We start from the raw sequence: 288,358 nt of genomic DNA on the forward strand, positions 1-288,358 counted from the left end.
CTATTGGAGGTCTTGCTTGATGGGGTCTCCTATACGATTAGATGCTAACCTGAGCAAACCACTCCAAGTGTGGTTTAACCAGAGGCCAGTGAGGGACTGCCACCTCCCTCACCCTGAAACTCCACTTCTTTCAATCCCGTGACTAATTTTTGAATGGTATTTCTCTCTTGACCCACTGATGACCCTACAACTGAGTATAACCTAATGTCCTATGCCTTTTCCACAAGAATAATAATTCAGCCACACATGGAACATGACTGTCTCGTCTAGTCAGAATATAACCATCTTATATTTGGACATAAGAGCAGGGCTTTACAGCTATCCTCATTGGCAATTTCCCCTACTGTGGATGTGGCTCACTGTTCCATTCTGTAAAATGGTCTTAATTTTGTCACTGCACACATTACTCTATCCAACCCCAACAGCAGATGTGGCCACGAGTGAGGAAAGACATACCTCTTCTCTAACCAGGAGAGCAGAGCACTGCAAAGGAACGCCCATCATCTTATGCGGATTCCAGGTCACAGAGTTGGCCCTAAAGGAAACAAATCAGGTGAAGAGGGTGGCACCCATGACAGGCTCAGACGACTCCTTGTGAGGGCTCAGGGTGCTTGGCACTGTTTCTCAGACTCCAGCATGACATTAACTTACAAAACAAGAGGGGGACCCTTCAAAATCTACAACCTTTCCTTTGTCTACAAAGAGAGCAGGGAAAGGCTGGTATCTCTCTTCAGCTCCATAGTGGTCTGAGAGCTCTGAGTGACTGGGGCCAGCCTGCCCAGGGTCCCTCCTTTGGCCACCACAGAACAGGGCGCCAGGGGGTCCCTCATGTGCCTTCAGTGTCCCCGCCTCTGACCCAACAGTAGTGGCCTGGGGCTCAGAGCAATGGCTCATTCCGCTGCTGCATTCTGTTATTTTCCCAGTCTAGTTCCTCCTTCTTTCCACTCAGTTGATGACTAAGTGTTTCAAATGTGTTCTTTCACAATAGCTAGCTCATACCCTGCTTCCATCTCTTCTCTCATCCAGAGATATCCTTTTGGACTGCAGGGAAGATACCCTGTGGCCCCCATGGCAGCTTTCAGCCTATTTGTTCCAACACCCTTGGTAAGCAGGATATTCTCTCACCAGTCACAGTGATGCTCAGCTCAGGGGGTTATGCTGTTTGAAACTCCTAAACCACAGTCCTGGTTCAGAGTCCTTTAATAATAAAAATTGCTATTATTATTATTTTAATCTGGATATACTGTCTTAGCTGATGTTTGGTTTCCATTTCCTCCTCCACCGGGTACCATAGTTATTTTCTAGTTCCTTTTACAGCTCTCTCCTCTTCCTTTTGCCTCCAGCCAAGTTCCAATCTGTGGGGTGTGGCTCACGGTGTCCCCACACTAGATCTCAGGCTATGCGCCTAGTCTGGAGTCCTGTCAGTTTCCTGAACCACTTTTCATCACACCAAAGTCTGTTTAGTTCTCAGAAAATTCTAGTCTCATGATCTTGAGTCTCCTGGTGCTATTTCCTCTTCCTGGAAAGTCACTTCTTATGGCTTCAGTTGGTTACATCCTGATATTTAATCTTTTAAAGCCAATCAAGTATCAGCTCTGCCGAGTTCTGCAACTCCCTTCAACTTCTCTCCTCACTCTCCATGCTGCTCAACCCTCTTCCTCCTCCAGTTCCCAGAGAGCAGCAGCTCACTTCCCATGAGCCTCTGCGCCTGTCTGTGAGAGACCAAGGCATCCTCGAGGAGGAGACTCGGGAACGCGACCTTGGCACCAACAGACTCACAGGAGGAAGGAGAGCAGGACAATACGCAGCGGCTCCTCCACAGTGTTGAGCAGTACTGGCCCTCCTCCAGCTGAGCGACAGACGGGGCTCACCCCACTCCCAGCACTCAAGGTGCGAGGACCTTGGGAAGAAATGAGATGCCAGGAAAGATCCCATTCCTCTAGTTGATGGATGGCGGTCAGCAGCTGGCCTGTCAGGGAACACTTACTGGCCTAGGGATCTTATCTGAATCGATGAATAGTCTGGCTCACTGTCTGGTCTTTCTTTAGCTTTGACACTGGCTGTCAGATATACTGGAAGTGAGGAAAGAAGCCAAGGTGGCTCATGGCCAGATGGGATGGCTATACCCCTGGACAGAGGACTGAAAGACTCATGAATAATAAAGAAATGCCCATCGAAAAGCTCCTTCTAGGAAAACAGCTGTTTGCTCTTTAGAATGAAACTGGAGTCAAGAAACCTGGGCTCTGAGCAGTAGGTAAATTTTGGTTAAGAGTGGGGGGAGCTCAGGAGCCAGACAGTCTGAGTTTGCATCCAGGTTCTATCACTTGCTAGCTGTGTGACCTTGAGCAGGTTACTTAACCTCTCTGTGCCTAGATTCCCTTGTCTATACAAGGAGAATAATAGGAAATTGTTTGGGACCTACTTGTGGTCCAGTGGTTAAGAATTCACCTTGCAATGCAGAGGATGTCGGTTCAATCTCTGGTCAGGGAAGTAAGATTCCACATACCACAGAGCAACTAAGTCTACGCACTGCAACTACAGAGCCTGCGTGCAACAACTAGAGAGCCTGTTCATTGCAACAAAAGACCCTGTGTGCCACATGCAAATAAGACTCAACGCAGTCAAATAACTAAATGTTAAAAAATAATAAATCATTTGGGTAAAGTGCTTATAACCGCATCCAACACAATAAACAGTAAATAAGCCTGGCTCTTGCTACTAAGTTCAACTCTATCATTTAGAGCTTTGTGACCCTGGGCACACGTACACAGCCATTCAGTACGTTCTATACTATTCTATAGCTGGATGCCCAATACTGACAAAATGCAGCTTTATCAGTAATGATACCAAATGGAGAAGAAAATAGCTGTTTTCCACGTTTCTGACTGAGGGTGTTTACTTCTACACAGCAGCCCATTTGTTTTTTTAGACTAGAAGCTGTCAAGCCCCCCACCGACTGGTCCCTGAATTCTCCCAGAGGGGCTGCCTCATAAAAATGCAAAAAAGATGCAGACAGTGATTCAATGACATGGCGTTAGTTCATGTAAGAAATGTTGGCAATTTGTGAAAAGCAGCCTCAGGTTCATTTCAAAATGTTTTGCCTTGAGATGTTATTCTTCTGTGACTTTCAGTAAGTTTATAGAGAGCTGAGCCCCCTAGGGCTGTTGGGAGACATTTCCCAGTGCCTGCCTGTGCATGCCAAGCTCAGAAGATCCCAAACAAACTGGTTAACTAGCCCCCTCCTCATCCTTCCAGATCTCTGCTCTCTCCTTTATTCTGGACCTCAATTCCTCACACCCCTTTCCCCCCATTTTCCTCCCAAGCATTCAGCTCTCAAACCTTAGTGGTGTTGTTTCATTCTCTTTCTTTCCTCTCCTATCACTCTTTGCAGTTGTTTTTTTTTTTTTTTTTAAGTTCTGTATAAAGCACTTTATTCTGTAGTACTTTGGTGCTTGATTTGCATGTGTGTGTATGTGGACGATATATGAGAATCACTCGGAAATTTTCCAGCATTCACATACTAACTACATTTTTTATTTCCTATGTGGCAGGCAATGCTCTAATTGATTCACATGGATTAATTTTTCTAATCCATGTAGCCCTGTGATGTACACACTGTCATTGTACCAGTTTTATAGATGGAGCGACATCTTGCCCAAGAGCACATAGCTAGCCAGTGGAATTCAAGCCACTGGTTGTCCACAGAGTCCTTGCTCTAACGGTGACCTAAGGCTACAGGTATCCACTGAAAACCATGGAGAGTCTGAATGTTTCCTTTTGGGGTGTGACTGGCATGCTGCTGCTAAGTCGCTTCAGTTGTGTCCAACTCTGTGCAACGCCGTAGCCGGCAGCCCACCAGGCTCCTCTGTCCTTGGGATTCTCCAGGCAAGAACACTGGAGTGGGTTGCTATTGCCTTCTCCAACCTGTTACCTAGATGCCAGTAAAAAATGGAAACGTCCTTGTGGTGTTTTAGTCACCAAGCCTTGTCCGAATCTTGTGCATACGCATATTGAAAAACTTCCCCAGGCCGCTATGAGATTCTCCCAACACAATGGTGCTAGATTTCTGATGTAACATTTGAGAAAAGTGTTTTATATACGACAAGCTCATATTAGCTCGTGAAAGACATCTCCCCAAAAATGTCCCTCACTGTCTTCAACACGATGTGCAAAACTGTAAAATCTGTCAAGAAGGACACACTCTGGAATTTCTAAAGGATTATTAACAGAAAATACAGCAAGGCAAAAAGAGCACTATATATAAATCGTATGTCAGCATTTTGTAACATCTGGCATTCTTAGTGTAACTGGAGTGTGACTTTTCCATTGGATCGGCCAAAAGGTTTGTTCAGGTTTTCCATAAGATGTTATAGAAAAACTCAAATGAACTTTCTGGCCAACCCAATACATACACACACACACAAAATATTTCAGAAGGAAGTGAAGGAAGCAGAAGCACCGGCTCATTAATAAATTACACCTGAAGAGCTGGTCTCTGATGATACATTCTGCTCCAGGAAGCAGCTCTCCTGGGTTCATCTCCTCCTTCCCCTCCACATCTCTGTGTCCTACCCTGAGCATCTCTCCCCTCCACTCCTCCGGCACCTGGTCTTCTGTGAAGCCCCAGTAGCTCCTCCTCAGTCCTGGCCTCCATCTCCTCTTGAACCCAGAGTGGCCTTTCCAAAGCACGGGAAATGCCACTCCTCTCTTCAGTTCAGTCAGTTCAATTCAGTTCAGTCGCTCAGTCGTATCCAACTCTTTGCGACCCCATGGACTGCAGCATGCCAGGCCTCCCTCTCCATCACCAACTCCTGGAGTTTACTCAAACTCATGTCCACTGAGTCGGTGATGCCATCCAACCATCTCATCCTCTGCCATCCCCCTCTCCTCCTGCCTTCAGTCTTTCCCAGCATCAGGGTCTTTTCAAATGAGTCAGTTCTTTGCATCAGGTGGCCAAAGGTGGCCTCTCGTCAGACCCCCACTATGGCTGCTAGAGGAGGACCTTTCTCCAGTGTTTTTCCCCAACCCGAGAAACACAAGGGTCTCTATGCACAATAAGGGCTTGAATGGCAGCGATGCTCAGCTCAGGGATTTACCTTCATCTGGATTTGGCTCTGCGGGCAGACCCTCCGCTGAGACTCACTGGGCAGGACTTCCGGATCCTCCACTAGCTTCCTGGTCTCTGACATAAATCCATCTTGGTCTCCAACCAAGTTTGTCTCAACTTTCCCCAAGGACCCTCTCAAACCTCTCTGACCCTGCTCTTTACCTTAACGCCCTTCTTCTGCTTCTGCCTGATGAAGCTCCATGCCCCCTCACCCCAGGGGGAAGGCTTCCTTTCCTTTAATAACCCTGTTTAGAAGAAACAGTCTCTCTCTTGAGCCTTTAATTCCTCTGCCTTGACCTGTAATCCATGGTAGACTACAGTCTCCCTACTAGATTCTAAAACCCTTGAAGACAGGCTTCCTAGCATATTTGACTTTGCGTCCACACTGTGCTTCATGCAGTGGTTTGCCTAAGACATAGGGCCCATGACCAATGAACTGAGGTTCTGGACCTCTGGCCCTTAGGCGTGGGAGTAGGACAAAGAGTCGGTAATCTGGCAGGATCTGTGCTGGAACCTTCAGCTGGGCCAGAAAGTCCTGAGAGTGGCCCATGACAATGGGTTCTTCCAGGTACATAGCAGCCTGCTGGCAGGAGGGATTAAAGAAAGGTCCGTTGACAATGCCCAGGAGTGCCAGGTCTCCTGGCACCCTCTTAGCTATCTCAGCTTGACAGTGTTATCAGAGAAGAAAGGGGCTTTCTGAGAAAGGTAGGCCCCTAGGCACTTGTGACATTTTATAATGTGGACAGCACTCTGGGATCCCTGTGACCAGGGGGTCACCTTTGGATCTGGGGGACAGGAATTCATGGATTTCCTCCATTTTAGAGTGAGTTCTCGTGCTTGGAAAGTGGGCAAGGCAACACACTCCAGTATTCTTGCCTGGAGAATCCCATGGACAGAGGAGCCCGATGGGCTACAATCCATAGGTTGCAAAAAGTGAGACATGACTGAAGCAACTCTGCACACATGCATGCAAGTGAGGCAAATTTCTTTCCTAAAAGTGTGTCCACACAGATTTCCCTTGGCCCTAAAATCTTCACCAAAGAAAGTGAGCCTTTTGTTGATAAGTCACCCAGATGGATTCTCTCAGGTCAATAGATTGCTGGGGAGGGTCCACTCAAAGCAGAACAATGGTCCCTCATTTTTTTTTTTTTTTTGGCAGCGCCGTGTGGTACACAGAATCTTAGCTCCCCAGGGATTCAACCTGTGCCCCCTTCCATGGAAGCATGGAGTCTTAACCACTGGACCATCAGGAAAGTCCTGACAGTCCCTCATTTTTAAAAAGGACTTCTTTGGCTGTTTCCACTTAGTAGATTTACTTCCAACACAGCTTCAAGAATTCCGGCCACTAGAGAGGACTCTGTGTTCCATAACAAATGTTCTAAGCTTTGCTCTCAAAGAAGAGTCTTCAGTACAAAAGTGCGTGAGTGTTTATTTTTCCAAAGCCCGGAGTATGTGATTTAGCAAGCTTTCAGGTAGTCATTGGTGGAGGGCACCCCTGGCTGGCTGTCAGCACTTGGAGCCACAGCTGGCGTCAAAGGTATAGAAACAGCCTTTCACATTCTGTGCTGGTCAATTTAAGGGGACTCAATGATGAGAAGGTTCTGTATACAGGCCAATTCTTCTGATAGCATACCATCTGAATTTTTGTTCCGATCTTCTGAACAAGCACCTTCTGGATGGTTTTCTTTTCTTCATTCTCTTTTCCTGTTTAGTTCACTCCTTCTTTAGCTTCTAGTTCCAGGCAGATCTTCACGACAAGAAGGAATTCCAATCAACTAACCAGAAGCAGAGACCTAAAGCTGGCTCCCCCTGGGAAGAAGCCAGGCCTGTCCTCATCCACTCACACCTGAATGGGCACCTGTAGTCAGAGTGTGGGCAGCAGATTAGGGGACACAGTCTGCTGACCTGGGCCTTGGCTGGTCTGTCTCGAGTCTTCTCCAGCCCTCCTTCTGCTAATGAGGCAGGGTGCCCCAGACTCTTCAGTAATCCCATGCCCTCCTTCCCCACCCATGCGCTCTCTGCATGTGGGTAGGCCTGCATATCACACAGCACACCCTGTCCACTCATTCTGGCCCGGCTGCCCTGTGTGACCGGTGCTCTCAGATGTTTTCAAGCTCCGTCAGTCTCCTCATCTTGGTACAGAAATTATGCAGAGATGTCCAGAGGTAGAGCCAGGGGGAAACTTTCCCTTGACAACACCTGACTACTTGGCTGGGCACAGTGGGCATTTGGCAGTCCTGGATGAATCCAGGCTTTCTCATTTGCCTGGCATGTCAGGCTCCCTCCTATCCTTGACCTGCCATGTTGTGATGGGAGAACTGGGAACTCTGAGCTCCCTCTGCATAGGAGCAGGAACCAAAGCCTGAGGCCAATTCTGCATTCTGTGATTCTTTTTCCTTTGGCCCTGAGTAGGCTTTATGCTAATCAAATATCACTTCCTTTGTGCTTTGCAGCTTTTTCTCAATGGTCTCCTGCTTAGTCTCCTAAGTAAAGGTGATTGCAGCATCTATCAGAACTCACCGGAAAGAACCATTATGGAGATGAAGCCATCAGGTGATGTTATCACAAGCAGGTTTCACTTTAAGTCAATGGGCCACATTAAACCACAAACCCCTCTTTCAACAATGATAAATTACAAGGTGTTTCTTTGCTTCACAGAATTATTTATTGGTTTCTTTAAAGCAGTGGTTATTATCCTCTCGTGAAACATGAGAGCTACCTATCTCCCTAGAAAACAGTGGCTTGCCTGAAGCTTTTAACAATTTTGATAGTTGTTGGTTCAGAGATCCCAGGAAGGTCGTTCCTGAGTACTCTGGTCAACCATGGAGGCCAGTTAGGAATCTCTATGAATCTCTATGTTTGAGAGACATACAACTTGGGTCACTTGGATAGGATTTGATGTCTCTGCTGTCTACACAAAATACTCATGCATTTATGACCACACGAAGCAAAGCACACAAGCACTGACAGAATGGGCTCACCTGTACACCAACACTTCTTGGACATTGGGTGTAATTTGCTTTTCACATATAGCTTTCACACTTTACGTTGTTAAGGAGAAAAATGTATGTACCTCTCCACGCCGCTTAGTTTCCACTTGTGTTTCCGAGACATCAGTAATCCCCCACCCCAAGCTGCCTGGAAAGAGAAGGGCATACAAAGAAGAAGTAGTGTTTTCTCATTGCCTGGATTTCTAGTTTGGTATCTTTCAAAAGAGTAAGCACTATTGGAGTGAAAGTTACAGCCTCAACCCCAGATAACTTGGGGACTGGCACTAGACTTCCAAGGGTTAAGTTGGGGGGCTATTCTAAGGTCTCAGGCTCCATCCCACATTTATATGCGTGTAAGAAGCCAAACACTTCCTCAGTCTACACGAAAAGGAGAAAGATCCTTCCCAATCCATCATCACTGTGCTTAGTCCTAGGAAGCTCATCATTTCAGAACTAGAAGTACTAATATCTCCACAATTTAGACTAAAAATGAATTAAAACCCTTTAAACAACTTTCACATTGCAAGGAAAACTCTTTCTGACAACTCTGAGTGCATATTATTAATATAAAACCAAAATGACCTAAACCAGTCTACTCAACAACATAAGCCTCTTGCACTGGAATGGAAAGCAACTTATGCTTCCTTCGTTGATAAAGCCTCACAATGGAGGCTGAGCCAAGCATGGTGCTTAGTGATGATATGGCATTGATTCCTGATCTCATCATGGGTCATTAGCAGTTTTCAGAGAGTTGCTGATCATTGAGCCACACTTTGAGTCATGCTGGTCTAAACTTAAATTCCATTAGTTTGTCCTTCTAAAAGTTGACATCTGGTTTCATTTGAAAATGTCTTGATGAGTGCTCTCCATTATTTCTTAGTGTGACTAACTGTGGAGTCAAACGTCTCATATATGGCCTATCTTACTAGCTGACAATACATTGGAAATTTGGTGACTCGTATTTCCTAGCAAGTTAAGTCTACTTTCCTCCTCAGTTATACTAGTTTCTAACTTGAGTTGAATTTTTTATCCACTGGATCTCCTAGATAAATGAAACTCCTGTTTACTCTTTCGATCATTCTCATAAGGAAGGAAGCTTTGCATGTATGTGACTGTGTATTTTCATGTGTGAGACTGTGTGTATGTGTCTTTGCATGTGTGTGACTGTGTGTATGTGTCTTTGCATGTGTGTGACTGTGTGTATGTTAGTGTGTGTGTGTGTGTGTTTGCATGTGTGTGACTGTGTGTGTTCCTCTGTGGACATTATGACCCAGTGAACCAAGAACTAAGTGCTCAGCTCAGGTCCTGGTCCCAGAAATAAGAATACTATCCTGTTGGGGGAGTTAAGGCATAGTCAGCCTCAGATAGCTTCAAGCGCACGTCGTGTACTGTGTGAGTTATGTACTACATTGTCTCTGCCATCTTTAAAAGCTTATCTATCATCATTCTGGGAATAAACTCCTAAAGTAAAAAAAAAGAAAATACAATACATTTCATTCCATGAGCTCCAGGGGCAAAATGTGCAAGAACATTTCAGTGGTGCTCCCTCTCTGATACTCACATCCACGTGCATCCAGATCTTATACTTTTTGCAAATGTCAGCAACCGCTAACAGGGGGTCAAAGGCTCCATACACAGTGGTCCCAGCCGTGGCGCTCACAAGGAAAGGGACAAACCCCTGTGCAAATGAGAAAGCCCCAAAGAATGTAAACCAGCAGTCCAAGGATTCTTTTAAAAAGCTGTGCACATTCTCCTCCTATCTTCCACATCTGTCTTTTTTGGAACCAGCAGAAGGGTTTTGACGATACCTTGGAGCCTAGTAGGAACGACGTTCGCCCTCCAGATCTGAGTTCTTCAGGCCATTCTGTTGGCTCTGCCAGTTGCCTTATGAGATCAGACACTCCGGTTCTCAGAAGAGGCTGCACTGGACCCAGGGGTGTGTACACTTGGTGGTGCCCACAAATCTTTGGTATATTCCAAGGAGAGTTTCTGTTCTTCCCCCCCCCCAACCCCCCCCCACCCACTTACTCTCCTAGTCTTCCTTTTCATAGCAGGGTCTCTGAACACAATAGAGTGAGCAGACAAAAGGATGAAGGGGAGGAACTCCTACCAGCCCATTATTCTTCGTTGGAAAATCCCTAGATAACTTATTTGGAGTCTCAGAGAATTCACCTGGGAGTAAACAATAAGCCATGATTTTATCCGTCTAAGTTGACTTAGTCTGTCTGGCCATGGCTAAATGAAAACTGACAGAAATAATAGACTGCTGACAAAAAATGGCTAAAGAATGTCACTCAGTCACGTCCGGCCCTTTGCGACCCTGTGGCCTGTAGCCCGCCAGGCCTCTCAGTCCATGGAGTTCTCCAGGCAACTGGAGTGGCAGCCATTCCCTTCTCCAGGGGATCTTCCCGACCCAGGGACGGAACTCGGGTTTCCTGCATTGCAGGCAGACTCTTTAATGTCTGAGCCACCAGGGAAGCCCAAATGAAAACTGATAGAAATAATGGGCTGTTGCTGAAAGATGGCTGAAGAATGCCTCTAATAGGGTGAACAGAGTTACTCCATAAAGACATGACAGGCCCTGATGTTACAGAGTCAGTCTTTAGGGGGCAGCAAAGGTTTATGTGGTTACAAGCGGTTCTAGGACCGAATAAGGGGAAAGGATCCTGCTGCCACTTTGCAGGGGAGGAAAAGGCCTAAGAAAATGAATAATGATTTCTGAGATCCTAATAATAAAATTCATGCGTCAGCCTGTTGAACTGGGAACTGTAGAAGAGATCTACTAACAGCTCCAACCTGCAAATCATGAAGGGATGTAAATGACTTTCTAGAGCTTTGTAGGAATTTTCAGCAGGTCTTCAGAACGTGTCACTTCTTAAAAAATGTACTAAATGGCTTCCTGAAAAATAAGGTGTTTGGAGGGTCAATCATTTCAGTATGTGTCTTGGCAGGAAAACCGTCCCTTTCAAGTAACCACACACAGTAACTCCCATATGCTAAATTAGCTTCTAGGGATTTTCCATTTGTGAAAGCAGTCTTTCCAGTGAATCTGTTTAATGCCAGTCCTCACACAGGAAGGCAAGTCCATTGGAAACTGTTACTACCATTGTGTTACTAGAACTGTTAGTATAACTATGTTACTATAATTGTTAGTACCACTGTATATAGTATTTATTCAGTAACTTAGACTTTTTCAAAGTAAAGCCCATCACTCAGAGAAATAAGTAATGACTGAATGAAAAATTCCACATACTCTTTACAAATACAACAAAAACACTTTCTCTAGTAGATGGAAACAGAAATACACACCCTCAGCTTGTTATGAGATGCATAAAACTCCCTTCAAAAACTTACTTTTTGTTTGGCTTCAAGGATCCTTCTTTCAAGGTCAGATGGGATCATTTTCCCCCTGAAAGGAGAAGCAAATATATGTTTGCTTTGAATAATTTACTTTGTTGCCTTTACAAAGAGTTGCAAGGGCATAAAAGTTCAACCTTAAATGATTGGTTATAAGGACCAGTTGGAATCATTCCTTGGTTGTTTCCAGAAAGAAAGGCATTTCCTCCCTGAGTGACGCTGGACTGTCATTTCTGATGTGCTTAGGAGATGCCTGATTCCGCTGTCCACGTGTCTCTCCACTCTGCACAGAGCCTGTTTTATAGGCAATCTCCTTAGAGCAAACCTGTTCTGGAGTGAGACATTTGGCACTGAAAGCAGATTTAGAAAAAAGATTTGTCTTCCAAATCTTCCAACAAACAGACCTGCAATTGCATACAGAGATGAAATGCCAAGAAGAGAAAATCCACTCTGAAACATCTGAATGAAAATATTACGTCCAAAGCCACCCAGTTACATTCCGAGAGCTAAAATCACAAAGCAGGCCAAGAACTCATGGGCTCAAATGTCAGCCAGGCATCGGAGAAACATCCTTTCATCTCCATCCTTTCATCCTTTCCTTCCTAAAGTAGAAACACATAGTGCTTTAGTTATTATAAAACCCCACTATTGGACTTCTCTGGTGGCCCAGTGGTTAAGAATCCACCTGCCAATGCAGGAACATGAATTCGATCCCTGGTCCTGGCAGATCCTAATGCCTGGGGGCAACTAAGCCCGTGGGCCACAACTACTGAAGCCCGCAAGCCTAGAGCGATGCTCTGCAACAAGAGAAGCCACTGCAATGAGAAGCCCGTGCACTGCAACTAGAGAGTAGCTGCTGCTCTGGCTGCAACTAGAGAAAGCCCTTGTGCAATGACGGAGACCCAGCGCAGCCAAAATAAATAAATTAGTACTTTTTAAAAAAAAACTACTATTATAATAACCAAAGAAGTTGATTTCTACAAGAAGTTAGAGGTGGCTAGATGTGTGATCTTAGTCAAGTCACTTAATTTCTCTGTGCCTGTTATGACCATATCTTAGCGATAATATTACTTATGGAGTTATGAGGGTTATATGAGTTAATAGATGAAAAATTATTTTTAAAAGTGTTTGGCATTTAGGAAGTATTCCAGAAAAGAGAACTTTGATTGTTGAGGTTTTTATAATGCATTGTGACATTCCTACCTCAAGACTCTAGAGGGAAAAACCAAGCAAAGGACAGAGTAGCTAACTGTACGTTACTGGAGGCGTGAATGATTTTTTGAACCAAAAGAACTCTTCTGAGGTTTCTACACCGTTAAACTTCTCACACTGGGGTCATTGATCTAGGTTTGTAAAATGCAGCTTTGAAAAATAAGTGATGGGAAGGAGGATGTCACCATAAGCAGCTGGGAATGCTACTGGCATTGAGGGGACAGTGAGTGAGGTTTGGAATGTGCCATTAGATTCATAGTCTTTTGTGAGGATCCTTGTAATTTTAGGTAAATATAGATTTAGATACAGAGCAAGCCATTAGGCTACTTTATTACAGCTTCTAGCATTGTCTTGCCTAAGCCTTCCTGACTGAAATGTGTTATCTTATTTTAAACTACTTTTCTCACTTTTCTCCATTTTATAAAAGTAATTTGGGCATAGTGGGCATTGTATCTTCCACAGTTTTCATTTCAAGCTGACAGAAGGTATTACATAATTGTTGGCACAGAAAGCAGAGGTTAGTCCCTCTGATTTAAAAAGCATGGAGAACCACTGAGTTTTGTGAAGCTATTTTCCAAAGAAAGGCAGTTAACACATCATTGACCGGAGACCTATGAATGCCATAGGTGTTCGTTTCTGCAAAAATCCCCTGGTCAATAAAGCATTAAAATGCAATTAAGTACCTGGCAATGGCAATGGACACATCACCAGTGATTAATCAGCTGGACTGGAGTGAAACAAAGAGCATTAAATGTATATTTGGTGCTGAGGGTGTGATTCTAATCTGAGCAGCCCACCTCTGGGGACTTTCTGTGGGATGGGCCTCTGAAGGAGGGACAGAAGGAATGGAGGGGCAGCCTTGTGGCAGGGGTGGGTGGGGGTGGGGGTGGAAAGTTCTGGAAGGCCCTTCACACCCTACATGTCTCCCTACACTTCACAGCTTGGCCTGGGAGCATCCCTGAAATTTTATTTGCAAAAGTAGAAACAGAGACACAGACATAGAGATCAAACATATGGATATCAAAGGGGAAGTGCAGGGGATGAATTGGGAGGTTTGGATCGACATATATAGACTATTGATATCACATATAAAACAGATAACTAGTGGGAACCTACTGCGCAGCACAGGGAACTCTACTCAGTGCTCTGTGGTGACCTAAATGGGAAGGAAATCCCCCAAAGACAGGATATATGTATATGTATAGCTGATTCACTTGGCTGTATAGTAGAAACTAACACAATATTATAAAGCAATTATACGCCAATAAAGAAAAGAAAAAGAAAGTTGTGATTTTTCGGCCTCTCTTAGATCTGGCTATGCCAAAACACCTTGAGCCACCATGATAAAAACAAAAGATTCAGAGGAAATTCAGATCTTATATTTACCTTTGAAACTAAGTTTTAAGTACTTTAAAATTGCAAAGGTGCTTTTGTTGATAAACATAAAATTGAGAGATTTTCAGAAATTGCAGGTCTCAAATGTTATCTAGTCTACCATGACTAACCTCCTCTGCCTTGGAGAGTTCTGGGGAGACTGACTTGACAATTGCTATTTGCTCACTAATCACATCTAGATATTTTGTTAACCCTTGGCAGTAAGACCATACAGAGAAATCACAGATAGGGGACATCAGAATTGGGAGGGGCCCAAGACCTCTTTCTCGTTTTCTCAATGATTGTCTCATCTCTCAAATGAGGAAACAGGATAAGACAGTTGCCTGCGTGACAGCCTAGGATCAGGTAAAGCCTGGCTGAAATGAGAAAGTAAATGCCAAGCTTCCAGAACAAACTCAAAGGGCCAAACATATAGGAAACCTCTGGGCAAATGTTGTTGTCTTTGAAGAAGATAAGATAAATCCTTTGTGATGACATTTAGCTTTCAAGAATCAGAGCTGTCATTCACACCAGCTGGGAAAGCAGTAATGAACGTATGAATGCAGGCGTGATAAGTCGCTTCAGTCATGTCCGACTCTTTGCTCCATGGGATTTTCCAGGCAAGAATACTGGAGTGGGTTGCCATGCCCTCCTCCAGGGGATCTTCCTGACCCAGGGAAAGAACACACGTCTCTTATGTCTCCTGCATTGGCAGGTGGATCTTTTACCACTAGCAGCACCTGAGAAGCCCAATGAACACACACTCTGTCCCATTTCCACATGAAGGCAGGGAGAAGGGACAGCCTTGTCAAGTCATCAAGTCCAAGTGTTTGCTTCTCACAGAGTGGAAAGCTCTGGGTTTGCCCTTAACAGATAGGCTCCAGACTTCTCCAGGCATCCAGCCTTCAAGCCTGTATTTGCTTTGCCCACTTAGGAAGCCTGGCACACTGCAGGTGGCAGGTGGACATTTGTCGGAGGTATGTGACTAGAAGGCAAACGTTTCACCCCAGGATAATATTAATATACTCACTTTATCTTGGTGACTGATCAGAAAGCTAGTATGGGAGACTCTGTAGACAAAACTTTTCACCTTTTCAGTGATCTTAGAATTGGATAACTTTGTAAAATTTCGCATGCATAAAAATCATGATGTATATCTTCAAAATGCATGTTCCTTGCCCTGATCTTAGGGATTTTGATTCAGAAGGTCAGTGATAGGGCCCTGGAATTAATTCATTCTACAAATATTTGCTGAAGACTCACTATGTGCCAAATGCTATTAGGGGTGCTGGGGCACCAGGGTAAACAGGCCAGTTTCTACTCTTCAGGGCTTACATCCTAGCAGAGGAGACAAACAATAACAAGTAAACAAACATGCAAAGCAATCTGCATTTCTAACAAGGAGATTTCTGCACAGGCAGACCTAGGTCCACATGTTGAGAAATGTTGCTTTAGAAATGGAAGTTTTATCCTGGCAGGTATTTCCATAATTGTGTAACATACTAGCCAGGCACTTTTCACAGGACCCAGGGTTTTGAGCCATCACAGACATAGGGCAGCTAGCAGAAGGAAGTCCGGCCATGACTTTGTGCATCCCCATCTGCCCACGTGCTGTGAGGAGGAGGAGAGCCTCCAAATTCCCCAACAGGCTCCTCCAAGGATTAGAAGCTCTCTGGCAGCCCTAGCTTTTCCAGACAAGCATCTTTTCATGCAGGGAAGCTTTAGACGGCAGCTATTGCATCCTGCATGTCTGGTTTAGAAGTATTTCCATAGCAAAATGTATATCTTTTACCTTTAGGTATGCAGCAGCCTGTAAGCACCCAGTGAAAGTGGCTGATGCTCCGTCGTGCTATTCTCTATTAGGTGCCAGTGTTTAAGAAAAAAACTGCCATTAAAAGGGAGGAGTGTTGAACCAGACTGCTGCTTTGGATGAGGCAGTTTTACATAGAGATTCTTGATTTTGATAGTCTTTTAAAAATGTATGTGATGGAGACTTCCCTAGCCATGTATTGGCTAAGACTCCGCTCTTCCACTGCAGGGCACACAGGTTTGCTCCCTGGTTGGGTAACTAAGATTCCACATGCCATGCAGAGTGGCCAAAAAAAAAAAATTTCTAAATTTAAAAAGCAAAACGTGTCAGAATGGGTTAAAAAAACCTAAGCATGAAAAATAAGTAAAACATACACACTGAGGAAACCAGAATTGAAAGAGACACATGTACCCCAATGTTCATTGCAGCATTGTTTATAATAGCCAGGACATGGAAACAACCTAGATGTCCATCAGCAGATGAATGGATAAGAAAGCTGTGGTACATATACACAATGGAGTATTACTCAGCCGTTAAAAAGAATACATTTGACTCAGTTCTGATGAGATGGATGAAACTGGAGCCGATTATACAGAGTGAAGTAAGCCAGAAAGAAAAACACCAATACAGTATACTAACACATATATATGGAATTTAGAAAGATGGCAATGATGACCCTGTATGCAGGACAGCAAAAAAGACACAGATGTGTATAACGGACTTTTGGACTCAGTGGGAGAGGGAGAGGGTGAGATGACTTGGGAGAATGGTATTGAAACATGTATAATATCATGTAAGAATCGAATTGCCAGTCTATGTCCGATGCAGGATATGGCACGCTTGGGGCTGGTACGTGGGGATGACCCAGAGAGATGTTGTGGGGAGGAGGGGTGGGAGGGGGGTTCAGGTTTGGGAACGCATGTACACCCGTGGTGGATTCATGTCAATGTATGGCAAAACCAATACAGAATTGTAAAGTAAAATAAAAAATAAATAAATTAAAAAAAAAATTCATATGATGCTCTCATCATGTATACAGAAGTCAAAACCTTATGTTGTACATATGACATTTTTATAACTATGATAAACCAATGCTATCTCAATAAATTAAAAAATTTTTTAATCCATATGATGCTATTGGGTCAGAAAACTTGATGAAGTTGCCTGAGCAAAATCCCACACTGCCAGCTAGAGCCACCAGCAGGAAGAATCTTCTCTTTGTGGAAAGAAACAAATGACACAGATTACACTGTGCTATACAGATTCACGGTTATCTTCCCATGGCTGTAAAGGGGCAAACCGTCTTACCCAAAGGAGCACATTACTGGGGAGCGTGGTGCTCTGGGCGGGTCACAAATGGGATGGGATGCTTGAGTCTTTGATGACTCTGCTCATTGACACTGGTGAACTATAATAATTCTACCAGCCTAAGAGCTGAGAGCTTGGCTCTTTCACAGAGATTTGTGTGCAAAGAAAGCATGTGTGATCCTTCCCATTAGAAATTGCCTAATGTTACAACCATTGTTAATAGCAACGGCCCCCAGCAGTGACGAGGAACTACCAGTTTTAGAAGCAGTCACTGCACTGTGCCTTACTCCTGATCTCTGCCCCTCAGGTCAACTCTGCAAGAGACTTATGACTGTGTTACAAGGGGGCTGGAAGGTTGACGGCTCTTCTGGTCCAAGGCCAACACGGTATCATGTATATTGGTCAGACATATTTCCTGTGAGGTTTAATAGCAATTTACTAATAATTTAGGTAAGTTAAATGGAACCCTGAAGGGAAGAGCAAGAAATGGAGAAATCAAAGAAAGTGGAAGAGAATGCTGGAGAGAATTAACTTCTAAAAGTACCTGAAAGTCCATACTGATAACACATAATAGAGACAGAAAGATAGACAGAGATAGAGCAAGAGAGATGGAAAAAGAGAGAAAAAAGGAAATTCTTCCTTCCTTTAGCATCATCAATGGATGCTAAACTAGTGAATGCATGTTTTGGGAGGGACATAGTATTTATATATAGTCTCAAGGCATCCCCTACCAATATTATTAACTGCAAAGTAGAGAACAGTCATTTTACAGTGGAGAGACCTTCCTGGAATTCCTGCCCAAAATGCATTGCCTGAATCTAAGGAAATGTCAAATAAACCCAATTAAGAAATATTCTGCAAAATAAATGATCTACACTCATCAAAATATCAATGTCATGATAAACAATGGAAGGATGAGGACAAGTTCCAGGTTAAAGGTGACTAAAAAGGTGAAAACTAAGTGTCACCTGTGAACCTGGACAGGGGAAAAAAAAATAGCTCTAAGGGGACAACAGAGGATGAGATGGTTGGATGGCATCTCGGACTCAATGGACATGAGTTTGCACAAACTCCGGGAGATGGTGAAGGACGGCAATGACTGGCATGCTGCAGTCCAAGGGGTGGCAAAGAGTTGGACATAACTGAGTGACTGAACTGAACTGAAAGGATAAAATTGGGACAATTGATGAAATCTGAATAGAGTGGATAGATTAAAGATTAGTCTGTGTCAACGTCAAGTTTCCTGATTTTGGTAACCGGACTATGATTGGGTAAATTAATATCTTTGTTATAAAAAAAAATACACATTGAACTAGACTTCCCTGGTGGTCTGGTTGTTAAAACTCTGCTTCCACAGAAGGAGTCATGGGTTTGATCCCTGGTCAGGGAAGTAAGATCCCACATGCTGCATGCCGTGGCCAACAAACAAACAAAAATACACACTGACAAATTAATGAGTAAAGGGGAATGATGTCTGCAAGAAATTCTCAAGTGATTCAGAAAAAATTATATCTATAATATACATATATTAATGTATGTAATATTGTAACGATTTCCTGGTGTCTTAGTGGTAAAGAATCTGCCTGCCAATGCAGGAGACATGGGTCTTATCCCTAGGTCGGGAAGATCCCCTGGAAAAGGAAATGGTAACCCACTCCATATTCTTGCCTGGGAAATCCCACTGGAGCAAGGAGCCTGGCAGGAGACAGTCCATGGGGTCGCAAAGCATAGGATATGCTTTAACGACTAAACAACAATACTGTAATATTCATTATGTTCAACATGTAATATTAATATTAAATTTCATCCACAGAAAGAAAGAGAATGGTAAAGCAAGCATATCAGAATGCTAATGACTGGTGACTTTGGGTGTAGAGTATGTGAGAGTTCTTGCTACTATCGTTGCAATTTTTTTTTGGTTGAAATTATTCACAAAACTACAAAGTTAAAAAAAAGGCTGGATGAGTAAATGTCTAAAAACCTTTCTAATGCTGAGGGTAGCTGAACTGAAATCAGCTAGCAGCTGGCCCCCTCCCATCCTCGCCAGCCCTCCTCCCTAAACCTCTTCCCTGCCCTTCCTTCACCACTCCCGCTCTCTCCTCCCTGTCTCCTTCCTGTTTTATAATGTAAGATGATTTCAGATTGCTTGTGAGCTCATCAGAGGCAGTTCCTACATAATTTCAGCCAAAAGAATAAGGAACTCACAAAGGAAATTAAACCTTGGCTATTTTTTCCATCTTTTTCCATATCGTTCACACTCCATCTCTAGCAGACTCTTCCCTGCGCAGTTAAATATGTCTTAAGCCCCCTTGGGCTTCCCGGGTAGCTCAAACAGTAAAGAATCTGCCCGCAATGTGGGAGATCTGGGTTCAATCCCTGGGTCGGGAAGATCCCCTGGAGAAGGGAATGGCAAACCACTCCAGTATTTTTGCCTAGAGAATCCCATGGACAGAGGAGCCTGGCGGGCTACAGTCCATGGGGTCGCAAAGAGTCAGACACAACTGAGCGACTTCATTTTCTTTCACACTTTCTTTTCTTTAAGCCCCCTTCCTCAAAACAACCCAACCCAAACCACGCTGGACTCCGTCCAGCTTCCACCCTGCTTCCTCCCCTTCATGGCTCAATCTCTGGAAACATCTGGCTTTTTTTCTCCATTTCCTCCTCTCCGCTCACCCTTGAACCCACTGCAAACTGCCTTCCAGCCTCAACCCTCTACTGAAACTGCTCCTGCCAAACTCCTCAGCCACCTTCTTATAAGGAAAGCTCAGAGGCAGCTGTTGACCCTCATTTCAGCTACTGATGGCATTTGATGCTGCACCCACTCCACAGGCTTCCCTGGTGGCTCAAACGGTAGTCTGCCTGCAATACAGGAGACCTAGGTTCAATCCTTGGGTCGGGAAGATCCCCTGGAGAAGGAAATGGCAACCCACTCCAGTATTCTTGCCTGGAGAACTTCATAGACAGCAGAACCTAGTGGGCTACAGTCCATGGGGTCACAACGAGTCGGACACAACTGAGCAACCTTTCAGCTTTCAACCACTTCTAGAATCACTCTCACAGCCCTGGGTCCTGATTCTCCTCCAACAACTCTGCCTGGCCCTCCTCAGTCTGCACGGCAGCTGCTCTCGCTCTGCCTGTCCCTGACACGTGGGTTCCCCTGACTCTTGCCCAGGCCCACTCTGCACAGCTCCCATCACACATCTTCTGACCTCCAGGCTGATGCTTCCATTGGCTACCCTGACACCCTCACTTGGACATCTCATAAGCTCTACAAACTCAGCATCTCCACTTCGGGGGAGGGGGGGATGGTTCCTGGCTTAGAGAATAGCACCGCATGGGCTTAGCCGGGAAGCCTGGTGTTCCCTCTCCTCTCACCTGTCAACTTGCACACACCCTCCCCCCGGGTCAGTCAGTAATTCCTGTCAATTCCAGCACTGCATCTCCACTGCTCCTCCCCAGGTCAGCCCACCCTCCTTCTGCCAACAGGCCCTCTCCCTACTTGGGTCATATACATCCAGGGAACTAGGATGATGCCTTATGCTTTTCTAGAACCTAGTGACATGGTAAGTGATCATAAATATCTCTCTAATAAATTCATATGAATAAATAAATGGTGAACTGAGTGGCTTCCTTTTAATTTACTGGAATTTCTTATTCAATCCTTTTAAGACTAAATTTATTTTCTTACATTTTAACCTCACCTTTATCCAGAGTACCTACGAAGTTTGGGTACCAGATTAAGACAGGGAGTTTCCCTAAGAGAGCTCTTTGGCTCAGGCTCTGAGCTGATGAGTTGCTGGAAGCATTATTTACCTTCTGCTCCCTAAACTGTCCCCCTCCTGTAATCACTCCATCAAGTTCACACAATCTGTGGTGCCTGGAGGAATGACACCTCCATAAATCAGTTCTCAACCCGTTGGCTGCTGCTTAAGTGCCCAGATGATAAATGTCCTTCTGCACCTTCTCGGTGCAGAAAATTCTGGTTGATTCAGCAAAGGTGTGGATTCAGTCAAAGGCTGTGAATGCCTCTGTGTCATTGAGGAACCACGTCCCAGGACTCCAAGCAAGAGGGAAAAAGAAACAGCGAAGACCAGCAGCTGGCAAGGAGGCAGGTTTGTGCCCTACAGGTCATCACCTGTTTTCAGACTTTTAAGGCGTATGTATACAAACTGCAAACTGGTAATCAACAAGGGTTGCAGATTCATGCTCACCTTTCATCACATTTAATCAGAATCACACTGTCTGTTCCAATGCCCAAGGCTGCAGCTCCCTTCTTGAGAGAAAAATGGCTCTGTAAAAGAAACCACATTTGTAATTAGTTGCAAATAAAGTCAAGATCCTTTTCCTTGGCTGTTTTTCTTTTTTCCTTTTATTTTTGACATGTCCCTCCAAAGCCTGAATTGCTGAGAAAAGATGGAATCCTTCATTTAACCTTTTGTTTTTCAATTGTGGTCAAAGGCACATAATATGAAATTTATCATCTTAACTATTTTAAGTCTCTAGGCCAATGGCATTAAATATATTCACACTGTTGAGCAACCATCACCACCATCTATCTCCTGAGCTCTTTATCATCTTGCAAAGACTGACACTCTGTATCCATTAAACAGCAGCTCCCCATTTTTGAAGACTCCTAGCAAAAAGACTATCAGGTATCACCACAGTGATAATGTATTCTTCATTCAAGAATTTGTGGAAGCATCCCTGGTGGCTGGCTCAGATGGTAAAGAATCCACCTGCAGGGGACCCGAGTTCATCCCTGGGTCAGGAAGATCACCTGGAGAAGGGCATGGCAACCCACTCCAGTATTCTTGCCTGAGAAATCCCATGGACAGAGGAGCCTGGCAGGATACAATCCATAGCGTCACAAAGAGCTGGATACAACTGAGCGACTTTAACACTTCTACTTTTCACTTTTTCCGGTTAAACAAACTGAATTAAATCTCCCTAGTACAGGATTTGTCAGACCCTTTAATAGGAAAACACATGCAGCAGATATCCAAGGTAGATCTGTTTTGCTATGTTTCTTGCATTTATTTGTCAATGGAACCCCCTTAGCGAGAAGCACTTGACTTGACCTGAACATGCACAGCACAGGAGATCAGAGGCTCCTTCATGCTGGATGGTTCACCCTTCTCGCCAGCAGCGGTTCCCAAACTGCGGGATACATCACAGTCTCCTGAAGGGCTTGCTCCTACCATTCTATCTTGATGAATTTGACTACTCTAATACCTCATGTCAGCGGAACCATAGGGTAATGTTTTTGTGTGTGTGATTGGCTTATTTAGCATAACAGCCTCAAGATTCATCCATGTTGTAGCATGTGTCGGAATTTCCTTCCTTTTTAATGTCAAATCACTTTCATTTTGGACTTCCAAGGTGGCACAGTGGTAAAGAATCTGCCTACAATGCAAGAAGAGCAAGAGATGCAGGTTTGATCCCTGAGTTGGAAAGATGTCCTATGGCAGGAAATGACAACCCACTCCAATACTCTTGCATGTAAAGTCCCACGGACAGAGGAACCTGATGGGCTACAGTCCATGGGGCCACAAAGAGTCAGACACGACTGAGCAACTGAGTGCATGTTGCATATTCATCTTATGTACACACAACACTTTAGTTTTTCATTCATCTGTCAATAAACACCTGGGTTGCTTCCACCCTTTGGCCTTGTGAATAAGGCTGCTATGAACATGGGTGGACAATTATCTCCTTGAGTTTTGCTTTTAACTCTTTCGGGTATATACCCAGAAGTGGAAATGCTGGATCATAAGGTAATTCTGCTTCTGAGGAACTGCCATATTGTTTCCTTAGCAGCTGCATTTTCCTTTCTCACTGGCAGTGCACAACAGTTCCAGAGTCTCCACACCCTTGGCAATGGTTGTTGTTTTCTGTTTTCTGGTAACAGTCATTCTGATAGGTGTGAGGTGATACTTCATTATGGTTTTGCTTTTTATATACCTAATCATTAGTGATGTCAAAGATCATTTCATGGACTTACTGGCCATTGGTACATTTCTTTGGAGAAATGTCTATACAAGTTCTTTGCCCATTTTTGAAGGGGGTTGTTTGGATTTTGTTGCTGTTGAATTCACTTGGGCTTTTGCATGAAGATAACAAGATCCCTGAAATTATTTTTTAAAAAAACAAAAGCAACCTGCTAGGTGTCTTAGTGGTAAAGAATCCACCTGCCAAGCCAGAGACACGGGTTGAATCCCGAGGTTAGGAAGATCCTCTAGGAATGAAATGGCAACCCATTCTAGTATTCTTGCCTGAAAAATCCCATGGACAGAGGAGCCTGGAGGGCTATAGTCCATAGAGTTGCAAAAGAACTGGACACGACTCATTGAGTAAACAACACACAGTAATCCATGCCAATCTCACACACAAGGCATCAGAACACAGCCACAGCCTCCAGCAGCTGTGTATTGTATGGCTCCCAGACTTACACTTTGCTACTCAGATTACCTTCACTTGTTTTCAAGTCCAGTGAATGTGCCCTCAAGGAAGAGAAGTTGGCATGAAACCCAGAACTCTTTCATTCCAATCTCATTGGAGGGTCTATTTGTGGTGGAGATGACCATCCAGCCCAGGGTGTGATCAGGATGGAGGCATCAGTCACTGGCTTGGGCAAACAGTGCAAGTGGAAAGGCCACCCTGATGAGCAGAATCTTTGTGATTTTGATTATGGATTCTGGCCAAGAATCTGAATCATTTCAATGGCTGTAATCACTGTGCATTTTGAAGAGCAGAGAGGATCCAACCTTGCCCAGCTGTACTGCATCTGCGAGCAGCCTCCTACTATTAAATACAGGTCATTAAGCTGTCCAAAAGAAGAGCTGCTTCCTCAATTTACATCCACAAAGGGTGGCTGCCTTGAATTTTAAATGATGGCTCCAGAATGTGTTCTCCTCCAAAGTATGCTTTGGACTTCTCTGAATTCTCAAATGTGCAGCCTAGGAACTGGTAACACGCATACATCTAGGGGGTGTGGCTAATAAGCAAGAAGAAATCACATTTATAACAGCAGCAAATACTATAAACCAATAAATGAGGTGTTGAATAGAGGAGTTTTAAAAAGCCCAGTGCCGTTAAGTGTAGTGATGGGAAGGAGTCCTTAGATAATTTTACAACCTCAGGAAGACAACGTGGACAAGATACCTGAGAACTAAGAAAGTTTAGTTGTATTTGGAAAGAAGCATGGCTTCCCCACCAAAAAAAAAAAAAGTTCTCTCTTACGTAGTTACTGGATCCCTGGGTGACCCCCAAAAGGAGACACCCAGGAAAAACGGCACTAAGTCTGTTCCTACCAGGGAGGCACAGAATGGAGGTGCCAGCTGCCCTGCTGAGCAAGCACACACACCCCAAATTAGGCCCCTCAGTGAATGAGCTTGTAAGCACTATTAAAACCCAACACAAACAGAGACTTGAAAATTCCCTGAGCAGACAAAACCAGGGTAGTCAGACAAGCAAAGCTCAATTTATCTGATTTTGCAAGACAAGTGAGGCTCACTTTTGCAAGGATGCCTCTGAAAATCATGAGACTTAAATCATTCTCCCCATTTATAGGTGCTTCCCTAGTAGCTCAGCTGGTAAAGAATCTGCCTACAATGCGGGAGACCCCAGTTCGATTCCTGGGTCAGGAAGATCCGCTGGAGAAGGGAACGGCTACCCACTCCACTATTCTTTGGGCTTCCCTGGTGGCTCAGACAGTGAAGAATCCACAGGCAATGTGAGACTCCTGGGTTGGGAAGATCCCCTGGAGAAGAGAAAGGCTGCCCACTCCAGTATTCTGGCCTGGAGAATTCCATGGATGGAGAAAGGAATGGCTACCCACTCTACTATTCTGGCCTAGAGAATTCAATAGATGGAGGAGCCTGGCAGGCTACAGTCCATGAGGTCGCAAGGAGTTGGATATGAGTGAGTGACTTTCACTTTTCACTTTCCTCCATTTATCGGTGGGAACCATGAACCAATTCCCTTTCACTTCAGAAAATTTTAATATTGTAACCAAGCACTGTGAGGAATCAACCGTTAGTGCCTCCACGTTATATAAGCTGCTCTGTAACAACAGTCTCTGAGCCTTGTTGCTCATGGTTTGCAGGGTGTCTTATTAATGTGTGTACAGTAAACTTTTGGGCTTCCCAAGTGACTCACTGGTAAAGAATTGCTTGCCAATGCAGAAAAGGTGGGTTCTATCCCTGGGTTGGGAAGATCCCCTGGAGAAGGAAAGGGCAATCCACTCCAGCATTCTTGCCTGGGAAATCCCATGGACTAGGAAGCCTGGTGGACTACAATCCATGGGGTCACAAAGAATCCAACATGACTTAGTAGTAGCACCATAAACATCTACTATCAGTAATTCACTGGTTTCTGGGTTTTTCTTCCTCTCCTGAACTTTGACAGCACTAAACAGCTAAATGGCACACTGAGGATAAATAAGAGATCTGATGCACTGGTCAGTGAGAGGAAGTAGCCTTGTCTGGTCTTTAATGAGGAACAATGGGGATTCTCAAGTGAGGGGCAATTACTGAGGATAACTGATCACTGTACCGAATGCCAGACATTTAAAGGAAAAACACACACCCAAATAGGAGCTTCAAGAGGGGGAACAAAGGCATGAAAAAGAAAGTTAGGAACCAAACACTAAGTCCACTTACATTTTCAGGAGAGGGAACAGGGAAATAGCTAAATGCTATCTACAAATAGGGGACTTTCCTGGTGACTCAGGGGTAAAGAATCCACCTGCCAATGCAGGAGACACACATCTTCTGGGTTGGGAAGATGCCAGGAGAAGGAAAAATGGCAACCTACTCCAGGATTCTTGCCTGGGAAATCCCATGGATAGAGGCGCCTGGCGGGCCACAGCCCATGGGGTTGCAAAAGAGATATGACTTCGCACTAAACAACAACAACATCCACAAATAGCCAGTGACCTGGGAGAGAAGGAACTTGAGAGGGAAAAAAAGAGACTGCCTAGTGAGGAAGAAACAGTAAGGACAGCTTAAATGACAGGATGCCCTGAGCTTGTGAGAATACCAGGAGAAACATCTTTACTCCTTGGCACCATGTTGAACAGAACCCCTTGTTGATAAACCCGAGCAGAGCACAGCATCCTAAAGGCTGAGGAGCTTGGGAAGCAGGTATCTAGAGAGAGCTTTACCTCTCAGCTGGAAGGTCTACCAGTCATCCTTGGATTTGATCCTTTCTTCCCAATATAGCCTTTCGATTTGTGAGAAGAGTGAATGGGGTCTGTGTGTGTATGTGTGGGCACACAGAACAGAGGTAGATGGATTATGCATCCTTACACATCACAGATGCCCAGCAAGGAAATCTTGGAGCCCAGCCTAGCCTATGACTCAGCTGGAATCTGCTCCTTTAGCCCTTCGTCTTGCCCTGAAGTCCCTTCCCCACGGCCAGTTAGTGAACCAGCAACCCTTCCCTGTCCTCCTGCTACTCCACACCCCTTCCTGACCCTCCTCATTTGCCTCCTATACCGTCTCAGACAAGCTGGTCACTCTTGCTCCTGCTTCTGCTCATCAAATGGACTAAAAGAGCATCCTACTTTGGAAAGCATCTGATGGACAAAGGGGCTTGTACTGTGGGAGCCCAGAGTACAAGCTCATTGGTTTCTGATTATCACGATTTGGTGGAGGGGAGGGGATCTCCCTCCATGTTCTTAGAGACTCCGTGTGAGTCAGAGGTGACGTGATCTACACACGAGGCATTTCTGTGCAGCTTCCACCTTATTATTTGCACTAAAAGCTATTAAGTTACCCCACTGTGAGTCTGTGCCCTAAGTATGTTTTAAAAGAAATGAATGGTGTGTACCCAATGGTGGTGTGTGGTGACAAACGTGAACACCAGCACCAAGCATGTATCCAGCCACATGAAAGCAATTATTTCCCTGATTTTAGGATCCTGAGAAGAGCGGAATGAAAATGTGTAATGAAAAGAGGTCATCTGCCATGGAAAGAACCTAAGTGTCCATCAACAGATGAATGGATAAAGATGTGGTACATATGTATATAACAGAACATTAGCCATAAAAAAGAATGAAATAATGCCATTTGCAGCAACATGGATCAAACTAGAGATTATCATACTAAGTGAAGTAAGTCAGATGGAGAAAGACAAATACCATATGATATCCCTTATATGTGGAATCGAAAATATGACAAGTGAAGTTATCTATGAAACAGAAACAGATTCACAGACATAGAGAAAAGCTGGGGAGGGATGGATTGGGAGCTGGGAACTGGTAGATGCAAATGATAATATATAGGAATGGATAAACAACAGGTCATACTGTATAGCACAGGGAACTATTCAATATCCTGTGATAAACCGTAATGGAAAAGGAAATGAAAAATAATGTCTATATGTGTATAACTGAATTGCTTTTCTGTACAGCAGAAATTAACACAACAACTATATAATTGCAAATCAACTATACTTCAATAAAAAAAATTAAAGAAAGAAAAAAGAAAGCTGTTCCTTGAGATAAAACGGCCTGGCTCTAGTTAGGCAAGTTCCTCTCTCATTGAGTCATCATTTGTTGGGCTGCAAGGATGAATTCTTACCTTGAGAGTTGGTGTGAGAAGCATAGCTATTGAATGGGAAGGGCCCACAGGTCACCCAGCATTGATAGATGCTCACAAAATTGTGGTCCTTCCAATTCTCCAGCCTATCACCTAATGTAATACCACCCTCAGATACCCTGAGTAACTTGAGCAGAATTTCGAAACCTTCAAACAAAACTAATGTCAATTCACTTTATGTTATAAAATAAGTATATGCCAAATTGGAGCATGTGAAAAAAAAAAAAAACCTCTCCAAATCATACAAGCAACAACAGAGAATCCAAACTATCTTAAAGCTGTGATTACTTGAGTATTGCTTGGTGTTTTGGGGGAAATTGAAAGTGTTAGTCACTCAGTCATGTCTGACTCTTTTTGACCCCATGGACTGTAGCCCTCCAGGATCCTCTGTCTTGGAATTCTCCAGACAAGAATACTAGAGTGAGTTGCCATTCCCTTCTCCAGGGTGTCTTCCCAACCCTGGGACTGAACCAAGGTGTCCCACATTGAAGGCAGAGTCTTTACCATCTAAGCCACCAGGGAAAGGTGGGGGAGGTACCATTATCCATCTTAAGAAAATAACTGACCCCCAGATATGCCCTCACCTTGCCCTCCAGAGGTGCTCAGCTCTCTACCTATGGGGACACCAGTGGGTAGCTGGTTACAAGAGCAGTGTTGGTTGACATTGGTGGAGTGTTTACTAAAGGCCAGGCACTGTATTAGCCCATCTCGTCTTCCCAACAACTACATGAACTGGGTGTTGTAATCTTCATTTTACAGATGAGGAAGAAATGAGCTAAGTAATCTCCTGGGAGGGGCAGAGTAGGCCCTGTCATCATTTCTAGTCTACCCCAAAGCTTATGAGCTTTATCCACTAACCTGAAGAAAAATAGGTCTATCCAGTGACTCCTGACCTGGCACTTGGAGCAAGGGAGAGTCACCCATCAGATGAGGAATGTGACTCAGCAGCACCAGGAGGGATGACCATCCTCTTCTCCTCTCTGACAGCGCAATGCTGGCTCCTTGAGAGCCGACACTGGGTCTGTTCTGTTCACTGGCTGTCTCCCCAGTGCCTGGCATCCAGTGGCATGGAGTGAGTAGAGGAAGGAATAATGGAAACATCTCAGTGCCCAATGGCTGGATTTCTGCTTTTCTGCCTCATTCCTCATCTCCTATTGCAGTGAAAATGCCCCCATGAGAGGCAACACTTGGATTTTACAGTCATTTACATGATGGACAGGGAAGCCTGGCATGCTGCAGTCCATGGGGTCACAAAGAGTCGGACATTTGAGCGACTCAACTGAATTGACGTGACTTTCAGGTTCTTTCTGAAGAGGAGGTTTTGATGGGATTGGGTAGAGGAGAAGATGGCACAGGGGTGACAAGGACCCTATGAGGAGAAGGAAAGAGGAACACAGAGGTGGAGCAGGGGATGCCGAGAGTGAGCTGAATTTGGTTCACTCATTCACTTACTGAAAGGTCAGTCAGTGTTTCTGTCTAATGAGGAGCATAACACGAGAGCTTTCTCCAAGCTGCCCAGGTCACCATTCATTTTTGGGTTTTGCTTTTATATTTCCCCAATTCTTTATTTTCTAGAACTTATCATTACTTTTATTAGAGGATTTACATCATTATAAGATTAAAAGAATAAGTTGTTAAGGAACATACGAATAGTTCGTTGTCACAAGAAGTTGTTATAGCCTTATTATTCACATACATTGAATAATTTAGAATTACATTCTTTCTAAAATTTAAATTGAATTTTACAAAGCCAAACAATTACTTCAATACGCCATTCATTTTTTAACACAAAAGACATCTATTGTCATTGAAACCCTCTCAAAAAGTATTGCTACCTGAAAATCATCTTTCTAAAGCAATTATGAGAATCATCATCCCCATGGAAGTGGGCTGAGGTCATGAGGGGTCTCAGCAGAACACCGGTGATGATTCCAGGAGATGCAGACCCGCCCTGGACCTGGCATGTGACAAGTGGAGTGAGTTAGTTATGGTGATTTATCTGAAAGATCTCAGTGTCTGCTGTGATTATAAGAAACATTTTTCCTAGATGTGATTATGCTGCTTCATTGAAGCTATTTCTGGAAGAGCTTGTGTCACATGAGGAAATAAGAGGAATTTGGAATTAAGCTCATGGTTGGGGCTTTCAAAAGATTTAGAGAGAGAGAGATGAATTACCAAGCTGCGATCTTAGCTTCCCTCTAAACCTGCTTTCAAGAAAGGACCTAAAATTTATCAGGTTAATTTTTTCTGGGCTCTTCTGTCACTGAGTTTGATGAGATTCCAGCAAAGGATGAATACTGAACCAGATAATCTTTAAGATCATTTCCAATTTTGTGATTCTATATTTCAGAGAAAAATAATCTTGGAACTCCTAACTCATAACTTAACACTATCTCGTTTCAACTCAGTGATTTATCATCATACTATTTGTTTGCTTTAATCTTAGGTGAATTTCAAGAACAGTTTGTTTTGAACAAACAAAACCAGCTTGCCCTCCTCATCAGCTAGGGAAAGTTCTAGTCTGTTTTTTGTGGTCAGAGAAGTGATGGGTAGCTTTGCAGATGTGGCAGAGAGAGAGTGGAGTGTCTTCTAGAAAACAACAGATGACTCTCTGCCTTCTGAACATGTGAAGTTTCTCTCTGGATGCTGCAGGATGGCAGTTTCTCAACACCATTTTCATCTCTATGGCACTAACCATGTCCAGTTATCAACTCCCTGCTCAGAATAGAAGAAAGGACAGTAACCAGCTCAGTTCAATAGATCAGGAAATTATATTAATGTCAGAATAACCAACATGAAGAAAATAGGATTTGAGGAAAGCTGCTTCCAGTGAATGTAGAACAGCCAGCTAGTGTGGCTCTCTGGTCAGCCAGCCTAGGAGCAGAAAGCACAGTGCTAGAATTGTTAGAAAACTGAGGCACTAGAGCAGATGCTGCCATTGCCTGGGTGTGAAAGCTTGGGGAAAATGTCTTCCATCTCTGGGGCCTGACTTTTTCATACATAAAACAAGCTGGTGGTGGTTTTTTTCAAGTTACCTAATATTTATGTAGAGCTTCCTACATCCCATTGGGAATCCCTGGTAGCTCAGACAGTAAAGAGTCTGCCCGCAATGCGGGAGACCTGGGTTCAATCCCTGGGTCGGAAAGATCCCCTGGAGAAGGAAATGGCAACCCACTCCAGTACTCTTGCCTAGAAAATTCCATGGATGGAGGAGCCTGGTAGGCTACAGTCCATGGGGTCACAAAGAGTTGGACACAACTGAGCGACTTCACTTCCTACCTCCCAGGCACTGATGGAAGTGTTCTTTAAGACTCTCATACCATTCTCCCAAAGTCTTGCGACTTGGGAATTCTCTAGGAGCATCACAAGAGATAATAATGGAGGCAGTTCATGCCTCAGCCACTGGCCACTCCTTCCCCCACCTGACCCACACAGCACCCCACCCCACGCCTCCTTCAGTCTCCTTGCAGATCAAGGGATTCAGGAAAGAAACCTCCATGGAGAGATGGAAACTAGCTTGTGGAAAGGGTGTGCTGAGACCTGATTTGGTAATTTTCTTTCTTCAGCCTGTGAAGGTCTATTTCTGGAGCTGGTGGAGACAGTGATTGCAAAATCCATTAAGATTAAGGAAAGATCCAGCATGGCCTGAAGTTGGAAGAAGCGGTACAAAAGGATGAATGGGATGGAATGGCCCTGAGGTCTGGAGCCCAGAGGCAGCTAGGCATGGGGGTTATGCTACCCCTTAACTTGAAGCTTCAAGGGCAGGACTCATTTTTAAGGGCTCATATGTCCAGAATGTCAAAGTGTTATTCTCTCAGTTGGGTCTGACTCTTGCCAGGCTCCTCTCTCCATGGAATTCTCCAGGCAAGAATACTGGAGTGGGTAGCCATTCCCTTCTCCAGGGGATCTTCCCAACTGAGGGATCGAACCCAGGCCTCCTGCCTTGCAGGCAGACTCTTTACTGTCTGAGCATGAGTTTGAGCAAACTCTGGGAGACAGTGAAGGACAGGAAGCATGGCTTGCTGCAGTTATGGGGTCACAAAGAGTCAGACACAACTTAGCAACTGAACAACAACAAATGTCCAGTACGGTTTGGATCAAGTGCTCCAGGAGACACTGGAGTTCTTTAAATCAAGCTCTAAAACTCCCTTCCAGCCCAACCTATGGGTATCATGAAAGATATTTTAGTCTGGGGAGGGATGGAGAAGAAACAGTTTAGCATTGCCTCATGTTAAAAAAAAAAGCTCTTGGTGGAAATCTGACTTGGGAAGGTATAAAATGTTAAAGAAGTCAATGAGCTGTAGTTTATGAAACTCTGTTGTTGTATTTTTTAATCTAGTTTCTATACTGGTGGTTTGGGCAGGGCCCTCACTGCTCTGGGAGTCAGGAAATTTATTTAATCCTGGCTCTATCTCTCTAGCTAACTACACCTTCTTCATTATAAAACAAAAAACAAAAAAATGCTGAGAACAAGCCCTGTTCTGCCTGGCCCACAAGGTTGCTCTTGAATTAAATGAACATGTGTCTATTGGAAGTTAGAAATGGTCAATAACAATCAGATATAAGGTCTTGCACATTAGAAGAATAGCTTATCTGTCAAAATAATTATTGAGTTAGAGACAATTGGTAATTTAGTTTCCTAATTTTCAAATCTTGCTCCATAATTATAGGCACAGATAGAAATACCAGAAGGAGGTGAAGAATTGAATGGCTGTTGTAGAATCATTTCTTTCTAAATCACCTTTCTTTCCTTGGAAAATGGAGAAGAGAGAGATCCCAAGTTGGCAATGTCAAGGTAAGGTATATTAAATTATCCTCAGATCACATGACTGAACTTTCTGAGCAACGTTAAATGAACTTACATCTAACCTGAGCCCAAGAAAGTCATGCAGAAACCAGAGAGCACAATGAACATGTTGATGGGTCAACCTCATTTCAGATGTGGAAACAGCAAGGAAACCCAAAGAGGAAGATGCCAGTATAAGATCACCTGGGTGTTTCGAGCCTGAGAATACAGTAACATGTAACTACTGAGGGATCCAAATCCACTGTAGGGAAATAGTCACTGGAAGACAAATTGCATTCTGGTTTTCTACCCTTGGAGAAGCTGAGAAATGAGAGCTATGTCATGGTGGGGAATCAGGCTTTGTGGGCTGAGTACTGTGCACAGTCATCTCCACAAAGATGACCATACCCTAATCCCTTAAATCTGTGGCAATGGGAACTTTGAAGACGAGATTAAATGAAGGATCTTGAGATGAAAGATTATCCTGTGTTATCAAAGTATAATCACAAGAGAAAGAGGAAAACAAGAGAGTCAGAGCTAGAGAAGGAAGTGGAGTGATGGCAGCAGAGGCTGGGGTTGGGGGCAGGGGATCTGAAGATACTCTGTTGTCACTTTTGAAGACAGAAGAACCGGCCATGACAGGCAGGCAGGCAGGCAGCCTCTGGAAATTGTAAAGGCAAGGAAATGAATTCTCTCCTACAGTCTTCAGAAGGAACACAGCCCTACCTGACCCACTACAGATTTCTGGCCTCCAGAACTGTAAGATACTGAATTCATGTGGTTTTAAGCCACAAAATTTGTGGTAATTTGTTCCAGCAGCAATAGGAAAAGAAAACATCAGGTGATTTCAGGCTGTCCTCTTCTCTGCTGAATTTGATGCCAATAAATTGAGGAAGGGCATTCAACGTGCTAAAACATGACTGAAAGCAAGATGCTAAGGATAATGTATTAAAATCAATCATTAATTTCCTTTAATTCCATTTTTAGTGGAGTGGTTGTGAATTGTATTCACTCGCTTCCAAGGAACCAAGAGGGTAGAATATCTGATCAGAATTTTCTAACAGACATCCTGTATCAACAGGATACTTGGCAGTTTTGAATTCTGTACTGCACAGCATTGATGATCCATATGAGTTCACGGTTATTTTGCCCTCTCTCCTCTTCCTGTTTCCCCAACACATAACCTTATTACAAAGTAGGGAGTATAGGACTGGTGGTTGAAAGCAAACTGCTTTCACTTTGAGCACCTTCCTGAATTGCAAAGACAAAGGAGCTCCCCGCACTGCACCACCCACCTGATCTCTCCCCTTCGTCCTCTCCCAAGAAGCATCTTCTGGAAAGAGAAAACGTGGGGTAAAGTATTTCCAAATACCACTCCTTCAACCCAGGTTTTATGGAATATAACCTTAAACTTGGAAAGGACGTCGAACACCTACATGCTCAGACGTGAAGGCAATGAGCCTGGGGACAGCAGCCATCCCTTTCTCCTTGACTTCCGGGAACATCTTAAAGCGCGCAATCAGCATGGCGTACATGTTGGATATAGCGCCACCTAGAGGGCAGAGCAACAACAGTTACCTTTTCTAGTCATTGTTAACATTATGTCACAAGCAAGCAACATTAATTCCACTGACGCCATCTATGGGGTCGCACAGAGTCGGACACGACTGAAGCGACTTAGCAGCAGCGGCAGCAGCAGCAGCAGAGTCCTCTTTCGGAGAAGGCAATGGCAAGCCACTCCAGTACTCTTGCCTAGAAAATCTCATGGACAGAGGAGCTTGGTAGGCTGCAGTCCATAGGGTCACTACTAGTCGGACACGACTGAGCGACTTCACTTTCACTTTTCACTTTCACGCATTGGAGAAAGAAATGGCAACCCACTCCAGTGTTCTTGCCTGGAGAATCCCAGGGACGGCGGAGCCTGGTGGGCTGCCATCTATGGGGTCGCACAGAGTCGGACACGGCTGAAGCTACTTAGCAGCAGCAGCAGCAGAGTCCTCTTTGGACACGGGAGAAAATCGTCTTACTGGCTGTGCTTTGAATTGAATCCTCAGACTCAAAGGCATTAGCTAAGAGGGCCCAAAGGAGGATTCGGCCCAAACCTAGGATGGATTCCAGCGCTCCACATCCACGTCCGTCTCTGGGGACTTGGGGGTGGCAGGACGGGGCTCGAACTGCAGTGGACTCTGCTCTTACTAGGAGCCGTTTGAAAAGGCTTTTAATAACTTAAAAAGTTGACTTCCTTCTCGGCTTAAGAGTAGGTCATTCAGCATTAGATCTGTGAAAATCCTATGTATGGCCTCATGGAGAAGACATTTCATTTCAGCTCATGCAGTGCCTTCTATCTGAGCTGAAAAAGATCAATTGCTATTAATATCATGGACTGTTAACAATCCTTATAGAATGATAAACATCCAAGCCCATCTCATCATACTTATCTGTTAATTCCCCTCAGATGGCTCTTCCCTCTTAATGACATCATTGCAATATAATTTTAATGGCTACAATTTCATAATTAGGAAGACACACAAGGGGAATGTTAAATCCATGTTGAACTACTTTTCATGTGCCATCCTAAGACTGTCAAGGATTTCATACCATAGAATTAGTGTCTTATAAATAGAGTCTCATTTGACAAGCAAAGAAAAGTGAGCTTCTCCCCAGGATTGTTGGATAGTTTAGGATTTTTGTTAACCAGATAGAAGACAGAAAGTTGTGAAAGCAAATGAATATGCTGATGTGGGAGCTGTGAGAACACGGTGAGGAGTGAAACACAATGACCCTCCTCCCCAACCCAAAGGGGGAAGCCAGGGCTCTGGCATCATGTGAGTTCTCTCAGTTCCTTTCCCTTCTGGTGGCTGTGGAGGATTCTCTGTACCAAGCTGGATGGCCCAGGTACAGTGATGATCTCTGCCTAGAGAGCCCTGGGGTCTGACACAAGCAGGCAACCTGGCACAGAGCAGGCATCACCCAGAGCCTGGCTCTATCATCAGTCAGAACGAGGGCAATTCCTACTGCTTCTGGACCCTAGAGACATGGGATAAATAGAATCCAGGTCAGGCCGGCTCTGAGCTGACACCTTGTCTAAAAGGCTGGCTGGGCAGGATGCTACCGGGCATGGGACCAGCTTTCGGGCTGGACAGTTCCATGTGATGGGGCTTTCCTGGGCATCCCTACCCTCTACCCACCAGATGTCATGAGCACACATGCTCCCCACTCCCAAAGAAATTGTGACCACCAAAAATATCTCTGGACATTGCCAAACGTCCCCTGGGGACAAAATCACTCCCCACTAAGAATTGCTGCCCTCATTATTTTCAGAGAGGCTGGGAAGAAAGGAAGGAGGAAGATAAAGGAAAGAAAAAGGGAGAAAAAGGACACAAAGAGAGTGGGCCTCCCAGGACAATGATCCAGGGAGCAGCCTCCCGCTCCTCACCTCACAGCTCAGTCATTCTCCATTTAAAGGTCTGGCAGCCCAGGAGGGATAAAGAGGCTCCTGGGTCTCTGGACAGAGCAGACTACACTGTGTAACACAGGCAAGAGGACAGATGCAGAAGCCCTATGTGCTCTTATTTCCCAGAAATTTTCCACCAAAGATGCAACAACAAGCCCCAAACATTCTGAGAATCCTGTTAGACAGGAACAGGTTTGTGACTACGCCTTCTCCCCCTCGGCCCTTCAGGACGTGCTGAGCAGTGGCATTCTCCAGTTCCCTCTGACTCCCAGGTGAAGGTGACATCCCATAAACAGATTTCTTCTGAAAGTCTCTGAGAAATGGAGTATTTCCTGCCACGTCTATAAACAAGGATATCACAATCATCAGTGACTGTAGTAGCCCTCCAGTGTGAGCCGGTGAGCCTCAAGGGCACTCAGGAAGGAGAAGAATACCTGTGATCTGTGATCTGCCCCAAGGAAGGTCAGGATGTGAAAATCCAGGATACTGGCTCCAGATGACTGATGCATATGAAAGGAATGATTTCAGTGAGTTCAAACTCTTATATCTTCCCATTCATAGAAAAGCACTAAATTCCTTAGTTTGGAATAGCTGGCTTCCTTTAATTAACAATCATCTTTGGACATTCAGACTACCAGCCCTTCATTGCAAAACTTCTCTATACCCTGGCTCCTCCCTTCGACTCCTCAAAGGAGGGTTACTTGGAGATGCTGCCTCCTAGGCTTAAGTCCTAAAAATTTCCACCAAAGAAAACGTGACTCTCAACCATTAGGCTGCACCTATTTTTTTTTTTCGGTCCTTCTCAAAGAACTTTCCATAGCATGACCCCACTGGATGTTATAGATGGAGGTGTAGAAAAACTTGGCTGAGCTGAGTATTCAAGCCATGGACCTAACTCTCCATGTCTAGTCCCAGGCAATGGGACTGTCAGATCTCAGGCACATAGATGTACGATTTCCCCTATGTTCACCCCTTAAATCATAGGCCCTTTCTCCCAGGAATAAGGCTGGATGCTACCCAGAAAGTCATCTATTAGCAACTGAGGATGCTCTGATCCATTTCCTCTCTGTAATGCATTGTAGAAAGCAGAGCAGAAACAGGTTGCTAATGACATTTTCTTCAGTTCCCTCCTGATTTTCCAGTGTCTTCCTTACCCTGTAGCCTGGCATTTTTGGCTTCTGTCTTGGGAACTCAGAGCTCATGGATCTTCAGGATTCAAGGAAGGAGCCTCAGGATCGAGCTTAAGTCTTCTCTACCTGATCATTCCCCATCATTGATGGGGGTGGCAGCCCTTGGTCCATACCTGGCTTAGCAGAATTGCCAAAGAGGAGTCTTTCTCTGGGTGTATATTTTCTGGGACAGGCGTGTTCCAAGACCAGCCAGGTAGGTTAGGCCGGGTCCAACTCCACTTAGTCAACTTTTCCAGGTCCATGGGAGCAGCTGTTCTCTTCCCATTACTGGGAACCATGAACGCGGAGCCCAAGGAGCTCCTGGCTCCCTGGGGACAGCTCAGTCACACAGCCACTCGTACAAAAGAGGTGGAATAAAGGTGGGAACAACATTCATCTCTGAACTTCACCTAGTTACTCATAAAAAACACCGTAAAACGTCAGTTCCAGTTAATGCTAACAAACTTCCCTCAGTCAGGGATGGTTTTCCAAGGGCACTAAATACTAAGTTCCCTACAAATTGAAACTAGCCTAACATTTTCATCACAGCTGGTGTACAATGGTTTTTTTTTTTAAAGGCAAATTTTCCCTTTCATTTAACTAACACATTTTCCTTCAGCCCCTGAAAACATATACTATCTCTTTACAAAAAGAAAATGAAATAGCTGATCTGAGCTTGTAGATAAAGTTGCTGAATTTAAGACTTGGCCTTGAGGCCACTGTTATTCATCATCATGTCTTTTCTGTCTTTTCATTTCCTTTTCTCTCTCCTTTGTGATCCCCCTGCCTTTGCAGATTTGCTAAAGAGGAATCACGACTTGGCCTTTGCTCTGCCTGACACGATGTGTCAGATGTGGCTCCGGCCTCCCCAGCAGGGCCAGTCTCCAGGTACCAAGCTCCAGGGCCAGTGACGCCCATTCTGATGACCCCCCCTCTCCTGCTGCTGAGGAGGTGACGGTCTGTATGCCAGGTTTCTTTTCCACAGGTCAGTGGCTCTCTCTCTTCCCATTGCCTTTCTAGCTTTTAGTTCTCTGCATCAAACCAAGGTCACACACACAGACCTGGAAACCCAAAGCAGGACTTTCTGTCCCAGGCTGACTTTCGTGGCTGGAAGAAGTATACATAATGGAGCTTAGAATGCAATGGCTGGTGATAAAAAGGCAGAGTGGGAAGGACTAAAGGACATCATAAAAAAAAAAAAAAGAATGGGAAACCTCTGAAAGAAATCATCACCCTTTTCTTTTAATGCTAAGAAACTGTCTTCCAGGCACTTTCTGTCCTACTTGAAAATTGTATGAATCAGCTTCCCTGCTTGTTCCTTGAAAGGGATGGTGTACAGAGGCTCTGTTAAGTACATTGTACCTGTTATTTTCCTTCAATCAGAGAATGTTTTATTCAGTGAGGGTACCCTTCTCCTTTCATGGATGCTTGGGAAAGTACAATACCTTATTCCTTAATTCGCTTATTAGGAATCTTTATTCCTTTGTTCCACACAATCCATGCATCCTGTATGTAGGATCACAGTAGAAGTACTGGGTTAATATCATTGTTGATTATCCTCTTTCTAAACACACAAAAAAATAATATTCAAGCGTGGGGTAGTTGACTTGGATGCATGGTCAGTGGTCACATGTACTTAATCCCAATCTTCAGGATCTAATCCCTGATGATCTGATGTGGAGCTGACATAATAATAATAGAAATAAAGTGCACAATAAATGTAATGTGATTGAATCATCCCCAAACCATCCCCCATGAAGGGTGCATAGAAAAATTGTCCTCCACAAAACTGGTCCCTGGTGCCAAAAAGGCTGAGGACCTCTGGTTTATTTAACCTAAGCAGAAACACAGGCTAGATATTTAATAATTCCTATGTTCATAATAAAGTGAAAGCTGAGGACCGAAGAATTGATGTTTTTGACCTGTGGTGTTGGAGAAGACTCTTGAGAGTCCCTTGGACTGCAAGGAGATCAAAGCAGTCCATCATAAAAGAAATCAATCCTGAATATTCATTGGAAGGACTGATGCTGAAGCTGAAGCTCCAATACTTTGGCAACCTGATGCGAAGAACCGACTTATTAGAAAAGACCCTAATGCTGGGAAACATTGAAGGCAGGAGGAGAAGGGGACGACAGAGGATGAGATGGTTGGATGACATCACCAACTCAATGGTCATGAGTTTGAGCAAGCTCTGGGAGTTAGTGATGGACAGGGAAGCCTGGATTGCTGCAGTCCACGGGGTTGCAAAGAGTCGAACACGACTGAGTGACTGAACTGAACTTATCTTCATAATAAGGCATGACAAACCAGAAGAAAAATATGAAGAAAGATTAAAATATCATATACCAGGAGAAAATATCCCATCGCCAGAGCCCCCAGGCCAGCCAATGATTTCTCTCATTTTCTTTAGCGTGACATATTCCAAAAGCACAAATACTGGAGCAATTTCATAGGTGAACCTGAAACATAGTAATGGCCACATTTTATGTCTGTCACTCAAAGGAATGATTCATCATTACAATATCTACCGAACAATTTCCTTGTTCAAACCCTGCTTTCACAAATGGTACAATTATAGCGTTAAGCAGACAAAAAAAAGGTTTGCTCTGTTTCCTACATTCGTAAGTCAAGAGCTTCAGTGATTGGCTTCATGCACAAGGGTCATTTATCATAGTGAATAAATATATTGCAGGCTAACATTATAACACTATCTAAAAGACAACATCTAGTACCATTTCTCTCTCATATTACATGGAATAATACATCCAGCATGCCCCCAAAGTGTCTTTTTGTGTTTAAAACATGATGCATAACTTTGATTGTGTGAAAAAGAGATCAGGACTATTTTCTTTTAAGCAAGAGTGAATACCCATACTCTTCTGAAGTTTGTCTCACTATTTTAGGGGCTAGTTTTTAAAAAAGAGATTTTTTTTTTACATAAGAGGTAGAATAAATATTATGAAATGTCATTAATAATTATTCTGGATTACACAAGAACATATTTAGCTACTTACATGTTAGTGTTTGCTGTTGATGTCAGCCAGTCTGCTGCTAATCCAACCATATCCAGTCCGGTAGAAAGTTGATTGAAATACCTTGGATGTCCTGTATTAGATGGAATACCAGAATCAGGGTGAGTCCAGTGAAAATGAATGCCTCTGAAATCCATGATTTCTCTAGATGAAGAATCTTGAAAGAGCCTTCAGTAATACGAAATCCATACTCAGAAACCCATCTCACACACACACACACACACACACACACAGTCAGCAAAGGAGCATTTCCTTTAACAAGACAGACCGTTTGGTGTTGTGATATTTCTTAAAACACATGCTAAAAATCTTTCTTTAACCATACACTATAAAAAGATAATAAATGTGGTTTGCAGTGTGGACACTGGTTTATTTTCTAGCATTCTTTCAATATATTTGTAGATTCAAATGCCGGGGCAATCCCAAGCTACTCAAAAATAGGCCACTTCTTGTTTACACTTGTGCTGCTAAAAAACCCTTTTCCATTAAATTGTGCTGGGAATCAGTCATATACCATGACATCTGCCAGGCATGCCAACATCCATATAATATCAGTGACAAATGGCTGATGATCAGAGAAGACAAGGCAAAAATGAGAAAATAGGACACTCTGTTGAGTGATTTACCCTGGATTCAAAAGGCAATCACTGTCTAAAGCTGGTATGAACAAATGTAATTCTTCTCTATTCTTTTCTGTCCAAATATTTGATTCTACACAACAGAGCTCCTTCATAGTTGCAATTAAAAATAAAGCTAAATACAGCCAACGTCCCTGTTTTATCCACAAGATACATGAAGGTATATTCAATAGGATTGATCAGTCCCTCAGTCAGGCTTATCTAATTAACTTCTAGATTTCTCTAAAACTCTCTAAAAAGGTTGACACCCCAACACTCCTGAGGCTATTATTTAAAATGTGATTGTAAAGATCTCATTAGACTTTCATTTCCCAGTCCTGCTCCACATCAGCCTATCTATAAATCTATGATGTTGTTTTGCAGCCAAAATCCTGCAAGATTAACAATTCTGGAAACAGCTTCTTATTAAAACACGTCCGCCACTTACTGGACACCTGTCTGAAGCCTGGGGATGTGACAGACTCTCAGGCCAGCCTGGACAAAACAAGATAAAGGTAGGCGATGGGGAGAGCAGAGACAAAAGTCAACACAAAGCTTATCTCCAGGACCAGGGACTGCTCTCTTATCAGCCTCCAGCATGTGGCTACTAGATGAGTAGATGCTGAGAAGAGCTGGGAAAGAGCACATTTTAAAGAGACTGGGCAGCTCTCACTTATTCTCAGCATGGCATTGTTTTACATCCCTATGGCCTTGCAGGGTGCCCTTTGAGCTTTTTGCTCTTTCCCAGGCTCTCTGACGCTGCTCCCATCAGTCTATGGGTCCACAGAAAGGGAAAAAGCCTTCCTGGCTGTGGCTGTCGCTGCTGTCTGCAGCAGCCCTCCACCCCTCTCTGCCTCACTGACTCCCCATTTCATTAGCACTCACAGCTGAAATCATAGCCCTCGTCTCCCTCTCGGTGCCCCTCCATTCCTCTTTCCCTAAGCCATTTCCTTGAAATGAGAAAATTAATAAGGATCAGCAAATCTAGCCATTAATCGACTCTCTCAACTCCTATGCATGTTATGAATGAATCTGGTATCTCTCATCTCACACCAAGTCTGTGGACCCTTTGGCAGGAAAATCTCTGCATAAAGCTGAGTGGGATCCCAAGACCTATGTCGTGCCCCAGGTTATCAGAAGGTCAATTCACCCTGGTGACTCCCTCTGGGAAACTATGGTAAGAAGTGCGATGCTGCAATTGCTTGGCTTCCTTCTTGTGTCAAATTTTGACCTTGGTCTATTTCACCAAAATCTCTCCAGCCTCAAAATTTGCATTCACTGATAATGATGTGGAAATATGCAGGGAGATAGTTTTGACAGATCAGAACAAAATGTCCCCTTGGTTGCTGGCTTCCCGTGAATAAGCTGCTGGCAAATTCAGGTAGGGTTCCCTGAGACCTGTCTGCCTGCTGTCCGAGTCACCCTGGCATCCAGCTGCTGCTGCTGCTGCCCCAACCTGGCCCTGTGCTGCGAATCAGCGCCCTGCCAAGGAGTCGGATGGCCATGAGCTGCCGCCTCGGAGAGCGAGTTTGAAACCAGGCGCTGTTTGTGCCACTGGACCGCTCCCCACAGATCAGCAAATGAACCAAGAAGGGTGCACAGACTGCGAATTGCCAGCCCCAGGCAGCTCTGACCCTGGTGTCCACAGTCCATTGGGAAGGGGCCCCAAGTTGGTGCAGACTGTTCTCTCTAGACCAGCAACACACACTCAAGGACGGCTCATTTCCTCACACTTCAAGCCCTTTGTCTCATGATTGGGTTCATGAATCCCTTCACTCCTCAGCCACCAACACTAACGCCAAAACTGATGACCCCAGCAAAGCCTAATTATTTCGGAATTTTATCATTCTCCACACTTTTCCATGTTCTATTCCAATATTTCTTACAGAGGTAATTTTAACAACGTATAAAGATTTCCCCACCTCCCCTCTCTTCTCTCTAAGCCTGGAGTCCAAGTGGAAATTAGGTTATGGGCTCTCAGTAGTAACATGCTTTTATAAAGGAATCTCACAAGGAACATTAACACATCTAATGGTAGTGGTGACAGAAACTATTTCAAAGTACTACTTGTCAAATACAAGTTATACATAAAACCTATAAACTTGCCAGTCAAAAAGGAAGGTGGCAGCTGTTAATTATTTGAAATGTTATTGGGGATGGGAAGAAGGACCAGAAGACTATATATGTTATAAATAATGTTGTACTGAATTAATATTGATATGCCTTGGTCAGAAATTCAACTTAATCATATTTTTTCTGACCTTTAAAAAAACAGAGCTACACTGACCAACAGTTTCACAAGCATTATGGCAAAATCTAAGTATTGAATTGGCCCATCTTTTCCCAACACTAAATGGAACATTGACAGAACTATTGCTTTCATTGACCTGCAATTGTCATTATCTTTACTCTTTAAATTGCATTTCAGACTCCATCAGCTTTTAAGGATGAAGATATGAAAACACTTTTATAGATTCTTTTTGGCTTGGTAGCAATAAAAATAATAGGTAGCAAATTACTGTTAGTATATTTAAATGTTAGGTTGGGGAGTAGGTCAAACAAAAATGAACTAAAAACATTGCTCAGGCTTGCACCTACAAATATACAAAAAAACTGGAAGGAAAAAAAGAATCTTTAATGCCTAGTATATACCTCATGTGGATTCTCTGTAAATATAATTGAGAATGAAATCTAAGATGCCTTAAAAAAAGCATCCTCCATAGACTGAGTTTGATAGAAATCTCCAAGTTAAATTCTTTCTCCTATGTACTTAATTCTAAGTCTATAGTTTCACAAAAGTGGAAAATAATAGTATAGGAAATCAATTTCCCAAAGCTTCTATGCATATCTATCCTGTCAATGAAAAGAACTCACAAAAACAAAAATATAGCAAAACAAAGGGCTAAAAGTCACACAACAAACATTCTTAAAATTTGTTTTTGATTAGAATCGTACTGATAATTCATGTAATTCTAAATTTGCTGTGAAAAGGATCATGTTTCTAGAGTAATTAATGTTTTGTGATACTTTACATATTTATTTGTTAGCAAATCTTTCTAAGGCTACAAATCAATTTAGATCCACAAGGTCTTCCTTCCCTTCCAAATTCATTCATGCTTATTTTTATTGCTTTAATGAAGTGTATGGCCACCATGTATCAGGATGATTAGAGGCAAAGCAGAAAAGGCAGGGGTAATTGTGACCTGAGAAGATGAATAGCTGACTTTGTGTAGCTAGAAAGAAAGCTTAGAATGCATTCACATATATGTTACACCTGGGGCTAAAAATGCATAGAGTATGGAGAATACTATTTTAAAAAAACACACAAAATACACTAAAAGTATTGTCCCTAAGGATATCTGATTCCCCTCTATCCTTTTTTCCCTTTATCTTCTATACAGAGTGGTTAGGAAGCACATGCATCCTTGTATAACATGGCTGAATTGTTAAGCTAGTTTGCATTGTGTTTTCTTTTGTGTACATTTCTTAAAAAATAGAAAAAAGCCAGAGTTCAGATCTGAAGTCTTAGTCTTCTGAAACAATGCCAAAATATTACCCTTCTGCTTCAATCATACACAGATGGTTTGTTCAATTTCTATTCATTTCTATGCCAATGAAATACCAGCACTGACCTGGTATTTGGGCTTTTGTTTGGATCATGCCTTCTATGCTTTCATTTCTAGATTCTCTTTTTTTCTTTCTCTATAGTAGAGTCACTTCTACTGGCCTCTACTGACAAATGGTTGCTTCTACATCAGTGGATAATTTCTGTGGCCAAATAGTGCAATGTAAAATCTGATGATTTATACTTAGGGAACATTTCCGACTTCAAAACCATGAACAATAACAGTAAAGGGTAGTTTTGACATTAATCATTCTAATCATGACTTTTTTAATGATGAAAATAATGTTATAATTTTGAAATTATCAATAACTCCATAAAAGAAAACAATTTCCTAGAAAAAATAAAAATCATAAAAGAAAAAAGAGATTTATTATTTCTGATCAGACAATACCTGTTTTAATTGCATATTTTAGAGTAGTTTGGCAATGCATCAAAATTTCCTCCAAATTTTGTGGTTGGTCTGCCAATTCCCAATTATATTCTTGAAGAAGCTCATTAGGGTAATGAAAATCAATCACTTTGGTTGATCTATCAAAACTCTTCACCACATACTGAAGCAAAATGTCCATAACCTCTTGCAGAAACGCCAAAGTGGGCCTTTCTCCGTCACACGCTGGCAGCAGATCTAAGAACAGAATCAAAATGCCACGTTTTAATTTTACAATGAAAATATCCAGGAAAGGTCTTCATTTGACATTGTCTCTCTGAACTGAGATTTTATGTTAAAAAAATCTTCTGGAAAAGCAGATCTTTAAAGGGGAGGTATTTTTCAAAAATGAAGGAATGAAAAAACTACGATTTATTTCCTTATCCCAAATATTCTTGCATTTCAGTTCATAACTAATTTGCTTCCTTTTCTATCTTTTTTTTTTTTTTTAAGAAAATATACTTCCATTCATCTGTTTCGTCCGGGTTCTCGCTAAATGGTATTTCTCAATAAGTCATCTTAAAAGATCACTTCAAGTCAGGAATGTTTGAGGAATGCCTTTGGGTAAATCGGGCAAAATGGCTCATAAGATTTTGGTTATCATTTGGCTTATTATTATCCTATGGCATCACAGGATCTCTGGCTTATTAACTAAGGCCTGCTGTTTCCTAAGTCAGCGTGTCTCTCTGTGTGTGTGGCGTGTGTGTGTGCGCGCGCGCGCGCTCGCACACTGGGTGTGCAAGTATGAGAGTAAAACTGCGCGCAGGTTTCATGTGAATCTTTTTCTTGAAACCACAGCTACAAATTACTCTTGCGATCTGAAGACCTAGAAAGTCTAAGCTATTTTGAACAAGAAACCACATCGCACCCGAGGCCTCGGCCGCACGGAGAATAGGACCTGGAGCTAGAGTGCGCCGGGGCGCCTCGGCCACCCGGAGACCCGAGGGCGGCGCTGGGCGCAGAGCGCCGCAGTCCGGGAGCCCGCTTGGAACCCCGGAGCCCAGCGCCACGCAGAGGCCCGGGTCTGGGTCCGACCGAGAGGGCAGGCCCAGCGTTTCTCGAGGTCTCCTGGAGAGTCTCCTAAGGTCTGCTTCTGCCCTGCACCTCGACGTCCCAGCTCAGGCTCCCGGCGCCGAGTCCCTCCTGGCCACGGTGGACGCGGCAGGGCGAGGGGCAGAAGCTCCCGGGACCTCGCGAGGCGCCCTTACCTGTTGCGTGTAGAAATGCATAGTTGACCTCCGCTTTGGGGCAGCTGCAGGGCTTCTGGTTGCAGGCGCAGGCGGCCTTGCGGGAGGTGGCCCGCGGGGGCTGGCTCCCGCCGCTCTCCGCCGGCTTCTCGGCGTCTCCATAAAGCAGGGCTGGGCAAGGACAAGGAGCGCGGACCTCGGTCAGCCGCCCGCCGGCCCGGCTCCCAGGCCCCGACCCCCATCCCCGGTCCCCAAATCAAGAATATCCGACCCCTCACGGGATCGGATGTGAGAGGGTGGCTTTGACCTCCTCGGGCTTCGCGGTGCCTGGCCATGTCCGCCTCCCTCCCTCGGGCACCCGAGCAGGCACTCACCGCACAGTTTGTTTCCGATGCCGCCCGTGAACTTCTGGGCCACCTGACACCAGGCCCTGGCTGCAAGGAAAGACAGGTGGGAGGACAGCGAGGCAGAAAGAAAACGGCAGACACACGTGTGAAATTTCGTTGTTTGTGAACGACGTCAATAAACCCGGGCTCCGGGAAAAGCTGCCGGTCTGGCCCCCGCACAGCGAGCAGGTGCCAGAGGTGGCGGGAGCCTGGCGGCCCGGCTCGACCCTTGGCTGTTTCCTCAGAAGCAGCCCACACTGTGGCCCTTTGCACTTGCCTTTCTGGTACCACTAGGTTAGGACAAAGTCTCCTTCCTACCTCGCTTGGGCGAGTTTTCCTCGACCCCCGAGGCCGTCCATTTCCTCGCAGGCTTTCCTTTCAGATCAACAATTCTATCCCCTCTCCAATTTTCCTTTTCCCCACCACCTCTCTCTCTCCAGACACTAAGACGGTGGCAGAATCCCAGGCCCAGGAATTCGGTGTCGAGGAGACGCGGCCGTGTTTAGAGGCTCTCCCAGATTTCAGCGGAAAGAACCAGACGGTCCCTGGGCATCTTCCCAGGGGATAAGAGCCTGTGGGGTTTAGTCTGTTGGGTCATCAAGGACCCACCCCGAGGGCAGGGCTAAGCGTCCAAAGTTTCCTGTTGCAGGTGGGAAAACCTTCAATCTTCCCCAGCCCCTCAAATCCCAGTCCGCCCGCAAAGCTCTCCGCCTGCAGGTCCCGTTTCTCCTACCTGTGCCGGGGTTCTCGGGATCCCCCGAGCCATCTTCAGAGCCGAAGGACCAAAAGCCGGAGCCGGGAGATGCCATCGGCGCTGCGATCCTGAAGCAAGACGCCTCCGAGTGCAAACTGCCGGCGAGCTGCCTGCCCTCCGCTCCGCCCTGCGCGCGCGCGTGCGTGCGTGTGTGTGTGTTTGTGTGTGAGAGTGTGTGTGGCGGTAGGAGGAACACCGCGCGGGGTCTGGAGCGGCCGCACGACAGAGGGTTGGTGTCACACGGGGGCAGGAAACGTGCGTGTCCGTGTGCGCGCGTGTGTGTTGGGATTAGAGCTTAGAGAAGTGGCAGAGCTCCGAAAGCTTCGGGGAGTGAATAGAGGAGAGGGTTGAAGGGTCCTCACCGCCGGGAGATGGGAAAGCGCTCGAGCGATTTTGAAGGAGAGGGAGCCCAGCCGGGATGCACGAGGGGGCGGAGGAGGGAAAAACGGGAGGGAGGGAGCTGAATCGTCCGAGGGCGAGGCAGACAGTGCGCCCGTGCAGGAGTCAGCGTGAGCGGGTGGGAGGTGAGCAGGCGATCCCTGGGGAGCGTGCGGCGAGAGGATCCTGGCGACCCCGGGGGCGCTGTCCAGAGTGCTAACGCGGCGGACTGCGCGCCGGCACCAGCGCGGGGAGAACACAGAGACCTTGGCGAGGCGGGAAAGGTGGCGGAGACAGCCTTTTATTTGCGACGATTGGTGTATTGTTTGAGGTCTGGTTCCGACTGCGGAGAAGGAGGCGCTAAGTCCGCGCCACCTTCCTGCGAGAGAGTGCTGAGGTCGCTGTGACCCCCCCGGAGTCCCGGCGGCTGGGGGAATCTGGAGCGGTTCGCGAGCCTGGGAAGGGGACTGTGCGGGAAGGGCACCTAGGCACTGATGGGCTCAGTCCTGCTCCTTAGTAGAGCCTAACTCCTGCCCACTGAGCCGCGTAGTCTCCCCGCGGTGGGGGCTGGGAACCATTCCTGCGCTTCAGAGCGCTTGGTCGCCGAGCCCACTGCTCAAGTTCTGACTGACGGCTTGGGAGAAAGACTGCTGATTGAGGCAATTAAAATTCATGCTGAAATCTATCACCAAGAACCTCAGGCTGGGCAGAGAAATAATATGAATGGAAACTTCTTGGAAGGAGGCAAGGAGGAAAGAACAACTAGAGCCAGCAGGACTGACGGCTGATGGTTGATGGGGATGCGGTCCAGTCCTTCGGTGACCTTGATCGGCGAAGGCGTGGAAGGACCGCTGCTTACACGTCAGGGGAATCGTTGTATGCGTGAGAAGCCTGCACAGAGTTTCCAATAAACAAGCAATCTGAGCCTTCCAAAAGCTGAAAGAAAGTATGGCCTCCCTGGGCCCTGGTTTTATCGAGCCTCAAATCAATGACCACCTCTTCCCCTAAGGGAATCGTCGCGATGGCGAGGGGTGGGGCGGGGCCAGACGGGAGAGTCACTATTTCTGGTACTTGGTGGGAAGGGGTTTCTCTTGTCCAGGGAAAGAATCTGCCTGAATACAGGAGACACAGGAGTCGCGGCTTCGATCCCTGGGTCCGAGAGATCCCCTGGAGGAGGGCAGGGCAACCCACTCCAGTATTCTTGCCTGGAGAATCCCATGGACAGAGGAGCCTGGTGGGCTACAGTCCATGGGGTTACAAAGAGTCAGACACGACTGAAGCAATTTAGCACGCGTGCACGAGATCATAATCTTTCCGCTCTTACATTTTCTTTCTCAACAGCTATTAAACAAAGGTTGCTGGGGGGTGCCTTGAGAACGTAAGGCCCGCTGAGTTCATGCTGCGTTCCCTTGGCCGTAGAAATCAGTGTCAAGTCCTGCAGCTCCCAGGAGTGGGGAGAGAGGGTGAGGATGACCCAGCTGTGTCCAGCCTCCCAAGGCCACACTCCCCTGCGTGCTGCTCCCCTGGGGCAGGTGTTTTTCATTTCCACTGTGTGCACAGGCCATTCTTTCTCTGATCTCTGAACCGAGTCACCAAAACTGCTGCTAAAGCAGAGACCAGTGGATCCTCAGTCTATCATCCCTTGACCCTGGCTTAGGAAGGATGTCACAGGACCCGCAGTGGCCTAGGGCAAGCCCAAATCCTGTGCCCCACGGCACGTGGTGGCTGGTCAACTCTCTCCACAAAGCTTTGTTTTCTTCCCACGAGCCTGGAGGAGCCACAGGATCGGCACTATGGCCTCCTGGGAGTGGGTGCGGGGAAGGGTGCTGGCCCCTTGGCCTTTGGCTCAGCTCAGAGCCTGCTGTGCTGAGAAGCCTGCGCCAGGTTGAGGTCACCAGCTTCACAGGAACACAGGCCTGCATTCCACACTCTTTCCCGAGCTCCCAGTTCCAATACTCCAGTGGATCCACTACACGAGTGGATCCAACTCCAGGGGTGTAAACACTTCACGGGTTGGCCGTTGGCACCACTGGCAGGTGGCTCTGCAGCTCCTGCTCCTCAGTGAAGAGAGAAGCTGGAGAAGAGACCCATTCTTCGCTTAAATCCACTCCAGATCCTGCACATGTTTCACTTCAAATCAGCAGGCTGGAGTTGCAGAATTTTTCTACTATGGATGAGTGGTTGAAAACAAAAATATTCTTTAGAATAGACGTTTAAAACACATGCACACAAAGCCTCGAAGAAGGAAACAGATTAAAATACAAGAAAAGTAGAAATCACAACACCGAATTTAATAGATTTTTTAAAAAAGCAATGACTTAAACTTCTTCTCTTTAAATAAACTGCATTAAATCAGAAACTCCAGAGTTTTGAATCTAATGGTGATATTTACATTTTTTATCTAACACACCCACTTCAGATGCACACAGTATCTGATTTGTCTTTCCTTAATGCCTGCCCTCACAAGACAGGCAATTTGCTTTATAAAGACTTTCATTTCAAAAAAGAGCCCGCTCCCCTCTCCTTTGGGCTTGGGTTGGAGATAACAAAAGAGCTCTGGGAGGTAATAATTACAGTCATTAGTTCACAAAGGAGGCAGCCACTGGATGGGGAGGGGAGGTGGGCCAGTGCTGGGGAAGAGCTTTCGAAGGTCCTTCCTCGAATAAGGGAAGAGACTCACGCTCCTAGGGCCGCTGGCCAGGGTCAGTTTCCTTGGTTGACCTATTTCTTATCAGTGGTTTACCCAGAGATTGCCTTGCAGGCCTGCCAAAGAAGAATGTCTGGTATGAATTTTCCCTGGAGTCCTCCCTTAAGTGTCGGAGGACAAAGAAGAGATGGAAAGAGAGAAGGGAAAGGAAAGAAAATGAAGAATTCGAAAGAAAAAAGGAAAACAACATCGCAACCTTTCATCGCGTTTTTGCTGCTCTCTGTTCTAGTCCCACTTCAAAAGGGGGGTGGTGTGGACTCTAGGGAGGGGCCCGATTGCTTCTCTCTCCAGCAATGGGCCAGGCTGCCAGGGCTCTGGTCTGTGGGGCCACTCTGGACACTTTGATTGAAGAGGACGGGCAAAGAAGCAGAGCTGCTTTTGTCCCTCTAAGGCCTCCTGGTGGTGCGTGGACAGGTGAGTAGCAGCGGAGGGGGCCAACACCTTGGGTTAGAGATGCCCTTCATTCTCCTCCCTGATAGTGCCCCTGCAGGGCTGGTCTCCAGGGTGCCTGGACCAGGCCTAGCCTATACCCCGCCCACAGCCCCGCAGTCAGTCCACACCATAAAGGTGGCTCCTCCTTCCAGGTCCCACCCCCCACAGAGACCCAGGCAGGAACTCAGGTTAAGGAGCAGGGCCTGAGTGCACTTGGCCTTGGAGCTCAGCCCTGCCTCAGTGGGAGGCTTCCCCTGTAGAGGGTGCCCTTTGTAAAAGGCAGAGGTTGTTGGCATCATCGCTGGGGACCTTTCAGTGCCAACTGCTTGGGTTGGAGAGAATCTTACCACCCACCGGAGAGCACCGCAATGCATGCTGTTAGCCAGCTGCATGTGTGCTCTCACTCCCTCCTTGAATACTTTCCCCAAGATCCCCAGCCCAGGGCTGTGAGTGCAGGAGCTGGGGACTCTGGCAGAAGAGATAGAACCCTTCCAGCCAACTCTGTCATCCAGGAAACCACTGCACGTTCTTCCCTCTCCTGTTCCAGGCTGCGCAGACTCGGAGGGCATCACAGCCACAGAAGAGCTTAACCTGAGATTTTAAATAAAATGCAGTCAACTGAGGAAGGCAAAAGGGTTGCCTACCCACCACCATCCCTTCCATCTTAAATACACCAAAACTCAGACTAGGAGAACCTTCAAAATTGGACCGCTCAGCTCGGTGGTGGGACCAGAATTTTTATTGTTGTTCATTCACTCAATAGTGTTTGACTCTTTGCGACCCCCATGGACTGCAGCACCCCAGGTTTCTCTGTCCTTCACCATCTGCCAGAGTTTGCTCAAACTCATGTCCATTGAGTCGGTGACGCCATCCACCCGTCTCCTCCTCTGTAAGGAAGCCACCTTGGTTGGGAAGACTCTGTGTGTGTGTGTGTGTGTGTGTGTGTGTGTGCGTGTGTGTGTGAGTGTGATAAGTTGGGGCTCTGTGCGTGTGGGCGCTGTGTGTTGCAGGATTTGGAGTCTTGTCTAGAGTCCACATTTGTATCTAAAGTACCGGGGCTTTTTAAGTTAGACAGTATGTTCCTTTGGGATGGGGGTAGGGAGCGAAGTTATTCGTTGATGAAAGACAGAAGGCACCTCCCCCCCCTCCCTGGGCCCTGCCACCCGCACAGCTGGGCAGCAGGAAAGTGGGCCCTAAGGGGAATCCGGTGGACCACGTCCTTTCCAAGGCATTTCCTTTATTTGATAGCTTTAAAGACCAAAGCAAGGGAAAGCGAGAGTTTGGGATGAAGTTCATCTTCAAAGTCGGCCCCGCCCCCAACCCCCGGGGCTTTGTTCGCTTCTCACGGACTCAACCCCTCAGCGAGGACCCTGTGGGCCTGGCAAAGCCGTTTCCAAGAAAGACGAAATCTTTGAAATCACTCAGAAGGAGAGAGAAGGGGTCAGCGAGTGCTCAGGCGCAGTCGAGTCCACAAGAGGTGTCGCAGAAGTGAACAAAGAGACCCACTGGGGGCCGGGGCCAGGGACGCCCAGCCTGGCTGGCTGGTGGGAGAGGAGGACGCCGCAGCGCGGAGACGCCGCGTCTGAAGGGCTCCCAGTTGTCTGCCCTCCGAGCAACAGCGGCTGGCCCGGGCACTCGAGGGGCCAGCACAGCGGGCAACCCCTACGGTCAGAGCCGCAGCCCCCGTGCCTGATGGCGCAGCGCCCGAGGGTCCCCCGCTTTGGCCCCGACAAGCCCCGCCGTCTCGGGCACATCCCGACGGCGCTTGCCGCGGAGCAGCGGGGCTACACCTGCTGAACGAGGCGCCGGCGCTGGGAGGTTTTGCGCAGGAGCCTCCTGTAGTCGTAGGGGTTGGCGGCGGGCCCATTCTCCTCCTCCAGGCCGTCCTCCGCCGCCCAGCACCTGCGAGCGAGACCGGGGGCCGAGCGTCAGCGGCGCCAGCGCGCGCCGCGGCTTCCCCGCCCACCCCGAGTCAGGCGGGTCCTTCTCCCACAACTCCCACCTTCAGTGGGCGTTTAAGAACCGCACGTTCAAAACAGCAGAGCAGTGACCTAACGGATTTGCTCAGCAGGTCTGCAAAACTCTTGAGCGAGGAGCAGACGGGTTGGTGGAACCTGGTGAAGCCTAGTTGTTTGAATGACAGCTAAGTAAAACATCAGAAAGGTGAGCTTGGTTTGGCTTGAAATAATTCACAACCAATAAATACTTCAGTAACTTCTCCTTAAACAGGAAACTCAAGGTGCCTCTACAGACAATCACTTTGCAAACGCTCAGTTGTTTGTTTTAAAGGAAGTGTGTTAGTCACTCAGGCGTGTCCGACTCTTTGTGACCCATGGACTGTAGCACCACCCTACCCCCCGTCACCCCGAGGCTCCTCTGTCCATGGAATTCTCCAGGCAAGAATATTGGAGTGGGTTGCCATTCCCTTCTCGGTGGGATCTTCCCAACCCAGGGATCGAACCGGGGTTTTCTGCATTGCAGGCAGATTCTTTACCGGCTGAGCCACCTAAATGCTTCCCCCAAATCGGACCAATCACTCTGTTAGCTTTTCCAATGTTTCAACATCTTCAATGAGGCTGTTGGGCCACCTTCCTGAAGCCACTGCTGGGAAATCCTGCCAACAACTACCTTTAGGTTCTGCAGCTTGCCTGGGGGAAGCAGGGAGCTCCCTAAAATGCAGCATTATTCATCAATCCATTTATTCATGGAGCACCTACTAAGTATCAGCTACCGGTGTAGGTGATGGGTGTACACAAGTCCCTACTCTACCAGGATTTACAGTCTAGAAGGGGAGAGGACCATGGACAGCTCCAGCACTCTAGGCGGTGAGAGTTGGAGGCTGGGAAAGTGAAACTGAAGTCGCTCAGTCGTGTTCCACTCTTTGGGACCCCATGGACTGTAGCCCACCAGGCTCCTCCGTCCATGGGATTCTCCCAGGCAAGAATACTGAGTGGGTTGCCATTTCCTTCTCCAGGGCATCTTCGCGACCCAGAGATCGAACCCAGGTCTCCTGCATTGCAGGCAAACGCTTTAACCTCTGCGCCACCAGGGAAGCCCTGGAGGATGGGAAGCCTTCTACAAAGAAGAGTCAGGTGGGTGGGGGTACATGTGTGTGAGTGTAAGCAATTTCATAGAGGGTGATCAGGAAAGGACTCTCTGATAAGGTGACATCTGATGGGAGACCTGAAGAAGGGAAGGAAGGAGCCAGGCAGATCTCGCAGGGAAGGGCAGTCATTCCAGGATGACAGGAGGTCCCCATTAGGGTCCTAGGATGACAGTGTGTATATTGTATTCATGGCACAGCAAGGAGGCTATTACGGCTGGAGTGGAGCAAGCAAGGGGGAGAACAGCAAGGGATGAGAGCAGGAGGAAGGAGGGGACAGTGTGACAGACAACGTGGAGCTTTGAGACCATGGCAGGGACCTGAACAAGAGAGACACTGGAGGTTTCTGAGTAGCAGAGTGATTCAGTGGAAGTAAACAGGCCTGTGAAAAGACCGGGCAATAGTTTAAGCAAGCCTGAGTAGCTGAGAACTGGTCAGATTCTGGTCATTTTGGTAGGTCGATCTGGAACAGTCTACTGAATGGATGTGGGGTGTAAAAGAAAGGAATTAAGAATGTCTCCAAGGTTTTTACCTAAAGCAACAATAAAAATGAGGTTGCCATTTAATGAGATGCGGAAGGCTGCTGAAGGAGTATATTTGGGGGCAGGGGGAGTTAAAAGATTTTGGTTTCAATTGCGGTAAGTTTTGGATAGTAGATATTCAAGAGGAGATACTGAATAGGCAGTTGGATATATATGCCCTAATCTCAGGGTATTCTGTTGGAGAGTTTTAGGTAAGCAGATGATATTTAAGATCTTGAGAGTATACGTTGATAATACAAAGGATGAGACTCTCCAGTGTTGAGAGGTCAGGCAAATGAAAAGAAATCAGTCAAGGGGAATGAGAAGGAGCAGCCAGTGAGGGAGTGGGCAAACCAAGAGAAGTACTTACGGTCCTGGAGGACAGTGAAGAAAATGTTTGAAGAAAGAATATATTTGTTTATAAAATAATAATATAAGATATATAAAATATTCCAACAGATAGTTTGGCCTGAAGCTTCTCTAACTGTCCCCAAAGACCCTTTAGAGCTGTTTTTCTGTTTTGTTTTTTATTTTAAAGCCAAGATCCTATCAAGGTTGATCTACTGCACTTGCTGGTTTATCCCTTTAATCTTCCTTAGTTTAGAAATAGGGCACCTCGGAGTTGCCTGTCAGCATGGTTAAATCAAAATACTTTCTAGAGCCCAGCTCCTCAGATATGGACATAAGGGTCTTCTATCTATGATCCTTGTGCACCCTGCATTCATTGCATCTCTCCTTCTTCTAGCACCCAGTATGGGTGCCTAAAGTCATCAACTCTAAACGCACAAAGGCCAGTGCTCAAATTTTACTTCCATTACTTAGTATCTAGGTGACTATATGCAGTATGAAACTTTGCAGGCTTAGCCTCCACATCTGTAAAAAAGGATGGTGAGAGTAACTCCCCCACCCACACCCCCGCCTGCCCCCGCTCCTGGGAAGAGCAAGTGAGATTAGAGTAAAGACAAGATAAGAGCACAACCAGCACTCCACTGATGCAGGCTTCCAGCTGCTAGTCTAGTGAACGCTGACTTCACATCCTTAGATGCCACTGGAAGGTCAGGATAGAACAGGTTCACAGCAGATGTGCGTCTGCTGCTGGGGGAGGGGAGAACACACTGGAGAGGATTCAGACTGGCTTGTCAAAATTGGAAGCAACTAAGTCAGTGAGAAGCCAAGTGAGCCAGGATTGAAAGCTCTTGGATTTTAGTTCACACACACTATGTGGGACTTTGGGCACATCTTTAATCTCTTGGGCACTTGGTGTGCTCCCGTATAGAGCTCTGTTGTTGGACCAGAGTGTCTCTAAGCTCCAACCTGTTAACAGTTCTCAGCTCTGAGGTGGAAGAATACATCTTCTTTTGGAGACAAGGGGCAGAAATCATTGTTCAGGTTGGTTCTGGACAAGCAAATAAAGAGAATGACGGCCACCATTTATGGAACAACTCCCCGGCACCATGTCTGGCATTAATCACATCCGAATTCATCATTTCATTTCATCTCTCCAACAACAGGGAGAAGCTATTAGTAAATCCTTTTGCAGATGTGGAAACAGAAGCTTAGAGAGGCCCAGTAACATGAGCAAGGTTACTCAGTAACTAAGTAGCAGAATCAGGAACCAAATCTAAGACTCTAAAGCCTCTTCTCTTCACCACCCGTCACACTGTCAAAGAGGTGGGTGAGGCATCTGAGTGCCCTGGGCCACAGGATGTTCACTTAGAATGTTGGAAAACCAGCTTTATATTGCCTGGTGTTGCTCCCGTTTTTCATATACCACATGTCCACCTTATTATGTGCCCTCAACTTCAAAACTTTACCAAGAATTTTTTGGGGAAAGAAAAAAAGATTCCCCAAATTCTAAGTGAGCTATAAATGGTTTAAGTTAAATATCAAAGCTGGTGGCAAAGTGAAAATCATATCCAAAACACACATTTCTGTATGAAATTTTCTCCCCAATTTTTTTTTTGGTCTGATATCATCAATTCTGAGAAATTACATAGCATCATCAAGAAACCAATAAGTAAATAAAATTACATTGTTTAGAGCCTAAACACAGGTTGTGACTACTATTTAAGACAGGTATTGCTTACAGTTAGTATGACCATCGGAGAAGGCAATGGCACCCCACTCCAGTACTCTTGCCTGGAAAATCCCATGGACGGAGGAGCCTGGTAGGCTGCAGTCCATGGGGTTGCTAAGAGTCGGAAACGAGTGAGCAACTTCACTTTCACTTTTCACTTTCATGCATTGCAGAGGGAAATGGCAACCCACTCCAGCGTTCTTGCCTGGAGAATCCCAGGGACGGTGGAGCCTGATGGGCTGCCGTCTATGGGGTCGCACAGAGTCGGACACGACTGAAGCAACTTAGCAGCAGCAATATGACCATATCATTATCATCGAAACTGAGGTATTTTAAAAGGAGATTCTATTGATGATTACACCAAGAAAACAAGTAAACACTGAGATTGTGCTAGAAAAACTGGGATATCTGATTACCTCCATAATCCTTGATTTTACTTTTAAACAATGTGTCAATCACAAGATGCAATATTCAGTAAGAACACTTTGTCATTAAGCCAGCAAGCTTAATCACTTCAGTCATATTCAACTCTTTGTGACCGCATGGACTGTAGCCTGATTAGTCCATACATAAATGAAAGTGCTCTAGAAATGGAATGGTGGTATAACATTCAAAATGCTGTACTTTTAACATATATTTATTACCTTTCATCAGCTTTGAAACATCGGTTCTGGAGTTCTTGCTGTTGTCTTCGTTCTCTTAAACTAGGGTTGTGGTCCTTTGGTCCAGGATGACTGGGCAAAAACTCCTTATAATAGAAATCCTCCAGATCTAATAATTTCCCCTGACTGCAAATGACCAAACACACCATAGAGTCAGGCTGTCTACTCACTGAAACTTATAAGAGACTCAGTTTCTTCATTTAAAGTATTAATATCTACAGTAATTGAGTCACACATGCATGCTAATAGGAATGAGAGAAGTCTTGCGATGTGCAAAAAATAGTACATACCATAAGTTAAAAAGAAAAACCACTCACCTCTTACCTTTAAGAGAGTATCTAGCTGCTGGAAATGCCTTTCCAACTTCTACCACATCCAACTTGGCACAAAACTAGCAGCTACTAGATAGTTGGTGATTATAAATACTCATTTGGCCACAGCTCACAACTGACCCTTGGGCCACTATGAGGAAAGTTGACCTTTATGTCCCAGCACAACCATTTCCCAAATTTATCCATCAGCCTATAGATGCACGCAGGGCGTCATGATCTTACCTGACTTCCTTCATAGGCAACCCCTGTCCTTCCCTATCTCCTGGTCTCTGGGGGATTAATTTCTGCACTAGATTTTAATTCCTGCATATGACACACATGCAGGGGTGGGTCCCCAACCATTTTCATTCGAGGATCTACTCAAGCTATGCTTCTGGTTCCTGGGTGCTCTGTAATCTGATGGAACTTCATCCGAGGTCAAGAGGTAAAGGTCTGGAAAACTACCAGGTGTTACAGTCCTTTGGGGAAAAGCTCTTTCAAGTTCAGATAACCAATTTGCAAACACATTTTCAGAATGCCACCAATTCATAAATATGGAACTCTGTGTCCACTCATGCTTCTCAGAAGAACTCTCAATTGTTTTGAGCACTGTTTGGACATTAGTTGATTGAAATAGTGGGATGATATTAAAAGCATGGACTGAAATGTTACAGGGAAAGGGAAATAGTTTGAATTGAAGTAGGCCACATACGCAGGTGTCAGAAACCTCATCTTCCTGACAAATCCATAACCATTATATTAATGAAATGTAAGATTTAGCTCATGTTGAAGAACAAAAAAGTACAAGGGAGTTTGGGGAAAGAAAGCTCATGAACATGAGCATGTTCAAATAGCTCAATCAAAACCACAGTCATGGGACAAGAAAGGACAATTCTGTATTGGATGGTACAATTTATCCAACACTATCTGTGTCCGCAGCATATATACCATGCACTGCGTTTCTGCTTGTGCTCAGTCCCTAAGTCGTGTCTGAGTCTTTGGGACCCCGTGGACTGTAGTCCGCCAGGCTCCTCTGTCCATGGGATTTCCCAGGCAAGAATACTGGAGTGGGTTGCCATTCCCTTCTCCAGGGGGGTCTTTCCAAACCCAGGGATCAGATCTGTGCCTCTTGCATTGGCAGATGGATTCTTTACCACTGAGCCACCTACTGCTCTGGGTTTAGCTCAATATATATTTCCAATAGGCAAGATCTTATAGATTACATGTAAACTCCATATTTAAAAATTTATTGACAGCACAACACTTTCCAAATCTATGCATATAAAGTAGGTGGCCTTTAAACATAATTTCAACATATAGATTTATATTTTGGTTTGATGAGTTATTAAAATTTAAAAATAATAATTACCTATCTTTCCTTGGTCTTCGTTTTTCTTCTTGGATTGATTTCTAAAGGGAATGGAATAATGAAAAATAATCAATATAATATGATGATCTTAATATAATTAATGGATATATTACTATAGTATTAACATATAAAATTATATTTCACTGGGTTCTAGCTCAATATATTTGAACTTTTATATTTACATGTTGAAAAGAGTATATATGTCTTTTAGGCTAAGGAAACAAACACTGCAAACATGCTGAAGATATTGTAATTGTGGAAACCCTAATGCAAGCATGAAGTTGATTGACACCTTGAAAATGCAAGATAATAAAAATGGCAATTATTAATAATAATGGTTTGTCAATATGAAGGGTTTTCCCAAGTTGTCTTTATAGATACACCAAATCACTTTTTTTCTCATCGTTTATCATTTTAATACCTTAAAACGTTAGATGAGTCAAAAAGTTCATAGTTTGCTTTCTTCTTATTGGTTGGTATTGTAGCCAGTGGATGAGGTAGAAGTGAATGCTTACCTGCATAAAGTCTGGGAGTGGATCATTCTGGAAATAACAATGTAAGGAGCAGGACACCAAAGACATTCCTGTCCTTAACATTTCCTGTTAACTTCACATTCCTGACCCAGAGCCCTAGGCTAGGAGGTGCTTACAAACGCTATACCAGCAGAGGTACAGTGGCCCCCAGCACTTCAGCTAATGATCCCCTGGGACCAGGGTGGTGTTTGATGTGGTTGTTCCTGCTTTAATCTGAGAGGTCCTGCCTCCTTGATCCATTATCTGAAAAAATCTCTCTCTTGTTCTCAATAGCAATTTTCTATAATCTGAAGAGATGCTGAATGATGCTGAGTAACAGAGATCCTCTTTCTATAGCCAAGAATCAAATACTGCTCTGCTCTGGCAAGGACATTTTCTTCTGGATCAGTATTTCTGTCTGGGAGATGCTATGTACAAGTTGGTTCTCAGTTACTGAATTCTTAAAGGAAGAAATATTGTCTGCACTGTTTTTTCGCTCTCATCTGTGCTAGAGTACTCTTATGAAATGTAATTCTGTGGCATATTTTTCCCAAAATTATTTAAAATGGCTTATAATAGAAGCAATTATGTAGTCAAAGAGATAAAAATAGGAGCTGTAAATAAGGAACAAAGAGAGAGAAATATGAACTTTAAGACAGAGCTTTACATTTAATTGTGTCTTAGTTTCCTAGGCTCTAGGGCTAAAGTCAGGGATGTATGTGATGGCATTCTTCATCATCAAGAAGGATACTGTACCACCTAGAAGAGGGGTTTAATATGCATTTTATTACTGGGGGCCTTTATATTAGGGGCACTTACATACTCATCTCAGAGATAGTGCAGGTTTGGTTCCAGGCCACGGCAATAAAGCGAGTATCATAATAAAGCATGTCACACAATTTTTTGTTTGTTTGTTTCCTGGTGCATAAAAGTTACATTTACATGGGACTTCCCTGGCAGTACAGTGGTTAAGACTCTGCACGTTCAGTGCAAGAGGTGTGAGTCAGATCCCTGGTTGGGGAACTGAGATCCCACTGCTGTGTGGTATGGCCGGTTTACGCTATGTCCATGGGTGCTAAGTCGCTTCAGTCGTGCCCAACTCTGCGACGCTATGAACTGTAGTCTTCCAGGCTCCTCTGTCCATGGGGATTCTCCAGGCGAGATACTGGAGTGGGTTGCCATCTCCCATTCCAAGGGATCTTCTCGACCCAGGGACCAAATCCACATCTCTCTTGCACTGGCAGGAGGGTTCTTTACCACTAGCACCACCAGGGAAGCCCAGTTTATACTGCACTATAGTCTATTATAAAGTGCACAATAGCATTATGCCTAAAAAATGGCATTCCTTAATTTAAAAATTTAAACCTATTTTATTGCTAAAAATGCCATTAAAATGCTGGTAGAAGGTCTGAAATATTTCAAAAATTACCAAAATGGGACACAGAGACAGGAAGTGAGCAAATTGTGTTGGGGAAATGGTGCCAATAGACTTTCTGAATGGTTTCCACAAAACTTCAACTTGTAAAAAACAAAAAACAGTACCCGTGAAGCACAATAAAATGAGCCATGTTTGAATTGCTAAGACCAATTATGTCTTGAATTAGGCTTTTAAAATTATATTTTAATTTTTATTTATTATTTATATTTTGGCCACACTGCATGACCCGCAGTATCTTAATTCCCTGACCACAGATTGAACCCATGCTCCCTGCATTAGAAGTACGGCATGTTAACTGCTGGACCACGGGGAAGTCCTCAATTAAAGTTTTGATATGACACATTGCAAATAAAGAACCAAATGTCCTGTGGCAGGTTCTTGCCAAACCAGAGTAAAGAAGAAAGACAAGGAAACAGAGATGACTAAGAATGAGATATGGTGAGGATGTATTCTGAGGAAGCTTTTGAAAGAACAGAGGTCTGAGTTCAGCAGACTCTGAAGAAACCCTTCCTTGGTTGCTGCATTTTACACCTTCTCCTTCCCGTGTGACATAAAGAAATTTGCTTTATGGTAAAACTTGAAAATTCACCTCCATTACAACATGATGGACACACTCTTACTTTCCTTTTGGAAATACATGAATGCATTATGTATTCAGAGGTCTTCACAAGGATTAAGACAGTAGCCAAAATGCAGACATTAAAAAAAGGGACCTGGGAGTGATCAAACCACCCAATGCTATGGTTCGGGGAAGACTCCAGAAAAATAATGGGACCAGAAGGGGCTTGTGATGGGACTGTGTCCATCACTCATTTTTTGAGGAAGCTGTTGGCCCTGAGTCATTTTGCTGATGGCCACACAATTTCTGGAAGTTAGAGCAGACACCACACCCCGTGACAACAGAGCGAAGTATTCAGCTAACATTCTCTCCTCAAAGCCAAGATTCTCAGCCTCAGCTTACTCTTATTTTGGACAGGACAACAGCAACATTTCCCAGATGTAGGAGGTTAAGAGAATCCCATCACAGAAGAGAGCTGGTATTGGTATGAAGGCAGCTGGAATGACCACAGTCAGTGGCAATGTCCAAGGATAAACAAAAGCTGTATCAATAGGCGAGACGCCTGTCAGCACAGCTGCTCATGTCAGGCAAGCACGAGGGGTGTCATGTCCACAGTCTGGCAGCGCCGAGAATCTTCTCTAAATATGTCCTGTGTTTTTTAGCAAACAGGCTCATGATGAGCAACAATGGGGCTATAAGAAGGAGCAAAGTCTCTGTCTTCCTGGAGCTGTTAGTCCACAGGGGAGAGTCAGACAGGAAACACACAGATACATATTTATACCTGCTATGAAGAAATATGAAGCTGGGCCAGGCAAATACAGAGGCAGGTGCTGCTTCAGATACGACTGTCAGGCAGCTTCTTTGATAAGCACAGATGTGAATAAAGTACAAACATTTTTGCTGACTACAGTGGCCTGGGTCATGGAGAGAAGGCTTAAAATATGCAGCATATTTTAGAATGATGTTCATGAAAACCATTTAAAAGTACAGAATGTGTTTTAATGTTTAAAGGGGATGGGGCTCCATCACAGCTTAAATTTCACTTAATGTGTAACCTCCCCAAATCCAGGTAAGGGCCAGGTAAATATGAGCCCATGGTGTGTTTTTACTTATAATAATACACTAGTTTTCTATGTTTTATGTTTCATTGCAGCCACAGATTTCAAGAGTCAGGGCTATAAAACAGATTCCAGTCACTGATAATTTAAGATGTATGAAAACACTTTATATTATTTAAAAAATAACAGTATGATGACAAAGTAATCTTCTTGGGAGTTGGGACTCACTTGTGAGTCAGCTATATATATTTAATATATATATACTGATTTACAGCATTGTAAATCAACTAAATTTCAATTAAAAGTTGTATTTTGAAAATAAATGAAAAAATAAAGTAAAATTGTGGTGATGGTTGCACAACTCTGTTTTTACACTGAAAAACATTTAATTGTATACTTTAGATGGATAAATTATATGACATGTGACTTACATCTCAATAAAACTCTGTGCCTGCATATGCATGTGTGTGTCTGGTATATCAGTCTCTCTGTGTGTGTATATGTGTATCCATAGTATGCAGGTGTGCATATGCACACACACACATACATATACATGTATGGGTGCCTTTGTCCATCACATAGAATATGTAAAATGAACACTAGGCATTTTGATATTTGAGTTTGGAGAGAGGGGGAGGTCTGAGCCAGAGACCAGGATCCAGGAATTGGTAGAAACTGAGGTCCTGGCAGCTGATGAGAATGTCTGAAGATAATAGGATGAGAAGAGAATCTAAGATTGAATCCCAGGCAACACCAAGGGGAACAGGACCCTTCCAAAGACGCTGGAGAGAAACCACCAGAGAGAAGGAAGAGGACTAGGAGAGGGCTGATCTGGAAGTTACGCTTCATCTGACACCGGGGAGGTAGGAGGCAATTCCAATTCACAGGAAACCTTCGCTGGGTTCTCTGGGACATGGAGAGTTGTTGCTCTCTCAACCATGCAGGGGGAAGGGGAAGGGAATAAGTATTCCAAATAGAAGGACCAGCAGGAGGAAAAGACTCGGGGCATGGGAGGCTGAGCAATGGCAGAGATGCCAGGAGGTAACTCTGGTCAGCGGGGCTGGGAGGAAGAGTTGTCCCTGGCCCAACAAGGAAGGCATCTGGATTTCATGCAGGAGTGGCCAAGATATTAAAGGCGCTATGCAAGGCGAGACAGACTACAGAGGCTGAGATTAGAAGCAGTTAGGTGGGGTCTGAACTATCCAGGTGAGGAATGAGATAGTCTGGAATAAAGTAGTTGCCAAGATAGCCAGAGGAGGAAGATGAATCAGAGCCAGCCTTTGTGGGGAGAAGACACACTTTCGAGTGACTGATCTGATGTTGGGTTTGAGACAGCAGGCAAGACTCAGGCTGCCCCCCAGTTTCCTGGCGTAGGTAACCAGGTGGATGGTGGATTAATGGAAGAACAGGAACCTGAGAGGAAGCACAGGACGGTGGGGGTGATGCCAAGAGCTCCCAGGCTGCTCACTATGACTCAACAGATGTGGAATCAGAAGACCTGAGTTCAGTGAATGGCCCTCAAGGCTCAGAAGAGCCTCATCCATGTCTCAGAATCCTGATCCGGGAGATGGGGATGCCACCCTTCAGGCTCTTTCTAGAATTCGATCTCACAATGCTCGTAAATACACATCACTCTGAACCCAGAATTTAAAAGGTCCTCGATAAGTAGCTCCTTCTCCCCGTCCCTTCCTTGGAGACTCACCCTTTCACACTAAGGCCCCTCTCTGGAGAGCTCCTGCTGTGATACTCTTCTCTATCTGAACTGATATTCTGCATATCAGTTCAGATTCAAGGATTAGCAGAGAAAACTCCTAGGAGGCCACAGGCCTGTGGGGGAGGGGTGGACCCTGAGGACGAGAGGCTAGAGGACAGGCAAGTGTCCATCTCGCCAGCCAGGGAGAGGCCAGGAAGGAGAAGCCAACGAGTGTCTCCCTCAAAAAGCCCTCCCTCTTGACAGGACTGTGTGGTCAGTTTCCTTACTGGCCACTAGAGGAGACACTACAGCTCCCATTTGATAATAAGATCGAGCCAGTGGTGGCTCAGAAGGTCAAGAATCTGCCTGTAATGCAGGAGACGCAGGTTCAATCCCTGGGTGGGGAAGACGCTCTGGAGAAGGGAATGGCTGCCCGCTTCAGTTTTCTTGCCTGGAGAATTCCAAGGACAAAGGAGCCTGGCGGGCTGCAGTCCATGAGCTCGCAAAGAGATGGACATGAACGACTAAGCACCTAACACACACACTTACATGAAGCAGAGAATAGTATGTGGAGTCTTCAGAGTTATTTAGTGTTTTGGGTTTTCGGGGCCGCCTTGGGGGTCTCAATAGTTTTGGCTCCTCTCCTTTTGAGATACCTACAAGAAAGGTGATCATAAATAAGGACTCCATTATCAAAGGTATTATTAAGCAATGTTTTCCTTTAAGGTTAAAGAACAAATTATATATATACAACTGGGGCTAAAACTGATAGAAGAAATTCCTTTGTTGCTCCCACCAACCCTTATCATAAGCCTCACTACATGCTTCCTTCCAATTGTCTGATGGTCTAGGACTTTGAGAAGTAAGGGGAAGAGGAAGAAAAGAATTGCACAGTTTGGTAACATGGAATAGCAGCTCAGAGGATGAGTGGGGCGGGCAAGGAGAAAAACTGCCATAAAATCTTAGAAAAGGAGGATAACGCTCACAGAATCCCCTGTTGCTGGCCTTATACAGCGACCCACCTATCTATCCATTCATCTACTCATCCACCCATCCATCCATCCACACACTGCATGATCCTCAGTCTAAAGCATCACCTCATATTATGGCCCAAATCAAGGGACTGCTAGTCTGCAGGAGGGCCTCTTTTCTAAAAGGCTAATCTAGTCTTTCAACAATATTTAGAATCTCAAACTATTAGGATGTTCAGACTGGACTTTAAAAATGCTGTCAAAGAAAGAATTAAGTTTGTCCTCCTTCCCTTACTCTTTCACAGAGCCAAGTTCTCAAATCTGTAGCAACATCATCAGAGCGTCTGATGGTCTTCACACTTGGCAGTCAGTGCTCCTTACAAATGGCTTTTTATGCACAGAACTAATAAGTCTCTTGGGGCTTCCCTGGTGGCTCAGATGGTAAAGAATCTGCCTGTAATGTGGAAGGCCTGGGTTTGATCCCTGGGTTGGGAAGATCCCCTACAGAAGAGAATGGCTACCCACCCCAGTAGATTCTTGCCTGGAGAATCCCATAGACAGAGGAGCCTGGCAGGCTACAGTCCATGGGGTCGCAAAGAGTCGGACAGGACTGAGTGACTAACAATAGGCCTCTTACAAAGAATTTCTGTCTATTTTTCATGATTCTTAATCTCCATCCCTGAGCGCATCTGTGCAGGAAGGTCTGCATGAAAAATATTTTAAAGTTGGGCAAGGAGTGGGGTGCTGGTGCTTAGTGGGGAATGGCCTATATTCAACAGATATCTGAGCACACATTTTCCAGTGGGACTTTAAGGGTATCACTAGATCATGACTGCATATAATAATGGGGCAACAATAATTCCTAATCCTCAGAGGTAGAAATACACAGAGAAACGGAATTGTTCCAAATCTTTCTAATCAAATCAAGCCAAATCTAATCAAATCAAAGAATATCTCATACTTATATGTGTAAGCAGCCATGACTGCCAGCATAAAACAACTCTAACCAGGATGGAGACTCACAGATGGCTAACTTCCTAGTCCCAGCCACAGCCCACTGTGTGAATAAACTTATCACAAGAGCATTCACATCCTAATGTTATCCACCTCATTCATTTTTAAATGTATGGGAAATTGCTGGATGACAAAGATCAGCTAGTTGGGAGTATGTCATCATGGTGTAAGGTGTGGAACAACGTGGACCAGAGAAAAGCAGGACAATCATTCATTACTGTCATTTTTGGAATAAAACAAAAGAAAATGAGATCTTGATACATGAGATCACATTTATAGACACCAGAGAGAAAATTTGAAAAGTAATGAATTCAAAAGAATCCTGGAATGTATGGGATGGTCACATTTACATAAAATTATAAACATACATGAGGGAATGTGCATATTACAGATATAATCTCAAAAGGTGTTGAATTTTCAGAATTTCTGATTAATTCTTATATCTTGCAGAATTAACTTTTTTCTTCACCAAGATAATGTGAAGCTTGGGCTGAATAATCTTAAGAGGTGTCTTCCCTTCAGCTACGACCATATAATGTGGGCAGCCAGTAGGTGAAAATTATTGAGGAATGTACTCAATAGAGTATGATCATTCAGATTAAACCTCCCCAGAATATTTAGTGTTTTTTTGCCCTTGAGGTTATCAGCATACAAATATTTCAGAAAGGCACAAGTTTATTTTGCCTTCTAAATTTTTGTTCCTTTGGAGGCATACAAACATTGCCTGCCAACATCATCCTAAGTCCTTAATTATAAAAGTGACATAAACATTTATAATCACAAATTACCAGCAACACATCAATGTTGGCAGTAGAACAATTAGGTTTGTGACCATTTTGGGTGACGTGCATGATACATATTAGCTCTTAAAGGTTGTTGCTATATTAAATAGCCAGAAGGTAAAACACTTATTTATATTGTAGTTCCGCTAATAATTTCATTAAGTGTTTGAGTCTGTCAGGAATGCACATTTGAAAAATAATGAAAGGACAAATCTCAACATTTTGCATTCAGAAGGCAGAAGACAGACTTAAAACTCATTGCCAATATTTGCTCTAGAAAATTAAATTTCAGCATTATTCTCATTTCATGATAATTATACTATTTTACTTAAGTAAACATGCAGAATATAATTTGCCGAAGTATCACATGTCTAAATCAGATATTAGCAGCATAGAAATGCATTGGTGTTACTGTTTCTTCCTTAAGAAATCTGTTTTTCAGTTTTGGTGAATTTCTATTCACAAATGGACAGTCTGTGAACTTGAAGCAATATAAGGACCCAGAGGAAATCTTAGAAGGGAAGAATGCTCATGGCTGTGTATTAAAGGCAGGATTCACCATAGTTTGGGTTGCAACCTGCCTTCGAGAAGCGGCTCTCTCTGCCTTTCACCTTGTCTGCCCTTCAGCCAGGCTAGGTGCGCTTGGAGAGAACTGGGTGCCGATTCCGAGCTTGTGTAGATGATTCAGTCCCTCTGTGCTCCTCACTGCCTTGCACTGCCTCATGCTCTGAGTTCCCAGAGATATTTTCACTTCTCTTGCTCGTTCTAGATCTGACCACTTGTTTTCCTCCCTTCCTTCTTTGGAGTTTTCCTGAGGTGATGCGTTACCAGGGCAGGTGCCTCTGCTCAAAGTATCCAGAGCACTTCAGGCGTGCCTTAGCGTTCAGTGGACCTGTCTCCAGGCTCCCTGTGACCTCCTCAGAAGGCAGCTGCCAGCCCCAGCCCCATTTGAACCTGCTCAACAATTACTTTGGCTCTTCCTTTCCTTTTTCCTCCCCCCCCCTCTTTGATGTGGACCCTTTAAAAAGTCTTCTGAATTTATTACAATATTGCTCCTGCTTTGTTTTGGTTTTTTGGCCACAAGGCATATGAGATCTTAACCCCCCGACCAGGGATCGAATTTGCCACCCTCTGCACAGGGAGGCAAAGCCTTAACCACTGGACTGCCAGAGAAGTCCCCCTTTGGCTCTTTTTTCCACCAGCTGACCACCGATGCCCTAGAGCCAAGTCAGATCTGTCCTCCTACAGCTCATGGGCTTTGAGCTCTCTGTCCCCTCAGATTTGAGAACCCTGCATCAGGACCTTGAAAAGTGAGCATTTAGCTTTTCAGTTACAGTCTTAGGTTTGGGGAAGAGGTGCTCCCAGCCTGCCCCTCACATTCTCTTCTAAACTAAGGTCACAGAAGAAACAGAGAATGAAGCAGCTTTGCTTGTGTGGTGAGACCCACGGACGTCTCCTCTGGACCACCGTCTGTCTCTTGGAAGTGCTCACTACCTATCTGTTATTTACTCCCATCTCCTCTGTTGGGCAGAGGTCATGGATTAGAATCCCCAGAGGCTAGTTAGTTTTATTCTGGTCCATGAAGTTAGCTTGTCCCTCACTCCCAGCCATCCTGCATACATACAGGAGCACACCCCACCAGAAACACAGGGGGAACACACAATAATGCTGATGGTGGCTGAAGGGTGCCGCCTGTGCTGAGTCTCACGCCGAGCCGTGAGCACGCATTCTGCGTATGACGGGACTAAGAAGATAGTCACACAACAAAAATACATGCTTACTTGGCTGAAGAATAAGGAAAACTCAGGGGTGGCATTTAAAAGACCCCCAATAACCTCTTGCTTTTTTTTTCAAGATCATATTGGTCTTAATCTACCAGAAAAAAATATTTGAGTATATAGCCTGAGGTGAAAACATACATTAATTTTTTTCATAAGAGCCAAATTTTAGAAAATTATTTATTGACTGTTAGTCATTTTCTCCAATTGGCCTTTTAAAAAACACAGAATTCAGTTCAGTTCAGTCGCTCAGTCATGTCCGACTCTTTCCGACCCCATGAACTGCCAGCACGCCAGGCCTCCCTGTTCATCACCAACTACCGGAGTCCACCCAAACCCATGTCCATTGAGTTGGTGATGCCATCCAACCATCTCATCCTCTGTTGTCCCCTTCTCCTCTGGCCCTCACTCTTTCCCAGCATCAGGGTCTTTTCAAATGAGCCAGCTCTTCCCATGAGGTGGCCAAAGTACTGGAGTTTCAGCTTCAACATCAGTCCTTCCAATGAACACCCAGGACTGATCTCTTTTAGGATGGACTGGTTGGATCTCCTTGCAGTCCAAGGGACTCTCAAGAGTCTTCTCCAACACCACAGTTCAAAAGCATCAATTCTTCCGTGCTCAGCTCTCTTTATAGTCCAACTCTCATATCCATACGTAACCACTGGAAAAACCATAGCCTTGACTAGACAGACCTTTGCTGACAAAGTAATGTCTCTGCTTTTTAATATGCTGCCTGCTGCTGCTGCTGCTGCTGCTAAGTCGCTTCAGTCATGGCTGACTCTGTGCGACCCCATAGACGGCACCCCACCAGGCTCCCGCGTCCCTGGGATTCTCCAGGCAAGAACACTGGAGTGGGTTGCCATTTCCTTCTCCAATGCACGAAAGTGAAAAGTGAAAGTGAAGTCACTCATGTCCCACACTCTGCGACCCCATGGACTGCAGCCCACCAGGTTCCTCTGTCCATGGGATTTTCTAGGCAAGAGTACTGGAGTGGGTTGCCATTGCCTTCTCCAAATATACTGCCTAGGTTGGTCATAACTTTCCTCCCAAAGAGTAAGCGTCTTTTAATTTCATGGCTGCAATCACCATCTGCAGTGATTTTGGAGCCCAGAAAAATAAAGTCAGCCACTGTTTCCACTGTTTCACCATCTATTTCCCATGAAGGGATGGGACCAGATGCCATGATCTTCGTTTTCTGAATGTTGAGCTTTAAGCCAACTTTTTCACTCTCCTCTTTCACTTTCATCAAGAGGCTCTTTAGTTCTTCTTCACTTTCTGCCATAAGGGTGGTGTCATCTGCATATCTGAGGTTATTGATATTTCTCCCAGCAATCTTGATTCCAGCTTGTGCTTCCTCCAGCCCAGCGTTTCTCATGGTATACTCTGCATATTAGTTAAATAAGCAGGGTGACAATATACAGTCTTGACGTACTCCTTTTCCTATTTGGAACCAGTCTGTTGTTCCATGTCCAGTTCTAACTGTTGCTTCCTGACCTGCATATAGGTTTCTCAAGAGGCAGGTCAGGTGGTCTGGTATTCCCATCTCTTGAAGAATTTTCCACAGTTTATTGTGATCTACACAGTCAAAGGCAAAACACAGAATAGAAGAATACTATCTGGTTTTAAACAAGCAACATTTAGCCTTTCTGGTTTTCCCCACCTCCCCGCCCTGCTCATACTCTGTAACAATAGGATAGGTGGTTCCTCTCAAGGTAAGGTGAAACACATCAATATTTTTAAAAACCCATTATTCCTTCTGAGGGCATGTCTGGTCACAGGCATGACCTTAGGAGATGGCAAGCAAGCTTTTGGTGACACAAGACAGTCTGGCAGCAAAGATGACCCATTGGAGATGGCATTCTAGTGTTCTCCCACCTGGAGGGGAAGCCCTGGGCAGGCTTCAGGAATGTTACTCAGATTCTTCATTTTATCCAGAATGGACTCTGAAGGTCCAAGGTAGGGAGGGATGAAGGGCATCCACCCTACTGCAGAGCAAACACTTGGTCCCCCTTCCACCTTGGTCTCCTGGCTTCAGGCAGGGGTCCTCAAACATTTGGGCAGCATGGACCAGTTTCATGGAAGATGATTTTTCCATGGATGGTGGAGAGAGATGAATGGTTTCAGGATGATTCAAGTGCATTACACTTATTGTGCACTTTATTTCTAGTATTATTATTATTACATCAACTCCACCTCAGATCATCAGGCATTAGATTCTGGAAGCTGGGGACCCCTGCTCTAGAGCTCTGTATTGGATGCTCTTGTTAGTGAACCACTTGACACGGGGGAAGATTAACTGACTTATTTACAGGATTCTCATTCCAATTCTGCAGTCTTGTATCCCGTAGCTAGATTAGCTAGCAGTTTGCCAAGGTTCTTTGAAAAATGATTTTTAAGGGCTGTTTATATTCCATATATGAATGTGTCATTACTTATTAATCATTTTCTTATTGCCTAATTTTATTTTTGGCCATGTACATAATTCTTCTCTTTCAGCTCTGATTAGCTCCTTAGGCTACGTTCTTATAAGTGGGTTTACTGGGAGAATGATAGAAACTATTTCAAAGCTTTTCTTTACATATTGCTAAATCGCTTTCTGAAATGTTGAGTCTCTAGACTCACCATTAATGTTTGAGAATAATTAAACTAGCCCATTCTCATCACTGTCATATATTTTTTCATCTCTGCCATCGTGATGAGTAAAAAACAGTAACTTTTTTAAATTTATATTTTTAATTTCTAGAATGATTCTGTATATGCTTGCTTTCCATTTGCATATGTTCTTCTATAAATAAATCAATGTCTTGTGCCCATTTTTCCATTGAGTTAGTGTTTTTCTTAACAATTTATGAGGTCATTCTACATTACATATGGCAACCGTTTTTCCATTTGTTCTAAATATTTTATCCAGATATTCTGTAGCTCTTTAACTTGAAACAATGCTTTCTAATCCCTAGAAGGTTTTAACATTTACACAGTCTAAATTGACCACTATTTTTCTCTGTAATTCCTTTTATTAATTCTTCTCAGGCTTTGTTGGCTCCTAAGCAGTGACTGTGAAATAGTTGGTTCATATTATTTGGTTTCTCTTAATTTATTTCTCACATTTAAATCATTAATATGTCTGTTAATATTGGGGTATTCTGTATAAGGTAAGACTTTTTTTTTTTTTAAGGTAAGACTTTTATTTATCCTCCTCAAATCAGAAAAATTTAAGCATTATCAGAAAATGTAATTTGGTTCAATTCTGGTATTTGGGGGTTTATGTACTAGCCCAGTATGTCTAGTTATAAGAAAAATTTTTAAATATACTAGATGTTTAAGAAGGTATTTTCTCTATGTGGTATGAAATTATAAATAAACTTTGTGAATTTACTTTGTTGACTATATTATTTTATCAAATATGCTATGTAATTTCCCTTTGAATTGATCTCGTGTCGCTAAGTAATATGGTGTCAAAATATGTTAAAGAAAAACTGTTTTCAGTGTTGCAGACATGCTTAGTCTTTTTTTTTTCATGCATTTTTAAATATGAAATTTAACAAGAAGTTAGAGAGAAATATACTGTTCATTGCTTGCTGATTCCATGGAAGCTCCATGTCTTCTGTAGTTTAGAACAGATAAAAATTATAGAATGAGAAGACATAATTTGGGTGCAAAAAATTTAGCTGTTTCCATTTAAAGCTTCTAAGTCAACTGTTTTGCCAGAATTAAATCCATTAACTCACCAAAAATCAATAACTCAGTGTAAACCTACGTTAGGCAAACTGATCTTTTATGTTAGCATTTAATATAATTAAAATGATAAACATAAATGATACTCACTGAATTGTAAAGTTGTAAATAAAATCATTTGTTTTTGGATACTGAAGGTTGTTGTTATGAAAGATTTGGGGCGAATTAGTATTATTTCCTTTTTTAAAGATTTTTTTATGTAGACCATTTTTAAAGCCCTTTTTGAATTTGTTTCAATATTGCTTCTGTTTTACGTTTTGGTGTTTCAGCTGCAAGGCATGTGGGATCTTAGCTTTGCAACCAGGGATCGAACTGACACCCGCTGGATTGGAAGGCGAAGTCTTAATCACTGATTAAGATAATACTAGGACTGAAGTCCTAGTATTATTTCTAATGAAGGCAGAATAGTAGCAAATAAGTTTAGGAAGACAAGTGCTCACTGGAGTATGTTGGGTGTGAAGCAATATAACTTCTGATCTCTTTACTTTCTACTCTTAATTTAAAATATGCCCATAAAATATATGAACCAACATTATTTGAGCTACTTGGCCTTCACATGAATGTAAATATATTTACAGATACATGTAAAGATATATTCTTGGATAGTTTGCAAAATGCATTTCTAGTGGCCAGCATTTAAAATGCTAGGCATACCTAAAAAAATACAAAATCTGCACCATAACACCTGAAAATATTAGGACTACTACATGAATCTAGATGCCATAAAAACTTAGAAATAAACAGAAGCAACACAAAATTATTTTCATTCTATCTGCTCTGTGTAGGCATGGCAAGAGCTGATGCAGAGCTGAATTTAAGGATGGTATTGTGCAAATGAAGCATGGGGATTACAGTAGTGCCCTTATTTGTTAACCTTGCAGCCCATTAAAAAATTATAGCCTGTTGGACAGTCATAGCCTTTTTGTGAAAAGAGAGAAAGAAAATATGCTTTTGTGTTACCAGGGTATATTTTTCCTACAATTAATCTTTTTCTTCTCTTCACAATGGTCAACACAAATTGCCAGGTTCACCATAATTAAGAAGAAAAACATCTCCCCCCGAAAAAAGAGCAACTCTGCACATTATTCAAAGAAATAGTGCGATGTCATTGTACACTTCTGAATACAACAGCATAGACTCTGTGATCAAATGGCCATTCTCCAGTCATATAAATCCTGTACCATATTTCTCTCAAGGAAAAGGCAGGTGCAGTTAGGTCCTATCAAATTCAATGTATAACAATTTTATCAAAACAAAGACATAAAACAAGCAGTTGGTTGACTATTTTATTTTTAAGCTTCATACTTAGTTTATACCTAGTTCCTCAGTTTTCATTTGGACATTATTTACTGGTTTAGTGGAACGGGGGAAGAGTGTGAGTTAGGTTGATAAGAAGAAATTTTAATAGTGTATCTAGGTCTGTGAATCTGAACCTTCTAGATTCATACCTTCTACTTAATGTACAGATTTCAACAGAAGAAATAGATATATTTCACTTGTTTGTTCCCTCATCCAAATCGTACTTTGCTCTCTGCCTCCCATCCTCAACTTCATCCCTTTCTATTTCCTCCTGATGTCCTAAGCCAAATTCTAGTTAAAGTGTATATAAAGGAAGGAAAAAGAAAAAAACAAAAAGAATGAAATCAGAAAAGGTAGGAGATATATGGAATATTCTGGAAAAGTGTGTATCAACATAAAAAAAAAATGAACTGAAATGAAGGTTCCTGCGAAGATAGAACACAGTCACTTCAAATCTTCCACAGAAAAAAGGTAGGCAACTAACAAACAAATCAAGTATCTGGCTTTGCCTGTCCCTTCTGGAAGTTCCAACTCTACCCACTTTTACCTGAGATGCACTGATGAGAAGAAACTCGTCTAGTAATTGGCTTATGAGGATAGACTCCAAAATAAAGAGGCTTCAGTTGCTCTGACAAGATCATTTCATTCAGTTTTTTCTGCAGAATGAAATATTCTTCAGATAGCTTTGAGACCTAAAAAAGAAGGTCAGGTGTCCAGTTAAATCAAGGAAAGGACTCAGCCGTCTCCACAGACACCCTGGGGATCTGATCGATCTCTGATCGGCTCCCTGTGGGGTTCTCATGTCCTTCTCCGGGACTCACCCTGACCCTGCAGCAGGCCAGAGTGCTCACTCGACGAAACCTCCTGTTCTGTACACCATCTCACATTTTCCAATCCAAACTGCCAAACACATCACCCTCTAGAAGCGTTCTCTGCTGGTAACTCCTTCCTGGATTCCCTGAGCTCTGTCTTCCCTCCTTAACCATTCTGCTGCCCTGGCCTTTTTTTTTCCCTGAAGAACCCATCTGCTGACTTAGACTGTATTAACTCCCTCCTTTCCTGTCCAGGCTCCTTCACTTGGCTTTATTTTTTAATTTTTAAAAAAACTTTTTATTTTGTGTTGGGGTATAGCTGATTCACATTGTTGTGACCGTTTCAGGTGGACAGCGAAGGGACTCAGCCATACATGTACATGTATCCATTTTCGCCCAAACTCCCCTCCCATCCAGGCTGCTCCCTGTGCTGCACAGTATGTCCTTGTTGGTTATCCATTTTAAATATACCAGAGTGTACACGTCCATCCCAAACTCCCTAACTATCCCTTCCCCCCATCCTTCCCCCAGCAATCATAAGTTCGTTCTCTAAGTCTGTGAGTCTTGAGTTCAGTTGCATCATCTACTTTTCGATTCCACATATAAGGGATGTCATATGATAGGGCTACTTTTTCCTCGTTCCATCTGGGCCCCTCTCTTTACCCTGTCTGATAACACAACCTGCTAGGTTGACGTGTGGCTCCTCCTTTTCTGTCTCTACCACTGCTCCCGTGAGCACTGTCCAGCCCCCTGGTATTATTAGGCAGCTGTAGGTAGATGCCCAGCTACTATACATCTCCAGAATGTCTCAGTCCCAGAGCAGGTCAGGGTCCTAAGAGTGAGCATGTTAATCACAGGAAAGGAAAGGCTGCATGTATATTAAACTCATTATTTCCATGTGCTTAAACTGAAAAGGACAGGAAGAGGATGAATTTATCAATGACTGGTCTATGAATAGCTAGAGACTGGAGATGTTCAGGGCACATCCATAGCAGTCTGGGGGCGTCCACAGGCAGTTACTGTGTTTCTTGTGGGCTCAGCCACCATCAGACAATAAGTAGAGATTAGGGACTCAGGAGTAATAGGTGATAACCAATTATGACATTTCTAACCCATTATGCTATTTCTCCTATGATTTCATACACTATTGACTCCCCTGGTAGTACTCATTTACAATATGCATTTTAGAGGTGATCGAGTGACACTCCTTCACTTTACACAGGAGAATATAAGGGTGCTGACACCTAAAGGGATCTTCTCAAGGTCAAATACCTAGAAAGAGAGAGAGCCTGAAAGGGGCAGGGACAAGGCCATCCCTGTGATCTTTCTGTAGCACTAATTTATCAGAGTTCCATGTACTGTGAGTCCCCTACATACAAACCTTCAAGTTGTGAACTTTCAAAGATGCAAACGTGCTTTCACATGTCCAGTCACATAAGGTCACACGTCTGGCATACATTGTCACGTGTATGCATCCTCTACAAGTAGCTATGCTTTTGTGTACTTTACCATACAGCATTGTGTAGACTCCACTACTGCAGTACCTTTATTTATTGCCGGTTCACTCGATGCCAGCCCCTGTAGGCCAGCTGCTGTATGGTACTACCCTACTTTTCAAGGTACTGTACTGTAAGATTAAAAATGGTTTTATTTTTTGTTTGTTTGATATATTATTTGTGTGAAAAGTATTGTAAACCTGTGACATTAGAATATATATAGCTGATTGCATTAGTTGGGTACTTAGGCTAACTCTGTTGAACTTAGGAACAAACTGGACTTTTGAACACACACTTGGAATGGAACTCCTTTGTATCTGGGGGACTTACTGTACCCTCATAAGTTCTATTGCCCCTTTTACAAATGGCTGAAACACACCTACCAACAGCATGAGATATTCTTCAAGAGGGAATTTTCCTTTGTGATTTTTCTTTATGGTTCCTCATTGTTGTTATGATAGAACACGCAGATGTTCATCTTCACTGCACATGTGTTCAGTAATGGTACTCACCTGATTCTGGTGCATAAGTATATCTTCTTAAAATATGGGGTAGAGAAAGCATAGACTTTAGAAGATTTTGAAAACTTTTTTTTAACCCTATAACGGGAAATCTCAGAAACATGGAAATTTGCACTGTCAAATGCCAGCATTTTAGTAGGCTGTATCACTCAATGACTAGTCTCTTTACTATACTAGATTTCTACCATATTTTATTCTGTTTTTATCATAGAAAATTGTTTTAAAATATACGGCTATTTGAATAGCACAGCCTCTGAAATATTTTATTGAAAGGTTTGCCGTCTCATCAAAACAGATGAAACAGTTACCAATTGTTTGTTTAACTCGGTTATTGTGGAGTTCCTAGAGATCTGTACTAGTAAACACATCTGTTCGTTTACGTACCTGTTTTGAAAAAATTGCCAAATCACACGCTTCTTTCTCTGAAACTGCTTTTGCGTCTTTATAACTCTTCATCCCAATAGTACAGGAGTCCTCAAGTTTTGTGGGGTAGGAATACAAATTGTGAGCATTTCTTGCTACTTCTGCCGGTGTTGCAACGACCTTTTGATTTCTAAAAGAAGACATCCTGTCCTTCCGTAACTGCTGCCTCCTCTTGTAGCCCCGGTATTTGCTCTGAATGAACACCGCGGCTCTGTCTTCTTCCTGGGCTTGCACTGCTGGTTTCACCTGCCTCTCCTGGACTGCCCCGTGGCTCAGATGGCTCCTCTGACGGCTGCATACAGGTGCATTCTGGGTGATCACAGATGTCTTCTTTTCTTTGTCCTTGCTATTTTCATTTTGACAAACCGACTTCTGGCTGAGACAAGGATCTAATGTCTTTTTGCAAGAAGGCTTGTTAGGACCTGGAGTCTCCTTGTCTGCTGACCAAAGTCCTGGGTAACTTGGCCTTTCTGATAGGGCCTTCTGTTCTAGACATGCTGCTTTCAAGTCTTCGAAATTCCTTTCCTCTGTGTACTTCTGATAAAAATTCTGGACCACTGTGTCCTCCTTTCCTGTTTTCCTTATCTCACTATTTTCTTCCAAGTCTTGCATATACTTGTTACTGGTGTTTGCTTCTGCCCAAGCATCCTGCACCAGATATAGTTTTTGCTTAGCCTCTTCCTCATACACGTTGTTCATTTTTTTCTGAGTCCGATATCCTCTGTTGTTACTTTCCATAGCATTCGTGGCTTCCCCCTCAGCTTTGAAAGTACAAGTCTTCACCACAGATGTATTCCCTTTATTATTAATATTTGGGGCTGGAATGACGGTTTCATTAGCAGACACTGAATTCTCTGTCTGTTTCTTCACAAAAGATTCCCTGTGTAAAATATATTGCATCAGAATATATGATACTAAACTAGAGTTTATTACCTTGTTCAGTAATAGCACATGTTATGTTGGGAGAAAAGCAAAAGAGGCAAAAAAACCTCAAAATTAAAAACTTATCATGTCACAATAATCAAGTGTTTCCCCAAACTGTCCTCTCTAGGGACAACCGTGATGGCTACTCAGATAATAAGAAAACCAGCATCAACTTAAGAGTGAGAAATAACCTAGCATAATTTCACTTGCTGAGGTATCAAAATTCTAGGAATTTAATCACTTCAAGGAGAAAAACCAATATCGCATATTAATACATACACATGAAACCTAGAAACATGGTATGCTGCTGCTACTGCTGCTAAGTCGCTTCAGTCGTGTCCAACTCTGTGCGACCCCTTGGACTGCAGCCTACCAGGCTCCTCCGTCCATGGGATTTTCCAGGCAAGAGTACTGGAGTGGGTTGCCATTGCCTTCTCCAGAAACATGGTATAGACGAACTTATTTGCAGGCAGGAACAGAGATGCAGATGTAGAGAATGGACAGGACATGGGGTGAAAGGGGATGGAATGAAGAGAATGGAACTGATGTATTTGGACTGCCATGTGTAAAATAAATAGCTAATGGGAACTTGCTGTAGAGCACAGGGAGCTCAGTTCAGGGCTCTATGATGACCTAGATGAGTAGAATGAAGGAGGGGATATGAAGAAGGTCCAAGAAGGAGGAGATATATGTATACATACAGCTGATTCACTTCATTGTAGAGCAGAAACTAATACAACATTGTAAAGCAACTATATCCCAATTAAAAATAGAGAGGTATGTCCTTTTTCAAAGTACCTACAGTGAGAAGTGTGTAAACTATATAGTGTAGAAACTATATCTAGATTTGAGACCAGTATTGGGGATGTTCATTAGGCTGGAATGCTGTACTTTGATAACCTCTACATCTATAGATCACAGAAAATATCTTACAAAATTAAAGGAAAAGCAGTGTTCCTGCTACAGTTCATGATTTTGTAATATGCTGGCCAAAATTTCACAGCTGTGCCTTTATTAATATCCTTTCCAAAGGATCCTTGGAATGATTTTCCCTTATCTTGAAAATAAGATCCTTTTTAAGAAGGAAAGTGTGGTCATTGGAGTGAAATGCCAACAAACTCTCAAATAGAATAAAGGACCCAGAAGTGGTCACGGGTGTCCACTGACATTTGATGCCTCACTGTTAGGAACCCGGTTAGGTATGAGAAAGACTGTGGGCTTTATTTCATGACTTTCCAGTGTGAAAAATCTATAATGTCAAGACAGTATAAGAATGAATATTATTTTACCTTTTATTTGCAAAGTTTTTCTTGTAGTCACATTCCTGGTCTTGAGCCTGAATGGTTTTTACTGCTGTGTTTTTTGTGTTAGCAATTTCCTTCCTTTGTTTCCTGGCTAGATGGCCTCTTGCCGCTGAAACATACGAAGCCCAGAGTAATGTTAATTATAATACATAATAAATATTACTTCAATGGGTAGAAACAAATGAGTTTTGACCATCAATGTCAAAGAGGAAAATGAAATTAAAGACTACAAATAGAATAGGTTCGTAAAAAATATGGGACTCATTAACAAGACTGTTCCAGATGACAAGCTTTAGCAAGAAAATAATTAAAGTACCTTTCATGTTAAGGGGAGTATTAATATGAAACTAAAATGATAGAGATGACCTAAGTTGATGAAAAAGACAAACTGGACTCACTTATTTATTTAAAATCTGCTGATGTTTATGTTCCTTTCATTTTTGCCATGTTCAAACTATTCATGGGAGAAAACCCCTATTATCTAAGTACATGGCTTGGAACTTTGGGCCAATTATCTTTAGAGCCAGATATATTTCAAAATTCAGATTTAAAGTTTGAAAAAAAATTTTAGAAAAGTAATTCAGGACAAATTAACATATATTCGGTAACATTCCCCATGGTGATTCAGCATTCCATAATCAAACACATGATTATTTTGCCAGAAAAACACATAATTGTTACTAACTGGGATGAATAAAGGACTGTGAATATTAGGTCATGTTTCACTTTCAAGTGAGTTATGAAAAATCTCTTTTCTCAGTGTTTTATGAAGTTTGGAATTGAGGATAAAGAATTAAATCTCAGTTACAGGGTTTTCATTTTTGATGACCCAGTGAGTCATCAAAAGGGCTTAAAAGCTGATGGGCTTTTACAGATTGACAGAAGTGGACCTCGAATCTCTTGAATGTTAGTCAGCTGCTCTGCCCACCATGGTAGTGTTCTTCAGAATGTAGGTTGCAAATAAATGGTGGATCATAAAATCGATTTACTGGGCCAAATCTAGCATCTAGAAATGAAATGGAATAAATCAGAATAGAAAACTATCAGAGTGCATTGTGCATAGTATGTATATTGGGTTACAGAGTAAAATACACTTCTTACTATGGATATTTAATCGAAAGTCTTTAAAAGATACTGAATCAAGCCATGCTGGATTCTAAATTTTGCTTCTTATAGAAAAACAGAAAATGAAATCCAAACTCTATTAATATGTTTAATAAAAACTTGTGAAATATGATTATAAATATTCTTTCCCTATGGCTAATAGAAAGAAATGGATGCCCTTTAACAAAATGAGATTTCATTAATTTGTCAAAAAGTATGGCAAGTGTAACCTTTGGAATAAAATAGGGAAAATGGTATTGTCCAATGGGTTATAATAATATGATTCTTGAAATGCACAATTAATTCAGTATCTTGCACAATAGGTCAATTGTGTTTCATTGTGACAGCAAATTTTAAAATTAGTCTGTTTAAAACAAAACATTTGTTCAGATATTAAAAGTGTCAATCTCCAAAACAACCATTCAGATTTAATACAGAGAAAATATCAATTGAAATTAAACACAAAACCCACATAAGACTGGAGGTTTGTAAGTAAGATTTGATTTCATGCCTACATCTAAACATAGCGTTATATTTTGTTACACAGTGAGGTGCTCTGAGTGGTTACCTGATTGTATTATTATAGCGCTCTCTTTCCTTTTCTCCTGTAATTTTTGGTATCTTCTTGAACCCAAGAATCCTCTGACACAGGCTTGAATCAAAATCAGCTTGTCGATGGCTTCCCTTCGCATTAAATTTAACTGTTCCACATGATAATACTTAAGGAACACCTTAAAAGAAGTAAAATAAAATGCAAATAAAACTTTGGCATGCAGGTATGAAACAGTCATGTGGTGCTCAGAAGACCAAATTATGTTCAAAATATTTTTTTGACTTTGGAAATCACTATCTTTTGCTTCTTTGGCCTGGATGTTGCTATCACCTTATAGATTTTTATGTTTGAAGACAGTCCCTCTTTGAGGTCACAAAGAGTCTGACACGACTGAACGACTAACACTTTCACTTTCACAGTTTAACAATCATACTGTTTCTTTGCAATAGGTATCCAGCTTTTGTTGGATGGCCCAGTATGAGTGGAAAATATCAAACTCTTTCATCAAAGTTTTAGCAATAGATACTCTGGACAAAGCTAATTTTTATGCTATTTTGAAAGGAAACAATTAAACTCCCCAAACTTAAAAATTCTTACAAACCTATTTGTAAGAGAGAGGACAGTTATAGCTATAGGAGTTCATTCACCAGTTGCTTACTGAGACCTATGCTATATACTTTTCTGCAAGGATACCAGGGGCACTTTCTGCAAGGATACCAGAGGCATTGCCCTCAGGGGCTCACAGAGTTGTCAGTGGAGAGACTAAGGCAGAGGGAGGGTCCCATGGAGAATGAACAACTTTCTCCCTGGGCCCAGTGGCCACTGTAAAGACCGGAGGGCTGATTTTCAATGATTCTAAAATCAAAATGAATGGAAGCAACAGGGGAGCCTGAAGACTTAGAGTTGTTCTCAGCTAAGAGTTTTTAGCCTCCCCCAGGAAACAGGACGGTATATTTTTTCTTTTAATGGTTGAGTGTATTAATGAAAATCACCTCAAAGAGAGTTGATTGAATCCACTAAGAAAGTCACTTAAATTCAAATTTAAGAGCTGAGTCATGAGACCTGGTGACCCTGACTATAGAACTCTCCCAGTACTTTGAAGCTTGGCACCAAGGGCCAACAGTTTAACATTACAGGTCTTGACTGAATTTAGTTTTAATTTCTACAAGACTCTAGACGTTAATATATTTAATCCATTCTACTGTTGACAATTCATTTAAAATTCAATCTATCTAAAAAGGTCATTTTGGTTTTTTTTGCACAACATTAGAAATGTTCTTATATTGTATCCATCCTAATGAGTTGGAAAAGGTGAAGTGGAAAAATACAAATGGCTTTAAAATGCTACTTAAATATCATGAAAAACTGGAACTGCAAAGGCCTTTTTACAAGTTAAAACTCCATTTGAAGTTAGGCATGTGTTTCACACCATAAATCATGAGATTTCAGCCAGAAAAAAATCATCTTTGTGAGAATCTGAAAGAACATGGTGTAAGAAAAATACAGATTAAAAAATATCTTTCTAATGCTCAGAAATTACCCTCACTGAATACTAAGGTAAATATAGACTACTGAATATGGAATATGGGCTTCCTTGATAGCTCAGTTGGTAAAGAATCCACCTGCAATGTGGGAGACCCTGGTTCAGTTCCAGTGGGAAGATCCGCGAGAGAAGGGATAGGCTACCCACTCCAGTATTCCTGGGCGTCCCTTGTGGCTCAGTTGGTAAAGAATCTGCCCGTAATGCGGGAGACCTGGGTTCGATCCCTGGGTTGGGAAGATCCCCTGGAGACGGGAAAGGCTACCCACTCCAGTATGCTGGCCTGGAGAATTCCTTGGACTGCTTAGTCCATGGGGTCACAAAGAGTCAGACATGACTGAGCAACTTTCACATCACTGAATATGGAGAACACTCAGTATAAGATAAAACACTTAAAAATTCCCTAAATTTTTACAGGACTAACTTGTCTTTTTTTAAATTAATTTTTATGGGAGTATAGTTGATTTACAATGTTGTATTAGTTCTTGCTGTACAGCAAAGTGAATCAGTTACAAGAAAGACAAATATCATATGATATTGCTTATATGTGGAATTTAAAAAATATAGTACAAATGAACTTATTCACAAAACAGAAATAGAGTCACAGATGTAGAAAACTAATAGTTATTAAGGAGGAAATGAGTGGGGGGATAAATTAGGAGACTGGGATTGACAAATAGATACTACTATATGTAAAATAGATAACTAACAGGCCTAAATTTTCTCATCTGAACATTATGAAAATCCTAACTTTTCATCTGAACATTATGAAAATCCTGTCCCACACCTCCTGCAGCTAATACAAATTTCTTGGAAAATGTGGAATTTCAGTCTACATCTATGGTGTGGCTGATAGCAGTTACTCTTGAGTGGTCAATCTGAGTACATCTGCCTTAGCTTGGCTCTTTCTCCATCCTGCCCCAGGACCGGCACCATGTTTTATCTCTTTATCTCCATCTTGTTTGTAATGCTCTGAGGATATCTGAGAAGCAAATGCATCCTTTTCCCAAGAACCCATCTGTCTTACTTCCATATTCAAAATGGATTATGATTTTGTACTTCATTCTTTAAGGGATTAAATAAGCTAAGATCTCATAGGCTCTCAAACTTGATCTATAAACATTCCAGTATTCAAATCCTATAGTGAGTCTAGTAATAACATTTCACTCCAGATAAATTTCAAGTTTACAACAGAAACAGATTTGAGAATTAGGAAAAAAAGAAAAACAGAATCCTACTGAATTCATTATGATTTTCAACAGATTTCTGACTATATTTGGTGGTAATAAAACAGAGAAAATAAAAAATTTTCTAGACTCGTACGTTCCACCCTTTCGGGCATAAATCTTCAAGATATATTTTTCTTGAATTTATTAAAAGAAATCTGTATGAGAGCAAAATATTTAATTCTGCTGAAGAAAGAAACCTTTATGAATTTATCAATTTTCTTTCCCTATTACAAGCTAAAGATTCTATAACATGAAAAGCCATGATATTTTCTTTCATTGCAATATGTAATTTTCCATACATCCACTATAAGTATTACTTTTTTTTCCTTGAAAATTACATGAAAACATTACTTTGGTTTTCCCAAGAGCCCAGTTATCAAGACCAGCTTTTTCCAAAATGGCGGCACATGTGTCAGGGCTCAACGGAGGCTCTTCACACCACTTGTAGCAGAGAACCTGGTACCTTTGAAAGGGAGAAAGGGCTGGTTAGTATTTCATAAAAGTTCAGAGTCTCAGGAGCCTAGTAGGTCCCTCAGGCTTCTTAGAACAATTCTTCAGTAAACTGAATTCCAGACTGACTACTTGTGTAATTTGTGTTTTTCACTTCAGTGATTCCTTTTCAACACATCATCTTTCAGTGATAAAGCCTTTGCCGGCTTTTTTCCATCCTAATCTTAAGTGTTCTTTCCTTGTGTCCCCAACATTCCCATCCCACCCCGGCCTCCCATTTTTCCTTCTCCCTCTCGGTCTCTTCAGCAGGCCTCATATTGAGACTTGCTGCTTAAATGTTAGCTTTTTCTGAGTTCTGTTTCTTTCTAAGCTCCGTCCATGTGTGTCTCATCTACATGCACAGCTCTGGCTGCTCCCTATATGTGGTGGTTCCTATACATATATCCTCAGCCCTGTTTTCATAAACAGGAAACACATTCCTCCTGGCTGCCTGCTAGACACCCCCACCTGCTTATCCCACAGACACTTTAGACTCAGCAAAATGCATCACATTTTCTTTCTTCTGCTAGTGCCTATCTCCGCGAATGATGTCAACCCTTCTTAAAAGTGAAAGTTGCTCAGTCGTGTCTGACTCTCTGCGACCCCATGGACCATACAGTCCATGGAATTCTCCAGGCCAGAATACTGGAGTGGCTAGCCTTTCCCTTCTCCAGGGGATCCTCCCAACCCAGGGATTGAACCCAGGTCTCCTGCATTGCAGGCAGATTCTTTACCCTTCTTGAAAAGGCTCTAAAACTAGGAATCTGCGCGTCATCCTAGACGCGAGTCATTCTCTCCTATTCTTCACTCACTGTACCCAACCAGCTTGTGCTTTGTTGTGCTTCTTGATTTAAAGCCAACACACTGACTCTACTTTGTTTTTATGAGTTCAGTTCAAGGTTTATATGGTGGCATTTGAGACCACAGCACAGGAGGTATTAAGTAATTTGGGGAGTTTGGGACTGAAGCAAAAATAATAATGAAGATAGTCATAGCTGAAATGTATTGTTCACATTTGGTTCTATCCGTAGCCTTCCTACATATTGCATCATTCAGTGCTCATAACCACCTATATAGTAGATGTTAACTAACATCATCACCCTTATCCACAGATGGGAAGACTGAAGCCCAAATGTTACTCAAGTGATGCTGAACAAGGTCACACGTTTAGTATAAGTGGCAGAATTGGGATTCAAATCTGGATTTTCTCACTTTAAAGCATGTGCTCTTCTCCCTTCGCTAAATTCTATTTGTGTTAGAGCTCTGACAGCCAAACAATTGTGCATCGGTGACTGGTGGAAAAATAGATCCAACTTCAGTAGCTTTTTAGTATAACATAAGGGCTCATGAGAAATAACTACAGTAAAAACCCAGTGTCTTGTGCAAAGTAGGTTAATATTGTGTGCCTTCCTTTAGGATTATCTTTTTGTTACACAATAGAAGAGTTTATCCATAACAGAACAGACAAAGGGTCTGATAATTTTACATCTTACAAGGCGGGTTAATCAAAGGATAAGGCTGGACAGGGAGGGTTATTTAGTCCTATTTACACCTCCACAGGGCCTTTGCAAACTGTCCTGCCTTCCTAAGAGTCTATGCCAATTCAGATGACAGTTTTCAAACTTGTGACAGAGAAAAGGCTTATTAGCCTTTATTTCTGGAGCTTTCTAGATTCAGAACAACTATTCACATGTTCTCCAGAAATTTAGTTTTTTCCCTTATTCACTTATCATGTAGTAGTTTGCTATTCTATAATAGCATGGGGTTGGAAACATATTTAAAAACTTATTCTCACTTCTGACCTTCCAAATAAGTAATGCTCAATCACTCAGTCATGTCCAACTCTTTGCAACTCCATGAACTGTAGCCCACCAGGTTACTCTGTCCATAGGATTCTCCAGGCAAGAATACTGGAGTGGGTTGCCATTTCCATCTCCAAAATAAGTAATACAATACATCAACTACAAAATCATCAAGAAAATAGGTTCAGCTCTTCTACAGTCCATGTTGTAAAACCATGGATAGTTTTGAAATCTATTGGTTTAGTCTAGCATTCAGGGCTCTCTCTTCATAACATTAACCTGATCAGTTTTCCCACTGCTGAACCAGTCTCACCCATGTCCCTCTGGTTTTTGGAGCACCAACCTGTACACAGAGATGGCCCCTTCCTGTCTTCTCCACAAACCATGCCCCTCACCAGATCTCAGTGCAGCGCTTTTTCTTGATATTCTCTCTTATCAGCCTTCATGGAGATCATCCTTCACTTTCCTAAACTCTTACACTACAAACCATCTCTTTGGATCTTGGTATTTATTACCCTGCACTCTTTACTAACTTTCCATGTCTATGGCTCTGAGAATCCTAACTGGATTGTTCATTCTTGAGGACCAAGTAAGTGTTACAATTCACTGTCTTCCAGACTAGATGTGAAAGTGAAAGTGTCAGTCGCTTAGTCGTGTTTGACTCTTTGTGACCCCATGGACCTGTAGGGAGTGGGGATAGCCATTCCCTTCTCCAGGGGATCTTCCCAAATAGGGATCAAACCTGGGTCTCCTGCATTGCAGGCAGATTCTTTACTGTCTGGGCCACGAGACTGGATACAGGTAGAGAAATAAAAAAAGGGGATTCCTTGGCAGTCCAGTGGTTAGGACTCAGTGCCTACACTGCTGGGGGCATGGGTTCAATCTCTAGTCGGGGAACTAAGATCCTCCATGGCACATAGCTAAAAAGTAAATAAATACGCTGTCTCATTTAACATCACAGATAACCTTGTGAAACAGGTACCATACAAAAAGAAAAAAATGGACTTAAAATTATTTTTAAAATATTAATCTAAATTAGGTTAATTCCAGTATATTCCAAGTACATAATTGCATTTTTAGCTGTTGAACTTCATCTTAAAAAATCTATAAGCCACATTTAAGGTCTATTGAGTCTTAAAAAAAGTACAGATAATCACAACTTCCTTTTGATTTCTAATATACTAAAGGTTGGTTATGTGCTTACAATACAATAAAGAAAAAAAAATTCACTGTCTTCCATAGTATTTAGCATAATGCCTTGTGTATAAAAATAGTCACTGAAGTTTAAGGGTACTTCTCTTAAGATTATATCAATGTTATTTATATTGATAGTTGAGCAAGTTAAAGATGAACTCTTTAGAAAAATGAAAAGTGTGATGATAAGGTCAAATTTTAATTTGCAATTTGAAACTCAAGAACATGTGGGTTACCTGCTTTCATGTACAGAATGGAGAATTTCCCTATGTTACCTGGGTCTCCCAGCTGACAACAGACAGTTCCAGCCCCTGTTAAAAGTTACCTTCTCTTTGGATACACAATCACTTTCGTGCCTTCTTTCTAGAACATCTGAGTCATTCTCTTTCTGTTTCCTATCATTCTTCTCAAGAATTTTTATACAAAATGTCCAAGGAAACTTAAAAAGAAGTTCACACACCGTTTTATAAAGTTGGCAAAAAGTATCCGATGTGAATATCCCAGCCTTCGGATTCTTGCTGTTTCCAGAATGCCCGTGTAGCGAAGCTGGAGCACAACCTTTTCTTTGTCATATTTTCTTGCCTGACGTTCATTGTTTGGCTTGATGCAGCGGATGAAGTGAGGCTGGCCAACCACCATTTTAGATAACAAATCCATCAGAGAATACTGTAATTTGCAACAAAAATAAAATTCCCAGCATAGCATATAAACACTTAGCAGCCTGCACATCTTTCTTTTAATTATAAGAATAAAATCTGAAAATTGAGTGTTATACAGTAATATATAATTTTTATTAATGCATATAATTAACATATGCATTAATAAAAATTGTATTTATAGTATATATTTTAAAACATACTATATTTATGATATTTACTATTAAAAATGTAGAAGCAATAGCTAGGAATGTACGTATTAAAAGGTTTCCTGTAAATTCTTAAGGCAACTTTAATTAATAGATAATATTGTTTTCTATTACCACAACTTTTATTAATAGGCTTAATTAACATGAAAATGTTACATATTAATTTCAAGGCTGGTGCTTGGGACTGGAAAGGCCCTGAATATTATTTTTGATATAGTGTGTTTGGAAGTAATTATATCCTCTCAGGGAAACTTGACAAGTTACAATATTTAGGCACACAATTTGGTTTCCTCCTTATACTATTAATTTCCTTGTCTAGCTCTTTTTGTTTTTCTAAGAAAGTACAAAGTCCTTGTCAGTTATCAAGGACTGAGAAGTTAATGCACTTTAACATATAAGACACAGTTACGAGTGTGTGTGCTAAGTCACTTCAGCCATGTCTGACTCTTTGAGATCCCATGGACTGTAACCCACCAGGCTCCTCTGTCCAAAGGATTCTCCAGGCAAGAATACTGGAGTTGGTTGCCATGCCCTTCCTCAGGGAAGACACAGTTATAAAACCAAGCAAATCCACTAGGTACTCAGGTACTCTAATCTGCTCTGGTTTGATGATTTTCTTATTTTAGAAATATTTTAATCAGACAGATATGAAAACTGTCTTCTGCAGCAATACTTTATTAAAACAGCAGCCAATTGCTGGATAGCCAGCAACACAGTAGGATAATCATGGTTCAGCTAAAAGTGGAATCTCAGAAAACGAGTGAGAAATGGAATATTTCCTGCCGTACCAGTAAACAAAGGATGTCACCGTCAGTAGCAATTGCAGCCACCACTGATGGTGAGCTAGTGAGCCCTGAGGAACTCAGGAAGGAAACAACACCTGCCATCTAAAAGCCATCAGACTGCAGCCACTCCCTAGAGTAAGTCAGGAGAAAATTCAAGATGTGAATATACAGAATATTGGCCCCAGATAGGTGAAGTGCATATCAAAGGAATAATTTCAGTGCACCCAGACTCTTGCATCTTCCTATACACAGAAAAGCACTAAATTCCTCAACTTCAGATATCCAGTGTTCTTTATTTAACAATAATCTTTTGATGCTCAGACTACCTGCCCTTTGTTGGAAAACTTCTATATACCCTGGCTTTCTCCTCGTCTCTTCAGAGCTGTTCTCTCAGGCTTGAAGTCCTAAAAATTCCCATTGAATAAAGCATAACTCTCAACTTTTAGGTTGTGAATATTTTTAAAGTCAACTCCAGTATGTCAAAGACCAGGATCACAACTGTTGAATATACGGACAGAGACAGCTGTTGCTAGCTGAATCTCCTTTACTGATGGACATTTCAAGCCTGGGTGATGAAGCCAGTGCAAACTAAATCCTAGAACTGGGCAACTGACAAAGCACTGGATTTGCATGGCTTCCTCATGGGCACTGAGACCCAATTGTGAGCTTCTTCAAACAGCTGGGCTCTGACACTATGGGGGCCTTTTCATTACATTTCCTTGTAATGAAAGAAGTGACTCACTCTCTAAAGTGAGTCATGATCACTTTAGTCCCACATCCTTCAGGCACTAGAGATACAAGTTTGATGGACGTGTCTGCTGGCATTCTGAGCAAGAGCTCCCTGACACTTTGGCATCGGAGTTTCTTAGGGACCAAGGCAGAGTGTACATTATGCTCATTCTCTGCAGAATGAAAAATGACCGAAAAGATGTTACATACTGTGTGGAACAGATACATATGTTACACACTTAAAATATATTACATACTATATGGAATATATCCATTTTCACTGCAGCCTGAGGTACAAAACAACTTTATGAATGAATGGTTTAACATACACACAGTGTTTGATGTCAACAACAGTGATATAGTAATAGTCTTGCATAACTCACTTAAAGCAAAAGAAATAATCTGGCTGTAAATACTCTCATTCAGCTGTGCTGGAGCCTGCTCTAAGGTGGATGTACCTGAAGCAAATGGCACATTCAGCATATAAATGCATGAGGTGATACTCAAAGGTGATTAAGCACACACAGTCTGCTACAAGCTTAGGACCTGAAAAAATATTTAAGAAAGCTACCCAGTTATTTTTAAAAGTACTTCATGACTCTGCTGAGAACTGGATTTATTCACTGAACACAGAGTAAATTTAACCCAATTTCCTCCTCTCCCTCCATGTTACATGGAATCAATAATTTCTAAGTTTTAGGTGGTATCTCATTCATTTTCATTGCCTGGTTAATTACCATTTCATCAGAAGATATAAACAAGACCAGGAACCAGTAATGAAGACAAGGTAGGTTCTCCAGCACACAGAGAGAACAAAGGGCTTCTTTTCTTTGCTATCTCCTATCTTGTCCCAGGAAGAAAAGTCACCCTGATTCCACGTTGAGGTCACAGTGAATCACTTCCTTGGCACGTTACTGTGTTTCCCTGGTAGCCCTGCTCTTTGCCCCATGTCTACACTGGTTCTATTTTTCTCCTGAGGTTTTCAGCTCGTCCAGGCAAAGGGAGGTATTGATGGAGATGAATGCTTGACACTGTCCCATCTGTCTGTCCACCCTAAGATCATCCAGGGCTTGAAGAAAGATTGATGGATATCATATCATTGAATGATAAACCTTTTTAGGCTTTATTCTAGTGAAAACATGCTTGGTTCTATGGAAAAATTGTAACCAAGCTATGGATCTCCCTTAAGACTGATCTAGTATACAATAATTTTATCAATAACGTACCAAAGTAAACCAATCCATAGGTTTTTGACAATACCTAATATATCCTATATCTAACAGATGGTAAATGAAATACAACAAAAATTCTTTGCTAATAGCATTCTGATATTTGTTACTTACTTTTAACCGGCAACTCTCATTTAGAATAAATAACATGCTTAAGCACAACACATCATAATGTCACATCTTACTCTAAAATAGGATGCAACTGTTTGTGTTTTCATGTTGGTCGTCTCTCTGGCATGACGAGTGGCTTCTCCAGTTTCACCCTAAGACCAAGAAAGACAGTGGTGCTTCAGCATCTGTTGTACTTTACGATCTACAGGGAGCACGTGGAACCTTCCTTAGTCTACCCTTTCACATACATAAAATGACAAAACGCTGAATTTTTACTTTAAAGTAATTGTTTTGTCATTCTCACTGGGACTTTAATCAGTTTTCCATGGGATGTGAGTATCTCTGACTTTCAATTCAGTTCAGTTGCTCAGTCATGTCCAATTCTTTGTGACCCCATGAACTGCAGCACGCCCGGCCTCCCTGTCCATCACCAACTCCCAGAATTCACAACTCACGTCCATTGAGTTGGTGATGCCATCCAGCCATCTCATCCTCTGTCGTCCCCTTCTCCTCCTGCCCCCAATCCCTCCCAGCATCAGAGTCTTTTCCAATGAGTCAACTCTTCGCATGAGGTGGCCAAAGTATTGGAGTTTCAGCTTTAGTATCATTCTTTCCAAAGAACACCCAGGACTGATCTCCTTTAGAATGGACTGGTTGGATCTCCTTGCAGTCCAAGAGACCCTCAAGAGTCTTCTCCAACACCACAGTTCAAAAGCATAAATTCTTCGGAGCTCAGCTTTCTTCACTGTCCAACTCTCACATCCATACATGACCACTAGGAAAACCATAGCCTTGACTAGATGGACCTTTGTGGGCAAAGTAATGTCTCTGCTTTTGAATATGCTATCTAGGTTGGTCATAACTTTCCTTCCAAGGAGTAAGCATCTTTTAATTTCATGGCTGCAATCACCATCTGCAGTGATTTTAGAGCCCCCCAAAATAAAGTCTGACACTGTTTCTACTGTTTCCCTATCTATTTCCCATGAAGTGATGGGACCAGATGCCATGATCTTCGTTTTCTGAATGTTGAGCTTTAAGCCAACTTTTTTACTCTCTTCTTTCACTTTCATCAAGAGGCTTTTTAGTTCCTCTTCACTTTCTGCCATAAGGGTGGTGTCATCTGCATATCTGAGGTTATTGATATTTCTCCCAGCAATTTTGATTCTAACTTGTGCTTCTTCCAGCCCAGCGTTTCTCTGACTTCAGCTAATACATATTTAGTTGGTCTTGGAGTAACATTTAAACTAATTATAAAAGAGGAGTTTGGACTATATCAGAAATGCATGATTATTTAAGTGACAAGCAGTAATATGAACATAACAATATCTGTTGAAGTAGAAAAGAAAGATCAAAAAGAGAAAATGAAGGGAAAGGCTGTTTAGCCTTCTCATACAAATACTGCCATTGTATGAGGAGGTTAGGTTCTTAGACTTACTGCCATGAAAAACATTTTCTTACCTTTGTCAGGTTGATTGATTTTTCTGAAGTCCTCATTTGATAGTTCATTATGTTTTTTGTTTGAGAATGTGGCAGATTACCTATGGGAATGTAGAGAAAATTCATACACCTTTTAGAATCTTTAATGGCTACAAGGTTTCCTCCACCTGAAAGTTAAAATAAGAATTGCTGATCCCACAATATGAATATTTGGTTAACTAGTCATTGAGACACTTAGAAATAAAATAATATTACTCGAAAATCTATAACTAGTGTTAAATTCAGAAAAAAGTAAAACTTCCAGCTTAAAAAACAGAAAAAGTAGAGGTAAGTGTTAGATTTCCTTTTACCTGCTACAAGATATGGGGTGATTAGGACAAAGGGAGCAATCTGCTTCTTTGTGTGTGTGTTTTAAATAGCAGCTGAGATTTTCTTTTTTTTAAGATTTTTTATTTGATGTGGAAAGTCTTTATTGAATTTGTTACAATATTGCTTCTATTTTATGTTTTGGTTTCTTTGCCACGAGGGACCTGGGATCTTAGCTCCCCGATCAGGGACCAACCTGCAGCCCCTGCTTTGGAAAGCGAAGTCTTAACCACTGGACTGCTAGAGAAATTCCCTGAACTTTTCCTTAATGCAAACATCAGCTTTACAATGGGCCTTAAAAATCATATGGATCATTAATTCACATGAAGTAATTATATGCAAATCAAACACGGTTGAGATCGAAGGACATTTTCAACCTAACATTCAGAAATATGTGCCTGGTGCTGGTCTGTATAACTGTATACAATCGAGATTATAAAAACTCGTGGTGTAGTGAAAATATTATGTCCTTTGAAGCCAGGAAGACCTGGGTTTACATACCAGCTGTAGTTCTTAAATTGTGGATTATTTACTTGGTCTCCGAGCCACACTGTGAGTCCATAAAATGGGGATGATAAAGCCCACCTCACAGGATTTTGACAGCATGACAGTAGGTCTGGCGTGAGGTGGGTGCCTGGAAATGTTAGCCATTTTTCACTCCTTGAGCACCCTTCCCACCTCCCCCACCAAGCACAGTACACCAACCAACCTACGATCCATGAGTTTATCATCCTAGGAGAAGTGTCTGAAATGTCTCCAGAATTCAGTGTCACTTCAGGAAGACAGTTTTCTTCTGTCCTTTTAGGCGATACGTAGAGGCTATGTGTTTTGGCAAATCTTTCACTTTTTTTTTTGTCTTTTGTGCCACTGCTCTGGTCTCATTCCCCTCCCCTCATCACTTCAGGAAAAGCTCTGGGGTGAGAGCATGGCTTTTCTGCTGGGCTGAAACTGCCTCTGCACAGGTGCCTCTTGAAATGAGACTCTTCTGGACACACGTGAGTGGACAGAGATGGTCACCAAGCATTGTCAGAGGGGCAGCTTCAGGAATTATGCTTAGTGGGTTTTTTGTTTTGTTTTTGTTTATGATTACCAGGGAAAGTTTTGGAAAAGAAAATTTACTTGGGGAAAAAATGACCACTGACTTAGAGATTTCTTGGAAGCATGATGAATATACAAAGTGAGAAGAGCACATTAATTAGGATAGACTCATTGCTTTTAAAAATCTATAATGAGGGGGGTTCAGGATGTACACATGTACACCCATGGCTGATTCATGTCAATGTATCACAAAACCACTACAATATTGTAAAGTAATTAGCCTCCAATTAAAATAAACAAATTAATTTTTTAAAGCCCTATATTCAAAAAGAAGAAATTTTCTTAAATCAATGACTTAAGTTTTCACATTAGAAATTAGAAGACAAAATAAACCCCAAAGGAAAAAGAAGAAAACAATAAGACAAAAGCAAAAAAAAAAAAAAAAGAAATCAATAAGATAAAATGAAAAATTCAATAGGTAAAATCAATGAAACTATAAGTTGGTTCTTTAAGAATATCAATAAAATTAGTAAATCTCTAGAAAATCTATCAAAAATAAAATGAGAGAGGACACAAGTTATTTATATCAGGAATGAGTGAACAGATATAACCTCATGATCTACAAATATCAAAAGGACAATAAACGATTATTATCAACTTTATGTCAATAAATTTGACAGCACAGGTTAAACAGAAAATTTTCTTAAAAGATAAAACTACTCTAAAGCTAATTCAAAATTAAAATAACTTGAATAGCTTTGTATTTATCAAAGAGTTGAATCTGTAGTTAAAAGCCTTGTCACGCACATACACACAAAAACCCTTTGGGTTCAGATGACATCCCTGGTGGATTTTACAAAGTCATTTAGAAACAAATAATATTCACCCTGGGGGCCTCCCTCATAGCTCAGTTGGTAAAGAATCTGCCTGCAATGCAGGAGACCCGGTTCGATTCCTGGATTGGGAAGATGCCCTGCAGACGGGAAAGGCTCCCCACTGCAGTATGCTGGCCTGGAGAAGTCCTATACAGTCCCATTCCTATACAGTCCATGGGGTCACAGTCAGACACAACTGAGCGACTCACTAATATTCACCCTATTTTTCCTGAAAATTGAAGAGGAAGCATTATTTCTCAATTCATTCTATGAGACCAGCATTACTCTGATTCCAAAATCAGGAAAAAAAAATTATACGAAAACTACAGTCCAATATTCTTCATGAACATAGATGAAATTCTTAACAAAAGGTTCGCAAATTGAATCTGGCAATACATAGTCAAATGCATCATGACCATGTCAAGATTTTCCCAGGAACTAAAGTTAGTATAATGTTCAAAACCCAATACATGCAACTCACCATTTTTATAGATTTTAAAACAAAACAAAGTAAAAACAAATAATCATCTCAGTAGATGCAGAAAATGCATTTGACAAAATTCAAACATGCATGCTTGATAAAGACTTAGCAAACTAGAAACAGAAAGCAACTTCCTCCTGATTAAGGACATTTATGAAAAACCTATAGCTAACATATCATAGTTAATGGGGAAAATCTGACGGCTTCCTCCAAGATCAGGAATAAGCCAAGAATGTTCACTTTCACCATTTGTATTCAACATTGCATCTGTGATTCTGGGCAGTGCAACCAGGCGATATGAAGAAACATCACATAAAAAGAATGAAAAAGAAAGGGCAAACACTTTAGTCCCAGATGACACCACCATCTATGTAGAAAACCTATGGAATTTACAAAAGAAGCTACTCTAACATGAGTTTAGTAACATTGCAGGGCAAAATATCAATACACAAAAATCAACTGGATTTCCATATACTAGCAACATACAAAATTTGAACTAAAAAGCACCATTTATTAGAGCATAGAATATGATATAATAGTAGATAATTTGACAGAAAACACGCAAGACTTGTACACTGACAACTACAAAATGTTGCTGACAGAAATAAAGGAAGACTTGAAAAATAAGCATATTGTGCTCCTTGATTGGAGGACTCAATATTATGAAGATAGCAGACATCCCCAAACTAATCTATAGCTTCAGGGCAACCCAATCAAAGTTTCACCAGCATTTTGGGTAGAAATTGACAAATTTCATTTTAAATTTACATGGAAAGGCAAAGGAATTATAATCACACCTGAACAACTCTGGAAAAGAAGAACAAAGCTGGGTGACTTATATTAACTGATTTCAAAATTTTTAATAAAGCTACAGCGATCAAGAAGTGTATTATTGGCATAAAGACAGACAAATATCAGTGATACACAATACAGCCCAGAAATAAACAATCTCTCTTCCCTTCTCTATCTCTCCAAGGATGCCCAAGCAATGCATTAGGGAAAAGAATAATCTTTTTAACAAATGATGCTGAAACAATTGGATAGGGGCATGAAGGACTGGAATGAAGGTCAATAAATACTCAAGAGGAAACAGCATTTGGGGATAATGAACTTGTTCACTATTACCTGTGGTGATTGTTTTATAGGAGTCTATGTATGTCAAGGCCTCAACAAATTTTACTGTCTAAATATGTGCTGCTTATTCCATGTCAGTTATGCCTCAACTATAAACTATAGTTGAATTATATCTCAACTATAACTCAAACCATAAAAAATGAAGTGTAGAGAATAATGTTAAACTCCAATAAAGAAAAACAAACCAAATTACACTTTTTGTACTTAAAAGCAAATGCAAAGATTATGTAGTTGGTTGGAACAAAGGCATGTGACTTTTTAATCAATAAGGCAGAACTCACTAAACTTGTGGAATCTTGAAGCATCATCCCACGCTGCCCACTCCTGACACAGCAGATAATTCTAAACTCTCTGAGGGTGACTGTACTCTTCTAATGAGAAGCTCGAACACTATCAAACTTTCTGGTGAGTGCTTCAAACACTTTACTGGAAACCTAGCTTGTTTACAAAACTAAAAACCAGCTCACACATACAAAAACATGGAGGGAAATTGCCTCAGCTTACCTGTTCTTGTCAGAGGATGGTTGACTAGTTGTCGAATTACACTGTTTTCTGATGACCTCAAAAGGAGCACAATATCAGTGGGAAGAGTGTCTCTATTTTTAGCTAAGAACCCACTTGCATTATAGATGACCTGTTGATAAAGTACATTACCAACACTGTCACAATCAACGTCATCACCCTGTCCTCACTACCATCATCATTATCATTATCAATAGATACATGTGAAAGTGTAGAAGTGTTAGTCACTCAAGTTGTGTCCGACTCTTTGTGACTGCATGGACTGTAGCCTGCCAGGCTCCTCTGTCCATGGGATTCTCCAGGCAAGAATACTGGAGTGGGTTGCCATTCCCTTCTCCAGGGGATCTTCCCAACCCAGGGATTGAACTCGGGTCTCCTGCATTGCAGGTGGACTCTCTACCATCTGAGCCCCCACATTAATAGATACATATAGACAGCTTACTCAGTGCTGAGTGACAGTTACACAAAGATTTATAATGGTAATCCATTACAACTTGGCTAGAAATGTGAACCTCTTCAGGTTTACACTACCTCTTTTCAGAGACAAATTTGTGCCTCACTGATTTTATTTGGGTGGAAACGATCAAAAAGGGTTGATTCTTCCCATTTATTATAGCGGAAATGTTGTGTATTTCCCACCTCTATTTGGAGGGTTGGGGCCAGAAAGGTATTCTCATTTCTATGATAATTGATTCACCTGCAGTGAAAAGACCTTTATAGAATTTGCTCCACAGCAGCGGGGTCTACATATACTGTGGGTGTTTTGTGTTTCTGGCACTTCTAAATAATTTTAAGATTTTTAAAGATCAATGTAACCCCAAGACTTCAGTAGGGTGGTTCAATGTTGTTGCTTTTATGGGGTGAATTTCATCCCTCCAAAACTACTATGTTGCAAATCTAACCCCCAATATGACTATTTGGATACAAGGTCTTTAGAAGGTTATGAGGGTTAAAAGAGGTTTAAAGGTGATGCTCTAAGCCCACAGGACTGGTGTTCTTATAAGAGGAAGATACACAGGAAATCTCTTTCTCTTCCTTACGTGTACACAGAGGAAAGGCTATATGAAAACATAGAGAGAAGGCAGCCACCTGCAAACCAGGAAGAGAGGCCTCACTGCTGGCCCCTTGATCTGGGACTTCTAGTTTCCAGAACTGTGAGGAAATACAAATTTCCATTGTTTAGGACACCCAGCCAGAGGTATTTTTGTTATGGCAGCCCAGAAGACTAATATAGTTAAAAATAACTGGATAAAATGATCATAGGAAATTCTTAATGATTATTTTAAATGAGACTTATTGATAAAATCATGTGCTGAAAATCATGAGAAAGGCTGTAACTAAAATATTTAAGGTAGATTTTGCTTTCAATGACAAAAGTCCGGAATGTTGACTAGAATAGACTAGAATTCTTAGGGTTCTAGCCGTTATTCTGTTTATGTATTTCCATGAATTCCCCTTCTTGATTTGAATATCTTCTTAGTCCTCCAATATTTATAATGTCATTGTGAGTGAAAGATCTGTTATTCTCTACAGAAGGAACAGAAGCTGTCTTCTGGGTGCAGGACAACATATCTGAGCTTTGCTCTGGTATAGGAAAGTGTTTCCATCAGTGCATAAACATTGCTTCCTCTAACTGCATGCCAGTCCATAAGCTAATCCTATCTAATTAATCAGCTCAGTTATCTGGACATACCTCCTGCCTGGTACCTTCTCTTGTTGGGAAGGAGGAAAGACAAAGGCTGCAGTGGACAGAGAAGCATCTCAAGTCTGAAGAAGGCAGTTTATACAAAAGGTTCCCCATTATCATTAACAGAAGGGAAAACTGCCAGCCAATTGCAGCCCAAGCCAGATCTCAAGTTCAGAAAGATGGACTCTTTATCTCATTATAACTATCTGTAAATATTTGGGGCCATAATTTTCATAGCTTTATTATTCAACAAAAGACTAAAGAGAACCTCAGTTATCGTGCTTCAGAGTTCTTACCTTTCCTGCATAATGGTGAATTCCAAAACTAAGCTCCATTCTTTTAGGTCTCCAGAAGTACTGTGATTTCAGATTACCTTCAAATTTTTCTGTAGAAAAAAATTTAACTCCAAGATTAAGCATGTTGGAATGTCTCAAAAAATACTGATTGACAGAATCTTCTCTTTCACCACAAAATGGAAAATGTGCAGTGAAAAAACAGAAAATTTTATATAACTACTGCATGTAAATTTGTAATATAATTATAAATGGTAAGGTAAAACGCGAGATCATGAATTTCACCATTCCATTACAATTGCAGTAATGGAATGGTACTACTGCAGAGCAGCAGTACTCAAACCTTGCCAAGCATCAGAATCACCCGGAGGGTTTGTTAAACTGCTGGTCCCACCTCCAGAGCTTCTGACTCAATAGGTCTTGGAGTGGGATCCAAGAATTAACATTTCTAGCAAGTTCCCAAGGGGGATGCTGATGTCCCTGGTCTAGAGACCACATTCTAAGAACAGAGGAAAGAAAAAACCAAGTACTTGAGATTGTCCAGAGAGCTTTGTGAAACACAACTGGATGTGAAACCATGAGCCTAGACATTTGGTATTTTGTCTCTCTTTTCTCTAAGAGGAGCTATAGGTTATTATTGATTACATAGGAAACACAATAGGATCATAAAGGAAGTTCTACAATAATTTTACCAACACAAGATCTCTGTTATTTCATGTCATGGAAGGTACATTTTAACATCAAAATCAAGTGATTAGTATGAAATGATTTCCCCACAACTTTGGAGTTATTTTCCTTTCCATCTATCTCTTTTCCATTCTGAGAGCTGTCCTTTTGCCCTGCCCTTCCATTTCTAATTTTGGGCTGGATGATCTCTAAGGTCATTTCTAACATAAAATCCTATGGTGAGGGCTCTACCATAATATAAGGTGAAGTTTAATATGGAAATTTGTTTAATTTATCAATGAATATTCCACCCTATTATAAACATTCACTGGTCCAGGTATTAGATCAAAAGCCTCTTCTTTAAAGTTAGATGTCCAGTCTTTGTCACAGCAATATTCTATTAAGTAACTTTAAAAATTAAAAAAAAATTCATAATTACATGACTGCATTACATGAAAACTATGTAGACGTACTGAATTTAAAACTCACCTACAAGAGTTTGGTCGGTGGCCTTGGGAAATCTACTTTCTTCATCAAGGAGGGACAGTAAACCCATTGGCTTCTGCAGAAACATGTCTAGGAGAGGCCGGTTATCTTCATATTCAATAACTCTAGCATCAATATCTTCATTTAGGTATTCATTCTATAATGGGACATGACAGGCACAGAAATACTTAAAGTTTTGTAAACAATATGTAAACTGGCAGAAATTACCTAAAATTCTGCTCTTCACATAAAAAATTTCTCCCTATGACCTTGCCCTTAAACTGAGGGTATCATTTTATTTCTCTCTCTCCAGATGTACTAGTTCATTAAAGTCAGCACTGTTGATATTCAGGCTGGCAATAAAAAGTTTCTATTCCCTGTATTAGAATTCCCTCTATTAGAATCTCAAGCTTTCCAGATATGGGGGACTATGTCGTTAGTGAGCTGTAATAAAATCATGTTACATAATTTCTTTTGTTAATGATTTCTTTGATGTGAACTGTTTCTTAAAGTCTTTACTGAATTTGCTACAATATTGCTTGCTTTTTATGTTTTGGTTTTTTGGCTGTGAGGCAAATGGGATCTTGGCTCCCTGATCAGGAATGGAACTGGCACCTCCTGCATTGGAAGGCAAAGTCCCAAACGCTGGACCACCAAGGGAAGTCCTCAAGAATTGACAGAATATTAATTAGGTATATCTTAGGGTCACATTTCCCCCAATTTCAGCCTTTTATCTAACTTCAGAAATGCTGAATCTCTCAAGAACATCACTTTTCAATCATGATGACATTTACATTATTTGGGATGAACAACTGTGGGTCCCAGGAGCCACTGATGGATGAAGAACCAAGAACATGCAGGTTGCCATCTGGGCTCTGCCACTTAACTAGCCACCTGTCTTTTGGAATTTTCTTCCTCTTAGATGTCCATTTTCTCACCTACTAAATGGAAGTAACAATCTCCATCTAACAAAGTAAAATACCTGGTATACTAGTAACCATTTGTGGCTGAGTATACTGTAATGTCAAATGCATAAAATAAAAACAATAAACAATAATTACTGGAAGATGGTAGCACCAGCACAACATAGATGCCGATGATCTATTTTACGAAAGGGACGGGAAAAATCATGCTGCAGCTCTGCTTCTGACTTTTGCCTTCACTCTGCGACCTCCCTCACCCCCAGTGCAGCAGTCTGTAAGAGAGGACATAGATGACCTCTGACCTCCAACCCTTAGAGACACTTACATGGAACGTACACACCAGGTCTCAGGTTCTAAAGCAGCTATTGCTGGGGAAGTATAACAGGTAATCACTGTCTGGGGCAGAACGTTCTCCTCCATTCACAAACTCAAGTCACATGCTATTTTCATTACTATTTTAATATATTCTTCAATATATATATTTATTCAATATATTCAATAATATATTCAATAATATATTGAATATATTACTCAATAATATATTCTTGAATATATTTTCATTGAACACTTTATAATAAAGCACTGTGATGGATGATAAAGAGATGTTTAAAATGAAGTCCCTGTCCTCAGTGGATTTAAGATAAACTGAGTGATTAGTAATAAATACCTAAAATTCAAGGTAACACAGGTTAGATAAGTGCTATGTACAGAGTGAAAAAGTTGGCTTAAAGCTCAGCATTCAGAAAACAGATCATGGCATCTGGTCCCATCACTTCATGGGAAACAGATAGGGAAACAGTGTCAGACTTTATTTTGGGGGGGCTCCAAAATCACTGCAGATGGTGACTGCAGCCATAAAATTAAAAGACGCTTACTCCTTGAAAGGAAAGTTATGACCAACCTAGATAGCATATTCAAAAGCAGAGACATTACTTTGCCCACAAAGGTCCATCTAGTCAAGGCTATGGTTTTTCTAGTGGTCATGTATGGATGTGAGAGTTGGATGGTGAAGAAAGCTGAGCGCCGAAGAATTGATGCTTTTGAACTGTGGTGTTGGAGAAGACTCTTGAGAGTCCCTTGGACTGCAAGGAGATCCAACCAGTCCATCCTAAAGGAGATCAGTCCTCGGTGTTCATTGGAAGGACTGATGCTAAAGCTGAAACTCCAGTACTTTGGCTACCTCATGCAAAGAATCGATTCATTGGAAAAGACCCTGACGCTGGGAGGGATTGGGGGCAGGAGGAGAAGGGGACGACAGAGGATGAGATGGTTGGATGGCATCACTGACTCGATGGACGTGAGTTTGAGTGAACTCCAGGAGTTGGTGATGGACAGGGAGGCCTGGCGTGCTGCGACTCATGGGGTCGCAAATAGTCGGACACGACTGAGCGACTGAACTGAACTGATGTACAGTGTACTACAAGGGGTTCTGAAAAAGAGAATTTATCTGGGATCTTGGTGGAAGAGTTTAGTCCATGGCAGGTGAGGCATTTAATATGCAAATCTTTTAACCACTGCTTTTAGAGCCTTGTAAAATTCAAATCACAGTTCAAGTGTCACCAGGAAAAAAATAAACATGTATTTTTAAATACAACAAAATCTTAATACATAAGAGTAAGGCAAAACCCACTGCTCTGAAAGGTAGATCACCTGAAAGACATCCAGTTTACCCAGTATGAAAAAATGGAAAGTTACAAAAAATGGGAACTGTGAAATGAAGTTTCACAGCTGTTTCATTGGAAGGTAAACTTGAGAGATGTACACAGACCTAGAATTACTTGGCTGTCAGACACATTATGCTGACAGCAGATTATAGCTTAAATGGCAACTGCAAAGTTCAAAGAGGCTTTGTATGTTTTTTGTGGAAAGTGTGCAAGGTTAAGGTCTAAACCAATGCATTTTTCACTTCTATTTGCCTGTGTCTAAATCCACTGACTGCTTTGGTGGCAGGTTACACAGAGCAGAGATGAGGAACCTGGAAAACAATGGACTTAGACTTTTAAGACACTGGTTAGTATCTCTAGGCAAACTGATGGAGAAAAAAAATGCTGTTAGGATTTACAAAGCACTCTTAGTAAAATGGTTATGCCTGAAACAACATATTATGTATTCTTATAGCTGTTATGATCTCAAAACATTGTTTTTAAGTATATGTGGAAATATGTAGCCGATATAACTACTCAGAAGGTCCTCTGTTATGCCCTGTACATTAAAAATACCTTCAAAGAGGATGAGTAGAGTTTTTTTTTAATGTTTATTTATTTATTTGGCTGTGCTGGGTCTTTTCTTTTTTTGCATTTTTATTTATTTATTTTTTACTTTATAATATTGTATTGGTTTTGCCATATGTCAACATGAATCCGCCACGGGTATACACGTGTTCCCCATCCTGAACCCCCCTCCCACCTCCCTTCCCGTACCACCCCTCTGGGTCATCCCAGTTGTGCTGGGTCTTAATTGTGGCATGTGGGATCTAGTTCCCCAAATAGGTATTGAACCCAGGTCCCCTGCACAGAGAGGACAGAGTCTTAGCTACTGGACCACCAGGGAAGTCCCCAGTGGAGTTATTATCTGCAGTAAAGCTGAGCTGTTCAGCATATAAAATCCCTGCTCTGTTCGGGTGCCCCAAATTCTTTTTGAAAAAGGGATCATTTTAAATATATATCAAGGAGAAAGGAAGTGAGAAGTTGTGTTTGTTAGAAAACTTCCTGCCTGAGATAAAATGTCCTTGTTTTGCAATGCATTTTGAGTGTGAGGTGTGGACAGAGTAGAAAGAAAGGCTACGGAAGATGCATCCACAGCTACGGCCTACACCACAAGCTTACATATTTTGGGTCAAAATGTCACCCCAGGAGAGATTCAAGATTACGACACTGTCCTCAGACTCACACAGCAGCGTAGAAGGGTGGCTACCATGAACAGATAGAGCCATGCATATTTAGGGGTAGGTGGGACCAGGGCAGGTAGAAATAAAGATGAAAAAGGTAGAGTTCCTGTCCTCTGCATGAGTGCTAGGTCGCTTCAGTCGTGTCCGACTCTTCGCGACCCTCTGGACTGTAGCGTGCCAGGCTTCTCTGCCCATGGGATTCTCCAGGCAAGAACAGAGACGTGGAGTGGGGAGCCGTGTTCTCCTCCAGGGGATCTTCCTGACCCAAGGATTGAACCCACGCCCCCTGCGGCTCCTGCTCTGCAGATGCCCTACCCCTGAGCCACCCAGGCCCTGAGAGCACAGGAAGGACGCTCTCTGCCTTTCCATTTCAACCTTTAAGCTACATCCTCGGGCTCCCTGGTTTTTCTCTATTCTCTTTTCCAGTTGTTGCATCTGCGAGGTCTATAGCCTTCCCGTTCGGGAGTCTCTACGCTGTCCCGCTGCCACAGTCTCTGTCACTGCGGCTGCCACCTGCCCCAGTGCTAGCATTCTCTTCACTTTCCTTCCTTCCTGATTTAGGTTGGTTCTCCTTGGCCTTTCTCTTTCTCTCTCTCTTTTTCCTCCCTTCCTTCCTCTCTCCCTCCTTCCTTCTTCCTTTCTTTCAATGAGATGGAGCCTGTTTTCTTCTGTATGAGAGAATACTTTGTTCGGCCCCTGGTTCTTTTCAACTTTATTTCTTAATGAGAAGATGCTCGGATGGGTATCAGACACCTGGATTCCGTCCTGGCTTTGTTTAATCAGCCTGTAACATTGGGCAAGTCGCAGGGAGTCATTTGTATCTATAAACTGTATAAATGATCTACTTAGGTTTCTTCTGGTTTTAACATTTCAAAATGTTGACACTGCCTGAATGTGTTGTAAAACTTAATAGATAAATGAATGTGTTGTTGACAGAACATTTGCAGGGGGAAAAAGGCCACACATATACATTTACTCCCTGACATCTGTCTTTTAGTAAAAGAATTCTTACTCACCAACTGCTCATATGAGTGTACATATTCATGAAAATGTTGCCCATGTGGAAAGAAATCATTGAGAAGTTATTCATTCTAAGAGAGAATGAAAACCTTTATAGGTTGAAAATCTGTGATTTTGCGTGTTATCAGTACTCGAGGTGAATTATACATTTATTACAGTGAAAAAAGAAATTTTGCCACTTTTTATGCTGAACTAATTTCAAACTAACAGAAAAGTGGCAAGAATGGTACAGAGAACTTCTATGTATCCTTTCCTAGCCTTTTACGGCATTTGCTTTATCATTTGCTCTCTTTCTATATATACATATTATTGATAGTAATAATATTTTACTGAAATAACTTTTTAAAAAACTAAAAATGAAGAAAGCAAAGTGGCAAATATGCATGCTGTAAAAACCTAAATAAAATTTATGATTGGAAATATATTTCTTTCAGTATTTTCTATTCAAAGCTGTATCAATGGTCCTGTTCATCTTTACATTAATGTTTATAGCAAGCCAAAGGGAATATTGATCATCAATTTGAGATGACATAGGTCTTTAATTCAGAATTTGACAAGTAACCTAATGAGGCAGTATTTTGGATAATTCCTAATAAAATATATATATTACATTTTACATATATTTCCCTGGTAGGTCGGACAGTAAAGAATCTGCCTGCAATGCAGGAGACCAGGGTTTGATCCCTGGGTCAAAAGATCTCCTAGAAAAGGGAATGGCATATGGCTCCAGTATTCCTGCCTGGAAAATTCCATGGACAGAAGAGCCAGGCTACAGTGTTGGGGGTTGCAAAGAGTCAGACACGGCTGAGAGACTAACACACACACAATGAATTTTGTAGAAAGGAGATTTAAATGATGTTCCATAAAATGGCTCCTTTTTTTTCCTGAAAAAAGAGCTGTACAATATATTTTGAAATGGTAAGTTTCATCTAGTCACTTTTTGTACATGGTACCTATCCTTGAAAAGTGTTTAAAAGCCATAAAGGGTTTAACAAACTTATACTCCATTGACAGGCACTGGTTTAAGATAAGGAGGCACTGCACTGGAATCCAGACACGTAATTTTCCGTGCACCAGGATCTCCTTCACCTTAAACTAGTTCTCCTTTACTGTCCTGTTTCAGTCTTCACCAAAAAATGCTTTCCGGTTTGTCAATACTGTCCTCTACCCTCACATGTAGAAAACCATAGCAGCTGTATACAGATCTATGCTCCTAACTGTATATCTCATTCAACATTATTTTTATTCATTATTAAAATATTTTAAAAGTATTATCAAATTATAAAAATAAGTACCACACAACCCACATCCCATGCAGGGCGCTGACCCACTTCCTTGATGGAAGAGGAACAGTGTGAGTCGTGGGTGGTGAGTGAGGGGTGGGAAGGACCAGGAGTCCAGAAGGCGGCCTGTGAGAGCCAGAGGGAAAAGGCATTTTGCTCACAGCCAGGAGAGGCTTCAGGGATGCGCCACATGCACCCACTCATTTAGGCACCAGCTTCCATACTTAGCGCTTCCCTAGTGGCTCAGACGGTAAGGAATCTTCCTGCAATGCAGGAGACTTGGGTTCGACCCCTCAGTCGGGAAGAGCCCCTGGAGAAGGGAAAGGCAACCCACCCCAGTATTCGTGCTCAGAGAATTCCATGGACAGAGGAGCCTGGTAGGCTACAGTCCACGGGGTAGCAAAGAGTTGGACAAGACTGAGTGACGTGTGTGTGTGTGTGTGTGTGCGCGCACGTACATGTGTGCATGTGTGTTCCATACTCAGTAGGTGAGAAGTTTAAGGAACATCTGGTGTGATCTCAAACAGTAGCAGAAAATTTGGCCAACCATTCATAAAGGAAGATTTGTTGTATACCAAGGGTTTCTTCAATGTACAGTCTGTCAATGCTGATAAGGCAAATGCCTATAAAATGGCCTTTACCCCTTGGAGAGCACACAGAACACAATGCCACTACCGCTGCACACACATGGTGCAACAGGGGGGAAAAGCTGGATATAAAATAAAAATTCACACTTTGCAAGCAAAACAATTTGAAATGTATAAGGGGTTTATTTTTTATCAGATGATTGATTCTTTTACTTTATGATGCTAAAAAAGTGGAAAGTGTAGATACTATATAATTGAATGAATTTTTGTTCTTTGCAATTGCCACAAATTATGTGTTGGAGCCCATGTCCGAATCCTCAAAAGCTTTAAACTTTAGAATATGAACAGCTGGAGATAAAATTCATACACATCACATTCTGAGATAAGTCACTTATTACATTTATCGCTTCCATTATGTGCTGTAAATAGCTCCCTGCTTATAAAATGACTTCTGACTTTTAATTTTAAACCCACGGGTACATATATGAATCATCTATGCATATTATATATATAATCCTATCCTTTAGAGAAACAACTATTAATAGCTCACTTTAAAAACCAACTCTAGTTTGGTTAATAGAAAAATATGCTAATGGATCAGAAAGCTTATCCCCATCAATAGGCGTATGAGGAAGTAGAGTGAATCTTCAGGATTCCAGAACAATGCTTTGGGGCATCACACAAGAATTCTGAGTCTAAGGAACAATGGCATTTATTCCAATCCAAACTCATGCCCATGGGGGACTAATCTCATGGTTGATATTCATTCTCTTTAATTTGAATTGTAAACTTCTAGGAAACACATCATTTCTTCTTGTCTGTACCACAATGATTGCACCACAGTGCACAAATAAACGGACAAAATCCATCACTACACACCAGTCTGACTCTGACTTGAAGAGAACTTCAAGCTTTCTATCACTCTTTGCCTACTGTTGAGCTCCCTTCCACATGGAAGAAAATCAGAAAATAAGCAAAAACAAACCCCAAAGAAGCAAAACCTTGGCTACAAATTACCATGGAGACTCACTGTGAGGGCTATTACGAAAAGCTGCCTCCCTTAGTAGAAATGCTCTCTTTATCTGTGGTAGCTAATACACAGCTACATAAGCATTTCTCAGTTAATTTTGCCTTCACAGGGAAGTGACAGAATGAAAAGAAAAAAAAAAAAACAATCAGGTGCACCCACATGTTAAAATCAATAGAATCCGTGACTACTCCTGTGTCCACCAGATCACAGATTCACTAACCTGGTCACTCAGCTGCCAATGTTTGGTCCATAAGATCATGAAGTAGGGATTCTCTGGTCCTTACCCCATGAAGGCACTTGAAAGGATTGGGAATGGCCTTAACTCCTCAAAATGCTTTGCATAATCCTGGATTTTAGTCGCATTTTTAATTGAGTTGATTTTGTCTTGAAAAACTCTCAAGGATATTTTTTAAAAAGTCATATAAGAGGAGTTTCATTTGTAGCAAGCCCAAACACAAAAGAATTAAAAGCATTAGGATGATAAATGAAATTCAAGGCTATCAAAGTGAACCACAAACTAACATTCTATTAAAAGTGAAAAGCAAATGATTGTTGAAAGATGTACATTGGGTTAAAGGCTAGTTCCAGTAACACTAGGTTCTAAGCTTAATCCCTCAAAATGAAGACTAACAGAAGCCTACCAACACACATTATTAATTAATTAAGCAGACAGGAAATGCATGAAGATGTACCAGATCCCATGAAGCAGGTAACCCAAATAGATTCCTATCAAAAAGTCCAAATCACCCCCTGCCGCCACAGGTTTACTTGTTTCAATTTCTGGTTAGCATAGATGCTGTGAACACTGTGAATCATTAAAGCAAGATGATATTGATTTAATAAATATTCATTGAGCATTTGCTCTATGTCAGGCTCTGAAGATATAAAAAGAATTAATACATAATTGCTCATGGAGCTTTCAGCCTAGTGAAAGAGAGCAACCATGAAAACCAAATATTGTGTTGTCAAATGTCACATGTTTTTTACTGGAGCATAAAGGAGGAAGGAATAAGAAAAGTCTCAATGGGGACTTCCCTGGAGGTTCAGTGGCTAAGACTCCACACTCCCAGTGCAGAGGGCCTGGATTCCACGCCCTGGTCAGGGAACTAGATCCCATGTGTTGCCACTGAGTGTCTGCATATCACAACTAAAGTCTTGAATGCCACAACTAAAATAGAAGATCCTGCTGCAACTAAGACTTGGCTTGGTCAAATAAATATTTAAAAAAGAATATAAGCCTCACTGTTTTTTTTTTTTGAGTAAGCTGGTGGTCAGAGATGCCATTCTATAAGAAAGAATATAAGTGGGAGGAAAAGATGAATTCAATTCTGGATCAAGTTCTGGAAGTTGTCCTTACAGGAGGAGGATCAGAGAGGCATGGGGTTACAGATGGGGAGTGCAGCATCTCTAGCACATAGGGAGTAGCTGAAGTATTAGAAATAGATTCTTGCCTAATGAATATGAGAAGATATCAAGGATAGAACTCTTTGGGAGCTAGCATTTAGGGCAGTAATTCTCAATCTTGACTGTACTCAGTTGGACTAGACTGGAACCTGAATGGCACCCCACTCCAGTACTCTTGCCTGGAAAATCCCACGGACAGAGGAGCCTGGTAGGCTGCAGTCCATGGGGTCACTAAGAGTCGGACAAGACTGAGCAACTTCACTTTCACTTTTCACTTTCATTCATTGGAGAAGGAAATGGCAACCCACTCCAGTGTTCTTGCCTGGAGAATCCTAGGGACAGCGGAGCCTGGTGGGCTGCCATCTATGGGGTCGCACAGAGTCGGACACGACTGAAATGACTTAGCAGCAGCAGTAGCAGTCTCATCCCGAGACAGCTGAATTAAATAGACTGGGACAGGATCTGGGCACTGGAATTTTACCCAAGTGATTCTAATGTGCAGCCAGGGTTAAGAACCACTGATGTATGGGTTGGTGCAGGAAGAGTAAAAAAAGGAAATCATCAAAGAGGAAGAGAAACAGAAAGCGTGTTAGGGATGCCCAATGCGGGGTTTTCCAGAAATAGGAATCCATCAACAAGGTTGAAGATACAGAAAGACCAATGTGGAGACTAAAATGTTCCTGATTTTAGTGACTGATGAGATTAAGAAGGGCCATTCCTACACAGTAGTCAGATGCTATGGACTCAAAGTACCCAGATGGGGAAGAAATCAATATATTACAGTGAATGTTGAATATGCTTTCATGGACCTTGATTGTGAAGGGAAGAGAGAGGTCCATGGCTACAGACATAAGCAGGCTGAAGAAGGGTTTTGTTTCTTAAGACTTGAAAAGATTTCATTGTATAACTAAGCTAAAGGATGGCATTAATGGAGAGGCATGGAGAAGCAGTGAAAGGGAGAGGGTGAGAGAAACAAGAATCTGGGGTGGATGCGAGCTGTGTAAATACAGATAAAATCTTAAATTCTTGCCCTTTTTATTAAGAAAAAAACTTTTATTTTGTATTGGGGTAGAGCCGATTAACAATGTTAGGACAGTTTCAGGTAAACAGTGGAGAAATTCAGCCCCAAGAAATGTCACAATCTAAACATTTTTTGTGCAACCACTGTTTTCAAAATGCAATTTCAAAGTAAATTTGCAATAAAGCTAAGTATTTTGAATTTAAAAAAATCCATGTACCTCTAGTTTATTTCAAATTTAAACAAAAACTTCAATTTTAAGTTGAACACACAACCATATAACAGTAAACACACAACAATATAATATTACTTAAAGGAAAAATGATATGCTAAATGATACAAAATATGACTATATCTTTTAGGCTTGATTAACTAAATAATTTTAATAGTACATTTTTGCCAAATGCAGTTCAAGTAACACTTTGATTTTTGAAGCTGAATCATAAATTACTTATTGTACTCTGACAAAATTACCATCTCATGGCGTTTACATCAAATCCATTATCTTGTGTTCTGTTGCTTAGCAACCGGAATTTTGAAGTTTAATGCATTTTACGTGGGTATTTAAATTCCAAACAGAATTTCAGCTTTGCAGTCTACAGAAAGAAATCCCTAGACACATCTGCTTGCTTAAGTTTCCAAATTTCCTTTGTTTGCAAGGGCTCAGATATGTTAAGTTTCGGAGAAGAGTCCAGCGATTTTTGGTGGAGCACATTCAACATCAGTTATCAAGACATACTAAATGCATACCAGCTTTTCAGCTTGTTTTTATTTTTACTAGGAGCATGGAGCAAAGGAAATCTTTTTGTAGTCTTTACTAGATGTTTCAGGCATTAAATCTATGATTTAGATCCCACTTCATAGTACAGTTCTCCACAGAATACACACTGCATGTGTGTATACTATATGTAACTTCCCTGGTGGCTCAAGCATCTGCCTACAATGTGGGAGACCTGGGTTCGATCCCTGGGTCGAGAGAGAAGATTCTCTGGAGAAGTAAATGGCAACCCACTCCAGTATTCTTGCCTGGAAAATCCCGTGGACGGAGGAGCCTGGTGGGCTAGAGGTCATGGGGTCGCAAAGAGTCGGACTTGACTGAGTGACTAAACTATATATAACAAAGCATCTCAACTCACCTGTTCCCAGGCGAATACGTGTTGGTTGAAATAAAACTGAATTTGTTCATTTGCAATGTTAATGCACAGCTGCTCAAAGGAATTTTTTTTGAAATTTTCAAAGCCAAATATATCCAGAATGCCAATGCTTAGTTCATCACCGTCGCCACTGGAAAATTAAAGAGGTATTATTTTGAGCTTTTATTTACTTTCTTAGGAGGAAATTGAAAGCAGGGTATCTCTGAGTCACTTTTGTGATTTAGCTAAGAAACTATATATTATTAGAACACAGAGTGAAATTTTTCTTAATTGAAAGTTTCCCTTCATAGAACATAAAGTAGGTAGCATTCATTTTAAGATGTAGACAGTACAATATTTTCCCTGTACTTCAGAAACTATTTCCATACTATCTTGAATACTTAAACAAAATAACCTTTTTGCCTTATAGGTTTATAAACAAAAAAATCACAGCCCTGAGTGAGTCATGAATCACGGGGAAAACCTACCAAGCACTCAGAATACAGCATGACTATGTTCAATAAAAGCCATACCAGAAAAGCAAAAACTCTGTGAAAGAGCATTTTGTCTCTCATTTTAGGACAATTAAAATGTCCTGCTAAAAATATTTTACTTAAAGAACGGTTATTTGTTTTTGAATTATTCACTTGTCATTTTTAATACAGAACACACAGTAACCTGGAGAAAGTTATAAATATATAGTAATTTATTTTATAATGTAATACTTTAAAATACAATTAAATACTATTTTACAATTCAATATTCCAGATGCGGTCTTTCCCCCGCTCCTTCACAAAGGTTATCTCGCGTTCATTGATTTTGAGGGACAGATAGTCAAGAATGTTATTCCTCCATGTTCTTAAGCCCCTTGAACAGTTTGAATGATATGGAGTGGTGTGTATTGTAATGGAAAAATAACAGTGAATTGCAGGCCTGAAATATGTATAAAATGGTCTTTTATGCATAGTAAGCAGGTGCGAATGAGATGACCTTAAGGTAGAAATCCATCTTGTTCTTCACATACCAATTTCTAAAGATTGTATGATTTACAGAATAAAGCTGTGGATGTAAATGTGAAGATATATCTCTGCATAATCCCTGGTGTATAGACAGGCCATAGACTTACCTTGTATTTTACATCAGTTACGGTCACATAATACTACTGCTTGTACCTTGCCACTTACCAGTTTATCTAGAGCATTTCTGAACCAAATTTCACTGGAGGTCATATGTACCCTTGCTGTGTTAAAGTATGAATAGAAACTTTTCCAGGACTTTCCTGGTAGTCTACTGGTTAAGACTCTGCACTTCCAGTGCAGGGGGGCTCAGGTTTGATCTCTGGTTGGGCAACAAAGATCCCACATGCCACGCAGTGCAGCCAAAAAATAAATAAATAAGATAAGATAATAAATAAAAAGAAAAGAAAGCTTTCTTTTGCCTTGAAGATTTAATTCAACCCCTCAACACAAAGAACTGCTGAACAGACACTCTCTGCAAGTATAAAATGGTATATATGCTTCACAGTACACCTTCTAATTAAAAGAACATGTGAAATGATAGTAAGAAGTCACACTAAAAAAATCACTTTCTATTATGTTTATTCACATTGCTACAGCTTTTTGTTCCAGCAGTTCTGAGAGTTTTACAGCCACATGGTGCAGTGAAGTGGTATCATTAGGAAACAAAGCAGATCTACTAGAAATATAACTTTAATAATTAAATGATACTAGTTAGAAACATCTTCAAAGGAACTCATAGAAAAATCAGTAAATTAGAAAGGAGATTTACATCACTTGACATTTGGGGAGCATGTTCAATGAAGATTTTTACCTGGGTGATGCCTCGTGCTTCAGTAAGCTATTAATGCGGTTGACCATCCAACTAAATAAGCGTCCATATAAAGTTTTAGCCATTGCGTCTCTGACGTCAGTAGCCTTCTCTACAGTGTTGGGTCGTATGATGGTTTCTCCTCTAGTGACCACACAGTGGGAGGTGAGAGCTTCTTGCAGCTCATCTACTTGAATGCAAAGCAAAGAAGCAGCTGAAAATAAATAAATAAATAAACAGAGGTGTTGTTAGAAGACTTTATGACAATGAAGTCAGTCCACAGAGAATGAAAATGTCTTAATTCACTTTCTTTAAAGGACATGAAATAAGCATGTGAGTGTTTTATAATATACAAAGAAGCTCCTATTCCATGAGAATTCTATGTCTCTTCTTGATTATTTTTCTCCACTTATCTTGACTGGTTGGTTGCAGGGTTGTATAACATAGCACGACCCAAACCAAACTGACTGACAGAGCAACCAACTGCACAAGCAGTGGTTGTTTAGGTTATGTCAAACATAATTTCACTAAGTTATGTTAAACAATTTAAAAACATAATGAAAACTTCTGTATCATTTGATTGTGATTATACAGACACATTTTGAAAATACAGAAATTAATTGTAAGGTTACCTAGACTTAAGGGATATATGCAAACAAATAACGTTTACAATATAGAAACAAAGGAGAATAAAATATCTTAACATTCATACACTTTTATCATACTACTTATCAGTTATATATGTGAATGACTAAAGTTTGTTAAAATGTGCTGCCTGAATATTTAATACTTAATGATAATTAAATATCAGAGAATTTTTAAATGAATAATACTTAAACTCAGTGAACAAAACTCATTTTTAATATAATAAACACACTTAACCAAACTATTACATGATAGATAGGCTAATTTCTCCAATCAGTTGTTCTCCTTTTAAAATATTTTGAATATTTTAAATTTACTTTTAGCACTTGGGAAAAGATATTTCTTGACTATGTGACTAAAATTGTTGAGCCTTATTTAAACAAAATATTTTTTCACATTGTATAAGTAATACTGACTCAATGCAGAAATCCCTACCTTCAAAGAAAACATGCTGTGTTTCTTTCCTTTGGGGCATGTTTATTGCCACTATTCTGCACATACATCTTATTTTAATACCTTAAGCATTTCCAATTTTGTTGAATACTATTTGTTAGCATCATTTTATTTTGCTGCATAATATTCTGACATATATCTTAATGTATTAATTTTTAAATTGTTGGATGCTTAGGTTGCTTCCATATGGTCACAATTGGAAAGAATGTGAGGATAAATATTTGGGGCATGAATCTGTATTCCTGTCTTGTATTATTTTCTTAGCATAAATTGCCTAAATTTAGCAGTTGGTTCAGAGTATATATATGTATCAACATATATATAGTGTTGAGATACATTATTGCTCTTCAAAAACTCTAAACCAACTATACTCCCATCAGTTAAATAAAAGATAAATAATTTCAATACAAGATCACAGACTCCAGGGATTATTATTTTAAAAAATAATATTTTCTTCTTTCAATTTGTGTTTGGTTCCTAGAAAAGCTGAATACTTTCTTCTTTTCATATTTTTATTAGTGACTTGTTCTTATTTTGTAAACTGCCTCTTTTTTCATTGATATATTCATCTCTTCCTAACCAATTTATAATTTAAAGAGAATAATGCTTTGATATATACATTGAAAGTACTTTTCCTCATTTTTCATCTGCATTGCAATTTATTTTCCTGCTTTTAGGGTAAAACTTTTAATTTTTATGTAGTCAAATATCTACTTAAAACTTATATGTGATCTTTTCACATAAAGTCCTTCAAGTCTTTTCTCATCTCAGGATTATATAAATGCATTTTGTCCTGTACACTTATATATTTACTTATTTGCATTTATATTGATAAACATTTGGAATTCCCTTTGTATGTGGTGTATGAGAAGGATTCAAACCCCTTGTCCTTCAAATGGTCAGCCAGTTGCCTGTCCCTAAAACACTGATTCCCTCGTGATTTGTAATGCCTTTTCTGGTAATTCTACTTAGCTCTGTTTCTGATTAATGTCTCCTATTTTGACTGGTACGTCTATTTCTATTCCCCCATTATTCATTCATTTGACATGTTTATCTACTGAGCATCTACTGCATGCCAGGCATTTTACTTGGGGATACACTGCTAAGTAGAACACCCTGGAAGGCAAAGTTCTCATCTTGATGGTCTTCATCCAGAGGAAATGAGAAGCTAATCAAGGAGTACAAGTGGGAAGACAGAGGCAGGGTGTGGAAAAGGAGAGGGGCAAGGAGCGAGAGGGATACATGTAGTAAGTGATTCCTGAATGAATTGTGAAGAACAGCCTGGAAAAGTACAAGAATTATGGTGGAATGAACCACTGGGTGGTCATTCAGTTCAGGTGAGAGGTGATATGTCTTGGATGAGAATAATGATGATGGAGATAAAAAGAAGAGGCCATATTTGGGAAAGAGTTACAGGAGAGAAAGGACAAAACTGGTACCTGATTGAAACCGTGCACCTGTAAAACCATCTAGAGCCACAGCCTTCATTTGCAGATAATTCCTTGTATATTTAACTATAAATCATTTTCATGTAAATTAGTAAAATTTCTGTTTCCCATGAGTGGTTGTTTCAGAAAGTGGTTTAATTAATTTTAACTATATTAATATTAACCTTTTGTGACCCATATGACTATCTCCTGCTATACAAAAATAGGTTGTCAATCATCAAAATCATTGTTCAGTTTGGTGGTAATTCATGTACTTATATCTACATCATAGCTTTATTGCAGCTCATTCTGTTGGTGCTGATAAGTCATCTAAATATGATCAGACAGTGAGGTTTGAATTTTATCATGGTATTTTCTGGCTACTCCTTCCACTTCTGATAACCTAATATTGTATGAGCCAATTAAGTTTTCTTTATATAGGAAAAGACAGGTTACATGCCAACCTCAGACACATCTGCTGTGTTACTCAGCTGGTTCCAGACACTCAGTAGGATGAAGATGATAGAGATCTGTGGATAGGTTCAGACCAGGATGGTTTGGCATCTGGCTCTCTGAAATCACCTTAAAACATCTCATTCTGTTCATAAGTAAGTATAAATCAGAAAAATATATATACAGTAATTCCCCTACATATGAACCTTCAAGTTGCAAGCTTTCAAAGATGGGAGCGTGCATCTGATTCCAGCAAGGAACCAGAACCTGTGCCATCAACGTCAGGCACGAGTGAAATTGCAGCTTGCCCCCTGTCTCCTATTGCTGATGATCCTTCATCTCCACCGCCTCCCACCTCATCTCCCTCCTCCAGTCAGTAACTCTACTCGCCTGTTCATTTAATGCCAACCCATGTATGCCTCCTGTACCGTACTGCTGTATTTTTCCAGATACCATACTGTAAGATTTAAAATGTTTTACTTTTGCTTGCTTTAATGTACTATATGGTGATTGCAGCCATGAAATTAAAAGACGCTTACTCTTTGGAAGGAAAGTTATGACCAACCTAGATAGCCTATTCAAAAGCAGAGACATTACTTTGTCAACAAAGGTCCATCTAGTCAAGGCTATGGTTTTTCCAGTGGTCATGTATGGATGTGAGAGTTGGACTGTGAAGAAAGCTTAGTGCTGAAGAATTGATGCTTTTGAACTGTGGTGTTGGAGAAGACTCTTGAGAGTCCCTTGGACTGCAAGGAGATCCAACCAGTCCATTCTGAAGGAGATCAGTCCTGGGATTTCTTTGGAAGGAATGATGCTAAAGCTGAAACTCCAGTACTTTGGCCACCTCATGCGAAGAGTTGACTCATTAGAAAAGACCCTGATGCTGGGAGGGATTAGGGGCAGGAGGAGAAGGGGACGACAGAGGATGAGATGGCTGGATGGCATCACCAACTCGATGCACATGAGTTTGGGTGAACTCCAGGAACTGGTGATGGACAGGGAGGCCTGGCATGCTGCAATTCATGGGCTCGCAGAGTCAGACACGACTGAGTGACTGAACTGAACTGAACTGATGTACTATTTGTGTAAAAAGTTTTACAAATCTATTACAGTACAGAACTCTATAGCTAACTGTGTTGATTAGGTGCCTAAACTAACTCTGACGGACTTATGAATAGAATGCACTTACAAACGCATTCTTGGAACGGAACTTGTTCATATGTAGGGGACTTACTGTAAATTAAATTTTAATAACATATTTCCCAGGTTACAAATGAAACTTTAACAGATCTAGAATTGTGGGGCATATGCCAATATTAAAAATAAAAATAGGGTATATTCTAAAAACAAAGTTTGCCACAGGACAGTATCAGTGAGAAACTTTAAATTACTGAAATAATTCATTAAACTCAGTCAATATAAGTTGATTTGAAGCAAATACCATGATGTACTTTACTTTCATAGAAAATGACTCCAAAATGAACCAACCCAAGATGAATACGTATAAAACTCCATTCAGTACAAAAATAAATATTCAGATCTTTATTACTTATAAATGACAGAGATGCCAAATTTACACAATAACAACTTCAACTCTTTTTCAGATCAGTTTGCTAAATCTTAATTATGTTTTCTGTACTTTTACACTGAAATGTAAATAGCTCCTAAAATAGTCACGAAAGCCTAGTCTTTAGAAATGTTTCCTATAGTAATTAGCTAATTTGTAGACACGAAGATCTGTTTTAAACAGTGGACTCTGGAAACTTCACTTGATGCAAATTGAATCTGACTATTCTTTTTCAGGGCTCCATAAACGTACAACTGCCCCGCTGTGACACTCTCACCATGTCATCAGATGTTTTTTAGGAGTTCAGTTTTGAATGGAAGATAATAAAACTCACAGTTCTCCAGAGCTGCATGATTCGAAATGTGGCTCTTGTCAATCTGGTGTTCAGTTGCCACAGAAGAAAATTCAATGTTTCCAACGTTCAAGATTGCAGCCAGTATACTGTATATACTTCCAAGTTGCTGAAATACAGCATGGAAAGGTTAGCAGCTCTCTCACCTTGAGAACAGCAAAGCAGTGACTGTGGCTGCAGACAGACCAGGGAAGAATCCAGGCTCCCGCATAACAAGGTCATCCCACGGACGATGATGCCGAACTAAGAGAAGCCGACTGGCTTCCCTGGTCCTCTCATTCTACTCAAATCATCAATGCTGGCTGAACTGCGACGTTCAAGAACTGTAACTTTTTACAATGTTGAATGAAGACAACTAGGTACCAAATTATTGTTTTCAAATTATTATGAAATGCCTAACTAAAAGGGACTTTTATGCCCCACCCATCCTGACTAAAATCAATTTTAAAAAATTAAATGTTCCATAGAAATTCACCACTTTATGTGATGCTTTAAAATATTTTAAAATTTACTTCACAAATATTATTTGGTCATAGTGGAAGCCACAACTGATAATCCAAAGAAAATGTACTATATTGTGATTTTAGACTGTCATAAAAAAATATAAGGAAACTTAAAGCAGGGGGAAAAAAGACATTCTCATCTTCGACAAAAAGACATATGACTCTGTACAAAGGGAGACAAATAAAATTCCTGTCATGACATGATAAAAATTGCCTCTAAATGAGTTGACTCATAAAACTACTAATCATTTATTTTAAAGCTATGGCAAGAAAATGGCTTAGGGAATCATGTGTTTTTAAAACTTTTAGAGTTTTCTAATTTGTGCTATTTTTAGAGAATATTTTATTTTGACTTGCCTGTCAATTTGCATGTGCTGAATCACAAATGTACAAGTAAACTAAATCCCAGGGATATTTAAAGGGACACATACACCATGGGTGCTGTCAACACCAATCAGAGAAAGACAAGGACAGAGAGAGAAAGAAACAGGGAGAGAGAGAGAGAAACATTCTCTCTATTGGAGAGTCACCAAAACTGTGAAAGGCAGCAAGCTGTGCTTACAGGATATGAAAATCAAGCCATTTAATTTTATCTTGCAAGTTGCCATTTTTCAAGATGAAGTTGAAGCAACTATGGACAAAGGACACATCCAAAGAAGCCAGTGAGATGACATAAAAAAATCAGGAGTGGGATAAAAAGGAAGTGAACACCCACTCAATTTAATTCCACTCTGTCCCATCCAGGACAGTCTGTCTTGTTAACTCTTGGAGGCTCTGCTTCTAGGTGGGAGACCAGTACCTTCTAGGAGGGTCACCTTGAACTGGACTAAAAATCTTCAAAAATATTTAGCAGTAGTTGTGCTTCAGCTCCAGAAACAGATGTTATATTTTCTTTCCTCCTAAGCTGTGTGTTTGGATTTTCAATAAACACTGACTATGTTTAAGCTGAAACCTGCAGTTTTACATAAATGAATTATATTTGTCACTAGACTCTGACTGCTAGACTCGTTTCCTTGTAATGTGACTAAATGTTGCTCTGCCAGGCAACGGAAAGCAGTTGAGGCAAATATAACTAAAACATTGCCTCTAATGACTCGGACTTGGAAGCAAACCAACCAACAAACCAATTAAAACTGAAACCCTGCCTCTAAGATAGCAACCTCTGGGGGAAGGAACTGGTACAAAGATAAGTTCCTCTGATGATGAGAGCTACAAAGAAGCCCAGTTCTGGGTTGGCGGCAGGAGCTGCTTGCTGGGTGGACAACATACTTCCAGTCTGGAGGATGCGCTGAGATGCAGTTGACCTCTTCTGTTTCCCCCTAACCAGGCAACCAACAGAGCCAGACCACAGTCCCAAGGGGCATCGACCACTTGCTACATTCATATTACGACCAACGATTGGAGACAAGAGTGGACACTGCTGTTTTTCTTTATTCACTGCATCCTCTTCTGTTTTAAGAGCCAGGATACCACCTAGTGCTTAAATTGATTCGTCTCCATACTTACAAGCTGTGGGTGATGGCACAGTTCTGGGGAGGTTAGGGAGAGGGAAGGGGCATCCCAGGTGGAGCTAGTGGTAAAGAACCTGACTGCCAATTCAGGAAACACAAGAGATGCAGGTTTGATCCCTGAGTGAGGAATCAGATCTCTTGGGGGAAGAAATGGCAACCCACTTCAGTATTCTTGCCTGAAGAATCCCATGGATAGAGGAGCCTGGCAGGCTGCAGTCCACGGGGTCACAAAGAACTGGACTAAGCCTGGAACAGGGTGGGCATGTGGAGTCACCTGGAATGTCTCTCAGGGCTTGTCTGAAATCTCTGGGTGGCAGCCATATATCACTAGGAAAATGGCTGAAACTCATGCCTTCCCAGTCAGGGACTTTCTCTCCCAGACCTGAACTACCTATAAACACACTAGTTTCACTAGTAATAAAAATGTCTATTTTATTAGGAAATGTGTTTATCAGGATCATCTCTAACTCCAAATGTTCAGGTCAGATTAGTATTGTTCCCAAAAGGTAGTCAGGTAAGGCTGGCAGCACAGTTTTTAGTGTTACATGATGTCCACGACCCAGACCTCACGGCTACAAAAGGGCACAAACCACACCATGCTTCACATGAGATATCCACAGTGAGTTCTATCATCTCAGTACTCTCTCAATGGTTCAACTCCATTCTGTCCTCCTCATTTTTGTCCCAAATCTCCAGCAAAGGCTGTAATCGATCCAGCAAACTGTCCTGTCCTTATATATCAATCTAATCACTATGTTAACCTTGGCTGCTCCTTCTGCTTATTCTCCTCCTCCACCTTCCTCCTTCTTTTACTTTCTTTTGTAAGGGTACAGTAGAAGAATGAGATTTATGCACTGGTCCTTTAAGAACCATGCATCTGTTGCACCCGTAGAAAGTTATTCATTTTAACACATTACAGCTAAGAGCAAAGTCAGCAAGCTTCCCTAAAAACCCTCAGAAACCTTAAAAATGAATTCTTTTTTCCATTTCATAGCCTAAAAGCTATTGAATGCATCAACAGAAAGTCTCCAATCATCTCCTTTCTGCCTATAGACCACAGAACCACTGTTTCCTGATTTGTGCTGCAGTTTATAGAGTGGACAGTCAAAGTTCCAGGCAAAGTCCATGAATCTTTGGAAAGAATGAATTATCCAAAATAAATATGGCTGAGCTGGAGCCTCTACTTCCAAACCAAAAAGTTATCAACTTCAGCCCAAGGTTTCCTGTAAGTAAAGTATTTACCTAAGGATGCATTCAACTCTAGCTTCTCAATGAGTCTACAGTATGTTTTCCTCTTGTCCATTTAGCTCTTAATCTTCTGGCAAAAACTGAAAACTCTTTGGGAAAGTCATGGTAATGATTCTTCTCTGATCCCCAGAGGAGCCATTTCTCCTTGGTTGATCCTGAAAACAGCCTTCCAGGTCCCCTATGCCTCCTACAGCTCTCACCCACTCCTTCCCACAGCAGGCTCATTCACCTAGAGACATAGAAGCAAAGTATTTCAGAACTCAAGGGTACTCTAAATTCTGCGGCTGTAAAAGCAGCCTGGCAGGGAGTCCTCCCCACCCCCCACATCACATCTGAATTCCTCTTGGTTATGGAGAAAGGCCACACCAGAAAAATTAACTCTAAAAGTTGAAACATTTCCTGATGGAGAAGGATTATCTTGGTTTACCTAAACCTCTTCTGAAGAGAAGGCCCTAATTTCAAATTAGGAAAAGAAAAGCCATTCATGTGTCCTTCTCCAACCTCACCAAGTTGGCAGAGAGCACACTCTATTCCCTAAGGTCAAGGTTCTTAAAAATACTTCTCCTCAGGCCTACAGCTAGGATACCCAAGGTGGAGTCAAAGACTTTCCAAAAGAAGTCAAGACTGGGGAACTATCCGTCATCAGAGCTGCCAACAGGAGAGGCTCTGCATTTGAAAAAACACATTTAGCAGCAAACTTTGCCCTATGCAAAGAACAGGTACAGCAGGGTTTTTTTCATTTGTTTGTTTAGATTTTTTTGATGTGGGCCATTTTAAAAATCTTTATTTAATTTGTTACAATATTGTTTCTGTTTTATCTTTTGGTTTTTTGGCCTCAAGGCATGTAAGAGCTCCGATTCCCAATGAGGGATGGAACCCACACCCTTTGCATTGGAAGGTGAGGTCTTAACTACTGGGTGGCCAGGGAAGTCCCCAGGTACAGCTCTGAAATAATTATTTGGGGGTGAGCAAATGTATCAAATGGATGAAAGGCTACTGTTGACAGCCTTCTATTTTAGAAGGGAGTCAGCAGTTCTTGACAAACATGCTACAAAATTAGATTCAATAATATCACTGCACATAATTTGAATGATTCTCATCACGTTTCACTTCCATCAGCATCTCTACATTTTATATCCTGCTGATAAAACTTTCCAAATTTTTGGAAAAGAATTAGGTATTATTTTTAGCTCAGGCTCTTAGTAGAGATTTGATAACCCAAGAAATTTCAGTAAACTTCCTAAGCAGATACATGAACAGTTTCAAGTTGTAGGAGTGTCATTTATGAAAATGAAATTAAAATCCAACAAACTGCACACTACTTTCTTGTAAGAGTTCATCTAAAAGCCTGATTCGCATTCATAGTGAAGTATTCTTATCACAGAACTGAATCAACACAGCAAACAGTAAGCTGCTAAGAGAAGAGTCTGAAAGCTACTCTAAAAGCCTTCAGGGAGTCCTTATTAAATAAGATACTTTGTTATAAAAATTTTAAAAATACAACCTAGGCCACAGTAAGAAATCTTTATTACTCAAGGATAAATTCATAGCCTTAAATTCTTTCATTATTAAATAAGGAACGTGAATAGAGAAACTAAGCATTCTCGTTAAAAAAAGAAAACAAGAAACCAAATTCATACATTAATAAAAAACATTTTAAAATAAAATCAATAATACAAATAATGTGCTTCAAAAGGTGCCATCAAGAAAATAAAAGACAACAAAAGAGAAAATTTTTGCAAATCATGTAAGACACTTGTAACTACAATATAAATAATTCTTACAACTCTATGATAAAAAGAACTTAATTAAAAAATCAGCAAAGAATGTGAACAGATGCCTCTTTAAAAAGATATATAAATGACAAATGACCAACAAGTGCATGAAATAGAACCTCAGCATCATAAGCCTTTAAGGAAATGTAAATCAAGCCCACAATGGCATACCATATCACACCCACGAGAGTGGCTAGGACCAGATAATAGTAAGTGCTGGGGAAGATGGAGAAAAGTCCAAATCTACGTACTGAACTGAAAAATAGCACAGCTGCTTACATTCTGGTAAGTTCCTCAAAAGGTTAAAAATAGTGTTGCTCTGTAACCCGGCTCTTCCATTCCTTGGTATACACCAAAGAGAAGCAAAAGTTCACGTCACATAAAAACTTGGACATGGATGATCACAGCAGCATGATTCATCATAGCCGAAAAATGGCACTGACCCAAATGCCCATCACGTCACGAATGGATAAATAACAAGAGGCGTATAATCACAATGCAACAGCACACCTCAGTGAAAGGCAGTGAGATACTGACACACGCTACAACATGGATGGGCCTTGCGGACATCACGTCAACGACAGAAACTGATCACAAAGGGTGACATAACGCATCATTCGAGTCGTGTGAAATGTGCAGAATAAGCAGATCGAGGGCGACAGAGGCAGAGGTGGGGTGGGAACAAGGAGGAACTGCCAGTCACGAGCAGGTTTCCTTGCGGGTAAAAATTTAGAACATGAAAATATTCTCAAAGTGATTATGGAGAAGGATGCACACCTCTGTGGCTGTATTGAGTCATTAAAATGTACAGTTTTAAATGGCTGACTTGTAAGGCATGTGAATAACATCTTTGTAAAGCTGTAAGACGGAGAAGGCAATGGCAACCCACTCCAGTACTCTTGCCTGGAAAATCCCATGGACGAAGGAGCCTGGTAGGCTGCAGTCCATGGGGTCGCTTAGAGTCGAGCATGACTGAGCGACTTTACTTTCACTTTTCACTTTCATGCATTGGAGAAGGAAATGGCAACCCACTCCAGTGTTCTTGCCTGGAGAATCCCAGGGACGGGAGAGCCTGGTGGGCTGCTGCCTATGGGGTCGCACAGAGTCGGACACAACTGAAGTGACTTAGCAGCAAAGCTGTAAGAAGAAAACACTGCACTAAAAATAGTGTGATATGATCACATTTATGTATTTACATAAAATTTTATATATATGTGGGAGAGGTAAATGTATATAAAATAAAAGATTAAGAACAAAACTAAGTTCAATTATATCTCAAGGCCACAGTTTCCTCAAGTATGAGATAAAAATGATAATCGTTATTTCATAAGGTCATTTCAGGAATTTAAAAAATTATCCATATAACGCACTGAGCACAATGTCTGGCATGTGGACCACTCTATAAATGCTAACTCTTATCATGAATGATGACAAAAAGACGCTTAAAGGTTTAAATGTCTTCCATACTCACCTCCATTGTAAAACCGATGACTTTGAAACACTGCTCAATTAATTCATATTGGGATTTATAGAAACTATTATTCATCATGTCTTGTATTGTTCTGATGTGGTCATTCTGCAGGTATCTGGGGGTGGGGGGCAGAATCCCAAAGGATAGGTGAGAATCTAAAATTTAGTGAAAGGTAGAAGTATTATTTATAAAAGTTCAAGCTGCTGGGTTACCTGGGAGGCTTGTCTTCTGGCAATTTATAATGGGCTAATTTCTTCTTTTCAGCTAAACCAGTATAGATGTAATAAAAAATATGGAAGTTTTTTTCTCCACTGAAAAGATAAGACATTTTCAGGATGGTGGTTCGTAAGAACACTTATTAATTGCTAAAGTTCTTGGTGATATAATTATCAGAACAACTGTGAGTGCCACGGAGGGTTTCCTGGAATACTGGATTTTGGCTTTCTGTGGTTGTGACTGTCTTCAGTATTTTCAACTACAACTGTCATTGAATTACAGACTCTGCTAAGCGCTTTGTATGAATCATTCAGTACATATTTGTGGGCCCACCAGGCATTTTCTAGGCATTGGGGATACAGCAGAAGCAAACAGTCAAAATGCCCTGACTTCTTAAAGTTTACATGCCAGTGGGAACAAAGCGGTGGTGAGTGCTACATGATCTTAGTCACCTGCCTTAACCCCCTCATTTCACATACAAAGAAACTGATGCTTAGAGGGGACACTAACCTCCCCTCAGGTCACAGAGTGGATGGCCAAACTGGATTTCACCAGGGCTGTTTGATTCCAAAGCCCATGTCACTAACCACCTCTCTACCCTGTCTTTCTGGGGCTCAGTTTTCTCTCTTGCAAGAGAAATCTGTTCCTTATGAATCTCAATTTCCTCAACTCGGCGGTTCTCTCTATAATCAGCATTTCCAAGGCTTTATAATAGCACAATTAAGAAATGTTACAATGAGGTATTGAAGACCTACTGCTCAGAAAAAAAAATTTCTTCCAAACTATGAGAGTTCATGGACAAGGCACCTGGTCACCCAAAAGCTCTGATGAAGATGTACAATGAGATTAATGGTGTTTTCGTATCTGCTAACACAGCATCCACTCTGCAGCCCATGGATCAAGAAGGAATGTTGACTTTCAAGTCTTATTATTTAAGAAATATATCTTGTAAGGCTATGCCTGCCATAGATAGTGATTCCTTTGATGGATCTGGGTAAAGTCAATTGAAAACCTTCTGGAAAAAACTCACCATTCTAGATTTCATTAGGAACATTCATGACTCATGGGAAGAAGCCAAATATAAAAATTAACAGGAATTTGGAAGAAGTTGATTCTGACCCTCATGGATGATTGAGGGGTTCCAGACTTCAGTGGAGGAAGTAACTGCAGATGTGGTGGAAATAGCAAGAGAACGAGAATGAGAAGTGGAGCCTGGAGATGTGATGGAATTGTTACAGTCTCATGATAAAACTGGAATGGCTAGAGAGTTGCTTCTTATGGATGAGCAAATAAAGTGGTTTCTTAAGATGGAATCTACTGGTGAAGATGTTGTGAAAACTGTTGAAATGACAACAAAAGATTTAGAATATGACATAAAGGGAGTTGATAAAGCAGCAACAGGGTTGAGAGGACTGACTCCAGTGTTGAAAGAAATTCCACTGTGGGCAAAATGCTATCAAATGGCATCGCAGGCCACAGAGGAATCGTTCATGAAAGGAATAGTCAATCAAAGAGGCAAACCTCATTGGTAATAAGCTGCCACAGATACCTCGATCTTCAGCAGCCACCAACTTGATCCATCAGCAGCTATCAATATGGAGGCAAGATCCTCCACCTGACAAAAAATTGGAAATCAGCCCTGAATATTCACTGGAAGGACTGATGCTGAAGCTCCAATACTTTGGCCAGCTGATGTGAAGAACTGATTCACTGGAAAGCAACCAACAAATGTCGAGAAAGATTGAAGGCAGGGGGAGAAGGGTCAACAGAGGATGAGATGATTGGATGGCATCACCGACTCAATGGACATGAGTTTGAGCAAGCTTCAGGAGTTGGTGATGAACAGGGAAGTCTGGCATGCCGCAGTCCATGGGGGTGGCAAAGAATCAGATAGGACTGAATGACTGAACTGAAGGTTCAGGTGATGGCTAGCATGTTTTGGCAATAAAACATTTTAAATTAAGATATGTGTATTTTTTAGACATAATGCTACTGCACACATAATAAACTACAGCATATTGGAAACATAACTTTCGTATGCGCCAAGAGGCTGAAAAAGTCATGTGACTTGCTTTTCTGTGATATTCACCTTATTGCAGTGGGCTGGAACCAAAGCCACAAATATGTCCAAAGTATGCCTGTATTCAGTTGAATTTGAGATGAAAGCAGGTTGTTGGAAATGAAAAATATGAACTTGGGACACGGCAAGACACACATCTTCTGCTGTCAATCACATAGAGCTATCTGTTGAGGCCATGATGTCAGAAGAAATTGCTAAGCCTGAGAATATTCAGAGGAAAAAAACACTCCAAGAACAAACTTTTGATAGGTACACAGTTTGGGAATGGATGGATGAATCTAAGTCAGAGAGGAAAAACTCAGAGATGAGTTCAGTCATGAAAGCAAAGGCAGGTGAGCATTTCAAGAAAAGGGGCGTCCACAGGCTCAGATGCTGACATGAGGGTGGCCGGACCCTTTAGAGCTGACTGTGTTCATACCTTCTACGCCTCCAGCCATCATTTGTGGCAGTCACCAGTAACGCTTTGATGAGCCAGAGTGTTGTACACGAGCAAGCTTGGAACAAAACTGAAAGCTCACTTCTGGTCTCTTCTTACCACAAAATAACAAAACTCCTCTAGGACAGGCACAGCATATAATTCAGTTTGCTTTGTTCTAATGAAATCACATTGATTGCTCTATGTGTCATACCTTTAACACTCAAATGATGTGGTGCACAATTAGCAGAGTGACTCATAAGTGTAGACACACACAATTGGTAGTGTTCTTGTTAATTATCAGTTTACATTTACTGAGGACTGTAATTTGATAAGACCTGGAGATGATATAGGAAATATACTGACCTTCAGTAGATAAACCATTAGAGAATTAAAGGAACAGGAAAAAAAGATTACCCATCTCATGGGTATCTCCAAAGATTACCCAATCTCATGTCCTGCCTTAACTACATCAAGAAGGGAGAGCTCATATGATTAGTGATACCCAGGTCAGAACGGCCTGGGGGCAAACCTCAGGCTCAGCAAATCACCAGATAAGGCAGTTTGAACAATGGAGGTTTGAATTTTGTGGGTCCATTTACATGGATTATATGAATTATGGAAATTATATGCAAATTTTTCCAATATAAAAAAAATGTGTGTAGATCATCTTGTGCGAGATGAAGTGGAGAACTTCTCTTTTACCCAGGCGTACAGGGGGTGGTGACAGTTAACATAAAACTAACCCTGTGTTACTTTTCTTACTATTTTATCACTCTGCTCTCACAGAATTACATGACCATGCAGCACGCCTCTCTCTCATAATTGGAGAAACTGCATATCAGCCTATTGTCACCAAGTGGTGTTTGTTTTTTTTTTAATGTACCAATGTTTCCAATACTGTATGACGAATATGACTGTAATACTATCTGCCCTAATATTTATAAGATTCTTAAAAAGAATAAGATTCATTCATTAATATATCAGCTAGGCTACTGTGAAGCAATTAGTAAATATGAATTTATTTTTCACATTATCTTTTCCTTTTTGATGTCCAGTGTTAGGCTAACATTGAAAGTATCATCTAAGACAATACTGACATAGGTATTGAGAGATGATTCATCTTGTAAAGAGACAACATGAACTTCACGGCATCAGTAGATACAGTACAGTACTTTCAATATATTTTCTCTTCCTTCTAGTTTTCTTAATAACATTTTCTTTCCTCTAGCTTACCTTATTGTAAGACTCAGTACATATAGTTAGACCCTTAGAACTGGTTCTTTCCTTTCAGTTCCTGAATGACAGGGTGTATCATCTCTTAAAGGACTTACTAAGAATTCTTCTATTACATCTCTGATACTTTCACTTTTAAACATCATAAAAAAGCTTCTCTAGTATTTAAAAATGAAATTCAAATTAAGTAAAAGAAAAAAATAGATGTAAAAAACCTGGAAAGTGGAAAAATTATAAGGCAAATGTTCTTGAATTATAACTGAGAGGTATTTCGACCTGGAATACTTTTCCCAATAAACAATGTAAAACTAAAGTCATTTAGGCCGGCTGAAAATAAGCTTACTTTCTTCATAGTATGTCTAAAATATGATCCTAATTGTGCTGTTTTCTAGACTATATGGTGCCATAGTCCAATAAACATGAATGACATTATTTTTATGAGAGCAAATTTGAAAGTTTTTATATTAAATACTTATATTGTGTGCTGCTTAGTCACTCAGTCATGTCAGACTTTCTGCGACCCCATGGACTGTAGCCCTCCAGGTTCCTCTGTTCACGGGATTCTCCAGGCAAGAATACTGGAGTAGGTTGCCATTCCCTTCTCCAGACCCAGGAATCTACCTGCGTCTCCTGTTTTGCAGGTAGATTCTTTATTGTCTGAGCCACCAGGGAAGCCCAAATACTTATATTAAAGGCATTTATATTACATTCCATTGTACCTAAATTTCTGGGAATTTAACATACAAAACATAACTACAACACTGTAGATAATTCAGTATAGAACCAACAGGCACTACCATGTGTAATATAAATAGCTAGTGGGAAGCTGCTATATAGCACAGGGAGCTGAGTTCAGTGCTCTCTGATGACCTAGACGGGTGGGATGGGGGGTGGAAAGGAGACTCAGGACGGAGGGGATATATGTATACATAAAGCTGATTCACTTCATTGTGAATCAGAACCAGTTTCTGTTGTATTACCAGAAACTAATACAATGTCGTAAAGGACTTATATTCCAATTAAAAATAAATTAATTTAAAAAGTAAAAGCAGATAAAATCCATGAGATCTTATCAAAAAAAGAAAAGAAAAATAGAAGACTCTAAATTGCCACAACTTTTTAAAAATACCAGGGTACAAATTCAAAGCTGTTATTATAGTTTTTTCATTAGAATAACAAACAAAGATGGTTTGGGATCATGAAGACAGAAGAGAAATTTTGTCATTCAGCTACAAACTGCCTAAAGGAACTTGCTCAACCTGAACATACCAGAACATCATGTTGGTGGCTTAATCAGAAGACAAGAAAAGAACACAACAATAAAACCCCTTCCTGAATCCCTTTTTTCTGCCGGGGGAGAGGTCCCTTGTGTATAAACACTGGGGAGAATATAATCAATACAAAGATCTATTTATATATACCAGCATTTAAAACAAAAAAAAAAGTTATTTCTAATTAAATTTCACATTTGTTTTGTGTAGAGGAGTATATTCTCTTCTACTTAAGAAATCACTCTAATTTATCCTGTTAGTACTTCTATCATGAGCTTAGGCTTTCTCTCTGTTTTAATAAATTTAGGTTATTTACTAACTCTTTTAGAGCTTCTCTGGTGGCTCAGTGGTAAAGAATCTGCCTTCCAATGCAAGAGATGTGGGTTTGATCCCCAGATTGGAAGATCCCCTGGGAAAGGAAATGGAAATCCACTCCAGTATTCTTGCCTGGAATGCCATGGACAGAGGAACCTGGAGGGCTACCACCCATGGGGTCACAAAGAGTCAGAAACAATTTAATGACTAAAACAACAACTAACTCCTCTACTGGATATAACCTATAAGAGAGTAAGAGTGCTGAGGGATCTCTGTTTCCAATAGTAAATGATGAACAAACTTTTGTTGAACTTTTGTTGCATGAGGAAGACACTTTATTATTAAAACAAAAGCTCATCTTGGCTTATGTTTCCCAGATAATAGGAAATAGGTGACGTGTACTTACCTAGCTTGATGGATAACTCGGGATTTCTCCAGCAGGTATTCAGAGATCTGTGCTCCCACGACAGCTCCAGAAGGGGTAAATTTCATTTCTAAGTATTTTCCAAATCGGCTGGAATTGTCATTTATAATAGTGCAGGCATTGCCAAATGCTTCCACCAAATTGTTCACTTGTAAAATCTTCTCTTGCAGGGTTTTGTTATCAGCCTACAGAAAATGTCAAGACGTAAAAAAAAGGAAAATTTTATTTTTGTATGAAATGAAAAGTCTCTTTGGTAAGCAGTTTATGTAGATGTAAACATACAAGAACATATTCTTGGTTTGTTGCCAGATGTTACAACGCCATTTTAAAAATTTAAGGTAAAATTACATACAGTGAGATTCACCCTTTATAGAGTATAGTTCTGAAAGTTTCTACAGACATATGCAATCATATGAATCCCACTACGATTCACATACAGAACAATCCAATAACCTCCAAACTTGTCTCATTACTCTGCAGTCAATCCTTCGCTCCACCCTCAACCCTCAACAATCACTGACATGTTTCTGTGCCTACAGTTTTAAATTTGCAAGAATGACACAGAAAGTGAACCATATAGTATGTAATGTTCTTAATCTGGTTTCTCTGACTTAGCCTAGGGAATTTGAGATTTATCCAAACCTCACCCAGTGAGCTTTATTGCTTTGTATCAGGGTTCATTCCTTTTTGTTGCTTAGTAATATTCCACTGAATGGATATATACCATTGTTTCTTTATTCATTTCCTAGTTCCCTTGTTTCCTCTTCTTGGAGATTAATAAAGCTGCCATAAATTATCTATAGTTTTTGGTATGAACATGGGTTTTTATTTCACTAGGATAAATACCTAGCAGTAGAATTGTTGAGTTGTACAACGAGTATGGTTAGACTTTCTAAGAAGCTTCTGTGCTGTTTTCTGAAGTGGCTGTACCATTTTGCATTCTCATCAGCAATGTAAGAGACTTTCATTCAGTTCCTCTACATCCTTATCAGCACTTAGCATCCTTATCAGACTTTAAAAAAATATTTTAGCCATTTTGATGGAATTTCATGGTGGTTTTAATTTGCATTTCCCTAATGACTACTAAAGTAATGCTCAAAATTCTCCAAGCCAGGCTTCAGCGATATGTGAACCGTGAACTTCCAGATGTTCAAGCTGGTTTTAGAAAAGGCAAAGGAACCAGAGATCAAATTGCCAACATCTGCTGGATCATGGAAAAAGCAAGAGAGTTCCAGAAAAACATCTATTTCTGCTTTCTTGACTATGCCAAAGCCTTTGACTGTGTGGATCACAATAAACTGTAGAAAATTCTGAAAGAGATGGGAATGCCAGACCACCTAACCTGCCTCTTGAGAAACCTGTATGCAGGTCAGGAAGCAACAGTTAGAACTAGACATGGAACAACAGACTGGTTCCAAATAGGAAAAGGAGTACATCAAGGCTGTATATTGTCACCCTGCTTATTTAACTTCTCTGCAGAGTACATCATGAGAAACGCTGGGATGGAAGAAGCACAAGCTGGAATCAATATTGCCAGGAGAAATATCAATAACCTCAGATATGCAGATGACACCACCCTTATGGCAGAAAGTGATGAGATGGCTGGATGGCATCACCGACTCGATGGACATAAGTTTGTGTGAACTCCGCGAGTTGGTGATGGACAGGGAGGCCTGACGTGCTGCGATTCATGGGGTTGCAAAGAGTCTGACATGACTGAGTGACTGAACTAAGCTGAACTGAATGACTACTGGGTTGAACATCCTATTTTCATTTGCTTTTGGCTATTTACATATATCTTTGGTAAAATGGCTAGTCATTTTTTTGTTCCTTTTTTGTTATTTGATCTCTTACTTTGGAATTTCTATTTTTTTATTATTTTTTAAAATATAAATTTATTTATTTTAATTGGAGGCTAATTACTTTACAATATTGTATTGGTTTTGCCATACATCAACATCAATCTGCCACAGGTATACACGTGTTCCCCATCCTAAACCCCCTCCCTCCTCCCTCCCCATACCATCCCTCTGGGTCGTCTCAGTGCACCAGCCCTAAGCATCCCATATCATGCATCGAACCTGGACTGGCAATTCGTTTCATGTATGATATTATACATGTTTCAATGCCATTCTCCCAAATCATCCCACCCTCTCCCTCTCCCACAGAGTCCAAAAGACTGTTCTATACATCTGTGTTTCTTTTGCTGTCTCGCATACAGGGTTATCATTACCATCTTTCTAAATTCCATATATATGCGTTAGTATACTGTATTGGTGTTTTTCTTTCTGGCTTACTTCACTCTGTATAACAGGCTCCAGTTTCATCCACCTCATTATAACTGATTTAAATGTATTCTTTTTGATGGCTGAGTAATACTCCATTGTGTATATGTACCACAGCTTTCTTATCCATTCATCTGCTGATGGACATCTAGGTTGCTTCCATGTCCTGGCTATTATAAACAGTGCTGCGATGAACACTGGGGTACATGTGTCTCTTTCAATTCTGGTTTCCTCAGTGTGTATGCCCAGTAGTGGGATTGCTGGGTCATAAGGCAGTTCTATTTCCAGTTTTTTTAAGGAATCTCCACACTGTTCTCCATAGTGGCTGTACTAGTTTGCATTCCCACCAACAGTGTAAGAGGTTTCCCTTTTCTCCACACCCTCTCCAGCATTTATTGCTTGTAGACTTTTGGACAGCAGCCATTCTGACTGGCGTGAAATGGTACCTCATTGTGGTTTTGATATGCATTTCTCTGATAATGAGTGATGTTGAGCATCTTTTCGTGTGTTTGTTAGCCATCTGTATGTCTTCTTTGGAGAAATGTCTATTTAGTTCTTTGGCTCATTTTTTGATTGGGTCATTCATTTTTCTGGAATTGAGCTGCAGGCGTTGCTTGTCTATTTTTGAGATTAGTTGTTTGTCAGTTGCTTCATTTGCTATTATTTTCTCCCATTCTGAAGGCTGTCTTTTCACCTTGCTTATAGTGTCCTTTGTTGTGCAGAAGCTTTTAAGTTTAATTAGGTCCCATTTGTTCATTTTTGCTTTTATTTCCAATATTCTGGGAGGTGGGTCATAGAGGATCCTGCTGTGATGTATGTCGGAGAGTGTTTTGCCTATGTTCTCCTCTAGGAGTTTTATAGTTTCTGGTCTTACATTTAGATCTTTATATATTCTGAATACAAGTCTTTTATTAGATATGTGACTTGCAGATAGTTTCTCTGAGTCTATAGATTATATTTCATTTTCTTAACAATGTCATTCAGAGAACAGGATGTTTCTAATTTTGGTGAAATCAAATTTACCCATTATGGATTAAGTTTTTATTTTGCATCTAACAACTCTTTGCCTGACACCAAAGAACAAAGTTAACTGACAATTTCCTTCTAGAAATTTCAGTTTTTGGTTTAATCTTTTGTCATTAATTGATCTTTGCACTTTTGTTGCAAATCAATAAGCCACACATGCAGATTCAGTTCAGTCACTCAGTTGTGTCCAATTCTTTGCAATTCCATGGACTGCAGCATGCCAGGCTTCCCTGTCGGACACCAACTCCCAGAGTTTGCTCCAACTCATGTCCATTGAGTTGGTGATGCCATCCAACCATCTCATCTTCTGTTGTCCCCTTCTCCTCCTGCCTTCACTCTTTCCCAGCATCAGGGTCTTTTCCAATGAGTCAGTTCTTCACATCAGGTGGCCAAAGTATTGCAGCTTCAGCAATACTTATACAGTACTGTGCAGATTACTTTATTCCTTTGATCTGTATGCCATCTTTTCTTCAATAACACACTGTTCTGACTATTACAGCTTTATAAGGAGTCTTGAAATCAGGTAGTATTTCTTAATCCTCCAACTTTGTTCTTTTTCAAAACGGATTATTACAGTTCCTTTGCCTTTTCCACATAAATGTTTGATTCAACTCCTCAGTTTCTAAAATATAAAATCCTGCTGGGATTTTTACTGTAAATGACAGTGAATCTACAGATCAATTTGTAGAGAACTGATATCTTAATAATATTGAATCTTTTAATCCATGAACATGTCATATCTCTCCTATTATTCAGGTCTTCTTTGATTTCTTTTATCAACTTTTTATATTTTTCAGCATACAAATCTTGCACATGGTTTGTAAGATATAGATTTAAATAGTTCATGCTTTTATGGTGCTAATATAAATTTAAATTTATAACTGATCAGTTTGGGTATGTATAATTAATTTCTGTATATTGACTCCCCTTCAACTTGCTAGTAACAAAAGAAGAGGAAATAAAGTATTCAGTGAATATATTAGGGCCATAAAGAGAGAAAATTACATTTATAAAGCCTTGTCTACTAAGAGTGAGAAAAGTTAGAATTTGCTCAAAACAAAAGCATATGCTTCTTATACTTTTTGTTATATTTTACACTCACAAAGGACAACAAATGTATTATAATTTCTGGGCATTATTAAATGTGGCATTATTAAATTCATGGATATTAACTTCATCAATTAAATTTAATTCTGAAATATAACAGATATCTCTGTTAAGATAGAGAAAGAAAGTAAATTATACCTTTCCAAGCACTGTCAGCTGCTGAACTAAGAGATGAGCACTTTCAGTTTTTCCAGCACCACTTTCTCCAGAAATAACAATGCACTGTGCAGTGAGAAAAGGGACCGGTAAGAACACTTCATCCTCACAATATTCAATGGACACACGAGAAACTAAGAGGAGAATTTCTAAGAATGTGAGCTTCTCCTTACCTGATCTGAACTGTATGTTACCATAGACTGGTATGCTAAGTCAGCCATGGCAAAAATGTGAGGAGGACTGGCAGTTCTCTTTGCTCCAATATACAACTTGGAATGCTAGAAGTTAAAAAGGACATGTGTTGTAGGGCTTTGGTTTCTGTTTAAATCCTATTTATTTACAGATAAAGCACTAATTTTTAAAGCAACAGGTCCATCAAATACCTGCAAAGCATTACTAAACCACCAAAACATTAATACATATTACATATACACATACATGCACAAATCATGCACAATTATGTAAAATAAAAGTTTGATATAAAACAACAGGGAAAAATGACATGATATAATATGACATAATGTGGTCAGTGGTATTTAAATGAAGACTCTTTTGAAAATGAATACCACTTCCAAAGTAGAACTTAAGGTTTCCAAAAGCTATAAGTTATTTTATTTATCTATTTTTAAACTTTTCTTTTGGCCATGGGGCATGTGGTATCTTAGTTACCCTACCAGTGGTCAAATCTTTGCTCCCTGCACTGGAAGTACAGAGTCTCAACCACTATACCACCAAGGAAGTCCCTATTCTTTAAATAAGCAATTTATAAATAAGACAGTTAGGTATCACTCTGTTAAGTATTTCTTAGATATAGTATCTGACATACAACTACTACTTTTTTCCTTTCATATCATTTATTAATAACATACACTTTTTCATTTGATTTGCCCAAGATTCCATAGTTAATTTATAGCAGAATATGCACTCAAGCCCAAATCTTCTAAAACTTCTGCCAATGTTCAATATGCATTATTCTTCTAACTCTTAAAATGGTAGAGACTGAGAGAATTATATATTTTCACACAAAAAAGTATATTAAGCACAGTATAAAAATAATATTCTAGAGTACTACACAAATAACTAGAAGAGTATGGACCCAACTAAAAATACAACACACACACAAAATAAATAATAAAAAGCCTAGCTTAACTCCAGAATATTAATCTATATTTAAACACTAGGGGTTGAATATTAGATAAATATATACTTAAATTCATAAAATATATCACCTGATATTAAAAATCAATCAAAGATTGATGTACCCCATCAATGTACCCCAATGTTCATTGCAGCACTACTTACAATAGCTAGAATATTGAAGCAACCTAGATGTCCACTGGCAGATAAATGGATAAAGAAGCTGTGGTACAAATATACAATGGAATATTACTCAGCCATAAAAAGGAATGCATTTGAATCAGTTCTAATGCGGTAGAAGAACCTAGAGCCTATTATACAGAATGAAGTAAGGCAGAAAGAGAAAGATAAATATCATATCCTAACACAGATATATGGAATCCAGAAAGATGGTACTGATGAATTATCTGCAGGGCAGCAATAGAGAAAGAGACACAGAGAACAGACTTATGGACTTACAGACTTATAAGTCTTAAGGGAGGACTTATCAGACTTATAGGGAGGGGGAAAGGAAGGTGAGATGTATGGAGAGAGTAACATGGAATTACGTTACCATATGTAACACAGACAGCCAATGGGAATTTTCCATATATCTCAAGGAACTCAAATAGGGGCTGTGTAACAGCCTAGGGGGGTGGGATGGTGAGGGAGATGGGAGAGAGGTTCAAGAGGGAGGGGGCATTATGGCTGATTCATGTTGATATTGGGCAGAAAACAAAATTCTGTAAAGCAATTGGCCTTCAATTAAAAAATAAATTAATTTTAAAAAATCAACCCATATGTCAAAAGGAATTTTTAAACTCATAATGCTGAGTTTACAGCCACTAAGCATATAGTACCTATATATACAATGTAATTTTACTTTTGATTCTCTCATACTTTATAGACGTTAAATCTACACATTTTAGGCATCTGTTTATTGATATGATACTTAGTGTGAACCAGTTACCAATTACCAATAACTGGAAAGAAATAACATATCTCACACAAAGACCACAAACTGCATCCAGATATATTTGTCTTCTCTAATTCTATATTTTAAAAATAATTATTTAACTACTGGGCTTCCCAACTGATTTGGCCACTTGATGTGAAGAACTGACTCATTGGAAAAGACCCTGATGCTGGGAAAGATTGAAGGCAGGAGAAGGGGATGACAGAGGATAAGATGGTTGAGTGGCATCACCGACTCAATGGACATGAGTTTGAGCAAGCTCCAGGAGTTGGTGATGGACAGGGAAGCCTGGCGTGCTGAGGTCCATGGAGTCACAAACAGGTGGACATGACTGAGTGACTGAACTGAACTGGGCTTCCCAGGTGGCACTGGTGGTAAAGAACCTGCTTGCCAGTGCAGGAGACTTTAGAGACCTGGGTTTGATCCCTGGATCAGGAAGATTCCCTGGAGTAGGAAACGACAATCCACTCCAGTGTTCCTCCCTAGAGAATCCCATGGACAGAAGAGCCTGGTGAGCTACAGTTCATGGGGTGGCTAAGAGTCAGACAAGACTGAAGCTACTTAGCATAGCACATTTAACTATTATTTATTTATCGGTGCTGCAGGGGCTGCTGAAAGCTATTTTCTGCCCAGAACCATGTGTATGTGGCCACTACTCAAAGGTTCTAAAAAGTTTTTGAAATTTGAACCTGCAGTTATTTTGGTCATTGTTGTGATCAATGATTTCTTTGGCTACCCAGCACAAACATGTGGGATATTAGTTGCCTACTCAGGGACATGTATGGATGTGAGAGTTGGACTGTGAAGAAGGCAGAGCACTGAAGAATTGATGCTTTTAAACTGTGGTGTTGGAGAAGACTCTTGAGAGTCCCTTGGACTGCAAGGAGATCCAACCAATCCATTCTGAAGGAGATCAGCCCTGGGATTCCTTTGGAAGGAATGATGCTAAAGCTGAAACTCCAGTACTTTGGCCACCTCCTGCGAAGAGTTGACTCATTGGAAAAGACTCTGATGCTGGGAGGGATTGGGGGGCAGGAGGAGAAGAAGACGACAGAAGATGAGATGGCTGGATGGCATCACTGACTCGATGGACGTGAGTCTGAGTGAACTCCGGAAGTTGGTGATGGACAGGGAGGCCTGGCGTGCTGTGATTCATGGGGTCGCAAAGAGTTGGACATGACTGAGCGACTGAACTGAACTGAACTGAACTCAGGGATCAAACCCATGCTCCCTGCAGGGGAAATGCAAAGTCTTAACCACTGACCACCAGGGAAATCCCTTAACTGTTTATTCAAAGGACTAGATAAAATTTTATTCAGCATCATTTGGTGATGGTTTAGTCGCTGTCATCTCTGACTCCTGCAACCCCATGGGCTGTAGCCCGTCAGGATCCTCTGTCCATGGGGTTCTCCAGGCAAGAATACTAGAATGGGCTGCCATTTCCTTGTCCGGCATTTAAATTAACTTAAATATCTAAAGAACATAATTTTTGTACAAAGTAAGAAAATACAAGTCACACCACATACCTCTGCCGAATAAATATCCAGACTCTGAAATGGGTTAAGAGCAATGAGTATGTCTCCCACATACATGTAGATCTGATCTCTGGAGTAACACTTCTCAAGTTGCTCTGCGACTGTATTCTATAATGAAATAAAAATAATTTCTTTCTGTTAAAAAATCATTGATGGTCAATGATCATTTCTAAAATAAATGATGACAAATAGATAAAACATCTGGAATCTGGAACAGGATCAGAAAGAAATAGATCTATTGAGAGTAAGAAGTATAACCTCAGGTCATCAACTATCTTATCCTTTGATGGGTATTTTCTTTTCTTTCAAAAGCCATACAGGAATGTCACTGCAACCTATGTTTTCCATAGAACACATTAAGTTACAGGGATTATATATACAGAATGCTTTCAAGGAAATAAGTAAATGCAGTAGATGAAGTAAAGAGAAAGAACACTATAATAGGGAAGGGGAGTACAGTGAATGTGATTTGATTCCAAATCAAGGTTAGTCAAGGGCTCTGCAGAATGTCTTGGTCCTTCACTAAAATATTTGGCTTTGAGACAGAGTAAAAAGTATAGAGAAGTAACTTCCACAGTTGATAAATCATATGAGTATATGGAATCAATTTTAATAGTGCCAGGAATCATCATTTATAGTATATGACACAAAAACGAAAGCTCTTACATACTTCGGTTAAAAAAGAGACACACAAAAAAATGCAGTTAATAGAAACAAACCCAGTGTTCAATATGTAGGTTGGCCATATGATTAGCAAAGTCTTCTTTATAACCCACAAGCCTAGGAATTCACATCACTGGAAAATGTGATACACAAAGATTCATAAAGGTGTTGTCAAATCTCTGACTTGCAAACCCTATTTGATTATGAGATATTTTATGTTCTGAAGAGAGGTTATTCTGATGAAGTACTTGAGTTGTTTATGCAACCGTAAATTTACCAAATGACTATGAATGTGAGAGCTGGACTACAAAGAAAGCTGAGCGCCGAAGAATTGATGCTTTTGAACTGTGGTGTTGGAGAAGACTCTTGAGAGTCCCTTGGACTGCAAGGAGATCCAACCAGTCCATCCTAAAGGAGATCAGTCCTGGGTGTTCATTGGAAGGACTGATGTTGAAGCTGAAACTCCAATACTTTGGCCACCTGATGCGAAGAGCTGACTCACTTGAAAAGACCGTGATGCTGGGAAAGATTGAGGGCAGGAGAAGAAGGGGATGACAGAGGATGAGATGGTTAGATGGCATCATCGACTCGATGGACATGGGTTTGGGTAGACTCCGAGAGTTGGTGATGGACAGGGAGGCCTGGCATGCTGGCGGTTCATGGGGTCTCAAAAAGTTGGACAACACTGAGCAACTGAACTGAACTGAACTTCTGTTCAGAAAATGCCTCCTGATTTCTTGCATTTTTAAGCAAAATGCTCAGGTATGCCTCAAAGTATTAAAAAATAAAAATCTGTGGATCAGGCAGGATAGTGAATCCAACCTTTTACTGAAAAAGAGTCTTTTATTTTTCTAATGATGTGATTACATGAAATGAAAGGAGATGAGGAAAAAGAGGCTGAGACCATAATTTACTGGTTTGGACTTACACCTTCACAAGAGATGTGTGAAACATTTCTGAGGTCATTGGGACAAAGTTTCAAGTAGAATTCATTTCCTAAAAGGTGGACTCTGTGATCCCATGAGGGGTCCACAGACCATGGTAAAGATGGGTTCTTGAGGTATCTAAGAGGCTTTGGGTCCTGCCATTGAGTGTGAAACAGAAGAGAGAAAGGAGAGATTATGCCAGATGGTGGAAAGAAAAAAAAAAGTGAAAGTCACTCAGTTGTGTTCAATTCTATGTGACCTCATGGACTGTAGTCCACTCCTCTGTCCATGGAATTTTCCAGGCGGAATACTGGAGTGGGTAGTCATTCCCTTCAGGGACTGAACTCAGATCTCCTGCGTTGCAGGCGGATTCTTTACCATCTGAGCCATCAGAGAAGTCAGATGGTGGGGTAAAAGGCAAATGGTTTTCTGACTACAGTAAATCATTCTTTTGAGACTCTCAAAGAAACCTCATGGGAAGAACAGGACTGTGATCTAGGCAACTCAAGCTTCTGGGAACTAGCATCTTTGTGATTTGAGTATAAAACACAAGAAAAAGTTGACACCAGGCTGGGGTGATCTGGAAATGTAAGTTATGCACAGAAAAACTGAGGACAGGAGAGATGATCAGGAAACTAAAAGATAAAAAAAAGCATGAAACCTACAGATGCCATTCAAAGAACCTCCTGCTCAAATCACTTCTATAAATTTTTAAAAATAGATAGAAGGCTTAATTAAATTGAGTTTCTTACCTCATCCAGAATTTCCAGGGTTGCTAAATCATCTACATCCTTGAGACTGGAAATTAAAGGTTTGCTGAAGTTACTTTTCTTGGTGTAAAGACGTTCATGTCTGAGGAACAATGAAAAGGAAAGCCTTTCTGATTTGAGAACTTATTACTGATCACACTAAAGTCAAATTTAGATACTACGAGACTGAAAAACCTCTATAAAGCTTATTTACTTAAATTTGACAGTAACAACTTACCAGAAAACTGCCTCATGTATTTTATGTTTTCTCCTCTCCACTGGGAAAATGCAACACGTCAAACTTACTTCATGGATGATCAGAGGAGTTCATTATTTCCATCAAGAGCTATCCTATATATTTGTATTTATTTTATTTATTGGCTGCATTGCACAGCATATGGGATCTTAGTTCCCTGACCAGGGATCAAATCTGCGCCTCCCGCATTGGAAGCATTGTCTTAACTGCTGGACATCTGTCCCTATCCTACATGTAATATTCTTTAACGTTTCCTCTAAATTCCAATGTGTGATTTAATCTGTTACAGAGTGATGAGTTCAGGAGATTTGCATTCATTAGATTTCCAGTTTTGTCTGAGGTAGTGTTAGGTCACTGGTGGTCAAGAAAAGATAATTTGAAAAATTATTGCTCAGCAGAATTTAAGGGAAATGCAAAATAAGCCATACTGCACACTTTCAAAAGTAAAATGCATATATATAGAAGATTGAGTTCAGGTACGAGGAAATCTATTTTCAAAGTGAAACATTTCAGCAATTCTGATAACGGCATAAAGATCTGGATTTGACATGAGGTCTGGAGACTGGAAGAAACACAAGCTGGAATCAAGATTGCTGGGAGAAATCTCAAGAACCTCAGATATGCAGATGACACCACCCTTATGGCAGAAAGTGAAGACAAACTAAAAAGCCTCTTGATGAAAGTGAAAGTGGTGAGTGAAAAAGTTGGCTTAAAGCTCAACATTCAGAAAACTAAGATCATGGCATCTGGTCCCATCACTTCATGGGAAATAGATGGGGAAACAGTGGAAACAGTGGCTGACTTTATTTTGCAGGGCTCTAAAATCACTGCAGATGGTGATTGCAGCCATGAAATTAAAAGACGCTTACTCCTTGGAAGGAAAGTTATGACCAACCTAGATAGCATATTCAAAAGCAGAGACGTTACTTTGTCAACTAAGATCCGTCTAGTCAAGGCTATGGTTTTTCCTGTGGTCATGTATGGATGTGAGAGTTGGACTGTGAAGAAGGCAGAGCACTGAAGAATTGATGCTTTTGAACTGTGGTGTTGGAGAAGACTCTTGAGAGTCCCTTGGACTGCAAGGAGATCCAACCAATCCATTCTGAAGGAGATCAACCCTGGGATTTCTTTGGAAGGAATGATGCTAAAGCTGAAGCTCCAGTACTTTGGCCACCTCATGTGAAGAGTTGACTCATTGGAAAAGACTCTGATGCTGGGAGGGATTGGGGGCAGGAGGAGAAGGGGACGACAGAGGATGAGATGGCTGGATGGCATCACTGACTCGATGGACATGAGTCTGAGTGAACTCCAGGAGTTGGTGATGGACAGGGAGGCCTGGCATGTTGTGATTCATGGGGTCGCAAAGAGTCGGACACGACTGAGAGACTGAACTGAACTGAACTGAACTGGAGACATTGCTGAGGTAAACACATGGGTCTCTTTTAATTTTTCTAGACATGAAAGCATCATTCACTTATTTAGAGTGGAACTATATTTTCAGTATTTTTGGACAGATTGTTAAGCATTTGAATTTGCTTAACAGTAAAAGGGGAAGGAATATGTAGATTACGAAGGATAGTAAGAACCATACCATTTCTTCACCAACTATAATGGTTTCTCAGAGAATTAGAGCTTCCCTCATAGTTCAGTTGGTAAAGAATCTGCCTGCAATGCAGGGACCTGGGTTCAATTCCTGAGTCAGGAAGATCCCCTGGAGAAGGAAATGGCAACCCACTCCAGTATTCTTGCCTGGAGAATCCCATGGACAGAGGAGCCTAGCAAGCTACAGCCCACAGGGTTGCAAGAGTCAGATAGGACTTAGCAACTAAACCACCACCACCACCAGAGAATTAAGCCATTATTGATAATGGTCCTCCCTCTATCTATGGCCTGATGTCCATTCTATGCACTAGATTCCATCTCCTCTCACTCACTCAACGTCATCACTGTCAATGGGTCCTCTTTTACTCTTCTTCTTGTTGTTGTTTAGCCACTATATCATATCCAACTCTTTCATGATCCCATGGACTGTAGCCTGCCAGGCTCCTCTGTCCACAGAATTTTCCAGGCAAGAATATTGGAGTGGGTTGCCATTTCCTTCTCCAGGGGAATCCTCTGTAGTATAACTTAAAAATTCCTTAGTATGGGATTCATGGACCTTCAGAGGCTTGTTGCAACCTTTCCAGCACTCTTCATGACTATATACAATATTCCCTAAGATGCCCCATATTTTCAACATCCTGTTCTTTGTTCATTTTGTTTCCTCTGCCTGGAATGAATTTCCTTCCATGTCTGGCAAAATTCTATTTATCATGCAAAGTCAGGCTCAAATATCACCCTTGCTGTGAAGCTGTTGTAGGATTTTCCAGTGAAAATGCCTCACTGAGAAGAATTAGGTACATTCCCCTTCTTGCCAGACTGGGAGAGACTTGTGGGCAGAAACCAAGTATTGCATCAAGAATATGAAAGTGTAAACATACATTTGGTGGCTTGAGTTGCAATGTTGAGCCCCATCGAACCGGCGGGTGTGCAAATAATAGTATCACTTAGTGAGCAGTCCTGCATCCTTCCCTGTCGATTCACATCCCAATTCTGAGGAGTCGCTGAACAGCAAAGTCAGCTTAGGCACCACCTTTCTCACCTCTTGCCCCAAAGCACACGGTATCCACAGAATTTGACATGGTGATTCAGTTTTAATGGAAGCTTTTACCTGAGAGTGGGGAGGCTGGCAGGCTGATATCTGGTGGGGAAAGAGGAAAAGGCATGCCTGAGACCTGGACTCGGGGATAGGCTCTGCAGCTGAAACAGAGGGAGCCAGTGGTCCAGGGTGAGGCAGGACTCCAGGCGCCACGGGAAGCCAATGGAATATTTTAATCAAAGGGCAGAGTATGGAAACAATAGGGTGGAGCAGCATGTTTTCGTAAAGTAAAAAAAATCATTTAACTAGACTTCAGAAATAAACATTATCACTAGGTTAAAAAAAAGCTAAGAAGAGTTGAAATTCTAGTAGTGAATGTAATGTAAAGTCATCTATTCTAAGAACTTATTATATGATAAATGTGGCATTTCAAATTAGTAGAGAAAGAAAAAAATTCAAGAAATTATGCTGGAACAGCTGGTTAAAATTTTTGGAATCGTGTATTTACTTTAAGCAAAAATTAATTCCAGATGGATTTAAACTTACAGATTTAAAATGTCATCATAAAAGTTCCAGGAAAAGATGTAAAAGAACAGTTGTGTAATAATGCAGTAAGAATGGAATTTTTAAGTATGAAAAGACAAAAAAAAAAGAAAATTAAAAATGGAAGAGATTTGAGAAGATAATTTTAATGAGTATAATAAAACCTTAAAATTTTAAAAATTGGGGAAAAGATTTGCAATATGTAGAATGGACAAAGAATTAATAAATCTAATATATCAAGAACTCTTAAAACCCAAAGAACAAACACTGAATATGAGATACCATGAGATATTAGAAGAGTGATCTTGTACTGAACAGACACATTTTAGGCTTATTTACTTTAATTTGGGAAGATAAATTTATCATTATCATCACTTTCTAAAAAGATATTATCACCAAAAAATGTTGGAAGCTAATAACCTTACCTAGTCCAGTAATATTAAAATAACTGAATAAGGGACCTCCCAGGTGGCCCAGTGGTTACGACTTCACCTTTCAATGCAGGGGCTATGAGTTTGATCCCTGGTTAGGGAAGTAAGGGACATCCCAGGTGGCTCAGTGAAAAAGCCATGCAACGCAGGAGACACGGCTTTGATTCCTGGGTCAAGAAGAGCCCCTGGAGGAGGACATAGCAACCCACTCCAGTATTCTTGCCTGATGAATCCCATGGACAGAGGAGCCTGGCGGGCTACAGTCCATAGGGTCACAAACAGTTTGACACAACTAAAGTGACTGAGCATGCACACCTGGGAAGCTAAGATCCCACACGCCTTGTGGCCAAAACACCAAAACATAAAACGGAAGCAATACTGTAACAAATTCAATAAAGACTTTTAAGAAATGGTCCACAACAGAAAATGTTTTTAAATTTTAAAAACAAAAATAGCTGAATCACATAATCTTTGATGCCTTCCAGGCCTGGAGTTCTCTGTCGAATGAAGTTGGTGAATCGACAGGCATACTATGGAGCATATGGCTGACTGCTTCATTCTGAAGAGAAAATACAAAGCCATTTTCATGACTTTGAAAATCTAGGGTTTTGCCATTTGTAAAGACTTCACTGGGGGAGCTGAAAGACGGCTTGGCCCTATTCTAGAGCATACCTCCTTTATTTATATTTTTTCCAGTTGACGGGTAGAGGAGCCAAGGTACATGAGGCACGACCAACCAGGTAGCAATAATGGCCAGAAAGCCAGGGAGGAACAGAGCCTGACTGATAAACTGTTAACACTGAACTGAATTCTGAGGTGGTTATATAATCAAAAGGTATTTGTGAAGTTATATAAATCCTTTCCTTTGTTTACATCTTAGTATTAATGATACCAATGTTACAGTTAAAAGGCTGGGCTCTAGAATCTGAATGCTCAGATCAAATAACAAAAGAATGTGAGGATAAACAAAATGGATTATGTCTTATGAAACTTTCATTTAGAATGGGCATATGGAAATGCTTTATATATAATTGCTATTATTATTCCAACTGTGGTCCTACCACTTATTGGCCATGTGGCACTGGGCAAGGAACTTACTCTGCTCTTTCAGAAATAAAATGGAAATAATAATGACTTATTTCATATAGACATTAAAAGATTAAATGATAGAATACATGTAAAGTGATTCATACAGTGCCTGCTTTGGTTAATAAATTTTAATTATTTTACTTTTCCATTTGTGATCATAGTCTGAGCCCTCACTGTCTTTATGTTTAACATTATTTTTCTTTTATTTTATATTTAATATTTACTTCTAAGCTATATTGAATTATAACTTTTAATTTGTTATATTTAATTTCTATTTCTACTTGTTTTGTATTTTGTTGTCTTCACTCTTTTTGTCCCAGAGGTGACCCTCTACCCTTTCCAAACATGAACGGTAAAAACACAATACTAAAATCAGCATGAACTGAGTAGAGAGTGAGAAAATGTGGCCCCAGGCCTTGCTGATGGAGGATTCAGGAACATCATTGCTTCTGAAGGACTCTATCGCATTAACAATTAAATCCTACATCTACCCTGATGGTAGTATCTCACAGGAATTATGCATTATATCAGCAAACAACTCTTCCTTCATTTCTCTCCCTGGGTCACTGCAGTGCTCAGACTATAACAGTAACAGGTGCTGGAGGAAGGTGGTGGAAAGGCACACCTCAGTGTCTGCAAACCCCAGCATACTCCACCCACCACCACCTCCAACCCCATCTCCCACTGCTTGGAGGTTTGGCACTGCTCTCGCTGAGGGCAGCTTAACTACAGAAGCCTCCTGGCCACTGGGACTGCCTATTTATATTTCTCCCATGTCTGTACATCTGCACCACCAGTGAACGCTGGACCCAGCCATCACTGTGGACTGCTCCAGAAAGCACAGTCAGCACTGCTGTCAGTCACTTGGTTGGGTCTTAAACATAATAGAAACAATGGGGCCAAAAAAACGGCAGTTTACAGCTGTGACAACGAAGTAGCACAAGTGAAGGACTCACACTTATACTCTCTCAAGTGGCAGGATTAGTTGAATCAACAATATTATCTTAATATTTTAAAAGTTACACAATGGACCACATCATAGGGTGTAAAACTGAGAAAAGACACTAAATTATATTCAGTCCAGTTCTCTTTCACTTTTTAAGTATTTCTTTAAAAATTGTTTTACTATTCTTATTTTTATTTTATCTTTGTTTTTTGGCCATACCTTACTGCATGTGGGATCCTAGCTCCCCGACCAGGGATCAAACTCGCACCCCCTGTGTGGGAAGCACCTAGTTTTAACCACTGGGCCACCTAGGAAATCCCCCCTTTAATTTTAAGAATTGTGGAAAGGGAGGTCAGCAAGGGATCAGTATGAGATCTCCATGCCTGCTCTGATTTGTCAGACTTTCCCCCACCCCAAACACACATACATAAACACAAAATATGGAGCCTGTACACTTCAACATCTACCACTGCATTCATTCGACAAAATATTTAAACTTCTGGAGCATCTATTATGTTTCAGGCACTGTTCAGAGCTGGGATAAAGCTATGAAGACAGACAAAAGTCTGTACTCATATAGAACACACATTCTAAACACCTAAAATAGTAGCTGGAACATAGCAAGCACTCAATATATGTGCAGGATGAATAAATGAATGATAATTATTTGCCAAAGGAAACAGTCTAATCTTCATCACCCTATCTTTCAAGATACTTCTACACTTTTTACATTTTCCTTTTGCCTTCATTTTATAGAATTAATTTGCATTCTTGTTACTTTATTAAAGATTTAATTTCTGTAAGACTTGGAGAAGGCAAAGTCAGCATCCTTCCAATAAGATTTTTGTCCTCTTGTGAAAAGAGCATTCTTCCAATAAGATTTTTGTCTTCTTGTGAAAAGTACAGCTTGTTAACCAGATTATATTTCTCATTTACTCTGTATGACTGGGGAGACATAGCTTCAAACTACAAATATTTCCTTTCTATGTTGTCAAAAGGTCAGAAATACCCTCAGGGGTGGTTAGTATAGCTTCACTTGTATTTCAGTTCTACACACTGAAAAAAAGAAACAACTCTTGCTGCTGCATGTTAAATTTTTATCCTTACTATTCAGTTGTCCTATTGTAATGCCACAGCTTTATTTGCTTTTACTTTGGTTAAATATTCTCTTGTAAATATCAAGCTCTATCTTCTAAGGTGATTCAGGAGCCACTGGGATGGTACAGAAATCCTCTGTTAAACAGAAATCTAATCAATGCTTTTGTTTTAAAGTCCTTGGATATCTTTAAACTCCACTAACAAAGTCACAACTGGTAACACCCATGGGCATACAGGCTCTCACCAGTGTGCCCTGGAAGACTAGTTTTTATCAATCTTCAGTTTGACCCTTTTGGCCAATTGTGCAGTTTTGAAATGATGCTGAGAAAGAAGTACACCCCAGCTGGACAAGCCAGAAGAGCAGATCAGCTTTGCCGATGACTGGAGTGACAGATGTCATCAGTACCCGGCTCCAAGACACTTTCGATGGCCCTGTCCATTCACACAGCCCTTCCTCTTTGTACATAATTATCTAGAGGCTGAAGAAAAATGTTCTCACTGAGAAATCATGTCTGTTTCTGCTGTGAATATGACTCTTCTGCCATTATTTTAGAGTGACCTGGTTTTAGGTGTTGACATCAAACTGACATCTGTGTTTGCCAAGTATGCTTGGTGATTCCCCCATCTGCCAAGAGTTCCTGACAGCTTTCTTCTTCTCACGCTTAGCTTACAGACAATCAAGAGCAGAGATGGTTTCTGTAAGTAGGATCTTGTTGTAAACATGGGGTAGCACAATTGCTTCAATGTGTAGAGTTAAGTAGCTGTATGACAAACATTAGTACAGCAAAGTGATCTGGTTCCAACAAACACAGGGACTTCCCTGGTGGTCTAGAGGCTAAGACTCCATGCCCCCAATGCAGGAGACCTGGGTTCAATCCCTTGTTGGGTAACTAGGTTCTACATGCTGCAACCAAGAGTTTAAGTGCAGCAACTAAGACCTGGAACAGCCTTAAATAAATAAATAAATAAACAAATAAATATTAATAAATAAATACTTGAAAAAAACAAGAACAAAACACAGCTGACGAGTTATGTTTAAGTCTGACTTTCCAAGGAATGGTAACATGAAGGGTCAGGGAGAGTGTACGATTATCTTTATCACATTCATTTTTACAAGTATATAAAATATTCTTAGCTTTAAAAAAAAAACTGAAATATACCAAAAAAAGTATTAAAAAAAAAATCACCTGTAACTGTATCCCCAAGAGATAACCACTGGTGACATTTTGATATCACCTTTCATTCTTTTTCACACACTGATAATTCTTAAACAACTTGACAGGATCTCACCTTGGTGTCCTCTTACCCTCACGGCCTGCTCTCTGGTGCCAAGGACGCATGTCCCTGCTCTGGGCAAAGGCCAGCTGTTTCGCTGGTACATCTGCTTGCTCCAGGATCACTGCTGTGACACTCTCGTCTCTTCAGTGGCATCAACCTCTCCCTCTATCAGTGTACAAAATGCTCTAGTGTCTCTCAACTTTAAAAAAAAAAAACACCTCTCCTTTGACCCTCAGTGCCTTCTAGCTACTGCCCTGTCTCTCCCCTTTTATAGCTGAGCTTCTTAAAGAGTAGTTCATATTCAGTGTCTCTCCCTCACCTCATTCCTCTCCTTAACAAGAATTCTCTTCACTGGGGCTGTCCTCCACCCCACTCTGCTGAGAGGATCTGGTTGAGGTCACTGAAGAACTTGTGTGTCCAAACTCATTATTACTCCAGTTTTTAAAAATTTCAGCACTCTTTGGCAGAACTGTTCCCTCCTTGAAACACTGGGTTTATGTGGTTCTCAACCAACAATGTTCCCCTGTTCTTCCTCCCTAAAGGGCCACAATCCTTCAATTACCTTTCCTGGCTCCTCTATCTCTGCTGAATTCCTAAATCCTCACATTCAGTGACCTCATTTGTGTCACACCACTAAATACCTTTATAAGGAAATGACAATGACTATCTCCAACATGGGCTTCTCCCCTAAAGCCCAGACTCCTATATCCACTCCCTACTGGATAACTGTACTTTCATGTTTAATTGGCATATCAAATTTAACTTGTCCCAAAAAGAAATGATAACCACCCTCTACAGGATTTTACTAAATACAGGAGAGCTGCATTTTCATCCATGGACAGGGAACAACACCCACATTTTAGGCTGGGCTGTCCAGGTAATGTATTTCAATTTTATATATTTGTATTTTATAAGTATATATAAAATATTTACTTATATAGTTAATAGACACATACTGTTTTTGAGGGGATCTTATAGGACAATCAAATCTATAGAAGAAACAACCATGAAGTCATAGTATTCTATTGCCATTTCTATTCCCAAGACTGGAATCGCCATAGTTAGCTATTTATCGTCCTTCCTTTCCTTCTTTTTGACAAAACACTGGGGATTGTGATGTCAGATCTTTCACTTAAAAAAAAAAAAAAAAACCCAGCTGTATTTATATAAATGTATAAAAATCTAACTTCAAAGTGAATCATAATCTTCCAAAACTAAAAATTCTGTTAAATACAGCACTTTTTTTTTTTTTTTTTTGGCAGAGATTACAAAACTAAACAGGGAAGCAAACAAGATTAGGACAGCTGAGCAGCCAGAGATAAAGCTTTACGTGCCTGGCAGGAAGGGATGAGAGGCATGTCATTCTGAATTCTATTTAAAGGCTGAAATCTTCTGCTCTAAACCTTAACTACTATCTTTTTAAAAAAATATTCCTCTCCTCTTTCCCAGCAAAAAGATGGTTAACAGATTTCACTACTTTAAAGTACAAATTTTCCAGGGAGTTACTCTCAATATACTTATTACTAAGGCCTCTAATAGGAGAGAAAAAATATATTTGCAGTGCAGTGCAAGTGGCTCAGTCGTGTCCGACTCTTTGTGAACCCATGGACTATACAGTCCATGGAATTCTCCAGGCCAGAATACTGGAGTGGGTAGCCTTTCCCTTCTCCAGGGGATCTTCCCAACTCCGGGATCGAGCCCAGGTCTCCCACATTACAGGTGGATTCTTTACCAGCTGAGCCACAAGGGCAGCTATATATATTTAGAGGACTACAAATGTGAAGCACTCGGGGAAGATGGTTGCCTGCCCTCCACTCAATTCTTTCACTTCTCTTTCCTGCAAAAACATTAGGAGTGTCTATATTCAGTGTCCTGGCTCCTATGAGGCACTGCAGAATTCAATAGGAAATAATCCCATGCAAATGTGTCTTTTCTTTATAGCAATAATCCCCACAATGGATGCAGTCAAATCCTAGGCTATTGCTAATTTGAAAGAAAAGACACAGGGAGGCAATACTGCAGTATTTCTTGCAACCTTCGTAAGTAGGTCAAGCCTCTTGATAATCCCTTAGGGTTGTTTTTTTTTTTTTTTCCCTCTCTATATAAAATTTTTTTAAAAGACTAATGCCTTTAAGGGAAAGGCCAAAAGATACACATTCAGAATTTTCCGGGAAATTTTGTTCTTTTTAAAAATTTGTTATATTTTGCTCTAATTAAGTGCATACATTTGTTGTATTCATAGCATTTTTATGTCATGAAATTAAATATGATCACTTTCAGGAGCCTCTTTAGATAAAGTAATTATAAAACTATAGGAAAAAATATTTTAAGAACAAGTAAGGATTTGAGTCAAATTAAAACAGCTAAAAATGGGTAATGCCATAATTAAAATAATTAATGATTTCTAGAACATCAGGGGAAACACGAATATTACAGGAATTTGGGAATCTGATATAAGCTTTCAGAATTTGTAAAGTGGCCCTAACATCTAATAAAATTTAGGTTTCCCTCTAATGAACCAGCATATTGCAATACTAAATGCTAGTGTAAAACAATCTTTCATTGAATGATGTTAGAAAGATTAAGAAAATGACCAATAAATCTGCCTACATGAACTTCAGAGAAACATCACAGGTTTCCATCCTCATACAGATTTGCTGAAAGCATTTTTATGTGAAAGTCCTCAGGAGGACAACATTTTTCAAACTAAATTAGGACCAAAATAATAAACAATGAGCCAGGGTCAGCTTTTTACTCTATCCAATTCTTTATTTGTGCTGACGTTACATATACATAGCTAGCATGACAGATGGGACTCTATTTTGTGTTGTAAAACAAGTGTATTCAGAATCTTCTCAGGCTCCTCATCCACAATCTGCATGGTGCAACTCCGGGGGGCACCATTCATGGCATGTCTCTGTGCTTGGGCATGAGAGCATTCAGGTGAAATATGCAATGAACAGTGTCTCCTGGAGCGGCACAGTGTGGGCTGTCCCACACCATTTATGGGTAGAGCTCAGTCATGTCCAACTCTTTGCAACCCCATGGGCTACAGCCTGCCAGGCTCCTCTGTCCATGAAATTCTCCAAGCAAGAATACTGGAGTGGGTAGCTATTCCCTTCTCCAGGGGATCTTCCTGACCCAGGGATCAAACTCAGGTCTCCTGTACTGCAGGCATATTCTTTATCATCTGAGCCACCAGAGAAGCTCTTACAGGTACAGCAAAGTGTCATAATGAAAGTGAAAGTGAAAAAGTGTGAAAAAGGGTCATAATACTAGTGATCAAACTTTTCTTGCTCTCTGACTGCACATGCTAGTGTAGGACTCTTGTGGCCTTAGAGAGTCCCCATAAGTATGTCTCAAAATTGCTCACAGACAAGTTGGCTTCGCCAGACACACCTGTGCCTCAGCTCTTGCTCACCTGGGTGCCGACAGTTGATACTCTACTAGTCACTTTGATAACCCCTGCTGGTCCCTCAGCACATCAAGTCCTTTCTAGCCAGGCTAGGCATTGCTCAGTGCTTTCAGCAAGGCTAGGCTCAAAAATATCATAGGACTACTTCTTCTATCTTTTATTATATTAACCAAGGAAGTCACAGAAAATGCCAGCTTCAAGGGTAAACAACACAGAATCCAACTCTTAATGCAAGAATTGTCCAAAAACTTGTGACCGTATCTAATCCATCATACCCCATCCTACTTTACTAAGAAGAGACAGTTAGTTCAAGGTAAGATCATAGAGCAATCAACCTCTTTCCTTGCATGCTCAGTCACTCAGTCATGTCTGACTCTTTGTCACCCTATGGACTGGAGCCCACCAGGCTCTTCTATCCACAGGATTTTCCCAGCAAGAGTACTGGAGTAGGTTGCCATTTCCTCCTCCAGGGGATCTTCCTGACAGGAATCAAAACCACATTTCCTGCACCTCCTGCACTGCAGATGGATTTTTTACCACCAAGCCACCAGGGAAGCTCATTCCCTTCCCTTAAGACTTGCTAAATAACGAAAAGAATGGAAAGTAGAGAGAAGTCTCCTTTATGAGAAACAGAAATGGTCACAGTCCCAAACCACAGTCTATAAAGCACAACTACCAAATCCTGTGAACTCTGTGTTGAAATGAGAGAAGCTGAGAATCAACATGTAATTCTTTAGCACTCAACCAATATCTATAGAGACTTTTTTTTTAAAAAAAAAAGCACACATCCTGATAGGTCTACCTAATGAGCCTTGCTTGGAGCTATCAGTTCCCAGAGCATGGCTGGGCCATGCCGGAAATGTGAAAGTCTTAAGAAGACCAGATCAACATGCCAAAGAGCAAGAGGGTGAGGAGCTGCAGAAGACCAGGGAACAGTGATCACATATTTGTCCAATAGAGGGGTGGCCAGTGGCCAGGGGGAGGCAAGACAAAGGGAAAAGAGGCAGTTGCTACATGATGATATAAAAAGATGGTCATGATGGGTTTGTGTCGCGGGCCATAGAGAATACAACGGTGCTACTTGGGCTCGTTCCAACTAATGGTCCTGTACTCTGACCTCTTCAAGGTTCAGAATTGAGGGGAGATGTGTCAAGAGAGAGAAAATACGGATGTGGTGAGAGGATGTTCAAGAGAAACAACCTAATTCAAACTAAAGACTTGCCAACTCACACGTCTGTCATGCCCCCTTGTTTTTCTGGCTAGAACACAGCTGTTCCCAGTCCCACTTGAGAAGAGATTCATCACCACATATTTGTAATTTTTTTAAAAAAGGAGGAAGAGTGATAAGCAAAAGACAGAAGAAGAGTATATGCCATATGAAAGAATCGTAGGAAAAATTCAGACAAGAAGTTCTCCATCCCTCATAGACATTTCTTAGATGATGCCTCATTAAAAGAGAAAAATCTTTAAGAGGGGGCACAAAACTTTAATGAAGAGATAGGTAGGCAAAAGAAAAACTGAATCAGCTTGATTCAGAAAAGAAATGGAGGAAAATCAGGAAAGAAAAGCAACAAAATGCAGAATATACATGACTGAGGTCACAGATGTGATAAGCATATGATCTGAGCACACAAAACATGAGAAGAGAACAAAGACCCAATTGGCTCTCATGAGCCAGAGGTGCGGGCTCCCACACACGACAGGGTATAGGCAAAATTGATATGGAAATACTGACAAGAAGAAACAGCTGGGCAAAATTATGAAAATGTTATGGGCCCTCTGCAGAAGCAGCCAATCAGGAGCAAAGGGAGGAATGTCATTGCCTTGGTTCTTTCAACAGCAATACACACTGCTAAGAGATAGTGGAACAATATATGTAATACTTCCAGGAAAAGAAACACTAATCTATTTTACCTAGCTAAACTAGGCTTCAAGTTCAAGAGGCAAGAAGCTAGGGTTTGAGGCTTTCTGAAAATTACCATGAGATGATGCAATTTATCTACCTAAGAGAATAATGAAAGAAATCAGGAAAGATCACTTTAGTCATTTAGTTGTGCCCAACTCTTTGTGATGTCATGGACTGAAGCACACCAGGCTTCCCTGTCCATCACCAACTCCCAGAGCTTGCTCAAACTCATGTCCATCGAGTCGGTGATGCCATCCAACCATCTCATCTTCTGTCCTCCCCTTCTCCCCTCTGCCTTCAATCTTTCCCAGCATCAAGGTCTTTTCCAATGAATCACTTCTTTGCATCAGGTGGCCAAAATATTGGAGCTTCAGCTTCAGCATCAGTCCTTCCAATGAATATTCAGGACTGATTTCCTGAATTTAGGGAAATTCAGGATTGACTGGTGGATCTCCTTGCAGTCCAAGGGACTCTCATGAGTCTTCTCCAACACCACAATTCAAAAGCATCAATTCTTCAGCACTGAGCTTTCTTTACGGTCCAACTCTCACATCCATACATGACTACTGGAAAAACCATAGCCTTGACTAGATGGAACTTTGTCAGCAAAGTAATGTCCCTGCTTTTAAACATTTTGTCTAGGTTTGTCATAGCTTTTCTTCCAAGGAGCAAGCATCTTTTAATTTTATGGCAGCAGTCACCATCTGCAGTGATTTTGGAGCCCAAGAAAATAAAGTCTGGCACTGTTTCCATTGTCTCCCCATCTATTTGCCATGAAGTGATGGGACTGGATGCCATGATCTTAGTTTTTTGAATGTTGAGTTGTAAAATAAAAAAGCTCCTGAGCAACTACCTATTCCTGTTTATTTGAATTTATTTATTACTCCTTAGGAACAAAAATGCTCATAATGGTCTTCCAGGGAGTGCTGATTCAATCATCTATTCCTTATAAAGTTCCTGGAGACCATGTTTAAAAGCTATTCAGCCCTTATTTGGGGGCTTTTCCAGAAGGGGAAGTGGTGAAGAAAGGCATATAAAGATATCTCAGGTGGGGAAGGAGAAGTGATCATTTCTTTTCTAAATTTCCTGGTCCTAGGGAGCTTACAACATTCCCAGGGTTTCATCAGTCTCTTTCCAGGTTATTGATCTTGGATGGACACTGCCATCAGCTCATGCCTTGATGAGACCTTTTCTCCTAGATCTTCCAAGGAAAATTTGTTCAACCCCTTATTTTGGCCAAAATGAGATTTGAATTTTTCAAAATCAAATATACTTAGAGGCATGCACATGCATGCATGCGCACTCTCACACACACACCAATTAAAACATCCCACAAAAATATAGAAATAAGTGTATATGTCAATAGGCTCTTCATTTCAAAATATCCAACAATAGCCACTAAATGCTTTGATAATTAAACATAATAAGACCAATTCCCCACTTTTGGAAAAATAACAATAGTTTAAAGTTAGGAAGAAACATGGAGGAAAAGCAAAAGGTATTCAAGATTACTGCCCCAATCTGTCTTGGTGTATCTATAGTTTACCTTTTGGAACCAACGGCAGGAGGGTGCCCAGCAGGACACATGGGCCTCGGGATCCGCCCTATCGGGGCTGTCAGGGACCCAGGTCAAACCGCTCACTCAACCTGACTTTCAGTGCCTCTGCGTGTCTCTCCAATAATTTTCCTCCTTACAATTCTGATTAAATGTATTTCTCCTTGCTTTCATGATTTTGATCAAGCTGGTCCTCAGAGCAATAATGTTCATCTAGCGGTAACTCTATTTTCCCAGGATTAAGTCTGGCTTCTCTCTTGGGTGTGGATTAAAGACTGCTTCCTGGATAAGCCCTGGTGTCACTGCCAGTGGAGGTACTGCTGGCTTCTTTCAAACTCTCACAGGACAGTATTTTTATTCCTTTTAGGGATTGAAGCTTCCCACTCTATATAATGGTTATGTACATGCTGTTTTTAAGTTTAAAAGGAAGACCCTTTTCAGTATCCTATTTTGGTCAAAACAAGAGGCAAAGGAATTATCTGTGTGGAATCCAGGAGAGAAGGTCTCATCAAGGCACGAGCTGGTGGCAGAGTCTGACCAGGACAGAGAGTAAAGAGCACGGAGTCCACAGCTGCGTCAGCTGTCAGAGCTGTACGGAGCACCTCGTCCAGACTGAGCTGGCCTCAGTCAGTATGGAGACAACACAAGTGCTATCTCAGTTCATCATTCCTATGGTGGCAAGGACTGCATCACAACTGATAAGGGGTTGAGTGGGGCTGTAAGAAACTTAGCCTTCTTACGGTAAGTAGGAGAGAAAAATACGTCAAGATAACCCTGAGATTTCTGGTGGTTATGGGGTGAGTGGTGGTGCCACTATAAATAAAGGGAACAAAGAACTAATTTGGGGTGGGACAGCACAGGCTCCATGTTGGACTGGCTGAGTTTGAAGCAAGTTTCTTTGAAATACACATGTGGAGACGGAATGAAAAGGAGTTATTATGAGAGCAGTCAGGATAGCATTTTAGAAGTCCTGTGTTTTAAGGGTGAGTAATTCTCACCATGACATTGGCAGAGACTGTAGAGGAAAATTATCTTGCCCAGAAAATAGAAAGTAAAATTGGGCGACTTATTGTATTGCAGTGAAAGAACCCTGTTATTATTTCCTATTGATTTTTCTGCTTCCTTCTTTTCTTTTTTCTTGGTAAAATCAAAATCCCATTCTAGTGAATGTACATTACATAAAGTCCCACACTTAGATAAATAATTGACAGCTTGAACCAGGCACTTGTAGCACTAAAACTTTGGACAATTTTTTAAATTCATCTTTCATTTGTTAATCCTTTGAAATGTGTCTCAAATTTGCCTTATACTGTGGTTTAAAAATCACATAAGTTGGACAAGTGGGATGATTAGAGCAGTTTGGGATTGACATGTACACATCCCTATATTTAAAATAGATAACAAGAATCTGAACTCTCCAATATTGTGTAATAACCTGAATGGGAAAAGAACTTGAAAAAGAACAGATACATGTATATGTATAACTGAATCACCTTCCTGTATACTTGAACCTAAAACATCATTGTTAATCAACTACACTCCAATATAAAATTTAAAAACTTTTAATTTGTGGTAGAAGGATATTTAAAGATATGAATATTTTTTCTCTAGTCAGTGAAAGAAGGTAAGCTCCAGGACATATATATTTCAATTTTGTTTTTAAATGTATTTCCAATAATAAGATACTAGAAGGTATAGATTTAAATTTTATAATTGATTTTATGTTGTATACTTCTATGTATCTTCTAAACTCCCTAAAATAAACATATATACTATCTATAAGCAGTAAAAATAGTCGATATTATGAAAATTGTACATAATAGATCATTAAAAATGATTTTTGAATACAATTCAACCAGGAAAATGATACCAAAAATAATAGTGTCAAAAAATATTTCAAGTGTTATGTTCATTTTTAAATCTCAAATCTAAGGTATCTTACTTCACAGAAGAGGAGAAAAACACAAGAAAATATAAGCCAATACTAATCACCTATTGAAGTTTATATTCTTTGTTATGAAGAAGTTGTTTAAAAAATGCTGCCAGTAATATTACCAATATCAGGATGCAACTCAACTTGAGACATTCACTCTTCATGCAAATTCCACCTTATCTCCAAACCACAACCAGGGAACTGAAATAATTAAACCAGGAAGTTCTTTCCTCTCCTTAACAACCATTGCATTATAAAGCTGTCAGACTCTTTAGATGATCTTTGGACTTTTGATTATTTGATTACCTGGCCTTTTCTGTGCCTCCCGTGCACTGATAAATGCCAATGAATTCTGTGAGTTGCTTTTGTAACATCGCATCTTTGCCTTCAACTTGAGTAATGAATGTATGCTGTAAAAGATCTGACACTGTTGGACGCTTTTCATAATCCTTAGTCAAACACCTGCACTGGCAGAAAGGAACATGCAATTATTAGATAAGTTAGAGTTTTCAATTTATTATTCACAGTCCTAAAAACTACTCTAACACAAAGGAATGATGTTCTTCATTGATTCTCAGCCCAAGAAACATATCTCAAAAAAATGTTAAAACTGAAATCTGAGGAATTAATGTCTGTGAAAGTGCACACATCTGTGGGAGATTATGCTGTCGTGAAACCAACTTTCAACTAAATTCTACTTTCTTTGCCTCCTAGCAAGCATTACTGCAGAGTGCTAATTGAACTCCATCTCCACTGCCAAGTCTCTTTTAGCGAAAGATAAACAACAGTGAAGTCATTACAGTTTTAATGCTTATCTAAAATTACAACAAACTTTTCAGTCTCCCTTCACTAACGCTTTTAAAGGGTTTTCAATTGATCTGTTTCTTTCTACGTGGTAAAACTACTAACCCATGTGTAAGGGCTTATGCACTGCTGCTGCTGCTGAGTCGCTTCAGTCGTGTCCGACTCTGTGCGACCCCAGAGGTGGCAGCCCACCAGGCCCCGCCGTCCCTGGGATTCTCCAGGCAAGAACACTGGAGTGGGTTGCCATTTCCGTCTCCAAGGCATGAAAGTGAAAAGTGAAAGTGAAGTTGCTCAGTCGTGTCCGACTCTTCGCAACCCCATGGACTGCAGCCCACCAGGCTCCTCCGTCCATGGAATTTTCCAGGCAAGAGTACTTGAGTGGGTTTGCCATTGCCTTCTCCGGCTTATGCACTGAGGATGTTTAAATCCCATGTCAGTGGATGGGTTTTGAGGTCCTACAGTACACGTATTAATGTGTATCACACCTCTTGATAGGATCAACCAGGTGAGAGCACCTGAAACAGCATCACAGGAGGAACCCTGGAACAAACATCGGATGTTTAATCAGCTGCCTTCAGATATTGGAAAGAGGAGTTAGACTAGTTTTCAGGGCAAGGAAACAAAAAACCTAGGATCGATGGGTAGAATTAAAAGAGAAATAGATTTCTGGTCCATATAAGGGCGAACTTTTTGACAGAAGATGGAATGGGCAGCATGGGGAAGTAAGATTATTATTATCAGGGGATTACTGGTTGGCTTCTCAGTGCACCATGTTCAAGAAGAATGCGTGCTCTGCATACTCTTTCAGTCCTGAGATTTTGAGGATCTACGGTTATGAGGAAACTGGTCAGGGTCGGGCTGTCATTTGAGGATAGAAAAAAACAAAAAGGAACCCAAGCCTGACCTGAGCCATGCCACTTCTTATCTGTATCGTTAATCCTTCTGGTATGAGAATTTGGCGATTTATTCTGCTGGAATTAACTAAACAGATACTGGCTTCTAAGATGGTGCTAGCGGTTAAGAACCCACCTGCTAATACAGGAGATGCCTGAGACAAGGGATCCCTGGGTCAGGAAGATCCCCTGGAGGAGGGCATGGCAACCCACTCCAGTATTCTTGCCTGGAGAATCCCCACAGACAGAGAAGCCTAGTGGGCTACAGCCCACAGGGTTGCAAACAGTCAGACATTAGCAACTTAGCTTACAAACACAAAGAGATACTACCCAGGGATGCTAAAAGATGCTAAAGAATAAGGATGACAACCTCTTAAAATAAGATGTGCTTTTAGTTTTCATTTAGTTTAGCACAATGTGTCAATTTCTGCCACCTGCAACACTTGTATCTACGTACTGAGATTAGTCACATTGGATATTATTTTATTCACATAAAACCTTAAAAGTTAAACTGCTGTGTGCCAGCCACTGAACTTAGAATGAAAAGTAAGGCATATTTGGTGCCCTGGAGTTGTTTACTGTCTATTTAGGGAGCAAGATCTCTAAACAGGGAGTGAAATAAAAGAAGAAATGGTATTAGAGGAAGAGGAACCAAGGACAGGAAGAGCTTCCTGGGCAGAGACCTAACTACCTGAAGGAAACGAGGAAATGCTTCTCAGAGGTGAAATTGTGTGGAATATGTCAAAGTCATCGAGCTGCATTAATGGATCCGCATGGAAGGATCTGCCCACGTGAGTCATGACTACAAGTCGTGGGGAACACTTCAAAGTTACCAACGATTCTCCTATGAGGTCTATGGAATTCGGCTGCAGTTCATTAAATATTATGCAGTGTGTAGTACATACGTAGCAATGATTAGTTAAGTGAAAACTAAAAGAAAAAAACATTGCCAATATTTCTTGTGTTTGCATAAGCCTTAAATCAGCCTCTTACCTTTATAGAAACAAGCAGATATTCTTGGTATGAAAACCAGCAATTTCAATATAGACAAAGATGATTAGTCCCTCTACTTTTTTACCCTTTTTACATTTCCTGAGTGAAGTTTGACACATTCACGCTTAATGACCCCTTCTCTCCCATTTAAAACCTTCAGTCATTCTTTCCCTTATTTTTTCAAGGTGAAGTCATGAGAAAGACCATGAAAAAAGTTTCGTGGACAGATTTAGAAATAGCTGATGCATAGCTCTGCTTGGTTGTCTGGAGGCACTGCATTTATAATAGATATCTGTCAAATTAAAAGCGAATTTCAAATATCTAAGATTTTATCTGTATGATTATCTGACTTATCAAGTGCAATGAAAATTCCCTGGCTGTGATGAGAATTAGTGATGCAGACAACTGAAGGGCTAAATATCTGACTGACTACATGATTGGTAATAAGGTGGGAGATGCTAAGGGCAAGACTGCAAAAGGCAAGTGGACAGAAGAAACCATTCAAGGGTGATGCAACGTCTGCAGAAGCATAGTCAATAGAATGAATGTGACCCTGAGATCATTATCAAAACAATAATAAGTTCACTGAATATTCAGAAGACACTACAAATGCTTGTTTTGACGAAGATCATGGGAACCTCTAGGGTTATTTAATAGATAAAGAGGAGAGTCAGAAGCTTGGAGGAATGATTATAAAAGGCCCATCTCAAAGTCATATAGCAGGATGGAATTTCTTTGACTTCTCTAAAAGACTCTAAGGACTCTCCTGGTGGTCCAATGGTTAAAACTTTGTCTTCAAATGCAGGGGCTGTGGGTTCAATTCCTGGTCGAGAAGCTAAGAACCCCACATGCTTCCTGGCCAAAAAAACCCCAAAACACAGAACAGAAGCAATATTGTAATAAGTTCAACAAGGACATTACAAATGTGTGCCTGCTAAATCACTTCAGTCGTGTCTGACTCTTTGCGACCCTATGCACTGTAGCTTGCTAGGTTTCTCTGTCCATGGGATTTCCAGGCAAGAATACTGGAGTGGGTTGCCATACCCTCCTCCAGGGAATCTTTTTGACTCTGGAATCAAACCTGGGTCTCTTAAGTCTCCTGCATTGGCAGGTGGGTTCTTTACTACTAGTGCCACCTGGGATGGCCCACATCAAAATTAAAAAAAAAAAAACATAATAAAAAGAAAAGATTCTATTGTTACTCACTTGCTGATGAAGTCATTGAATTCTGCTGACCATATCTCAGGTTGCCTCAGTTTTGGGGGTGGATTCCTAGAAAAATAAGATACAAGGTTGGATAGAACACATTGGCCAGGCAGGGACAAAATTAACAGGCAGGACTGGACAGACTAACGAATCACTGCATTCAAATCCTGCCAGGTATAATCAAGTATTACCATCGTTTTCCAATTCAAAGACAGATAATTAGTTATTAATCATTCTTTATATGGAATGACAGGTCCCTTGCTTCTCTGAAAGCACATAATACACCCATTTTTTTCCTAGCTGATCTTTCTTTTTTTCTTTGAAAGAAACTTCTTGCTTTGAACTGAGAGCCCTAGAGGAAAACATAAATACTTAGCTGATTAGAAACAGTGGCTCCTGGGGAAAAGATTTTTTACTTTGAGTCCTACAAAAATCTCTAATGGATATTCAGGAGACACAAAGGTGACCCGAAAGGAGGATTAGTCAGAATATGCAAAAACCTTAGCAGAGAGGCCTTTATAGAAGAGTGCCTTTATGACTTGCTCTGTTGTTACTTGGGTAGATGGCCAGAAACAAGATTACGAACGTAAGGAACTGGAAAATATGACTGGCAATAAAGCTCTGAATGCCACTGCAAGATTCTGTTATTAATTCCTTTCATTTTAAGCTGAACAAATCGTTTCTTTTTTGTGATGTTCATGAACACAAAGGAACATCATCTGCAAATGAGGCTGATCTCTAACTGTAATCAAGCAACACTGATCAACCACGATAACCATGATAGTTGAATGTCCTGAAGTACCACTTTATGTTAATTCCAACAGCTCTTTGTTTTCATTAGTGGAATGGAAATACTTTGTCTTCAGCTCTGCATTACTCCTTAAATAGCTTAAAATGAAATTAATGTACAGTCTGTACAGGCTCATTAAAGAAAAGTGCAGCTACTCATCCACTAGGTCACACTGAAAGCTCATTTTACAATCCTTAGGACTATTTGAAGATTGCTGGTTTGCACATTAAAAGAAGTAATTCTTTTCTCCAACAATTTTGCTTGGCTTCTTGTTCTCCTGAAAAATTCTCTTTTAAGAGATTTACTGGTTTGCTTCGAGTAGAGCAAGATTTTGATGATTTTAGAACATTCAGAACCAGGTAATTTACAGATCCCCCTTTTTTCCTAATTATTTCTTCAGTCAGCATTCTTAGAACTCTATTTTAAAGATATACTGGCAGTACAAGGAATAAGAAACAACTGAGGGGGAACAGTTTCCAGAGGTCCCTTGCTCACAGGTACCATATAGCATCCCTCTTCCATATGGCATCACCATTAACAGTAAAAACCCTAGGCTAACCATGTTCATTTAAACCATAATTTAAATAGCTCAGGAAAAACAGCGCTTCATCTCACATACAGAATGACAGCAGGAATTAGGATATGCAGATTCTGTTGGTTTTCCTCCAGTTTAATGACATGCCTTAGACCTGATACAGAGCAGGTTTTCTGCTCTTTTTCTGTAATCTCATTTCCCCACTTACTGTGTGTGCTAAGTCACTTCAGTCATGTCTGACTCTGTGCGACCCTATGGACTGTAGCCCACCAGGCTCCTCTGTCTATGGGATTCTCCAGGCAAGAATACTGGAGTGGGTTGCCATGCCCTCCTCCAGAGACCTTCTGACTCAGATATTGAACCTGCATCTCTTACATCTCCTGCATTGGTAGGCAGGTTCTTTACTATTAGTGCTACCTGGGAAGTCCCACTTATTAATAAGCAATATATTTTACAAACAGTAAGACCTGAGAGATACATTGAAATTGTTATGGAAAGGATGATATATATTTAAGGTATTATAACTCAGTAAATACAGGCAGGACAGAAAATTACAAGGTAAAGTTAAAAACAAATTTGAATGCTTTATACTAATTTAATTCCATGCCAAATATTCCAAATAGATCTATTTGGAAATGAATAGGTCATATGGGCATTATTTCTTTCAGACTGGAACCACCCCCAACCAGGGCTTTTACATATGATTCAATGTTCTACAGGCATTAGGATCCCACAATTTATTTAATGGAGAGTGTGGGAACAAATTTTAGCATACCTCATCTCTCCACCCTGGACCCATGTTCCCATAGGCCCTCTCTGTGCATTTCATTAAAATTAAGATAGCAGGCAAAATCCATAAGAAAGTCTTTAGGATTTTTCTGGTCATACAGTGGATAAGAATCCACCTGCCAATGCAAGGGACATGAGTGTCATCCCTGATCCAGGAAGATTCCACATGCTGCAGAGCAACTAATGCATGCACCCCAACTACTGAGTCCTCAAGCTGCAAGTACTGAAAACCACGTGCCCGTGAGTCCATGTTCCTCAATAAGAGAAGCCACCACAGTGAGAAACCTGAGCATCACAACTAGAGACTAGCCCCTGTTTTCTGCAATTAGAGAAAGTCCATGCACAGCAATGAAGATCCAATGCAACCAAAAATAAATAATAAATAACATTTGGAAAAGATAGTCTTTAAAAGACAATACATGTATAATAAAAATAGGCAGTCTTTTCATGCCAGTTTTCTGAAATATCTAGGAACTAACCAAAACATTTACAGTGTTTAATTAGTGATAAGCAAGAGGGAAAAATCTGACAACACACATAAAAGGGGAGGTGTCTACGCAGGAAAGTGCCTTCCTGGCTCCAAAGTGATTATTTTTCTAAGCTTAATGTTATATATTAACATATTCAAAACACTAACATATTTAAAATCATTATCATTTTATCAAAAATTCTACCTCTAACTTTCTTAATACTATCATTTTAAAGCTCTAAACAAAGGGAAGTCTTAGCAAGTAATAAAAAACTATTAGATTGATAAGAGTGGAACAGAGCACATTACTGTTACACGGACTGCAGACCAGGGAGCCTCACTGACAAATCTGGGAGTGAATCAAGAGTGACAGGAAGTACTGTTTTCCAAGCTTAAAAAAAATAAAATAAAATAAAACTATGATACAAAAAGAGTGTCTTGAAAGAAGCAGAATGATATTCCAGCCCACTCTGCTCCCAACCTGTAGAAATATATCTGGATATTTCCATGAAGAGCTTGACAAGGATTCGGTGACTGGAGGAAGAGAGAAAATTGGCAGGTACTAGACCCACGTGAGAGCCCTCTGACCTGGGTATTTTGAAGAGTGCTCTCATGGGATGCAGGTCAGCTAGTGGAGGGTCTCCATCCCCCAGCTCAATGGCCGTGATCCCCAGGGACCACGTGTCACATCTGGCATCGTAAGTTGTATCCAGTTGCTGTTCACACGCAATCACCTAGCAGAAAATGAAAGAAAAAGGAAGCTTACAACTTCAATAAGCACACAGGAAAATGCTTAGAATGATGTGTAAGTGTTCAAACTGATAAGCTTTGAGAGCTCCCAGCCAAGGCAGTAACATGGGGAAGTAAAACCTCAAATAATAATTAGTCGGGGCAGTTTTATTCTAAGAATGTAGAATATCTTAGCAGGATTGAAAACAATAAGGGAAGAAGTCTATTAAAAAAAAAGTATTTTTGAAAATGCAAAACAGAGAGGGGAATGAAAAACTGTACCTAATGGGAAGGGATGGGATCAAACATACAGCTTAAACTTGTGCAATGATAGTCATCTGATAAACATTTGATTAGTAAATGGAGTCATTCATCTTGGCAAAGATAAAGAACACATCTTTAACAAAAATTGAAGGATACAAAGAAAAATAAGCTTGCAGGAAGCCTACGTATATGGCCTCCATCTTTTTTGACAACTTGAAAGCAGAAATGGGACAAGTGTGGAAAATAAAAAAAGGCTTATGCCATCAACAAGAGAAAAATAACTGGATAAAAATAAACATTAATAAGATGTTATCAGTTATCTGGGAGCACACCAGATAGTAAATCCTGTTGTTGTTTAGTCGCTCAGTGTGTCTGACTCTTTGTGACCCCATGGACTACAGCACACCAGGGTTCCTGTCCTTATACTATCTCCCGGACTCATGTCCATTGAGTTGGTGGTGCTGTCTAACCATCTCATCCTCTGTCTCTCCCTTCTCTTCCTGCCTTCAATCTCTCCCAGCATTCTTTTCCAATGAGGTGGCTCTTCACAACAGGTGGCCAAAGTATTGGAGTTTCAGCTTCAGCTTCAGTCCTTCCAATGAATATTCAGGGTTGATTTCCTTTAGGATTGACTGGTTTGATCTCCTTACTGTCCAAGGGACTCTCAAGAGTCTTCTCCAGCACCACAGTTCAAAAGCATTGATTCTTCAGCACGAAGCCTTCTTTATGGTCCAGTTCTCACATCCATACATGACTACTGGAAAAACCATAGCTTTGACTATACTGACCTTTGTCGGCAAAGTGCTGTCTCTGTTAAGCTACAATCAGGTTTTTTTAAATTCCACTAATCACAGGATGTCATTGAAGAACAAGAAAAAAATTTTTACATGTTGTGAATGCCAACTCACAATATAAATAAAACATAATCTGGGGATGATGGCAGGTTAGACTTCTTATCATTTAACTACAGTAATATGAAATGAGATACAAAGTGAAAGCAATCTAAGATCCTGTCTAGAATAGCGTTTCACCTTTCTGACTCCACTTAACATCAAATTTAACACATTAAAACATCCTTATGTTGGCACAGTGGGCGAATTTATGTCCCAATGTACCCATGACATTCTTAGTTTATGCTCACTTCCCTAGACTCATTATAAATACCTTCCCGGTTCACTCTCCAAATTGTCCTGGCTTGTACAATAAGTTACATGATCACCTATCACAGCCACTGTCTCCCCTTCACCACGAAACACACATACTCTGGGAAGGATGGCTTTACATAATCAACAAATGCTACCTTTGGTCTAGAATTTAATTGAAAAGGATGTCAAATCAAGAATGCCACTTTTCAACTTATAATTGATTTAAACAGCCTTGTTTACCTTGTTGTTTTCTAATTCTTAGAAATTAGACCTAATAACATAGAGCTGGTATTTATGCGATGTCTTCATTAACTAGATAGTTGATTATTCAAAACACATTCTTCAACAATTCTAGGTAAGTGGAAATTTACTGAAGTATTGCCAATCATTCAAAAGTTGGCAAATGCTTATTACAGAGAAATGAATATAATATGCACAAAATGTTAAACATATATTTATAGGATAATTTGAAAAGACCACAATGAACCTTTCTCTTTTATATATTATTGGTTGGCTGAGCAGCAAAGCAGTTTCAAACCATGTTTGTGCTACAGTAGGCTTATTAATGACTTATCAGTAAAATGACTGTCTAATAATTGCATAGTAAGGAGTATTAATTTTAATTATTAACTCATTTATTACTCTAATAGTTGTATTTTAAATAAAAATATTAACTTTACTCATAGAGTGCTTCTAAGATCTACTAATCAAAACTGTTTATACTAAGTGACAAACTTAAAATATAATAATAGCTTTGTTACTATAAATTAGTATATTAAAACATAAAACTAGACTATTAATTATTTAATAGAAATCATATAGTTATATTATAGTATTTATTATAGTAATTATTCATATATGCAGATAAGATGTACAGTTTGGTATTACAGCTAGATGTTATTAACTTCTTGTTTTTAAACTTTTCACAAGCTTTTAAAACACTAGTAATATATCAGAATTGAAGAAAAAACCCACATTTGAAATTCTTTTATTCAATTTTGTTTTTTATATGACTATACAGTCTACACATATTTTATTTTAAAAGTTCCTTAAGATAATTTATCCTTTCTCCATATTTTACATTACACTTATATTTTAACTTTTTTTGCAAGTAGTAATTAAATTAGTATCAAAATAGGAACAGCACACCAGGACTTAATCCTCCAGCAAATTTAATTCTATGATTTTGCAATATTAATGTAGTATTTAAATTACTTCTCTTCCTATCACTCCCTAGAAAGATGTAGGCAAATAGCAGAGCTTTTCCCAAAGATGGCAGAGTTTTTAAACATAAATGTTTTTTTACTGATAAATATAACTAAAAAGATTAAAAGCATTAACATTAAAGTGACTGTGGAGAAAAGATGTAACTCTAGAAAACTTTTCCTCAACTATTTTAGCAGTTTTTCTACATCTTCCCACAGGTGATGCTCAGAAGAATCTTCCGGGGTGTGATGTGGCCCTAAGCAGAGATACTCAACATAGGACCTACTAGAAATATAGGTTAAAAGCCTGCATCTGATTTTAAATAAAGTCAAGGCTGTATATTGTCACCCTGGTTATTTAACTTACATGCAGACTACATCATGTGAAATGCTGCGCTGAATGAAGTACAAGCTGGAATCAAGATTGCGGGGAGAAATATTAATAACCTCAGATATGCAGATGACATGACCCTTATGGCAGAAAGCAAAGAGGAATTTAAAGAGCCTCTTGATGAAAGTGAAAGAGGAGAGTGAAAAAGCTGGCTGAAAACTCAACATTCAAAATACAAAGATCACAGCATCTGGTCCCACCACTTCACAGCAAATAGATGGGGAAAGAATGGAAAACAGTAAGAGTCTTTGTTTTCTTGGGCTCCAAAATCACTGCAGATGGTGACTGCAGCCATGAAATTAAAAGACGCCTGCTCCTTGGAAGAAAAACAATGACAAACCTAGACAGTGTATTAAAAAGCAGAGATGATTATTTTGCCAACAAAGGTCCGTATACTCAAGGCTATGGTTTTTCCAGTAGTCATGTATGAGTGTGAGAAATGGACAATAAAAAAGGCTAAGCACCAAAGAATTGGTGCTTTTGAACTGCGGTGCTAGAGAAGACTCTTGAGAGCCCCTTGGACAGCAAGGAGATCAAACCAGTCAATCCTAAAGGAAATCAACCTTGAATATTCATTGAAAGGACTCAAGCAGAAGCTGAAGTTGAAACTCCAATATTGTGGCCACCTAATGTGAAGAGCCACATCATTGGAAAAGACCCTGATGCTGGGAAAGACTGAAGGCAGAAGGAGAACGGGACGACAGAGGATGAGATGGTTGGATGATATCACTGACTCAATGGACGTGAGTTTAAGCAGACTCTGGGAGATGGTAAAGAGCAGATGAGCCTGGCATGTTGTAGTATATGGGGTCACAAAGAGTCAGACAAGACTGAGCAACTGAACAACAAAAAAGGCACTTTTATATTTCTATCCAACTTAAAAACAAAATCTAAATATCATTAACAGAGATATGTGCAACCTAGATGTCCACTGACAGAAGAATGCATAAAGATGAGGTCAGTTCCGTTCAGTTCAGTCGCTCAGTCGTGTCCGACTCTTTGTGACCCCATGAATCGCAGCACACCAGGCCTCCCTGTCCATCACCAACTCCCAGAGTTTACTCAGACTCACGTTCATTGAGTCAGTGGTGCCATCCAGCCATCTCATCCTCTGTCGTCCCCTTCTCCTCCTGTCCCCAATCCCTCCCAGCATCAGAGTCTTTTCCAATGAGTCAACCCTTCGCATGAGGTGGCCAAAGCATTGGAGTTTCAGCTTCAACATCAGTCCTTCAATGAACACCCAGGACTGATCTCCTTTAGGATGGACTGGTTGGATCTCCTTGCAGTCCAAGGGACTCTCAAGAGTCTTCTCCAACACCACAGTTCAAAAGCATCAGTTCTTCGGTGCTCAGCTTTCTTCACAGTCCAACTCTCACATCCATACATGACCACTGGAAAAACCATAGCCTTGACTAGATGGACCTTTGTTGGCAAAGTAATGTCTCTGCTTTTTAATATGGAATATGCTATGTACTATGTGTTCAGTCACTCAGTCATGTCCAACTCTTTGCGACCCCATGGACCATGGCCGCCAGGCATCTGTGTCCATCGGAATCTCCAGGCAAGAATACCTGAGTGGGTTGCAATGCCCTCCTCCAGAGGATCTTCTGGACCCAGGGATTGAACCCACGTCTCCTGCCTCTCTTGCATTATAGGCAGATTCTTTACCACTGAGATACCAGAGAAGCCCATAAAATGGAATATTAGCCATTAAAAAGAACAAAGTTGGGTCATCTGTAGAGATGTGATAGACCTAGGGTCTGTCACACAGAGTGAAGGAAGTCAGAAAGATTTTAATGCATATATGTGGAATCTATAAAAGTGGTACAGATGAACCTATTTTCAGGGGAAGAATAGAGATGCAGACTTAGAGAAGGTACACATGGACACAGCGGGGGAAATGTAAGGTGGGATGAACTGGGAGCTTGGGATTGACATGTACACTACTATGTACAAAATAAATAATGAGAACCTATCGTATAGTACAGGAAGCTCAGCTGGGCACTCCGTGATGACCTAGAGGGTTGGGATAGGGAAGCAGGGGTTGGAGAGAGGCTCAAGAGGGAGGTATATGTGTATATATATATATATATATGTATTAGCTGTATATGTACAGCTATGTTAGCTGTAAGCTAATTCACTTCATTGTACAGCAGAAGCACAGCATTATAATGCAATTATATTCCAACAGAAAGTGTATTTAATGAAAACGTAGGGTTGCGAGTACAGCTCACCCCTGAGCAACACATGGGTTAAGGGTTCCAATCTCCTGACAGTTGAAAATCCACGTACTGCTATCTCTGCCTCAATAACAGAGAAACTGATATATGACTCACCCAAGGGCAGGAAGCTGAAACAGTTTGGCTAGAACCAGGACTCAAACCCTGGATCTTTTGAATTCACACGTTGTGAGCTCTGATTAAATACAAACTTTTCCCCATACTTAGTTAATTTAAAGATCTGTAAAATGAGATTGGGGATTAGTAGATACAAACTCGGAGAAGGCAATGGCAACCCACTCCAGTACTCTTGCCTGGAAAATCCCATGGACGGGGGAGCCTGGTAGGCTGCAGTCCATAGGGTCGAGAACAGTCGCACATGACTGAGCGACTTCACTTTCACTTTTCACTTTCATGCATTGGAGAAGGAAATGGCAACCCATTCCAGTGTTCTTGCCTAGAGAATCCCAGGGACGGGGGAGCCTGGTGGGCTGCCGTCTATGGGGTCACACACAGTTGGACACGACTGAAGTGACTTAGCAGGAGCAGCAGCAGATACAAACTACTACGTATAAAAGGAATAAACCACAAGATTCTACTGTACTGCTGCTGCTGCTAAGTCGCTTCAGTCATGTTCGACTCTGTGCGACCCCACCAGGCTCCCCTGTCCCTGGGATTCCCCAGGCAAGAACACTGGAGTGGGTTGCCATTTCCTTCTCCAATGCATGAAAGTGAAAAGTCAAAGTGAAGTCGCTCAGTCGTGCCCGACTCTTAGTGACCCCATGGACTGCAGCCCACCAGGCCCCTCCATCCATGGGATTTACCAGGCAAGAGTACTGGAGTGGGGTGCCATTGCCTTCTCTGACTGTACAGCACAGGGAATTATACTCAATACCTTGTAATAACCTATAATGAAAAAGAATATGAAAAAAATATATATATATGTATAACTGAATCACTTTGCTGTACAGCAGAAACACAACATTGTATATCACCTATACTTCAATAAAAAAGAAAAACGGTTAAATGAAAATACAGGTACTATATTTATTGACAAAAATTTGCAGGTAAGTGGACCTGCAATTCAAACCTGTGCCATTCCACTGTAGTTTCTCTCTACCTCATCTGACTTATTCATTCAGTCTTTCATGTATTCATATATTCGCTCACAGCCCATTTATCATCTCCCATGTCACTCCTCACACATGCAAATATCTCACATAAAGACAACACAACTGACATTTTCTTCCAGTAGATTGTAACACACATATGGAGCTACAGCGTGCATGAAAACAAAACTCAGAGAGGATCAAACACACCATGTATCTCCGTCAAAAAAACTCTAACCAACCTCAGGAGCCATCCAAAATGGCGTTCCTACAGATGTGTTCCGATGGTGCCAGGTGCTGGTGAGTTGAGCAGACACGCCTGGAAGGAAGAGACGAGACTTACTTTCTTGTATTCACTACTCAGGTTAAGGAGATTTCAACTGCAACAAATCTGCTTACAAACAAATATGATTCTCTTACAGCTGCCACTGGACTTGAACTTCATCTTAAGGCATCCGAACTCAGGATGTCTGCATAGCCAAGACATACAATGGTCCTCCTATTTTCTATTTCTCGTATCCAAACCTGTTCAAACTTAAAGCCCTATGTCAAGCTTAAATTCCCCCATGCTGATGAATCTGCTCCAGAGTACACTAATCTCTACAGCCTTGACTTTCTAGATTTTAAACTATTTGTCTGTATTCCATATTTTTGCACATGGTTGTGATTTGAATGGTAGGCTCCCTTGCTCCTTCCTCTCACTACTAATGCAGAAGGAAATGGCAACTCACTCCATTATTCTTGCCTAGAGAATCCCATGGATAGAGGAGCCTGGTGGGCTGCTGTCCATGGGGTCACACAGAGTCAGACACGACTGAAGCGACTTAGCATCAGCAGCAGCCCACTACTAAATTCTAGTGAACTGGATTGTTTCATACGGTGGCATACACATAGAAGGTGACTTGTGAATGCAAATAAAATTATTTTCCATCTATCATCTTGGGACAAATCACACCTGATGGGAAGTTTCAAATAAATTATTGGGGTTGACCAAAAAGTTCACTCAGGTTTTTTCATAAGCTGTTATAAGAAAACCTGAATGAACTTTTGGCCAGTCCATCACATCTATTAATATTTAAACCACATCAATAGGATCAGTTATTTTCCTTTAGCAAGACTATACACAGAAAGATTACAATGAGGAGGTTTAATGAAATATTTCAATCTTTTCATCCCATTAATTCTACCTGGTTAGATACAATCATAACTGGCTCTTAAGAAAATCCAGAGTTTAGTCTCCCTCCTCACGGCTCATACTTCTGTTCCTCTGGCTGCACGATGCTTCTTCCCTTGACCTCACTCTGGACTTCATGTTTTTTAGTTGCTAAGTCATGTCTGACACTTTGTGACCCCATGGACTGCAGCACGTCAGGCTTTCCTGTCCTTCACTATTTCCTGGAGTTTGCTGAAACTCATGTCCATTGAGTCAGTGACACCATCCAACCATCTCAACCTGTCTCTCTCTTCTGCTTCTGTTAGTTCCAAATTGTGAACTTTAACTCCCTGACATCCTTGCTTTGAAAAGTACCTCCTGGGTGTCACATTTGTTTTAGTCTCTGGCTGTTTGCCTTATAAGTCAAGTAGAACAAAGACACTAATTGAGGTTTAAAACTGGATATATCTGATACCTCCAAGATGAGGTATCAGATTTAAAGGTCATGAAAATTCAAAGGTCATATTCAGTCAAAAGAGCCTTTCACTGGTGGAAATATACTTGAGCTGAGGGCTAAGTGGTATGTTTTGGTTCTACATTAATTCTTTCCCTCAAGGACTTCCTCCACTGATGTAGTAAGTGGGATCTTGGCCTAAATGGGATCTGTATCTAAGCCTTCAAATTTTGCCTTTAAACATTTTATTATTTGACAGAAAAAATATCCTCATGAAATTGTTTTTGAAATTCAGAGAAGATGAACTAATCTGAGATTGAAGGTTCTCTTGAATATTTCTAAAAGATGATCTGAAGAAAGGGAATAAACACTTAACACACGTTTCCCCAAAATGCACATCTCTCCCCAAGTATTTCAGCTTCCAAAAAAATTAAATGTTAATCTAAACATTTCATCTTGTTTTTTTCTATGAATTAAAGGCATAAATAACTAAGCTTGACTTTTATGACAGTATCTGAGTACAGTCATTTATTTCTATAAGTAGGAAGAGTAAATAGATTTTAAAGAAATTTAATTTAAAATTGATTATAAATCTATTAAAATTTATTCTAACAGTTTCTAATGATTTATGAAAAGTCAAAAATTTTATTTTTCCCTTAGTAAACATTTCTGTTTCAACTTCATAAAGATTCTGTAAGAATTCAAATGTCATTTAAGCAAAATGTAAAAGGGGTAGAAAATAAACATGATTCAGTAAAATATCTAAAGTTCTGCTTCTGGCAAGAAAGTGACAGACTAATCATTTGATAGTTATTTCTTCTTTCTGGAGATAAAGAAAAGATGATGTCACTTAAATTGGCATTTTTCAGCAAGCAGTCATGCCCTGGTGTTTGAATTTACAGATATGGATGACAGGAAAGGGCCATCCCTCCACATTCCACAGGAAATATATGGAGAAAGATGCTGAGAAGTTCATTAGGATGTATTATGGACCCAAGACAGACCATTCAGATTTTCTCTTGGAAATGTGAATCTTGAGTGGAGACAGTCAGCCAGGGAGGTGACTAGAGCAAGTCACCCAAAGTCGGGGCTCTAAGGATTAGCCCAAGTGATGCTGCTCCAGGTGACGCTGTTCTGGAGGTCCAGGGATGCCACAGCCCTTTCCTAGGAGGCCAGATCGCCCAGTCTCTCCCTTGACTTTGTACGTCACTCAGTGCTATTTTCAGTATCATTGCCTAAGTGGGTCAGAGTTAAGTTTCTGCTGCCTACAATCAGAACTCTAATACAAGAACAAGAATGATTTTATAAATAAAGGAGCAGATTAACAAGGGTAATGGCCAATAATAATGAGTTTACAAAGCCTACGATCATTAGGTTTTATATTAATATGAGAGTATATTACTTTTATCTATATTAATATAAATTTAGAATTTTTTAAAGCAGACATCTGGCCTCCAAACTCCTTTCTTGATCACACTATTCCAAACAACAAGGAACTTCTGAGCAAGCATACCTAATACAGACATAGACTACTTTCCATATGTTTTCAGATATATTGATAATACATTATGAAACATACAATGATAATTTTAAAGGATGGTATTAAAATATAACTATTATGAATATTTCATAATTAAGTTGGCTATTTCTTCACTCCAATGGTATATCTGGGATAATGAGTTACGATGCTAGTGGTGCAAGTGAAAGTGAAAATCACTCAGTAGTGTCTGATTCTTTGTGACCCCATGGACTGTCTTCAGGCCAGAATACTGTAGTGGGTAGTCTTTGCTTCTCCAGGGGATCTTCCCAACCCAGGGATCGAACCCAGGTCCCCTGCATTGCAGACAGATTCTTTACCAGCTGAGCTACAAGGGAAGCCCAAGAATACTGTAGTGGGTAGCCTATCCCTTCTCCAGCAGATCTTCCCAACCCAGGAATCAAACCGGGGTCTCCTGCTTTGCAGGCAGATTCTTTACCAACTGAGCTATGAGGGAAGCCCACAATGCTAGTGGAGTGTCATATATTAAGAGTTTTTTGGGATCCTGCAGAAAGGATGTTTTACACCTGGTCCCTGTAAACTGTATAGAAACAAGAAAAGTTTAGACTGGAATGTGAAGCAGGAAAAACAAAAAAGTCTCAAAATAAGTGAAAAAGGAAAAATTCAAGTAAGTAGAATAAGAAACCCCTGGGTCTGAAAATATTAGATGATTCTCAGGTTAAACACAATACACACACCTATGAAAGAGTGACAGAGGATGCATGTTTGTTGAATGTTTCTGCAATAACTGTTAACCCCAAGATCATCTTTCCAACAGAACCAACTTCAGAGATAGAAGGCAGCTTAATGGTTAAAACATCTCACATCATCATTTTCAGGTTAGTAAACTTCAGCTGGACAGAAAAGTGAGTTTCCTGAGGACAAACAGCATTTTTACTTAACATAAATTCCCACAAGAAAATTAGCTAATAAGGTATAAAAATGCAAAATTCAGTTTAAGATGATTGACATAATTACTTTAAAAAGCAACAAGAATCCAAATTATGAGATCGGGACCTGCAGGAAGTAAATAAGTTTAGGAAAATCAACTTGTACAGAGAGGAGCTAAGGGAATAAGTCACCAAAGTAAACAGTTATATAAGCATGTCAAAGAAGAAGAGGCCGAAGATGGAAAATTCCAGGCAGAAAGTTGGGATACAGAGAAGATAATAAAAGGAACAGAAGCCAACAAGAGATCGGGCTGAATGGAAAACAGATTAGAAGAGAGGGCAATAAGCCATTAAAAGTCAAAGCCACAGGAACATTAAGGAGGTTTGTGTCAACAATTCTTCAGCATTTTGCTTTGATTACATTGCTTGGGAATTATTAAGTCCTTCTAATAAGGCTTCCTGCGCTGTTTGATGGCTGGGCAGCCACCCTGTCCTCTATGGCTGACGTCCTGTTTCCAGGGTGGGGGAAACGTGCAGGATTTATATTTGTGGTTAGGACTCAGATCTGAGAGTGAGAAGAAACATCAGATATGTGGTTTCCAAGGTGGTTCAAAAAGACCAGATGACTTCAGGGAACTTGATTTGCTATAACCACAGGAAAAGACCCTTGACATCTCAAGGGAGCAAAGGGAAGAGCTTGGGGTTTTGTTGTTAAAAGCAAAACACTACAGGGATAAGAACTGGTAAAATTTACTATAGCATCTAACACCCTCATGTTGTTGGTGAGGTTAGGACGCTGTGATGATTAATTTTGTGTGTCAATTTGGTGGGCCCTGGTGCCCAGATATTTAGTCAAATGTCCTTATGGATACTTCTGGGAAGGTGGTTTTCAGATAAGAATTAGCATTTATATCAGCGGACTTTGGCTAAGACTGACTATTGTCCTTAATGTGGATGAGCCTCGTGCAGTGAGAGACCGTGATAGTGATCTCCACCAGATGAGGACTTCTGCCAGCTGACAGCCTTTGGACTCAACCTGCATTTTTTCCTGGGGTCTTCAGCCCACCAGCCCCCCATCAGATTTTGAAGTCATCAGGCCTCCACAGTCACAGGAGCCATTTTCTTAAAATAAGTTTCTCTATATACACACAGCACACATCCTGTCTGAGCTGTGTCTCTGGAGAACTCTGACAGATGCAGATATCAGTGCTGAGAGTGGTGCCAGAGGCACAGAATCTTAAAGATGAGTTTTCTGAACTGGTCCTGGGGTTTCTGGAATTGACGCTTAAATCTGATTAGATTCAAAGACATTAACGGCTCCATTTCCAGGAGTCAAGAGAGCACCAACAATCCAAGGCATGATATGGCAATAGAGATACACAAAATACCATCATTGAATACGTATAATTAACCACTCACTAGAGGAACAGATCAGCATGACCATGTATATGATATCTCTGAACATTTTGGTCAAATGAATAAGTATATTGAGACTGGCTTGTTGCTTTTAATTTTGCCGGACAAAATGAGGAAAGAAAAGGATGAGCTCAGGGATTCAAATTCCCAGTAAGTGCTGCATGACTGACCCAAAAGTTTCCACGTCTGCCCCCAAAAGAGACCCTTCTCTCCTGCAGCCAGATTTGAGACTGATGAAAACCAAACCCAGAATCTCATCCTGCAAGTGGCTGGATTAAGATGCAAACTGAATTCCCCCAACTTCAAAGGGTGTCTACCATTAAAATAAAGGCACTGACTGGGAAGCAATGGGATCCCGAAAACTGGAATGCAGGTGTGTGAGAAGATCCTATTGAAGGTGGGCTCTGAACACCTAAATTCTGATCAATCTTCTCTGTCAGCAGAGGTAGCCCATGTGAGGAGATTAACCTTGCCTTTGCCCAAGGAAACTACCTTAATGGTCTCCTCTTAATATACATCCACCCCATTTACCTCTCTTTGCTCCTAAACCTATAATCAGACTCTAGTCCCACAAGAACCGTACAGGTGTGGCACAAAGAGCTACTTGATTTTTTAAACTTTATGTAGATAGAAATTCAGAGAATATGTGTGGGAGTGGATAAGGATGTGGTATATGGTAGAAGGAAAAACATACAACTTGAATCAGGCTAAAGTGACTGATATGAGCCCACTAAGCAGACAGCTTACCCCTAACATTGCATCTAACAAGTTTGGCTGGTTGGCTCAGACATGGATCAAAAAGTGGCTTCCAGTAAATGAACTTGAAACACCAGAACTGGTTCACTCTAGAGGAAGGGATGCAAAGACTTACGATGACCGCAGTGTTAACGGGGGGGGGGGGGGCGGCTATCACTTAAGACCTAAGATCTCACATACCACAGGGCAGCTAAGCCTGTGTGCTGCAACTAGAGAAGTGCCCATGCACCAAAACAAAGACACAGAGCAGCCAAAATTTAAAAAATAAATTTAAAAATGTAAAAAGAGGGGCAGAGAGGAAAGATCGGGTTTCCCCAGTGAGAGAGGAAGAGGCAGCAAGTTGTCCTGGTTCTTGCCTTCTGTTCTTCTGTCCATTCTAGTCCCTTTCGTCCCGTTCTTCTTACCCAGGAGACTGCCTCGTGAATCTTATTCACTTCTGGAGCTAGTTTGCGGTTCCTATCCTTACAACTGAAAGACCCTTGACCAAGACATATAACTATCTGTAACGTAAAACTGCTTAGTTCAACTTGAGAAAATATTCAGTCTGAAACACTGGAGACCATAGCTTCAGCTCGAACCACAAGGTCTAAAATAAAGAGCCCATTTATTCATGGTTTTGCTTTACAAAATGAAAGAATTTATAAATGCTTTTCCTTTCAAATAAAATAAAGGTCACCTCTCTGAAGTACAAAAATAAATTCAAGCTGAGAAAAATATTAATTTTTTGTATAGGTATGAAAATTCTCAAGCTCTGCCACTTTTAAAAATAGTTCTTTCCTCTAGTTTCTTTTTTTTTCAATATATCATTTCATTATATAAAACACTAGTTCTCCAGTTTTCAAGATGCATAACATTCAACTAACAAATACACACATTTGGTAAATATATATGTGTACATATTACATAATCTTTAAACATGTACATAAACATCTTTAGACATCTGTATTGTCTCCAAATTTTCTCCATAGTTTACATTTTTTGACATAATCTCAACCTTCGTGAAAAGCTGGCAAGAGAAGTACAAATAATATTCTTTCCTCAACCATATAAGTATGTAAGTATGTAAACCACAGAATGTAAGTGGGCTTCTTGATGCCTTTTCACCTCCAAATACTTTAATGTATGATTGCTACAAACAAGGATGTTCCCCTACATAATGGCAATCCAACTAATAAAACCAGGAAATTTAACACTGATCCCTTTCTACCATCTAGCCTACAGACTTCATTCATATTTCATCAATTGTCCCAAGTACCCTTACAATAAAATATGTCCTTCCAACGAAAAGATCTAATCCAGAATCACATGCTGCATTTAGTTGTCCTGTCTCTTTGCTCTCCTTCAATCTAAAGGAGTTCCTTAGGCTTCCCTTGAACTTCACGACCTTGATACTTTGTAGGATTTCAGGCTAGTTATTTTGTAGAATGTTCTTGAACTTGGACCTGTCAGATACTCCCTCATGATTAATAATATTTTTGGCAGGACCATCATGGAAGGGAAGTCTCACTGTCTCCTATTAGGTGGTACGTGATTTCCACTTGTCACATAGTTGTATTCACTTTCTATACTTGGTTAAGTCTGTGTCTGCCAGGCTTCTAGCTTGTAAAGTTTTCTCTTTCTCTTTTGTACCTAAGTATCTTATGCAGAGGTACTTAGAGGCTAAATATCCTATTTTTAATAAAAACTTAACTCACTAGTTTAGCATCCACTGAAGTTTTTGGATGAATTATTACTATGTGCTAAGTTGCTTCAGTCGTATCCAACTCTTTGTGACTTCATGGATTGTAGCCTGCCAGGCTCCTCTGTCCCTGGGGTTTTCCAGGCAAGAATACTGGAGAGGGTTGCCGTTTCCTTCCCCAATTATTACTATGATAGGCGCCAAAGATAATTTCAAAAATTTCACTATTCCTTCTACATTCATTAGGTTGGCATTCTTCTGTAAAGAAAAGCTTTAGATTTTTTCCATTCATCTGTTGATGTCTGTAAGTATGCAAGTATGAATTCATGGATCTCTACTTTATTTAATAGATACCATTATCACATCATTATTATCATTACTTTGATGTCCACATTGTCCCAGATTTGGTCAGTGACAATCACTTCAATGTGGCTTCTATGTCCTTTTGACATTGTCTCCATCATTCTTTGAGCTTTTCCTTACTTCTTGGCACATCAAGTTCCAGGCTCAGCTTGCACAGCCTTAAAAAAAATCAGTATTTTCCCACAAATCCTTGCTTCCTATTAGTTGAGAACTGTGTTTCAAAACTAAGAGCTAGGTACTTGATGTGCTTGCTCTTGGGGCATCAAACACGCATGTCCTTTTAGTGGACATAGCCAGATAACTGGTACACACACACATTAAATTTATTTTTATATACCTCTCTGTATATCGAAAACCCTGAGTTCACAGAGACACTTCCAATGCAATCCAGAATCATGGGGTTCAGTTCTCTTTCCATATTCATAATTCTCATCTCTAACAGTAAGAAGTCTGACTCCCACTGATCTCAGTATATTTCCTCGTAGTATCGAGTCCCCTTTATGTAACCTGTCCCTTGTCTCCATGTAGACCCCCAGCCACACAGATCCCCTTCTTACCCAGTTCAGGCTCTGACAACTTGACTGGGGTCACCACCATCCCCCTAGAGAAACACTCTCTTTGTCCCCTCATCTAGGACTCAACGTCCCAAGCCAAGCCACCACTGCTCCCACCCTCCCACCAAGGACACCCTTCTCACCCCTTTCAGGCCCAAACCTCATGCTAAGTTGCACCCCGACTCCCATGATTACTCGGCCCCACTGAACAGCTTTTAAGTGATTCCAGGAAAAAGGAAGGAATGGAGGGAACTTCATAGTTTTTAAGTTCAGGTGGACCTGCGTCACGTGATGCTACAGAAATGGGTTATTAATGAATAAGTCACAACTTCTCTTTGACCTACATTACTTATTGGGGATTTGGCCTAAAATTGGGCACGTGGGTACTAAGAGATTGAAAGCCATAAAATACTCTGTCATAAGAACGATGTCTAAATAAATCACAAGAAGTACATTTTGTACTTTTGTATTGAAATGTTAACTATTCCATTAGAAATGAAGGTCCCCAGAGAGAAATCTGTAGAAATGAGAACTGAGTACTGCCTTGGTCTCTCCTTCATTTCCTATTCCAAATGAGGACTGCTTTTTCAGACCTTAGTTGACTTGCCTAAAGGGGTTTCTCTCCTGGGAAGTCATGTTATTTATTGATTGATCGTATACCAGTGACTGTTAATGTATTTCATTAATAATGTCTGCAAGCTCACTTGTCTTTTTATTCCCTGAGGCAGCTGGTGAAAGTCTAGCCCACTTAAGAAGAAAACAAAAGGTTTTCTTAAAGGCTGCACTTATAACCAGCACTAGCAAACTGAATCTTACTATTAGTGTAATTAAATAGCTTGATATTTAAAGTTAAAACCCAATCGACTCTAGCAAAGGGCTATTAAAAAAAAAAAAAAACAGAAAGAGGCACCAATTTTGGTGCACCAGATTTTTTATTATTTAGCAACTATTTAAATAAAGTATTTGCTTATCATTTTTCAAGTACCCACTATATGTACAATACTGAGCTAGGGGGGAGGTGGCAGTATTATTTTACAATAATGTTAATAGTGCAGATTTTTAGAATTATAAAGTGTCAATAATTATACTAAGCAGTTCACCTGTATTATCCCATTTACCTTCCCCAATGATCAACCATATGAGATAGACACTGTTTTTCTTATTGTTGTCCCTGGAGATTTTAGGTGACCTTCTCAGGGTCACAGAATTATATGGAAAGTCCTGCTTCCCATTCACTCCTTCATTTAAGAGTATTTACTGAGCACTTGCAACATGCCAGTGCCAAACTTGGTTCTGGGGACAGAGTGATAGACCAAACAGCATGCCATCCTGAACCTCACACTTTAGCAGGGAGAGCGGCCAAATTAAACACATGATTACAATAGAGTGTGACAACTGGCTGGCTGAAGAAAGGATACAATGCACGTATACAATGGACTATTACTCAGTCATTAAAAAGAATTAAATAATGCCATTTGCAGCAACATGGACCTAGAGATAATCATACTAAGTGAAGTAAGTCAGAAAGACAATGACAAAAATTGTATGATATTCCTTATAGGTGGAATCTAAGAGAAATTATACAAATGAACTTATTTACACAACAGAAACACATCCACAGACTTCGAGAACGAATTAATGGTTACCAGAGGGAAGAGTGAGATGGAGAGGGATAGACCAGGAGTTTGGAATTGACATGTACACACTGCTATATTTAAAATAGATCACCAACAGGGACCTACTGTACAGCACAGGGAACTCTGCTCAGTATTCTGTAACAAGCTAAATGGGGAAAGAATTTGAAAAAAGACAGATGTATGTATGTATGTATGTATCTATATATATATATATATATAACTGAATCACTTAGCTGTATACCTGAAACTAACACAACATTGTTAATTAACTATACTCCAATATAAAATAAAAATTAAATTTAAAAAATGAAAGAACAGAGTGCTGGAGAGGTTCTCAGCCAGGCAGACAAAAGTCACCTGGGTACAGCAACGAGGGGAGGCTTCTATGCAGGGAAAATCGTGTTTGTAACTGGTCACAAAATTCAATGACGTTATACTTAGATACACAGCGAAAATGTAATTGTGATTTCTTCATTTGGTCTCTCACTATTATGGCCTCTCCTATGCCCCTACCCAGGGGTTTGCCAGGTAGCTCAGTGGTAAAGAATCCACCTGCCAATGCAGAAGATACAGGAAGACATGGGTTCAATCCCTGGGTCAGGATGATCCGCTGGAAGGGGAAACAGCAACCCACTACAGTGTTCTGGCCTGAAAAGTCCCCTGACAGAGGAGCAGGGCAGGCTACAGTCCACGGAGTCACAAAGAATCAGACATGCCTGAGTGACTAAGAAAGCATGCCTCTATCCACTGGCTGGGAGAAGTAAAGCTTAGACCCAAATCCTAAGTCCTTTGAGAAAGAATTCATTCTCCCTTGGATGAAAGCCCTTGCTCCATCTCTGCCTTCGCTCCATCTCTGCCTTCACTCCATCTCTCAGACGGCAACCCTTCTTCCCTCCTGAAGATGTTACTGTCTGTACAGGATGGGGGATGGCTTATAAAACCTTGTGTGGCTTATAAGACCTTGTGGAGAGGAGAAGAGGGAGGGTCCTGGGGTGTGGTGGGTCTCCAGTCTCTGGGGCCATGTGTCTTTCCCCCTGGCCTCCCATGCCACAGTCTGCATCTGGTGAGCCTGTGGCCTGTTCTCCTGCAGGCAGGCCTTCCTGCAGAACTTCCTGGCACATGAAGACTCAGCTGAGGCAAACAAGGGTCTAAGGTCTGGCTGTGATTCCTATTCAGACCTGGCCTAGGTGATCTGCTCTGTGCCTCACCACCCATCCTGAACAACCCCCTCTAGAAACTCCCCAGCCAGATTCGAGTTATTTTTGGGTTAATGGGAACAGAGGATAAGAGTCTGGAGAACTTTGGCATGCCTGAGTGCTCCCTCTACCTAATCAGTCTCCACCTCCAGGTCAGGACCACACGGTCACTGCTGTCTGGACTGGCACAGACTCTGCAGGGCCCTCCTCTGGGGCATGGAGTGATGGTGGTGGAAAGGGTGAGGTTAAGAGCTCCCTTCTGCCCTCTTGTCACCTTCACTTTTCAAAAGCTCATTTCACTGTCCCACCTCCTTCTCTGCTTCACTTTTTCACAGTTACCCAAGAACCAGAAAGAGTTTCCATCTTCTTTCTGTTCACTCTTAAGGGAAACCCTATGATGAATTCTTGGAATTTCCCCCTCCATATTTTAAAGAGAAGATAAAGCAATTTAGACAGACCTTCCTGGGGAGACAAACTGGGTCTTGCTATACACTCCTATTTTTTATTTATTAACCTCAGCCATCTTACTGCATTCCTTCTGAAACAAATCTTAACCTTCCCCCAGAGAGAGAGATGCCTCTGGCAGATGGGTGAAGATCACATTCTTGCATAAACAAGAGAAAAGCATGTTAACCAATTTTGAAGTACTTCCTCCAGCACATATATAAGAGCCCTAACTGAGAAAGAGGGTGGGTACTTTTAAGGGACTGAAAGAAGTTGACCTGGCCCATAGGTCACAGGAAGAGGGAGTCCTTCACGAGCACCAAGGGGTAAAACAGGTGTTAATCACTAAGTGCTTACTCCGGGGCAGCCGAGAGGACCGTAATGTCTACAGGAAACCACTGAACAGAACACGGAACAAGAGAGTGGCCGGGTCAGCTGAGCTTTCTGGCTGCAGAAGGAGTGTGGACAATGGTCTGGAAGGAAAGGAACGAGACTGGATGCAGGGGGTTAGTAAGGTGTAGCTGCAGGAGCCCAGGTCAGAGATAACGGCGAGGACCAGGGACGGGTGATAAAGACGTGGTCTGGGGACTTATAATAGAGAGAGAGAAGCTTGTGACTCACTGTAGATGCAGGAGGTAAAAATAATGGGTAGCTCAAGAATCAGAGATTTCTGACATTTCTGGCTTGAGCAACAAAACAGATACTAAGACTTTTTCTAAGACAAGAAACTCTTGATATGAAACAGATTTCCAGGGATGGATGAGGTGGTGGAGTTCCATTCTGAACATTTGGAGGACTGGCAGCCATCCAAGTACAGATCTTCAATATCCGATAATGAGCATACCACACACTTTATGAGGTGAGAAATTAAAATAAAAATGTACTCTAAACCCCTTTACTCCCAGCTGTGGCCTTCGCTGAAAATCTGATTTAAACATAAAATGAGGACATTGATTTTCAGTTTGATTTGGCAGTTTGGGGCTCTTAGCACATCTTATTTCTTCTGCCCTTGAGAAATTTTACTCTGCATGCACCCCCATCCTCAAGTTTTAATCCATATGAAAACCTTAAACCATTTTAGGTGAGTTGAATCCATGTCCTTTTATGATGGAGAATACAGATATAAGCATTGTTCTATATGCAAATAATAGCACTTTGGTATCAGACACTAGGAACACATATCATAGGCTTTTTTCTAATTGATGCTGACAGCAAAGTCTTTAAGTCAATTAGTATAAGACCAAAGTTCTCATTTTGTCAGCTTTCCAACTTATGACTACTTTCTAAAGATATCGTAATAAAGGCCACTTTACTTATTATCCAGGTGTATATTTCTACTCTGAACTACTCTGGAGGGTGTTCCAGAAAGCTGCTTTTCTCAGAGTGACTGGTTTATCAAGGTTTTTTTGGGGGGTGTGTGTGTTACTAAAGAAGATGTTTATTTACACTTGTTTTAACAAGTCCCGTCAGGCCTAGCTCAGCAGGTAAAGACTGCCTACAATGCAGGAGACACAAGAGACGCAGATGCTATTCCCAGGCTGGGAACATCCCCTGGAGAAGGGCATGTCTACCCACTCCAGTATTCTTGCCTGGAGAATCCTATGGACAGATGAGCCTGGTGAGCTACAGTCCATGGGGTCGCAAAAAGTTGGACACAACTGAAGTGACTGAGCTCATGTATATTGTAGCCATATTTTAGAGCAAGGGAATTATAAGAGCTCAAGTTAAATACTAAGTTCTCCATTTGGGTCCTTTAAGAGTGGAGCCAAAATTATTCTGAGGAGAGTCATGGCTCTGTCCATGGTACATTGAAGAGTGCTTTTTATTGTTGTTTTTTAGAATTTCAGGCACAATTTCTTATTAGTAGCCTAACTCGGCCAGATTATTCAAACGCGCAGCTCTGAACTCAACTAGTAATACACACTAGCTGCATTCACTGTCAAGCTGCTCGTTGGTTTTCAAATGCTCAGCTGAGGAGAAAAAACCACACGTGTGGTCATTTGAAAGATATGCTATTCAGCTGTTCCTGTCTAGATGCTCTGAAGTTCATTCCTAGGTGAAGCCGGATCACTAGAGACCCACACACTTGGATATTAAAACAATTCATTTCTAAAGTGACTTGATTACTTTCCCTAAGCTTCATTTCCCAGTATTCAAAGTGAAGGAAGATGCACTCATTCACTCAACGATTACTCACTGAACTACTCTTCCCAAAGTATTAAGTCTACTAGAAGACATAGTCCCACTTCTTAATGACCCTGACTATCTACTAATATGTGCTTAAGTATCTTTACCTACATATAAAGACCAAAAAGACCATTATCATCCTATGTGATAAGCAAAGAAATACAGGAATATACAGAGGAGAGACCTTCCCCAGCTTGAGTGCAGGAAAGGGAGGATGACAACGATGCCGACACATCCCAGAATAATGTCGCCCACTCTCTCTGGTGTCGAGTGTTACTGGGGATCCAGTGAGGAGAGGGGGAGAGAGCTCTGTCATGACTGGAAGAGGAGGAGCAGAGGTGTCAGCTACGGTGCCCCTGGCTCCAACACGGACACTCTCAACTGGCTCAGTCAGTGTGGAAATGTATTATCTCATGTGACAAAAGGTCCAGAGACAGGGGAGGCTCAGAGCTGATTTAGCGGCTGGGCTGTGTCACCAAGGACCCTTCTTCCCATCTCTCAGGGGTCGGGATGGAACATCTCAGGATAGAACCAGGTGGTTGCAGGCATCAGAGTAAAACACAGAAGGTCCCAAGGAAGAAAGAGACCATCTTGACTTGAGCTTCTTTCTTAGAAGGGAAGATACCCCAGAGACATTTGAAGATTTCCTCTCCTGTCTCAAAACCCTGGCTTTGGGCACCTGCCCATCAGTAAAGCAATCAACAGTAAGGGCCGTGTGCTACCACTTAGACTCAGTGTCCTCATTTGGAGCCCGTCTGTTTTAGAGAATTGACCGCATACTGCTCCAGGGGCATTACAGACACACACTGGCTGACTTGAAAGAACTCATCCTTTCTTCTAGGAATCTCTCATTTGCCAAAGTTTTAAAAATCTCGGCAACTTTCTTACCTCAATTAGATAGTTTTGTTTTTTTTCTCTACTGTCAATGCCTAGAAAGTAAGGCTGATGGAAACTGATCAAATCATACTACTCATTTTGCAGCTCAAACTCAAGCACTTCAAACAAAATTTACCAAAATCTACGAGTTTAACTCCGCCTTCAGTGGTTAACAGGATGTTATTTCCTTTTATATCACGGTGGATAGTTTTGTTGTTATGCAGATGCTGAAGTCCCTGGAAGAGGAAAATAAATATGGTGACTTTTGAAGGAAATACCAAATAAAATCACATTTTATTTCAGAAGGATGCATTTATACAAAATCAATAGTGAACACATGTTAAAATTAACACTCAAACCTTCGTAAATGTTTCGCATTGAGTTAGTCAAATCAAAGTATATCATGTCCACTTTGGACTGAAAAAAATTTTGAAAAACCAGGGCAAACTCCTGGCCTTTAGGAAATATTTTATTTAGAATGTGCTAAACTCAATAGAAGAAAAATTCTAAATACTTATTCTAAATAATGGCTGTTAAAAATAAATAAATAATGGCAAATAAAAACCTATTTGTAAAAATATACAGTATCTACCTTCATCATCATTGATTTCAGAAATATACCTAGGAGATCAAAACTCAGGATTCTGTAGACACAGGAGGGTAGATTTTTAGTGGAAAAGAGGAATTAGTTATGCTAAATATTTCAGATTTTGCATCTTACTCTTGCATCAATAAATACTAATGAAGTGTTTTTTCTAAAAATAGGATACACATTTTTTTATTTAACTAGAACTGCCTCATAATTAATGCACGAATAATTTAAACTGCCTTACCAACAGTGCTTCACGTAAAATATAGGCAATTATGGGCTCACTCATTCTTTTGCCCTCCTTCAGAAATCCTTTCACAAGATCTGTCACTGATCCTCCATTGCACAGCTACAAAAGAATATTCCAAAAAAAGAATATTTTTAGATATTAAAATGGATGTGACATTTTAAGTACTTTCTATATAAGGTTTTCTCAAAACATTTAAAAAACCTGTTCCAATTTTTTGTTTCAAATGATTATTCCCATCATTGTTATGATTTTATAAATGAACATATAAACTTGTATACAATCAATTATTGGAACACAGTTTCCATACAAATTAATTTTAGAAGAGAATCTGGAGAAGCACTGGGCTTGATTTTTAAATTCAAGGATAAGAATTATGATTCTACAAAAATTTTAGGACCTAGAGCTCTTAAAAGGACTTCCCTGATAGCTCAGTTGGTAAAGAATCCGCCTGCAATGCAGGAGAGAGCTCTTAAAACTACTCTTGATAACTGACGCTATTGCTGTTCAGTCGCTTAGTCGTGTCTGACTCTTTGCAACCCCATGGACTGCAGCACACCAACTTCCCTGTCCTTCACCATCTCCTAGAGTTTGCTCAGTCTCATGTCCATTGAGTCAATGATGCTATCCAGCCATCTCATCCTCTGTTTCCCCCTTCTCCTGTCCTCAATCTTTCCCAGCATCAGGGTCTTTTCCAACGAGTCGGCTCTTCACAGTATGAAAAGGCAAAAAGACATGATTCCTGATAGTTTAATTAATAGTACAGTATTACCTCAGTCCATGGCTATATACTGCTTCATTTGTGCATTAATTTGAAAACATACTTCCTCTCTGGTAAAATCTCAGACTGCACTGAAATAAGGATTACAAATAGTATTTTAGAAAACTATTCTAAACATCACATTTCCTAACTTTCTCCCTTTGCATCTCGCAAGAGCAGAGGAATCCAAAAAGAAAAACAAGAGGGAAGAACATGATAGGGGAATTTTTCACGTCCAGCTTTCTTCCAAGATAGGTAACATGAAGTCCCACGGCAAAGATTACAAGGAGCTACGTGTGGCTCAGATGTTAAAGAATCTGCTTGCCAATGCAGGAGACACAGGTTCGATTCCAGGGTAAGGAAGATTCCATGAAGGAAGAAATGGCAATCTACTCTACTGTTCTTGACTGGAGAATTCCCTGGACAGAGAAGCCTGGGGGGCTACAGTCCACGGGGTCACAAACAGACACGACTGAACAAGTGAGCATAAGCACGAGCCCATTTGCAGAGGAGAGAAACAGTGACATCAACAGTGGAACATGAGTGGAGACATAACTAGCTGAAAGGCCCCAGCAAAGCTCTGACCCCAGGAACACATGGTCCCCAACCTGGGATCCTTCAGTCTTTCTGTCAGCTCTGTCTCTCCCCACAGGGCTCCTTGCTCTTACCCTGACTTCTGGGGTCTCCTCTGTCACCTCAGTACCTGAGAACTAAGAGTTGTCATTTCCTCGACTCTACTGACCTAAACGCAGTAGAGAAAGGAGAAAGGAAGTGCGTTCGTAGCATCCTTGTCTGAAATACTGAATATATTTTCTCTCAAACTTTCTTCTAACATGGTAATTAGATTTTATTGGATGCCTGAGCACTTCTGATACATTATGAATTATATAATAACAGTTGTATTGCTCACAAACTTTATGCTAGCACGTTCCTAACCCATTTACATGCATTATCCATATGTCTCACCACTCTGTAAAGTACGTATTATTATCATCTCCATGCTAAAGATTGGGACAGTGAGGCACAAAATGGTAAGGTAACTCGGGAACGATCAGATTGCAGTGACAGAGCTAAGACAGGAACTTGGACAGCCTGACTTTAGAGTCCAGCCTTACATTTAATCCTGATACATCAGGATCCCCCAACAGGTTGTCTGGGCTGACAGGTCGATCTAGACATCATGTGTGATATCAAAGTTGTTTTTTTAAAGATTCTTTTGATGCAGACCATTGTTAAAGTCTTTATTGAATTTGTTACAATGCTGCTTCTGCTTTACGTTTTGCTTTTTTGGCCACAAGACATGTGGGGTCATAGCTCCTCCACTAGGAAGCGAATCTACAACCCCTGCATTGGACAGTGAAGTCTTAACCATTGGACCATCAGGGAAGCCCTCTTTTATAACATTGTTTATATAAGTGTATTTAAAATCTAAACACGAACTCACAAATGAGCATTTAGATGCAACTCCATTTATAACTGGTGTCTTTTTACATTAAACAAAGCTTTCATCTTCTATAGGAGCAGGGGCAGACCTGGCATTCCAAAAGGGACATTTTCTTCTGCAGGAAAGGGAACACCTTTTAATGGGATAAGCAGAAGAGTATTCTGGCAGCAGAATACAGGGTCACGCTGCCTCCAGTGTGGCCCAGCATGATGGGGTCACAAAATTATTCAAAACTGACGGAAATGAAATTCAGAGCCCTTAAATTGCACAGCACTTATTTAAAGGAACTAAGTTTTAGGGCCACTTTTTAAATTTTCAAAACTCATTGCAGAGCATGTGTGAGGGCTGGGGACGTATGAGAAAACTCTATACCTACCTCTCAATACTTCTGTGATGCTAATAAAACTACTCTAAAAAATAAAGTCTTTAAAATATCTGTAAAATGTACAGTGCAAAGAATTAACCCTAATGTAAACAACGGACTTTAGTTAATAATGCATGCATATTAATCACTTCAGTTGTGTCCAACTCTTTGCGACTCCATGGACTGTAGCCTGCCAGGCTCCTCTGTCCACGGAATCTCCAGGCAAGAACACTGGGATGGGTTGCCATGTTCTTTTCCAGGGCACTTTCCCAACCCAGGGATTGAACCCAAGTCTCCTGCATTTCAGGCAGATTCTTTATTTTCTGAGCCACCAGGGAAGCCCTGAGTTAACAATAATGTGTCATTACTGTCTCACCAACCATAACAAATGTGCCATGCCAATGCAAGATGTTAATAACAAAGAAAACTTGGGCAGGAGGATATGGGAACTCTCTGAACTTACCACTCAATTTTTCCACAAACCTGAACCTGTTCAAAAAATAAAATCTATTAATTTTTAAAAATCTAGATGCCAACATCAAGTATATTCAAAAAAGTTCTCAACTAATAATGAAAGGGCATGAAAAATTAATCCAAGCTATGACAGATGCCCCATAGGGCTAGCTTCAGTTCAGTTCAGTTCAGTTCAGTTCAGTTCAGTTCAGGCGCTCAGTCGTGTCCCACTCTTTGCGACCCCATGAATCGCAGCACTCCAGAACTCCCTGTCCATCACCAACTCCCGCAGTTCACTCAAACTCACGTCCATCGAATCGGTGATGCCATCCAGCCATCTCATCCTCTGTCGTCCCCTTCTCCTCCTGCCCCCAATCCCTCCCAGCATCAGAGTCTTTTCCAATGAGTCAACTCTTCGCATGAGGTGGCCAAAGCATTGGAGTTTCAGCTTCAACATCCGTCCCTCCAATGAACACCCAGGACTGATCTCCTTTAGGAGGGACTGGTTGGATCTCCTTGCAGTCCAAGGGACTCTCAAGAGTCTTCTCCAATACCACAGTTCAAAAGCATCAATTCTTCGGCGCTCAGCTTTCTTCACAGTCCAACTCTCACATCCATACATGACCACTGGAAAAACCATAGCCTTGACTAGACGGACCTTTGTTGGCAAAGTAATATCTCTGCTTTTGAATATGCTATCTAGGTTGGTCATAACTTTCCTTTCAAGGAGTAAGTGTCTTTTAATTTCATGGCTGCAATCACCATCTGCAGTGGTTTTGGAGCCCCAAAAAATAAAGCTTAGAAACCATTAATAATTATTCTACTATCTGGCTGCTACTTAACCAGGAACTGTGGTTTAATTTTTCAGAATGGAAAAGGATCTTTTGAATTAAACTTCAAGAAGAGTCAAGTTAAGGGTTCTTCTTTTCTACTGTTGTGATATGCCATCCTTCTGCTTCTCCCCATGAGAAATAACCACTATCCTAAATTTTGTGTTTATCATTCCTGTCTTTAAAACTTCTTTTTTCATTATAAATACATTTCTTCTAAAATATGTGGTTCAGTTTTGCTTTGCTTTGTGCTTTATACAAATAGTGTCCTACCTGGATTTGCTTTTTCCTTTAACCAATAATATACTTCTAAAGTTCATTCATGTTGATTGATGAAGCTGTCACTAATATTTACTGTTACATAAAATGCCATTTTATAAATGTAAAAAATATATGTTAAAATGAAAAGAGAAAAGGAGAGGACAAATACAACAAACATGGAATTTATTAAACAGACCACAGGGACCAAATGTCAGTAAGCCACAAGTTAATTTGGGGCTGATCTTTTTCTAAAGATGCTCAAGATAACACCATGAATTTTCTAAATCCTCATTCAAAATCTCAAATATCATCTTTAATGAAATCTACTTTTGTTCAACTAGCATAAAATGCCTTTCACATATGAAGACAAATTTTTAAAAAATTAACTGAGGTATGTTTGTTTTTAAATGAATGTGAAGGATTAAAATATATTTGAAATGAAAATGTTCTTAAATTAAGCAATAGATCATAAAAATTGAAAATGACCACATGTAAAGAACTGCATCCAGGGAAATGAATTGTGTCACATTAACCCTATGCAATTCTTAAATCACCAAGACAGACTAAAAAGAGATTTGTAGCAGGGGAACAAAAAACCCATAAGTGTCGCTTTGTGACAGTGCTATAATAGGGCCTTCATGTTCTCTCATCAAACAAAAATGAAGTATAATTTTCTTAAACCAGAGCTACACTAATGAAAGAACAGAGCAGCCCTAAAAGTGAATTCTCTACTCAGGCTGTAGTCAAACATTAAAGAAAAAAAAAAACTAAATCTCTAAACAGATCATTACAACTCACTTCCAAAGACAGCTTTTATAAGCTTTCAAAGTGCATTCTGTCTTTACTATATAAGGACAGGATATGAGATTTTTACTCAAATTTCTGGAAAAGGACTACTGATTTCTGCAGTTGGCATTTCTGACTTTTGCTGTTTTTCATTGTTTTTTCTTTATACTGAATGCTCTAAGACCCTCACTTAGTCTGACAATATCCCATATGAGACCACAAAAGCCAAAACTCATTTTCTGACACTCATCTAGGTTTTACTTTGCTCATTTTATAAAAGTGTTTGATTCTTTTTATAGAAACCAATTTTTAGCAAATGCCTATAAGAGACACTTTTAGATCATAAGGTAACTATAGATGTAATAAGACATTAGCTATATTGCCTGCAGAGTGACTGCACCATTTCACACTGCCTAAATAATCTAAAAAAGCTCAGTTTGCTTCACAACCTCACCAACACTGGGAATTATCAGTCTTTTAAATTTTAGTCATTTTAATGAGTGTGTACTAGTAGCTTCATTGTGGTTTTAATCTGAATTGCCCTCTCCTTTCCTTTTTTTTCATTTTAACCTAACTCTTCTTGAAGTTTCATTCGAGAACACTATTATAATAGCTATTTTAAAGTCTTTATCTGCTAATTCCATTATCCTGATTAGTTCTGGGTCTGTTTCATTTGACTGATTTTTCTTCTGACAATGGGTTACCTTTTCCTGCTTTTTTACCTATTTATTAATTTTTATTAAATGATGGCCATAACTAATTTCACATTTAAATGTTCAGATTTTGCTGTCTTCTCTTAATGAATGTTGAATTTTGTTCTGTTAGGCAGTTCATCTACTTGTGGACTGACGTGAACAATTCAAGCTCTGTTTTTGAAATTTTTATAGGAGGCCAAGGGTAGTTCTTATTCTAGGGTGAGGCTAACCCTTCCTTTAACGCATAACCTGTCAGCAGGGTCTCTACTAAGCGTCTTAGATGTTCAACAAAAATTCCTCAATTTGACTGGTCAGAACTCAAGTATCTCTCCAGCTTGCACAAACTCCAGTAGTTGTTCATATTACTGCTTTTCAGTAATTCTTATCCTTATTAATGTTCATTGCCCAACTGCCTAGAATCTTGCCCTATACATCTCCAGCTTGGTTTCCAGTCAAAGACTCAAGAGAACCCCTATGCAGATTTCTGGAGTGTTTTTCCTGCTTAACTCTCTCTTTGAAAATTCCAGTCACTTCTGTCTTAACAATCTTTTCAGTTCAGCAAGATTGCTGTGATCTCCTTGAGAACGTCCTCCTTATCCCCGTGATCTGAAAACTGTCTCCAAGAATAAAGATGCAATGATTGTAGCGTTCCTCTCATTTCCTTTTCTCAATGTCACAAGCCTAAGCTGTCTCTTTCACAGTGTTGGAAAACTGTTATGTTTTTTAAAATATATTCTATGTAATATTTTAGGTATTTACAGTACAACTGTGCGATGTGACACAATTTACTGTGATGGCCAGAAGCAGAAGTCCCAGACTATTTCTAATGCACCCTGAAATCCAAGGACCTCTGGCAGGATTTTCCAAACTTTCCTTTGATAAAATCACCTTAGGACTTGTTTAAAAAATAAGTTTCTGAGCCCTCCTTCTTGGAGTTTCTACTTCCGTGGGTCTGAGATGGGGCTGAGTCTTACCAGAGTGTCTGGAATGTATATTAAAGAACAGAAGTACTAACAGGATCCTCGGTTTGTTTCTTTTTTTCTTAGGTGGAAGCTTAAGTGTTACCCACTCCTCTAGGCCTTCCTTGACTTCTCTCTTCACATAAGGTCTTCTTCATTCTTTATTAGCACTCCATTTCTATTCTTCATAGTATCAACGCTACTGCTGCTTAGTCGCTTTAGTCACGTCCAACTCTGTGCAGCCCTATGAACTGTATGTAGCCGGCCAGGCTCCTCTGTCCATGAGATTCTCCAGGCAAGAGTACTGGAGTGGGCTGCCACGCCCTCCTTCAGAAGATCTTCCCAATCCAGGAATCAAACCTGGATCTTCTGCATTGCAGGCAGATTCTTTACCACTGAGCCACCAGGGAAGCCCATAGTATCAATAACCATGTATAATTATTTAATTAATTTGTCTATTAAGCTTTAAATTGTCTTTCTGCACTGTTAGACTCTAAGCACCAGGATGACAGCTGGTCTCATTCTCTAATGAATATCCAGAACCTACAAAATGCTTGGCCCAAAGTAATAGATATTTATGGAATTAGTAAGTGACTGGATGAATATACTTTAGTCCTGGACACTTATGCATGTACACACATATAATGACAGAAGGCCATCTTTTTATATGAAATGGAAGGTGCCTCTTCAAAGTGTGAAATGTATGACTCAATATCAATAAAATACATATACTGATGTAGCAAATTCTGCATTCCAATGAAAGACTGATAAAAGATTAATAAGAGTGATACCATCACCTAATAATGTTTCCTAATGTGTAATACTGTAATATATATGTACAATTTTCACATTACTTTTCTAACTTGTAAACTAGAAGTAGTATGTTTAAGCTATTACAGACACACATTCTAACTGACTCACTGAAGTATGCACTTTGATGTATTTTGGTAATTGTGTACAATCCTGTAACCACTAAATCAAGATATTAAACAGCATCCCTCATCCTAAAGCATTTCAAAATTCTTGGGAAAACACCGTCAAACACTGGTAATGTGAGCAACAAGATATCTTTGATAAACAAGAAAATGTAGAAGAAATCTTTTAATCTGCCTGGTCAAAATATGGGCTTCCCTGGTGGCTCAGCATTGAAGAATCTGCTTGTAATGCAGGAGCTACAGGAGACACAGGTTTGATCCCTGGGTTGGGAAGACCCCCTCGAGAAAGGCATGGCAACCCACTCAAATATTCTTGCCTGGAGAATCCTATGGACAGAGGAGCCTGGTGGGCTACAATCTATGGGTTGCAAAGAGTTGGACACAACTGAAGCAACTTAGCACACACAGTCAAAATATATTGATTTACCAAATGGCAAAACATCTCACATTTTTCCCTCTCTGGTTAATATTATAAACTTGCACTCCTATTCAGAGAGCAGATGTATTTGCAAGCACCAAAGTACTGTTAGGGAAAAAAGATACACCAGCACTATATATGTTTTCATGTGTTTTCACAGTTATAAGAATATAAAGGAGCACATGCATACTTGTTTTTCCATCCTGCCCTTTAAACAAAAAAATGAGACGACTCTAGGTAATTGTCTGTCTTGTTCTGTGGTGAGTACACCAAATAACAGCCTTTTATATGAGAGCTGGGAATGGTTGTCCCAGCCCTAAGAGCATGAAAAGAATCGGCATTCGTCTACTCCACTGCCACTGTGCACAACTAATGAAAGGGAGAACCAGTGCTGTGCCATCAGAGTGCTTCAGAAGCCCAGGTTTGCAGCCCTGTCCTGCTTCCCTGCCCCCCTGGCACATATACAAGCCTCCAGGGGTTCCCTGTCCCCTTCCATGTACATGTTATCTTCCGGGCAGCAACATTAAAGAGCTAATAACTGAGCAAACAGAAACCATTCATTCATTCTAACTCATTTTCTTTCTGTCATCCTATAGTTTCCTTTTCTCATGATGGACCGTATCTTATTTGATGGAAGTATAAACACAGAATAACCAATAATGCACGAAAGTTAGTATTCAAGTCCATGAAAATCACTTTCGTTACCAGAAATGTGCATTTGTGAGGCTTTAGGACTGTTTACTGAACTTTTGTGCTTCCAAACGCCACCTGTAATTTCCAGACTTTGATCTCTTGAAAAGGATATAATTTCAAAGAGAAAAATTGCTATAATTAGAAAGCAGTGTCACTATTAAGAATGAACAAATCAAGACTAATTCAGATAAATAATAGAATTCAGCCTGCAGTACTGCCGTGAAAGGAGCAATTACAGCTAAGACTGGATTATGAAGGGAAAGACCTTTTAACAAAAAGATGTCCTAACTGGATTTTGGTTCCCTTACGGCTGAGGATACACTAAACAAATAGATGCTGAGACAGAAGACTATATTCCTTCTGTACTTAAGGTGTTGCTGTTCATCCAACTAAGAAGGGGGAAATTATAGTTAAATCTCAATTTTGCCCTCTGTGATCATCTGCAGTAGATGCCTAGTACCAGACCAACTTAACTCAATTTCAACCCTGTTTTTTCATCTCATCTCCTGGTTTAGTGGTAAGGATATGCAGAAACGAACCACCTCCCACCTCCCAAGGTCCCCATCCATCCTGCTCCTGACCCTCCACGGTAGACACTAGGAGTGAAAAGAAACACTAAGCAAAAACAAAATCTACAGGGATTTCCCTGTTGGACAAGTGGCTAAGAATCAGAGCTCCCAATGGAGGGGCCCTGGGTTTGATCCCTGGTCAGCGAATTCCAAATGCCCAAGCTAAAGATCCTGAGTACCACAGCTAAGACCAACACAGCCAAATACATAGATAAATATAAATAAATATTTTTTAAATTTAAAAAAGAGGTATCTATATTTTACAAAGCAAGTCAGTCAAGAGATATGTAATAGCAATAAGCAAAAATTAATATTAAATATAAGTATGGTATTTCAAAAGGTATAACTAAAAAAAAATCTAGTTCTCCCTTTATGCTGACATCATTAGGAAAACCTAAATATAAGTGACAATAAAAATTCCCATAAACATTTTGCAAAAAAAAAAAAAAAATATATCAGTTCCCACAGAAGAAAATCTTCTACCCCTTCTCTTCTTTTGTAGTTTCATTACAAGTGTGTAACTGGAATGTAGGAGGGCTAGTAACTAGTGCTCTTCTGTATGTTCTGAAATGAACATACAGAGAATTTAGAAGGAAATAATTTCTAAACAGAGCCTTGTATATTATTCATGCTCAGGAAATTATAGTATAACAAATTTTAAGAAAAATACAAGAAGAGGAAAAATTGTATCAAAGTGAAAGCAATAATTCAAAACTTACAAATAAATAATAGAGAAAATAGCTGGCCCAGTAAAATCTGAGCAAGTAATTTTTTTCTTGGAATTTCAATTCTGGATTGCAATATAAATACAATGATTTTTCAAGATGAAAAATCTCTGGGTGAGAGTTTGTCCAAGCTGGTACAGTCCACCCACCCCCCACATATGCCAGGCTGATAACAAGGATGCTACTCAGACCCTCCAAGAAGCACTGTCTTTATGCAGATTCATGTCACAAGTCTAGCACTATGAGCATGACTTTCTGGGTACTATCAAAGTTCCCATTTGGCCATCCTTTGGGTACCCTCATGCAAAATAATTTGTGTGCCTGCTGCGTGCACAGTTGTTTCAGTCGTGTCTGACTCTTTGTGACCCATGGACTGTAGCCCACCAGGCTCCTCCGTCCAGGGGACTCTCCAAGCAAGAAGACGAGTGGGTTGCCATACCCTCCTCCAGAGGATGTTCTCGACCCAAGGGATCGAACCCACATCTCCTGTGTCTCCTGCATTGCAGGCAGATTCTTTACCGCTGAGCCACCAGGGAAGCCAGCAAAATAATTTATTGGAGCTTTATTATGATAAGAGGTATAATTAGCAGTCATTTTGTAGAATAAAGTATTGATGCCACAAGCCAATTTTCTGAAAGTGCCTTTAAAGCAGCACCTGCACCATTCATGTTTATAAATCAGGTAATTGTACCACTTATGTGTATATATAATCAGTCTAACTTGCATATGTAAATCAATTGTCTTACATACAGTTTGCCAGCTCTTTACTTTTTCCATGTTTTCCCCCAGCTCTGAATTTCAAATAGATCAGATTTCTGAAATACTATTTTAATAAACTATTGTTTATTCTTTTTTCTCAAGCCGTTAAGGGATATTTCCAACTCTTACATCTAATAATAAATACAATTATAAAGACAATATGTAAAATAGCTAGTGGGAAGTTGCTGTATAACACAGGGAACTTAACCGGTGCTCTGCGACAATGCAGAGGGATGGGATGTGGGGCGGGGTAGAAGGAAGGTTCAAGAGGGAGGAGACATATGTATACTCATGGCTAATTCATGCTGTTCTATGGCAGAAGCCAACATAACCTTGTAACGGAATTATTCTCCAATTAAAAATAAATTTAAAAAATATATGTACAAAGTTCAAAGAAGCTAAGTCTCTGCTGATTCATTGCATCAGGATGCCACTTTGCTTGTACTGGATGTTTCAAGGCCTTTTTAATCAATCTTTTCTGCTCTCTCAAAAGAACACTTAGCTATAATCTCGAATCTTCAACTCCCACCTACCCCTGAGTGATAATATTAAGAAATGACAATATAATTAGAATAGGAATTTGTTAGGCATAAAAGACATCAGCTGATCTTATTCACAATAAACTGTGGAAAATTCTGAAAGAGATGGCAATACCAGACCACCTGACCTGCCTCTTGAGAAACCTGTATGCAGGTCAGGAAGCAACAGTTAGAACTGGACATGGAACAACAGACAGTTCCAAATAGGAAAAGGAGTACGTCAAGGCTGTATATTGTCACCCTGCTTATTTAACTTATATGCAGAGTACATCATGAGAAACACGGGGCTGAAAGAAGCACAAGCTGGAATCAAGATTGCCAGGAGAAATATCAATAACCTCAGATATGCAGATGACACCACCCTTATGGCAGAAAGTGAAGAGGAACTGAAAAGGCTCTTGATGAATGTGAAAAAGGAGAGTGGAAAAGTTGGCTTAAAGCTCAATATTCAGAAACCAAAGATCATGGCATCTGGTCCCATCACTTCATGGGAAATAGATGGGGAAACAGTGGAAACAGTGACAGACTTTATTTTGGGGGGCTCCAAAATCACTGCAGATGGTGACTGCAGCCATGAAATGAAAAGATGCTTACTCCTTGGAAGAAAAGTTATGTCCAACCTAGATAGCATATTCAAAAGCAGAGACATTTCTTTGCCAACAAAGGTCTGTCTAGTCAAAGCTATGGTTTTTCCAGTAGTCATGTATGGATGTGAGAGTTAGACTGTGAAGAAAGCTGAGCGCCAAAGAATTGATGCTTTTGAACTGTGGTGTTGGAGAAGACTCTTGAGAGTCCCTTGGACTGCAAGGAGATCCAACCAGTCCATTCTGAAGGAGATCAGCTCTGGGATTTCTTTGGAAGCAATGATGCTGAAGCTGAAACTCCGGTACTTTGGCCACCTCACGCGAAGAGTTGACTCATTAGAAAAGACTCTGATGCTGGGAGGGACTGGGGGCAGGAGGAGAAGGGGACGACAGAGGATGAGATGGCTGGATGGCACCACTGACTCGATGGACGTGGGTCTGAGTGAACTCCGGGAGTTGGTGATGGACAGGGAGGCCTGGCGTGCTGCGATTCATGGGGTCGCAAAGAGTCGGACACGACTGAGCAACTGAACTGAACTGAACTGAACTGATCTTATTCAATAGTTTAAACTCTGGGAAAGATTTATACTTTTTCCCTTGCCCATTTAGGCCTATATTAAACAGAACAACTGAATCTTCAAATGCTAATTTTCCAGTTATTTTACATGGAAAAAAAATTAAGATGCATTATTGAAAATGTTCTCAAAGATATAAATATACAAAATTTTTATTCAGGACTCCATCAAGGATTTGCAGAGCATCACATCTCAAATACACAAACACAAATAAGCAAATTATCTATTAATTTAAGACAAAATGGCTTAAGTTCATAATTTATATTCTGTTACTTGGGTAATTGTAATGAGAGAAGTAAAAGTTTTGCTTTGTTTTTGTGTGATTTAACTAAAAATATAAAGCTATCTTGAATTGAGAAATACAAAATAATTCTGAAATCATAATAAGTTGCCTATCATCAAAGAACACACCTGGCTCTTAAAACATTTTTTTTAACTTCTATAAAGTAATAGTTTCAGATTCTGAAAAGGTTCTTGAAAATTCTATTGTAATTTTGAAAGACTGTGATTCAATCAAAAGTCTCAGATTAAATATATACATTTATTTCCTCTTACTCATGAATCTCCATGAAAATGCCAGTAAAGGAATAAAAAATAAAAAAAACATAAAACCACTAGAGAAAAAAGAAAAAAATGGGAAAGAAGTGAAGAAGAGATTGCAACAAAAGTTTTCAACATGGAATGCAGGTGACTGAGTGGTTAACTGATCCAACAACACAGAGAAAGCCACAAACCAAAGAGCTAGGTGAGGGAGCTGTGTTGAGGTCACCTGAGCAGATTAACCCAGAGAGGGCAAGATAATAGTGAAAGTGGAGGAGGTCGGAGGGGAGGGGCAGAAAACAAGGCTTCCTTTGCAGGTCTCTCTTCAAAAGACTTGATGCCTTCCTACCCCACATTCAAAATATCCACATCCAGAAGCCTGCCAGAGCTACTTCACACACACACACAAACACACAGACTGGAGGTTTTGCTCACTAGAGAAACTAACTGAAGGGACTCAATGTTTGGTGACATCAGTACAGTGAATAACAGGAGGAACACACAGAATTCCTGATGTGCAAAACAAAGAAGTAACCTTGGAAAGAAGAGGCCAAGGAATCCAGGAAAGTGGATTCCACCCCGAAAAGCAGCAGGAGTCAGATGCCTGGCAGACCTCCAGGATGGAGAAGGAGGATGTAGGATTCCAGAGGGGCAATCAATAATTGTGCCAACATTCAGAACATGGATTAGAAAATGAAAGAGTAGAGAAACTGAACCATCTATTTCCAGGTTCAACAACCAGCTCAGGAAAAACACATACCTACCTGCTCAGGAAAAGGTGGTACCGCTAACCTGGACCTACAGTAATACTATCCTGTATTACTGCTTTCTATGAAATTCAAAGGTGTTTGCTCCTTGGAAGAAAAGCTATGATAAACCTAGAGAGTGTATTAGAAAGTAGAGACGTTACTTTGCCAACAAAAATCCCTATGGTCAAAGCTATGGTTTTTCCAGTAGTCATGTACAGATATGAGAGTTGGACCACAAAGAAGGCTGAGCACCAAAGAATCAATGCTTTTGAACTGTGGTGCTGGAGAAGACTCTTGAGTGTCCCTTGGACAGTAAGGAGATCAAACCAGTCAATCCTAAAGGAAATTAACCCTGAATATTCATTGAAAGGATGGATGCTGAAGCTGAAGCTCCAGTACTTTGGACACCTGATGTGAAGAACCAACTCACTGGGAAAGACCCTGATGCTACAAAAGACTGAAGGCAAAAAGAGAAGGGGGCAGCAGAGGATGAGATGGTTAGATAGCATCACCAACTCAATGAACATAAATATGAGCAAACTCTGGGAGATAGTGAAGGACAGGAGCCTGGCGTGCTGCTGTCCAAGGGGTCAAAAAGAGTTGGACTTGACTTAGTGACTGAACAACAAAAAATTAATCAAGTGAATGTATTTTTAAAAGATAAAAATGATTAAGTCTATCTGAAGTTCTATGAACTGGAAAATAGGCTAAACTGATAAGTGATATTGCCAATCATTTTAAACATACAAAAACAGATGAAGAAAATATATTCAAAATTAAGAGTGGTTCTTTTTATAGTTTCAAGTATTCTCTACAATGATCACTACTTGTATATTCATTTAAAAACCACCATAGAAAAAAATATAAAGTATGGAGACAATGTGCAAATTATTACTGTACAGAAAAATCAGTGGTACATTCCAAAAAAAAAGAAATAAAATAATCAAATGCTAATAAAATAACATGAATACAAGACACAGAGAACAAACTTGTCGTTGTCAACAGGAAGAGGAGGCAGAGGAGAGATGGGTTGGGAGTTTGGGATTAGCAAATGCAAAGTATTACATATATTTACATATATTAATAGCATGGATATACAATAAGATCCAACTGTAGAGCCCAAGGAATATTTAATATCCTGTGATAAACCATATGTATAATTGTGTTAATACATATGAATATATGGGCTTCCCAGGTGACTCAGAGATAAAGAATCCACCTGCCAAAGCAAGAGACGTAGGAGACTTGGGTTCTATCCCTGGGTTGGGAAGATCCCCTGGAAGATGAAATGGCAACCCCCTCCGGTATTATTGTTTGAAAAATCTCATGGACAGAGGAGCCTGGCAGGCTATAGTCCATGCGGTCACCATGGGCCGGACATGACTGAGCACACACACAGCCTAGCATATAAATATATATAACTGAATCACCTCACTTTACACCAGAAACTAATGTTATAAAAAGTAAAATAAGGTAAATACAATAAATAGATGCTGTTAGGGTGATCAAATAAAGGTTTCACTAGCCCTGGGTTTGATAAAAGAAGCTTTAAGAAATTTTTATAGATTTTATTGTAATTAATGATTAGTTCAACTTAAATAAAAATACCTAGTGAAAATTAGAAAAAAACACATTTTTCTAGGGCTGGCAGTAACCTGAGTGGTGCACCTTCTAATACTCTTGCATTGGAGAGAACTGTCTCAAGCTATTCTCAGGAATTGAAAAGCCAGACTCTGCAGTATCCCTTTGGCAACTTATTCAGTGTTCCACGCCACTTCTAGTAAGGTTCCTCCCCCCATAAATGCAAATACAGTTGATCCTCTGTATTCACGGATCACAGCTGTTTGAATCTGACCATGTGGAACCCACAGATATGGGGGACTGACAGTACCTGGTTCTGCAGTTTATGTCATTAGTATTCAGTGAAGTCAGAAGAAATTAGCAACTCACCGTTTTTGCCTAATGAAGCCTCGGCAACATTAATTTTATCTCATATCATAGCACCTGGCACTGAGCCTCAGTCACGTGTTGCACCAAACACAGATAAATAAATAAAAATTATAATGAAGTCCCTTTTTAGTATGCTCTTCTGCCAGGAAAATATCCTAGTTTCTTTAGTCTTTTACTATGGAAACATTTTCTTTTAATCTTTAATTAATTTTCTTTCATTTACTGATGTTTCTAAAGATGGCAAGACCAGAACTGGGAACAAGATTCAACAAAGGATATAGAATGGAACATATCAGATGAACTGGTTTATGGGGGTGACGTTACTAAACACATCATTCCAAGACCACACTGCAAATTACCACATAGGAAAAAATTCTAAACACTTACCTCAAGAACCAGCCATAGCTTATCTCCATTTATTTTATCCTTCTTAAAGTACATGCCATAGAATCTGACCACATTAGGGTGGTCAGAAAGTGCCTTTAGGATGCTGTATTCTGCTTCAATCTCTTCGTCAATATCCTAGTTTCAAAAAAGTCATGGGGGAGAGAGCGGTAAGAAAAACATGAATGAAGTCAAAAAAACATAAGTTAGACTAGCAAACGTAAAATTTTATTTTGTTAAAGCAAGGTCAGAACAGTTTCTACTGTGCTCAATACAATGTATTGATATTTCTCATTACACTGCTTAAGGGGAGAGATCATGATTTTCCTGTTAATCGAAAATATCTCTAATTATGTTCATTTCATTGAAAAGAAATAAATAAAAGGCTATTTTTATGTGCAGTTAGAAAGAAACATATAGGGACTTCCCTGGTGGTCCAGTGCCTTCCAATGCAGGGGACGTGGGTTCGATCCCTGGTCTGGGAACTAAGATCCCACATGCCGCTGGGCAACTAAGCCCAGGCACCTAAACTACTAAGCCCATGAGCAACTAAGACCTGATGCAGCCAAATTAAATTAAATTTTTTAAGTTAAAAAATAAAAATAAAGAATTCTAATCACAAAATCTAGAGAAAAAATATATATGGGGAACTGCTTAAGGTGATCTTCCTTTCTTTGTAGTGTTAACTTTATTTCAATGGTAAAATTATTGTTTTGACATGAAAACTTTTAGCTGGTTCCTTTTGTTTCTTTGAAGTATAGGATATTTAAAGGATATCAAAAACCAATCATACATGCAATCAACTCCTACCTTTCCAAAAATGTGAAAGGGTTAAGTTATATAAGATGGCATACAACCTTTAGTCAGCTAAAGACTCATTCACCAGAAGTAGAATAGGTTGTAATCCAGTCAATAAAAATGCAAACAAGACTACGCACTAAGTCATGTATCTAGAAAACCACATATACATAAAACAATTCACTGTCATAAATAAAAGACTTCTAATATTTTATGGTAACATTTAATGTTCACATTGTTTTAAGACAGAATCATGGAATCACAAAGCTGGAAAGAATTTTAGACCAGAGTACTAGTCTCAGAGGAAGAAACTAAAGCTAAGAAAATTAATTTAAAAAAAAAATAAACTAGCTCAAGGCAGTTAGAGTCACAAAACTGGTTAGTGTGTGATCCAGGACTAGTCTTTTGTCTACTACCTTCTAGTCCTGCCCATTCCATCCCCATCTTGGAGAGGAGATTATGAGTTCAAAATCCATAATAGTAAGACATTTTTAATAAAAAAAAAAAAACAGCCACTCTGAAAAATGCTTGGGTGCATTTAAATTTATTTTATTAAGATTACAATCTCCTGGTTATAAATCTTTTTTTATTTGACTTGTGGCATGATGAATGAAGAGTAAATAAAGAATTCTTAGGAAAATATACATGTACTATGACAAGAATAAAAGCAGCAAAAGAACACATTTCAGACTACAGTTATGAACCTATATGTTTCATTAAAGCAAGAGAACAAAACCTGATTTGTAAGGTAGGCTGTATAGCAAATGTGATAAATTATGAAAGGATAGCTGTTAATGTATTCAGAAGTCATTTGCTCTTGTTCACAAAGAAGCAGAGGAATGGGAGAGAGAGTCTGATTGTGCGGCCACACATTGGGATCAGCCTGGAGCCCTTTCTCTCGCCACCATGAACTCCAATCCTTAACAGCAAAGTTCAAAGGGCGGACTTGTATTGCAAAGCCAAGTGGTGCAGTTACTCTGGTACAGCTTAAATGGTGTCTCTCCTCCCTCAGTTTTAACAGTAAGAACTTTTCAACAGAATATGAAGACATGCAGCACAGTGCTTCTCAGTTTTTTTCCTCCAGTGGGCTTCCCTGGTGGCCAGTGGTAAAGAATCCGCCTGCCAATGCAGAAGACATGGGTTCGATCCCTGGGTTGGGAAGTTCCCCTGGAGAAGGAAATGGCAATCCACTCCAGTATTCTTGCCTGAGAAATCCCATGACAAAAGAGGAGCCAGCGAGCTACAGTAGATGGGGTCACAAAGAGTCAGATGTAACTTTGGGATTGAGTAGGCATGCACTTATCTAACTTACTTCTTGAAAAGAAACCCCCACCCTCTCTCTCCTCTGCTCAAAGGAAAATGAAACAATGTAGTAATAACAGATCTAGTAAAAATAAACTATCAAAAAAGAAAGAGCAACCCCAAGATGAACAGAGGGCCAGAGACTTTTTGCAGAGTCCTTTTGCAAGCTTTGTGAGTGTCAGGGCTGTGATGAGGCCGAGAACTCCGAGGCCTACCCCACACACATCTCATCATTTCCATCAAGCCACACCCCCATCACATGCACAAAGTGAAAGTCAAAGTGAAGTCACTCAGTCGTGTCCGACTCTTTGCCACCCCATGGACTGTAGCCTACCAGGCTCCTCAGTCCATGGGAATTTCCAGGCAAGAGTACTGGAGTGGGGTGCCATTGCCTTCTCCATGAGCTGAGTAATTAGAGGAGTTGCTCTCAGGAGAGGTTTGGGGATTATGGAATCACTGAGTTTATTCTGGCTCCCCCACATGCTAGGGGAGACCTACATATGTCCTAGTACCTGAAAATGCGCCCAAACATCCAGCCTCTGACTCCTGGAAAAAAGAATCTTGTCTCTAACAAGCAAATCTCATGCTCTTACAGGCAAAGCAAGATGAGTTTCCCTGATCACAACCGCTATTCCCAAAAAAAGCACCATTGGCACTGCTGGAAAAGAGGCCATATGGACTGACCACAACATTGAATTCTTCACAAGGAACCACACCTGTAAAGGAATGCCATTTCTGTTTGGAAACACGTAGGTAAACCTGAAAATTAACTTCCCTTTTTTGAAAGAAATTTTAAAATATATTTCTTGTTTGGCATAAGAGGAATTCTGCCTGAAGCCTAAATAAACACAGGAGGAAAATGAAATCTGGCCAAAACGACATTAGACAATTTTAGGGTTACTTCTAGACCCGTGAGTCTATATGCTGACAACGCTCTGAAATCTAAAAATATTAAGTCAAACCATTGAGCTGCTTGAGAGAAGATAAACTTATATACAGATATACTTATCTGTGTGTGCGTACATGCTAAGTCGCTTCAGTCATATCTGACTGTGTGACACTATGGACTGGGGCCCTCCAGGCTCCGCTGTCCCTGGGCTTCTCCAGGCAAGAATATTGGAGCAGGTTTCCACACCCTCCTCCAGGAGATCTTCCCAACTCAGGGTTCGAACCTGTTTCTCTTATGCCTCCTGCACTGGCAGGCAGGTTCTTTACCAGTAGTGCCACCTGGGAAGCCCCCATACTTCTCTTTACTATATATTTATTTGTTTATCAAGTATTTATTAGACCTTCTAATATATGTTAAGCATTTAACAAGGAAAATCTAACAAGATATTTTTAAACAAACATTTCCTTCAAATTGCAACTGACATTGTGATAAATAAATCAAGATAAGATACCAATGGACTTTTTAACTGTTTAACACAGTTTTTTTTTTAAGTTAATTAGCAAACAAGAAAAAAAAATGACGTACATGAATGGGATCCAGAATTTTGACTGCTGCTTTTTGGCCATTTTTCTTATTCAACACTTTAAAAACTTTTCCATATGTTCCTTTGCCAATCGTTTCAGTGATTTCCCAAGTATCAGAAGGGTCAGGAAAGTTATCAAAGATGATTGATTTTCCAATTAGTGGAAGCATCTCAAAAGTTTAAATCACTGGAGAGAAAAAGTACAGAGCTTCATTGACATTTGATTGGTAATATTAAACAGCACACACAAACTCATGGGAAATTATCTAATATTTTCACTGATATGATGGAAAATACACAGCAGTAACCAAATGTACTCAGAGTCAAAGAACTTTTTAATTTCAATTCTTTTTGCAAACAGATGAATACAAGTTTAATAATGTTTTGTAAGCAGGGATTTCTATGCTTAATACTGTCCCATATTAATTGCTACTGTTAGTAATTATTTTCAGATTAGAGGCACACATTTAAATCATTTTGATTTACTGCTTTATACTCATGAATGAAAGAATTTTAGAATAAACCTTAGCAATGATAAAAATCCAACTTCTTCACCAAAGCAAATCCCACACTTTAAAATGATTGTATTTTTTATTTATTTTTTAATTGAAGGGAAACTGCTTTACAATACTGTGTTGGTTTCTCCTGGATAACATCCTTCGAGAACCAGTCATAATTATACATATATCTTATCCCTGTTGAGCCTCACTCCCCTTCCCCTCATCCCATCCATTTAGGCCATCACAGAGTGCCAGGCTGGGCTCCCTGTGTTATACTGCAGCTTCCCACTAGCTATCTGTTTTACACATGATAGTGTATACATGTCTCCTCATCTGCGTCTCCAATACTGCCTTGCAAATAGGTTCATCGGTACCATTTTTCTAGATTCCAAATATATGCATTAATATATAGCATTTGTTTGTCTCTTTCTAACTTACTTCACTCTGTATAACAGGTTCTAGGTTTATCTACCTGAGCACAATTGAGTCAAATTCATTCTTTTTTATAGCTGAGTAATATTCCATTGAGTACTAAATATCTGCTTCATCCATTCATCTGTCAATGGACATGAGGCTGCTTCCATGTCCTGGCTATTCTAAACAGCACTGCAATTAACACCAGAGTATATGGGTTCTTTTTGAATTGTAGTTTTCTCAGAGTATATGCCCAGTTGTGGGATCCCTTGGTCATAGGATAGGATTATTCATAGTTTTTTAAGGAATCTCCTTACTGTTCTCCATAATGGCTATATCAGTAGGAGGGTTGTTCCCTTTCCGTCACAACCTCTCCAGCATTTTTAAGTGATTGTGCTTTATATTACTGCTACTGCTTCTGGTGCTGCTAAGTCGCTTCGGCTGTGGCCGACTCTGTGCGACCCCATAGACAGCAGCCCACCAGGCTCCCCCATCCGTGGGATTCTACAGGCAAGAACACTGGAGTGGGTTGCCATTTCCTTCTCCAATGCATGAAAGTGAAAAGTGAAAGTGAAGTCGTTTAGTCGTGTCTGACCCTTAGCAACCCCATGGGCTGCAGCCTACCAGGCTCCTCCGTCCATGGGATTTTCCAGGCAAGAGTACTGGAGTGGGGTGCCATTGCCATCAGTCCCCTATTGCTTTTAGTATGAAATTTCTTTCATATAACCTACCACATCCTTTAAAATATGGCCCTTGCTTAATTTCCTAGCCTCATGTCTCATTACATCTTCCCTCAGACACTACAAACCAACCCACTTGGGATCCATCAGGTCATCCCCTTCTTGCTTGAGGATCTTCACACACAGTCTTCACTCCCACTTGGGTCTGTGGTTTCTTTGCTAAGCTCTAACTCCTACTTACCTTTTCACATATTTGCTGAGATGTCATGCCCTCCAAACCTATCCATTCCCCACCCCATCTGAGTTGTGTGCCCACCTCTGTGTTCCATGAGCCCTCTGAACCCACCGTGACCTGATATTCCTGCACACCCAGCACTTGGCACAGTGCTCAATTAGGAGAACATGGCCAATGAGGACAAGTGATTTTTAAAAAGATTTCACACATAAGCTGAGATCAGATCTTCCAACTAGTGCTACTAACCTTTCATGTTGTCCTTAAATTACATTCAATCCTTTGTATAAATTTAAAGGAAAAAAAAATGAACAGTAAGACCAACCAGAACATCTGAGGTGGTCCTCTGAATTTTTTGGTTAACCATGCAAAACCTCACTCTTTTCAATGCTATAAAGTTGACTGCAATTGTTCCTGGATGTGTATACATATACATACAAACAGGTCTATTAATGAATGTGTTAATATCACATACTAATAGCCCATGAAATTCATCTGACTACAACTTTCAACCTCATCTAACCCACCAATCCATTGATTCTTTACTTTCTTTATATCCATCAACTCTCTTCTGTCTTCATTTCCACTTCATTTTCTCCTTCCCCAGCATAAACTGGGCTTCCCTGGTGGCTCAGTAAAGAATCCACCCTACAAGGCAGGAGACCTGGGTTCAATCCCTGGGTTGGGAAGATCCCATGGAGGAGGGCATGGCAACCCACTCCAGTATTCTTGCCTGAAGAATCCCCATGGACAGAGGAGTCTGGTGGGCTACAGTCCATGGGGTCACAGGGTTGGACACGACTGAGCGACTAAGCACAGCACACAGCACAACAGCATGAATTCTACAGCTTGAATTATTATAACTTCCTTGCAAATGTCCTAAACATTCTTGCTTCTCTCTTTCTTCACCACCAGTCCCCTGCAGTTAAAAAACCAACCCTAGTTAAACCTTACATCTTCTTCACACCTGTGCCTGTAGCTGGAGAAGACCACACAACTGGGCTGAACCATTTCACTTTAAATTCAGGATCAAAACCTTACAAGTAGACCCTCGATGATGTCCAGCAATCCTACTGCACTTCCCTGCTTGGTGTATTCACTTCTCTCTGGTGAGTGATCTCCGTCCTCAAATTTCTCTCTCCTCAAATTGTTCCCTCGTTGCTGTACATCCTCTCCCACCAAACTTCCCAGCTGATGTCTTCATTTAATAATTAAGTGATAAAATGGAAGCAACAATAAACTCCTTAATCTTCCCATCTCAAAAACCACAAACCAATGTGCATCAAACAGAAGGAGTTCATTCTATTTATCGTCCATAACTGCTGTCTGGCCTCAGTCTTTTTCATTTGTTCCACCTCATCCATCATATTTCAGCTCAAATATCACATTTTAAAAAAGATCTCCCCTGCATATTTTATTCCTTCCTCAGAATGTAAGCTACAGAGGTACAGACTTTGTTATTTTTACCTCTGTATCCACAGTTCCCAGAACAACATCTAACACATGGCAGAAAACTAGTAAATGCAGGCTAAATGGGCAAATGTTTACTTGTTTATCTGTTAATTTGACAGCTGAAACCTTACCTCTCAGTTCACTTACAAATCTTATAATGCCTAACTCTGTGTCTGGCATAAGGTAGATGTTAAATATGTAGCTGCTGAATGAGTGAATCAATATTCTTACCAAAAAAAAAAAAAAAGAATGAGAGAAATAGGATTAGAAGGAGCTAAAGATAATCTGAAAATCTAAACAGAATAATGATCATATTCATTATATTTAAGGGGACATCATTCAGTAAATGGCTATGAATGCCTGCTGAAAATTACATCACTACATAAAAAAACACTTAGGAATAGTTCTTAGAAAACTTAATCTTTATGAAATTTGTGCCTTTGATCCAAAATGCAAAAAAAAACAAGTAGGAGGTAATCAGTAATAATCATCCAATTCAGTGATTTCATAATCTGTGACAAGATAACTACTTTCTACATCTATCTACTTGACTCATGCAAATAAGCATTTATGCCATCTATATAATGTAAATGTTAAGCCAAACAACAACAACAACAAAAAATTAAATCTTATTAAATGCCTCAAATAGAAGTTTTCAACCAGGAAAAACATTCATTTTATGGAATAGTGCCTTTTCACTGGCAATGTTAATGAACATAATAAACCATGACTAGCACACAGTACCCAGCACAGTCAAATTCAGGGACAGAAACTATAATTGTGGTTTCTAGGAGCTTGGGGAAGGGAAGTGGGAAAGATTATTTAACAGCTTCAGTTTGAGAAGGTAAAAAAAAGTTACGGCGATGGATGGTGGTGAGCGTTGTACAATGATGTGAATGTAGCCACTGAAGTGAATGTAGTTTTTAAGTGGTTAAAGGGTAAATTGTATGTAACGCATATTTTACCACAGAAAAAATGCTACTTTGGACACAGTATGGGGAAACAAAGTAATGAAAAACAGGAGACCCAAACTGAGAGATATGGAAGGGAGACCACAATTGTCTGCTTGCTCTCAGATCCATGTGTGACCTTCCGTGTCCTGAATCTCAGGGGTTGACATCTCAAAACTGTATTCCCCAAACTCCCTGTCCCACTGGTGTCCTCCGCTGTTGGATTCTGTCAGTGGGTGTGCCAGGCAGGAGATTGGATGGGAGGAGGATCTTTCTCCTCTGCTTTCTCTAGCTTTGTGGTATGTCCATGTGGCTCCATCTCCCTGCAGGTCCCTGTTTCTGTAGGGTAGACCTGCCATGGTTCTAGATGGCCTCAGCATTTGCATTTTGGGATGACCGTCTCCTTGATGTTACTGTATAGTACAAGGAGTAATGATAGTTTTTAAGATTATGATTCTAACTCTGAGATCACCTCATTACCTTCTGTTGGGCTTTCGAATATCCTAAAACATTTATAACGAAATCCCCTTATGCCTTAGTCTGTTCAGGCTGCTTGAACAAAAATAACATAAACTGGGTGGATTGGAAACAAGAAGCATTTATTTCTCACAGTTCCAGGGGCTGGGAAGTCCAAGATCATGTTGCTAATAGACTTGGCATTAGATGTGGATCCACTTCCTTGATGGCGTGGTGTTTCTGCTGTAACCCCATGGGGTGGAAGGGAGAAGCTACTCCCTGGGGTCTCTTTTATAAGATGCTAGTCCCCATCACTTCATGGGAAACAGATGGGGAAACAGTGTCAGACTTTATTTTGGGGGGCTCCAAAATCACTGCAGATGGTGAGTGCAGGCATGAAATTAAAAGACGCTTACTCCTTGGAAAGAAAGTTATGACCAACCTAGATGGCATGTTAAAAAGCAGAGACATTACTTTGCCAACAAAGGTCTGTCTAGTCAAGGCTATGGTTTTTCCAGTGGTCATGTATAGATGTGAGAGTTGGACTGTGAAGAAAGCTGAGCGCCGAAGAGTTGATGCTTTTGAACTGTGGTATTGGAGAAGACTCTTGAGAGTCCCTTGGACTGCAAGGAGGTCCAACCAGTCCATCCTAAAGGAGATCAGTCCTGGGTGTTCATTGGAAGGTCTGATGCTAAAGCTGAAACTCCAATCCTTTGGCCACCTCATGCAAAGAGTTGACTCATTGGAAAAGACCCTGATGCTGGGAGGGATCAGGGGCAGGAGGAGAAGGGGACAACAGAGGATGAGATGGCTGGATGGCATCACCGACTCGATGGACATGAGTTTGAGTAAACTCCAGGAGTTGGTGATGGACAGGGAGGCCTGGCGTGCTGCAATTCATGGGGTCTCAAAGAGTAGGACATGACTGAGCGACTGAACTGAACTGAACTGAATCCCTTCATGAGTCTCTGTCCTCCTGACCTACTGCCCCCAAGGCCTCACCTCCCAACACCACTACACTGGTGGTTAGGGTTTCAACATATGAATTTGGGGAGAATACAAATATTCAGACCATGGCACCATATTAAATTCCCTCTGTTGAACTACTTGGTATTAATTCTATTTTCCTGACTGATTCAGTCTGCTGATGCTGCTGCTAAGTCACTTTAGTCGCATCCGACTCTGTGCGACCCCATAGACGGCAGCCCACCAGGCTCCCCCATCCCTGGGATTCTCCAGGCAAGAACACTAGAGTGGGTTGCCATTTCCTTCTCCAATGCATGAAAGTGAAAAGTGAAAGGGAAGTCACTCAGTTGTGTCTGACCCTCAGCGACCCCATGGACTGCAGCCTTCCAGGCTCCTCCATCCATGGGATTTTCCAAGCAAGAGCACTGGAGTGGGTTGCCATTGCCTTCTCCCTGATTCAGTCTAATGTACATCTAATCAGTTTGTGGAGAAGAGAATGGAGAAAAGTCAACAGATAATGGGTAAAAGTTCTCCCAAACAGGCAAAAGGTATGAACACTCAAATTTAGGAAGTTCAGTACATTTCTTTAAAAAATTAACAGTTGGATACACGGCAGTGATTCTAGAGAACACCAAAGACAATGAGAGGCTCTTGACACCAACCAGATAGAAAAGATATATCACATATAGAGGGAAACAATTAGAATGACTGCTGATATTTCAATAGAAAACAACAGTATAATGTATTCAGAATGCTGAAATAGCTGCTCATCTAAAACAAACAAAAGTATCCTGCAAGGTCAAAGGCAAATTAAAGATATTTTTCACCTCAAAAAACTCAGTTTAACAACAATGGCCCCTGAGAAAGAGAACTTCTAAAGGATGTCTTTGAAAAATGACAGTTCAGGTCAGTTCAGTTCAGTTGCTCAGTCATGTCCGACTCTTTGCGACCCTATGAGTTGCAGCACGCCAGGCCTCCCTGTCCATCACCAATTCCCGGAGTTCACTCAGACTCACATCCATCGAGTCAGTGATGCCATCCAGCCATCTCATCCTCTGTCATCCCCTTCTCCTCCTGCCCCCAATCCCTCCCAGCATCAGAGTCTTTCCAATGAGTCAACTCTTTGCATGAGGTGGCCAAAGTACTGGAGTTTCAGCTTTAGCATCATTCCCTCCAAAGAAATCCCAGGGCTGATCTCCTTCAGAATGGACTGGCTGGATCTCCTTGGACTCTCAAGAGTCTTCTCCAACACCACAGTTCGAAAGCATCAATTCTTCGGCGCTCTGCCTTCTTCACAGTCCAACTCTCACATCCATACATGACCACAGGAAAAACCATAGCCTTGCCTAGACGGACCTTAGTCGGCAAAGTACAAGGAAGGTCTAAATTACCAAAAACAGTAAATAGTTACACATGTGTGTAAATCTAAACTAATACTGACTGTAAGACACAATAATAGACAAAAATGAGCTATATAATCAAAAGTAGAATGCTAGAGTTTAAAATGTTCTCAAGTTCCTCATATAAAGAGGCAGTTAAAAATATTAATTACAAATTTAGGCTTTAAGAGATCCATGTCAAACACTTAAACATTAGACCCTAAAAATATCATGCATAACTTTCAAAATATTAAAAAAGAAAAACTGATGTTAACAAACTCAGTCAAAAAACTCTGGAAAGGAGAATAAAGGAAGCCTTTAAAAAAGAAGAAATAGAAAGCATAAAATACCCTGTGAAAAGAAACATGAATATGACAATAATCACAATAATTGTAAATGGACCAAACTTACCATGAAAAGACAGAAACTGATAGCTCACAGCTGTTTGCAAGAGATTCACATAAACTATAGACACAGATAGACTGTAAATAAAATAATGGTACCATGCACCATTCAACAAAAGAAAGTGATGTGACAAGATTAACATCAGGCACAAAGTACTCAAAGGAAAATTATTTATTAGAGGTAAAGAGGGTTACTACATAATAATCAAAGACTTAATTTGATTAAGAAAAGATAAAAGAAAAAAAAACAAGAAAATATAAAAGCTCAAAACAGAAACCTAGAATCTATGAAATAACTGAAAGAAATACAAAAAAAAAGGGAAAAAGTCACAATTTTAGTGGGAGATTTTAACACAATTTGTCAGTGATTTTGTTGTTGTTGTTGTTGTTCAAGTAAAGAAAAAAGTTCTTAAGAATAAATAAGATTTAAACAACTCTAATCCGTTTTGAGCTTATTTTTGTGTATGGTGTCAGGGAGTGTTCTAATTTCGTTCTTTTACATGTAGCTGTCCAGTTTTCCCAGCACCACTTATTGAAGAGACTATCTTTTCTCCATTGTATATTTTTGCCTCCTTTGTCATAGGTTAGGTGACCACAGGTGTGTGGGTTTATTTCTGGGCTTTTTTATCCTGATCCATTGTTCTATATTTTTAGTTTTGTGCAAGTAGCATACTATCTTGATTTCTATAGCTCTGTAATATAGTCTGAAGTCAAGTAGCCTGATTCCTCCAGCTCTGTTTTTCTTTCTCAAGATTGCTGTGGCCATTTGGTGTCTTTTGTGTTTCCATACAAATTATAAACTTTCTGTTTTAATTCTGTGAAAAATGCCATTGGTAATTTGATAAGAATTGCACTGAATCTATTGATTGCTTTGGGGAGTAAAGTCATTTCACAGTATTGATTCTTCCAATTCAAAAATATCGTATTCTCCCATTTATGTCATCTGTTTGTACTGAATGGATATCCTGAAATACACATGAAATCCTGTATCTAACAACATATAACCTTCCCAAGTGTACAGGAAAGTCAAAGTGTTAGTTGCTCAGTCATGTCTGACTCTTTGTAACCCTATGGACTATAGTCCAGCAGGCTACTCTGTTCATGGAATTCTTCAGGTAAGAATACTAGAGTGGGTAGCCATTCCCTTCTCCATGGGATCTTCCTGACCCAGGGATCGAATCCAGGTCTCCTGCATTGCTGGCAGATTCTTTACTGTCTGAGCCACCAGGGAAGCCTGAGCATACGTGACTGCCATGTAATTAAGTAAGAAGACAACTACTATATAAATTTTTAAAAACCAATAGTATCGAATACTTTAAAAGTAACTACTAAACAGCTCAAGGGCCAAAGAAAAAATGAAATGACTTTTTAAAAACAGACGTAAAACTGAATAATAATGAAAATACTACTCATGAAAATTTATTGGATACAGCTAAAGCAGTATACAGAGGAAAACATATAGCCTAAAATTTTATCTTGGAATGGAAGAAAAGCTAAAAATTATGTAATTACAAAATAAAAGCAAAGATTGTAGAAAAAAGGAAGAGTTGAAATTAAAGACATTACAGAAAAAGAATAAGACAGATTAGACAATGATAAATACAACAGTTCTTCAAAGAGAATTTTTTAAATAGATAAGCCCTTATTAAGACTGATCAATAAAACAAACAAACAAAACAGAAGATACAGATGAGCAATACTGAGGTTGAAAAGACTAACAAATTATAGCAGAGACTAAAAAGATCATAAAATGATAAATTTTTTATCAAGAAACTTAAAAATTAGATTAAGTGGACTAATTTAGACTAATTAGACTAATATTAGAGGGGAAAAAACAGAAAAATAAAAGTTTTTTGGAATGTTTGCATTAATGTGCTTTCATACTATAACTCCTAATACTCAATTCTTTACTCATATAATCACTAAGGGGACTATGTTAAGTTCTTAAGTACCAGAAAATCACTCTAAGTATCTTTTAATACTTTAGAGGTAATGACCAAATTTATCAGCAGAAGGGGCTAGAAACTCAATTAAAGGATAAGTGTTTCATAAGTGAACATAGGCATGTTTCCTTTTCCCATATAACACAAAAAATAATCAACCTAACTGTTAACTTTTCCAAAAGATAGGCAGAGAACACCATTTCTCAATGCAATGAAAATGCCATTTGCCCATGATATAAAACACACTAAGAAAGTAGCAGATGGTTTTACTCAAAATTAAGCAATATTTTAATACTGTGATTCTTGCTTTTCAAAACACACATCATGTATTTTCTGCAGAATGTTATGGAAAGATTTCTCCCTTTATACACTCCCTTCTGCCAAGCTGTTTAAACTCCACTGCATGCATATGGTTTATATGAGATTCAAAAGTAGCTCCTGCCTTTGACTGAAGGGGAATCCTGGAATGCCAGTGGGGCAGAACATGTGTGTCTCCATGGAGCATCCCAGAGAGATCTCAACAGATAAGCCAGACGACATTATTTTCCCATTAAAAGTCCTTCAAAATCCATGTTCTTACTGTGTCCTCCAGATCCTTTCTGACCCCTCTAAACTCAATCTACTTTCTTCTTCACCTCTCACACCAACCACAGCTTCAGCTGCCTTCTGACGAGTCTTAGAACAACACTGTTGCTGATTTGAATTTGTTGTAGAGAATATTCTCCTGGAATGATTATGATAGTCATAAAGCCTTGCTGGTTAAAAGTAGCCTACAGAAAAGTGAATCTTCCATATAAAACCACCTTTCAGAGACACCAGGCTAAAGCACGAGACAAGTTCTAACTACTTACTTTCTCAAAGAACTTTAAAACACAAAGTGAACAGAAACCTCTGGTCTCAATTCACTACAGACCAGATGAACTGGTCACACATCCCTCCAGCTTTTCACTAACACAGGCAATAAAGTTTGGTTTAAAACAGACCTGGTCCAGTGATACGTATGGTCTGCTTTGAATAAACCATAATTAGTGTTTTGTTCCCTTCAATTTGCTTAAAAATGTTTTGCAGAGAAGGGGGAAAAGGTCTACTTATGTACTTCTATCTATGTATTCTGCTTTCCATCACTCATTTTCTCATTCTGTAATTACTGTGATAAAAGCATGTGCTTACATGCTGGAACCAAAAAAAAAAAAAAAGGCTATCATTTCCTAGAAACTTAAAACATTATTTTAAGTTTTAGCATAAACCTATAAACGTCAGCATCCACAGATGTAAAACGGAATAATCACGCATGTCTGCGGAGAAGGCAATGGCACCCCACTCCAGTATTCTTGCCTGGAAAATCCCATGGACGGAGGAGCCTAGTAGGCAGCAGCCCATGGGGTCGCTAAGAGTCAGACAGGACTGAGCGACTTCACTTTCACTTTTCACTTTCCTGCACTGGAGAAGAAAATGGCAACTCACTCCAGTATTCTTGCCTGGAGAATCCCAGGGACGGGGGAGCCTGGTGGGCTGCCGTCTATGGGGTCGCACAGAGTTGGACACGACTGAAGTGACTTAGCAGCATGCATGTCTGAACTAACTCTAAGAGTTGACCTAAGTATCAAATGATCTGTATGAGGAAATGATGCTTTGTAAATTGTGATACAGGACAACTCGCCTCCTTTGTCAAGGATGCAAGGTGAGTTATAGTTTTGGCCACACAACTGCCTGTTCCAATTAGTAAGGGATAGTTTCTGAGTCAGAAATCACAAACTGAGGTGTCTGCAGGGACAAAGGAGGTAAAATGTATGAGTGAAGCACATCTGGATAAAATAAATGCAAGGAGTTTAGTGTGGCAAACTTGAGGGCAGTGTTTCCCATCCAAACTGCACAGCTACATCCCAGCTGCAGGGCTGGCAGACACAAGCCCTGCCTTGCCTGGCCCCCTTGCTTTTCAACAGAAGTGAAGACTCTGGGAATTTACTTAAAATTTACAAAATTTAAACTATTTGGTAATAGTTGTAAAGTATTCATTATTTTAAAATACAAAGCTGATCCAAATAAATATATCAAATTCAGCCTTTAGGCTATCAGCCTATAACTTCTACAGGAGGTTTGTTTTGTGTTCTTTGTTAAAAATGACCAACCAACAAGAACCTCTCCACCTGGTATAATCACCCTGAGACATCAGGAAAACTAGATTATAACAGTGGCAAGCATTTTTCTGACTGTTTATCAGTGCCAAGTACCTACTGGGATTCTACTTTTACATGTATTACGTCATTTAACTTTAACACTTATGAGAACCCCTTCAGAAAGGCATTATTACTGTGTCTCCATTTTCAGAAAAGAAGACTGAGGATTAGACTTTTTAAGGTCATAATGCTGGTAAATGGCAGAGTCAAGAAACAAACAAACCAGGACAAGGTCCATGGTAGAAATTTGATGTTCAGCTGTAGATGATTTCAGTTCTAAAGAGTAATGCTTCCCAATTAGAGGTTCCTAAATCCCTATGTGTCCTTAAAGTGGTATGGGGTCTTTACACTTAGTTTTAAAGTGTAATGGAAATCTGTTTACCTTCTAATGGATAACTTTTTAAAAATTTTTTATTTATTTATATTGCTGCACTAGGTCTTAGTTGCAGTACATGGGATCTTCACTTGCAGCATAGACTCTTAGTTATGGCAGGTGGGATCTAGTTCCCTGCTGCTGCTGCTGCTGCTGCTGCTAAGTCACTTCAGTCATGTCCCTGACCAGAGATCAAACCTAGGAAGGCAGTCTTAGCCACTGGACCACCAGGGAAGTCCCTATAATGGATAATTGAGTTAATCTTTCAAATTATCAATCCAGGGAAAAAACTAATCAAGAGACCCTCATTTGAAAAAAACAAAAAAAAGGGTGGGGGGGAGGGAGTAAATAGTTTAGCGCGCTGACACTGCAGAAATTATTAAAGTAATAAAACATTTTTACAGCAAAACTTTACATAATTTGCATCTATATAGTCTAAAGTATATTTGCACTTTCAAATATTTATCACCCTATTAGTAGTAACTAATGGACCTTCAAATAGTTTGGATTTGACAGGCAAAAGTTATTTTTCAAAGAATATTTGCACAAAAAAATATTAGGCTGTAGAGAGAAAATTTTAAAAAGGAAGTGCAGGACAGTAGTACTCCTTATATGATTGACCAAAATATTTTCAAACAGATATAGTCTGGCAATAAAGATCACCACATTGAATCTTTTAATGTGCACTTTTTTGTTCGCAACAATAATAAAAAAAGACTAAGACAAATGAGAGTAATTTTTCACACGCTAGACATCACATGAATAGACACATAAAAAACAAGTTATCTTTGAAATCTCATACATCTCTAAATTTTCCCATTTGAAAACAATTATCTTTTACAGTGTAATAAAAATCAATATGGCATGAATAACATGCACTGTCATTTATCTGTCAAAATTTAGCACTTAGGCTAGTGCAAATCCAGAAAACTGGTCAACTTTATCACCTACCTTTAGCAAAGCTTGAAAATAACTCGTTCAGATATCATGACAAAGAGTAAATGTCCAGGCTGCAGCTGTGTTCCTGGGTCTGTAACACACAACAAACTCAGTGTTACAGGTTTAAGCATCAAGCATCTGGGAAAAGTGTTTAGAAGCTAAAGGTAGAAACATCGAGGTAGTATGATAGGACAGCAATTTATTACTCAGGTTTAATATTTTTTAAGCGACCAAGAGGGAACACCACACATCCTGTGCAGGCATGGAATAACTCTGAAGTTATTGGATCAGTGAGAAATAAAAAAAAGAAAAAGTAAGAGGCTTTAAGAAAACCCATTCAACCACCAAGAAAACTCAAATCCGTGAGGATTCTTGGGGTTTTCCTATTTAAAACAACAACAAAAAATATTTTTAGTGCCATTACAACGTCTATTTCAAAGGTTACATACAACTATCATCCCAATAATAGTAAAATATTATTAATTTTTTAAAATATCTCACAGAAAAATTCTAGCAAGGTTCAAATAGAAACTATTACAGAACAGAGCTGTTGGTCAACAAATCGAAACGACATCGTTGCTGGGAGGATTGCTCTACTTCTTAGTAATGACCCCAATGTTCTTTCTTGTCTGCCCTTTCTCCTTAAAAAGGAAACTTTACAGATGCGTCTGGCGGGGAATGGACCCCAGCTCCACCGACCTGCTCCAGATAAATCATTCCTGAGCAGGAGTCCCTCGGAGTGGACCAGGCGCGGCGCGGGCCACAGGTGCCCCGAAACCGCCGGGACTAGGCGCGCGGTCCCAGCGAGTCCCTCTCGCGTTCCGGGTCCGATCCCCGGCGTGCACCCCACGCCACCTGTAGCCAGGGAAGTGATGCCGCCTGACCCGGGGTTCCGCGCCGCTGAAGCCCAGGACCCCTACCTGGGGCAGAGGCGAGCGTCTCCATCCTCCCCTCGGGGGCTCAGGTTGGGGCGCGCCTGGGCGGGGCGGGGCGCCAAAGGGGGCGGGGCCACGGGGCGGGGCACCCGAGGGGCGGGGCCACAGGGCGGGGCACTCAAGGGGACGACCCCTCTCCAGGTTCTCAAGGGCTGTTCCTCCTCCCACCCCCGCGCGCCGCCGCCCTAGCTGCCCCCCGGAAAAGAGGCCTCTCCGTCCGCCCCGCGCACCTTGCAGGGCCCAAGGCTGGCGGTCACGCCTGGGACTCGGTCACGCCTCCCTGGTCTGTAGCCCGGGGGCAAGGGAGGGGACCCGCCAGATCCTTGAACACCCGCCTCGGACAGGCCCACTTTCCTGAAGCAATTTCTCCTCGCAATGCGCGGTGTCTTCCCCCAAACTCCGTGGGGCTCATGCCACAGGATGTCATCTCTAGGCCAGCGGGCTCTGATCCGGAAAGTGAGAAGAAAAGTAGGTACTGAGGTATCCCCGCGGATACCAGTTCACTTTAGCGGCCTGCCAAAGTGAAGTCGTTAACCACCAGTCCTCTAACTGGTCGTCCCTGACACCTGTATGGCCAGGTTCCCTGAACAGCCTCAGGTGACATTTTGGGCGTGGTTATGCCTTCCTCCCCTTCAAAAAGTGAGACCCACAATCAAAATGTCATTTAATTGTGTTAATAATCTAAATTGGTCTATCATTTGTGATGTCTAAATAAGAATTCTAGAAGAGGTCAGTTCAGTTCAGTTCAGTCACTCAGTCGTGTCCGTCTCTTTATGACCCCATGAATCGCATGCCAGGCCTCCCTGTCCATCACCAACTCCTGGAGTTCACTCAAACTCATGTCCATGGAGTCGGTGATGCCATTCAGCCATCTAGAAGAGGTCACCTAGTCCTAAATCAATGCATTTGTCTTAAGAAAAAAATATAATTGTTTGAGTAGATGTCAAAAAGGCATTCAGCATTTTCAAGATCCTTCCTCATAAAATATCTTTGAAATCCAAAACTTAAACAGTGGGTTTTTCTCAGAATATCATATATCTCATCTAATATGTAGTATCTTGGAATATTGAGAATATCGTATCAATACTAACATTATATAAAAAGATTCACATTTTCAAGTTATTTCTTTAAAAGAATATATTATACCAAATATATTATTTAACTTAAGAATTAATAAGGAGTAAGCAAATGGCCATGTACAAAATTGTAAGAGGCCAACAATGACCAATTAAAATACAATGGAAAAATGAATCTTGTTCACAATAGCAACAAAGACCATAAAATAACTGGGAATGATAAAAAGTGAGAAATGGGGGAGATCTGAGAATGGACTATCACCTTGGAGAAATCGTGTATAAATTATTTTATTAATTGAAGAGACATAGGATATCCTTAAGTGAGAAGACAGAATTTTAAATACATAATTAATACCTCCCAAACTGAGACAAAATATTCTGAAATTCATCTGAGAAACTACAAGCTAGAATAGTAGACCAGTAGTCTACGATTAGAATAGCTAAGACCAGTAGTCCTCAGACTATAGTCTGAGAGCATCTAGGGTCCCAGAAACCCTTTCAAGGGATCACAGAATTTAAGTTGTTTTCAAAACAATATTGAGACTTGTTTTTAACTCTTTTTTACTCCCATTCTTAAATACATATACAATGAAGTCTTCCAGTGGTTGCATAATATGTGATATCACAACAGATTGAATGCAGAAGCAAAAATGTCTTCTATCACACAAAACATTAAAGGAATTTACATGAATGTAAAACAGTGTTATTTCTCCTACTAAATTTCCTTTGTTTTGGAAAATATTATTTTTTCATTAAAAATGTTATTTATGTTGACATGTAATGAGTTTCCTAGTGTTTTAAAATTAATTTAGAAACAAATATTTATTTTCTTAGTTTTAATTTCTGATATGGTATATATCAGTGACTATAACACAAAATCTCTGGAATTCTCAATAATTTTCAAGAGTGTAAAGGAGAGTTCAAAACCACAAAAAATTTGAGAACTGTCTGATAACAATGAAAGAAACATATTATTGAACTGTAATAATTAAGAATGTGGCACTAACACGAGAATAGAACAGTGTATCTAAGCCAATCAGCATGGACAGGCACACCACTACTCCTCTCCTCCCCAACTCCATGAGTGTGTTTTTGTGATAAGAACTGGTTGCATAATTATTTTCTAGGAAAATTGAATTTGGCCAATTAAGGGTTTTGTTTTGGCAGAGTAGAATTGAAATGTTTGGGAAAAGACTCTAGGGAAAGAACTAAGAGATCCCGGAGCCATTTGATTACATTTTGCTAGAGGGTGAAAGAATAGAACCGTTTCTGTCTCTGTTAGGAAGCCTTCAGTAAAACCACAGGAGGGATGGTGTGTGATGGAGATAAGAGGAAGTATTAAGTCTAGCCTCAAGGTGACTCACGTACTGGTCATCTACTAGCTAGAGAACTGTGGTCCAGAAACAACAGAAATACAGAAGGAGGTGTGGATTTGGGATAGAAACAATGAATTCTAAATTTCACATAGTGTGTCTATCGTGTAAGTAATTGTTAGGCATAAGTTACAGCTTTTTTAGAATGTTCAGAGCTCTCCTTTTAGAATAGGTTCACGTTCACTTTAGCTCCAGAAAGTGCAGAGTTTACTTGCCCTATGCCTCCTGTGTTACTTTGTTCTGTTCAAAAGCTCTTTTTACTGCTTTCATTTTCTGCCATCTCACAATATTTTCTATACGGTTATTTTTACCTGTATTTTCCGCAGTTTATCCAGGAGATGCTCATCGTCTCTGCCAGAGGTTTAGGAGAGTTTATTTCTAACCAGTTAGAAACAAGATACAAAGAGCTGTGGCTCAGGGTACAATGTCGTCTTCATTACTCTCAAAAGAGGCTATGCAGGCTAATAAACATGAACTAGAGAGGAAAAAGCAGGAGGTGGGGATTAAAGAATGAAACCACCTCTTCTCTCTGATTCCAGTTTTAACCCACCTGTCCGGTGCTGGGCAAAGGAAAGCAGGAACTGAATGGACTTGCAGGAAGCTGACCCCACCTTGTAAGCCAACAGCACCCTGTAAGTGAACCCAGCACAGCTGGTGCAGAGATTCAGGAGAGCAAACTAGAGAAGGAACAGGGTTCATCCTTGCTTTTGTTGTAGGAAGGAGGACCCCTTCCAGGGCCTCAGAGTAGGCTGTTATCTAACACCTGGAAATTAATTGTCCAAGGAGACACATGTGTTGACAAACCAAGAGATTTTGAGAAAAGGAGTCTGGGCAGAGAGCAGCAGGGTAAGAGAACCCAGGAGGACTACTCTGCCATGGGTCTCAGGTTTTATGGTGATGGGCTTAGTTTCCAGGTTGTCCCTGGTCAGTCAATCTGACTCAGGGTCCTTGCTGGTGGTGCACATGTTGCTCAGCCAAGATGGATGCCAGAGAGGATTCTAGGAGGTGGTAGGACACCTGGCATCTCCTTTTGACCTTTCCCAAATTCTTGCAGTTGGAACAGTTCTATGTTCCTTACCAGGACCTCCTGCTCTAAAATACCATGCAAATCTATGGTGCCTGGCCAGTGGGGGGTTTCAGTCAATGTTACTTCTGACACTGTGAGTCTTAGAAACTCCTCCCTGAAATATTTGTGCAAGAACTGCAGGCCAGGGACTTTCCTGGTGGTCCAGTGGTTAGAACTTTGCCTTCCAATCCAGGGGGTGCTGTTTCATTCCCTGGGGGGAGGGAGTTGGATCCCACAAGCCTTCCAACCAAATAAAAAAGCCAAAGCATAAGGCAGAGGTAATGTTGTGGCAAATTCAAAAAGACTTAAAAAAGAAATGATCTACATCAAAAAATAAGTAAATAAATAAATAATGCAGCCCAGTGAAACTAGTTCTCAAATGAAGCCTTATCTCAATCACAATGGTGTTGCCTTCTTTTATATTTTCACTCTGCGTGGTATTCCAACTTTTACCTGACTTTCACCTTGGCTTTGCCATCACAACTTTACAGTAGGTTAAATCATGGGCTGTATTCCTCCACGCTTCCCTTGTTGCTCAGCTGATAAAGAATCTGCTTGCAATGCAGGGCAACCTGGGTTCGATTCCTGGGTTGGGAAGATTCCCTGGAGAAGGGAACAGCTACTTACTCCAGTATTCTGGCTTGGAGAATTTCATGAACTATATAGTTCATGGGGTCACAAAGAGTCAAACACGACTGAGCAACTTTCACTTTCACTTTGGAGGATGACGCCTAACATTGACAGCATACCTTGTGGGGACCCTCTCAGGAGCGTATAGTAAATGGTCCACAGGTTTCTCAAACAGCTCTCTTTTAAATGCCAAGGCGGGGGTGGGGGTGGGGGGTGGGTTACTAAGATTACTAACTCTTTTAATGACGATGAAATAAGAGTTCATTTTCTGCTATATCAGTAAACAAAGGATGTCACAGTCATCAGCAATTGCAGACACCATGGATAGTGAGCTGGTGAGCCCTGAGGGAACTCAGAAATGAAAGAATACCTGCCATCAGATTGCAGCCACTTCCTACAGTGAGCCCTGAGGAAACTCTAGATGTGAAAACACAGAAAACTGGCCCCAGTAAGGTGTATATCAAAAAGATGATTTCAGTGAATCCAGAGTCTTGCATCTTCCCATACATAGGAAAGTGCTAAATTCCTTAATGTCGGATATCTGGTGTTCTTTAATTAACAGTAATCTTTTGATGTTCAGACTGCCTGCTGTTTGTTGCAAAACTGGCTCCACCCCTCCCCTCCTCAGAGAAGTTCTCTCGAGGTTCCTTGAAATGCTGTCTCCTAGACTTGAAGTCCTAAAAATTCCCACTGAACAAAACGTAACTCTCTACTTTTAGATTGTGAATAGTTTTAAAATCAACAGAGTTTTCAGGCAAAGATGGTTCAGGGTAAACGTTTTCTGATTAGTGATCTAATCACACTTTCCTATAATTACAACAATTAATGAATGGGCCAAGAGTTCAGAACATGAACATCTATGGAAAAATTTTGTTCCCATCGATTTTAGCAACGTTAATAAAAATCCCAATGTACTTTTTTTTCCCCCAAGAGCTCCTGAAGCTGAAACATAGACATAGCCTTCTCTTTTGTGTTATAAACCAATTTCTGATTTCAGAACATGGCAGAATTCTTTATCATGTAATTAACTCAAGGCTGAGAAGCCTCAAATGCTGAGGTGAAGCAGGTTGTCTTGGTAGTGTTAAATTATACATTTGGCTAAAGCTAAGGTAAAATAACCCCACAGAGTTTGTTAAAATATTTACACTGCCAATTAGTGTAATGGGGGCAGTAGATTCTGTACAAGATAACTTTGGAAGCAGGAAAACCAGCAAAGTAAATGTCAAACAAGAGAAATAACAATAAACAAAGAACAAAATTCACCTTTGGAAACACGTTTAAAAATGTTTTCAAATCCTCCAACATATTTCTCTCTCCAAGCCCACCAAATGTGTGATTTTTAACTCCCTTTTTTGTACATCTGTCCTTCTGATCTTTAAAAATTGTGAGCATTAGGGCACAATTAATTCTCACTTCATTGAATTTATCTATAAAAGGAAATGAGCATACTAAGCACTCCCTGTGCTATATGCCTGCCAGGTCCTTCCCATTCACCATTTCATTGAATCCTCACAAGAACCCAACTGTAAGTAAATCAGCATTTTCATTTTACAGAAAAAGGAAACTAAGACCAAAAGAAGTTAAGTAACCCAAGGTTGCACTGTTTATAAGAGGTGTACCCAGGTAATGAGAAGCAACTGTATATGTAGTTGACCATGTATAGAGCATGGGATGTGTAGCTGATGCGCCTTGTTAAAAGTTGCCTAAAATAATAAATTCTTACAGCATCTATTTGTTTTTAGACACTTTGTTGATAAACAATTGTTCACATAAGAAATGAGGGACTCTGACATATCAGATGGGTTGACTGTCCTTTTTTTAAAGAAAACAGGTAGTGAAATACATAACACATTAAAAACTCCTGCCTTAACTAGTTTGAAGTGCATAGCTCAGTAGTTTAAAGTACATTCATATTGTTATGCTACCATCGCCACCATCCATTCACAGAACTCTTCTCATCCTGTAACACTGAAACTGTGCCCACTGGACTACCATACCCCTCCCCACCCCACCCATGGCAATCACCATTCCACTTTCTGTCTCTATGAATTGACTACTCCAGTTACTTCAGATAAGTAGAATCACACGGCGTTTGTCCTTTTGTGACTGGCTTATTTTATTTAGCATCATGTCCTCAAGGTTCATCCGTGTTGTAGCATAAATCATAATTTCCTGAAGACTGAATAATATTCTATTGTATGTGTATGCCACATTTTATTCATTCATCCATTGATGGACCTTGCTTCCACCTTTTGGCTGTTGTGAATAATGCTGCTATGAGCATGAATATATTTATACAAACACCTCAAGTCTCTGCTTTCATTTCTTTTGGGTCTATATCCAAGAGAGGAATTGCTGGAGCAAGTGGTAATTCTATTATTAATTATTTGAGGAACAACCATACTACTTTCCACAGAGGCTATACCATTTTACATTCCAACCAATAGCGCACAAGAGTTCCCGTTTCTTCACATCCTTTCCTGCATTTGTTAAATTCTGTTTTGTTTTGTTTTTGAGTAGCCATCCTCATGGATAGGAGATAAGGTGGTTTGCCTTTTAATGCATAGGCTTGCTTTTGCATAGAAAAGTAGGAAACTTCCAAGATACCCCCCAGATAATTTTCCCACTGACTTATAAATGGATCAGAAATTCTTTGCAATGTGTGAGTCATTCAAAGCTGTCAATAAAATGCATATTAGTTATTAATGGTAAACAAATGTTATGTAATTCATTTCACATATTCTTCTAAGCTTTCCACAAGGTCAATATTATCCTCATGTGTAACATGAGGTCTGGGTTATTCAAGAGCCTGGAGATTCCAGCTTAGATCCTCTGACTCCAAACCCTGCATAATTCCATGTTGCTGGAGGCTGGAGACAGTCAGGAAGGGTGTTAAAGAGAAAGATATTATCATTGATTAAAACTTATTGGATTGATTAGTAAAGAATCTGCCCCAAAGTGGGAGACCCAGGTTCGATCCCTGAGTGGGAAAAATCCCCTGGAGAAGGAAATGGCAACCCACTCCAGCATTCTTGCCTGAAGAATCCCATGGACAGAGGAGCCTGGTGGGCTATACAGTCCATGGGTCGCAAGAGTCAGACAAAACATAGCAAACTAAACCAGCAGAGAACAGAAACTGAGAGGGTGTGGGACAAGGCACTGCTAATATTTGATGGTGGGCCTGGTAGTGAAAAAGGGTAGAAAAATCTAGAGCTTGTCATGAAACTAAATTCAAGTGTAGGATCCCAGTGTAACTGCAAGTGGGATCTGGGTGCTTGCCACTCAAAAGCCATTAAAGAGGCCAGGTTGGTGGAAAGGAAAGTTTGCTTTATTTCAGATGCCAGCAACTGGGGATTGGAGGGGAGGGGAGCAGATTTCTATCCAAAGGACAATCCTCCCCACTCACCCCACCCCACCCGCAACCTCCCACCCCCATCTTGCTCCCACCACTGACAGTCAGTGGGTAAGAGCTTTATATATTGAGGGAGAGGGGCTACATGCAGAAACAGCACAGCCACCTCTGATAACCACCTTGAAATTGGTCATTAGTGGTTTAATCAACTTGAAACTGGTCATTGGTGGTTTAACAGATTATTTTAAGTGCAGTTACTCTTCAGTTCCAAGATCAGTTTGTTCCTATTTTCTTGAGGCCAGCTCTCGAAATTGTAGTTTATGTCATGGCTGAAACTCCAGTACTTTGGCCACCTCATGTGAAGAGTTGACTCATTGGAGAAGACTTTGATGCTGGCAGGGATTGGGGGCAGGGGGAGAAGAGGACAACCGAGGATGAGATGGCTGGATGGCATCACTGACTCGATGGGCATGAGTCTGAGTGAACTCCAGGAGTTGGTGATGGACAGGGAGGCCTGGCGTGCTGCGATTCATGGGGTCACAAGGAGTCGGACACGACTGAGTGACTGAACTGAACTGAACTGATGTCATGGCTAAAGTTTTGTCATCCTGTAATTAACTTCTTCCACCTGGTGAAGGTTTCAGTATCTATGAAGCAGCTCACAGGCTATGGCTCAGAATATTAACTATGACCCTTGAGAAGGAACTAAAGGGCCTTGTCTTTGCCTAACAAGTAAACTATTATTTTTCGGTCTCCTTTGACTGATTTCGTTTCTGCATTTTCTTACTTCTCTGATTAAAGTTATTCTTTGGCTAAATTTTTTTCCACAAAAAGATGGAAGGCTGAGGAGATGAGGGGTGTGGGCAAGGACCATAATGTCCTGCTCTGTTTCACAGGATCTGGAAGTTGGGGAGCTTTCCAAAGAGAAGAACATTGAGGCAGAAAATGAGGAAAATTAAATATGGTCATAACCGGTCTCATTGTTTTGCAAAGAATGGGATTTATTGCTGACACATGCAGATTCACTGAGTAAGATGGTTTATCCATTTCAATTTTCCACTGGAAAAATGGAGATCACAATTTTTTTTACAGGATAAACCAAAGTATTTAATACTGTAATATTCTAAGCTTCTCAGAGAAAAATGTTTACTGTGTTTTATTTATTTGATTTAACTCTGAAAAATGACAAAGATAAACATTCTTTCTCTGTTCAACATAGAACTTGAATTTTAATATGAAACACTGTATATGAAAGTGTTAAACTCTTTTTCAGAATTTGCTGTATTACAGTTCTAGAATGACTATGGACCCCACTCGCTTAAAAAATTAACCTGTAATAATGTTGGACATTCTGATAATGCAATCTGAAAAAATACTGCAAGACCAGTGTTTTGAGATAAACAAGAAAGTAAGAAATGAAAAGCTCACACGTTACAACCCTATTCATTTGTTCACTATCTATCCGATCAATTAACAATAAGAACTTTAAAATGTGGACAACCATTTAGTAATCCACCAACTTTACTCATTCAATACTTTGGGAGAATGGAACAGTAATACATTGAATTCATAAATGGGACAAAATTAGAAATATGAATAAACAAGAAAAATGTAGAAAAGATGTGGAAGTAAGCTTGAGACTAGTCTAATATTAACCAGGTTTCCCTAATAAAAATCATGTCCTAATAGTGCTTTGCCCATTTCAAAATATTTCTCAGTTTACATCAAAGTGTGCCAGTGGTGACTGTAATTCACATGTTCAATATGGCTGCTAGGTATAAGTTTACTTGGGTTGGGGCTTCACAAGTGGCACTAGTGGTAAAGAATCCTCCAGCCAATGCAGGAGACACAAGCGTGGGTTCAATCCCCTGGAGGAGGAAATGGGACCCCCACTCCAGTATTCTTCCCTCATAGCTCAGTTGGTAAAGAATCTGCCTGCAATGCAGGAGATCCCAGTTTGATTCCTGGGTTGGGAAGACCCAGTGGAGAAGGGATAGGCTACCTGCTCCAGTATTCTTGGGCTTCCCTTGCTCAGCTGGTAAAGAATCCACCTGCATGCAGGAGACCTGGGTTTGATCCTTGGAGCCGAACGATCCCCTGGAGAAGGGAAAGGCTACCCACTCCAGTATCCTGGCCTGGAGAATTCCATGGACTGTATAGTCTATGGGGTCACGAAGAGTTGGACACAACTGAGCGACTTTCACTTTCACTTTCCAGTAATCTTGCCTGGAAAACTCCATGGGCAAAGGAACCTGGCAGGCTACAGTCCATGGGGCCACAAAGAATCAGACATAACTGAGGACACACAGAGCTGTGCTGTATCTTCAGGGATAGTATATCACCAATGAGATGATGCACATTTGCTCCAGAAAAGATTGTGAAAGGGGTGATATAGAATATCTAGAATGGAGCCTAACTTAAATATGAAAGATGATTTCCATGGCCCATTATACTCACCTAGACAAGTGCTACCTCAAATGTTATTTGATTCGCTGGCTCCCAGAGAGAGATCCAATTCTAGAACAGATCAGGAAATTAAGATATGAACTTTGATCTCCAAGGGACTGACTGGCTAAAGGCAACCCTGGGGAATTTGGCATCTTTAAAAGTATACTTGATAAAGAAGATCCTAAAAGAATGTGGTTTAATTAAAGTACTTCTGCAAAGCACGTCAGAGAAGTCCTCAGGAATGCTTTACCATTGTTCTCACAAAATATTTCTAAAATCACACACACACACACACACACACACAAACTATAGGTGATCCAAAAGGTTTTGTTTATAAATTGAAGTGCACAGTGTGTGTGTGTGTGTGTGTGTGTGCATGTGCACACATACGCGCATGTGCAAGTAAGCATACACACATATGCTGGGATGATTCCTATCTCACTCTAGGTCACAAATATTTTTAGAATAAATGGGTAGTAAAGAAGAAAAATTAGCCAGTGGAGGCTCTTATAAGAAGTCAGATGCTAAAGGAAAAGAAAGAGGGACGGCAGTGTAGGAAAGACTTTTTTTAGACTAGTTGAGATTAGAGAAAGAAGCCAATAGAAGAGCAACTGAAGAGCACGTTCCAATCTTGGAAAAAATATATAGCAGATGTTAAGCACATATGTCTTCCCCCATGCAAATGACTTTCCATAAGTTTCCTCCAAACAACCCTGAAGCATGAACCCTATTTTCTCCCATAGTACCTTTAAAACCACTCTGAGCACATTGCATTAGGATTTTTGTTTATATATCTCCTCGAAGGCAGAAATCATCTTTTATTCATTTCTTTGTCCTTGATGCCTTCTCACAGAGTGGGAGCTGTGTTTGGCAGTTGACTAAATGACGGGATGAAAAGATAGGGGAAAGAGGTGGGAAGAAGTGGAGTGAATCCAGGAGAAGGCAAAGGAACACATCGGCACCCCAGTCCTAGAAAGGTGATGTTAGTCTTTAGAAATGTAGGTGAAAGAAGACCTAGAGAGGAAACATATAGAAAGCTTTTGCAATAGTGATGTGAACATACAGTGAAAGTGGGCAGTGCATTGCAGAGCTGGTCAGGACAGTAAATGAGAGTGTGTGTATGCAGGTGTGTAGGTGGAGACTGAGTCTCCTGGAGAAGACAAGGATTTTATAATCAGAAACTATGAGGGAAGAGTAAAGACCTTGCTGAGTACCCATGAAGAAGTGTGATGGGAAGGAGCTGAAGTAACCTCAATCACTGGAGTTGAAATCTTTTTTTCCCACCATAGTTGGAAATTCAAGAACGGAAATTGGCAAGGCAAAAGCTGCAATAGTCAAGGAAGGAAGCAATTGTTGGGTAGTAACAAACATACAGGGTGGACACCAGGCTGGAGAGTCTAGTCTTGGGAGACTGGAGGTAAGAAAATCTACCAGAGAGGCCCCAGATTTCCTTCCACTTTCTGTCTTTTCTGATTGGTTCATTTTTTTTTTCCTGATAAGCCAAGACTAGAAGCACCCAGTTGGACCCTTTTCTAGAAGCATCTAGAGCCTCCTCAAATACTAAGCTAATTTTCTGGAGGTGTTTCATCCCAAGGAGTCAGTTCAAACCACAGACTTGAGGGAGACAGACTCGCAGAATGTGTGTGTCCAAGCTCTACCTCAGTCATCAAATCATCATCCCCTCTCTCTCACGACTGATCCGGGATCCCCAAGTTTCCTTTCCTGGAAATTACAAAAACCCTACAAGAAGGACATTTCTGGCTTTTGCTTTGGGTGGATGACACAGAAGAACATAATAAACAAAGTTCGCATAAGGCTGCTGAGCTAAATCTATTACTGTTCCCACTAGCTAATGTCAAGTGCCCGTTTATCTTGCTGACTCAATCAGAGAAGGCACTGTAGGGCATGCTGGTCCAACATGGTGCCTCCCGTATATGAACACTGATAGGTTATACATGCTTATCCAAGGACATATCGCTTCTTCCTCTGTGATGGTGAACCATCTTCCTGCCTGCGAAACACACTGAGTTTTTAGCATCTGATCATCTGAGTATTTCTGAAAGTAAATAAATAACAGTATTTGACATTTTGATCCAGGTTACCACAGCCCATTTTTTTCAAAATCATTTTTACTCCAGTTTCCCAGGGTTCAAGAGGATTGATATCATTACTGGTAGCAAATGAACAACTGAGAAAGGCAAAGTGAAGCCTGTCAGAGGTCATTTTCCGTCAGCAATCCATCCTGAATAACCCTCCGTGTCCCGTTTGTTTTTTCCTCTCCTTTAATTTTTACCTGTTTTTAAGAGGTTTTGTCGCTTTATTAATGCTGTGTTATCAATGAGGAGTTATTTATTCATCTCCTATCAATATTACCCATATGGGCTTAACACTGTGTTAGGGTCCCTGATGAATAGAAAAGTCAATGAAATGGCTCCTATCTTCAAATGATTAATATTTATCTGTCACATTGAACAGCAGGAGAGAAAAACTTAATTGCTGTTATTTATAGAGATTTACAGGCTTCCCTCATAGCTCAGTTGGTAAAGAATCTGCCTGCAATGCAGGAGACCCCAGTTCAATTCCTGGGTCGGGAAGATCCACTGGAGAAGGGATAGGCAACCCACTCCAGTATTCTTGGGCTTCCCTTGTGACTCAGCTGGTAAAGAATCAGCCTGCAATGCGGGAGACCTGGGTTTGATCCCTGGGTTGGGAAGATCCCTTGAAGAAGGGAAAGGCTACCCACTCCAGTATTCTGCCCTGGAGAATTCCATGGATACAGTCTATGGGGTCACAAAGAATCGGACACAACTGAGTGATTTTTACTTTCTCTTTCGTGGTGATTTACACCTAAATGCTTTCTCACACAGTCTCATTTCTTTTCTTCTAACAATTCTATGGGGAGCCCTTGATGAAAGCATTATTCAAATGTAGTTGTTTAATCTTAATAATGCACCATTGGCCGGCCTGTCTGCAGGTATGCATGTGTGTGTATATATATACATATACATATTATTTTTATTTATAAATATATTTTATTTTACATAGTATATTAATATTACATATACACATATAGGTTTGTATATATAGTATATTTATATATATATACACATAATATAGCTATATATATTTTTTAAGTTGATGCAATTTCAAGACTCTTGTTCTACTCTGGATTTATTACTTAAGGGCTGTTAAACATGGACACACAGTCCCAGTTTCTTTATTTATAAAATGAGGATGGTAAGGCCAGTTACAATGGATTTTTGCAAGAGATTTGTGAAGACCCAATGAAACAGCATTTATGAAACCGTTCTCAAAGTCACAATCAAAATGTGAACCATTAGTATATGCCATGGGTTTCCTGAAGAGAAAACTTCAGAGGTAACTGAAGATGTCTTTAGAACCAAGGAATTAAATGGAAATTTGATAAACACTCTCCCCAGGAGACTTTTGAACCATTTTCTTGGTCTTCGGTCCTGGAACAGAAAGGAACCAAGTTTTCTTCTCTGAGACTCATGCCAGAAACAGGAGGCTTGCCTGGCACTAGGTATGATTGCCTTCTGCTAATACGGCATGGGCACAAAGCACATGACATGTGACATACACGTCGCTGTGTGTGTGATGCGTTCACAGCACACACATACTACAGCACATAATAGAAATGCTCAGAAAGAAAAGGATGGTTAAGCTTTATATCCTAATTATTGAATTAGAATCGACTTTAACTCAATTCTAAATTTCCATAAGTGATAGATTTGTAAGTCACAAGCTTAACAAACTCAAAGAGAGAGAGAGAGATTTTAAAACTATAGCAAAAGGATGCTGTGGAGTGGCTGAAAGACTCTATAATCTTGCAAAGTATTTCCTTTTATTGATTTAGGTATCTATTTATTAATTTATACTGAGGTTATAGTTAATGTAGAATATTACATGTATCTCAGGTGTACAACATAGTGATTCACACTTTTAAAAGTTATACTCCATTTATAGTTATTATAAAATATTGGTTATATTCCTTGAGCTGTATAACATATCTTTGTAGCTTATGTCTTTTATACATAGTGACTTGCACCTCTTAATCCCCTATCTCTATTTTGCCCCTGTTCTCACTCTTCCTACCGGTTTACCATTAGTTTGTTCTCTGTATCTGTGAGTCCATTTCTTTTTTTTACTATCTTCACTAGTTTGTATCTTTTAGATTCCACATATAAGTGATATTATACAGTTTTATCTTTCTCTGTCTGACTTATTTCACTTAGCATACCTCCAAGTCTACCCATGTTTTTGCAAATGGCAAATTTCATTCTTTTTTATGACTGAGTGGTATTCCATTGTATACATGTACCGTTATCTTCCTTACCCATTCATCTATTCATGGACACTTGGGGTACTTCTATATCCTGACTATTGTAAATAATGCTGCTATAACATTGAGGGGTGCGTGTATCTTTTCTAATTAATGTTTGGGTTTTTCTGAATATATACCCAGGAGTAGAACTGTTGGGTCATGTATTTTTACTTTAGTTTTTTAAGAAACCTCCATACTGTTTTCTGCAGTGGCTGTACCAATTTACACTTCCACCAACAGTGTACAAGAGTTATTTGCCCCATTTGCTATTTTGAGGTTGTTTTGATGATGGCCATTCTGACAGATGTAAGGTGATATCTCATTACAGTTTTGATTTGCATTTTTCTGATGATTAACACGGTTGAGCATCTTTTCATGTGCTTGATGGCCATTTGTATGTCTTCTTTGGAAAAATATTCAGGTCTTATGCTTGTTTTTTAAATCATGTTATTTGGCTTTTTGCTGTTGAGATGCATGAGCAGTTTGTGTATTTGGATATTCACCCCTTGTTGCTTATATTATTTGTAAATATCTCCTCCCTTTCAGCAGGTTCTCTTTTTGTTTTGTTGATGGTTTTCTTTGATGGGCAAAAGCTTTTAAGCTTAATTATTTCCCATTTGTTTACTTTTGCTTTTGTTTGCTTTAGGAGCCAGATCCAAAAAAAAAATATTGGGAGTGCTGCTGGGGTCAGTACCTGCAGAGAAGTAAAGAAAGGCAAATTGGGTGGATGACTCTGTCTTCAGGCCAAAATGTAATGTCATCTTATGTAACATATTTTGATTCAGTTGATTTCCACATCAAATCAGACGTGAAATTTTTAACTAAAACACTCTAGAGCATTCGGTTTTCATCTGGGCTCTAAGCAGAAGGAAACTATCATCACCAAAAAGTTCTCAGACTCCTTGCATGATCAAGGTGCATTGAGGGAATTCAGGAACCAAGCAGAACAGAACAGTGCTGATTCTTCAAGTATAACTCAGCTGACAGGAAAAGTAGAGACCCAGGGCACTTAGGAGACAGAACTAGGTTGTGTCACAGCCAATCTCACAAGTAGAAGCAATAGAACCATCTGTGATGATAATAACCTAAAAGCTGGGCATCCTCTCTCAAACCAGTCAACAGGGACAAAGGTAACAGAATATCCAAAGGAGGAAACAGTCAATGCTTCAACTTTCCCTACAGGAGCAACCGTGTTTTCTTTATTCTTCATCTGTAGCTCTTTCTCTATAGACATAAGTGAAGGGGTTTATGGCGCGGGAAGCGGGGTGCTGCCTTCTTTCTAGAGACAAGAAGTCCCTGGGGTGTCCTAATGCTAGTCCTCAGGCATGCTGAGAGAGCCAGCAGGACAGCTTCTCAGAAGTCTGCTTGTACAAGGGGTGGAGGAGTGAACTAGGAAAGCACTTACCCTGAGGGAGAAACGAGTCGTGACAAACTTGACCCAGAAACACAGCGTTAGTCATCAGAGGGGTGCACAGAGCAGAAGCTGTCACTCAGCCACGTGCATGGACCTTGACTGAGGCCAAGGGCAAGGATGGAAGCTGTAAGTGAAGCAAGTTATACTGGAAGCTGAGAATTTCCATGTGGGCAGCACAGATGTGGCGCTTTATAAGCATCATTTTTGGAAAGACACTGAGGTGCCCATTCTGCCATAGACTTCAGAGTCCAGGCCTCTCGGGGATTCCTAGGCATGTGTGGTGGTTCAGGTGTGAGACAACAGAAGCATGATAGTGCTGGGAGGGAGGCCATCATTTGAGATGAAATGGAGGATTTCATCAATTGGATTGCCTGGAGGAGGCACTCAAGTGTCAGATACGGGACTCCCTGGGACAATGAGAACTATCACTTACAATGATGTTCTCTTCTGGGATATACATTGTTTTCTCCTCAAATGAAATATTTTAATACAGTGTAATCAAATACCTAATATTGGGCTTCCCTGGCAGCTCAGTGGTAAGGAATCTGCCTGGCAATGCAGGAGACACAGGTTCAATCCCTGGTCGGGGAAGACCCCACATGCCGCAGAGTCTGCAAACCCCTGTGTAAGGTAAGGGAGTTAGAGAAGGCAAGGTTTGGGAAAAACAAAACAAAAAAACAAGACCAGCACTTTACAGAACAGATCACCTTTAATGAGGTGAGCATGGGCAGCAGTCAGATTAGTGGGCTGCTGCGCTAGGTCAAGAAGAGAGTAGGTATATATAGAAAACATATACATGGGGAGATGCATCCTTTCAAGGAGGTCTGTTTATCTTCATGATTATTTTTGATTAGGTTAGCTTTCAACAACTGAGGTAAGGAATTCCTGAGACCGGCTGGAGACTGGGATCAGCTGGGAGCTGAACGTAATCAATCTTAATGTCCATTCCTTTCTTCGGGGGAGAAAGTTCTTTATTCTGTATAGAACAGTGGGGAGGACCTGGAGGGGAGTTTTAACTCCAGGCTATTTTGAGCCGTATAGCTTTCCTTTACCCTGCACCAAAACTACTGAGCCTGGGCTCTAGAGCCCAAGAGCCATAACCACTGAACCCACGTGCTGCAGCTGCTGAGGCCTGTGTGTCCTAAACCCTGTGCTCCCCAAGAGAAGGCACTGCAATGAAGAGTGGCCCCCATTCACCGTAACTAGGGAAGCCTGAGCAGCAACAAACACCCAGCAAAGCCAAAAATAAACAAATAAATAAAATTAAGAAAATAAAATACCTGATATCTAGGAAACATTAGGCTGTCCTTAAGATCATTATAATGTGTGTCCGGCTCTTTGTGACCCCATGGACAGAGGAGCCTGATAGGTTACAGTCCATGGGATTTTCCAGGCAAGAGTGCTAGAGTGGCTTGCCATTTCCTTCTCCAGGGGATCTTCCCAACCCAGGAATCAAACCTGGGTCTCCCGCGTTGTAGGCAGACGCTTTACCGTCTGAGCCACCAGGGACGCCCAAGATCTAATGCCTAAGTCTCTAGATGGGGACTCAGGGTGAAATCACTGTGAATAATCCGCAGTTAGTAACTTGGGATCTCTGAGCTCTGTGTAACTCTGGTCATATCCAACCCATTGTTCATTGCAGAAAGACTGGATTAGAGGAGACCTGGCCAGGGTAGCTTCCTGGAAGCTCAGTTCAGGGTCCAGAATAAGGAATCAGCCAAACAATAGCATCAGAACAAATAAACAAATAGCCTCAAAGCAAACAAAAACTCCTGCATAGAGGAGTGAAAGTTTGGGGCTGGAGGAAATACCCTAAGACCTCCTGGTTAATTTGACGTGCCCATATCAGGTAGAAATAAAAGACAGAAACAAAAACGGGACAGAGAAATCTGGGAGAGGGATGAAGAGTCTAGACAACTGGAGATATTCTGGAGCCTTCCTGCAGACACCCCTCTGAAGTACAGTTGATTTCTAATGTTGGGGAGGGGATATATGTATACTTATGCAGCCAGTTCGTGTTGTTGTACAGCAGAAACTAACACAACATTGTAAAGCAATTATCCTTCAATTAATTTTTTTTTAATGAAAAAGACAGATACAACCCCAGCCTTCAATTTATTTGCAGTCTCAGGAAGATACTGACAAAAAAAATTTTTTAAACAACTAAATAAAGTAATTACAAACTGTTTTCATGTGCCATCAAGAAGACAGTGAACTGATCTAAAGAATAACTGAGGGAAAGAGGTTGGCTGCTTTAGTTGGAGTACTGAGAGGGTCCCTCTAAAGTGGTGACCTTGAAGCTCTGAGTTGAAGAGCAGGAAGGAATCAGACAATTGTGCAAAAAAGAAAGTGTCCCCACAGAGAGAATATGCAAAGGCAGTGAGGTGGGGAAGGATGAAATAGTGGGGGGGGTTGGCTTATCAGGAGAGACAGAGGAACAGGAAGTAGTTGGGGGCACATTTTAGGGTGCAGATCAGGCAGGACCTTGGAACTGTTTAGATTTTATTTGAAGTACAATAGGAAAACACTAAAGGATTTCTAGTTGGGAAAAGAGATATCTGATTTGTATTATAGTAAGATGGTGCTGGTTTTTCATGGAGAGTGGGCCAGAGGGGGCTTCCAGAAAAAGCAGGAAGAAGAGTTGGGAAGCTGTTACCAAAAACTAGGGAGGGATGATGGTGGGATTAGAATAATTGGGATTGCATGGAGAATGGGTGGGGCCAGTCCATAAGGGAAAGGGGCTCATCAAGGGAGACTGGGAAATACTTAGTTCAAGCAACTGGGTGGATGGTGATTCCATTTACTGAGATAGAGAGGACTAGAAACAGAATAAAGATCTAAATGTTAGGGGTCGAGGAATAAATTTCTATTTATCTTCTTCTTCTTTCTCTTCATCCTTTTCCTCGCCTTCTCCACCTGCATGCCTTCACATGCCTTTTGAGCACATAGGTATTAATTATTTTACTTACAACAGATACATTAATAATATTAAAATAATAGTGATGACATTAACTGTTATTGTGCTTTCCATATAAAAGTGTTGTATATATCCCATCATCTCATTAATCCTCACTGTGATCCCAGAAGACTATTCCATTTATCCATTTATCACATGAGGAAACCAAAGTCTACAGAGTTTGTCACCTGCTCAAAGTCACCTATCTGGTTATTATCAACCTATTGGGATTTGAACTCAAGAAGCCTGACTTCAACCCTAACATAGTTTTTTCTAGAAAATCATCCTGAATTTAAACCCTTTGAGATGTTGATTTTTGGAGTTTAGATGACACTTTCCAGGACTTCTCTGCAGAGAAACATTCCCTTCATTTCGTTTTGTGGTAGTTTCAGCTAATACTTCCTCACCATCTGTCATATGATCCATTTAGCATCAGAAGATCCAAGTCTGCAAATATTTTGTATCAACAGAAGCCTTTTAGCTGATTTCAAATATGCTGAAAGCAAGCCTAGAATAAAGAGCATGACGAATTGTCAAATCCATGATGTCTGATGTTTCTCTAGAGGATTTCTGCAGGGTGTTTCTATTAATGTTAAAGGTAGTTAAACGCATTCATTTTCTCTGATATCAGACAAGTCCTTTTGATTTGAGAACAAGAATGATTCTGTGCCTGCCAGGAGACTGAATATTTGGATTTGGGGATTACTGACAATGCCTATTGACCCTTCTTTATTGCAGGCTAAGCCCTGCTGTGCACCCCTGACCATCCGGGGTGGGAAGGAAAGGGGGCCTATTGTTTGCATGAACAGGGGTGGTTGGTGACAAGCTTCTTATAGAAGATGCTCTGAGTACCTGGGGCTGCCCAAGTTTCCCTGCACCAACAGAGGGGTGACCCTGGCAGGAGCCCCTGAAACTGTGTGCCGGTCACCCTACTGGGGGCTTCATACACACTGTCTCTGACTTCCATACCAAACAACAGAGAAACAAACCCAGGCCAACAGCCAGCAGCTGCCCTAACAGCCTCATCTTTCTTCTGGCACTCACCTTTAGGGCACTCAAGAATTAAAGCTGTACTTTAGCAAAACCACAGAAATAGGAACAGAATCACAACCAAGAATATCCTCTTTGGGCAAAATGATTGGTCTCTTGTCTTACTTAATTCTTTCTTTAGAACTATAGCTTCTATAACATATATAACAGGGTTTCATGTCCCCATCTATTTCTTCTTTTATCAAACTACTTCTTGTTCCTTCACATCACTCTATATTAATTACTTTTATACTTCCAGTATTTACTATTAAAAATGAATGGCCATTGTAGGAAATTAAGACTCTATGCCAAAATAAAAATAAACACAAATTGCCCATATTTATACTACCCAGATATAAATGGTTGAAATGTTATAATTCCTTCAAGTCATAAATGTATATGCAGAATCATATTAATTTTGTATGTAGTACTTTAACCTTACTTTAAAACAACATAACATTCATGTATTTTGATTTACTTGTCAAAATAAAAACATTTAAAAGTAATTATATTGTTCTAGGATGTTGGGCTTCCCTGGTGGTTCAGTGGTAAAGAATCGGCCTATAGGGAAGGAGATGTGGGTTTGATCTCTGGGTCTGGAAGATCCCCTGGAGGAGGGCATGGCAACCCACTCCAGTATTCTTGCCTGGAGAATCCCATGGACAGAGGAGCCTGATGGGCTACAGTCCATAGTGTCACAGAGTCAAACATGACTGAAGAGAGCACACACACAAAGGATACAGTTATATCCTAATAACCCCCCTGATGTTTGACATTTAAAATTTGTATGAGAGGGACTTCCCTGGTGGTCCAATGGTTAAGACTTCACCTTCCAATGCAGAGGGTGCAGTTCGATCCCTGGTTGTGGAGCTACAGTCCCATATGCCTCTTGACCAAAAAAACCAAGACATAAAACAGAAGCAATGATGTAACATATTCAATAAAACATTAAAGATAGTCCCACGGGACTGGAAAAGGTCAGTTTTCATTCCAATCCCAAAGAAAGGCAATGCCAAAGAATGCTCAAACTACTGCACAATTGCACTCATCTCACATGCTACTAAAATAATGCTCAAAATTCTCCAAGCCAGGCTTCAGCAATACGTGAACCATGAACTTCCTGATGTTCAAGCTGGTTTTAGAAAAGGCAGAGGAACCAGAGATCAAATTGCCAACATCCTCTGGATCATGGAAAAAGGAAGAGAATTCCATAAAGACATCTACTTCTGCTTTATTGACTATGCCAAAGCCTTTGACTGTGTGGATCACAATAAACTCTGGACAAGTCTGAGAGAGATGGGAATACCAGACCACCTGACCTGCCACTTGAGAAATCTGTATGCAGGTCAGGAAGCAACAGTTAGAACTGGACATGGAACAACAGACTGGTTCCAAATAGGAAAAGGAGTACGTCAAGGCTGTATATTGTCACCCTGCTTATTTAACTTCTATGCAGATTTCATCATGAGAAACGCGGGGCTGGAAGAAGCACAAGCTGGAATCAAGATTGCTGGGAGAAATATCAATAACCTCAGATATGCAGATGACACCACCCTTATGGCAGAAAGTGAAGAGGAACTAAAGAGCCTCTTGATGAAAGTGAAAGAGGAGAGTGAAAAAGTTGGCTTAAAGCTCAACATTCAGAAAACGAAGATCATGGCATCCAGTCCCATCACTTCATGGGAAATAGAGAGGGAAACAGTGGAAACAGTGTCAGACTTTATTTTTTGGGGCTCCAAAATCACTGCAGATGGTGACTGCAGCCATGAAATTAAAAGACACTTACTCCTTGGAAGGAAAGTTATGACCAAACTAGATAGCATATTGAAAAGCAGAGACATTACTTTGCCAACAAAGGTCCGTCTAGTTAAGGCTATGGTTTTTCCATTGGTCATGTATGGATATGAGAATTGGACTGTGAAGAAAGCTGAGCACCGAAGAATTGATGCTTTTGAAGTGTGGTGTTGGAGAAGACTCTTGAGAGTCCCTTGGACTGCAAGGAGATCCAACCAGTCCATTCTGAAGGAGATCAGCCCTGGGATTTCTTTGGAGGGAATGATGCTGAAGCTGAAACTCCAATACTTTGGCCACCTCATGCAGAGTTGACTCATTTGAAAAGACTCTGATGCTGGGAGGGATTGGGGGCAGGAGGAGAAGGGGACAACAGAGGATGAGATGGCTGGATGGCATCACTGACTCGATGAAAGTGAATCTGAGTGAACTCCAAGAGTTGGTGATGGACAGGAAAGCCTGGCGTGCTGCGATTCATGGGGTTGCAAAGAGTCAGACATGACTGAGCAACTGAACTGAACTGAACAGCAAAAAAAAAAAAAAAAAAAGTCTTTAAAAAAATAAATAATAAATTTATATAAGAGAAGATGCTGTGACTGATAGACCAAAATATATGAGATTAACTTCACTTTCCACTTTCATGCATTGGAGAAGGAAATGGCAACCCACTCCAGTGTTCTTGCCTGGAGAATCCCAGGGACGGTGGAGCCTGGTGGGCTGCCGTCTATGGGGTCGCACAGAGTCGGACTGGACTGAAGCGACTTAACAACAGCAGCAACAGCAACACAATGTTTACATGTATCCAATTGTCTAAAGACAAAGCAGAGTTTAAAAGAGGTACACTCTACAAAAAAAGTTGCAAGAATCTTTTCTATATTCATGAACCATTTGAGACTAAGTTTCTTGCATGATAACTCATCATCTCTGAACGTTTTTGTGAATTTCCTACAAGCAAGGATATTTTGCTACTTAATTACTTACTACCATCAAATTCAGGAAACTTACCTTGATACAGGACTACCACCTCATCTTCATACCCCATTCCAGTTTTCAACAATTGTCCCAATAACGTCTTTATATGAAAGGATCTAATCTAGAGTCATAATTTATTAGTTTCCAGGTCACTGGTGGCTCAGCCGGTAAAGCATCTGTCTACAATGTGGGAGACCTGGGTTCGATCCCTGGGTCGGGAAGATCCCCTGGGGAAGGAAATGGCAATCCAGTCCAGTACTATTGCCTGGAAAATCCCATGGACAGAGGAGCCTGGTAGGCTACAGTCCATGGGGTCACAGAGTCGGACACGACTGAGCGACTTCACTTTAGTCTCCTTAAATATAGAAGAGCGGCGTTGTTGTTGTTTAGTTGCTGACTCTTGTCTGACTCTTTGCGACTTCATGGACCATAACCTGCCAGGCTCTTCCATCCATGGGATTTCCCAGGCAAGAATACTGGAACAGGTTGCCATTTCCTTCACCAGGGAATCTTCCTGACCCAGGGACTGAACCTGTGTCTCCTACATTGGCAATGGATTCTTTATCATTGAGCCCCAGTTACAGGTCAATTATTTTGTGGAATGTCCCTTGTGAGTTTGTTTTTAAATTTTTTTCTTTCCAGTTTTATTGAGATATAATTGACACATAGCACTGTATAAGTTTAAGATGTGCAGCCTAATGACTGATTTATATGCATCATGAAATTATGACCACAGTTTAGCTTTACTGAACATCCCTCATCTCATATAGATACAAAATTAAAGAAATAGGAAAAAATTTTCCTTGTGATGAGAACTCTTAGAAATTACTTCTAGTAACTTTCATATATAACCTACAGCAGTGTTAATCGTGTTTATCATGCTGTACCTCTTGTGGCATTGCTGATGTTTCCTTATGATTAGATTCCAGTTATACAGCTTTATCAGGAATATCACAGAGGAGATACTGTGTTCTTATTGCATCTTATCAGATGGAATGCTGCTTAGATTTATCCCAATATTGGTCATGTTCACTTTAAATATTTGACTAAGGTGGTATCAGTCAGGATTCTTCTCTGTAAAATTACTCCTTCTCCCTTTGTCAGTAATAAGTAATTATGAGGGAAAGAATTTTTCATCTCAGGCTTTCAGTTGATTCACTATTAATTTAAATCAATATAGACTCATGGGTTCCTATTTTATATGTTGGGTTATAAACTAAATATTGCTATCATATATTATAATGCTCAAACCACTGCAGATTTGGCTAGAAGGAGCTCCTTTTTTTTTTTTTAAATTTAATCCCAATATTCTTTGAGTATTTTCTTAGTTTCTGGCACAGTAAACTGATCTAAGTCCTTTTTTTTTTTCTTTATTTATTTTTTATTTTACTTTACAATTCTGTATGGTTTTGCCATACATTGACATGAATCCACCACGGGTGTACAGGCGTTCCCAAACATGAACCCCCCTCCCACTACCCTCCCCACAACATCTCTCTGGGTCATCCCCGTGCACCAGCCCCAAGCGTGCCGAATCCTGCATCGGACACAGACTGGCGACTCGACTCCCACATGATATTATACATGTTTCAATGCCATTCTCCCAAATCATCCCACCCTCTCCCTCAGTCCATTTTGTACTTTCCCACCCCAGCCCTGGAACCAGCCATTTCTCCAAAGAGTCCTGTTTTTTTTAATCAAAGTTTGAAACTTAGAAATCAAGTCTGCTTATCAGGTGTGTACGTTGCATTTGTGGTATCACTGCTCCCAGGACCTCCTAGTAAATAAAACCAGAGGAAGGAAATTACATATACAAATATCGATATATTCACATTAATATTTATTTTTATACTTCTTAATATTGAAGACATCAGAGTTTTTATATTTGTATGCAGTCTAATATCATTATTTAAAAATGTATACTGTCTTCTATTATTTTTATGTCATGAAATCCTTGCCCATCAAACTATTATTTATTTGCATCTTCTTCTGGCTTTCTAATGGATTTCTTTCTTATGTTTAGCTCCTCAACTGGAATTTATTTGGAATATAAACTGAAGGTCTTGCCTGTTTCTGGTTTGAAGTAACTAATCAATCTCCAGCCTAATTCATGAAATAATACAGTGGCTCAGCTGGTAAAGAATCCGCCAGCAACGCAGGGGACCTGGGTTCAACCCCTGGGTTGGGAAGATCCCCTGGAGAAGGGAAACGCTACCCACTTCAATATTCTGGCCTGGAGAATTCAGACTGTATAGCCCAAGAGATCACAAGAGTTGAACATGCCTGAGCTACTTTCACTTTCATTTTCCTCATGTGTAATATTCTATTTTCAAATATAAATTTTCACACTTTTTATATTATGGCTTCAGGGATGTCCATTCTGTTCTGCTGGTTCTTTTGTCCCAGTCATTCAATTTTAACTACTGTATCATAGTATTATATATATATATTTATAAATTTATTTATTTTAATTGGAGGCTAATTACTTTACAATAGTGTATTGGTTTTGCCATACATCAACATGTATACCCGTGGCAGATTCATGTTGATGTATTACATTTTAATGTCTGTTAAGGTAAATTTCTCTACACCAGGAATCTTGCATGCCCACAGACTAATATTTTGTGGCTTCCAGGAAGTACTGTGAAATGACTGAAGGAACTATCTGGAGTTTGAAGACTCTGACATATTCCAGATTTTGTTAAACATGTGCGATTTCCTTTGCTTGCCCTAGATTCTTGAGAGGAGACCACAGGCGCCAACTGCAACACACTGGCAGAATTCAGGCATGCTGGCAGCTCCTTCCTAACCAGACAATTCACCAGAGCATCTACAGGAAAATGAAAAGATAACAGGGAAGGTGGGTTTTGATCCTTCGACACAAAGGCAAAGACCAAGCTCACTCAGTTATAGTAATATCCATCAACTGTCTACTTCCTTCTTTCACTTCCTATTTATGAAGTATTATTGGCACAAACCTAGACAGCATATTAAAAAGCAGAGACATTACTTTGCTGACAAAGTCTGTCTAGTCAAAGCTATAGTTTTTCCATAGTCATGTATGGTTGTGAGACTATAAAGAAAGCTGAGCACTGAAGAATTGATGCTTTTGAACTGTGGTGTTCAAGACTCTTGAGAGTCCTGAAACTGTCTTGGCCAACTGATGGGAAGAACTGACTCACTGGAAAAGACTGGGATGCTGGGAAAGATAGAAGGCAGGCCGAGAAGGGGACGACATAGCATGAGATGGTTGGATGACATCACCGACTCTGGACATGAATTTGAACAAGCTCTGGAGTTGATGCTGGACAGGGAAGCCTGGCATACTGCAGTCCATGGGGTCACAAAGAGTTGGACACGATTGAGCAACTAAACTGACTGACACAAAACCATTTGCACTTCCAAGTAAACCTAGGGAACAACCATGGATAGTGTGAAAGTTAAAATTTATGTTTGTGTAAGAATAAAAAAGATGAATGCAAGCATTAAAATCAAGTCTTTGTTTTTAAGTTAATTTTTATTAGAATGTATTTGCTTTTATTTTTTGGCCATGCTATGCAGTATATGGAATCTTAGCTCCCCAGTCAGGGGTCAAACTTGTGAAACCCTTGCATTGAGAACTCAGAGTCTTAATCAGTGGACCACCAGGGAAGTCCCAGGTCTTCATTTTTATATTATAAAATCTGAGAAATTTCTTTAATCATTTCCTAGTCTAATTATTACTGTGTCTTGTTTATTCCTGATGATTGAGGTAATTGTGCTTTTTTTGAGGTGGAGGAGTGTTTTAATCAGATGTATAGTTGGCAATAAGCTAAGCCATCCTGTACCCTTACTGATGTTGGTATTCCACCGGCAGGGCTGCCAGTGTGTCCTTAATTTCTTGCTCCACTGATTTATAAATGGTAACTGTATAGCTGGGAATCAACACAGTGGTAGACTAAGAAGAAGAAAAAAAAGCCCCTAATCTCTTAAATGGCTATCAGGCAAGTGTCCAGAAAGCATTGTTACCTGAAACAGCAGAGTGACAATGGAAACATTGATGTTGGAAGATAACAAGTCACAAAGCCAGATGAGAACACTAGGTCATTGGTGCTTAAATGTTTCATATTGTTTTCAAAGGTACAACTTTTATTATTCAGTTCTGAAAAGGTGCAACTCTTATTATTTGGTTGCTCAGAAAATACTTAGTGGATTTTAGATAATGTTATGTTAAGCATAGCAAATAAGAAGATCCTTAAAGGGAAACAGTAATCAATATTTCAGTTTGAAATGGATCTTCATAGATGCCTATATCAAAAGAATTGATGATTTTGAACTGTGGTGTTGGAGAAAACTCTTGAGAGTCCCTTGGATTGCAAGGAGATCAAACCAGTCAATCCTAAAGGAAATCAATCCTGAATATTCATTGGAAGGACTGATGCTGAAGCTGAAGATCCAATACTTTGGCCACTTGATGCAAAGAACTGACTCATTGGAAAAGACCCTGATGCTGGGAAAGATTGAAGGCAGGAAGAGAAGGGGATGATAGAGGATGAGGTGGTTGGATGCCATCACCAACTCGATGGACATAAGTTTGAGCAAGCTCTAGGTGTTGGTAATGGACAGGGAGGCCTGGTGTGCTGCAGTTCATGGGGTCGAAAAGAGTTGGACGTGACTTAGCAACTGAACTGAACTGAGGTGCGTATGTACTCACAATATACTACTGAGTCAATTTTCTCTTTTGCTGCATCTAAGAAATATCACAGTCATATAGTGCTTGAGCTTATAAAATACTTTCATATATAGTATCTCATTTTTTTAAGGCAAACATTTATTGAGTCCTTGCTCAGCATCATACACTGTGCAGAGAGCATATAAGTGTTATCTCATTAAATTCGCACAAGGGAGACACAGAGGGACCTCAAATTAGCTTTATTAAACAGATGAGGGAATAGAGGTTACAGAGTTCAGGAAATTTTCCCATGGTTGCATTTCATTTTTAGCAAGCGCTAAGGAGAAAGACAATTCTTCTTGCTGTATTTGGTTATCCTGGCTCAACTTCCCATAGGCTTTAGAGGCTCTTTGGAAGTTTCTTGATAAGACAATTTTTCCAGTATTAGATATCCTCTGATGCTTACTTTGGCATCCTGATCTCCTTCTTCCCCATCTTCAAAGCTGTTACGAGAGCAGTCACAAAGAGGAGGTTAGTATAACTAATGGATGGAGCATCTGTCGTCTTGATCATGTGAAAACATCAGCTGTGACACAAGGAGACAAAATTCAGAACCTGATGAAATAGATTTAAAACACTTAGGACTTAGAGATATAGGCTAGTATCAGTTCCCTGCTAATAGCATTGGGCTATAAAATTATATACATTTTGTTTTTGCAAGGGGAAATAAGGAACTTCGTTCTCTCCTCTTTACACCAGGACTTAAAGGAAGCAAAAGTTCTTTTGTTCCTTGTCCACTGGGTCTGTTGTTGTGGCTAAAAGCCCAGCCTGAGTTTGCATCTAGGATAAAGCCTTCAGAGTGGTGGAGCTCAGGAAGTTACTTACCTGCCCCGGGCCTCAATTTTCTCGGTGTGTACAGGGCTTTAATAATAACAGTCCTTTCTTCCTGTTAGCAAGACTGTTAGCAAGACTAAATTAAGGGCCATCCAGGCGCAGAATGAGCAGGAAGTGCTGTTAGCTATCATTACTTAGAAGAGAGGCTGTGGCTTTTAAAGAGATGCTTGCAAAGTTCAGAGACCTGCAGCTACCAGCTTTGTTTACCCGTCCTGACTGATCCCTCCCCTCCTCTGTCACAAGGGCAGGTCTAGACATGGATATGGAGTGAAGATCATACCCCAGAAATGCTTGAACCTCTTCCTTTGTGGTCTCCAGCTTGGTTGTGTACAAAGTATTTCCCTGGGGCTCATGACAAGGTCTCTTGCCCTTGCTTCTGGCACAAACCTTATCTCCAGTTGTTTGGTGGACAATTCCTGGGTGTCTCAATTTCACCTTACACTCATCATGTTGTAAACCCATCTTGTCACTTATTTCCAACTAAACTACTCTGCTTCCTGATTTTCCTATGTCCATCCTCTCTCACCTTAAGAATCATTTTTCATCCCCTCTTTTTGCTTAAATTCTGGTTACCAAAACAGGAGTGTCCATTTTTGTTGATGGCAGCCACCACCTGGTACCTCTATTTTCAACCCTTTATGGAGCTGATACTTATTTACAGTTATTCATCACTGTTGATTGAACATCTTTTCCCTGCTAGGTTATCAGCCCCATGAAGTCTGAGTCATGTCTGATTTCTCATGACAGTATTCCTGGTACCATCTATGACAATGGTGGCATTCCACAAATAGAAGCTAACTATTGATTTGTTCTCTCTGATGTTTATTTTTTACCCCTGTATGGGAGTAAAATTTGCCACCATAAAATGTGTTTTATCCACATGAGCATTATATCTTTAAGAAACAGAAGAGACAGGAAGTCTTTCTTTTTACCTCCCCCTTAGATCAGCCCTGGGATTTCTTTGGAAGGAATGATGCTAAAGCTGAAACTCCAGTACTTTGGCCACCTCATGCGAAGAGTTGACTCATTGGAAAAGACTCTGATGCTGGGAGGGATTGGGGGCAGGAAGAGAAGGGGACGACAGAGGATGAGATGGCTGGATGGCATCACTGACTCGATGGGCGTGAGTCTGAGTGAACTCTGGGAGTTGGTGATGGACAGGGAGGCCTGGCGTGCTGCGATTCATGGGGTCGCAAAGAGTCGGACATGACTCAGTGACTGAACTGAACTGAACTGAACTAGCTGCCAAAAAAAAATTTTAACAGAATTTATGCCAGGTAGGGAGCTGTCACCATGGAGCATTATAGTATGAACAAGGTGTGGGGACAGTGAAGAACCCCGCAAAGAATGTTGGTTAAAATTCCTCTCTGTGTCCCATTTGTCTGTTTTGCCCAACAAACATTTATTTACCAAACTTTTGCTTTTCTGTCTCTATGTCAGTTGCTTTTCCTCCCCTTTGAAGAACCAAGTCACTATACTCAACATCCTCTTTTGTCTTAGCTGATGATGATAATTAAGGTGAGTGTTTTAGCCACTTCGGTGAGTTGCTCAGTTTTTCTGCATCTCTCTTGCGTATACATATTATTCAACTTTTTATCTTAATTTTCTCCTGTTTATCTGTCTATGTTCATTTAATTCTTAGACCAACTAGAAGATCCTAATGGGTAGAGAAAAATTTCTTCCACTTTGAAACCCAGTTCCTATCCCACATTTCCAATGACGCTTTTCCTGGTGAAACCATCAAAACCTCTCACCTGAACCTTTAAAAGACTCTCCTGTAGGACTGTTTGGGTCACCAGACATAGATAAGTGTGAATCCCCATTTTGAAATTTACTAGCTGTGTGATCGTGGGAAATGTTTTGAGCCTCAGTTTTTCTATTTCTAAAATGAAAATGGTAAACATACCCATATGGTAGAAAGTCAAAGGAAATAATATACATAAAGGGATTTAGAAGTGCGGGGCACATAGTGAATTCTCAGTGTGCATTGGTTAGAGGGCAAATCTGAAATGAGAGACATGAAGCACAAATTTCCCACTCATCAGCAATATGTGTTATATTACCTACTCTGGAACTCTATTTCCTTCAGATATCCTCTAAGTCTCTTGTCTGAATTTCATTCTCTCAGGACCTTACTCTCTCTGTTTGAAGCTAACGGTTAATTAATAAATTAATACATGCTATGGACCAGTCTCTTAGGGATTTAAAGTGTTACCTCTCTGGAAATATATTTTATTCTAAGAGATCCTCTAAAACAGAGGTCCCCAATGTCTGGAATCTAGTGCCTGATGATCTGAGATGGAGCTGATGTAATAATAATAGAAATAAAGTGCACAATAAATGCAGTACACTTGAATAATCCCAAAATCATCCTCCACACCCTCGGCCCTTCATTCATGGAAAAATTATCTTCCATGAAACTGGTCCCTGGCGTCAAAAAGGTTGGGGATGGACCACTGCTCTCAAAACTGCCTTTTTAAAAAGAAACTGTTTCTGAAGATGAGACATTTAAGCACACAGCAGGCAGGCTGCAGATGTCTGGTCCTGCCAGTGTCTGCTCCCCGTGTCTGCTCCCACCCCCACAGCTCTGCCCCATGACTGCCTCCTTTGGGCTCAGCTTCATAAAAAGCTGCAAAGATACCTACATATGAGACTGAATGGTCTGGAGAGCTCTTGCCTGAAACTCTGAGACTCTGAATTGTCTTTTTGTGGCCAACTCATACCTTAGTTCCCTCCCATTCTAGTACCATTGTCCTTCCAGAAGTAAGGCTTGTATTTCTCTTTCTAATCTTGCTCCGAGAGGCTGGCTGGCTGGGTTCCCCTGATGCTCTGAGAGATTTCCCTCAAGGCTACTTCTCCCTGCTCACCCAATTCTCAGTGCCCTCTGCTTTGGAATTGCCTATGCTTCTTTTCTACTCACCTGTGTAGAATCACCCTCCTGGCCACCATGTCAGTGGCACAGAGTACCTGTTCCCTTAGGCTTTGGATGCCCAACTCTTTCTACTGGCTGGCCTCCCTTTTTCTTCTCGAGCCTGTTTTTATAGGGCTTGGCCAACCCAAGAAATTGTGTCTAGAAACAGCACCGTCCAGTGTACATTTACCCAATGGATTTTTCTGAGCTGTCATCCCAAGATAAGAAAAGTGGAGGAGAGACCAAAAGGCCAACCTTTTTGCTACTTATCTAACCATTCTACACAGTTGTTTCTTGTACATGAGAGCCAACACCTTCCATTCCTTGAGTTAGGCATAAACAGCTGTTTAAAAGCACTTAGTAAACAAAACAAAACACAAATAAAAACAAAACCCAACAAAAACTCCATGCTGAATTCTAACATACCTTAAATTTCCATAATTAAATGTTATTATATTAATATATTATATCTTCAATATAATTATAAAAGGCTCTGCAGTATATCTGGGATGAAATAGTTTTACTTAGCACAGGATTTGTGGATCTAATTGGACAGCATCCATCTTAAGGCCTATAGTAAAATTATCTCTAAAGCTCTTAAAAATGGCAACCTAAACTTTCCTTAATGTCAAAAACAAATTTGCAAGAGTAAATTTATCATGAACTGTGACAGATTTATGTAATCATAACTTTAAAGTAGTAATTATCATTTCCAGAGGAATGATTGGGTTCTGCTTTTAGAAGCAGGGCCTCTTGTTATAGCAGAGGATTAATAGCATGTAGGTCACCTGTTATATTTGGAAGTTATTTTAACTTCTTCAGGCATTTTCCTACCAACTCACTATTATAATTTGTGATTACAATCCTAGGCCCTGGAACACACATCTTTGTTAAATTTGAAAATACATAATGAGGTTTCTATGAGAAAAGTATCTTATTTTCCCAGCAACTGATTAGCAAAGGACGAGTTCTATATGACTCGGGCTTCCCTGGTGGCTCAGATGGTAAAGATTCCGCCTGCAATGCAAAAGACCCAGGTTCAATCCCTGGGTCAGGAAGATAACCTTGAGAAGGGAATGGCTACCCACTCCAGCATTCTTGCCTGGAGAATCCCATGGATAAAGGAGCCTGGCAGCCTACAGTCCATGGGGTCACAAAGAATCGGACATGACTGAGTGACTAACACTTTCACTTTTCACTTTCTATATGACTCACTGGAGGGAAATGGCTTCATTGTTAGTGTCATATAGCATGACCTACACAACAAAAAGGACCATCAGAGAGGATAAAAAAATTCTGCTTTCTCCACGATGGAGTAACTGGTACTCAACCTGCCCGCCCACTGAAAACCACTAGGGGACTGGACAAAGTGGAAGTACTGGTTTGTTACCCAACCAAACTTGGGTCCACTTGCCCCTAAGCAGTAATGCCAATCTACTGACATTAGTTGTGATGAAGGAGAGTGTAGCATATGTTTTAAAAGCGCCAATAAAAGGGGAAGGGATGGCTTGCACTCTAAAGCCCCAAACTGCCCCAGGTGTTTCAGCAAAGGATTTCTAAAGACCAAGTGCAGGGTGGGCTGTTAACATTATCAGTCCTCAGGTGTCTGTATGTCTAGGACCTCATGCTCATCAACCAGTTAATGTCGTCCATTTGGCAGTGGTTTTAGCATCTGTAAAGTAACTCAGGAAAAGAGCATCAGATACTGTTATCCAGGTACTTCAGAGAGGAGCCACAACAGAGGACATGGGCATGGGGTCTGTCCCAGGAAGAGCCCCTAGGGTCCTACTCCATTACCAGTTGACAGCACAGGGCTGTGATACCTGACACAGGAAAGAAGTTATATGAGCACTCAATTCCCCCCAGATTTTCATCAGGAAGTCCTTCACAACTATGTCATGAGGGGGGAGCCCAAACAGAATACAGGTATCCTCCTGACCTGTCAGAGACTGGAGTTCATGGAGGCTGAAGCTGCTAAACTTTTCCAGAAAGAGCAGAGAGGAGAGAGAGCTACACAGAAAAATCTCTTTAGCTTGAGACTCCATGAAGCAGAGCAAAGATCTACCAGGAAGCTGTAAACAGAACCTTTCCAAACAGTTGTGTCCCAACAGACAGTGAGAAAAAGAAGCCATCACAATTAGAGGACCAAGCATTGCAACTAGAGAGTAGCCCCTCTCGCTACAACTAGAGAAAACCCATGTGCAGCAATAAAGACTCAGAGCAGCCAAAAAACCTTAATTAATTAATTAAAAAACACCCCAGGGCTTCCCTGGTGGCTCAGTGGTAAAGAATCCTCCTGTCAGTGCAGGAGACACAGATTTGATCACTGCTCCAGGAAGGTCCCACATGCTGAGGAGCTGCTAAGCCCATGGGCCACAACTACTGAGCCTGTGCTCTGAAGCTGGGGAGCCACAGCTACTGAAGCCAGCACACCCTAGACCCCATCCTCCACAAGAAGAGAGGCCACCATAATGAGAAGCCTGCACCGGCAACTCAAGAGTAGCCTCTGCTCACTGCACCTAGAGACAAGCCTGTGCCGCAATGAAGACTCAGCACAGCCAATAAATAAATAAATAAAATTAGTTTTTTTTTAAAAAAACACTGTTTAGACTAGCTTTCTGGGTTTTTCAATACTTAAATATCTGGTAAGTTGAAGACTTTCTAATAACTATTTTAAGGTGCTTATTACTTCAGATAAAGTATACATTTTAAAAAAAAAATTCTGGAGAAATGATCTTGTTTGGAATCTCCATAATTTAAAAGGTGGAGGCAGTCTGACTTAGGATGTGGAACCAGACTGCCTGACTTTGAATCCTGATTAAGCCACTTAGTAGCTGTGTATCTTGGGCAAGTTATTTACTCTATCTGGGTATTAGTTTCTCATTGGTAAAAAAGGGGAGAGTATAGCATCAGCTTCTTAGGGCTGCTATGAGAATGAAATAGATTAATGTATCTAAATCATTTAGATCAGAATCAGGCATGTAGAAAATGTTTAGTAGTGTTAGCTATTATTATTTTAAATAGATATACTTGGAAAGTATTGATCCTATGATACTGAGTCTTATTATCCAGAAACAACCATGCACTTTATTATTTTCATCCTAAAATTCAATACCTTCTGTCTATGAAAGGTAACAATACGCTGACAACTTGAATAATTATCTCATTTCAACAAAAATTCAAGATGTAATTATATTTTGAGAAAAAGAGAACATTACAAAATAATAAACATTTTTTCAGTTTTTTTAGTTTGAGATTTTTATTTAGCAATCTCAGTGATTTACATTTTATGATGATTTTCCTACAGAGCACTCTTTTAAAACACAAAGTATTGTTTTCTGGAAAGAAATATAATGAAGAAACAAAAATGAATCTCATTAAAATTGGTTACGTTGGCTGCTTTCATTTCCAATAAGCAAACATAATTTCAAATTGAAACATATGTGTACACCAAGGGACAATACTATTAATGAAGAGTGTATCCAAATGTCAAAATCATGCAGACTTTGTAGTTTTGGAAATACAGTCCAAAATCCAAATGTCATAAACACTCAAGTGACCTTTGTGTTCCAAACAGAGGCAAAATGGCCAAATCTGGCTTATGTTACCATGGAGACACACTTTGATGGAAGGATGTCTGATGAGGTTGAGCAGCATGGAATGATTAAGGGGAGTGTTGTGATAAATGATCGTACGTGGCAGTGTGGTTACTCTTTGCAAGAGATTAAGGGTGTATGTGCTGTGTAGATAGCATTGTTTAAGAAAATATTATATCAGCTAATGTCTATAAGTGCTGAGCAAACCAGAAATATTTGAATATTCTCTTTGAGGTTCTTAATATAAAAATGTAAGGTGTGAAAACAGTAATTCAATTTTGAGGACAAAAGTTAATCACAAGCATAATTTATTTTATTGTGCTTCTCAACAAATACCATACTAAGAAACTTTATAAAATAAACTAATTTTAAAAAACCTAGTTATTAAAACTGTCAGCCCAAGCATAGCATAAAGATGAATTTTCTCTTATTGGTGGGAATTGGCCACAAATTCAAATTAATTTAATTGCAGTCACAGATGTGTGTCCCTACTATGTGGAAGGCACTATGATGTGTAACAGTAATACAAAGATAAGAAAGACAGTGTGTGTGGTTGTGAAGGAATAAGTCCAAAGATAATGTATTCTGCTTTAGGTTATAACATAGTCATAACAGTGATTCAAATTAAAGGCCGTAACGATTCACTGGAGGAGAATATTGAATTTGGACTTGAGGACGAAGGGAAGTGTTCAAAGAATAGAAAGTCCTCAAGGAGAGCAAAGAGATGTGTAGCAAAAAAAGCAGTAGAATAGGAAAGACTTGAAGGAAGAAAAGCAAAAGATGTGTACCTATAGGGTTATTAGATGAGTATGACTCATCCACAGAATATGAAGGGGGCTACAGAGAAATGAGAATGTCTCAAAAAAATAGACTGAGGATATATGCAGTCCCTCAGTCCCAACCATTCTCCTTATATTAAAAAGAAAGAAAAAATCCACAGTAGCATGGGAAAACAAGAAGAGTCTGGTCAAGAGAAAATTTGAAGAATCTTTGATATTCAGCAGTCAGGATCCTGTCTACAGGAAAATGTAATGGAAGGCCATTTTAGCACATCAAACATGCTGTCCAGGGAAGCTGGACCCAGAGGAACTCCAACCCTAGAGGCAAACAGTCAAAGAATAGTGAAGCTAATTAGGGCAGTCTTCAGAGTTATTATTGGAGAGTTGAATCTTGAACGCTAAGACAAAGGAATTGTCTTCCTTCTACAAAACCATAGACAGCAGAGCCATTTGCCCACAGCCTAAAGCATCATGGTGAGTGATGCTAAAGGTGCAGACAGGACCTCAGAAAGATACTGATGTGTGGGAGTGACAGGAAGCTTTCACTCTCAGAGAACAAGCTCCACTTCTGAAGGGAAGTAAAAGCGATCAAAGGTTCTCACTTTGTGGAATATCCTAGACAAGAATATCCTACATTTAGATGTGAAACAATTGAATGGGAAAGCAATAGAATGGGAAAGACTAGAAATCTCTTCAAGAAAATTAGAGATACCCAGGAAACATTTCATCTAAAGATGGGCATAATAAAGGACAGAAATGGTATGGACCTAACAGAAGCAGAAGATATTAAGAGGAGATGGCAAGAATACACAGAACTATACAAAAAAGATCTTCATGACCCAGATAACCACAATGGTGTGATCACTCACCTAGAGCCAGACATCCTGGAATGTGAAGTCAAGTGGGCCTTAGGAAGCATCACTACGAACAAACCTAGTGGAGGTGATGGCATTCCAGTTGAGCTGTTTCAAATCCTAAAAGACAATGCTGTGAAAGTGCTGTACTCAATATGCCAGCAAATTGGGAAAACTCAGCAGTGGCCACAGGGCCGGAAAAGGTCAGTTTTCATTCCAATCCCAAAGAAAGGCAATGCCAAAGAATGCTCAAACTACCACACAATTGCACTCATCTCACAAGCTAGCAAAGTAATGCTCAAAATTCTCCACACCAGATTTCAACAGTACATGAACTGTGAACTTCCAGATGTTCAAGCTGGATTTAGAAAAGGCAGAGGAACCAGAGATAAAATTACCAACATCCACTGGATCATCAAAAGAGCAAGAAAGTTCCAGAAAAACACTTGCTTCATTGATTACACCAAAGCCTTTGACTGTGTAGACCACAACAAACTATGGAAAATTCTTCCAGAGATGGGAATACCAGACCACCTTACCTGCCTACTGAGAATTCTGTATGCAGGTCAAGAAGTTAGAACTGGACGTGGAACAACAGATTGGTTCCAAATTGGGAAAGGAGTACGTCAAGGCTGTACATTGTCATCTTGCTTATTTAACTTATATGCAGACTACATCATGAGAAATTCTGGGTTGAATGAAGCACAAGTTGGAATCAAGATTGCTGGGAGAAATATCAATAACCTCAGATACACAGATGACACCACCCTTATGGCAGAAAGTGAAGAACTAAAGAGTCTCTTGATGAAACTGAAAGAGGAGAGTGAAAAACCTGGCTTAAAACTCAGCATTCAAAAAATGAAGATCATGTCATCTGGTCGCATCACTTCATGGCAAATAGATGGGGAAACAATGGAAACAGTGGGAGACTTTATTTTCTTGGGCTTCAAAATCACTGCAGATGGTGACTGAAGCCATGAAATTAAAAAATGTTTGCTCCTTGGAAGAAAAGCTATGACCAGCCTAGAAAGCATATTAAAAAGCATAGATGTTACTTTGCTGACAAAGGTCCATCTAGTCAAAGCTATGGTTTTTCCAGTAGTCATGTGTGGATATGAAAGTTGGAGTATAAAAAAAGCTGTAAAGTGATGCTTAAAATTCTCCAAGTCAAGCTTCAGCAATACGTGAACCATGACCTTCCAGATGTTCAAGCTGGTTTTAGAAAAGGCAGAGGAACCAGAGATCAAATTGCCAACATCTGATGGATCATGGAAAAAGCAAAAGAGTTCCAGGAAAACATCTACTTCTGCTTTATTGACTATGCCAAAGCCTTTGACTGTGTGGATCACAATCAACTGTGGAAAATTCTGAAAGAGATGGGAATACCAGACCACCTGACCTGCCTCTTGAGAAACCTCTATGCAGGTCAGGAAGCAACAGTTAGAACTGGACATGGAACAACAGACTGGTTCCAAATAGGAAAAGGAGTACGTCAAGGCTGTATATTGTCACCCTGCTTATTTAACTTCTATGCAGAGTACATCATGAGAAATGCTGGGCTGGAAGAAGCACAAGCTGGAATCAAGATTGCCGGGAGAAATATCAATAACCTCAGATATGCAGATGACACCACCCTTATGGCAGAAAGTGAAGAAGAACTAAAGAGCCTCTTGATGAAAGTGAAAGTGGAGAGTGAAAAAGTTGGCTTAAAGTTCAACATTCAGAAAACGAAGATCATGGCACCCAGTCCCATCACTTTATGGCTAATTGATGGGGAAACAATAGAAATGGTGCCAGACTTTATTTTTTGGGGCTCCAAAATCACTGCAGATGGTGATTGTTGCCATGAAATTAAAAGACGTTTACTCCTTAGAAAGAAAGTTACGACCAACCTAGACAGCATATTAAAAAGCAGAGACATTACTTTGTCAACAAAGATCCGTCTAGTCAAGGCTATGGTTTTTCCAGTGGTCATGTATGGATATGAGAGTTGGACTATAAAGAAAGCTGAGCTCCAAAGAATTGATGCTTTTGAACTGTGGTGTTGGAGAAGACTCTTGAGAGTCCCTTGGACTGCAAGGAGATCCAACCAGTCCGTCCTAAAGAAAATCAGTCCTGAATATTCATTTGAACAGCTGATGCTGAAGCTGAAACTCCAATACTTTGGCCACCTGATGGGAAACTGACTCATTGGAAAAGACCCTGATGCTGGGAAGATTTAAGGCAGGGGGAGAAGGGAACAACAGAGGGTAAGATGGTTGGATGGCATCACCAACTCGATGGACATGAGTTTGAGCAAGCTCTGGGAGTTGGTGATGGACAGGGAAGCCTAGTTTGCTGCAGTCCATGGGGTCACAAAGAGTTGGACAGGACTGAGTGACTGAGCTGACAGATCTGGAACTCAGTCCACTTCTTTCCAGCAGCAGTTTGGTCCTGGCCACTGTGAGCTGAAAGATTCTGACCCAGACCCAGAGTGACCATGAGCTTTGTGTGGATTTCAAGGAAGTGTAGAATCAAAGCAAATTTGCACGTGGGTTAACCTAATCAAGAATTTTAAACTAAGTTAGTTAAGTCACTCAGTCATGTCCAACTCTTTGCGACCCCATGGACTGGAGCCCACCAGGTTCCTCCGTCCATGGGATTCTCTAGGCAAGAGTACTGGAGTGGGTTGCCATTTCCTTCTCCAGGGGATCTTCCCAACCCAGGGATCGAACCCAGGTCTCTCGTATTAGAGGCAGACGCTCTAACCTCTGAGCCACCAGGGAAGCCCAAAAAGTAAAATAGCAAATATGCATTTTCTACAAGTATATATCATCTCAGTATCACGTTTCTTTTCTTTTTTGGTCTGATTTTGGTAAATATTGATATACTGTTTCACTTGTTTTACTATAACTAGATTATATGATATAGATATATATTGTTGCTCTTGCTTAGTTGCTAAGTCATGTCCAACTCTTTGTGACCCTATGGACTGTAGCCTGCCAGGCTTCTCTGTCCATGGGATTTCCCAGGCAAGAATACTGGTGCAGGTTACCATTTCCTTCTTCAGAGGATCTCCTGTCCTGGGGATTGAACCTGTCTCCTGCGTTGGCAGCCAGACTCTTTAAGGCTGAGCCACCAGGGAAGCCCCATAGATATGTACTGTGCAGAGTTAAATGATCAAAAAAATGCAAACAAACAAAAAAATACAATCAATTCATTTGGTTGTAATTTTAACCCCATTTGTCTTTCCTGAAAATGTCAGTACTTTTATTTCTTCTTCTCTCTCTCTTTTTTTTTTTTTTTTGTGATTATTCATATGTTGGTTTTATTCCCTCTAGCTGCTGCTGCTGCTAAGTCACTTCAGTCGTCTCTGACTCTGTGCGACCCCATAGACAATAGCCCACTAGGCTCCCCCATCCCTGGGATTCTCCAGGCAAGAACACTGGAATGGGTTGCCATTTCCTTCTCCAATGCATGAAAGTGAAAAGTGAAAGTGAAGTCGCTCAGTCGCGTCCGACTCTTAGAGACCCCATGGACTGCAGCCTACCAGGCTCCTCCGTCCATGGGATTTTCCAGGCAAGAGTACTGGAATGGGTTGACATGCCCTCCTCCAGGGTATCCTCCCATCCCAGGGATCGAACCCACACCTCTTATATATCCTGGCATTGGCAGGAGGTTCTTTACCACTAGCACCACCTGGGAAGTCTGATTAATTCATAGGGCCGGTATAAATAAAAGGCTTGATATTTACATTATAAATTTAAAATATTTTTTAGATTTTAATTGATGGACAACATTAATAATTATAAATGATCATTAGTGGACTCAAGCCAACTCTTCCCTCTCCACTTCTTCCCCCTTTTCTTATAGATGACCTTGCTTTTTGTTTTATGAGGAAAGAGATACAGATGCCTGCCATCAGTGGGGATTTCTCCCTCCACTGACCTCTTGACAAGTTTCTCCTCTCTTTCACTTTAGTGCTTTCACCTTTTTTTCTTTAATTTTTTTTTTGTGTGGTAAAAGTCATATACTATGAAACATACTGTTTTCCCCATATTGAGTTGTGCAGCTCAGTGGCACTAAGCACACTCATATTGTTGTGCCCCTCCCACCATCACCCATCTCCCAAATTTCTCACCGGCCTAAAGGGCAACTCTGTCCCCATTAAACACTAACCCCCCATCCTCCTACACCTGGCCCCTGGCGTCTACCTGTGTACTTCTGGGATTTGCTTAGTGCTTTCACTTTGGTAGGTCAGTATGCCCAGCATTCCAGCCAATCCTTGAGTCTCATCAATTAGCACCTGACACTCTCCATCCCCTCCTTCCTCCGATCTCTTGCTCAAAGGCAGAGAAGTAAATTCCCGGTTCAGAGAGCCCTGACTCCACCTACTAAAATATATCCAAGTGGACTTTGATATTGAGAAGACTACATGAGGGGGAGGATATAAACCCTGCCATCTTGAGGGAGTCCAAGTATTTCACAATCAGTCCCATCAACAGTAATGATCTTATTCTCATCTTTCAGTGATGACAGAACCAACTGCTGTCCCAAGAATGTTGACCTGGGCAGCAGTAGCTCCTGCCATTGGCTCACCTCAGTCTCAAACACACTGTGTCCTGTTCTCGGTCTGTGCCTGGTGACTTTCAGTCGTGAGTGAAGCTTGCTTTTCATCTTCTATTTCCCCAGTGTACTTATTTCTCCTTGGTTGCTGTCCTGGCCCTACTTTTGGTCTATACCACTGTTCTGTCCTATTTTCTCATCCTTACAATTGCATCCTATTTCTCCAAAGTTCTCCCCCTTGTTCTTCATATGGTACAGCTTATCCATTTCCTATGCTCAAAATAACTAAGGTTCTCATGCAGTTTCTGCTGATCTTCCTGGGTTAAAAGGACAAGTTCAGTTCAGTTCAGTTCAGTTCAGTCACTCAGTCGTGTCTGACTCTTTGTGACCCCATGGACTGTAGCACGCCAGCCCTCCCTGTCCATCCAAACTCCCAGAGTTTACTCAAATTCATGTCCATTGAGTCAGTGATGCCATCCAGCCATCTCATCCTCTGTCATCCCCTTCTCCTCCAGCCTTCAATCTTTCCCAGCATCAGGGTCTTTTCAAATGAGTCAGTTCTTTGCATCAGGTGGCCAAAGTACTGGAATTTCAGCTTCAGCATCAGCCCTTCCAATGAATATTCAGGACTGATTTCCTTTGGGATGGACTGAATGCCACAGTTCAAAAGCATCAATTCTTCTGCTCAGAAGGTGTAAGTAAGAGGAGATGGGGAAGGGAAGAGAAAGCAGTGACAACTCAGAACAAAGTCCAAGAAGTCTGTCCTTAGGGTAGAGGTGATTCATCAGACTTCTGGTTCCTCAGTGAAATTGAGAAGAATGTCAGACTAGAAAAATAGAGTGGATTCCTGTCTGAAATAGCTTTCTTAAAATTTAATAATATAGGCATGATTCAAAATGATACAAGTAACAAAAAAAAGGATCCAAAAATTTAGCTATAAAAACTTAATTAACTAAATTTGAAGTGCACAAAATTATATTTTACAGTGAAACCCAAGAGAGTGCACATTAATTGTATTTTAATCAGTTTTGACCACTGTGCCTGGTTCACACAAGATGTTGCAATAGAACGATCATGGAAATTAATACTTTGACTGGAGTTACTTGTCCCTCTAAAGAAAGGGTGATGAAACTAAACTGATTATTCTTCCCTAGAATGATTTTGAGACACAGGACAGAAACTATGGAGAGAATGTCACCCAGTCCAGTCATTTCAGACTCCAGGAAAGGAATGAAAACATGAGAGATCTGTAGCAAAGAATGTCAAAGAACAAGCTCTGACTCAATGGAAATTAGGCACAGATAATCAGGGATTTCATGGAATTTTACATTTCCCTTTGTATTCGCTCTGCAGATAAGAGTGGTCTAGATCAGTATTAGAATTGCTGATATTCAGTAATCACCTAGATAAAGAACCTTCTACAAGGCACATTTTATAACAGGCACTTATAGTAGAAATTTTTCTTCCTATGTATATTGCTTTGTAATTGATTTTGGAAACATTCTAATTGATTAAAAAATAATATGTTACACAGTTGTTTTGAAAATGACAGCTTAAAATAATTGAATGTCACCGGGTATATAAAATTATTTTGGCAGAAGCTAAAGTAATAGATGAGCTGAGAATTACCCTCAGAACTGAATTCTTTAGTTTGTTATTCTGTTGAAAAGATTAATTCAACAAATGAACCCTAGGGACTTCCTTGGCAGTCCAGTGGTTAAGACTTCACCTTCCAATGAAGTGGGTGCAGGTTCCATCACTGGTTGGGGAGCTATGATCCTACATGCCCCACGGCTAAAAAACCAAAACAGAAAACAGAAGCAATATTGTAACAAATTCAGTTAAGACTTAGAAAGAAAAGAACCCTAGATCATGTTCAAGCAACACAAGGATCTTAACTATATTGTCTATGCTATTCTAGGTTTTCATTTCCTTATTATCTAGAATCATGTGAATAAAAAGAGAATTGTGATGGGGATGAAAGTTTAGGTGAGAGGCTGGAGACTGCCAACCAGAATGTCCCCACCGAGAACTAGAATGCTAGGAACTCACATGGTGGACTGACGATGTCACAACACTGATTGCTCTCTGGTTTGCTAAAACCAATCCCAAATCTGCTCTGCCACCCTTGGTCATCTCACCATTAGTACTCTCCGTCAGCTGCTTCACTTTACCAGTATTAATAAGAAATGCCATTTCAATTCTACATAATAGAAATGCAATTTAAATAAATTAATTTTGTTCATAATTGATATATCTGACAAAAAATGATGAAAAAGATCAAGTTAGCATCATCTTAAGGTATTCCAGGTGCTTTTCATATAACATAAAGCTTCCCCCAAATCCCTGAAATGTCAGTTAAATTTACATCCATTTTAATTTGCACAAAAATGATAATTTACATTTTACAGTTGAGGAATTGAAAATTCAGGATAATGTGGTAGCCTGAGTCTAAATCTAGATTTACTTGACTCCAAAATCTGAGTTCTTTCATTTATCCTATACTTTTCATGAAAAGGAGAAGGTTGAGGTTGTTGACTGAGGAATGTTTGAAGATTATCAAATGCATTTTAACCCTGTATCAATTCCCGTCACTATTTCCAAAATTTAAACAAGCACAAAAATAGCATGTAACATACCAAAACTCCAGATGCTTTATCCTCAACTAGGGATCTGAATAACAAAATTCTTCTATAAAATATTAATAGTATTCAACTTGCCATATGAGTCATAATTCCATTGACAGAACTACCATCTTGGGTGATGGATGAACTGCTGTGAATTTAGGCTCATGGATACATTCAGGAAGGTCATATGATACTCAAGCTTGGAAGGCCCTCTACGATGAAGCAACTTTCACACTTCCTTCTGTAGTCCCCTTCAGATTAAACAAATAAATTTTTAGATAAAAATATAATTCTATCTGGACAGGTAGGTATGGTTACATGCATGCTAAGTCACTTCAGTCATGTCCAAGTGTCTGAGACCCCATGGACTGTAGCCCACCAGGCTCCTCAGTCCATAGGATTTCCCAGGCAAGAATACTGGAGTGGGTTGCCATTCCCTCCTCCGGGGGACCTTCCTGACCCAGGGACTGAACCCATGACTCTTAGTCTCCTGCACTGGCAGGTGGGTTCTTTACCACTGGCACCACCTGGGAAGCCTGTAGGCATGGTTAATAGTAAGGCATTGTCAGCCATCAACACTTCATCTCAAATTAAATTGTCAGAATAACAAACTTTCCACTTACCAGGCCTCACCCAGGAAGAGGGAGCCAGACTTGGTTTTGAGGGAAGAAGTGAAAAAAACAAACAAACTGTAGAATGCTGAACAAGTTTGGGTAGGATTCTGCATAAGAAGAAAATGCCTGTGAGAACAGAGACTCCAAAATACCCAAGTATCACACCCTTGAAGTCTGAATTTCATAGTAAAATAATATTACAGACAGGCAAGCTCCAATTCATTTCATCATTTGATTTCTGAAATTTAAAATATGGAAAAATACACAAACCAGAACTCCTACTTAAATCCTTGGGCAATAACATCTCTTCTTAGTGCACCTGTACTGGCCAATGGGGATCATGCTGTACTCTAACTCTACACGCCCTCTAGCGTTATCTCTCTGGAAATGCAGTTGCTAGTCCTCTGCTTATGTAAGTATTTTCTCTTTGAAGAAATTTTCCAAAGCAGCCTGTGTTTAAAAATCTGTTTATCCTGTATAGGATACTCATACTGATAACTGATGTTCTTCTCATACCAATACATTATTTTACCTTACTTCAGTTCAGTTCAGTTCAGTTCAGTCACTGAGTCGTGTCCGACTCTTTGCGACCCCATGAATCACAGCACGCCAGGTCTCCCTGTCCATCACCAACTCCCAGAGTTCACTCAGATTCATGTCCATCGAGTCAGTGATGCCATCCAGCCATCTCATCCTCTGTCGTCCCCTTCTCCTCCTGCCCCCAATCCCTCCCAGCATCAGAGTCTTTTCCAATGAGTTAACTCTTCGCATGAGGTGGCCAAAGTATTGGAGTTTCAGCTTCAGCATCATTCCCTCCAAAGAAATCCCAGGGCTGATCTCCTTCAGAATGGACTGGTTGGATCTCCTTGCAGTCCAAGGGTCTCTCAAGAGTCTTCTCCAACACCAGAGTTCAAAAGCATTAATTCTTCAGCGCTCAGCTTTCTTCACAGTTCAACTCTCTCATCCATACATGACCACTGGAAAAACCATAGCCTTGACTAGACGGACCTTTGTTGGCAAAGTAATGTCTCTGCTTTTGAATATACTATCTAGGTGGGTCATAACTTTTAAGTTATGATGCTTTCCAAGGAGTAAGTGTCTTTTAATTTCATGGCTGCAGTCACCATCTGCAGTGATTTTGGAGCCCCCAAAAATAAAGTCTCCCACTCTTTCCACTGTTTCCCCATCTATTTCCCATGAAGTGATGGGACTGGATGCCATGATCTTCATTTTCTGAATGTTGAGCTTTAAGCCAACTTTTTCACTCTCCTCTTTCACTTTCATCAGGAGGCTTTTTAGTTCCTCTTCACTTTCTGCCATAAGGGTGGTGTCATCTGCATATGTGAGGTTATTGATATTTCTCCCAGCAATCTTGATTCCAGCTTGTGCTTCTTCCAGCCCAGCGTTTCTCATGATGTACTCTGTATATAAGTTGAATAAGCAGGGTGACAATATACAGCCTTGATGTACTCCTTTTCCTATTTGGAACCAGTCTGCTGTTCCATGTCCAGTTCTCTAACTGTTGCTTCCTGACCTGCATATAGAATGGCCTGCTGCTGCTGCTAAATCACTTCAGTCGTGTTTGACTCTTTGCAACCCTATGAACTATAGACCACCAGGTTTCTCTGTCCATGGGATTTCCCAGGCAAGAATACCGGAGAGGGTTGCCAGCCTCCACCAAGGGATTTTCCCCACCCAGGGATCGAACCCAAGTCTCTTGCATCTCCTGCATTGGCAGGCGTGTTCTTTATCACTAGCGCCACCTGGGAAGCCCCCCCCAAATGGCCTATAATTATTTAACACAGATTAATGTATCCAATCTTGTCATTGTTTATGCATACTTTATGCATCCAAAATGGGCTACAAGGATGCATAAGCTGTGACAAGACTGGATACATTCAACTGCGCTGAATGATATTAAAAAAAAGTTTGAGGCAAAACAATAAAGAAATTAGACTAAAATACATAAAATAACAACCGACCATCTGTCCATTAATAGGTTATATAGACAGCTGGACATATTTATATTAGGCAGGATAGACTGTGTTTTTCTATGGTAAAAACAATTTCAAAATCTCAGGGGCTTGAAACCATGAAGCTTTAGTTTCTCTTTCCGGTTACAGGTTCACTACAGGTGACCTGGAGGCTTGCTCCCCACTCCGCTCTCTAATTTTTATGCCATTGAGGAGTCACTGTCCCTCATGCGGTCGGTCACTCTGCAGAGGAAAAAAAGAGCTTTGAAGGATCTTGCACTAGCAATTATATGCGTTGGTCGTGTTGCTTTGGCTCATTCTTATTGGCCAGAGCTAGTCTCATGGCTCCACCCTGGAGAGAGCTGGAAAGTCCCGCCTTCCCTGTGGAAGGAGATAAGCTGGATATCGGTGGGCAGCAGGAAGCAGTCAGGGTGAAAAAGAAAGCCGTGGCAGATCCAATTCATTATGTCCTTGAGATAAAAACAAACACAACAGCTCGGGAAAGTTGCAACTACTTTTGATTTTAGGATCAGATAGGAATTTCTCCAGGACTGCTCACAAAAAGGACAATGGGGAACTTGTTACATCAGCCTTGCAGTACTTTTGAAGCCTTTTCTTATAAGGGCTTATGACATCACAACCATCCAGAGTTTGTTTGAAGAAACTCCAGAGAAGTCAAATTCTTGTGGCTTAGGAATCTACCTCTCTGCCAAGCTCTTGATTCAGGATGTATTTAAACATTCCACTTCAAAGACTATGTTTAATCAGTTGAGGGGCAGCAAGTGCTATAAAAGGGTCTCAAGGAAGCTTCTGGTAAAGAGCTATTCTTTACTGCCAGGAGAGAACCAGCCCACCCTTCTTACTAACTCTTAACCGCGGGTTCGTTAATATCCGAATATGGTTAGTGTTTTGGTTGTCTTCCTGTTCACAATTTCTGTTTTCTGCTATGTCCAAGTTACCGTGTTTTTCTGAACTGCTTTATCTATTTGACTTTTTTTTTTAATGATTCAGATACTCTGGTAAAATTCTTTCCTATAATTCTTTCCTATATATCAACATACTTTCTTGAACTAACTAATCACAATTTCTAAAACTAAACTTTTAAATTTTAGAATAGTTTTAGATTTTAAGAAGTAGTTGAGAAGATAGTGTAGAGAGTTGACAAGCCACACCTTGTTTCACCAATTGTTCACATCTTGCATTATTGATGATATGATATTTAGATTGCTAGATCCTACCTGGCCCTTCCTCTTTTCACTGCCCCATTATTATGATTTCCATCCATATCTGAAATTCCACTCTTACCAAGACAATGGGCCTTCGTGGGTTCCTTGGACTATGTTATGATGTTTCTGCTGAATTTCTACCTCTCCCATATATTACACATGGGAATGGACAAAATTCAATAACCAGTTATTACCAACCCAATACTCATTTTACTAAACAACAAAATGAAGTTTCCAAGTTCAACTTAACCTGCTAAAACTGAAATGTAACTGGAAAGAACACAAAATTCCTGCTTAATTCCACCCACAAATTCTCTTACCTGACACATCTATTACCATAATTATTAACACGGAAGTCAAAGATCCATCTAAGTTCTTAGTTTCTTAGATCCTGGAGGAGGGAGACTAGTTTCAAAACTTTCCATTAAAAATCTGCAAAAATTAACTGCTGTTGGGAAAATAAGAGAGCAAAGGTATAAATACAAGGTGGAAAAAATATATATATGTACACATATAATTTCAATCACGATTTTCAAATGCTGTTACCATGATCCTTACCACTTAGACTCCACTATTTTATATGATACATAACAAAGCAAAATGAGACAGCACCAAACAGTACATGTGATAAAAACTATTACCATGCCAATTCAGAGGATTACCAAAAAACTTGCTTAAAAATGAGTACAGGGACCTCCCTGGTGGCTCACTGGGTAAAACTTCACCTTCCAATGCAGGGGGTGTAGATGTGGTCCCTGGTCAGAGAGCTAAGATCCCAAGTGCCTCACAGCCAAAACACCAAAACATGAAACAGAAGAAATACTGTGACAAGTTCAATAAAGACTTAAAAATAAATATAACTGGATGAATAAAATTTTGGATCTAGGAAAGGGTCAAGGAAAAAAAAACGAAATCATTTTCTCTGGAAAAGAAAAAGATGAAGTTAAAAGTAAATGAATTTATATACCAGAATAATATATCAACAATAATTTCCTGTTCATTTTAGTGTAAACTGCCTCGAACCCTCTGTAGAATGAAGCAGGATTCAAAGTGCTCAATCAGCGCATCACGTACTAAAGAGAAAAAAGAAGTAAAATTTCAACTGCGTCCTGTGTCATCTATACTACTACTTCTGAGATATTCTTTTCCATTTTTCTTCTCGTCTCGATAGTTGCAGTGTTACTAAATGCTTATTGAAGTTTTCTCCTTGGATTATCAAAGCTAAATTCACCATCAGCTTCCACCCACCAATCCACCCACCAATCCACCCACTTGTTCATTTCCCACTCTCTGTCAGTGGCACCATCATTTCCTGCATTACTAAAGCTTAGTTTTTTGAGTCATCAATGACTCATTCTTATCTTCTGATTTTACTTAGTCCCCATGAAATCCTGGTTTTGCCAAGTCTCTCTAGATTCCGTTCACTTTCTCCTGTTTTCACAACCTCATCACCTTGTCCTCGTATAACTCAAATACTCCCTTTGCACTTTGGTCTCTGTGCCACATCAATTTACAGGAGCAGCCGTCTGACAGAAAATAAAACCGATGACAGTTCAAGTCTTTGTTTCTCAAGAAATGCACAGTGAAGTAGTTGAGAGTGAGGTCTGAAGCCTTACTGCATTGTTACAACTGTCTCTGTCAATTCCTAGTAGTTACTTCATCTGCCTCAGTTATTTCATCTGTAAAGTGGGAATGATAATGGTACACATATCATAAAATTATTGTGAGAGTAAATAGACTTAACACATGAAGTCATGTACAGTATTTACAACAATATCTGAAATATGATGTTATTTATTATTGATTTTATTGTTACTAAAAATCATTACTAGTCTGCCACTATCAAGGAAGATAGCAGTTATTTTCCCTAAATTATCCTTCATCTCCACTCTCAACTTCCTACCCAGATCCTCTCCCAGAAGTCAGCGTACCCTGCTCTTAGTATCTCTGGTCATTTTTGCTAGATACTTTTCTTGTCTTATTCCAAAGTAAAATCTTCTAGCTCATCTCTGGTCCTTTCCAATTTTTCAAACTTTCTACCAGGGAAGGGATGGCTAAAGCAGTTTACCAGGTGGAGGGATAAAGGTGGAGCCACTGAAGAGAACTTAAAATCAAAAACCAAACAGATGAAAAATCAGCTTGAGTTTTATTTCTGCTATGGGCTGGCAGTTCTTAAAATATCACTGATATATGACTTCTTCCTCATCTCAATCTTTTGATCTAGTTGCTATAGTTACTGTTGAATTTTAGTAACATATACATATATAAATATGAATATACACACATAATGCATATTTGTGTATATATGTACATATATTTGTGCTGAAGTGATTAGTATTAGCTGAGACTTTGCCAATAGGAAGGCAACAGACAGGGACAGCAGAGGCCTGAAGTTCTCTCTGTGCACATTTGGGTGTTAGCTGGTTCCTGTTTTAGATGGAGATCTGATGTAGAAATTTATGAGATTAACAGTTCAGTTCAGTTCAGTCTCTCATCATGTCCAGCTCTTTGAGACCCCATGGACTGCAGCATGCCAGACCTCCCTGTCCATCACCACCTCCCAGGGTTTACTCAAACTCATGCCCATTGAGTCGGTGATGCCTTCCAACCATCTCATCCTCTGTCATCCCCATCTCCTCCAGCCTTCAATCTTTCCCAGCATCAGGGTCTTTTCAAATGAGTCAGTTCTTTGCATCAGGTGGCCAAAATATTGGAGTTTCAGTTTCAACATCAGTCCTTCCAATGATCATTCAGGACTGATCTCCTTTAGAATGGACTGTCTGGATCTCCTTGCAGTCCAAGGGACTCACAAGAGTCTTTTCCAACACCGCAGTTCAAAAGCATCAATTCTTTGGAGCTCGGCTTTCTTCACAGTCCAACTCTCACATCCATACACGACCACTGGAAAAACCATAGCTTTGACTAGATGGACCTTTGTTGGCAAAGTAATGGGACCTAATTAAACTTAAAAGCTTTTGCACAATGAAGGAAACTATAAGCAAGGTAAAAAGACAGCTTTCAAAGTGGAGAAAACAATAGCAAATGAAGCAACTGACAAAGAGTTAATCTCAAAAATATACAAACAGCGCCTGCAGCTCAATACCAGAAAAATAAACGACCCAATCAAAAAATGGGCGAAAGAACTAAACAGACATTTCTCTAAAGAAGACATACAGTGGCTAACAAACACATGAAGATGCTCAACATCACTCATTATCAGAGAAATGCAAATCAAAACCACAATGAGGTACCATCTCATGCTGCCATCAAAAAGTCTACAAACAAGAAATGCTGGAGAGGATGTGGAGAAAAGGGAACCCTCTTACACTGCTGGTGGGAATGTAAACTAGTACAGCCACTATGGAGAACAGTGTGGAGATTCCTTAAAAAACCGGAAATAGAACTGCCATATGACCCAGCAACCCCACTGCTGGGCATACACACCGAGGAAACCAGAATTGAAAGAGACACGTGTACCCCAATGTGCCTGTTTACACTAGCTATTTACACTACCACTGTTTACAATAGTTAGGACATGGAAGCAACCTAGATGTCCATTGGCAGATGAATGGATAAGAAAGCTGTGGTACATATACACAAAGGAATATTACTCAGCTGTTAAAAAGAACACATTTGAATCAGTTCTAATGAGGTGGATGAAACTGGAGCCAATTATACAGAGTGAAGTAAGTCAGAAAGAAAAACCAATACAGTATGTTAACACATATATATGGAATTTAGAAAGATGGTAATGACGACCCTTTATGTGAGACAGCAAAAGAGACACAGATATAAAGAACAGACTTTTGAACTCTGTGGGAGAAGGCGAGGGTGGGATGATTTGAGAGAATAGTATTTAAACATGTGTATGACCAAGAAAATGCACTGGTCATAACAAACACCCTCTTCCAACAACACAGGACAAGACTCTACACATGAACATCACAAGATGGTCAACACCAAAATCAGATTGATTATATTCTTTGCAGCCAAAGATGGAGAAGCTCTATACAGTCAACAAAAACAAGACCAGGAGCTGACTGTGGCTCAGATCATGAACTCTTAATTGCGAAATTAAGACTTAAGTTGAAGAAAGTAGGGAAAACTGCTAGACCATTCAGGTATGACCTAAATCAAATCCCTTATGATTATACAGTGGAAGTCAGAAATAGAGTTAAGGGCCTAGATCTGATAGATAGAGTGCCTGATGAACTATGGAATGAGGTTCATGACATTGTACAGGAGACAGGGATCAAGACCATCCCCATGGAAAAGAAATGCAAAAAAGCAAAATGGCTGTCTGGGGAGGCCTTACAAATAGTTGTGAAAAGAAGAGACGTGAAAAGCAAAGGATAAAAGGAAAGATGTAAGCATCTGAATGCAGAGTTCCAAACAATAGCAAGAAGAGATAAGAAAGCCTTCTTCAGCGATCAATGCAAAGAAATAGAGGAAAACAACAGAATGGGAAAGACTAGAGATCTTGTCAAGAAAATTAGAGATACCAAGGGAACATTTCATGCAAAGATGGCTTCGATAAAGGACAGAAATGGTATGGACCTAACAGAAGCAGAAGATATTAAGAAGAGGTGGCAAGAATACACAGAAGAACTGTACAAAAAAGATCTTCATGACCCGGATAATCACGATGGTGTGATCACTCATCTAGAGCCAGACATCCTGGAATGTGAAGTCAAGTGGGCCTTAGAAAGCATCACTACGAACAAAGCCAGTGGAGGTGATGGAATTCCAGTTGAGCTATTTCAAATCCTGAAAGATGATGCTGTGAAAGTGCTGCACTCAATATGCCAGCAAATTGGGAAAACTTAGCAGTGGCCATAAGACTGGAAAAGGTCAGTTTTCATTCCAATCCCAAAGAAAGGCAATGCCAAAGAATGCTCAAACTACCGCACAATTGCACTCATCTCACATGCTAGTAAAGTAATGCTCAAAATTCTCCAAGCCAGGCTTCAGCAATACGTGAACCGTGAACTTCCTGATGTTCAAGCTGGTTTCAGAAAAGGCAGAGGAACCAGAGATCAAATTGCCAACATCCGCTGGATCATCGAAAAAGCAAGAGATTTCCAGAAAAACATCTATTTTTGCTTTATTGACTATGCCAAAGCCTTTGACTGTGTGGATCACAATCAACTGTGGAAAATTCTGAAAGAGATGGGAATACCAGACCACCTGACCTGCCTCTTGAGAAATCTGTATGCAGGTCAGGAAGCAAGAGTTAGAACTGGACATGGAACAACAGACTGGTTCCAAATAGGAAAAGGAGTACGTCAAGGCTGTATATTGTCACCCTGCTTATTTAACTTCTATGCAGAGTACCTCATGAGAAATGCTGGACTGGAAGAAACACAGCTGGAATCAAGATTGCTGGGAGAAATATCAATAACCTCACATATGCAGATGACACCACCCTTATGGCAGAAAGTGAAGACGAACTAAAAAGCCTCCTGATGAAAGTGAAAGAGGAGAGTGAAAAAGTTGGCTTAAAGCTCAACATTCAGAAAACGAAGACCATGGCATCCAGTCCCATCACTTCATGGGAAATAGATGGGGAAACAGTGGAAAGAGTGGGAGACTTTATTTTTGGGGGCTCCAAAATCACTGCAGATGGTGACTGCAGCCATGAAATTAAAAGACGCTTACTCCTTGGAAGGAAAGTTATGACCAACCTAGATAGCATATTCAAAAGCAGAGACATTACTTTGCCGACTAAGGTCCATCTAGTCAAGGCTATGGTTTTTCCAGTAATCATGTATGGATGTGAGAGTTGAACTGTGAAGAAAGCTGAGCACTGAAGAATTAATGCTTTTGAACTCTGGTGTTGGAGAAGACTCTTGAGAGTCCCTTGGACTGCAAGGAGATCCAACCAGTCCATTCTGAAGATCAGCCCTGGGATTTCTTTGGAGGGAATGATGCTGAAGCTGAAACTCCAATACTTTGGCCACCTCATGCGAAGAGTTGACTCATTGGAAAAGACTCTGATGCTGCGAGGATTCGGGGCAGGAGGAGAAGGGGACGACAGAGGATGAGATGGCTGGATGGCATCACTGACTCGATGGACATGAGTCTGAGTGAACTCCGGGAGTTGGTGATGGACAGGGAGGCCTGGCGTGCTGCGATTCATGGGGTTGCAAAGAGTTGGACATGACTGAGTGACTGAACTGAACTGATTACCATATGTGAAATAGATGAACAGTCCAAGTTTGATGCATGAAACAGGGCACTCAAAGCTGGTGCACTAGGACAACCCAGAGGGATAGGGTGGGGAGGGAAGAGGGTGGGGGCGTTCAGGATGGGGGACACATGTACACTTGTGGCTGATTCATGTCAATGTATGGCAAAAACTACCACAGTATTGTAAAGTAATTAACCTCCAATTAAAATTAATTAATGAATTTTAAAAAGATTTGATAATGCCATATATATATATATATATACACACACACACACAACTGAGTCACTTTGCTGTACAGCAAAAATTAAAAACAGCATAGTAAATGAATTATGCTTCAATAAAAATTTATGAAAAAAAACAAAGAACTGGTTGGAAAACCGTTCTTGTAACTGTCATCCTTACATCCATGTGTCAGGGGCTAGCAGGAAGTTAATTTAAGATTTCCTATCTTCTTTAATGCTTTCTGTCTTATTATCCTGAATGTAGAGTACATGATTTTAAAAAAGGAATTTCTCTTTTATTCCCCCAGAATTAAATTTAGTGAGAATTTTTCCACCTCTCTTCCTTTTATTTCAAAAGGTGTGATTGGGTTTTGTGGTCATCTTTCTACATGACACTTCTGGGAAATTGAGAGAAGCCAGTGCTAGTATTCTTCAGAGCTAACCTGGATTTCTATATTTACATATTTGTCTGTATTGGCTTCCTCAATGATTTTAAAGACCTTTGTATCATTTATGTAACATGTATTCTATCTCTTTGATATTACTGGCTTAATTTATTTCATAAAATTGATCTAGTCAGAGAAGAAAGAAAAAGGTTTTCCTGATTTCCATTTCTGTTCTCTCTTAGAAGAGTTATCAATCAGAGCAATTGAATCAGCTACATTGTAAGAGAGTCATCTAATTGATTGAATAGCAGAATGATGAATAGACTGTCTGTATATCTTTCTTTATGGAATTAGAGAATTAAATGTTTAAAACCTAAATTATCACATTATTACTTCCCCAGTAATCTCAGCCATTTTTCATCCAGATTTCTGACTTCATGTAAATTTTAAAGCTGTGTAATTTCCCAAGTTTTTATTTTGAAAATTGAAAAACCTACAAGGAAGTTGAAAAAATATTAGAATGAGACTCAAATATCCTTAACCTAGATTCACCAACTATCAGTTTGGCCCAGAAGTTCGTTTGGGAAATACACATTGACATGATAACATTGACATGATAATATTATCTGATATAGAGTCCCTAGTCAAATTGATTCAGTTTTCCCATTGAAACTTTATACTGTTTTCTTCAATCCAGGATTGAATCAAGGATCAAGCATTGCATTTAGTTGTCATTTTTCTTTAGTCTCTCTTAAATCTAGATACTAGCACAGCTATAGATAAGCTTATTTCTTAGGTTTATCTAAAACATAATTTTTTCTGATTTGTAAGAGTAATAAAATGATTTATGTTTGAATCTGTTATGTTCCAATAAAAAATTAATTATCCCTTTGTAAATCTGCAAAGTGTCTCTTAATAGCTAACACTATGCCTTATGTTATTCCATAACATAAGTTGAACAAATTACATTCATTATAAACATTTATAGCTTACAAATTGTTGCTCAAATTAGAAATACTGTAATACATAAGGCTCATTTCACCCACTACTAAGATGCATAAATATAATGTCTTTTAATCACCAACCATTCCCTCCTTCTGTTCATATTTGACATTCATTTTACTACTTCTCATCTCCACTCTATCACCTCTCTCTTCATCACTTTCAGTATCTGTTACTTTCCCCACTTTTTCCCTCTATTCTATGCCTCTGTTACCCACCCACCCCCAATTTTCCATAACAGCAATCCTTGTTAAGAGCATTTTTGTGGTATGGAATCAACATGTGAATATCATGTTAAAAGATCTGAGATTAATTGTTGGTCCTGGTCAATATTTGGTCATTCTTTACAGGTAGGGGCTTTGCAGGTGGCTCAGTAGTAAAGTAGTTCTACCTACCAATGTAGGAGACACAGGTTTGATACCTGGGTCAGGAAGATCCCCTGGAGAAGGAAATGGCAACCCACTCCAGTATTCTTGCCTGGGAAATCCTATGGACAGAGGAGCCTGTTGGGCTACAGTCCATGGAGTCCCTAAGAGTTGGATATGACAGAGTAACTGAGCATGCAAGCACGCACTTTAAGATTAATCTCATTTAGCTTAAGTGTAAAAAGATATTACATAAGGGGACAAAAGCAACTGAAGAAAGTGGGTACTATCTGAGGCACAGAGAAGTTAGGCACAGGCTTGCTTGCCCAAGGTCACACAGTCAATAAGTGGTGAAACTGGGATGGGAACCCAAGTGGCTGAATCCAGAGCCCCTAATCCTGGGTGCTCTACCCTATTGCCTCTCCAAAGTCAGATACCAAAGGACATTTGAATTGGTAATCTCTGTTTCAGCCATTTCTCTCCTATTTGGTAGAGAGTTTTCCAATAGCTTTCCTTACATCCTCTCTCTGATGCCATTTTGGTCCCTGTAGCTTCCCGCCTGTTTCCCAGGGCATACCCCTCACCCTCTACAGCTAACCTGAGGCCATTTAGTTCCATTCAATCCCATTTTTACTTGGGGCCAGAGAAAAGGAAGCTTCTCTCTTCACAGAATGAAAAGGGTGGAAGAAAATTAGTCCTTTGTGCAGAAATATCCCTCTACCTTGTCATGATGAACTTGTGTTTCCTTTAACAATTTATTTAGTATCCTAAACTGTATTATATTCACACATACACTCATAATTCAGTTTAAATAGTTAGAGATGGCAAGACTTGAAGTACAAGTAAGCAATGGTTCCAACAATTTCTGCCATTGCTTAGCTGCCATCACTTACACTTGCCAAGACCTTATCTTTAGTCCATGGTAAAGTCAATGTATATGAAATGGTGTGTCATTATTTTTTCCTTGCTGTTCACAAATTATAATACAAGGTGGATGGGTTGTGAACATCAGAGCTTGTGCTAATAGACCTGAAACTTAAGCCAATTATGGCAATTTTTTGTATGGACATGACTAGGATGACAACCTCTTAGGTGGTGCACTGATAAAGAATTCACTTGCCAGTGCAGCCAGTGCAGTAAAGGTAAGAGACCCAGGTTAGAACCCTGGGTCGAGAAGATCCCCTGGAGTAGGAAATGGCAAGCCACCCCAATATTCTTGCCTGGGAAATCCAATGAACAGAGGAGCCTGGTGGACACAGTTATGGACACAGGGTTGCAAAAGAGTCAGTCACAACCAAGTACAGCACAGGTCTAGGATGACACTGGGGCTTCCCTTCTAGCTCAGTTGGTAAAGAATCTGCCTGCAACGGAGACCCAGGTTCGATTCCTGGGTCAGGAAGATCCCCTGGAGAAGGAAATGGCAACCCACTCCACTACTCTTGCCTGGAGAATCCCGTGGGCAGAGAAGCCTGGCAAGCTACAGTCCATGGGGTTGCAAGAGTCAGACACAACTCAGCAACTAAACCGCCACCCCTGGAGGACAGTGTCATATTGGTTTAGTTTTTCCTTTTTTTATATCAGTAGTGTTTTTTTTTTAATGAGGTATAATTGACATATAACATTGTGTTAGTTTCACTTGTATAATGTAATGATTTAATGTATGTATATATTGCAAAATGATCACCACAGTAAGTCTAGTTCACACTTGTCATTACACATAGTTACAAATTATTTTCTTCCTGTGATGAGAACTTTTAATATCTATTCTTTTAGCAACTTTTAAATATATAAAACAGTGTAACTATATAATACACAGCATAGAATACATATACTATACATGATATATAATTTACATTGATATATTTCAATATAAATATATAATACAGATTAACTATAGTCTCTTTCTTTGTTTTGTATTCCATTTCCAAAAGGCCTTCTCTGTTATCTCTGACTTAGTACCTGTGAGGTACCCCCCCCCAAAAGAATGAGGATGGGAAAGAAAACAGATACACTGGAATTCACTATAAATGAGTGAGTTCTTTTATCGCTCTAGGCCTGAGACAATGCATTTGTAAACTAAAGCTACTAACCCCTACCTTGCAGGACTTTTTGTGAGTGTTAAATAAAATAAATCATGTCGAACAGTGAGGAGAGAAACCAGTAAAAAAATCAGCACTTGGAAAATATTAGTTATTCTTAGGGACATGTATAACTGAACCACTTTCCCATACCCCTGAAACTAACAAAACATTGTAAATCAACTATACTCGAATAGAAAATAAAAATTAAAAAATAAATCATAAAAATTATTTTTAAAAAAGAAAATAGTAGCTACCCTTATTTTTCCTGACAACAAAGTTTTATGTGAATTGAAGCAATTTTCTCTGAAATTTTGCTGAGCTTTGTGTTCCTCGGGTCGCAAAGTCTGTTTATTTCACTGAGACCTGAGAAATGTCCAAGAATATAAAAAGTAATCTTGAATATATGCATATTATCCCTTTGATGTGTTTTGCTGTTTTGTTGTGCTGCCTTTCCAGAGGGAATGGTATCCAACTGTATGATATATTATCATTATTTTATTTCAGTATAATCACATCATTTCTCATATAATTACATGAGGCCACTAACAGCAACAGTGTTGTGTTATTCCTGATTTAGGGGAATGCTTATACTTTTCTTAAGTTTGTGAGAAACAGGAATCACAGGTGTGGATTACCTATATACTGAGGCTTCTGATTTGGTATTGGAAGTCATTATAAATGTGACTAATTTGAACACTTTGGGGGAAAAAATATTGACCGTAAATCAAGGTCAATTACATTTTGTCAACACTATGGTCATTTGGCGGAAAAGGCGATGGCACCCCACTCCAGCACTCTTGCCTGGAAAATCCCATGGATGGAGGAGCCTGGTAGGTTGCAGTCCATGAGGTTGCTAGGAGTCGGACACGACTGAGCGACTTCATTTTCACTTTTCACTTTCATGCATTGGAGAAGGAAATGGCAACCCACTCCAGTGTTCTTGCCTGGAGACTCCCAGGGACAGGGGAGCCTGGTGGGCTGCCGTCTCTGGGGTCGCACAGAGTCAGACACAACTGAAGTGACTTAGCAGCAGTAGCAGCATGGTCATTTGGAGCCAGATAATTCTTCATTGGGAAGACAGTCCTGTGGTTTGTAGGATGTTGGGCAGCAGCACGATCTTTAACCCCAGACACCCAGACACAAGTATCAGCCTCATGCTTGTGACGACCAAACACACCCCCAGACATTGCCAGATGTCCCCTGGGGGAGTGGTGGTGATAGTATAAAATCCCCCTGGTTGGAACTCACAGTCTTAAACTCACACTGCATTTGACTTAACCTGATGCAGGTCATTAAGGAATTTAAAAACACAGTTCCCTGTAGGAATAAAGGTAAAAAGAAGAATGAGGCTTGGAATGATCCATTCTTATTGATTTTGCGCTCAGGACATTCTTTTAGTCAAGATATTTTCCTAAAAGGGAGACGAATCCACCCACCATTTCCACAGAAGCACTTATAGCGTCTTTCTTCTTGACAGGTCAAGCCAGGCTTCACAGAGAGCTCCTGACTACTGCAATTTATTTCAGAATCCAATACACGGATTTCCTCCTCGAATCTTGACCTATGGCTCTCATCTTACTATCTCATAGCAGCATCCACCCCCCACCTCTTCACAGAGATGGTCTTCTTCCAGGCACTATAAAGTTAAGGGCTCAAGATTAAACAATTAAATGGTCCATTTTAAAGATTTTTCAAAGCTCTGCAGATTCATTTAAATAGTGACTCATCACATTATCCTTTTCAGAAGCAAAACCCACTCTCCATTCCCCCATTTATTGCTTTCCTACATAGTGTGCTTGAGGTTTCAAATCTTTGGGGCCTGATTGAAAAAAAAAAAATCAACATATTTTTCAAGTAGGTTAGCCTGAAGTTCAGGGGGTCATGAAGACACCAGAACTTATACCAGATCTCTGGTCTTTGATTGTGAACATATTGACTTGGGCTTCCCTGGTGTCTTAGTAAAGAATCTGCCTGCAATGCAGGAGACCAGGGTTCAATCCCTGGGTTGGGAAGATCCCCTGAAGAAGGAAATGGCAACCCACTGCAATATTCTTGCCTGGAGAATCCCATGGATAGAGGAGCCTGGTGGACTACAGTACATGGGTTCGCAAGAGTCAGACATGACCGAGTAACTAAACCACCACTTGTTGACTTACTTTGCTTTCCAAATAAAGTTTGCATTTCCTCTTTTTATTATCCTAACAAAAAAAGAACCTTTGGGTTCTCTACTACTAGCATGATATGGGAAGCCCAATAACACTTAGCACTATGCAACAAATTGCCACCTCTACTGGGAGAAAGTCCCTGTTAAAATAGTGAGTGACTAAAACACAATTTTTCATATTATAAGGACACAGACTTGACCCCATAAGATGCTTTTGGGATATTGGGATGAATTGGTCTGTTTTTCTTGTCTCTTCTCATCCCAGCCTTTGATGTCTGCTCTCAAACTAGGACCAAGAAGATGGTGAGATTTGGGGTTTATTTGTTGTGAAGCAATAAGATGCTGACAACAGCTGTTCTCAGATTCAAGAGTTTGATGACTGTTTCTGACTCTGCTGGGGAACAGGGAAAACTCAGGCAAGCAGGAGTTTTGAGTTTCATTCTCCCTGCCTGTCCCACAAGAGAAAGATGAGGCCAGTCTCTCCAACAACCTGACTGCATCTGAAAGGGCCACAGTGCAGCATGTAAGCTACGCAGTCCCACCTTTTCCAGGTCTTGCTCAAACATCCCCTCTTCAGGCAACTTCCCGTGTACCACCACTTAAAGTAACCAAACACGGTCCTAGGCCCCTGCTATGGGTGTCTCTCTTAGGGTTCTTGCCCTTTTACAACTGTTTTGTGGTTATTTGCCTGGAGAATCCCAGGGACAGGGGAGCCTGGTGGGCTTCCGTCTATGGGGTCACACAGAGTCGGACACGACTGAAGCAACTTAGCAGCAGCAGACCTCATATTAGACTGAGATCCTTGAGAACAGGCTCTATGTGATTGATTTCAGGAACTCGTGCTCAGAACTTCAGCCTCTGTTCTCCCTGAACAAAGAGTCAGGGAGACCTATGTCTGACCGTTCAGCACAGCTTTCACTTCAGGGCATCCGTCAAGTCTAAGTCCTCCCAACCCCAGCCTTAAGCAGACACACCGTGGCCCAAAACTGGCTTTCCTTTGTAAACATTATTCAACCTATAGTAGAAATTATACTTACTAACCCAGAAAAAGTAAATCTACCAAGAGATTTCTCCCTCTTTTCTTCCCTTCCACCCTCCCTCCCTTCTTCCCTTCTTTCTGTCCTTCCTTTCTTCTTTCCTTTTATCACTAAACATTTTAATGTCTACTCTGCACCAGCTATTTTTCCAGGCACTAGGATTCAGTGGTGAAAGCTGTATTTCTCGTTAATCTTACAGCTTAGCATAAATCTCAAAATTGTCTTGAATCTCAAAAGTGACTTGACCACCTTTCTTCCTGCCAAGCGGGAACAGAGCCAGACATCACAACCCCTTGGCATGTCCAGTGAGCTGGGACACCCCCAGTGCTGCCCTCAAACCTTCTACTGGGCCAGCATCCTTTGTTCCTCCTGAGTCTGGGGGTGCGGACAAGGGAACAGCATCTCACAGAAAGTTGGTGCCACCTGGGAGAGCTTGCTTTGCTTTACAAAACAGTTTCTTGCATTTCTTTTCATCAGCCTGGTAACCCCTAGCACTACGTATCAAATGGCCACCCCTATTGGGATAAAGTCCCTATTGATCTGATGAGTGACTAAAACAGAATTTTTCAGACCATAAGGACACAGCAGACTTGATCCCACAAGATACTGGCTGATTTGTTATCTGATACACTCCTTTACTATTGTTATGAAAAACATTCCCTTTAAGAAAAGATGTCTAAGGATATTAGGTATATCCAGCATATGAATGAGGGCCCATGGATCCCTGCACGATGAGTGACATTGTTTTGAAAAAAAAAAAAAAAAAAAAAAACTATTTCCCAATGGAAATTTCTAGTCTATCAATAGAAATGTGAATTGTTGCAAATGAGAATTGTCTCATATTGGGACTTTGCACCACAAGTGAAATTATTTCTATTTTTGTGAGTTGCAGAAATAATAGACATTTAAACCCTGGCTTCTTGGAAACCTGTGGAAAAGAAACTTGGCAAAATAAAGGCAGAATGATTACATGTCATTAGAAGGAACGAAAATGTGTTCTGTAAAGATACATTTAATTTTGTTTCAGAAATAAATTCTCCTAAGCAAGAGGATATTTTTTTGAGATATTCGGAAGTGTGTTTCAATGGGACACATTTTTCCTTCCTAGTGATGGCGTGTGCTTTATAATGATGTTATATGATAAAGGTCTGGTGAAGGAATTGGTTTTCTGTGCCCCATTTGAACTTATTTGATCAGGCATTTGAAAGGAACCAGGATTATAAAGTGAGGCAATAAACGCAATCACGTCACATTATATTTTCTTAATGTTTTTTCATTCTATTGTCCCTACTACTTAATGGAGAAATTATTTACTCTCTGTTGGTGTATATTTCTTTTTGTTTTGTGTTCCAGAAGAACATTTCTAAGGTCACACACGGGGAGAAACTTACTCCCATGAACTAAATGAAGCTGCTTTTCAAATCTGCTGTTTTTGTTGTACTATTAAATCAGAGCATTTAACCTTTCCGTTTCCATCAACTTTCTCTATTGGATGATAGAGGCAACCAGATTCCAGTCATCCCTTTCCTCGGCATCAGTCTGATTCCAGACAAGAAGAGACATCAGGTCACATTCTCAAAGGGGGAGACTACATTAGATCATTTACAAAATTGGAGCCAACAAGACAAGAATTTACACTTAATTTACCACACTGGGCACTGCCTGTGGCCTTCAGTATTGTGTTTCTCAAACCACCTAAAGGATCATTAAATGAACAAAATTCTAATCCATCAAAAGATAATACTTTTATAGAATAGAGGTAATCATGAAGTATTAGAAAAATAATTTTAAAAATAAAAAACATATACAACAACATCAAAACTCAAAACAACTTTTTGTTATTCAATTCAATAGAGATAAAATTGCATTATAGCTTTTAAATGCTTACATTCAGTTTCTGATCTTGCCTCATGAGGGTGCTGTAGCCAAAATGACATTGTGTCAGCAAGCACTCAACTATAGGTAAGGTTAGAGCAAGGTTGCTGCTGCTGCTGCTGCTGCTAAGTCGCTTCAGCCGTGTCTGACTCTGTGGGACCCCATAGATGGCAGCCCACCAGGCTCCCCCATCCCTGGGATTCTCCAGACAAGAACACTGGAGTAGGTTGCCATTTCCTTCTCCAGTGCATGAAAGTGAAAAATGAAAGTGAAGTCGCTCAGTTGTGTCCAACTCTTCACGACCCATGGACTGCAGCCTACCAAGCTCCTCCATCCATGGGATTTTCCAGGCAAGAGTTCTGGAGTGGGGTGCCATTGCCTTCTCCGTAGAGCAAGGTTAGACCAGCACAAATCAATGAGAAGAGATGTAGGGGACTTCCCTGGTGGTCCAGTGGTTAAGAATCTGCCTTCCAATGCACGAGATGTGGGTTTGATCTCTGGTGAGGGAACTAAGATCCCACATGCCATGGAGCAAATAAGCCTGAGGGCTACAACTACTGAGCCCACACACTGCAACTAGAGAGACTGTGCACCGAATCAAAAGATCCTGCATGATTCAATAAAGACCCCACATGACACATCTAAGACCTGACACAGCCAAATAAACAAATAAAGGAAATGTAGCAAGCCTTGAGTGCTTTGCCCTACTCAACTGAAAGAAATATTATGAATAGAACAGCCTTTGTGGGATCTGCCCTAGGTACCTTATAAGGAAGAAAGTTGTTTATTGTGGGACGGTTCAAGAACCCAACATTTGATCATTTAGCTATTGCTGTGTGTATTTATATTCATATTTTACTTTATCTACTTATTTATACTTTCCTTTAGCACAGTGGGATGGATCTGAAATCAAACCATGAAGTTGGTCTGTTGGAGAGATGCCCAGGTTTCTGGATAGGAGCCAGAAGTGCTAAGTGACATCACTCATGAAATATCACTCAAGTTCTCAGGCCATGAGCACCTCTGATAGAAAGTGTTCCAAAGGAAAAAATATATCCATGCAATATGCCTTAGTTGTACACTACATATAGCAGTGATTCTCTGACTGAAGAGAAATTTTTTGATCACACATTATATCAGAGACTGACTACATTCACAAGAAAGCTGAGATGAGCGCCAGTTGCTAAGCTGAGACTTGGCCAATAAATCCATAAGCCAGAATGGAGGTGAAATAGGGTGAAGAATATTTGTTAGAAAGAGAAAAGAAAGTGCATTTAGGGATAAACAAAAATGCAACTGGGAAGATTAAGATTTACATATGGCCAGGAGATGGATGGCCAATAACTCTTCCTTGAATAAGCCAGTTTTACTCAAGGTTTTGTGTGTTATAAAATATGAGAAATGCATATATTATTTTCTTATAAGAAAAGCCAAAGGCAAACTCAGGTGGATCATTCATCACTGATAGAGAAAAAAGACAAGGCTTGTTTGAAGGCTCCAAGTAATGAATCTGAGGACTTTTATCACAAAAGCCTCAATAGATTGCAAATATGAGGCTGAATAAGAACTTGTGAGTCACTGGGGTCTGCTTGAGAAAATCTGAACTCTGTGCCTCAGTGCTGCTTCTAGGGCACATGGATTCAGGACTCAGGAGAAGAACATCAAGAGAAACAGAGTTTGTTCCTATGCCAAGTTCAGAATGACCTCAATTAATTCGGAAGGTCAGAGTTCTGAGGTTTCAACAAACCGTTAAGATGGATGCTTGGACTTTTCCAGTGACTTTTTCCTACAGTGGGACTGTAGCCTTAAAATCCATATGCTGCTAAGTCGCTTCAGTCGTGTCCGACTCTTAGCGACCCCATGGGCTACAGCCTACCAGGCTCCTCTGTCCATGGGATTTTCCAGGCAAGAGTACTGGAGGGGGGTGCCATTGCCTTCTCCAAAAACCATATAACCTGAAGTAAAAAAAAAAAAAAATACTGAAACAGTTTAATGTGGCGAAACAGTACTGGCCTTGGTTCTAGGAGACCCAGTTGTAGACTCACGTCCTGTCCACCTGACCTCAAGAGAGTCATCAAATCTCTTTTTAATCTCAATCTTGTTGTCTAAACTATGGGATAGGAACCCAAGTAATCCTGCAGGGTGACTCATCATACCATTGTAAGGATGAAATCAGAACATATATGAGGGATGAGAAAGGACAAATGATTGAGGCATGTAAAATCTGAGAAATGCCATGATATCCTTAACTATAGCTTAACTTGGCCTTGATTCATTAGAGATGAAGGAGCAAGTAAATTTAAAGCATTTATTTCTATCTTACATGATTCCAGAGCATTTCGAAGGTAACGGTGAGTGCTCTATTTATTCAGATCCTGTTAATTACTTACAGGATAGAATTTTCCTTCTCATAGGGTAAAACTGAAGAACTGAAAATGAAAATATGTTCAGATTTTCATTTTTATGGTTGTTTTTACTGTTGAAGCTCTTTTAGTACCTTATCCTCTTCATCACCAAATATTTCTTAATAGAAGTGGATTAGAATCAAGCAACCAATCTGGACTTGAATTCTTTCTCACATAATGTGTGTGATGTTCTCAAATTTGTCCCCTGTAGTTCAGGCACTAAGCCAGTCCCAGACTCTCTCTCCTGCCCTATGTGTACCTGGAGCTTTTGATGGGGGAGAGGGAGAGGGTTGGCATTGGACCATGGGGTGTGGAACTCTAGTTATCCTTGCAGAACTCTTCCAACTCAGGGACACTCCAGGGAGCTGTAAGTCCAGACACTTGGGGTCCTGCCTCTGGCTCCAGTCTGCTGGCTAGTAGCCAATCTAATTTCTCCAAGGCCTGACTTATATGTAAATACACAGGAGCAGCTGCTAACCTGAAAGTGCCCTAATTATTGGAGCCCTATTCCCATTGATACGCTTTCCTTTGTCCCTATCACTTCATTAATGGCATACAAATTAGCACCATTTATTACACGGCAAATCCTATTATGATGTCCAGTGCATTTTAGCACTGAGGATCTCCCATGATACCATTGTCCACTTTCTAGAAAGAGGAAATATAGCCTCTAGGGAGGGTTTCTCATTTCCCTAAGAAACATTAGATCTGACTTAAAATGGATTGATATTGCTTTTCAATATTTAAAAGGAGGTGGAGGGGTACAATTTAAGTATCTGAATTCCAAGCAGTTTCTGGTGAAAAGGCTAAATTCTAGACTTTGATGTTAATCTCTGCATTTTTATTATAGGTGATCAGCTTCATTGATGCTTAAAGGTATCAGTTGAACTCAATCTCTGGACTCGGAAGATATGTTGCCAAGGAGGGCTGAACCCCATTGACATTCCTTTCCTGAAGCCCCTCAACTTGATGTGCTGGAGGAGAGGTGTGAGGGTCCTTAACATAGAAAGGAAATGGAAAATAAATACATTGCACACATAGGTTTTTTAATTCAAAGACTCTGATGTTCAGAAAGATTGAAGGCAGGAGGAGAAGGGGACAACAGAGGACATAGGGTGAGATGGTTATATGGCATCACTGACTCAATGGACATGAGTTTGGGTAAACTCGGGGAGTTGGTGATGGACAGGGAGGCCTGACATGCTGTGGTTCATGGGGTTACAAAGAGTTGGACACTGAACTGAATGTGTCCTATGATCTTAAAAAACAGGGACAGCTAGTCAACAACTTAAAATTTTGAAAAAGCAGAGGTGAGATTTCCCCTGGTGGACAGTGATTAAGAATCCACCTTCCAATGCAGGGGACACAGGTTCAATCCCTGGTCAGGGAACTAAGATCCTATATGCCTCGGGGCAACTGAACCCCCGCATCGCAACTAGAGCGCCGGTGCTACAACTAAAGAAAAGCCCAAGGGCTACAATGAAGAGCTTCTGCAGGGAAAATGAATATTATTTTTTTTTAAGTGGAGGTAATACCTAGAGGAAAACAATAGAATGGGAAAGACAGATCTTTTCAAGAAAATTAGAGATACCAAGGGAATATTTCATGCAAAGATGGGCTCAATAAAGGACAGAAATGGTATGGACCTGACAGAAGCAGAAGATATTAAGAAGAGGTGGCAAGAATACACAGAAGAACTGTACAAAAAATATCCTGAGACCCAGATAGTCACAGTGCTGTGATCACTCACCTAGAGCCAGACATCCTGGAATGTGAAGTCAAGTGGGCCTTAGGAAGCATCTCTATGAACAAAGCTAGTGGAGGTGATGGAATTCCAGTTGAGCTATTTCAAATCCTAAAAGATGATGCTGTGAAAGTGCTGCATCAATACGTCAGCAAATTTGGAAAACTCGGCAGTGGCCACAGGACTGGAAAAGGGCAGTTTTCATTCCAAGCCCAAAGAAAGGAAATGCCAAAGAATGTTCAAACTACTGCACAATTGTACTCATCTCACAGGCTAGTAAAGTAATGCTCAAAATTCTCCAAGCCAGGCTTCAGCAATATGTGAACCGTGAACTTCCAGATGTCTAAGCTGGTTTTAGAAAAGACAGAGGAACCAGAGATCAAAAGCCAGTTGTGCTGGATCATCGAAAAAGCAAGAAAGTTCCAGAAAAACATCTATTTCTGCTTTACTGACTATGCCAAAGCCTTTGACTGTGTGGATCACAATAAACTATGGAAAATTCTGAAAGAGATGGCAATACCAGACCACCTGACCTGCCTCTTGAGAAACCTGTATGCAGGTCAGGAAGCAACAGTTAGAACTGGACATGGATCAACAGACTGGTTCCAAATTGGGAAAGGAGTATGTCAAGGCTGTATATTGTCACCCTGCTTATTTAATTTCTATGCAGAGTACATCATGAGAAACGCTGGGCTGAATGAAAAACAAGCTGGAATCAAGATTGCCAGGAGAAATATCAATAACCTCAGATTCACAGATGACACCACCCTTATGGCAGAAAATGAAGAGGAAGTAAATAGCCTCCTGATGAAAGTGAAAGAGGAGAGTGAAAAAGTTGGCTTAAAGCTCAACATTCAGAAAACAAAGATCATGGCATCTGGTCCCATCACTTCATGGGAAATAGATGGGGAAACAGTGGAAACAGTGGCTGACTTTATTTTGGGGGGCTCCAAAATCACTGCAGATGGTGACTGCAGCCATGAAATTAAAAGACACTTACTCCGTGGAAGGAAAGTTACAACCAACCTAGATAGCATATTCAAAAACAGAGACATTACTTTGCCAACAAAGATCCATCTAGTCAAGGCTATGGTTTTTCCAGTGGTCATGTAT

General features: G+C 40.6%; 2 protein-coding genes across 2 annotated transcripts in view; both read right to left on the reverse strand.

The window, feature by feature from the left end:
• The window catches only part of GAD2 (glutamate decarboxylase 2), a 62,773-nt gene extending 15,134 nt beyond the window's left edge, over positions 1-47,639 (reverse strand). The window contains exons 1-12 of the mRNA XM_040248563.1: positions 47,176-47,639; positions 46,431-46,490; positions 46,078-46,227; positions 44,834-45,067; positions 40,183-40,273; positions 39,515-39,627; positions 33,982-34,097; positions 21,370-21,449; positions 11,452-11,506; positions 9,659-9,775; positions 8,181-8,245; positions 457-535 (exon numbers count right to left, since the gene is read on the reverse strand). Coding sequence (XP_040104497.1) covers positions 457-535; positions 8,181-8,245; positions 9,659-9,775; positions 11,452-11,506; positions 21,370-21,449; positions 33,982-34,097; positions 39,515-39,627; positions 40,183-40,273; positions 44,834-45,067; positions 46,078-46,227; positions 46,431-46,490; positions 47,176-47,251 — 1,236 coding nt within the window. The 5' untranslated portion in view covers positions 47,252-47,639. The remainder of the gene's footprint in view (positions 1-456; positions 536-8,180; positions 8,246-9,658; positions 9,776-11,451; positions 11,507-21,369; positions 21,450-33,981; positions 34,098-39,514; positions 39,628-40,182; positions 40,274-44,833; positions 45,068-46,077; positions 46,228-46,430; positions 46,491-47,175) is intronic.
• A 4,812-nt stretch (positions 47,640-52,451) lies between these two features.
• On the reverse strand, positions 52,452-207,023 carry MYO3A (myosin IIIA). Its single transcript, XM_040248540.1, has 33 exons — positions 206,856-207,023; positions 203,285-203,419; positions 187,307-187,411; positions 186,610-186,709; positions 171,575-171,651; positions 164,859-165,004; positions 161,688-161,753; positions 158,098-158,253; positions 140,707-140,806; positions 138,357-138,473; positions 134,912-135,016; positions 134,721-134,804; positions 130,147-130,349; positions 124,420-124,518; positions 124,208-124,322; positions 117,682-117,808; positions 112,806-113,016; positions 110,979-111,126; positions 99,694-99,847; positions 98,542-98,630; positions 96,541-96,670; positions 92,164-92,243; positions 90,780-90,857; positions 87,447-87,652; positions 83,853-83,964; positions 80,748-80,910; positions 79,061-79,184; positions 76,809-77,727; positions 74,143-74,287; positions 64,566-64,672; positions 58,757-58,797; positions 57,059-57,202; positions 52,452-52,615 (listed from the first exon to the last, which is right to left on the reverse strand). Exons 1-33 carry the CDS (start codon positions 207,021-207,023, stop codon positions 52,498-52,500), a joined length of 4,872 nt encoding a protein of 1,623 aa, XP_040104474.1. The 3' UTR covers positions 52,452-52,497.
• Positions 207,024-288,358: the final 81,335 nt, after the last annotated feature.

The sequence above is a fragment of the Oryx dammah genome, unplaced genomic scaffold (genome assembly GCF_014754425.2).
Source record: "Oryx dammah isolate SB20612 unplaced genomic scaffold, SCBI_Odam_1.1 HiC_scaffold_10, whole genome shotgun sequence".
Classification (NCBI taxonomy): domain Eukaryota; kingdom Metazoa; phylum Chordata; class Mammalia; order Artiodactyla; family Bovidae; genus Oryx; species Oryx dammah.

What these genes read in the sequence shown, in the direction of transcription:
- MYO3A (XM_040248540.1), bottom strand. Translation starts at nt 207,023, where the DNA reads ATGCTTCCACTAATTGGAAAATCAATCATCTTTGATAACTTTCCTGAC. An exon ending in CCATCCTCTGACAAGAACAG is followed by an intron (nt 92,244 to 96,540) that starts GTAAGCTGAGGC and finishes ACATTCCCATAG; the next exon opens with GTAATCTGCCACATTCTCAA. An exon ending in TTCTCATCAGTGCATCTCAG is followed by an intron (nt 64,673 to 74,142) that starts GTAAAAGTGGGT and finishes CCTTTCTTGTAG; the next exon opens with GTATCTCAAAAGGAGAGGAG.